Source organism: Ciconia boyciana, chromosome 10 (genome assembly GCF_034638445.1).
Source record: "Ciconia boyciana chromosome 10, ASM3463844v1, whole genome shotgun sequence".
NCBI classification, from domain to species: domain Eukaryota; kingdom Metazoa; phylum Chordata; class Aves; order Ciconiiformes; family Ciconiidae; genus Ciconia; species Ciconia boyciana.
In genome coordinates, this window is record NC_132943.1 from 22,502,056 (window position 1) to 22,733,333 (window position 231,278).

Here is a 231,278-nt window from a genome sequence, read left to right on the forward strand (position 1 = left end):
GACTGGTTAGCATTGTAGTAGCTGACTTTTTATGCCAGATTAGCGCTCTCATTGCATGGAAGGTCAGGTATTGTCTGTCCCCTCCCAGCTGACATAAAACTGGCAGAGACTCCAGATTACATGTTCATTGTTGAGTTGGGCACAACGATGTGGTTGGTCAGTGCCCAGATTTTACTGAGCGTGGAAACAAGGCCTGGCTACTGAAAGTCTGCAGTCCCCCAGAGCATCTCCAGATGCTGGGGAGACAAGATCCGTACAGCTCCACACTGGCCAATACCCTGAACAGTAAATTTTGACCACTTGAAGGTTTGAAAAGTCCCTTTGCTAAGTAAATTATGATGTGACTCTATAGCCCAAACCTGGCCACATGAATAGGCATGAAGTAGATGTTTCTGAAATGCCAGTTGAAGTGTAATGCAGTGTGTATCTAGTTTGAGATAAAACTGGCACTGTTTCCAGCTGTCTGTCTATGCTAAGAGTTGTGCAAACCTCATTCATTAGAAGTTTTCTTTCAGGATAATTTAGTTAAAATTGGTGCAGAAGATTCCGACTCCTCTTACTGTAGTTTGAATAGGGTCTCGTTCAGTTTATGCTAAACTCAGGTAGTTAAGCAACATTGAAATCAAGTGAACGATGACTGTATCATAATTAGGATGTACACTTTGGCATGCTTTCTTTAAATCTACAGCAGGAAGCCAAACCAAAGTGAACAATGGAGACAAATGAAGCATGGAGACATACAGTGACTCAGGCGATCCCTGCTTCCTCCTCTCCTTCTGACCAGTCCTCATAGAGCAGTTCTGCTTCCGGTCTTGACTTTAATTGGAGCCCAGCACAAAGCACAAACCCTCCCAAGGCTTGTAAACCTCTCTTTCAGCTAGAGCTACTTGTCCACACATCTTTTCACAGCAGCCAAACTAATTACCATTGCATGTCTTCTCAAGTGACAAAACTTGCTTGTCTGCCAAGATAAAAAATTTGGAAGGCTGTGAAGTGATACAGCCTGGGGACACCTACTGTACTGATGTATTTTAAGCACTATTACATGGAGGTCTGCTAGTGATTTGAATTCAGGGTACATCATTTGGTAATTGGGTGAAGCCAGACTGGTCTCTTCAAACTAATACAGCCCCATGCAGGAGTCAGGACTGATTTGACTGGCCCAGCATGGCTTTTTTAATGAAGACTGCTGCTCTGTTAGTGTGATTTTACTTCTTAGGTGAAATTATTAGAGAAGCTGGCAAAACTAGCAGCACAAGAAACTGGAAGTCCCCACAGCTGCTGGGACCAGCAGGTAGAAGACATGTTAGAAGAATGACAGCTCAGAGCCACGCCTCGCACTGCCGCTTCCCCTGTGCCCATGGTCCTCTGCCCTCCCCAGGAGGGTGCATAGCAGTCACACAACACCCAGGCAGTTCTTGGCCCTTCTGCTAGCCATATCATTAATGGCCTAATGACATGGACCTATGGAAATGGGACTGGCACTGCTGCTTTTACATGGGTCAGCCACAGCCATCTCTTCTGCTCAGGAACAACCCGGTTCAGATTTGGATAACAAAAAGTCAGTCTCACTGGATCGCGTTATTGGCACCTGTACTATCCGGTCCACTAAATGGACTGGCGCAGAGTCTGATTGCAGTTCCCTGTGTGCAAGCCTGGTGCAACTCCAGAATTGCAGCAGACTAAATGAGATAAAAATTTTGGCCAGTTGCTTTCAATTCTTTAGCAGTCCTTTAAAATCACGAGGTTTTGCTGCAGCTTTTCCTGTCTCGGTGGAGGAACTCCTCCAGGTGGCCAGCAGCATGGCACGGGCACGTTGGTGCTAACAAATATGCATTACCAAACTCACTCAAAGTGGTTTAGAGATGTGATACATGCTCCTGTTGACTGCAGATGAATAAATAAACCATGACAGGTAAATAGAAATAGTGGGCTATTACCCACTCTAAACTAGTAAAGCTGCTTTTGAGACATCCCCCCAGTAGGAAAGATCACTGTCAATATCCTTCAAGGAAGCCTCCAAGGCTTTGTTATGAGCTTGCAACTTGAGCCGTGTTTGCAGCATGAATGTAGTGCTTCAAAACTTTAAATGGCATTTCTGTGCTAAACAGCTAAGTTTAAATAGCGTGCTGCTTTTCTATGCAATTTTTGGTGTACCTGTTGGAACACTGTCCTGATCAACTGATATCTTATGTGTCCCATTACTTAAAGCAACTCTCTTACCTTAGAGTACTGTCTAAATACTGCTAATTTTTATTTTTAATCTTTGCTCTGTGTGTGTGTGTGTGGTTATATCTGTGTGGAAGCCTAAGACAGCATAAACCACTGCCTATTTTAAGCAGTTTAAAGTTGATAGAAAACAAATTTAAATTTTCCAGAAAACTTTCTGAATTTTCATGTATTAAAACATATCTACATTGGAAAGTGTCATATGGTTTATTCTGATCTGTGAGGAAGTAAGTACTAGCAATCTCCTAATCTGATGTGAAGAGGCTTCTGGAAGTTCATGGTCATGGGGAGAAGTGAGGCTGGTGGGCAAAGGAAGTCTTCTGCTGTGTGAAAATACATTAAATACACTTGTTCTAAGCCTGAAAGAGGAACTTCATTAGCCTAAGAACAATAATTTTATTCCTAAAGCTAAAGAACCTTTTCTTTTGCACCTGAGATCTAACCTGGCTTCTTGATGCTAAACAAACAAACAAGACATAAATGATGAAGTCCTTCATTTTAGAGCGGCCACTCTGCTGGTTCCTCAAGGTCTTGAACTAGTGATGTGCAGTCTGTCAGTTTTCTCTTTTTCTTTTTGGAGTAGAAACGGAAGTTCAGTATATTTGGAGGAATTTGTGTATGTGTTTTTGTTTAGTTATTACTAAGTCTTTTATATTACAAAGAGTGCCCAGGCTGGGCTTTTGGGCTTTTGAGGAAACAGACTCACTTTCAGCCCTTTACTTTTTTTTTTTGGCCAAGTTCTAGCACTATCTTGAAATAAATTGCTTCAGGATATGAGACCACATGTGAAACCACAGTTTTTAAAGTTATTTTGGGCTCCCTTTTGTGATATAACAGGTTTAGGGGGCAGAAAAACAAATCCTGGTTAATATCTCCCTCCAAAGCACAACATTCAGGCATCCTCATTCCATAGTCCTGTCTTGGCTACGTCTAAACAATTGCTGCTACAATTTGAATTCAAGTAAAAGCTTTTAATTGGTCATCCTCCCAAACATTTCAGAGATGTCATTCATTTTCAGGTATGCTTAGAGATCTGTCATCCTAACATAATTTTAGTCTGACACAAAAGTCAGTTACAGTAATTGTTCAGCAGGAATTAACCTCTTATGCATCATCAGATTATTACTGTTGCTAGGTTCACTTTGCAAAGATCTGTTCCTTTCCTGTATCTGTACATAAGAAATGCCGAGCATCTGTGCCTGCAAGCCTCAGTACTGCCTGGGAAAGAACTATTTCATTGTATTGGAAATAGACATAAATATTGAATATATTTCTAAACTGATTGATTGGAATATTGAAATATGCTGCAAAAAGACAGGTCACCTTCAGGTACAAAATAATGATACCAATTTTCTGATTAAAATTAACTTTGCTTTAAACACAATTATCATTAATGAAGCAGATGGTTATCTGCGTATTGTTAGCTATTAAAATGATATCTAAAGAGCTTTTCATCAATAGATTTCAAAGTTTATGCTTCTGAGGTCATTCTGAGGACACACACTCATATCTCCTTTTAAGACTAGCTTATGCAAGTCCATTCAGAAAATGGAGTTATCTGGATGATTTGGGTATTGTAACTGAAGAGAGGCATATGTATATGTGCACGAGCCAGCTCAGGCGTTTGTGAGACAGGGCTGGAAGATGAGCTCCCAAGGGAAGTCCTAGCGGGGTTCTAGGTCAGCTGGAAGAGGGGTGAAATCCGGCTGTGAGAACAAGGCAAAGAGGTTGGAAGGAGGAAGGGAGATATTAGCCAGTTACGTTTTCAGCACTGGCTAAAAGAGTTCTTGCTGATTTGAGCAAAGAAATGTTTTCTTCTGCTCAGAAAATCATTATTTTTAAGTGAAGAAGGCTGCATCAGGGGCACGCAACTCCCGTGATCAGTTTTCCCTCTAAACTGAAATCACAGCAAAGCCCTGGGTTTTGACAGATAGCTCATGTCAGAGACTCATAGTAGGATCCTGAGACGATTACGCATAGGGCTAGAACCAGTGGGGAGCTGAGAGCTCAGACGGGCACAGGCAGTGAGCACCATGCTAACCACAGTGAAGGAAGGGATGGGGACAGGCAGATCTGGCAGTGGTGCTAGAGCCCACACTTTTTTTCAGATGATTTGGAGGACTAGATGTCCATGGAGCAGCCTCCAGCTACCAGCTCTTTTCTCTCTCCCCAAGAAGCGACAAGAACTGAATCAGAGTATTTACAGACACTTCGGATGTTGGCTCAGCAATAAAACAGAAACATCCAGTGGCAGGTTCACCTGCATGGCTCCTCAGCCATCCTGCCAAAACATTCCCTGAAACCTCCCTGAAATGTCCTAGATGGAAATTCTCCCCACATACAGAAATGGTTTGTTTTGTTTAAATTGGTACAGTGTTTTTCACAGCATCAGGGTCATGTGTTTAACTTAGAATTTTCTTCATCAACAGACATGAGGATCTGTGCAATTAATTTTTCAGGAAGGGCAAGTAGAGTCAGTGGTGGGAAAAGAGCAAGCTAGCAGAAAACCTAAAGGCAGGATGATAAGACTCTGGAGTATGCCATGTGCAGAAGTCAGTGCCTCTTAGTATTCAGTAGCCAGCTGGAGAGTGTGATGATGGCGCAGGGGAGAAAACTGAAGTAATCTAAAATAAAGTGAGGCAGGACAGACAAAATAGTGGTGTTACAGGAGCAGTATACCTACTACTTGAAGTAATTTTGCGTGTCCCTAGATCACCATGTGTATAGTCCAGCAGCTACAGCTACACTAAAGCCTGATAGTCACCTTCGCTGTAAAGTCTAGTGAAGACAATTATAGTTTTCCTCTTGCAGCTTGTCTCTAGCGGGACTGGGTGGTGAGATAAGGAACCAAAAGTAAAAACCTACGTAAAGACAGAAAGGTTTTCTTCAGCTGGGAGTGCGAAGCCACTTTTGTTGCTGACGAATGGTGTGCTCTCGGACACTTCTCCATGTCTCATTTACGCCTGTTTGCTGTCCATGCATACAGGGTTAAGTCATTAAGTGTTTCAGAGGGTCTTTTCACCCAGGACAGTCCCGCTCCCATTTAAACGCCCCAGCAGGAAAGGGCAGAGAGCAGCGCTGCGGACAGGGGTTACTCGCGCGGGGACCAGGCTGAGGCAACCGACACCGGTCCGTGTGGCTGTGCCGAGCGCAGAAAAGGAGGGCTTTTTGTTGCTGCCATCTGCCTATTTAAATCAGGCGACAGCCCTTCCAGGCTCGCCGGCAATACCGCGCGGCGGGAGGGAAGGCCGCGGCGGCCAGGCGGGGTGACAAGGCGCGGAGCCGCGTCGCCGCCGGGCCGGTTGGACGCCGAGCCGGCGCTGAAGCGGAGGCTGCGTCCCCGCCGGGTGCAGCGCGCTGCTGCCGGCAGCCTCGGCCGCGGTGAGTGCCCCCAGGACGGGGTCCCCGCTCGCTCGGGCCGCGTAATTTCTGGTTCAGGGCTTGGTGGGGTTTTTTGGAAGAGGAAGCGGGGCGGGGGAAGGCTGCTTCTGGCCGCCCGAGGAGCACAGCGGGCCCCGGAGCAGCCGAGCAGCCGCGCGGCGGGGCGCGGGCGGAAGCCAGTGGGGGCCGGCGCGGCCGTGTGACAGGCGGGGCGGCCGCTGCCCCCGCCGGGCGGCCGGGGCGGGGAGCCGGCACAGCGCGGCGCGCCGCTCGGCAGCATCATCCGTGGCTGCGGGGCTGACACACGCCTCCATCCTCCTCTCCCCCGGCAGCCGCTCGCACACGCTTCGCCGCGGCGAGGGAGGCCGGCGGGCGGAGCGGAGCGCGGGGCGCCGCGGCAGACAAAGCAAAGATGGCAGGGATCCTCGCCTGGTTCTGGAACGAGCGGTTCTGGCTGCCGCACAACGTCACCTGGGCGGACCTGCAGAGCACGGAGGAAGCTGCCTTCCCCCAGGCGGAGGACCTCTACCTCGCCTTCCCCCTGGCCTTCTGCATCTTCATGATCCGGCTGCTCTTCGAAAGGTAACGCTGAGCCGCCCGCGCCGCCCCGGGCTCGGCGGGGCTGGGCGGGCCGCGCGGCATTGGCGGCGGCCGCTCGCTGAGGGGCAGCCGGGGAACCTTGGCCGCCCGGCGTCCTGCTCCCGCCGCCGCTTCTCTCCCGGCCTTGCCGGGCTCTTGCGTTTTCCCTCCCCCCTCGGTCGGTCACGTAGCGGGCCCGATGCAGGAAGGTGGAGGGGTTCGGGAGGCAGCCGGCGCTCCTCTCCCGCAGCGCGGTCCGGCGCGGGCGCTAGGAGGCGAGGTCTCCCCGGGAATGGGCGCAGCCGTCCCTCCACCTGCGGCCGCGGCGCCCCCGCCCGCCGCTGGTGGCGGGGGGAGAAGGGCCCTCCGGCACCTGTGCGAGCCGGGGCCTGCCCGCCCGCGGGCCGCTACCCACAGGCTGCGGCGGGGTCCTGGCCGCCCCCCTCAGGGAAGCCCCGCAAGAAGCGCTGTGGGCACGGGCCCGGGCGGGAAACTGTCCCGGCAGGAGAGTTTGCCCGTGCCCCCGCCGCAGGGCTCCCGCCGCAGGGTCGGTCTCGAGAGAGTAAACTGCGGTGAAGGCCGCGCTGCCCTCCTCTGCACGTTACGCCCTGGGGCAGGACTCGGCCTAACTCCCGCCGGAGGCGCGAGGCGCTCCGCTCCGCGGCTGAGGGCAGGCGGCGGCCGTTAAACCTGGGCGTCAGGTAGGATGGGAAGTTTGATGGTGAGCACCAGCCCGAGGGCAAGGCGTGGCGGAGCAGAGTTTTGCTTGGCCAGTTTCTCTGGTAGTAGTGTGAACGGTCCGTGCCATATATCGGAAATACTCCAAGTACTGTCAGGATGTAGGATCTTGCTGAAGAAACGCTCCAGACACTGCTCGTCACCGAACCAAACTCACCGTTCTTTGAGACTGATGAATTCAAAATACACATTTCACAAATATATAAATACACATATATGTATATTTAAACACAAGACGTCAAACTCGTGATTGGTCAGCAATGACAGTTTATTTTCTGTGAGTGTTTCCTTACGGGTATGTAACAGAGGCCGCCTGTCACGGGGAGGCAGCTGAAGCCAAATGGGCTTCTGTGCTGCCTGACAAAGGTGGTGTTCCCTCCATCTGCAGAGAACAAAAGAATGATTCCTTATGCCAACACCTACGTGTTTTCAGTGCTGTCTTCCTAGGCAATGCTATTAGGGCAGTCAAGGAAGATAAAGGAAGACCAGTAGTTACCACGTGCCAGAGAAAGGCTATAAAGATGCTTTAAAAATGATCAAATAGCTGATCTGCCAGGTAGCACTCCACATCTCTGAAGCGTTCCCTCACCCAGGTTAGAATATGGCACCTGGGATGTTGGTTTGTGAAAAACTTGGCTGTTTTCATGACTCAGTTGAGACGACCGTATTTGTTTTGAAAAATAAGCTGTCATGGGCTGTTGTTAACTTCTGTATTGCTTTACAGATTTACTGAAAAAGTCAGCAAAACTTGTGGTCTGCGTGAAAATCTGAGGTTATCAGAAGTTGATTTAAACACTAATCCTGAGTTAAATACTGCAATATCGTTACAATTTGAGTGCCAAGTATTATTTAGGTAATGTCAAATCATTAGTGGTTTTTTTTTTCCTTTGCAGTCTGTACAATGTGTACTTTGAGCGCTGAAAGTGGGTTCGTGATGTTGCATCTCTTGCCATCTGAACTGCAATATGTATCACAGCAGGGCTGTGTTTAGATGGAGGAACAGTTAGTCAGGGAGACAATTTCAGTCTAAACTTAGAATCATGTTGTTCCTGCTAATTCTGATGCGTTATAAAAGCTACACTGATTATTTAGTAGTCTGTAACCACTCCCTCTGGTTATTTTTCTTCATTCAATTAAAGTAATTTTTAATTTTGCAGTACATTATATTTTTAAGAGTTAGTTATACAGATGAGAAAATCAGTGCGTTTTCATAATTCTCTTGTATTCATTAGGCTGATTTTGAAATTTATATCTGGAAATGTGTTCTGCTAGCCTGATAGGTGAAGGACCTCCAAAGAGATTTTATTAACAATTACTTAAGTGTGTGTTTTTTCCTTTTTAATTTCAAATCAATTACAAAACTCCACTGTGAGAGTAGGATCAGGCCGTTTTGTGTGGGATTAATCCACATGGCATGGTACAATTGTGATTTTTCATGTAGAGTGTTTTATTAAAGCAGGCTGAGCAAAAGTGACTGGACCTGCTTCCACTGATCAAAGCAGGGGGATTGTCTTTGACTTGAATGGGGGAAAGATCAAGCTGTATTATTGCTCATTAGTAATTTATTTTGTCAGACCTCTGTGCTTTGTTTGTTGGGAGGCACAGAAATGCCTCATGCACATCATTAATTAAAGGCTTGCAATTATTTCAATTGATAAAGCTATACAAGAACTGGAAAGGAAGAGAGGAATATTTGTTAAACTGATAATTTTTCATTCTTCTGTGTATTAAAACAGCTACATTTTTTCCTTTCAAAACTCAAGTTGTGGATGACTGATGTTGTACATGCTCCATCCTGGAACAAGCTTTTGCAGATGTGTAACAGTTCCCTGTTTTTGCAATGGTAACAACTAGAGAAAAAATAAAAATAGATGCTGTAATACATTTTTAAAAAAACCTAAGTCTACCTTAAATCCATGGTTGTACTGCAATATTTGTAACATCAGTGTATTCTCTATTTTGTTTTGTAAGATACCTAATACAGGTGTTCTTGTAATTCTTTATACTGGTAGGGAAGCAGCCACAAGTTGTTAAGAATCTGATTATGTATTTTATATCCATTATTTTCAGACACTGTCACAGCAGCTGACTGCTAGGCTGCTGGAGCAGTATGGTTTTACTTCCCTTGCTATGAAGGGTGACTAACTTCACGGATCTTCACAGTAGTAAATATGGTTCAGAGGGAGCTGTGATTTGAACTTCACGTATCTTTGCTTACAAAGTTCTTGGTATGTCTGGGGGATAAAACTTGTCATGCGAAGGGTTAAAAGTTGACTGCATTTCTCCATATATTCATATTTTATATATATATATTTGTGTGTATGTATTTGTGGGTGCAACTGAAATTACAGAACTTGGAAATTTTTTTCTATACATATTCGCCTATTATTAACAGAGTTAATCCTACTGGGATTTTTTTTGTTACTGGTTCGGTGAATCAGCTAACAAAGTCAAGAAAAGAATCTAGATACTTCTGAAATTATTCTTTTTTTCTTTTTTTTTCCTTTCAAATAAACTACTTTTTGTTCATTTCCTTGTCCTGCCATCCCTGGCCAGCACTCTTGAATGAAAGGAAAAAGTAGATTAGAACATTAAGTGTATGCTGAATCGCTTCAGCAATTGGATCTGATGATGATGAGTGCTCTTGAAATAAGCTTTGCTCTGACATATAATCTCATAACTGTGAGATTTAGTGGATCTATCTGCTGAGGCCATCATAGTTATGGATGAGGTGCTAAAATACCTTAACAACCTTTTATCTTTTCCCTTCCTTCTCATTCATCTCCTTCTTTAAACACAAAGTACATTTTAGAAAACTATAATAACTAAGCGCAAAGATAGTGTTACCTAGTAATTTGGAAGATGGCAGGAGTTTAGCAATGCAGTGGTAACATGGGGACATATTTCTTCATAGCATCCATCCATTTTGTGTGTCTTACTATTTTTTTAAAGGCATGTAAGCAATTAAGGTACTGTACTATACAATGCCTTCAGCTATAAGGAGATAACATAAGTGCTCAATAATACCAGTCTCTGTCTCCCCGGATCCTTTCCAGTTCTAGTGTGGGCAATACAGGTTAAAGCTGAATTGAAACTGGTCTTACTAATAGCAGGGTGGTGTAGTTTTGATTGGCCTAAAAAGATAAAGAAACATCTGTTTTTCTGGGCAAATACAATTTTTCTTCTTTCTTTTATGGGATCACATAGCTCTTCTCCCTCTGTGCTAGACCTCACTGCTCAGAAGCAGCATTGTTTCTTCACCTCCCAAGCACATCCTCTTGTGAGGGGTGTGTGGTTTTATGAAAACAATGCTTGCTTAGCAGTTGGTGTGCTTGTTGGACACAAAACAAGAGGGTAACACATCTCTGCTTTAGAGACTTCTCTCAAGGAAGAAGATGGCTGAATCCTCCAAAAGAAGTGCTAACTAAATAGATTTCTGATGTGGTCCAGCAATCTTCTGAGTCAAGTAGTCTGATATTACTGCTTTCTTTATGCTTGGCTCATCTGCTCAGGTTTCTCATATCTCATCTTTGCATTGTAGTTGCAGTATACTTTATTTCCCTCACCTTGTAAGCAGCAGTTTGGGCTCAGATCTAATGAGATTGCTCCATAAATCAGCAAACTAGGCTTATAATGCCATTATTGTCCTCTGGCCTGGGGGGGGGGGGGGGGCAGTTCTCAAAGGTGAAGCTGATATTCCTCAGTTGTTGGAATGGCTCATATGGTCAGGGATAGCTTGATTACATTTAGGAACAGCCCTCCAGCTGCAGTGATTTAAACTGAGCCAGCCTCATCATTTACAGTCAGTCAGATCAAGATATTCTAGACATTGAGCGTATGGAAATTCACAGCTTTTGTATGACATTTTGCTTTTATAATGATAATTGAGCCTCAAAGGTAACCTCAGCTGACTCTCATTTAGTATGACACAGTAGAATTCCTAGTGGATCAGGGTGACATAATACAATGACTCTGTGTGTGCATGTATATATCTATATATATTTTGCTAACTAAAAAGTCATTCAGGTGACAGTACATTAAAGCCTTGCAAGTGTTTCTGGTATGTGGTGTATACATACAAATTTTGATTTTTGTAATCCCCAAGACATCTAATATTGGTGCTTTCTTACAACAACAAGGAAGCTAGACAGGATACATAATTTGGAAGAGGGTGTACAAACTTGTATTTCCAGCAGTCCAAAACCTCATCTGGGGAGGTTGGGTGGGGCAATGATCGTTATTTCTATCAAAACCTGTTTGTAGGCTGTGATATTTGTAGATGTCTTGCTTAGTTCCCTGTGTGTTAGGTGAAATCTGATCGTTCAGGTGTAATTCACCTTGTGTGTAAGTGGATGCATGTGTTCACTGGCAATAACTTTCTCAGGTTTTTTCCTCCTTTTTTTATAATTTCTTTTTTTCATAAGATGAGCTGTAAGGTCTTTCTTTGCTTGATTACTATTTAATAAATGCTTAATTCAGTTGAAATGGAATAGGACATTGAAATTGATAACTTCCTATGAAAAAACACAGGCGATGTAAAGAAAATAATCAAAAAGGCTATTTCTTTTAAACTTTAAACCAATTTCTTTTTAAAATAGTAACAGTAGAGCATTAACGCTAAATAGCTTTAAAATAAATTTAATTTTGCTGATTGTACTATCCATTTCTCTGTTTCTTTTCATTAGTTATTAATTTTCTGTCATTTATATTTTCCTTTATGTAAGCAGGTTTTGTTTCCTAGGGTTGCAGTGCTTGAGCTTCAGCCACTAACACAAGTAGATACCTCACAACGAAATGATTGTTTTTACCTGGAGAACCGTTGTCTGTCTTGGCATGGATGGAGCTGTCTTACCAGCTCTGACTGGTGCAGTGTACGCTCACCCGCCTTGACTGTGTCTGTGTTGGCTGGTGCACATCTCTGTTGTGTAATGTAGTTGTGTGTTCAGATGTAAGCTGAGAGTGTTCCTTTAAAAGAAGGTGGAGTGGATAAAATGCATACTTGTAAAGGACCATTTCTAGATGCACATTAGTGCCAATCTCAAAATTGGGAGTTAAATGGGAAATATGTTGAGCTCCAGTAGAGAATGCCATTAAAACTGATTTCTGAAATATCCAGGTGACAGAAGTACGGACAGCCAAACCACAGCTTGGCTGAGGGAAAGATTTCAGTGACAGGTCACTAGTGGGTACTGGGAGCCTATTACTGGGGCAGAGCTGCCATTAGTGGGGTTTTGTCTGAGTGCAGGTTCCAGTTACTGTTAGAAACTCCAATTCGGTTCCTGCCTGGATTCTTGTAACTGCGCAGTTGGATCCAAATTGCCTGTGGCTCTTTTGGTTGCTCCTACTTCTGCCTCTGTTGCTGATTAACAGGCATTTGCTAAGAATTTGTTTTTGGAAAAAGAAGAGCTTTTGGTATGCTGCCTCTTTCTACACATCTGCAGACCAGTGTCTTATTCGCCCATATAAAGTATTTAGTAAATTAACATTTGGGGAAGTCTGTTCCCTTGACTCTATCTCTGTTATCTGCCAACAGGGTAGAGAGGAAGGGGATGTCTGAGCTGAACAGTGCTTACTTGACCATATTTGTGTTTCGTTTTGTTTTTTTTCCCCAACAGTTGTTAAATATCCCATGCCTACAGTAGTTTGACAGTTAATTAGCCTTTGGGGTTTCTGTGCCTGTTTCAAGGTGGTCTTGCAGTTTTAAGAAGTTAAAATTACAGCATAGAAGTCTGTAGCTTTCATAATTGATGTAACCCTATTTAATATTCAGTAGTATGCTTGAGACTGTAGTTGGCACCTTATGGACAGTCAGAGGCATGTGATGTGTATCAACAGTTCCTTGGAGGTGTTAATCTAACACCTTGATTGCTCTGTGGTCTCCCACACCAGTGACTCCCTTCACTCATTGGGCACTTACAGATTTTGGGGGTGCAGCAGGGATGGGCATCCAGGTCAAGGGAAAGGGAGGGAAACGTGTGGGTCTCTGATCACTTGAAAGAGGAAGAATCACTGATGTCTTACTTTAAGGTGAGCAAAGTTTCTGACAATCAGTTGGGCTGAGATCTTCCATCCTCTGTGAGGAAGTCTTTTTAGCACATGATCCTCACAGAAGACTAACTCTACACCATCTAGCATTTATCGATTTCTCACAAGGATGATACCTTTCTGGTTATTCTGAAGCAGTCAAATTGTGGCAGAGGTGGGAGAGCTGGAGTATTTAGCATAGCCAGTTACAATCTTAGAGATGGTTTTCGTAATGCTGGTGGACCTGTAACATAAAGCTGTGACTTCTGTACTAAAACCAGAGAGTAAATTGTAATGATTTTATGATAATTTTGATTTTTTTTTTCCTACGTAGTTAATACCTCTCATAACCGCAAATTTTGCCGTTGGTAAGGTTTCATACTGCTGAGCAATTGTGAAGTCTCATGTAACTGTTACTGATGTAACATAATCAAATTTTAACTCTCAAGGTAATTGTCTGTACAATTACTAAGAATGTCTAAGAGCTGTAAAGAAGCATAACATCCAGTTAGCCAAGTTGTGTATTTTATAGTATGTAAGATATGTATGTATTTGTATATTGGCTATTAATCCAAGTTACATTTTGCACAGGGAGGAACAGAATGCTAAGGTTCTCTAGACTACCTTGTATTAATGAAGTATCTTTCAGGTTCACTAACGTAAACCTCATTTTAATATTATAAATGATGCACTTTAAAGTTTGGTCTGAAATGATGAAAAGCCTTCTTTGCACTCATAGGTCACACTAGGATGGTTAAAGCAGTATATCTAAATCACTTCCATTTTTTTCTCAGTGTGAGTGCAGTAATAGCTTCCTTTTAATAGTATCTTCTCTGTCTTGGTTTCTCCTGTAGGAATGGGGAGGAGTAACCTATAGTACTATATTTAAAAAAAAAAAAAAAAAATCTGACATAGTTACACTGGTGCAAAAAACAGAGGTTGGAGCCCAGATAGTGTTCATTGGCATAAAATCTTAGATTCCCGAGGCTGTTTGAGTATTTGTGCATGCAGTGCTATTTGTGTACCCTTTGTAACAAGCTAGTTGCTCTATTTTTAACAGCAATGGGATGGCCCAGAGGAAAAGTGGCTCTTTTATTTATTACATGTGGTGTCATCACATCCATTTGTTGCCCATTTGCCATCCTCTGAGATAAACTTAATGTTTTTTAGTTCTGCAAGCAGAAGGACAAAAAGGCTTGATAGAAATGATGCTGCAATCCTTACTCTGGAATTGAGATCTCTTCACTCCCTTTTTGCCCCTGTTGCTGACTGAATTCAATTCTATACAACATTGTATAGATACCTGAACTTTCACTGGGACTGTTGTTTACCACGTCCCTGGGACTCATCCTTACTGAGAAGAGAGTGGAAGCAGAGGCCGCTCTCAGCTTCTACTTTGCTATGATGCTTGGCATCCTGTAGTCACACAGAACTTTAAACTATGAAAGCTGCTCTTACACCAATACTGTCTACCTGGGCAAATGGTATAAATGAGCATAACTGCCTAGGCTAGTGAGAGATGCCTTCATGCGGTGGCAGGGAATTGCTTATTTGGAAGTAAGAGTGTGCTGTACAGTGCAAAGTAAAGGGACCCTTTACTCAAAAGCAGTTGCTGATCACAAAAGTGGGTAATGCAAAAAGAAGATCAGAGTGGCACATTGTAATATCCCTTGTGCTTGCTTTTGCTTGTGTCTGTTGTGACTGTGTGGTGTTATCTGTTGCTGAGAGAAATGCAGTGGTCCACATAGCTGGAGACAAACTACCTGGTGTGTTGTCGTGAAGGGGACAGTCTGAACAAGAAATGTTCCTTAAGAAGTACAGAAATTAGCCTTGGTATGGCAACTCCTGAAACTTTGTAGGTGGGCAGCATAAACATGGAACACTAGTCTAAACCTGCGGACATTACAGGGTGACAAAGCAGACAAAATTAAATCTACATGAAATGAAAGTGAGCTGAGACATTTTGGGGGTGGTGGGCGAACTCAGGTGGTGGTGAGCTCCTCTGACACACTTCTCAACCAGGAGGAGACCTGCTTAGTTGGGGAGCTGGAGGGCTCCAGCCTCTCAGCAGCTGACTGTCAGGACTCTGGCTTTCCTGGGCACTGCTGTAGCAGATGAGATCAGTGAGTCATCAAGACCAGAATCCCCCTTGCAACCGGTGAGACCAGTTGCTTCTGTTGAAAACAAAGTTTCAGGCAATGAGTGGGTCATGAGTGGGAATGTGCCTGTTGACAAGCTTTTCCACAGTTGTCCATTAGATTTTCTTGAACTTCCTGCTGTTTACTACTTGTGGTTGTCCAAAGCATGCTGCTGGATGAGATGATTGGGTCCAGTTGGGTGTATTTATTCCTCTTATGGGCATCATGTTGGAAAGAAGCTGTTGAGAAAAAGAAAAGCAAGTGGTTAGACCACAAGCAGGAGCGTGTTTTGTATATATTGAAGCAATAATTGGGTGGTAATTGGCTGGTTGATACTTATCTGTCAACTTTTCCCACGCACCTAGTATGAGAGAAGGGAGAGAACTGATGTGGTAAGAGAGTAGCCTGAAAATATGAACAGTTCCAGCGCCAAATGCTCCCCAGGATTACAACACCCATTGTACTAAATTAACTTTGCAGTGATTGCATTGACGTGATTATGACAAATTGAACTGCAAATGGAGTCCTGGGAGTCCTGGTGAACAACAAGCTGAATATGAGCCAGAAATGCACCAGCAGCATTGGGGAAAGCATTGCCAGCAGGTCAAGGGAAGGGATTACGCCCCTGTACTTGGCACTGGTGAGGCCATGTCTGGAGTGATGAATCCAGTTTTGGCCTCCCCTCTACAAGACATGAACATACTGGAGTGAGGGCAGTGAAGGGCCACTAAGATGATTAAGGATTTGGAGCATCTGATATATGAGGAGAGGCTGAGAGAGCTGGGAACGGCTCAGTCTGGAGAAGAGAAGGCTCAGAGGGATCTTATCAGTGTGTACAAATACCTGATAGGGAGAGTAAAGAAGGCAGAGCCAGACTCTTCTTAGTGGTGTCCAGTGAAAGGACAAGAGGCAACAAGCAATTGATATGCAGGAAATTCTGCTTAAACATGAGAACAAACTTTCCTGGGATGGTGGTGAAACACTGGGACAGGTTGCCCAGAGAGGTTGTGGAGTCTCCATCTGTGGAGATGTTCAAAAACCAACTGGGCACGGTCCTGCTCTAATTGACCGTGCTGTGAGTAGGGGGCTGGACTTGGTGATCTCCAAAGGTCTGTTCCAACCTCAGTGATTCTGTGAAATCATAAACCTCACTAAATGGCATGCTTTCACAATGCAGGGCTCCAAGGGCCTCCTGGGATCCCACATCTGCATGAAGTGTGTAAACTGTATTGGAAACCTGAGTAGGTGAGGATTAGGTTGAAGTTCACTGTAAGCCTGCAGGAGAAACTTGATTAGAGCAGAGCACATAACACTTGATTGAATGGACATCTGGATTTTCCATTTGCTGTAGAATGGGTCTTTTGATTTTATTGTAGTCTGGCATGTGAGCAAACAGGGTGTAAATCAAGAAATAGATGTGGACCTCCTCTACCTAAGACAGGAATTACATTGTGGGTACCCAAAATGAAGTCTGAGTTGCTGTGGTATAAACACATTCTGTTCCCTTCTAGGATCAATACTTTGAGTCTCCTACAGCATTAAATTTGATTATAACAGGCAATTTTGAGGGTAATTTCAGTTTTGTTGCCCTCAAGTTGATTCTTCTCCACACTGCAACATCTTCAAGATAATTTTGTTTTTGAAAAAAAATTCACAGAAAGAGGTGCTTAGAAGACAGGGAACGGTGATCATATGCCTTACTGGAAAAGCTTTTATTCACTTTGTGTTCAAGATAATAGGAGTAAATCTTAGAAAAAAAATGTGAGAGAAGCCAGTCTTTAGTTCCACATTCAGTAATGGTTTATATAGGCAATATATGTATAGTTGTAAATATATATGTACGTGTGTGTGACAGAGTAATTTATACACCACACTGGCATCGTATCACTCTGATGTAATACTTTTTTTTTCTATTTTATTAAAAAATCATTAAATTAAAACAAATCTTTAAGAGCAGCTATAAAATATTGACTGGTCTAGAAAATTAGATATTTCAAAATGTCAATTGTTGGGGTGATAATGAAACAGTTTGATATTTGACAGAAGAAACACACCCTATATCCTAATTAGAGGACCTCTTGTGTGTGCTAACCTGGAATTGTTATTTTCTAGAGCATTTATAGGAAATGTGAAAAATCCTTGGTTTTCTTCCAGTTTGGAATGAAATGGAAATTTAGAAATGTCAAAATTTCGTCAGGAACAGATGTCCTGACTTTCAGCCAGCACTGATAAATGGGTCTGGTTACAAGACAACGATATAGAGATAAAAATGAGATCTCTACAGCATTGCCAGCCTCCAGAAGCATACATTCTTGACCAGCTCTTAATTTAAGAGTTATTCAGTTTGTATCTGTATGCACGGTGCACAGAAAGTTTTGTTGTGGTTTTTTTGTTTTGTATTTTATTTTATTTAAGAAGAGGAAAAATCACTGAACAGGTTGATTTTCTTGAAAATAGGCTGATGGTTTGCTAGAATCATGGCAAGAGCTCAAACCTGTAGCCTGACATTTACCTTCAGTTGTCAAGATGAAAAGTGTGCTAGCAGAAATGGAAGAACACTACTTCATCTTGCTTACTCTTCCATTGAAAGCTGACTTCAAAGTTTGAAGAGAAAGTAGCACTTTGTATCCATCACCGTAGCATTATTTGTGTTTTGCCTTGTTTCCTGATTGGAATAACTCAGGCATAACACCAGAGTGGCTTCGGGCTTTAAATACTAACAAATCTCTTACTCAAGTAAGGTACCTTAAAGAATAGAAAACTGCAAAGTTATCTTGAAGCATCTGCATTTACACTGACTTTGAAGTGCATTGTAGTTAAATCGTTTGCTCTGTTCTGGAGGGTGGATTTAGTGGTGGTACAGGGTTTTTTTGTGGATTGTTTGTTTGTTTGTTTTGTTTTATTACCGTGCTTTCATTTATAACTTGAAACATGACAGCCATCACATCTTTGAAGCACCAGGGCTGTATGAATATGCAGCTAGAATTTAGGATTCTGATTGTTTCACATCTGCTATGGAAGCTGCCTATTAATGATTCAAAAAGAATGCATTGTTTTGGGGCAAAGCATATGATTCCTGGCACTTTAACTCTCTCTCTCACTTCTCATCTTACAGCTGTGCCGCCATGTCAAAATAAATTTCCCTTACCTGTCTCATATTTAAATTAAAATTAAGGTTTATTCCAGTTTTTCTTGCTATGCATCTTCCTGGTCTTTGTCTCTTCTATGGGCCCCATAAATGTCCCATCTTATTTTTTCTTTTTATTTGCCCTCTTGTTGATTTCCTTCCCCCGCCCCTGCCACCTTTGAACAAAAGATGTCTATCCATGCATGATGTTCTGCGGAGCTGCTGGTGGCAAACAAAGACAGATTTGAAGTTTCTGTCTTGAGTTTTGTCCATCGCTGCCCAGCTCCTCTGTATAGAAGAGGCAGCAACTGAAATAGAGAGGAGTGAAGTCTTTTGCCCCTCTTCAGTGCTGTTATAGTGTGTAGCGACTATCATTCAGATGAGCTGATCTTCCATTGCACCTTTATTGAAAAGTAGTGGTAAGAGCATTACAGACTCCTAACTTAGCTTTTACAATGGCATTTAATTGTAAAAGCAGCCATAGAGGAAGGCCTGCTAAGTGCAGTGGTGTGTAGGAAGATGGGTTTGGGTTGGGGAAGGGTTTCACGCTGATCCTAATTTTATCAAGGATCTTTCTCAGTTTGGTGGAAAAAGAATACGTTGGTCATCTGAATCGCAAAACCCTCAAAGTGTTTCTCAGGAAAAATCATAGCTTCTTTCACATTTTCTTTCTACAAAGTCCTGTATCCATACCAGGAAGTATTCCCTGAAAAACGGTTTGGAAATAACCCAAGTGCATTGACTAAGAAAATTGCATTATCTGCTAAGTAATCTGCCATCCTCTCCCAGCTCTCAGACTAGAGCACAGCATGATGAGAACTCATATAACAGAGAAGGAGGTAACTATCAAAGCAAGGATGTTGCCAGCTATGTGGTCCATAAAGTGATTCACAGGGCAAGGAGAGGGTAACCTTGATTTCAGTACTCCATATCCAGTGCTTTGTGTGCAATCTTCAAAGGGCTTCTGCTACCCTTGAATAACTGTGGCTGACTTTAGACCTTGACCAGAATAGGAAGGTGCTATTATGGATTGTTGTTTGATTTTATTTTTGTTTATTTACAGTGGTGGCCCTGTGTCCTGGGGAAGGCTTGTTGGAATGAAGAGCCAAGGCAGTAGTTTCCAGCATCTTAACTTTTCTTCTCATTAATACACTTCTGTGTAGAGATTCCAAATAAGAAGCTAGATTAGTTCATCTTCATATATAAAAATGGTCTTTGGAATCCAGGTGTTACCACTTGCATCTGATCTTCTCTTTCAGAGTTGTATTAACTTCACCTGGGGCTCCTGCGAATCTCTTCCAAAGCTTTAGGCCTGCCTGCTGCACATGGGCCAGTAAATCCTAAGTCATACACGAAAAAATAAGATTACAGTAGTCAGGGTTTTTCATGCTCCCTGCCCAATGACTTCCTGCAGTTTCCTATGAAACATCCTGGAGTCCATACATCAGACTAGTTGTCTCTCTTGGAGTATTAGCATTTGCTTTCCTATACGAATATTAATGTAAAGAGTGCATTAATTTTGTGAAACTTTATGACATGCATTAAGAGAGCTTTTTCACACAGTCTTCTTTGATTATTTGCATACTGGTAAGGTCTGCTGGTGGTGTAAATCACAGTTTGTTTGAGGGCGGTCAGACTGATTTATACCAGTTGAGGCATCTGATTGAATATGATTTATTTACTCCCAAAGGTCCTGAATCTGATCTTCTGCAACATAAATTTGAAATTAGCTTCTGCTGAGTTCTGGTGTTATATCAGCATAAAATTTGTGTGAAACACCAGAAATTGTATGTCATTATGTATGGTCATGTGTAGCCATCTGATTACTGTTTTAGTAATTAAGAAGCAGAAGCCATTCAATCTGTACACCTAGGTAGAAATCAAGGCGCTATATATATATTATATATATATTTATATAGAGAATATATAATATATAATAATGTATTATATATAATAATTATATATTATATATATATATAGAAAGAAAAGTGTCATCCTTAATGATGTTGAAGTTTGTTCCACATGTCGTGAGTTTGTGATTTAGAGAGTACAACTGTGTGTACATGTGGATATTGAATAGGTTATAATGATGACCTGCAAGACCATCTCAACAAGTCTCCCACTCTGCTTCACAACAGGGTGCTCTTTTTGCCTTGCCTGGTAATGCTGCAGGTATTTATTTATACTGAATGACATAAAGAGGCCTCTGAATGAGTACACTTGCGTAATGAATAGGAAAATGGAGCACACTGGATCCACCCTGTGTTTTCTTACTGTTCCCCTTTAACCAAACTCTCTTAAAGTGAAGGCTTGGCAAATGTTCCCCCTCAGCTTTGCCCACAGAAGAGCAGCTATCAACCAGAAAGCTTAATTGCAGGAGCAGGGTCCGCATCCTCCAGAGCCTCCACACCTCCAGCCTGTGGGACAGTGATTGGAAGTATCCTGGTCTGGTCTTGCTGTTGACATTGAAAGAGCAAGGCTTCTGGCCTCAGGAGGTCTAACTGTGAGTGTTGCAGTAAAGCAGAGGACTGAAAATTAGTGCACTCGTGTTCTCTGCTGATGATTTTGAGTGATCTATTATGTAGTCTTAGGGCCTGGGATCCTTTTTTATAATACGAGCATAAGAACAGTAACTGCTTCTTGCTCCTAAAATCTTTTCACATTGTTTAAAGAGAACTATAATGAATAGCAAAAAGTTTTCAGAACTTACTGCAAGGTGAGCCGTTATGCTGAACTCCTAAACCCCCCTTCCCCTTGCACAGTTTACTCTTTCAGGTGCAGTTGCTTCTGTTCTGGAATAACTTCAAAATGTGGCTAGGATATATGAGGATAGAGGGGAAGAAGGAAGATAGAAAATTTCATCTTCACACTTGAGTTTTCTGGGGTGTTTTTCTCTCCATCTCTTAAATAAGACTAAGTATAAGGTCCCAGTGACTGACAGTTGCCATCAACTGTATGAAGCATTCACTTCTAAAGAAATGCCATTAATCAGTCTCATTCCTGCTTTGATGAGGAGAGACCTGGAACAAGATGAAATTAACTACAAAACATTCAGAACTTGTGGGAATCCTTATCAGAAATCTATTTTGGAGAACCCAAATCTTGAAAACAGGCATTGGGGCTATAAGCTCTAGTGGCCACTGGAGAGTTTGCTCTTTTTACTTCTCAATGCCTTCTTAAATATTGTCTTGCCTGGAAATTTTCCAGCGTATTACTAAAAGGAAAAAAAGAAATACTCTTCATGGTAGGAAAGTGCAAACTGTCAGACTCTTAATTTTAATGGTATCGTCTTGCTTTGCAATCTGTTTACAGTGTGCCCGGAAGAGTCATACACAGGGTTGGGTTTTTTCCTTCCTCATTCCTTGCCTCTAAAATTGTATCGAAAACATAATAATAGTGATGATGATGATAATATAATATTTGCCTGTTCCAAAAGGGTGTTTTGAGATGCAGGTCTGTAAAGGGGACTTAATGCATATGAACAGTTGAGAAAGGTCTGAGTAATAATATGATGGCTGTGTAGCTGGCTGTGTGTAATAAGGCTGTGTAAAGCTGAAAAACTCGCAGAAGGAAGTATTGATGCTTTTCTACAGAAGCGCAGTTTAGATTCATGTGGCATGAAGATCCATGAGTAGAGGAGGGCTGCTGTGTGCGGCAGTGCTCTATATCAAAGGGACGTGTTCTCTTTATTCGGCTAAAAAGAAATAAATTTTCGAATGCATTAAACCCTGTATTTTAATACTGCTTTGGGACACCTGAATGCTATTTAGAACAGGGTATAAAAAGTTAGTATTTACAAAGTTATTGTCCTATAATTGCTGTAATTTTAATGAAGGACTTGCTTTACTCTTAGGCTTTATTTATGACAGTAGTAAGCTACTGCAGTGTACTTCAGCTCTCAGCTCATAGGTCTTCATCCTGCAGCTGGATTATTTATGGTATAAATGAAATAGTGATAAAATGTAAGCTCTTTTGGTCCTACTGCAGAACAGGCTGAGTGATTTTTGGTGTTCCAAAGCCTCTTAACTAACGGTGTTAAAATAATGAGTAATAAAAACAAAAGTTGGAATACTTCTGTACCATCAATAAATATTTGCATCTCAGATGACAGATCACGACAAGTCAACCCCCTCATGTATATGAGTAATGCAAATAATTTTGGTGGAGATACAGTGCAGCAACCACATGGCTTGTGATGTGACAATCTGCTGCTCTTCAGTATCTTGACAATTGTGTTGCTTACTTGGAACTTAAAGTTTAGGGAATTAATTACTCCCCAAATTCCTCCTGTATTCGGTAGGTAAAAATTGTTAATGGAGAGGTTGAGGACCAGAGGTGGGAAAGAGGCAGAGAAGTAGAATTGGAAGGAGCACACAGGTGTTTTCTGGAGCATGGGAGAGGGGAGTGAGGCTAATGACACAGTGTGAGGGGGAAAACATGACCGTGACGTATGTGTGTGCACCTGGGAGGAATGCGGTGTAACCAGGCATGTCCATTTCTTTGTTCTCACCAGAAACAATGTGCATTTGCAACTGCTCCCTTCAGATACACTTCTAAATTCAAAGGTATATGAGAACACTTGTATTCTAGGAAAGGAAGAGGCTTGATATATATGCCGTTTGTCTGCCTCAAGTTGTGCATGGGACAGATCTGAAAATTCTTAAGAAGAATTAAAATTTTACTTTTTTTTTTTTTTTTTAAAGTAGGCAGTAGAAAGCCATAGTGTTTGTTTCATTGCAATTCCCTCCCACATGGAAGGGTGTTGCATGCCCAGGCACCACCCCCACCTTCTTGCAGCATCTTTAATGAACACAAATTGCAAATAAGAAAGAAAAGATATGCCGTCTGGCTAATGTGACCCAAAATTATTACAGACCAGTATCTGTTTATCTCTGCTGATGGCATCCAGAAATCTGCCATTTGGGAGAGATGGCACCCTTGCTACTCTTTCCAAATTAAGTCAATAATAACCTTCTAGGTCTGGTTGGAAAGTGTCGGTACTATTACTTCTAGCAGGTCTTTGTGAGGGATTGGATCCTCATCATTCACCAGAGCCCTGGATGGACAGCGAGACCAGGAACACCAAAAGGAAACACAGGAGATTTGTATAAAACTTTCATAGGGTAGGTGATTTCTATCTGTAGAAGTTACAAGTACTATTAAAATGAGCCAATTTCTGATTGCTGAAGTGAGAGCGCCAAGGACAGAGGAATTGCAAATGAGCATGAGATGAGGTGACACACCATGTTATGTCAGTGTAGCAGGAAAGAATGGGAGATCTTGAAGATGGAGTAAGTAGGTGAAATTTGAGTCTGATGGGCCCTTTTGTGGGGAAATAAGAGAAATACTGTTACATGGAAAGAGTTCTCTAAAGTGGACACCAGCCTCTCCTTTGAACTGGAAAGAGCCCATTGCAACTGCCTGCCCAACTGCTGTTGACAAACCAAGAAGACTGATAGAATTCTTGAGTTCAAGATAGAGTTCGTTTTCACTCAGCTAAAGGAGGCATCCTTCATAGCCTTAGGCTATCACGGTACAAAAAGTACTGCTTAAGTTATCTAGGGAAACTTACAGTGTACTGCTCTGATGACTTGATTAGCACTAAAGGTTTATTTTATGACCTTAAAAATAATGCCAAATAATTGCTCTTGCTTTATGCTACACTGTAAGGGGCAATGTGTGTGTGGATGTGTGCCTGTGTGAGAGAGAAAAATGGTAATGTTCTCTAGTAACCCAGAACAGCTATGATTGCCTGGATCATCTAAGAAGCACAAGATGTTTTCAGCAATTAATTTATAGACTTAGCAGATGTTCGTTATGGCAAGAACCCAGTAAAGGAAAAGTGCTGTTCTCTGAAAGACTGGTAGTATGTTTTCCCAATAACTGAGGCTTAGGAAAGATATCCACAAACTTTTATTTCCTTATTGAGAAATACCTATTTCATAAGGGAGATCTTCTGTTAAGTTTCTAATTAGAATATCAGTCATAGGATGCTTTAATGATCTAACAGAAGGAATTTAAACAAATGAAAAATTTTGCTTTCATTACTCAATGCAGTTTGACTGTTCTTGAGAGCTGCTGTTGAATTGTATAAAACATTGGTTTGGGTAGCTTTTTAAATAAATGAAGGAAAAAGTAATTTCCAGCGTGATTTTTGAGTACACTGTAATTCTGGCTGGTAGTTTAAAAATAAACTTTGTTTCATATAGAAAGCAAACCTAGTTGACAATGCTGTTCTGCTAGACATCTTTAAAGAACAATGCCAGTTTCCGATTGAATTGTAGAACAAGAAATCATACTTCTGCAAATGAAGCTGATCAAATTATTGTACAGTTTACCTGTTGAACAGGATTGGGGAAAAAAACCCTTTTGAATCTCAGACTGTGTTTCTCATTCTGGGGCAGTATTTAAAAAATGAAAGATAAATAAAGGAAGTAGAATGCCTGTATTTACCTAAATGATATCTGACCTGTGTTGAAAGGGTAAATATAAAATAAAGCTTTGAATTTTTATAGAAGCGAAAGATTTATATTAGACCATCATGCATAAGCACTGCTCAAGAAGAAGGATTGAGCATTAAGGTACAAACTTCAAAACTGAGTATTGGCTTTGCTTGGAGTGAGTCAAAGTATGCTGGATGCTGCTATCTGACACTGTACTGGTTCCAGAATGTTTTTAGGTTGGCAATTTTCTTACAAATGCTTGTTTTTCCTACCGTGCTTTGTCCAGCTCCTCATATCCACCTCAATAATCCCAGCACTGCTGTTTCTTTACTTACCTTCTGATCCAGTAGACATTAAGCAGAGCTTGTTAGATTTCATTTTGCATCTCGTTTGGTCCAGATTCCAATTGTCTTCCTGGGTTCAGGTCCAAGATGCCTCCCTCCTCTTAATGTGTCACTGTCAAAAAACCAAATGAAACAAAACAAAAACCCCCAAACCTTTTCCTCAAGATTTCCATAGCTGTTTATCTAAGGTACTGAGGCAATAATTGTTTATGGCTTGCTGAGTTAAGTGTGAAAAATTATCCAAGACTGTGAAAGTTCAACAGTGACTGCTATAGATAAGATCCAGCTCAGAAACAAAGGCCAGATGGGGCTGATTTAGATGAGTTATGTGTAGTATAGCCTTTGCTTCAAAGGAGTTTAGCCAAAGGCAGGAAGGATAAAGGTAAAGAAACATCAAAGACAAAGGCTCCCCCTGCACGTTCCTGAATTTAGGATGCTTCTGTGTAGTCTGCTGCTCAGCTACATACTGTGCTCCAAATGTCTTTTCCGGGTGGTCTGTGATAGTCCTGGGTTTACTGGTGAGAGAAAAAGCCTTTAGTAACATAATAGAAACTCCTCTGAGCACCTGTGTGGAAAGAGAAATTATGACGATTTCCATTAATTCTGGCTAAAATGGCTCCAGACTGGTTGTGTATTTTGCCAGCCAGATCTGCAAGTGTCACATTCCACAATGGCTTTTATCTTCCATCAAAGCAAACGAATGAGACAGTACTGCTTAACAGCAGCATGCTGCCCCCTGCCCCAGCACTCCTTTCCCACCACACTGCTGCTTGTAAGCAGGGTATCCCAGTCTTCCTCGAAGGGGAGGCAGCAGCATGAGCATTGTCCAAGGCTGCTGTCACCACATCGTTAGAGGAGGTGCTTGCCATTAAGAATTTGGGCTGGGTGGGCGAACCAGGCTGTGGGGCACACCAGCATTCCCCCAGCCTTCAGCTGTCAGCATAATGTCCTGTGGCACTCAACCATATGAAGGTTGCGGTATGTGGCTTGTCAAACCAGTTAGGTTGGCCATCACTGCAGTAAGTCAGGAAGTTCATTTCTTTGCCTTTTGCAGTAACTTGTCAGGCAGCATATTGCATGTGGTGGAAATGGAGTTGGAGAGTGATTTGTTTTAGTATTTGGCTGATACAGAATTGTGTATCTCTGTTTTTTGTGGGTTTTTTTCTTTTTTAAATGATTAAACCAAGTGCCTTCTGTCTGTGCAACAGAAGGAGAGAAATGAATAAAAATGAGTAAGCTGAAATTGGACTGACTTGGTCCCTACATTTTATGAAGATTTAAAAAAACACTTAATGCCTTTGTGACAGTGAATATATGAATTGCAGTATGCGAGTCCTTTTTTTCCTAAAATATAATTATTTAAAACATACCCACGGTGACTAGTAGGTATAAAAACTAGTATTACAGTTACTCTTTGGAAATCTAGTGTCAAAATGGGGATATTTATGAGGTTTCTAAAACTGTTCACTCATGAAGCTGTAGAAAATACACTAGCAAAATGTCATTAAAAGCAGCAGATGCTATAGTGTTTTTGCCGCAAGCATAGCAAAAGTGAAGCACAGCAGTTCCTCTATTTTTGCCTCTTTCTAGCTTATCATTGTCTGCCTCTTGCCCCCCTCCCTCCCCTTTTATTTTTTAACATGCATCATTGTTTGGCTGCTAATGGACCCTAGTAGCATTGAGTACATACGCTCTAGGATTAGGATTTGTGAATTGGAAAGACTATAACGATTTAATTTTTCCCCCTTCCATCTGTAGTTGCATAGATGAACCCCCTGATATGTACCAGGCAGAAGTAATTTGAGACCTGCATGACAGGTCTGTTGCATTCTCATTAATTGATTTCTTCAATAACTACTGAAAGCTAAAGGGGAGGAGGGCCGGGGAGGAATAGCAGTGAGGTTGACTAGCAAAAGATTTGACCTATTTTTTTCGATCTGCATGGCTCTGCAGACAGATTCAGCTATAAATCTGCCTCTTTAGAAGAGCTATTATTTATTTATTTTTTGTTCCCTGCATGAACAGCTGCATTTGTTTTGGATGTTCAAATTTGGTGGGCTAAAATGTAAAATTTTGTAAACATTGTATAGCGTCATGGAAATGTGCATGTATGGTGAGGAAGTAAGGGAAGGCACCTACTTCTGCTGGATTGCTGGGGGGGGGGGTTCTTCTTTCTGCCCTGCCCCTCCATCGTTCTCCTTTCTGTGTATTTGATGGCTGTGACACCTTACACGCTTGGTTTTTTGTCCTGCGTGCAGTATTACAAAGTGTGTGAAATACAGTCACTCATCACTTTGTGCAGGAGTTGTGATGCTGCTTTGCACACAAATCTAAACAAGGCTGGAAGGCTTTTTTTTTTTTTAATTTTTTATAACATCTCTAAGGTAATCGTTTTGCCTTCTTATTTCTATTTATATCAAGTGGTCCTGGCCTTTGCTTGGTTTGCTTGTTTGTTTGTTTTTCTTCCCTTACTTAGCAGCGAAGGAGCAGGGATTAGTACTAAATACTGTAGCAGCATGGGGATTCATGACAGGCTGACTGACCAGTGCTTTGACCCTCCGGATGCTCTGGATAAGCATTACAACAGACATCTGGAGGGGGATATTCAGTTGCTGAGTAGGTATGTGTATAATGTTTGTCTTCTGATGTTTGATCACAGAGAGCTTTCCTTCTAGAGCCATTTGTTAACTGAAGCACAGGGCTCTGTTGTTGACCGATGAGGGTTTTACCTGTTCTTGGTTCTTTAATAATTGGTTTTGTTCTTGAACCACTTGCATCTGCTGCAGGAAAATCATACCCAACTGAAAGCCAGGGAACTGACTTCTGTTTCTGAAGCTGCTCTGAGATGCAGCGGGAACTGCATGAGGAGACTGCATAAACCCATCCTTGCTGGTTACGCCCTGGCTTCCTACCCCCCCAGCCTGAGGCTCTCTTTCATTGTGCCATAGACAGTGGTGCTGGAGCACAGCTTCACGCAGCTTTGCAGTTTCTTGCTGTTTGCTCGTGATCTCTGTTCCCTTATGGCAGTGGCTGTGGCTCCAATGTTGGTTCTTGCCAGCTGGAGAGCCTCTTGAAGAGGGCAAGAGTTTCCAGCTCTTAGTCAGCAAGGAGAAGGCCGCAGGGATGGGGAATGAGCAAAGCAAAGGTGATGCTTGGACCAGGGAAGGTTCTGTAGGCTTCAGGGGAACTCTTCAGAGGTTGTCTCTCTCTTTAGTTGGCCTGTATATGTTAGTCAACAGTATTCACCTGCTTTAGGCCTGGAAGAGGATAGTTTCTGTGTGCTGCTGTGACCTTGGAGGGCTGGGGAATGCTGCTACGCCTTCTTCCATCCCTCCTTGGTTTTGCAAGTGCTTCTCTCTGAAGCTGAAAAGATATCCCTGTAGGTAGAAGCTGATCTTGCAGTGGAGTAAATTCATCACCGTTTCCTCTTTTAAAGTAAACTTTGTGATTACGCCATAGTTCTGGGTGTTCTGAAGACTTTTCCTTTTCTTTGTGTTCCTGGCTGTAGGCGTGGAGGCAGCGGTCACACTCTTTGGGAGTCAGGCTGTGTCAGTAACATTTCTCTAGAGGATGACGACTGACATGCATGTCAAGAAAGTGACTGTCAGCCCAGGAGCAGAAAGGAGGTGCCTGCTCACAGGAGCTGCTCCGACTATCCTTCTGAGGCATTATATCTGCTGGCCTGACATTTCCAGTCCCACTCTAAGTGAGCGACGGTCTTGGGCTGTGATACTTCCTCGTGTATCCTGGATATAGATGTCATGTCTAATTTTTTCTCAAGGGAAAGCAGAGTTTGATCCATAATTCTGTGTATGAGTGTATGCAACAGGGAAGTGCGAGGGTATTAGCAGCACACTTGCCGAGTGCATCAGATGGGCTATAAACTTGTATTTGCCTGGGCAAACAGGCTGCATGGGTAAGTCTTCAAAATGAGTCCTGCAGCGATTTGTACCTAGGTGTTTCCCCACCCTGTTCCATCTCCTCCTTTCTTCCTCCTCTCGCCAAGCATACAGCACTCTGCAGTTCAAGAGCAGCAATATTACACATGGCTAATCTCTAACCCAGCTGGGTGAAAGACTGGCTGTCGCTTCCATTTGAGTTGGCAGACCACCGTACTAGATACTGTACTAAATAGCTTTTGTGCTTTTTCTGCCGAGCTGTCTTGTAATTCTCCATGCACACCAGAATGCTCAGTTTACTGCAGTACCTGGAGCAATGGGACAAGCTCTGAAGACCTATGGAAGAGGTGATCCCCAACAAGGCAGCGTGTTTGTGTCTAAGTTCTGCTGGGTGGGTTTTGGCGGTTGGATTAGGTTAACCTGTGCCTTCAGGAGTATCCACATTGCTTCTTTGCTCAAGCTGTACCCTCGCATTGCCTGGTCACAGCTTATTTTAAAGGCAGAATGTTTTTCCTTTTCACCTTTTAGTTACACTCCTAAATAAGAATTATTTGATGAGCAATCTTAGGAACCATGTTTCTTCCCATTTAAAAAATAAAACTCATGGTCTACAATTTTGTAAAAATGTTCTATAATGACATGATTATAACTCATATGGGTTCCCAATTCTGGTTATTAGTTTCCGTTTTTATATTCTAATAGAAGGTACTAAACCAATTCAGAGCAGGGTCCAGTTCCTCTGTAATGTGGTGGTGGTCGTGGTGTGTGGAAGAAGCTGCTTTTATCCCAAGCAGCATGCACTGTGGTGTGTTAAAAACAAATAAATAAGCAAGACAATTCTAATGATCCCAAGGAGATGAGAAGGCATATAGCACCCCTAAACAGAAATACAAAGGATAACAAATACTTGCCACTTTAAAAGCTTTAAGTGACTATTGTCTTACAAGTATTTTGTGACCTGCCAGGGTGGGTAAGTGCTCTGCCTGGTTTTCAGCACTGGGAATTTGTCTCCTCCTTTTTTTCAAACTCTAATAGAAAAAGAGCCACCTCTTGTGTTACCATCTCAGCATCACTTACTTACGGCATCTAATAGCAACCACTGGGGGACAAGGTTACAGTGTCAGGCTCCCTCAAATACCCACCTGCCCAAATCTTTTTTTTTTTCCTTTAAACCCTCTGCTGATAGATGTGGGCAGTTATATACTAATACGAGGAGGGAATCATCTTTCAATCAGGTGTCCTTTGTGGGATCATTTGAAGTTGGAGCGTGCAAGCTGCTGACAAAAATCTTGTAATGAGCTAAAGGAAAATAGGATTGTAACTGTTTCTTGTGTGTTTTGATGTACAAAATACACTTGCTTATGGATCCAAGGTGTAAATGATTCACAAATACCCCAGATATGAAATAACTTATTTTCTTTTGTTTGACACATGCTGCAGCATTTTCAGTTGCTGTCAAAACTGGTGCGCCAGCATTGCTTTCATGCGGTGAGCTCCTGCGGCTAGCCAGTAGCTGTGCATGCAGCTCACCAGTGCGTTGTGCTGCAAGACTCCCTTCCCTGTCTGCCGTTTCTGGCTGCAGCAGCCCAGAGAGTCATTTCCAAAGTGGCGTTTGGGTGATCCACTAGCAAATCCTATTATTTGTTAATAGGATTTGTTCTTGCACTGCTTTGTCCGATCGCTAATTGTTTATCGCGCATTAGGAGTACAATGAGATGCCTGTCAGCTGTGTTATGAGCATTTTGTGTGCAAGACTGATTGTTTACCTGTGATGGCAGGTTTTGCTTTGGGAAAGCCTCAGCATGGAAGGCAGAAAACAAAGGCTCCGCATTTCAAACACTGCAGCTTATCCTGCACTCCAGTAGGCACTAGTTTCCCCGGTCCCCTAGTAGATGGTGGGTGCATAGAAAGTCAGTAAGCTCATCTGGAGGGCTGCGTGTTCTGCGCTTGTGGATGCAGAGCCGCGGCTGCTTTCCAGATTGCCTCTCTGCCTTTCTGAAAGAGTGCTCTGCTGAGGTGGCAATCAAACAGGAAAGCATTAAGCAAATTCAGAAATAATTTGAAATCGAACAGAAAGATGAGGGTGAAAAATGTACAGGAAAGCTTGGGAGCGAGTGATTTTTTTTCTTTGTTGAATGTTTTGATCAGTCTGGATGGTATTTAATGATCATACAAGGCAGGTAGAAACTACTTCTCAAAAGGTGTCCATCTGAGCTGGTTTTTGAGGTTTCATGTGTGAGCATTTGTATAGGTATTTTTTACAAATCTTTTGCTGAAACACTTCTTCCAGAAAAACTAATTAATAATAATTTTTTTGAATTGTAGATACCCTAATAGGCCATTTTAATCCCTTTTCTCAGAAGAGAGTACTTTTCAAGAAATACTAAGGTCAGATTTCCAAAGCAGAATCTGAATATGGTTCTGTGATGGCTTAACTTGAGCTTCTAGAGAGTTCACACTCAGGTTTGCTTATGTCTCTGTTTAGCAATGCTGTGCTGATGGAGTGGATTGGATCAGGTCACTGATCCAGCTGAAAACTCGATGCTTTTCTGGGGAGGTGGGCAAGGATAGTCTTCGGTTTCTTGAAGCCCTAATCTGCTACTTCTGTCGCTGCAGTAAAGGTGGCAGGGTGCAACAAGTGTGGGTGAGAAAGCCTGAGCGCTTTGAGTGGCTGCCCCTGCTCAGGGTGCTGTGTCTGGGCGGGTGGGAATGGCTTGAGGGAGCCTGCCCTGTCCTGGCTTAGTTGGATCCAGCTGGAAAGTCCGGCTGTGAATTTTGAACAGTCCTTATCTTCTTAAGTAATCTCAATCTAAGGATAAAATAGGCAATTTATTGTGTAGCTTGGCTGCAAGCTTCTTCAGAAATAGGTTTCCAGAATATCTACATGTATTTGTTATCTTTTTGTATTGGAAGCTAAATAGAAATAAACTGAGGAACTGGATTTTTGTACCCTTTAGGAACAGGGTTTTGTTCTGATTTTGTGCAAAGCATCTGGAAAGAAGTAAGGCTCTGATTCTTGTTGAGTAGTCAGACAATATGCTGAAGTTTGATTGTGTATACACATATATATATAACATATACACACAAATATATATGTGCCATTACATATGCTTTATATATGTATGTGTGTATATACATATATACATGCGCTCACACACATACATAAAAAAAATATAGTGAATGAATACCATTGTGATCATCTTGTGTGACTAATATCTGCCAGCCAGGATGAAAATTGGTTCATCTTGAAGTTCCCTCAAAAGGTTTGATGATTTTGTGACTTAGCTCTTGGAGTGAAAGCTTAACCTCCAAGTGAAACCAACCATCCCATTTTCAAGTACTTACAGAAATACAACCATCCTACTGTGAGGTATCCATGACCTATTCCTTCTTCAAAGGGAACAGTCTTCACTAGAGGAAAGATTTAGTGTGAGCTTTCATCAGCAGGAAAGTTCCCAAAACACACCCTACCTCCTGATGTAGGGAGAAATAGGATTTGCACCAGAGGTACTGGTTTGTCAGTAAGAGTGAGGCACATATTTAAATCCTCTCTGTCGTATGCCATGACAGCCCACCCGCGGTGGAGGAGCCAAACTCCCAAGAGGACAAAGAAGAAGTTTACAAATATTTAAATACTTTGTGGTGTGTGCTCTTGTTTCAAGACCTGAAGTTTGTGCCTCTCCCAGGTGGTGTGATGACAACGTTCAGGAACAGAGCATGCCTATACATCATGCAGGCAGGCTGGGTCATTTGCTCAAACTCAAATGCACACTTGTAGCAGATGGGCAGAGGTTTGGGCATTGCCGGTCATGCAGCACCTGCACTTGCTCGGGGACTGGTTGTAGAACCCATGGAGGAAGGCAGCAGGGAGGGGTCCTTGAGCCGGACAAGCACTGAAACATTTTGAGGACTTAATTTTTTTTTTTTTTTTTTTTTAATGTTCCATTGAATATAAAGCGTCTTCTATCTTCTCTGCTTTCAAAAAATGCATGCTAACCTGACGGAACTTAATGAGTTCCTGTTCTAGGTGAGCAATATAATTTCTCAACATTTCAGACACCTTTTAATATTTTCCAGGAAGGCATTGCTGAACTGTCCAGTTCTGTTCTGTGACTTGCTACAGTCTTTTGTAATAATACCAGATGGACTGATTGTTGTTAGAGTGATCACTAAGAATTTTTAACTACATCTTTCATTATTTTGCCCCCTGGTAGTAAATAGATCAGAGCAAGGAAAATATATTAGAATATAAGAGGACGTTGATGAGATGAGCTATCACTTAATGACCAGGCCAAGAACTGCTGTGGAAGAACCTGGAGGAGTAGCATTGGCTTTCTAGTGGGCAGAGTTACGTTATTTATCAAAATGATTGCTGAGCCTTTTACTTCTTTAGGCAGTTGCTCTGAGCCACTTGGCAACTTTCTGGTCATGTCCAAGTGGCAGGTAACTGCAGCTTCTTTTTGCATCTTGGAAGCTGCCTTGGTGGATGGAGAGCTGCATTAAGAGTGTGTGTACGTGCCAAGAGTCCGATGGATGGTATGACTTGACTACGGCTTTAATGTAGGCACAGGTATTGCTCACAATTTTTTTTTCTTCCTTGGTCACATATTGAAAATGTGACCAAAGTAAAAGATGAAGTAATGCTGCAGGGCCCAGTGTATTAGAACAGAGTCATTGTATTGGGGTGACCTACTGTGATTTAAAAATCAACTTGTCAATCTTCTGTTTCTATATATATGCTTTCTTCCTGCCCTCTTCTCTGTCCAGCATTTAATCCCATTTGGGCCATGTGTCTTTTCATATGTAGATGTTTTACGGCTGGCTCTTTGCTTTGGTTGTCCCAGACTTGCTGAAATAGTGGTACGTATGAGCTCTGTATTTTAGGAGGTGGCAGAGGGGAGCAGGAGACAAAATCTGTAGGGTCAGGAGTGGCACAGAAAGGATGCATTGGGATTGACTGTTCATTTTTACCCAGTGCAAGAAGTAAAAGACCATAAATGAAACTGGCGGGTGACAAGTTCAAAATGAAGGGGCATGGTTGTCTTCACACAGTCTGAATTTACATAGGGGAGCTCTGCTACAGGGTGTCAAAAGTTTGCATGGGCTCAGTGAGCTACTAGTGCAGCTTGAGGAGGGAGGGGCAGCTCTTTGGGGACTGCTGCGTGCAAAGATGCCTTTTTTGGTCTAGAAAGTCCCTAAGCCACAGCTTTTTAAAAGTTGGGAGAATATTTTTATCTCTGCTGCCCTGTAGCAGTGGGCTAGAATTTTGGAGACCTGAATTTTACCACTGACTCTGACTCGTGTATCCTGATTTTACTGTGTGTAAAAAGGGTGAGAGTGATACCTTCAGCATAGTATCATCCATACCTTCTACAGCCTTGATGCCGGTGGAGGGCAGCTGAGAGGAGGCACTGTGAGTGAGAGGCGGGGGGGAATGGAGTGCATCTCCCCTTCCATTCTGTTCTCCTTCTGCCTCATCTGCACTTGGAAAGTTACAGAGTGACTAAACTCTTTATTTTTAGATATTACAAAGAAAGAAAGCATTAGACAACTGGCTGCAAAAATATTTATTTGTGACCTTTCTCTACATTTGTGCAGTTCCTGTTGCTATTCTGGAGAGAGCAGAGAGCATGCAGTTCCTCCCCGCTTCAGCTCTTTGGTCTCACAGAGTGTCAGGAGAAACTGAAATACTTACAGCTTTATGCATGCATATATTAAACAAAACAAAAAAAAAGTGCTTCCATGTTTGGAAAACATGGCTATTTCTGTTTGTAAGCTGTTGGCCTATGTCATGGTTTAACCCTAGTCGGCAACTAAGCGCCGCACAGCTGCTCACTCACTCCTGCCCAGTGAGATGGGGGAGAGAATCAAAAGGGTAAAAGTGAGAAAACTCATGGGTTGAGATAAAGACAGTTTAATAAGTAAAGCAAAAGCCGTGCACGCAAGCAAAGCAAAGCAAGGAATTCATTCACTCCTTCCCATGGGCAGGCAGGTGTTCAGCCATCTCCAGGAAAGCAGGGCTCCATCACACGTAACAGTTACTTGGGAAGACAAACACCATCACTCCGAATGTCCCCCCCCGCTTCCTTCTTCTTCCCCCAGCTTTATATGCTGAGCATGATATCATATGGTGTGGGATATCCCTTTGGTCAGCTGGGGTCAGCTGTCCCAGCTGTGTCCCCTCCCAACTTCTTGTGCACCCCCAGCCTGCTCACTGGTGGAGTGGGGTGAGAAGCAGAAAAGGCCTTGACTCTGTGTAAGCCCTGCTCAGCAGTAACTAAAACATCCCTGTATTAACACTATTTTCAGCACAAATCCAAAACATAGTCCCATACTAGCTCCTATGAAGAAAATTAACTCTATCCTAGCCAAAACCAGCACACATGTTTGTGTCCCATTTTCCTAGGAACTTATTAACTGGACAAGCAACTGGACCTCTCCTGGTAGAGGCTGCGCTGGGGTTTTCCCATATTGGTGGCTGAACACCCTCTGCTCCAGTCAGTCCTGTTATGAACTAACCGACAGCTTGAGATAGACTTCTCCCTAACCTTTCCACTTGTAAGAGAAAGGATTAGGTAGGTTTGCCAGATCAGTGAGGCAAAAGGGTTTGACAGTGTGTGTGAACGGGGGCTGGAGTCGGGGCCATGATCAGCAGGGTCTGGCCTGCAGCTTGTGATGGGAGCTAGCAGACATGCAAAGGTAGCTCAAGCCAAACAGATGTTACCGGTCGTGGGTTTTGTGATTGGAGCAAAATCTCAGGAAAAAGGGGATATTTTTGACTTTGCACAATGGGGAGATGTGACTTTTAGACATGTATGTTCAGTCAAAAAAAAAAAAAAGACAGGACAATATAAATGTGAGAAATCAAGCTGCAAAAAAGAAACAGTTTTACAATAATGGAATGGTTCAGGTCAGTCATGTCAGTCGTGTTCCTTTAGAGTAACTCTGTAGGACAAAACATTTTATAATACTGCTGTTGAGTGATGAGTATAATTTGTTTTATTTACTTAAAATGGTGTGCATTAGTGCACTGCACTAATCAGTAAGCCTGCAAGCTGAAATGCAGCTACTAAATCCCTTTTTTTATCACAGCTACCTTTCACAGACTGTTGAGTGAATTGAAACTTTCTATTATGTGAAAATATTCTTGGATGGAAGCCCTTGAGTCCCTTATTGCCCCCAAGCAGATTACTGTGACCAAATTTTCTTTTCTAAAACTGATCTGTATAAAACAATTTTTCACTTCCATAGCATCCGAAGTATGAAGAACACTTGATGGTGAATGCTGTTTTGCTAGGACAATATGCTGAATTTATAGGGCACTTTGCTTCCCAGCTGAAAAATTACTAAAACCTTTTTGAAGGTGAAGCATTGCTCTTGCAAGCAGAGATGGAGCAGTTTTATACAGTTAACATGTGTACGTGTCAGCACTCCTATTGCATCAAGTGTTACAGGTGTAGTGCTATTCTTTAGCCTGCCTTTTATATCCATCTTCGATATGTTAAAGGAAAGAATAGTTTCTGTCAAAAGGCAGAAAAATGCATGGGAGTGGTGCTGTAGCATTACAGGGGCTGTGGTGGTACTTGAGTACTAGCGACTGATATTCCAGAGGGGTATCTGGCCGATGGAGCAAGCCTGATAGAGCCCACATGTAGCGATGCATCGGCTTCTGCCACCACTGGCTTCTAGGACTCTGCCCACGCTAGATCCTAGCAAATACCTGCACTTAGTAAAGTATTGGATTGCGCTTCCTTATTTCAGATGAGCAGTTTCTCATTCCACACCATTAGTTCCACCAGCCCTCAGCAGCACTGCAGGCTGCTGCCAGCCCCGATCCCTGAGGTCCAAGTACTGTAATAGATGCATCTTCTGCTGCCAGTTTGACGTGTACTTTGATTTTTGTTATGAGAGATGAGCAATGCCCTTTGTTAGGAGGGATTTCAGTTAGCTTCCCAGCTCTGTGTTTAAGAAGTAGCAGAACATCGGTGATCAACGTGTGGGTGGGGGTTTTTTTTGGTTGATTGGTTTGGGGTTTTTTTAAAGCTTTTTAATGAAACTTAGAATACTTTGTAGAAATGCTGAGGTCAAAAACATGTTTGCTTGTTGGAAAGGTTTCTCAGGTCAAAACATTAACGAGAAGCTTTCAAAACCTTGGGGATGGGGGGATACCACCCCAAAGTACTGATTTTCCAGCAATCTTTTTCCCCCCCTCTAGTGAGTGTAAATGCTGTCTAATAATATGAGCCAAAGAAAGACAAAACCTCATTAATTCAGTAAGCTGAATTCTCTCGCAAGCTGCTTAGCTTTTATTTTTTAGAAACACACATGATTTCCACAGTATAGTGCTTCGTCTGTATAAGTTGATGAGAGGTATGGGGTAATGATGCTGGTGTGGAAATAACAGCTAATGCATCTCTAACAAGAAGAGAAGGAAAAGTATCGGACCTCTCAGATCAAAGGCAGATGCATATTTGTGCTTTTCTGAAGTCATTTCAGGAGGATTGGGAATAGGTCCCCTCTGAAAGGGTTGGCTCTGAGCTCTCCTGTGCACGGCCCTCTGAGGCAGCACTTAACGATGCTCAGCAGCAGAAGGCTCTTGCTGACATACCGAGTCGTGTGCTGGACTTCTTGGTTGGGCAGGCAGGTTCTTACCTTTGAAAGGTTTCATTGCGGGGGTTGTGACTCATTTCCCAGCTCAGCCAGCAAATTTCAGTGAAGTTAACTTTCCTGTATAGCTACTGGATGACATTAACTGGGTTAAGACCCCGCCTGTGCTTCAGACATTGTATCCTGGTGGGCCTTCTGTAGCAGGTGTTGGGAAACATAAAGCCAAAATCAGTGCTGGGATAGGTATGCTGAAGTGACTACCCTACTTATCTACTGAATTTGTCCTAGGACTGTTAAGATTTTTCTGCTTTTTTCTTATTAGTAGTACAAGTAACTTCTGAATTAAGTAGGTCAGCTATACAAAAATAACAAAACAAATTCAGCAATTGTTTTTGTGTGTTGTGGCAGTAGATCTGTTGAATGTCTGCTCAGAAACAAGCTGCTTCTGCTTTCACTCATCCTTGTAGTTAGAGCAAATTTAGATTGCTTCTGTTTAAAACCAGCAAGCAATGTCCAACAAGTTAGACAATTGTAATCATAAGTCCCTGGAATAATCTGTGTTTAGAAAGCATAAAGTAGATGAGCTGGGAAAATTTATTCTGCATCAGTCTTTCAAAAAGGGAGCCAGACTCTTCAAAACAGATCCCGGCACCTCTTTAACACAGAGAGGAATGTTTCCTGGTTATAACTGCCTTCCCTGGTATTTGTAAATATACTGATAGGAAACTATGAGATTTGGCAGACATAATTTGCAGGAATAGCTTGCTTGGTTTTTTTGTTATGGAGCTCACAGTTGGCTGGTGTTAACAACATGAGCAGTCTTTTATGCAAGCACCAGTTGAACTATGCCTGTGTCCAAGTGAGAGTTTTTTACCAGGTTCACAGAGATGCTGTATGTGTGTATGTAATCAGAGTATACCACTTAGCTCAAACGAGAGTTTGTTATAGTTGGAGATGACTCGGAGATGCTCTGCACACTTCACATTCACTGTAGTTTTCTCAAATTTCTCCATGTGATGCATCCTCAGCACAGGAAAGGGAGATTCAAACTCTCAGCGTACACTGGCAAGCAATTAACTAATTGTCTTTGTGGACATGAAAAGCTAAAGCAAAAATGCATATTCTTGGTGTTCATGGGGACTTTGTAGCCAGGGTTCTGCCTGATGGCTTCATGAAATTTTTAATCCGTTAGCACAGATTATGTAGGAGCAGTCTCCAGGGTGATTTTGTGCAGATACTTTGTGCCAGGCTGAGGTACCTTCCCAGAAAATAGACTGTTGGTCAGGGGATGGATGGGCTCCTTCAGTTTTGGGCTGTAATAAGAGGCCATTAGTCCTGTCTGTTGGTCCATAATATGACCTACTTCTGATAAAAATGAAAGACAAAAAGGAATGGTTCAAGCTGTGATCAACAAACATTTTTTTAAAAGTGTGAAATGTGCACTAGCTTAGCTTTTCTTTCTTGCACTGATGAAAATTCACGAGTGGGCTTCCATGTTGAAGTTGGCCACAAAATAAAGCGAGGGAAGAAGCTTTCTGTGCTTGAAACATGTCAAGGGAAAAAGGCTTCCCAATTTGTGGGAAGAAGATTTTATGGAGCCTATTACCCATTAAAATGTGTTAGACCTAGATAGAAAAAGTCATTGCTTTAACAAGACTCAGGAGGAGCAAGAAGGTTGATGCAAAACTAAGAAACAACAGTAATAGGTCAGAAACTGAAATGAATTCAGTCTTCACTTGCAATCCTCAGGACAGGTTTCGAGGTCAAGGAGCAGACAGGTGACTTGTCTCCGTGCACGTCATTTGAAAGTTTTAAATTAAAAATTTAACAGATTTCAGAAACCTTCTTGACATACAACAACATTTAAAACTTACTGCATGTGAATGGCAGGACAGCTTACTAAATCTGGTAGGGGAAGTCCATAAATTAAACAAACAAACAAATGCTAAGCTTATTTTGTTGGCAGTGATTCCTGGGTTTGGGTCCTACTAAGACTTCTTGCAGCTCCATCTCTCATGATGGTGATTTATTTTAGGTATGCCAGTTTTAAATGCAAGAGTGTAAAACACCCTTTTTCATCTACGTCAAAGAACCTCATCTTGATTTAGGTTCTCGTGAATGGATAATCTTGTCCTTATCCTTCTGTAAAAATAATTGGACATGAGTTCAATGGCTTTTATTGCAGATTATATTAGGACAGTATAGTAAAATCAAAGATCAGATGGTAAGTTTTTATCCTTCGGGGGGATGGGACGGCACTATAGCGGACTTTTTTTTTCATTCAGTCTATTGCTTCCCCATTCCTGGGCCCCTTTGTTATCAGCTTGTGAGGTTTGAGTTTAGGAGAGGGGAGAGAGTTGTGGGGTTTGTGTGTTTTGGTTTTGGTGTTTGTTTGGGGTTTTTTTCCTCTTTTGCTTATTTATCTCAGTAAAAATGGAGAAAGGCTTATGGTTTTCAATTTCTGGATTCTTGCTGTCTTGTTCTAGAGAGAATTTTGGTGAAATGAAGTCAGTTTCTAAATAGAGCAGAAACATTTGACAAATAAGCATTGCAAAGTAGTACAATTTTATCACTTCAAAGGGCATGGGAAGGAATCCAAACCTGCTTTGAACTGGTTAACATGTATCCCTTGCCAGCTAACATTGTCAGTTATCTTAAGACTGATATATTTCTTAAATTGAAAATTTAGGACAAGCCATTGAATATTTTCTTTATATCTCCTCATTTAAAAAAAGTGCATATTTAATTACACGAATCAAATATTCATTAGCCCTGTTAGTTTAATCCCCCCCCATTTGGAAAGCCTTAATTCTTGCAGACCTTTTAGGCTGTTTAAAAAAACAATAATCCCTATTTACCTGTTGTGGGCTCTGTGGTGGTTTGAGCATCTTCAAAGCTGCTGAGAAACTGTCAAACATGGATTTGCTAAAAGGCAGCCACTGTGATCAGCTCAGAAAAGGCAGATGACCTGCTGGTATGGAAACACTACATTCACGTGCTGTAGGAGGGCCCTACAGGCATATTTCCAGTGCCCCAGGTGACTGAAGAGCTGCTACGTATTAGCTTCTGGCCAGATTCAGGGCAAAGATTACATGTCACGAGTAGGGCTGTTTAATTTGTAGTAAAATCCAGAGAATCACACAAAAAAAGATCCTTTTACTTTTCTGCTCAAAAAAATATTTATTTAATGCAGACTTTGCTAGTGCTAATGAACATCAGCCTACAAGGATTATGAGGGTCAATGCTAACATTTCTAGTTAATTCTGGGATTAAAATGATGTATTTTGTCAAGATGAAAAGCAGTAAACTAAAAGGGTTACATGGTGATTAATTATTAAGGCTCAAATAACCAGTAAAGGAGAAGAGAAAGAGCTCTGGGAGTCAGTGGGGGCATTTTCCTTACTGTTTTATTAGAGGTTAGTTTATCAGTGATACTGCAGTTGCATTTCCAATTGATGTGCCCAGGATGGTTTGTGCTCATTGCAGATCTGAGCTGTTCGTATTTCTAAAGAGAAACTTCTACAGGGTGTGGAGTGCCCAGGAAGTGGAACCAGCATATTTTTAAGCTGTAATTTTACGAACATGAGGAATTGGACATCTAGTGTGGAGCGGTGGGAATGGCTTCTGAAGAGTCTGTGGGTTTGGGGTTTCGTTTTCCCTGGGGTTGACAGCCGGGTGGATCCTCGTCTCCCTGTAGGCAGCACTGTGCCTGCTGCGATGGCTGGAAACAGCAAGTGGCGCCCAACTGGCGTTTGCCTTCCTCCACCAGGGTAGTTAATTTTTAGTTGGGTGAGGTTTTGGGTTTTTTTTTTTTACTTCTCCTTTTTCTACTTATTCATCTGTTGTAATAGCAGCTGACTTTGTCTAGTTGGCATTTGTTAAAGGGCAAGTGGGAAACCCAAAATGGTACTGGTACTTGATCAAACTTACATACTTCTGGTGAAATGGTGCTTCTTTTCATGCTCTAGGGGAGGTGGGGGATCATTTTGCAAAGGATTTCTTGACTCCTTTGTAGAGGAAAAACTGATCTCTGAGTTTGGGGTGGAGTATGAGGCCTTGCTGTCACTGTCGTAAATAATGAATTTGAGAAGAACAGACAGGATCCAAAATGCAAACCAGCGCCAGCCTTCAGGGGGTGTAGGACACTCAGATATGCTTGTTGTCTTCAGGCAGACGGTGTGGTGTTTATGGGCCTGCAAAGGCTGAGTGCTTTCCACTTGATGCTCTGCAGTAACTCATGTTATCTGAACTGGCTGGCTGTGGGCTTTTGGTTTGGTTTTGGTTTTAAATGTGGCTTTAGATTGTGAATGAGGAAGCTGCCTATAAAAAGGTTCTTGAATTCTGAGTTGAATTCCCTTGTTTATGGTGGTCTTTCATTTCTAGATCCAGAATAGATGGGGCTGCATTCGGCAAAAAATGCTTGTCTCTTAATTTCTCTGTAACTGAATGCCAGCTTTCAATTCAGCTGTACTGGAATCCATTGAAAAAGAGATATTAGTGTGGTGTTTGTTCAGATGTACATGTTTTAAAGAGAAAAGCTGGCAATATACTAAATTGTGCTCAGTTCTTCCCTCTTAATTGCAGTACCTTATGCAATAAATAGTCCCACGGGTTTCAGTAAGGCTGCTTGGGGAATTGTATAGCAGAAATGGAAAAAATGAATAGTGCTTCTAAGAAATGCAGCATTTGGCAAAATGCTTGTAGTTTGTACATGTATCAAACATTAATTCTGTTTTGTTTACTTATGAATCTATTTAAATTATTATGGAAAACTATAGGTGAGAACTATGTTAATTATGCTTTTTGTGGCACCTGGTGTGATATTTGGGATCCTATTGATTAAGTTCTACTTTAAAATTCTATTTTAACCTTGAAAATTTTTATACTGCAAAGCATAGCTTGAACTTTTAGAGTTTTTGTATGAAGAGTAAAAAATATCTCTTAAATTTTACCACTTGCACCAAAGGCAGTCACATGGACATGGCTCATGCACACTTGAATTGGTGGTCAGACCTACTCAGTATTGCAGGCATATAAAATGTTTCTGTTAAAATTCTTTTATTTCCCTTGAGTGTCCTACTAGGAATTAACACTCCCTTGAGGGGATTTTTTTAAAGCTTTTTTCCAAAAGTGGAGAAAGACCACAAGAGCATATCAGGAGAGAGACCTCTGTGGGTTTTTTTTTTTTTAAACTTTCCCTGTCCCTTCCTCCCAGACATAGTTGGCCAAGATCATCCTGTGTCTTGCAGCTGTGTACCCTGTACATGGCCTTACTGCACTTTGCTTCCTTGTGGGCGAGCTCTGGTTTGGGTCCCGTGCCCATTCTTCCAGTCCGTGTGAAAAACATAAGCAGCAAAGGAAGAAAAAAATTATATTTCTCTGTAGGAAATACCAGATTGAAGCAGCAAATGTGTTTCGTTTTAGGTAATGGGTATAAATATTCCATGATTTTTAAGAGCTTGTGGTCATTCAGCTGGATAAACGTGGAACTACTTCTTAACTACTGAGTGCGTTGTTTTGGTCCCTGCTGGCAAATGAAGTCTTAGGAAATGCCTTTTAAGTGAAATCAAGAGTTACATAATTCAAAGATGGCAGAAGTTCATACTGTTCATATATGAATGTGATTCCTATACAGACTTTGTACCTTTCATGGCGATTCCTGAGTTGGACTCATTGTTACAAATAATTTAGTTTTTAATGAGTGGAATGGTCTTCTTTGAGTGTATGTAATGTAAGTTATGTAACTAATCTCTAAAATGTATCAGAGAGACCCAGTTTAAAAACTGGATGAACTTATGGATTGGTGTTTGGATCTGTGACAGCTTTGTATTTTAGCAGAAGAGTTTGGAGGAAGAGCAAAGTCTTTGAGGCATGGCTCAACACTGTTTAAATGTTATGGTTTAGAAAATTGTATTGACTGGGCAGCTTTAGTGCTTGCTGCCTTTAAGGACTTTGAGTTTCCACTGTGCAAAAGGAGTCCTGAGGCAGTAGCTACTCTGGAAACTGATTTATGAAAAAGGCTCTGTTTGGAGGAGAATATTATGTGTTCCTCGTGTCTGCAAGCTGCCTTGCTCTTCTCATTAGCTGGTGCTCCTCTAGGAGGCATTCCTCTTATGCTTTTGTTCTATCCTTTTTTTTTTTTTTCCACAACATGAAAGAAAAACCGCCGTTTCATGTGCTCCACAGAGTTCCTTTCATCCTTCAGAGTGATGTTACTTACTTTGCAATGCAATCGCCTGTATGAGCTTGCTTTTGAGCTGTAAGGATAAGTATTGTTTTTGTTGGCAGGGTTATAATGTTTGCGCATTTACCACGTCATTGATTGGTAACAGTAATGAAGTAAATAACTGAAGGATTTCACTTTTCTTTTTTCACTCTTCTGTTTCTCACAGGTTCATTGCTAAACCTTGTGCCTTAGGCCTTAAAGTCCAAGCCAACGGACCACAGAAAGCTCAACCTAATGCTATCCTGGAAAAAGTTTTCACAGCTATTACAAAGGTAGAGTACTTAACTGTCCTGGTTTCAGCTGGGATAGAGTTAATTTTCTTCCTAGTAGCTGGTATAGCGCTGTGTTTTGGATTTAGTATGAGAATAATGTTGCTAACACACTGATGTTTTAGTTGTTGCTGGGCAGTGCTTACACTAAGTCAAGGACTTTTCAGCTTCTCATACTGCCCTGCCAGTGAGAAGGCTGGAGTTGCACAAGAAGCTGGGAGGGGACACAGCCAGGACAGCTGACCCCAACTGGCCAAGGGGCTATGCCATACCATATGACATCATGCTGAACAAAAACTGGGGGGAGTTGGACTGGGGGGGATGTGGCCGCTGCTCGGGAACTGACTGGGCATTGGTAAGCAGGTGGTGAGCAATTGCATTGTACATCACTTGTTTTATATATTATTTTATCATTATTATTATTATTATTTTCCCTTCCTTTTCTGTCTTATTAAATTGTATTTATCTCAACCCAGGAGTTTTACCTTTTTTCTGATTCTCTCCCTCATCCCACTGAGGGGGAGTGAGCAAATGGCTGTGTGGTGTTTAGCTGCCTGCTGGGTTAAACCACGACATTAACTAAAATATTTACCGTATAAAGTGTGATATGGCACTGTCAACTATGTCTGAACAAAACAAAGCTAACTGCTAAGTGCAGTGCTGCATTTTTACAGCTAAAATCAGAACATGCAAATGTCAAGGTTGTCATTGGTATACTAGCTTGAGCAGTTGTGCATCACTTCATGAAGTTTCCTGTAAGCTTTTAATCAAAAAAAGTTGTTACAGAAACACTTTGTAGGTGCCATATGGCCACCTACTTTTTTTGCTGCTTATCTTTTAGAAATTTCCAGGAAATTGTTGGTTTTTTTGAAAAAAGAGCAAATTGTGAGCCGGTAAGATTGTCGTTATGGTGTTTTCCATGAAACTTCAAAGCTCGTCCTTCTAGGAGAACTGCCTGAGCACAGGGCAATGGTGGTTTGCTGGTGTCCCAGCTGTTTATGTTCTGATGAATGTCCTTTGAAAATGGGGGGGGACGGGACGGGACTAGAAAAGTGGGGGAAACTGACCAAATAATATTTTAGAGGTTGCAGATTTTTTTTGTACAAGTTTTTCCCCCACCACTTATGTCTGTCTCTACAGCTCTCACTGTATGACATCTCAACCAAACCTTTATGTCATCCTGTCCATGCTTTTGAAGCATCCTGAGCTTTCCCGTAGCAGTGATCAGGTGTCCTTTAGCATCTCCTGAAAACCTCAGTGGTCAGCCGCTTTGTAGTGGAAAGGCGTGTGGAGGCCTGAAGGACGAAGCCACTGTGCTCCAGGAACTTCCCAGTCCCACCTCAGCTCCAGGCTGCAGCTGGGCACGCCACAGCAAAGGCATCAGCCTAAACTTCAGAGAGTATTAGAGTTATAGAGGGGAAAGCTGGGTTCAGTGTCAGGGACAGTGAAGTACACAATGGATCTGTCTTGTTTGTATGTCCTACCCTATCCTGAGATCACCATTGCACTTGGTGTGTTTTTTGTCCTGTTTTCAGAGAGGGAATCGCACATACCTTGTTTCTAAAAGCTGCAGCGCATGTGCTCTCACCCAGACTCAGCTGGAGGAAGAATGGGATTTCCCCCCCACTCCCCCTTGCAGAATCTGCTAGTCCGACACACGGGGCCTGAGTGTGTGAAGTGATCTAACTAATGCCTGTGAGTCATGGTAGGAGCTGGCACACACAATTCTCAACATCCAGTGCACAGAGATGAGTGGGAAGAGCTCCAAAGGAAAGTATCTACTTTCCTGCAAGAGTTTGATAGGGCTGTCTGGTAGCTGCTCTCAAAGCAACTGTCCAATTTAGCTAGCCACCTTTTTTGAGTCATGTGCAGCAGTTCTCTCTAGTCAAGCTCCCAAGAGCTGCATCAGTCATTTGATTTTTCTAAAGTTACAGAGAATGGCTTTTCTTCACCTTCCATTGAAAAACTAGTGGCTACTTTGGTTGATTAAAAAACTTTTTTTGGGATGGATGGCAAATACTTCACCCTCCTCTTGTCTTATCCTTTTCCTTCCCTTTCCTTCCTGTCTTTTCCTGGAGGCTGATAGATGAAACTTCAGCCTGATGAAAGCTTTGCTGTTTTACCTCTTGGAACGTTTAAAAAAGTCTTTATCATGGCAGCTCTTGTATCTCATTCAATGTATGTAACTGGCTTGTAGAAATAAAGCTAAAGCTCCAGAAAACAGATTGTCCCAAAGCTTTTTTTCTGTTTCTTTAAAAAAGACTGTGATCAGGAGAAATATATAAATAGTCCTCATGCAGTACTGTACGTGTAGAATTGCTGCATGATTGGAAATGTGGCCTGTATCACTCTTCTATCCATATAGTAGTCAAATTAAGGACAGGCTCATTTTCTTTTGCCTTACCTCTGCACTGGTTTGCAGCTGCTCCAATGGAATGAGAGTTCCACATTTGCTGCTTTGGAGAATAATTGTGTGTAGCTAATTTTACAGAAAAAAATTCTCTCTCCTTGTTGTCAAGGTGATTTTCCTTTTGAAGTTGTCACTTTGTTTAATGACCTCATTTTTTAACAGTAGCATGCACAAACATGGGATATATCTTCTTTCCATGTCAGTCAAACAATCTTCAGTACTGTAACAGTCGATAGGACGAAGGTCCTGACGCAGGAGGATGGAACAGGCATAGCATGTGGCAGGCAGGGGCGTGTTTGTAAGCCCCGCTGCTCGAGAAATGCATGTCATTTTATCCCTACTTATCATCACTTTCAAAGTTTCAAGCAAGTTTTCATCCCATTGTCCCCTTTAAGTTTCTTATTAGTAATAACCTGCATGTAATATTACAGCATATGTCCTTCTAGGTTAATAATAGTCACTGTAAACTTATTTTTATGTGGATCTGCCAGCAGAGATTTCTGTGAAAGTAATTTTATTTCTATGTATCCATGTGTCTGGCAGGCAGCCTCTAAGACATCGAGGGGCGATTACAGTGGTTCTCAATTTAAAGTGGAGTTATTTCAGTTGGGCAAAGAAATAATTTTTATCCTTCTCTGTTCTGTAGCATCCAGATGAGAAGAGGCTGGAGGGCCTCTCCAAGCAGCTGGACTGGGATGTACGCAGCATTCAACGCTGGTTTCGACAAAGACGCAACCAGGAAAAGCCCAGCACTCTTACAAAGTTCTGTGAGAGCATGTAAGGATGCGCGTTCTCTTTTGAGTCTTGTTGAGCCTGTGTTCTCATTAGTTTTCCCCTTTGTTCTTCACGGGTAATTTTGTAGACGGGTAGAAAATTGGTAGAATATAACTTCTTGAATGAGAAAAACAATCTCCTTTCTCCTGGAGGAGTCAGATGGTACTTTTTGTGTACTTTCAATGGTGAAAAGCTTTTGGAAATCAGGTGGTTGTGATTCTATACTGACAGGGTGCCAGCCTTATCCTTTGAGACAAATCGCCTGGTGTTAGGCTGGGAAGCTGTCTTTACAGCACAACCTACAGCTGACAGAGATCTGAGAGATGGAGGAGTAAAGATAAAAGCCAATTGGGTTGTTAAACCCCTTCTTTTTTTTTTTCCCTCATCCCAGGCTTGTCCCCTTTACTAGCCCATTTCCTTGGGTGCACTGAACTCTGAGAAGCTAAAGGCTCCTACGCTTTCTTTAGAAAGTTATTTTTCAGCTGCCAGGGTTTACTTCTAAGGAATCTTTCCCAGCACGCAGTTGCTCTTCAGACTGGTTATCTACATAAAGTTTATTTTTCTAATTAGACTCCATTGTTTTTAGTATCTGAGTTACATTTCCATGCCAGCTGGATTTAACATATTAATACTTAATCTGCATTGAAAGAGCGTGGAAAATTTAATCTACTTAAAATATTTACATGGTTTTCTTAAAGGAGGACTGATAGACATTGAATTCATAACAAAACACAAAGAACAATGCTAGTTTATTTGAAAGACTCATTAATTCCAAGACTCAGCCCTCTAGCACTGCTGCGTGTTGTTCCTTTGATGTGGAAGGTCGTGCATTTAAGGCAAATTTTACATGCTCCAAATCAAGACACTTGGCAACTATTGCTGAGGCCATAAACAAGTATTGGCTTTATTACACCCTGTTGGTCAAGTAGTTGTGTTATTGCTGGCTTAAAACTCTAGTTAAACTTTTTGTTAGCTGGGAAAGAAGCGTGACATAGAAATGTCAGCAGAAACAGAGGAAGCCTATTTAAGTTAGAAAGCAAATCTTAGTTAATTTTTTTTCCCAAGTTTTGGGGTTTTTTTATTCCTAACAATTCTTAAATGATTTAAGAAATTGCAAGTAAAGAAATCACAAAAACACTGCAGACCAGAGAAAGAGAGAGTATCAGTCATTCATGCAGATTTCCTACATATATTTCATACTTTTCCCTTTTGTAGGTTTCCTAAGTATTTTCCTTACACTTTGTTTTCCTGTGGAGACGTACAGGAAGGTTCATAATACGGTCCTGAATAAATAATGTGTTAAGGCATTTTTTTCTAAAGCCAAACATAGATGAAATGTTATTCGAGTAGCAACTGATACTTACTTTCAACTAAGGACTGAATAGGAGAGAAATTAGAAGAGTTACTGTTAAGCATATTGTCTCTCTAGCTCAGAGAATTAGAGTTTTGTTGTGGTTTATGGGTTTGGGGGTTGGTTGTTTTTTTTTTTTTAGAAGAAGAAAGATAAATTGTCTAAAGATGATTGTCCTTTAATAAACAGAGGAACTTAACTGTCAGAATGCCTTAGTCCTTTCATTGGTACAGCTAAAATCCACCCTACTTAATATTTAATAAAGGCAAGCAGGGTCAGATTATGGGTAAACCTAGTCATCCTGTTGCCAGCAGCTGGTGGTCTTAGAGATACTAATTTTTGAGATCAGTGAAGAACAACCTTTTTTTCTACCAGGGTTGTAGCTGTAATATATACACTTGTCTGCTTAACTTGTACGAAAGGCTGTGGAATTTTGGAAAAAAATTAAAACTGTATTACTATTAGAGCTAGCATATTTGGGCAGTATATTTGGCTGCTTCTGTAACTCAGGTCAAAGGCTTCACTCTCTTGCATTAGTGCCAGCACATCTGGGCTGACCTAGAGTTAGGAAAAGCTTCAAGGTACCATGAAATACAGGCACAGATAGAAAAGTTATGCGTGCTGAACTTGCTCCTTTGTGGCATACATTATGGAAAAAGCATGCAGATGACAGCTATGAATGCAAACTGGAAGGTAAGGTCAAGCTGTAATGAATGTCATTAACTTATGCTGACAGAATTAAGTGCCAGCTTTGTTTAGAGAGAGCCATTGGGCATTACTGCAGTATGTGTGTAATAGTAATGTGTGTAATAGTAATGATAATACTTTTCCAAAAAGAAGCAAGGAGCGTAAATAATAGTAAGTGGATAGTTCAGGTTCTCTCTGCTCGTGGTTTGCAGAAGGTGCAGTGGGAGTTGCCTCTCCATTTCCATACATACATGCTGCTGTGAGAATGCGGTGTTATCCAACTGACCGTGTGTGCATTGCCCTGATGGCGTTTCCAGCGGTGCATTGTGTGCCACCAGCCATCCCATCACATGTGCTGGATGGTGTTGTTGGCAAGTAGTCAGAATAGCACTGGGAAGCCAGGGATACCCTTTTCCCCCCTCAGTATGGGTGTTAAATGCTTGTCTAGTTAAATCAGGGTGCTTCACTTCAGTGTGTTTGGAGCAAACTGTATGAGGTCTGTAGCCTTTTCACAGCCATTGAGTTAATGGGGTGGCTTTTTGGATGAAGAGTCCATGTGTGGCAGCTGCTTCAGAGCTCCAGGCTGCGTAAAGCACATGTTCCCATGACAGTTGTGGGAAGGGGAGCACTCCAAGTCTTCAGTAGCTGGGGCGCCAGCGGAGAGTTTCATGGCCCTGACAGAGAACAAAATGTGCCCTTATGCAGGCACAGAGCAAGCAGGTACAGAGCAAGCAAAATGACAGTGATCCCCACCTACACCGTCAACTGTTGAGCTGCTGTTGTCCTTCCAGAGAAGACTTCAGTTTTGCTGGCAACTGCATTGATTGACTGTGACTTGGGAAGAAAAGTGACAGAACCCACAGCAAATGTGGAGCTGCTTAAAGAGCTCCAGCTCTTTTTACATGGAGATGATTCAATTTACTGCTAGAAAAAGTGTTTGTTGGGCCCAGAGTGGCTTTTCCATGATGCAAAGGAGAAGGCAGCTGTGCCAGAAGGGCCGTAGGCTGTTTCTGACTGCCTTATCTTTCTTGCCAAATGGGTAGTGTGAGTACTGTCTAAGGTAGAGGAGCTTCAATAGGACAAAGGCTGAGAGTGAAACTCAATGATAAACACGCTTGGCTGGGATGAATGACATCCAAGATCCAGGCCCAAACAGACTAAAACAGTAACTTGATCATTAGATTCTTCTTGTCCTGGATTTCTCACTTTCTCTACCCCTTCCCTTCCCTTCCCCCCCCCCCCCCCCCCCCCCCGCAACTTCAATTCTGGTCCTAAACAGAGTGCAGACAAACTCCAAAACCTACACTTTTTTTTTTTTTTTTTTTTTCCAAATAGAATCATTCCTTTGCTGCCAGCCTTCATCATATGTCCTGGGCATTAGCAGGTGGTGATTCTATGAGGAAAAAGGCAGTAATAAAATCTCTTTGTCTATAGACACTGTTTGTGCCACAGCATTGTAGTGAAAATAAATTACTTTTCAGGGACCTTAACCAGCAATCACCCCATAGAGTTTTGTGTGTCAATCTGAAAGAGAAGGTGCCGTTTGATTGTTGGAGCTGTGGAGACTCCAGGAATGGTGAGACTTCAGTGGCATCACGTACCTGCTTAAGATTTCAGATCTTATAGTGATAAGTACCTATATGAAATATGACATAGATAATTTCACCAGGTGATGATTCATGATACAGTATTAGTCAGAAAGACAGTAATAAATGGGGTGCTGAGGATTATTTTACTAGCAAGTCAATGGGTTATTTCTCAAGGATTTGGTGATTCTGACATGAAACTTGGAGTTAACAGCAGAGGGTTTGTAGTCACTAGGAAAGGCATCCACCTAGTAAAACCTCAGATTGCAATGCTCAGGCACTTGGCTTACGATATTAGCTGCAGGGGAGAGTCCGTCCATAGCTTTTCTTTCTTTTGTGGGAATTTAGGCAGTTTTGCTCCTTTCCTCAACTTGAAAGATCCAAGGTGCATAATGGATAAGGAAAAAGTGGTGAACTGAGTGTGCGAAGTGGACTTTTCTACTGCCATGCATTTCTGTTGTTTTCTATTCCTTTCTCTCTGTCCCCAGGGCACAGCCTAACATCAAGGAAAGACAAGCTTTCTTCTGAACAAGAGTAGGGTAAGGACCTTGTGCTCTGCACTTTGAGTATGCAGCGCATGAGAAAACACAGAAGGTGGACTACCTTGAATCTTTTCTGAAGCTTGTGTGGTTTCTGTGTTATTAGTGGAGAATATCTGCAGTACTTTACAAGGCTAAAAGTTGTGTCTGCAGGGGACTATAAATCTATTTCTAGGCAGGTGATATAGATTGGATCAAATGCTCTAACAACTCTGCTGGACCATAGTTCAAGCACAGAAATGTTTTTCGTTTTTTTTTAATTTAAAAAAAAAAAAAAAGGTGTCTGACCACAAATAAGTTCCCAAAAATGTCTTAAGGAAGAATGTTGCATCTGAATATAGTGGAATGGGATAAGCTAGTGAGGAAAGGGCTTCAAGGTATGCTGGGGATGACTGGGAGGATGTAACTCTTGGAAGACCATGAATGGTGACTTTGCTTATTGCCAGATAGAATAAAGGATCCAAGAATCTCTTTGTTAATGTCTGACATGTCGGAAAGCCAATGCAGTAGTGATTCCTAAACTACTACCAGTTTCTTCCCGGTTTCAGTGTATTGCGCTGCTACTCACGCTACCAGTGCGTAGGCATGTCTGCTTTTCTCAGACTGAATAGTATAGAAAGAGCAAGCATCCTGTCCTCCTCCCTTGTCCGGAGCAAAGGGAAAGAGCCTGTAATGCCCTAAGATATTAGCCTCGGACTTTGGAATGTCATCAGGCTCATGACTTGTGTGTCCTACAGCTATGTATATTTAAGCAAGCTGTTTATTAGAGACATTTACGTGGTTTCCAAGGAATGGCTGGCAGAAACATATGGCCAAGAGGGTTTTTTGAGTTAATGCAACAGTCTGCATGTGAAAACATGGAAATGTGCAGACTGAAGAGGCAAAGATTGGGGATTTTTCCTCATTCTTCTCTAGAAGAAGCTTGGATACTAAAGTATCTGTAAGTGGGGTGTCTTTTAGTTTTGATGTAGGGGAGAGAAGAGTCTCTGTCTCATCTCCTAGCCAGAACATACTCTTTTCCCTGAGAAATTGAAACTATGTTTATGCACGTTGCTGTTGGGGAGATTTTGTCTATCTATAGCTGTATATATACGTATGTGTGCACATATATGTGTATAGATAGAGACAGATATATACAGAATATTTTTTTTCCGCTTATCAGGCACATTTGTGTGAAAATTTTATGGGCAGTTTGCAACTTCTTGGCCATATTGCTTTTCTCCACTAGCAGAGCAATTCTCTCCTACAAAACTGAACTGGAAAAATAACTATGCAAGGGAAAGAAATTGAGACAGCTGCTTGGTTGTTGAAATTCTGAACTGTGCTGATACAAATCTTAACAAAGCGCGTAAAAGAATTCATCAGTCTGTGCTTTGTGTGTAGCAGTAAAGCACTAGAAAATAAATAGGCGTCAAAAAGCTTCTAGCTCTGAATTTCTAATAGCCTCAGGCACTCTTAAGTCAGCCTCTAAAACACTGCTGAATACAATGATCTTTGAGATGCAAGCAAAAATATGTGGTAAATGGTATTATGGGTCCATTTAATTCTGATCTGTGAATACAGGTTTTCAGCTGCCTCAGTTGCTACATGGACTAACCCGTGTTTCACAACCAGAAAAAGAGAACAAGGGGATGGGTCTGTAAAGCCATGCTACGTGCTCTGGGGCAAGTGTGATCGTTACTGTTCAATGGCCATAGAATTACCAAATCTCCCCCGTTTTCCTCTGCTGTTTTCCATGGGGCAGGAATGGCTGTTCCTTCTTGCTCTCTCACAAGCTACAAAGCATAACCTCTCCCCTGCTGCTCTGGTCTGTTCAGGAGATCTAAAGCACTGGTAACTCAACTGGCTGCTTGGTGAGAGTGAAACTGCACACCTAACTAGTATGCTGATAAAAAGTTAGCGGTTTTCCTTGGTATTATAATTCTGGATTATTTTTTTTTTAACTGGGCAGATATTTAGTTCTGCTGCTCCTTCTCCTCATAACGTCCTGCTGTGGGCTGCTTGCTGCATCCAGGTGCTCCTGGAACAGGTGCTTCCATTGACAGATGATCATAGGACAGCAGTCTCACCTGAAAGAGAAAGCATCAAGGAAAATCCAAAATTTCTGGAAGTCATTGTGAAATAGCAACAAACTCTGCAATGAGGCGTAGTACTGGAAGCCTCTAAGTAATTACTATGATTTCTTTCTTCTGGAACACTTTGTACTGAAACAGTTTATAGGACTGATAAATGTTTATACAGGTGAAAAAAGTGAGTCATTTGCATATTTTTCTTGCTGATCCTTAACTTCTTTACTTCTTTTCAGTATTTCAATTAGCTTTCTGTCACCTTGAGTGAAATATTCACTGGTGCTTCACAGAAACTGTTACAATACTGGAGCAGCTACTTTATATTTCTGTTAGTGGTGTCTGAAGGACACAGTATTGTGTGATATCACTGAGGAGTAGGAAATGTATATTTGTGTACATCTCTCTGTGTCTGGATGTAGATTTTTGATTTATTTTTTTTTTCCTTTTTCCCTGCTATGGCCTTAAAACAAAGGGAGTTGGGCAGGAAGAATAAGAGGAGTATTATTCCTTGAAGCACAATAGCTGGGTTTATAGCCAAGAGACTGCTTTGGCTGAGGTCAGGCAACAAGGATGTTTCCCCAAAGCTGCTCACTCAAAACACCACGGTGTTAAAACAGACCTGTAAAGGGAAAGCCGGGGAAGCTGTCAGCTGCTGCAATTGACCCAGTTTTTCCAAGTGCCAGTGTCAAGCTGAGAAGTTGCCCAAGCTAACTTCTTTTAACCTACGGGAGCATCAAGTCGAGGCTAGACAGTGTGAACACAGATTTTTCTTTAAATCCACTCAACAAAGTGTAGCACTCTGCAAAATAAATTTTGAGGATCCTACTTTACTTTGAAGAAGTTTTCCAGTGTCACTGTTTGCCGCTGCTGTCTGTACACTCCAGCTGTGCCAAGCTTATTATATCAAAAGGAAAGAGGAGCAACTGCCACGTAATCTGTCTTTGTAAAACAATGTGCCCTTTTCAAATTAATTATCTGAGAAATTACTCTCACTTAGCATAAATCTTGATAGCTGGCAGGATATTTTGTGGTTGGAACCAACAATTTCATTTTTATTTTTTATTATAACACACACACACACAGAGCCCCATCCACTGTTTTGATTTTTTTTTTTCCCCATGTGACGTCCTTACTGGTTTGTACTAGTTGCACTTGAAAAACCAGTAAAGGTTGAGTCTGACAGCCTTCATCAGAAGTAAAGACCACTTTAATGGTGTTTTCTGAAGGTCTTTATTGATTACTTTTTTAATTTTTTTTTTCTTTACTGAATGTCATGTAACTAATGTATATCTTTCCATTAAAAGATGTGGGAGCTTCATGTCAATGAATCTAGCAGCAGTGTGTCATAAAACTGCTGGTGAAAGTAAATTGGTGGCTCTTAAATAGCCATAAATTGCTTGTAAAGCAAGAAACGTGTTCTTGTTTGGTTTGGTTTTTAACCACTAGAAGAAAGGAGTCATAAATCTGCTGTGTGATTTCTAAGTAGAAATGCTAGAGAAAGAACAACTAGTAACAAAAATGCATTCTTGGTATTATCAAACTTGTGAGGTTCTGTTATCGTTTTCATTACATTAAGTGTCTCTAAAAACAGCAGCTTGAAGATCTCAACTCTCATTTACTTGAAGCAAAATAATGTCTAAAAAAGTCACCTTTGCCTTCACAATAGAACCAAAGCTGGAAAATAAGGGTGTGCCTTCACTGTCATGCTCCATTTTGCCCCATGCGGTCTCATCTCCCAGGGGCTGCACTTCATGAATACTGATTTGCTACTGGACTCCCTTCTGTGGTGATGCTGCTACCTCTTGCCAAAACGGAATGCAGGCACTATTGAAAGGATAATTCATTGAAAAGTTAATTCACTCCAGGGTTTCCTCCAGACAGATGATATGGATATTAAATTTCCTAAATCTGACTCTTCCAGCTGGGATAGTCTTGTTATCCAAGCAGGTCCAGTGCCTCTACATTGTGCCGTAGGGCAAGCAGCACATGCTTGATGTCAGGCTATAAAAACACCATTCTGGCGAGGTGCAATACATGAATCTTAGTATTTCAGAAACGTGGATCCTTCTTGTAAGGGTGGAAGAAAAGAAAGGCAAACAAAAAACCCCACAAATCCTCATGACGTTTCAGAGCTGTATTTCATATGAATGTAAAGTAGGTCCTGGGCTCGTGCTATGCAGTGTTCCATCCCTGAGCACTGTGTATATGAGCCCATCCAAACTAGTTGATCTCTTGCAACCTTGAACTTTATGAAATGTCTGTGTAAGGATTCATACATCAGGTGATACAGATTTAATGATGGTATTAGTGTAAGGCAAGGGGGAACAACAAAGGCTAGTTCTTACACTACTCAGGGAAAGCTGTCTTTGAAGGGAATAGAACTGTTACTGGTGAAACCTGTAGAGCTGAGTTGCCTGTCACTATTTCCCATTGTGCTGCTAGACTGGTGTGAGCAGAACAGACTGTTCCATTGCCATTTTTAATTAAAATTTTCATTAAATGTAATGTGAAAGTGTGGTACTTCGCAGATGCAAATAGCAGCACAGTGACTATAGATGCTACAAGGATTGTGCAGGAGATCAGAGAGACAGTGGAAGAAGAGAGAGGGTTGCCTTAGTACAAGATAAAAGCATATGGAAATGATAACTTGTATAAAGAAAATAAATGGAGAACAGCAACTGTCTATCTCATTGTGCAAGAACCAGGAGTTATTAAATGAAAAAGAAAAGCATATTGAAAATTGAATAGTGAAAACAGTTTTTCACACTCTGAGTCATTAAACAGGATTTCATGTTTCTTTCATGGAATTCATTGCTCTCCTGAGGCAATGATTCAGCAGTAATTTGTAATTAAATAGATTGGTTTGTTTACTTGGGCAACCGGAGTATTTGGTATTGTGCTGATAAATAGATTGTATCCATAGTTTGCTTAGAAAACTGTTGTGAAGACTAATCTTAAGTCTTTAACTATAAAGTATCACTCATGCTGAAACTGGAGTACAGAGGTAAGGAAGAGAAGAGCCATGTGAGCAAACTGCATTTGTGGCATGAAGGGCGTAGCAGGGAGTAGGGGCTTAGGTGTTGGCAGAGTCAGATTTGTTGAGGCAGCTTGGCGAGGGAGGACATAGGTTTTCAATGAGATGTGGAGGGAGTTGGAGTCTGTGAAATTTTTCCAGAACAGGGAAGATGTGACCTTTGCTAAGTGCAAGAAGAGTTTATTATAGCTGCAGGTAGTAGGGAAGTTGAGATGAGTCATGGATGCCAAAAAGGAGACTGTAATTGAAGTAATCTAGCAAGTGGCAACTAAAGTGTAGAGAGTAGCAATAGACAGTCTGGCAATTGTTATCTATAGTAAGCATGTAAAATACTGCGATTTTATCACAGTACTGTAAGAGTTACATCTAGACTCTGGGATTGATACATTCAAGGACCTATTATTCTCTTAAGAGTATTATATCTAATAACATCACAGAAAAGGAAGAGAGATGTGCTTGAATGCAAGGCCTCAATAGAAGGTAAAAGAATGAGGCGTTTATACCAAGACTCACGTCAGGGAAACTAGTGCTATGCAAAAAGGCCTGGAGTCATGTTTGGGTATATAAAGCTAAGACAGAAATCCTGCTCTGTTTTACAACATGAGGGTGAGATGTTGCTTCTTGAGAGTAGCACTCAATAGCTCTGTATATTACTGATTCCTTCGTCTGATACAACGGTAGGCTGAGTTGAATTATGTTTCTCTCTAAGCCACATGTGAAGTCGGTGCAGAAGAGTATTGATGAAGCTTTTTATTTAGTGTCAATATGCTTCTTCATATGGTGTCATTCAAAGCTGTTTCACTGATCGCTTCCCTGCTCCAAGAGAAAGAGGGTAAGACAGTACTGGTTGCCTTGAGTTACATAAAATTTAGTGATTTTTAGCCTGAGTCCCTGGACACATGAATAAGTTAATGGTTGGCAAGCTGTCCTAATTTTAAAGTTGTGAGAACACAGCGCAGCTGCTGACAGCAATTTTAATTCTGCCCTAACACTTGCCTTCTGATGAATCAGGACTAAACATCTTGCACATACCTCCTCTCCAACGCACAGCTTGCTCAGCACTCGCACTTCCAAATGCGTAGTCTGGGCAATCATGCCTGGCAGCTACAGCGTGGGTTTGTGCCTCCAGCTTTGCCTCTCAGAGCATCTGTATTAGGCTCTGGACTATTCACATTTCTTTGGTGGCCAAGCTGGATTAAGTAGCTTAATTATACATCCTTTTGTGATTTTATTATGCACTTTTGTGCTGTGGGGTACTTGCATAGGCTGGCTCAGGCTGTAGTTCAGCAGCACAGGCTACCGTTGCAGCTCTAGTAAGCAGTAAAGGCCACCTCCCTGACCTCTGCGTCCTTGCCCTCCCATTTGCCCTGCCCTGTGCCAGACAGCTGGCAGTACAGCTGTTTTGTAGGGCAGCACACTACACTTATTGGGGTTAAAGGTCACCCTGCATAAAAACATAGGGTGCTTGTCAGTCACATTTTCCTGTTGTGGGTCACAAGGTGGTCACATAAGCATGCTGGAGTACTGTTGCTTGTGGTGATGGGGAATATGCATGCATCCGAGTAACAGAAGGGAAAACGGGGAGGCATGGGTAGTACTTGCATCTAATGTGAAAGCTCAGGTTTTGGTGTGGTGGAGGGGAGAAGTGGGGAAAATTGCTGCAGCTACCTGGCCCCTTCTGACATGGCAGGGTGGGAGGATGTGGTGTGGTGGAGCAGGGCATGGTGTGCCATGCCGTCCTCTAAGTGCATCTCTTCCTGCTGCCAGCTCTATAAGAGTGCTTAGATTAACACTGGCTGAATGAATGCTTTTCTGCTGAACAGCTGCTCCTATGGCTATGTTTACACCCTTTATCTAACTCTTCCTATCATTATTTCTCAATTTTGAATAGTAAAATACTAGGTCTGGCTCCGTTCTTGTTGCCCTGCTATCCTATCAGCATTCAAAAGCTGAACTGTCTGGTGAGGGGAGGGTGGGAGTAGACTTCTTAAAACTCCATGGCATGCTGCTCAAGAGGCTCCAGTTAGTTTGGGACTAGTGTGAAACAGACCCCAGAACTGGGCAAGGCTGGCAGTTTCCCTCATGATTCCTTTCCTACCGTATCTGCCATGCTCATGTATGAGTCTGGTCTATGATCTCTGTTTTTTCTTTTTAAGCTGGGCATCAGGACATCTCTGTGCCCAAACATGGGACTGGGGGGGAAATTAAAACATTGGTTAAGTGTCAGGAATCACTAGCCCTCTTCCCATGCTGTCCTGCTGGAGCAGACAGGCAAAGATGTCCATGCCATGTTGTCGTGGTTTAACCCCAGCCAGAAGCTAAGCACCACACAGCTGCTCGCTTGCTCCCCCCCCGGTGGGATGGGAGAGAGAATCAGAAGGGTAAAAGTGAGAAAGTTCATGGGTTGAGACAGTTTAATAGGCAAAGCAAAAGCCGTGCACACAAGCAAAGCAAAGCAAGGAATTCATTCACTCCTTCCCATCGGCAGCCATCTCCAGGAAAGCAGGACTCCATCACATGTAACAGTTACTTGAGAAGACAAATGCCATAACTCGGGATGTCCCCCCCTTCATTCTTCTTCCCCCAGCTTTATATGCTGAGCGTGAGGCCATATGGTATGGAATAGCCCTTTGGTCAGCTGGGGTCAGCTGTCCCAGCCGTGTCCCCTCCCAACTTCTTGTGCACCCCCAGCCTACTCGGTGGCGGGTTGTTGTGAGAAGCAGAAAAGGCCTTGACTCTGTGTAAGCACTGCTCAGCAGTAACTAAAACATCTCTGTATTGTCAACATGGCTTCCAGCACAAATCCAAAACATAGTCCCATACTAGCTCCTGTGAAGAAAATTAACTCTATCCTAGCCAAAGCCAGCACATATGTCCTCAGACTATGCTTAGACTGTGCTGTAAGCACTTTTCATTTTGCATCTTATGAAATTCCCCTCTTCCTTCCAAACTGGATTACTTAAAGCTTTGAATTCCCTGCCCTTACTGCCTTCTGTGACACAGTTTTTAACACAATTAATAAATTTAAATTAACTCGTGCTGGTCCTGCAAAGATGCCATCACTTAACATTATTATTGCACATTAAGCAAGGTTATAATAAATTAACTAGGTTTCTATTCTCCTGTGGTTTGTGTGTGCTCATCATTATTTTATGTTGTGGAAATTAAATAATTCTTCCATAAGTTCTAGTTAATGTGAACACTAGTTCAAAATTACAGTCACAATATAACGATTAAAGACAACTAAAGGAAAACTGCAAAAACTGCAGTAGCTGCTGCTTTCTTATGTTCCATGCACCTTGAATTGTCTAACTCTTGATTATGGAAGAGACCAACTGCCTTCTTCAGTCAGCCTCGGCTTTAAATGAAGTAGCCAAACACTGCAGACAAGTGGCTTGAAAGTAAAGGAACATGGAGACAGAGCTGGGATTTTTCAGAAGAGCCATAGGGGATGTACAACCAAGAAAACAAGGGCTCAGTCTGGGATGCTACAGACTTCAAGAGTACTTTTGATGCTTAGTAGGTGGGATTCACAGGGCTTAAAAAATGACTCTTGATGGTTTGGGGAGGATGATCTGTGAATTCAGCACAGGGTTTTCTCCCAGTTTATCTCTCTTATTCTACTTGGAGCATTGGGCTTCTTCATCTTCACCATTTGTTAGTGTGTTTGTCTGTGATACTGATCTTTCCTAAGTGGTAGATTTCAGGTACTGATATCTCTCATTCTCTTTTAAAAAATATTTTATTGCTGCCAAAATTTGATGGCTTTTTAAATTTCTCTTAACAATAAAACCATTCTTGCCCAAGTAGAATAGCAAATAGTTTAAAATAGTTATTATCTATTAATAGCGAAGGTTGCGTTTGCGTCTGAAATCTGTGATGGTGCTTGTCAGTTCTTTATTTCATCTGTGATATTGGATTTAAAAGCTGAGCGGAAGAGGGGAAAGACAGCAAAAACATTTCTCTTCCTCCCTTTCACAGCATGTTCTGCTCTTTTCATTGCTTCTGTCCTGTAGGTTTGGTATTTGCTTCCTTTATATGCCTTAGTGGTTACTTGTGCAATTTTTGCCTTGTACTGTTTACCTCCTTATTGCTTTGTCTTTTCCTAGAAAGTTCTCTTTTCTGTTTCTAAGATGTTCATTTTGTTACCAGTCCAAACTATGCTTTTGTTCGACCTGTTATGTATTTGCAATATGAAAGCAACATGAGCAATGTTTGCTTAGGCTGTAATAACTTTATGAAATGCATTACAAGCAAGTATTTATTCATGAAGAGTTACTGTCAGATTCAGAATAAATTCTCTGTCCTTATGGGATGCAAATTTTTGGACCATCAGTAAATGCAGATATTGACCAAGTTCTACTCTTATTTTCATTTAAAAAAGAAAGACAAATGTGAACAAAATGCTAATTTAGAAGGATACCCTTCTTACTCCCATTTCTGCTGTCTTCAGAGTTGTTAGCTGTTCTACATGTGTAGCACTAGCAAATGGTGTTTGTCAAATTCACACTGAACCTGTACAGATTTGGTCCAATGGTAGCTCCCTAGGGATGCCTTTTGTAGCAGGTTGTTCTCTTCCACAGGAGACTGCAAACTACACGACTCAGCAGTCCTAAACTATTTGGTATCTTTCCCTATTTCAGTCTCTACCAAAAGAAAGAAACTTGAGTATGACTTGTTCTCTACAGGTCGCTACTCACAATCAACTTGTATCAAAACACATTACTCGCTGAAGGGTAGTGGCAGTAAGGTTTTATTTTATACATGGCAATGAATGCATTGACATGGAAGTCCTTACTCCTCTCTTCTCCCTCATATTTACATTGTTACACAGTTTTATGTTACATTTGATTACCTTTTATTTTATAGTTATATGACATGGAATGTGTGCATCTGTTCACTGAGACACAGAGGAAAGTTAGCTTCCACATTGTTTAATATTTTCCCCTTACAGGCATTTAACTACATTGTTTTCTGCATTAGTAAATTATCTGATAATGTACTTTCATGCTCTTTAGAGAAAGCTGAACTGAGTATTTTCTTCAGACCTAAATATTTTCTACGTTAATGTGGCAGCTTGTCATATGCTGTTCTGATTATTTTTTTTCCCCTCTCCTCCATTTTCTTTGCTGAGAGCTGAAAGCTGTAAACTAACCTGGGTCAAGATGATGCCTGCCTAATGCTGCATTTGTATGGCTGTCTATCAGAATGCTTTTGTGGAAAGATTTCCCCTGTACTTACGTGGAAACAAATTTTTGATTGGCAGAATAGTTTTTGTGATATTTGGGCATAACATCACATGTATGTCCAAGACAGCAAGGTAGGCATCACTGGAGTACTGTTAGGCTCAAAAGAGGCAAGCAGTGGCCTGTGGCTGAATAAATGTTGGCAGTGGCCTCAGCAAGAACATGTATGCAGTGCTGGTGGAGGTGAGAAACTTTCTAGTTCCTCTAATGCTTTTTGGGATGATGCTACAGTAGTTGTTAGTGTAGCCATAGGCATATGGTAACCCAGTGTTCAATATAGCCTCTGTCTTCTCCTGCTTTGGTGTCTCACCAGGGTGAGTGTACACAGACCTGCTGTGGCAGAACACAGAGCCCAGGCTGCAATGGAGACCCTTCTGGTAACTTCATCAGTATGGTACACGTTTTGCACTTCACGTACGTCTATGTGATTCCACTCATTCTGTTTTACTGATATCATTAGTATGACGGGCCCTTCTGTTTGTATTTACTGGTGAGCAGCATTTGCTCATTCAGGGATGCTTTCTTTTTCACTTCCCTGAAGTTCTTTCTTGAACAGATGAAAAAAACATGAGTATGTGAGAGTTAAGTTTTGAAATGGTTTTCTCCAGAGGACTCAAGTAATGCATCAGTTCTTGTAGTCCCAGTTACTTGCAAGTTAAACCTTCTAGGATCAGGCCCTGAAGCAGACTGAAATTGTGACTATCAGACAGGAAATATTCAGTACAAGGTGCTGCCAAAACTGTGCTTTGAAATATTTAATGCTATCCCTTATGGTTAGTTATTTAAATACTTACAGACTAATGAGTATAGTTTGGTTAGATGGTCCTTCTTGGTAAATTTGGGTTTCTGGCTTCTTTAGTTTTATTCTTGCTGCTCAGATGACAGCACTTTTGCATGAACAGTAGTGCAAAAATTTCCTGTCCCTGTTTCTTTGTAGTGTGCTTGGAATACTGAGGGATAGTGTATTAAATCTTTAAAAACAAAAACACACCAAGAAAAAACCTTCATTGTAACGAGCATCTTGTAGCAGTTTTTCTAAAGTTTCAGTGATGCAACAAATGGTGACTGGGAGGTAGGGAAAGGGAAGGAACATAAATGATTAAGTAAATGTATTTCTTCAGGATGCAAAAGGGAAAATAAAATAAGGACAAGGCGAGGTTTGAATGTACTGCTGCAAACTTTGCTTATCCTCCTATCTCAGCTATGACAACACTGCAACTCCTGCTTAGAAGATGGTGAGGTTTATCATCTGAAATGGAAGTACAGAATGTGAAGAAACAGCAGACCCTCCCCAGAAGACTGATCTATAACCGTGTAATATCAAGGGTGTTTGGTTGCTGTGCACAAACTCAGTGTGTGCTGTGTGGATTGAAGTATGCTGCACAGCTGGGCGGTTTCTTCAGGGAAATGGAGAAATAACCCTAACACCTAGCCTAGTTCTGAAAAGATCAATACCTCTAAGGGATCAGCATCTGCTTTAGCAGGCTAAAAACCAATCTGAGGCAGATGACTTAATGCTACAGGAAAGTAATATTCAGCATGAGAAAAAATGGAAACAGCTAATACAAGTTGGTCTAAGAAGATAATTACCTGTCTCAAAAATTGCCTTATGCATATATGTTGACCGTTGCAGCTAGGACAACATTGCTTGGTGAAAAGCAAATGCAGTCTGGAAGATTTTAAGTTTTTGTTCCTCTAGAACTGGAAAAGAGTGGGACAGTGAGTGACTGTTGTGATATCTGCAGGAGAGCTGAAAGGCTGTGTTTGGAAACAGGTGACTTGTGAGATCACTAGTAAGAATGGAAACTAGAGGTCCAGGTTGGAAAGACTTTGGGTCGATTTTTCTCTCCAAGACTTGTCAGCTGTGTGCACTGAACATCACTGATGCAAAACCAGTTCTGTTGATCAGACCACAGAGGAGGGTGCGTGGCAGTGACATCTGGTTTTTGTGTGTGCTCTTCCCATGACCTTTCCAGATAGTAGTACCTCTTTGTAGGGCAAGATTTGGCAATGCTAATAGATCTCTGAGGTCTTATCAGAGCTTTATTTCGTATAGTCCTCGAAACGTTCAGAAGAGAACAGTTGCATAACCATTAAACAGAAGCTATGTAATCTAGAAGGAATTGCCAAAACACCTATTGTATTATCCATCTTTTCTGGTCTAATTATATAAACATGCTTTATTATTTATAAAACTGCATCACTTCAAAATTTAGTACTGTCTTTCTTTTCCTTTTTTCTGCACTACTAAATTTTGCTCTTAAGACTTTCAGAGCTGCCTTTTGAGCATACAGATTTAGGACAGGACTAGTCTCGAGTGGCACTGTAACATTAAATATTAAATAACTGATTCAAACTGCAGCCAAGAGGAAAATCAGGTGACAGTCAAATCTTAAGCCAGAAAATTGAAGAGGAAAGCAATAAAGATTTCTCAATTTATCATACCTGCTATTTTGCACATCTTAGTGAGCTGTGCATAACTGTCTCCTTCCTCAAATAACTTCTGCTTAACCATAGTGCAGGAACTATTTACCGTTTGCATGGTTGCTCCAGTCTAACTCAACAGGGCCAAAAAAGGCAAGAAGATTTATTTATTTATTTATTTATTTATTTATTTATTAACATTCTTTATATCCACTTGTATCTGCCAGGCTTTGCAGAAATGCAGCAAATTATCATTACAGAAATCTTGGGAGGCAGCAAATTGCAGCAGTCGAGCTACTGCCATCAAACATGTTGTCACACTTGCAGCTTTGTATGAGACTAGTTATCAGGAATGAAGATAAGTAAAGATTTAGTGGAGGGTACAGACTGTTTGAAGCAGAGTTGCACTTCTATCTGGTTTCTGAACCAATCAAAGGTATGCTATGGACCTGTCCTATGTGCTAATTGTGTTTCTGAACTGCTCTGTGTTTGGGTTTTCAGTGTATAGGTCTGTCATGATCTAAGCACATACAGATGTAGGATTTAATAAAGCTCTTAATTTATTTTAAAAGAGCTTTATTAGATGAAGGAGATTGTGAGATTGGAACTTAGAGTAGAAATTCTTTAGGAGATCTCTCTGAAAATTTGCAAGTGAAAACACAGGTCCCTGCATACCAGACAGAATGTTGAGAGTGTGCCACCTGGGTTACCAAATTACCTTCACCCTGTTCTATTTTGAGTTCTGCCTGGAAAAGAGTTGGAACTCTGATTTTCTAAATTCCTTAAAAAGCTGGTGTCTCAAAAAAAGGTGGCAATTTGTTGCTTTACTTTCCTAGATAGTATTGTGAAGTATTAATGGTCGTCCACCGCAATTCCCTAACAATCCTGTGGGATAGCACTGCTCACTGCTTGTGTATGTTAGGGCTCCAGTCAGGGAAGGCAAAACGTCCAAAAAGATTGCTCAAACACAGTAACACCTGAATTGTCATATGCCTGATAGTTGCACAGTTTTGTGCAACTTAACTACTGTAAGATTGAAGTCTTAATACTGTAAGATCAACCTTGTGATACAATACAAAAAGTCTTAAGTTTGAGTTTGTGAGACCATTAAATGTTTGAGGTGCTAGTAATCCTCCTAGGTTTTGGATGGATTAGGCATTATTTTTCTGTGTTCTGTCTTGTATTTTTACATGGTTTATTGCCTAAAAAAAATACTATCTTTGTGGGGATTTTTTGTTTTAGGGGAGAAGGGTTGCTGTTTGTTTGTTTGGTGTTTGGTTTTGGTTTTTTTTTAAGCTAAAATGGGAGCTATAATAGGTCAGTAGACAATGTCACAAATATTAAGAAGTTGATCTAAAAGTTCAGAGTCCATTGGTTTTGGGATCATCCTCTAAATATCTCTCCTTAGACATAACCATCTAGAAGGAATGCATGCCTCTGGCTGTGTCAGGAGCAGCAGTAATTGGATTAAGTCCCCTTGAGTGAATCAGAAAGTTGAAGGCTCTGGTACTGTGTTTGGGGGAGCAGAAGAATACAATGTGAGGATAAAACATGGACTGCTTTAAGTCACAGTGGGCACGTGGGGAACTTAGCGATGCTTCCTGCTTAAAAGAAATAAACATTCAATATTGTTTAAACTCAGCCTCAGAAATGCTCTTTTGAGCAGTCTCACAGTGAACATACTCTTCACAGCCCCAGGAAATCATTGCAGCCAAATATTTTTCAGTCTCGGCTAACGATTGCAATAGCCCAGCTACATGCTTGCCCAGTTCAGTCAGATGGTGGGGATTAAAATGGAGAACAAGCTGTGTGATGGCAGTTCAAGCCTTCTCAACTTCTTCAGAACCAAGACCTGCACGTGTGGAGTTTGCGTTAGGCTTGGTTTGGCATTCAGCCCAAAGCCTGAGCCCAGAGGCCTGTCAGCCTCTGCCAGGAGTTGAGCAACGGGTGACTGAGAACAGCAAATCTGACAATTTACTGAAGTGGATTTCCATGGGAAAAACTTCGGGAGTCTGCAGTTTCTCTGAAAATAGTTTTCAGAGCCAGAAAGACAGTTTCTCTGACTGCAGGCAATGTGGTGAGCCCATGGCTAGTTGCTAAATATGAGGGGTTTTTTAATGTTAACTGTTTTGAAGCGTGGCATTCTTACATTGCTGTTTGCATCCCTGACTGTAGCAAATCAGTGGCAAACGCATCTCTGTAAATAACAGCTACAATTCTGGAAGCAAAATGGCTGTTATGTTTTTAACACTCTGCGTTTATTATGTTTCACGTTTGTTTGTCAAAAGGCAGTTGGATAACTTTGGATCCTTGCACACCATTGCTGGGCAGCAGGCACTGGTTTGTCATCGGAGCCATAAGGGGTGTGTGCTTACGGTGGGGAGGGCTGTGCACTGCCAGGGATGTGCTGCAAAGCTGGGGGCTCTGCGGGAGTGCTTGTGTTCACAGCCCAGCCAGCCAGTCTTCCTGCAAAAGAAATGGAAGAAAAGGAAAACTGCAGGAGCAGAGAGGCTTCAGCATTATTCTTGGGAGAAGCAGCCGTTTTCTTGGGAGAGTGGCCATGCTGAGCTTGCTCTGCTGGAGAGCAGGTCCATGGGGAAGATGGCGTCTTTCTGAGACAGAGCATGAACCCCATGTGGTAGGCTCTGCAAAATATGTGTGCATGTATATGGGGTAGGGGGGTGCTTTGCTTGAACAATTTGTTTTTATTAGCTGAAGTTTAATTTCACATTTCAGAGCAGATATTTGGAGGGAAATTTTAAGGACAAAATCAGTGTGATGAAGGGAACCTGGTTAGACATATGCATGAAATCAGTGAAGTGCTTGCTCAAGTGTGCACTTAAATAGTTTTTGCTGAATTGAGCATGATGGCCTATACCAGATTAGTTGGCAGAGGCTCTCCAAATTTTCCGTCTTCTTAGTGTTCTGTATCATGCTGAAGCATCTTTAAAATTTCTTTAGCAGCTCAAAGTTAAAAGGGTTGAGAGGTTAAGAAACTGTCTGTGCTCTGGATCAGGAATGCACTCACGTGTTGAACAAGAGCAGTCAGACCTGTTGCTGCACTCTTGAGGGGCTCTAGAGCATTCGGTTTAAGACTGCATTAGAAAAGAATCGCTTTTTTTTGTTACTGAAGAGTCACTTTGTAGCTTGACTCTTCGCTGCAGTGTGTCACATCCATGTTTGAAACACTGGCCTGGTAAGCCCAGCACAACCTGAAGGACTTGCCAGAAGGGCTATGTGTAAACAGGTTTGATCTCCCTCATTCTGAGCTTGAGCAGACCAGATGCAAGCCTGGTTCAATCTGGAAGTCTTGTAGGCATGTTTAGTGCAGGAATAAAATGAACCTCATAAACCCTGTTGCGAGCAGACAGATCAAGTTTTCCAGAACACCTGTTCCTTGAGTGCTTTCATCTGGGTTTGCTGGATTTAAATTAACCTAAAAAGTCTTTCAAGCAGCATGCTTTGTGTGTCTGTGGGTCATTCAAATTTTGTGTCTCTGTACAACTGACTGGAGGAATGTTTCAAGTCTGAGGGCCAGAGCAACTTCTCACAAAACAGGACAGCTTCAGCTGTCGTTATCTTTCAGTTAAATGTGAATTGATGTGGCAGTCGCCCACAATGGGGTGCTTCAGCTAGTGGCCTCAATTGTGTTGTTTTAATAGGGCAGCAAGTATTGCTGGGGGGAAAGGGGAACAAAAGATATCTTGGTACAGATCTTGCCTTGCTTTTCCTAGTCTGTTGGGCTCTGCTACTGCTGCTTTGGAAGAGTTTGTTACTTTACCTGTTGCAGACAACCAGCTGTGACCCAAACGACAGCTGTCCTAAGTGACCTGGGGACGTTCAGCATGAGCTGCTGATGCTTAAGAAGGACCTTGAGCAGGATATCAGAAAGGGTACTAGAGAGGGTTTATGCCACTGGCCAGACACCTTCCCTTCCCTGCAGTCTGTGACTATTCAGACTGTGCTCAGGCTAAGGGCTTTTTCCAACCATGAGAGTTGGGACTGTTACCTAGGACAAATTAAAGACCTCTCTTAATCAACTACCACTTTGTGAATTCAGTTGGGAATGGGAATCAGTGTCTCTGAGATGTGCAGGGTACACTGGGGCACAGCTGAAGTCAAACAGAGTTGAGCTAGGGGATACTGAGGCAATAGGAGCCAAGAGGGAAATGCCAGCGAAACACCTCAAAGCACACAAGGGGTATTCTTCTATGAAGGAGACACAGACGACAGCCCAGCTGAAGTGCCTCTACACCAATGCATGCAGCATGGGCAACAAGCAGGAGTTGGAAGCCATTGTACATCAGGAAAACTATGATATGGTTGCCATCACAGAAACATGGTGGGATGACTTGCACAACTGGAGTGTGGCAATGGATGGCTAGAAACTCTTTAGGAGGGATAGGCGAGGCAGGAGAGGTGGTGGGGTAGCCCTATACGTTAGGAAGCGTCTGGATAGTTTAGAGCTCGATGATGGTGACGATAGGGTGGAGTGTCTATGGGTAAGAATCAGGGGAAAGGCCAACAAGGCAGATATTGTGGTGGGAGTCTGTTATAGACCACCCAACCAAGATGAGGAGACAGACGAACTATTCTATAAGTAGCTGGGAGAAGCCTCACAATTGCTAGCCCTTGTTCTTGTGGGGGACTTCAGCCTACCAGATGTGTGCTGGAAATACAATACAGCAGAGAGGAAACAGCCTAGGAGGTTCCTGGAGTGTGTGGCAGATAACTTCCTGACACAGCTGGTGAGTAAGCAAACGAGGGAAGGTGCCCCGCTGGACCTGTTGTTTGTGAACAGAGAAGGACTCGTGGGTGATGTGATGGTTGGAGGCCGTCTTGGGCAGAGTGATCATGAAATGATAAGAGTTTTTGATACTTGGAGAAGCGAGGAGGGGAGTCAGCAGAACTGCTACCTTAGGCTTCCGGAGGGTGGACTTCAGCCTGTTTAGGAGACTGGTTGACCGAGTCCCCTGGGAGGCAGCCCTAAAGGGCAAAGGAGTCCAGGAAGGCTGGACATTCTTTAAGGAGGAAGTCCGAAAGGCACAAGAGCAGGCTGTCCCCAGGTGTCGAAAGACGAGCCAGCAGGGAAGAAGACCGGCCTGGCTGAATAGAGAGCTCTGGCTAGAAATCAGGAAAAAGAGGAGAGTCTATGACCTCTGGAAGAAGGGGCAGGCAAGTCAGAGGACTACAAAGGTGTAGCGAGGTTGTGCAGGGAGAAAATTAGAATGGCCGAAGCTGAGCTAGAGCTCAATCTGGCTGCTGCTGTAAAAGACAACAAAAAATACTTCTTCAAATACATTAGCAGCAAAAGGAGAGCTAAGGAGAATCTCCAGCCCCTAGTAGACGAGGGAGGGAACACAGTGACCAAGGCTGAGGAAAAGGCTGAGGTACTTAATGCCTTCTTTGCCTCAGTCTTTAATAGTAGGGCCAATTGTTCTCTGGGTACCCAGCCCCCTGAGTTGGAAGATAGGGACGGGGTCCAGAATGGAGCGCCCATAATCCAGGGGGAAATGGTTAGTGACCTGCTGCACCACTTAGACATTCACAAGTCTATGGGGCCTGATGAGATCCACCCGAGAGTACTGAAGGAAGTGGCAGAAGTGCTCACCAAGCCCCTTTCCATCATTTACCAGCAGTCCTGGCTAACTGGAGAGGTCCCAGATGACTGGAGATTAGCAAATGTGACACCCATGTACAAGAAGGGCCGGAAGGAGGACCCGGGGAACTACAGGCCTGTCAGCCTGACCTTGGTACCAGGGAAAATTATGGAGCAGGTGATCCTTAGTGCTATCACATAGCATGTAGAGGATAACGAAGGGATCAAGCCCAGCCAGCATGGGTTTAGGAAAGGCAAGTCCTGGTTGACCAACCTGATCTCCTCCTATGACAAGGTGACCCACTTACTTAGTGGATGAGGGAAAGGCTGTGGATGTTGTCTATCTAGACTTCAGTAAAGCCTTTGACATGGTTTCCCACAGCATTCTCCTGGAGAAACTGGCTGCTCATGGCTTGGTCAGGTGTAGTCTTCGCTGGGTAAAGAACTGGCTGGATGGCTGGGCCCAGAGAGTGGTGGTGAATGGAGTTTACTCCAGTTGGCGGCCGGTCACAAGCGGTGTCCCCCAGGGCTCTGTGTTGGGGCCAGTTCTGTTTAATATCTTTATCAATGATCTGGATGAGGGGATCGAGTGCACCCTCAGTAAGTTTGCAGATGACACCAAGTTGTGCGGGAGTGTTGATCTGCTTGAGGGGAGGAAGGCTCTGCAGAGGGATCTGGACAGGCTGGATGGATGGGCCGAGGCCAACTGTATGAGGTTCAACAAGGCCAAGTGCAAGGTCCTGCACTTGGGCCACAGCAACCCCATGCAACGCTACAGGCTTGGGGAAGAGTGGCTGGAAAGCTGCCTGGCGGAAAAGGACCTGGGGGTGTTGGTTGACAGCCGTCTGAATATGAGCCAGCAGTGTGCCCAGGTGGCCAAGAAAGCCAATGGCATCCTGGCTTGTATCAGAAATAGCATGGCCAGCAGGACTAGGGAAGTGATCGTGCCCCTGTATTCGGCACTGGTGAGGCTGCACCTCGAGTACTGTGTTCAGTTTTGGGCCCCTCACTGCAAGAAAGACATCGAGGTGCTGGAGCGTGTCCAGAGAAGGGCAACGAAGCTGGTGAAGGGTCTAGAGCAGAAGCCTTATGAGGAGCAGCTGAGGGAACTGGGGTTGTTTAGTCTGGAGAAAAGGAGGCTGAGGGGAGACCTTATCACTCTCTACAACTACCTGGAAAGGAGGGTGTAGCGAGATGGGGGTCGGTCTCTTCTCCCAGGTAACAAGTGATAGGACGAGAGGAAATGGCCTCAAGTTGCACCAGGGGAGGTTTAGCCTGGATATTAGGAAATTTTACTTCACTGAAAGGGTTATCAAGCATTGGAACAGGCTGCCCAGGGAAGTGGTTGAGTCCCCATCCCTGGAAGTATTTAAAAGACATTTGGATGCGGTGCTTAGGGACATGGTATAGTGGTGGTCTTGCTAGTGTTAGGTTCACGGTTGGACTCTATGATCTTAAAGGTCTTTTCCAAGCTATACGATTCTGTGATTCTGAGACTTGATAACCTCACACTTAAGAAAGATGTCCTTCTTTTCTATGATGTCCTGTGCAGAGAGAAAGAACATTTTGCCCAAGTTCCCAAAATACTAAGGTGGTTTGGACACTGGGCTATACTGTGAGTGGATGTGATTGCTACTTGTAACTGTTTCCCTCCACTTGCATCTCTTCATCAGTGGGCTGCAGTGAGACCCAAATAGAGGGATAAAGGAGTATATACTGTAGATTGTGGATGATGGATTTCATTAGAGTACTTGTTGCGAGAGAATTGAATTGAGAGTTCACCTTTGGAGGAATCTTGCTGGACAAATCTGTGTTGCATAAAACATTTATCTCATACCTTCTGGCCTTGTCTGTATCATTTTGGGAGAATAATGCAGCTTCACAACCTAATTCCTGTCCCTTTCCTCCCTGTTCTTTGTCCCAAGTCATGGAGTATTTTCTGCTACATAAAACAGCTTCACAAGGAGAGATGGTCCTACACATGAAGACTTTGTGGCTGAGAAACCCTTCAGGAGCACGAGAGCTGTGACAGAGGAGAAAGTTGAACCTAGGTTTTCCAAAGCCTGGCAGATGTTCTTACTGCTAGGCTACCAAGTAATAGGGGCAGCTGAGGGTGAGTGAGGACTGCTCATAGCCAATAAAGTGTCAACAGGGTTTTAGGTTACTGGCTCCCTGCAGCAAGGTAGGAAACCTGGCAGAGGACTGAGTGATAATTCAATTCCTTGTGTGTTCAGATGCATAGTGATCTTATGTGTGACCTTGTGCAAAGGATTATTGGTGTATCTACCATTAAATTTGTGATAGCACGTAGCTGACAGCTACAGATAGACTCCTTGCCTTTTTTTACTCTACAGCTGAAGCTCATGGGAACAACATCCCTTAATTTTGACCATTTGTTGTATGTATATTTCTTCTGACTGTAATGCCTCATAAATGTCACTCATTCTGTAAATGGTCTTAACTGTTAATGTCATTTAATGAGGATTTTATAGATCTCAATATATGTTAATTTGTAGGTAACAAGCACCTAGTTACATCTCTGTCTTTTTTTAATTTTATTTTATTTAAAAAGACAGTTACAAATGAAATGTCTCCAGTTGTTAATGTCATTGGTGTTAGCAGTTAATGTGCAACATTTACTAGAATGTTGAACATAGTTACTTAGCTAGTTAGACCAGATATATTCACTTACTGTATAATAATAAATACTTTAATAACTTAAAATTAATTTTCTTCCAAACCTTGCGTTCATCTGTTTGACCTTGGCCAGTGCATGTTTTGCTGTGAATTGCAGCAATAAACCATCTACAAATAGTGGTAAAACAATGTAGGAAACTTCTTGGACTTCTTTGTATGGGATTGAGATTCCAGTTGGGATATTGAGCTGGCAGAATTTCCCTTTGAAACTCACAGAAAAGGCAGCTAGCTGCCCAGTACAGAGCAGTGGAAAGTCCTTTGTAGCTTTGCTACCACCAGAGTTAGCTGATTAATGATGATAAGCATGCTGGGGGACAATTCTGACTTTGCTTTGCTTTGAATTTTTCTTTATGGCAGTTTGATGAAGCCAGAAGTTTGTTGAATAGCTTTTGTGGATGTTGTTCAGCAGGAATGAGCAATTTTACTTGCTTACTTGCAAATTTACTTTCTTTACCAGTATTACTTATTTTTTAAAAAAGTTAGCACTTTGACCAGCTTCGTCAATCACCCAGTTCTGAGCCTTGCTTTATCTTCTGATGCTCAATCCAAGTAGACTCGTTTGGCAGGTTAGGGAAAAAGAGGAAAGAAGACTAATAGCATATGTTATCATATACTTGCATGCATGGATCACCTTTGTAGCATTCGAACAGTTGGAGCAAGTCGATTGTCTTTGGCAGACCCAAATAGTACCTGGTGGCTCTTGGCTCTGAGGTTTTTCCGAAGCTCCAGGAATTCTCCTACAGGGCAATCCATGGCTTTAGCGCAGATCTACAGCAGTGGCGGCGCTTTGGGGCGGGGGGGGGTGGAAAGTTAGACAGGGAAATTGGTGTTTCTGAATTTGCTTGTTTCAGGAAAGGGCCTTTTTATTTCCGCTGAGGTGATAGCTGCAGCAAATGCTGCCACCAGAGTCTTTCAGACGTCTGTGCAGACTGAAGTATCACACTTTAAATCTCATTGATGTTCTTACACTCTCCTGTACTCAACTTGTCAGAGGGTTATTTATGTATGACACAACTTTCTTTCTAAATATGTGTAAAAGTAGCTTTGAAGAGGAAGGTTTGGATTAACCTTCTTTTACATAGGAGCATTTTCAGTTTTGAAACCATTCCAGTAAATGTCTGAACACGCTTCAATGCCAATTAACTGTAAGCTAATAGTTTTGCCAGTGGAGAGAACATTGTAAGTGCTATAAAATATGTAATTGAAGATGATTCACGCTGCAGTATTGCCTTGACACTAAGGAAGCTAAATCTCATCCTGCTATAAATGTTATGAATAGTACCTCACTGGTGTTTATGTCAAGCATGTTTGTGTAGTCACTCCAACCCTTGGAAAAAAAAACAGGAATTCCTCTAAGAATTTACACTGCATGAGGTTTTGATTTTTATTTCCTTATACTTCCATTGACTCTTCTTTCCTAAGCCAGTAATGCGTCCAAAACAAAGGAAGATACTCTGTATGTCTTCTTTTATTGGGGAAGGTAGAAAAATGTAGAGGAGAGGATGATTTTGTATTAAATCTCCTGTTGGTTTGTCTCATTTTCCATGGCATCTTGATCCTAGCTTCTAGTTTGCCTTTATCATAAAAGAAAAACTAGGAGCCCAGCAATTGTTTCATGTGTACTTGGGAAAAAGTAGAATCATCTTTAACAAGAAAACTCTTTGGAAGTGGACATAAATTGTGGATATATATCTGTATCCAGCATATCTATCTGACGCAAATGCACTCCCTAAAACCAACAGTGAATTGCTGGAATCTGCTAAGTGAAATTCCAGCTTGTTGTGGATGATGCTTTTCATTACTAAAGACTGTATTTGATGTGCAGCACTCTAAAGTCACTCCTTGAAGGCTTAATAAAATTTCTTATTATCGTTGTCTTAGTGTCTAATAACAAGTGAACTTCCCTGCAATAGGCATGCGAATTGTCCTCTGTCATCCCCTGTCCTGCTAGTTTTCATGAAACTTAAAAACTTAATTATCCTTGAAAATTTGGGGTTTTTTCCTGTCATGTTTAGGTGAAATTTGCCAGTATTTTCAGAGGTCTAATGGGAAGCTGGTAAAAGCAGGCAGATGAGCACAATGCTTGATAACAAAAGTTGTAGAAAACCAAACCAAAATTTTGCTTCTTCAACTTCTGTTAATGTGACCAGAGTGTGGTGGTTTGGCAGTGCTGTAAGAAATCATGTGTTGAACTGCAAAGTATGTAAAGCCGGTATCGTAGAGTTAATCTCTTGTACCTTTTGCAGGTGGAGATTTACATTTTACCTCTATATATTTACCTATGGAGTACGCTTCCTGAAAAAGGTAGGCACTTACATTATTATGCTTTCATAACACATCACAGATTTGTTTGAAGTCTCTGCTGGCATTGGTAAGGAATATAAGTTCTTATCAATATTTAATGGGGTAAAAAAAAATTGGTATAGCAACATGCCTAGTTCACTTTATTACTTTTCATTATAGGCATTTAAGTTGGCAGTAAGGCTTACCAAAGTATTCATCTCAATTTCTGCATCATCCTTGTTTAAATGGCTCTGGCAAAGGTTGCTTTTTATTAACAAACAAAATCCATTAGTGTTTTATAAAATGCTATTTTTTTCACGTTCTTTGTCCGATGTACTGTGGAAAGAAGTTTCCATGGAGTTTCTCATCAATGCTGTCTTTCTGGTGATTTAAGCAGAGAAGGGTATTGATAGCTTCTAAATGCCCTGGCATAGGTCTATTAACCCTGCCATAGGCAGTAATATGGATTTATGGTGCAAATTGTTTTTACAATGTGACTACTTCTCAGAGCTTTTGTGCAAGTTGGGCCATATTTGTGTAATTCTGAGAGGTGAAATTAGGGGAATGTGTGGTCTCGGTGTGTTCATGTAATCTTATCTTCTTCGTTTTGGACTAAAATTTGTCTGTACATGACTGTGGTATGAAATACAAGAATAGTTTTAATAAGCAATTGTCACAACCTAAAAGGTTACTCGGCCTGCGGGTGTGGAGAGATCGCAACCGTGGGTTCATAGGATTCTGTAATGCACAAGGACGTGGAGGCTTTATCCTCTGAATTTCTCTACTTTGTTACAGATGACCACAAATACCACAAAAATCATTAGAAAGTATCACAAAATCACTACTAGAAAGCATACCTTTGATTAATAAAGCGATTCTCTCTCAGCACAAAGAAAGTGTCTGTTCTAGGAAAAACTCTGAATACCAGCATTTCTAAAGACTAAGAAGAATACAGTAAATGCATGCTTCATTACAAGCCATTGTGAGCTGTTTCTAAAGGCTGAGTTGACATGCGAACTGCAGGATGTCTCCCTCCCAATTCAGCATATCACTGCAGTTTGAGGAGGGCTGGCTGACAGAGCATGGTTGTTTGAACGAAGTATACCATTGCTTGCTTAACAAGCTTAACAAGGATCGGTCATGTCATTTTGCTGTAATTTTAACTTTCAGCATGTTTAATTTTTACAAAGAGAACTTGTTCATTATGTAATTGTGTATGTATTTTTAATTACTCATTTTTACGCAGTATTGTAAATGAGTCTTGCAACATTTTATGCTATAGTCATTATTCCACTGTTGTTCTTCGTATACTCAGGTCTTTCACATGGGAATGTATGTTAATTAACAAAATTATGATTGTTACTGTATTTATATTTACACCATCTCCCTAGTAACAGTGTGTAACTAAAAGAAAGTGCAGGCTTTTTGCTGTTCATCAAACACCAAAGATTTTGCTGGGTCCACTTTGGGGGGAAATCTGGGTTTGCAAGGAATAAAATCCAAACCCCAAAATCTGGAGGGAGACACTTCTTTCAGAGCTTCACTACAGTACCAAAGTGGATAATCCTTTTTAATTTGTCTCGGTTTTCTTAATGGAATAATTGCAAAGAAACACTTAATTGCTTCTTTAGGAAACTAGTGAAAAATTTAAGCGTAATAAATTCTCTTACAAATTTGATAGAAAGATCTTTCCTTCAAAAAGCTGTTTTGCCTGGAGAGAAAGTTCATTTCATAGTCAGCGATGTCTTGCTGTCCTAATGCTACAGTAGACATCTGCATCTTTTCAAATAACAAGGTCTGCTTAAGACCATCCCTAAGATGTGTAGTCCAGAAGACTGATAAGCATGATGAGTGAGCCCAGCAATGGCAGTCCTGATGGGTGCAGTTCCATCACAGCAACACGTGCTGCCTTATTGGGAGAGGGTGAGAAAGAGTGAAAAAATACAGATGTTCCTGTTTTGAAGAACGGAATATGCCACCAGCATAGCACCACATTGGAAATATTCATTTTGACTTTTAAAACCTAAGCTAATGCTTAGTTAAATAACTTTGGATAGTTGGATAAGACATTTTGATACAGTATGTCTTTCAAACATCCAAATGTAGTAAGAATATATTTTTAAAAGGGAAACTGCATTATGGTGCTTTTCAAATGAACAGAATCATGCAAGGTTGGTTGGTTTGTCCATTTCTGGATAGTTAAGATCCCTGATTTGAGAGAGCTGGTTTTGCCATCTTGAGTGGGAAGTGCTCCTTATTAGTTGGTCTTACGACTTTTACTCTCATGAGGTACTCCCTTTATGAAAGTGAACTAACTCAATTGTACAAAAGGCTCTCCCTTAAACACTACGCCCAATGCATTACCTCTTTTATAGTTTCTTTTTTGGCTCTTGAATTGCCAGGCTACAAAATACCCTGACTCCTTATTGTCATTCCCTCCCGACTTGACCTAGTCTCCTTGCAACCTGCTGCTCCTTTGCTTTGCTGCATATGTTGCTGACCTGATGGGTTTTTTGTTCACATTTGGCTCTCCTAAACATTCCTTCCTTAGTCTGAGGGTGAAATTCATCTTTACCTACAAGACTGGCACGGAGCCCGTCAATTACTTAAGCACCACTTTGAGCTAGTTTTGAGGTCCTTTGCTTTGTGCTGGCCCTTTGCCTAGAGGTGAATTTCACCTTTTGGATTCCTTCTGAAAACACGTTTCTTGTAATGCCCAGACCACATGAATCATTGCTGCTTTGTCTTCTACTGTCACCTTCCCTATTTGCTGCATAAAGCAATATTACTGCATCAGCGCAGTATCAGCAGAAGGGCAGATGTCTGTGTTTCCTTGTGCCCACCAAACCGCCCAAGGAAGATCTAACCAGGATACTCCAGCAAACCACCATTCTTGCAAAGAATGTCATTAAGTCTTTGGTGGCTTTGTAGAGCTGACAAGCTTATCTGGCTTTTTGGGAAGATGTGCCCAAGCTTAATAACCAGTAATTGGTTAGCAGGCTTATCAACTCTGTTTTAGTTCTGAAAGTGTGATACTGTCAGCGTGGCACACATGCCGATGTTTATTTTTAGAATGGTAGTAACTAACTGCATTAAAGTTTTACATTTGCCTGGCTAGAGCATCTCACAAGGAGAAAGAGGCCTGGGGTTGCAGCTTTGATTTTCACTTCCCTACAGAAGCACATGAAAGCTAATAAAGCTGTCATTTGGAGCAATTGTAGCTCTCTAAAATGCTGTGGCAAGCTTGTCTTTGTTACTGTCCATAACTGCAGTTAATGGCTGATCTAGATAAAAGAAATTTCTGCACCCAATAAAGCAACCTGTAAGTCTTTGTAGTAACGACTGCACGTGATATGATATATCAATTCTTTTGCCATGCTATAATTGCTGAGTATGTTGCTGGAGATTTAAAAACTTTCTTCTCACTGAAAGCTGTGTCTCTTATTGAACTGTTCTCTTGGGTTTTGTCTTTTTCCAGTGACAGATGTATGCTGTTAAGTCATAAATAAAGTAAAAAAATCTTACTTCTGTTGAACAGTATTTTCAAAAAATCTCAATTCACAGGGAAAAAATGCCTGACATAAAGCTTTGTCTTCAAAGTTTCCTCTGTTGCAACTGAACCTATCAACCTGTATGTTTTAAATAAGTTTTTGTCTTAGTGGAGTGTGCAGGACGCTTAGATTGGGCCATTTTGCTGAATAAAGTTCACCATGAACTCAGGAGAATCCATTAGGTTGGGAAGACAGAGGATTGGCAGTAGGGTGTCCTGCATGTGGCTGTTTGTCGTAGGCCATGGTATCCTGATCAGGTGCTGATATTGTATATGATGGTTTTTAGCAATGTAAAACGCACAAACACTCGTGCTTCCACCCTCTTTCCCTCCCTCTATCCATATGGACATCTGCTTTGCACAGCCTCTGGATCATACAACAGCTGCTTCACAGCACTCTCCCCCACCTCCTGCCAACTCCACTGCTGAACTCTCAAGGCAGGAGACCTTTATGGAGTTTGCACTGGTCTTGTCCTCAATGCCTCCTAACTCAAATGGCTGTATGTTGTCAACTTCACCTTCGTTGTGATAACATGTCACTCATGAAGTGACATTGTATGAATGAACTTCTTTCTTATAACGTGTACTGTTGATGGCATACACCATATCCAGCTGCTTTGATTGTTTCCCTTTTCTTGAGCCTAAAGAAACAGTAAAAGTGCAACTTCCATCTTTGGTGTCTGCCCTCTTCAGTCAGGAGGTGATTTTAACTGCAGGGTGCAGCTGTGTGATTGGTATGTCTTATAAATGTTTGCCATATCAAGGAAATGTGTGCCCCTTTCAAGAGTTACAGTGAAGAGAGAAAATTAAGTCTTTGGTAAGAGAGTAGAGAAGGCAAGGCAGTTGCTTTCTTACTCACAAATGGACCACACATAGAGGAATAGCTCACAGCCTTCCAGATACTCAGCCAAACCATTGCATCACCTACAAATTGTGTCTTAATATGTATGCATAAGAGACAACAGACTTCAGTAAAATTTTTACTATAGAGTTATTAGTATTTAATTATCATATTAGACATTCCTCCCTTCCCCAGCTCCTGTGTGCCTTCAGTCCCCCCCCTTTTTTTTACTCTCCTTTGCATCAAAATAAGTAAATTAATATTACAGAGCTGCAAGGTTTAATTTTATGTGTTTTGCTGTCATTATGTGTAATTAGTGAAGTAATTAATGACATTTCAATGTCAAAGCATCTCAAAGATGATATTGTTTCCTTGGTCTTGGTTTCTTTTTTAAATGTTCCTTATAAATTTTTGCTGCTTCTTAAAGTCCTCTCTAACTTAACACTTTCAATTGTAGCTATCTTATTTATATTACCAGGTGGTGTAATAGCGGGATGAGACTTTCTGCTTCCCAAAGAGTCTCTCATTGTTGAAGTGAAATGCGTGTTTGTCTCTGTTCTTCCAAACCAGAACTTTCAATTTGATGAAAATGAACTGTTAACTTTCTAGGTAATGAGTATAAAGCAGATGTTGGGAGATTGATGGGTTTGTCACTCCACCCCAGCGCCCCATAGCACTGTGTGTTTCAAGACATGCCCTGCAGTCAGGAGCACACTCTGCGCCAGGCTGAACTCCCGTCTCCCGAAGACTTGGTGGTGCAGGATGCTCCATCCTCCTGCCCAGCATGGTGGCTAATGCACTGAAAGGGTGAAACAGGTCATCGTAATTAGGGTTTGAAGGTACCTCTTTCATTTTTGATACTTTATGAGAAGAGGGGATAGATGTAAGCGTAGGTCAGAGTTCAAGCCAGTTCACTGTCTGCCTCAAATATTACCATTTTCAAGGGCAGATTTGGTGATGAATATTCTTCTATGTGAGGAGACAGGCTGAAACACCAACTTTCAAAGAGAAGGTGAAACTTTCTTTCATTGCTCGCTGACAACTCCGTTATTCACTGCTTTCCACAGCATATTTAAATGATTTGAGGCCAAAGAGTGAGTGGCCCACAAAATCCTTTAATGCAAAGCATTCATCTTCCTGACCACTCCTCATTGCCGCCATTCTTGGGAAAATGGCAAATGCTAGATATGACCATCCCATCTTAGTTATCAAGCTTCTCAAAGAGATGTTAGGTCAAGCCTCGCTACATTTTGGCAGTATGGACTGAAGCCAGTCCTTTCAGCCAAGTGCTTCAGTGCCTCATCTGAAGTGAAGCTCAAATTAAAATAGCTTTGTATTTCTTTTAGAGCACCCACAGACTCTCCCCAGAGTAAATGTTTACTTTGATTTTTTTTTTTAATTTGCCTATTTCACACTTTTCCTGTAATTTATACATATGAAACCAGAGTGTGGGGTTTGCTTTTAGTTTTGCTTTTTTAACTCATTTCCATGGTTCTTGCTTTTAAATTACGTGGTGAAAAAGGTCATTTTATTTTGTTCCATGTGGTATTTAGATATATACATATGAGATATAGAACATAAATGCTTAGAGTAGGTGATCTTGAATGTAGATATGACAAGTTCTATATTTACACTTTTGTTAGCCTAACAGTAATCCAGAGTAAAGACAATGATAAGCAATTATCTAATACAAAGCTAGCATTCTTGTGTGTGTGGTACCAGAGCCATAGTAGTGTTGGAAAGGTTTTCATCTTCATAGATAATGCATGATGAGATAGCGCTAGTTAGTAGCTTAGAAGACCTATGTCCAAGTTGGTGTGTGATGTAATGACATTGACTCTTACACAGAGGTATTTGGCCTCAAATGCCATCATCACTGTGAAGTATGATTATGAAAATACGATATGGCCCTAGGTCTTCCTAGGAGTTGGCATGATAACCTGCATGCCCAGAAGCATGTTCCTTTACCCTGGTAATAAATATACTACAGCATTCTTTGTATCTTTATAAATCAGTAAGGTTTGAAGCATAAAAGATAACTAACCAATTATATTTCCACTCTGATCATGTATATGCAAATTCTTCCCCTTTCTGACTGCAGCTGAGATTTTTCAGCACTACCATTTGTTTCATTTGCATGTCTACAAAACACTTCATTGCAGAGCACCACACCAGTATTGATGCCAACAAGATATTAAGTTCCAGTGACATTAAACTGACTGCTTTGCTTATCGCTAACATAGGAACAAGATAACGTTTTTGTTTTCTTCAGTAATATTTGCAATTAAATCAATGGTGGCTTGGCTCATTAAGAGTTAATGGTCTGATTGTGCTCCCATTAAATGGAAAAATTAGCATTAGCTTCGGTGATAAAGAAACAGTGAGGAATTCAGGACTGGCTTGTTGCTTGCTGATCCTTGGTGCTAAGCAGTATCTGTATAATGCTGTAGAATGAAAAACCTTTACAAACATCTGGAAGCAAAGCTTCCAGGTGACATATGGTGACTTTTCACATTCAGTTTCCTGCCTTTAATTGCCCATGAGAATTACAAACTCACAAAAGAGCATGAATTCCCTGCAGCAAGAGTCTTGTGAAGTCTATATTGAGGCTTGGGAACCTGAAGTTGCATGTAGGTATCCTACTGGGAAAAGGACCATCTGCCTGGATAAACAAGTAATTTTTGACTTGCTCTTTTTAAATTTAGTGTTGAAGTAAGGCTGATGATACGAGGATGCTGTGGCTGTGTTTAAAAAATGCCAGGTGCAACAAGCTTCTGTATGTATGCAGCTGATTCAGTGTCAGTTCTGCATCTCCCTTCCTAAGGAGTCATCCCCTACAACAGAGCTGTCTGCCGTGTAATTGCAACTGGTAGTGGTGCAGATATATTGCAAAACAACAGGAAAGCCATACTGAAGTGTAAATTTGACTCCAAAAAGCTACTCAAGTGACATAAATGTATAGAAGGCAGCTAGAAAAATAGCAGTGTAGTATGGAGGAAAAAAAAACCCCAACAGGTAGAGCTCCATTTCTGCGGTTATGAAAGTTCCTCTTTCTTGAAACTATGGGATGTTTCTAAAGAAGAAAATGAAGTGGTTATCCTCATGTGAGCACTAACCGCTGAGCTAGCCAATTACTGTGTGGCAGCAGGAGATGCTCTTTTACTGACCTACAGTTTCTATGTGCACTTAGAGAGAACCTGGCTTTCTGATGCTTTTTTGTGAGTGAGAGTGCTTCGTTATGCTGCTCAGCTGAGTTGGCATGTTCTTTGCCTCTTTTTGGAATAAAATAGCAACAGTGATACAGATGTTACAGCCCTGGGAGAGTAGTATAGCATTTGTAAATGCCATTTTGGATTGCTTATAGTCAAGAATTTTAGAGCCTGAAGTCAGACCACCTTCATTTGAAATACAAAAAAAGAACTTGTCAGTTCATGGTGTGGTGACTGGTTTTTGACATTGTTTCTGTACTACAGTTCACCTGTATCTCTTGATTATTGAGATTATTAACCTTACAGGAAGTAAATAGTTGTTGATATGCACAGTAACTTCACAGAATTGTTATATTTGGGGAAACAGGCATCTCTCTGATGAAGATTGTGAGTTCATAACCCTGTGGGAAGTAAGACTGGGACACAGGAACAATGGGATGTTTACCTGGAGTGATGTCTCATTTACCATTCTGGTTTTGGAAGTTTCCTGCTATTTATCTTTCCATCAATTTTGCACCTATTTTGGTATTAAACTATTTAGTAGCTTCACTGTATGCTGTGTCTTGCATCTCTTCTATCACTGATAGTTCATCTTCAGTTTTCTTCAGAACATCCTAAGGTCTGTTCTGGATGCGATCATATGTTCATATGTCACCAAATACATCTCCATTTATTTTAGCTGTTAAATAAAACAATTTTGGAAACACTAGCATATACTTTCTCCTTAAAGGATATGTGTGTCTCAGTTTCTGGTCACTAGGCTGATAAGTTGGTGATGGCTTATTTTAATCAGGTTCAGGACCTAATAAAATGCAACTGCTGGTGCTCCGTTTGCTCTGGTTAGTCATGGTAAGATGTTTTGAAGGACCTCCAAGAGGCGGTGGTCTCTTACTTTTGGCCAAAGTAATGCTATAGTTCATATGCTCCCAGAAAAGTGACAAATTACTATTAGTGTAAAATCACTACAGCACTTCTGTGTGCATTTATACCATTTAATCTTCTTTGCTTTAAATGGAAACTTTTCTTAAAAGACAAATAGATGAAAACCACACACTGCTGGTATTATCCCAAAGTTATCTCCATTGTTGGAAAATTAAGGTTTACTTGAGTCACTCGTACTATTTTAAAGAGCAAGTGTATGTTTTCTCTATTATGAAAGACATATTTCACTGTACTCTGTTCACCTGTTTGTTTCTCAGCCATAAAGGGTCTCAGCAGGCTCGTGGGATGTTCAACATACATTATAAACACTTCTCTTCACTGACTCGATAAAGCAGATTAATTCAGTCACCAATTACTTTGTCTAATAAACAAGAAAGGTTCTAATTTCACATCTGTACATGAGGCTTTTTTGACACTGGTGCTGTTTTTTCTTAATTGTTCCCCTAAGAGCTGAATTCTGTCTCCATGGAGCAATGCAGGGTACAGGTTTGGTTGGTTACTTGTTTGTTTCTCTTTTTTTCCTGACCTGGTTTGCGTAGCCTTGCAAAGAATGACCTGACTTTGGAAAGCCTGACATGAGTGAGATCACTGGTAGTTTTCTACCTTCTGTACAACATTTGTTTTCTGGCCTCTCTATCTCAAGACTGGCTATGGAAATCTCATGGATTATCTGAAGATGGGAGGAGGTACAGCTTTATCCTTGAGTTCTCTTGGAAATGCTGGTTTGTCATAGTGGCCTGTTTCCCCGTGATCAGTTCTTCTGCTTTGTGCAGCCCGGGGCTTGTTGGCACTGGGAGTGGCAGGACCGTTCTGGGGAGAAGCTAAATTTTATATAATTCTACATAGTCTTTTTTTTCCTGTATATTCCTCAGCTACCTCTTATGTCAATATTTTCTACTTTTATCTTTCTTTGTCAGATCACTAGACTGCTTCTCCCTACTTCTTAAACTGATCTTATTATTTTGGGGAATGGATTTGGGAATCCTGTAAGTCTCAGGTTTGATGTGTTCCTGTGGACTACAGAAAGGCTGCCTTGTTTCATTCCTCTCTTGTTGCCATCTTTTTACCGTGATCATTTTACCCAGTATCAACATGTTTTCCCAAAGAAACAGATAGCAATGACCTTGATTTAGCTCTCAGGGTCAGTTGCGGTTCAGCAGATGTGCATCAGGGTCTTTAATCTTTCTGGAGGTTATTTGTTCCTGTCAGTTCTCTAAAATATGAAGAGAATAAATAAGGAGTTTTATCTTTGTACACTGCAATTTCCAAAGTGCTAGTGAGAACGGGGTGCTTCTGACTCTGCCTTACTGATACCATGCCCTGTCACCTGGTGGTTCAGTAAGAGGGCAGCCGGGACTGTGATTGAAGAATGGTTCTGAAGTCATCCCGCCAGTTTCATGAGAGCGCAGTTGTGTTGAAGCAAAGGTGACTGCATCTGCAAAGAGCTGTTCAGATATTCATGTGGAGCGCGACCATGAATGGTTTTCTTTTCCTAGTGTCACTGATTCTGTATAGATAGTGCTGAAAAGGGTTCTTTCTAGCTTGGTGACAAGTTTCAAAGTTGACATTTTAACTGTTTTACTTACTTGGGAAGCCGTGCCATATTTGTGGCTACTGTGCAGACTAAGTCATGATACTGCCAGGTCTGCAGTGGAATGAAGCTGCTAATAGAGAAGATCCCTAACTGTGCTTTCAAACAAGCTTACGTTACTCCTTTAGTTGGCGTTGGATTGAGAAATGAAGAAATAAATGGGAAATAATTTTGAAAATTACCCTGTTTGAAATGAAATCTGCAGTCACTGGGCTGTAAATGTACTGCTCTGGGGCTTGTGCATTGTAGCAAATTAGGTTCCAGATAAATAAATATAAGTATATATTCTTATAGCATATATAAGTATAACCAAGCAGTATGTAGTGTTGATACTGTGCTTCCTAAAAGCCCGGTGTTTTACAAATATGATAGCTCAGAAACATCCTGTTGAATAAAAGCCCTTGGACTTTGAGATCACTCTCACAGGATTCCTGTATAGGGTCTTCCCCGCGCTCCAGCTGGACTGATCCCTTGCTACTGATTCATGAGCAACACCTGATTTCTGAAACCAACAGATACAGAGGTGTCAAGTGCGTTTACTTGGACTTCTGGATTGTCATTTGGCTCAGGATCGTGAAATTGCCTTTTCATAATTTCAAAACAAAGGTCATGCTGCTGTTTAAGTGGGGTTTCAGTTAGAATATTAATTATATTGTTCTGGAGGAAATAATAAAAAAGTTTGAATGCAGAAATTAATAGTTTCAAATTCTTCACACACGTCTTCTGCAGTGCATAGAGAACATCCTTCATGGGGACTCTTGGCAACTACTGTCATTAGAAATAAAGAATAAATTTATTTTTCCTCAATATTGTATGGGAATCATAAGAGGACATCATTCATGCTTAAAGTACTGACAACAACTCTTCTTGCTGGAAGCTATCCTACACCAAAGATCACCTGTAATAGCAGGGTTCCCCAAGGCAGCAATTGGTAGGTGTGGCTTTTTTAACTTTTTGGATTAATGTTACTATAAAGCTTCATCACGAGTAGGAATCAATTTTGGTAGATCTAAACTGTATTTAAAAAAATGTACTGCAAAACACCAGCAGCTGCCAAACTGAAAAATAAATTGCTCTATTGAAAATGTCTAATGCCCTAGACAGTTTTCGGTCTTTCTGGCAGTAGGACAGACTTGATTCTGTTGTAAAATATTCTCAGCTATTGGAAAGCTATTCACAGAACTTGTTGCGTGTTATGTCATTTGGAGCAGAAAAAAATGAGCTGCATCAGAATGGTCAGTATTTAATTTATCATTTCCATTGCCTCTTGCTGTACCTGCTGCATCTACTTTTTCAGGAAGATAATGCTTCTGGATATTTTGCAGTACAGAATAATACAAGAAACATAGCATCTTGGAAGTATTCACACCACTGTTTGGAATACACCTGACTGTCTGATTCTTAGCATGAGACTACTTAAACAAGGCTAAATTTTTCTGGTTTTCATGCTGAGATACCAAAGCATGAGTTTGTGAAATATCTACCACCTTGGTTTAAACCAGAACTGACTCTAGAAAACAACAATGTGGCAAGAACTGGAAGTGGGAGGTTTGCCTCCAGAGCACTTGCTGCTGCCCTCTGTCTCCTTCATTCTTGAATTATTTGATGCATGCATTCAGTTGGGCACTTTTTCTAGTCTAGTCTGCATCTGTTGTGATGTTTCCTTCCTGTGTTATACCTGAAAGGTTGTTATATTATCTGTTACTAAAACCTTGTAATTACTTTTGTTCAGTGAGTTTATCTGCCCGATACTGGATAAATACTCTCATTTAAATGAAGAATGCCAGAGGCCACGCTGGAGCCCTTTTAACACAATGCTGATATTTGATATTTTACTGTGCTATTAACAGAGGGATAATGTGATACGTATGCCACTCAGGGAGCGAATGAAGCCTGCCTTTGGCAGATTGTACTTGCTGTAAAATTGATTTGGACTCTCTGCTTTTCTTGATTACTTTTTTTTTTAAATCGGAAAACAAATTGCTGAGTATCTGTAAGTGATGAAAATTGTTAAGCTAAAATAATTTTGGATGTTAAAATCCAGTCATACTCTTATTCCTTTCCGTGAAAGTAGGGCTGAGTATTAGGTGCTAAATAAAACAATTTCTAATTCACTGTGTGAGCAGGAAAGAGCACTCATGCCAGAGTTTCCTGAAGGATGCTGTTGTGAAAAAGGGGAAATGCCATATTATGTTTTTAAATAAGCATCATGAGTGGAAAAGGTTTCCAGTAAGTTAGATTCCAAAGTTAGATCCCATCTAATGGAAAAGAAATTTGTTTCAGATACCTCTTCAAAAGGGCATAAAAAAACTGTTGAGGGCATTTAGGAGAGATTAATAGAGTGCTTTGGATGTCTGAGGTACAAACCATGAGTCATGCTGTTGGAAAGATCGAAGTTAGTGGAGAAACTTAATTTTAAATGACTCCAACAATTCAAGGTACATCAACAAGGAAAATGAATGCATTTTGGACAATGAGGATTCGTAAGAGAAGGCCAGTCAGCATAGGAAATAATTTATTGTGTAAGCTGTTTGAAGTTAAGATAATAACTGGATCAGGCAAAGGAGGACAAAGCTAAGCTGGCTGGCAGAATTTATTTTTGGCTGAAAGGAAGCAGAAGGTTTTTGAAAGAAACAAGCAAAAGGAGAATATCAGTTATATTTGTAATTCAGTAATAGGACACTGATGGCAACAGGACATTCAAATGCAGACAATGGGGACAAATTTGACATAAGCATGGGGAAGAAAAGCAACACGCTAACTTAAAAAATATATCTAGAATTGAATTTCACTTTATCTGCTTGGAATCTACCTGGGGGTATTTGATAACATCAGAGTAATAAGGAAATGCTCTGTAATCAGCAGTTTGGAGAGTTAAGCTGGTACTGAGCCATACACAGCCTCTTTACTGCTTGTACATTACACTGGCCGGTGAAAGAGGGGCCGCCAGACCTTGTGTCCCCCTGTGGACTGGTTGCCAGTTTTGAGGTCACCACAGTATTCATCTTCTTGGCAGCCCAGGTTCCTGAAAGATGTAAGTTTTTCAGTGTCCTATACATAAAAACGGCATCTAGAGGATCTCGAGGAAAAAAGATCTAGAGGAAATACTTCCCAAAGTGTTTTGTTTGGGCAATTTTATGATAAAAATAGTTTTAATTCATCTAGAAACTAAGGTGGCTCATTCATACCTGTAGCAAAGTATTTAGCCCAGCACTTCTCTGTTGCCAGGAGCTTGTCATGTTTTGCTATTCAGATGAATGAAGCAGTCCTATTTTCCACAGCTAATTAAACCTGAGCAAAGAGTACACATTTGGATATAAGAGCAGGTTATTAATAATCTGACTGGTGCTTTGAGTTGCCATTATTGAGTTGAACTCACTATTGAGGCAGTCACTTGGAGCAGGATAGCTGTATCCTCATTTAAGCTAGTATAACTTTTAGAACAATATGTATTTTTACACTATAAGGGCTTCGAGACATAAAGCTGCTTCACTTTACCCTTAAAGTAGTAGGGAAAACTTGCCAGTTAAATAAATAATTATCAGTGAACAGGGTTTTTTCCATATTATATTCCCTTCCAGTGTTACCCCGTTACACCTCTCAGAGCTTTCTCATTTCTCCTGCCTATTGATGGTCTCAGCTACTGGCTGTTGAACAATCACAAGTGGCTGTTGAACAATCACAAAAAGTTAGCATGGGGAAATGCTGCTTTAAGTGCAAATCGAGTTCAGAGTTTTGCTTCTGTTTTTTAACTGCTGTTATCTCATGTGTGACTTAAGGAGTTTCACCAGAGATTTTTGGGTTTTGTTTGTTGTTGTCCCATCCCATCCCCAAGATTTGTAGACTCAAGAAACTGAGGGAGAGCAAACTCTCTCCTCTTGCCCAGTTACTCTAGGGTTTTGCTGTGCCAAAAATTTACTGTTTATGGTTTTATACTAGAACTTCATACAAATTTAGCAGTTACAAAACATAAGCATAGTTGCTCTGCTCTCATCTCTACCAGCCACTCTTATTACTAGTTGTTTTAATAGATCAATTGCAGAAAAACATAACAAGTTATGTCTGAATAGACCCACCGGGAGGATGACAAATGGAAACAACAAAAGGTTTGTATCTGTGCGCTTTCTCAGTGGGAGGGGAAGGTGAAAAACAAAGAGGAAATGGACGTAAAATTTTATGTAGGCTTAGACATTTTTAAAGGTTTGGGAAATTATTTTGGCTGTCTTCCTTTGCTCTAGTGAAGTAAATGTTATCATGGCCACTGACTCAGAACTGAGCAGGAAAGAATTCCTTGCAAACTGTGTTTTTATATTAAAACTAGTTAACATTTCCCCCCACTCTCATTCTGTTAGAGGAAGATACAATATGAGAGAGATTTTCTCACTGGGCTTTTTCCAGGCAGTACTTAGTACTTGTGGCATTATTAAATACACCAAAGAATAGTTTAGTACGAAAGACACCTGCAGCCCCATAGGTGAATTGCCCTGATGCAGTATATATGCACAAACCTCAGAAAAATGCACCAGTTGCAGGAGTGGAAGAGGCTACTTTAGTCTGTCCTTACTCGTTGTTGCTTAGGGTAATGCCTTGTTTTAGCTGTGCCCAGTGACTGAAGTGCTTAGAAATGGGTCCCTATCCTAGTGACCATCACACTGGTGTGGCTTGAGATGGGGTGCTTTTGGCTGACCTGTTCCAGCAACCTGTCTGGAAGGAGCTCTGCTCCCTCGGTCATCAGGTGGGACTTGGTGGTGTGTCTGTGTTTAGAAGCAGTCAGCTCTTCTGTCAAGGTTTTAGTGGCAGCACTGAGTGAGGAGTTCACTGCTGAAAGGCTTCCTCACCAGCTGCCCGTAATGGCATCGTCTGACTCAAACAGAGTCTTGCCTCTACAGGGATAAATCTTGGCCCTGTGAACTGGAGAAATCCTGTATTTCCTATTAAAAATTCCACAGTTGCAATAACTTTCTAATTTTCAGACTGCCAGGGATGAATTTGAGACCTTGCTGCTATGTGCCTATACAAAGGTATAGCAAAACACAGCAGTTGGAGGAGTGGAAGGTGGAGAGGGCTTTTGTTTGGTTTTTCTCTATACAACTTTTTTCCAGTAGTCAGTGTAGGTTCATAAATACCACAATCTTAAACATCTGGTTTTGTGCGTGAAATTGTACCTCAGTGCTCGCTTAGTAAGGAGTAGTCGGGTTTTTATTACTAAAAATTGACTCTGTCTCCCTTTGTGGGCTGCATGCAGTGATGGAGCATGTTACATGTCAGTGAAACAAGCCCATATGGCACACAGTGAATCCTGCAAAGGAAAGCAGCTCCCTGGGAATTTCCAAAAGTCAGAGTCAGGAGTACCATGAAGGATGTGGTAAACATGTCCCATCAGCACATGGCATGGAAGTCAGTGGCTGGCCAAAGTCAGACAGATGCACTCTTCTGGCAGAGCAGCCACAAATAGGAACTATAATTACAGAAAGTAGATATATAATGATGAGTTTAATTATTAACCACTTTCCTGTATGCCTTTGAGTAACCGTAGTATCGGAGCACAGAGCGCTGGAAACCCTGGAGCTTTGTTGAAGCTGCATCCTGTAGGAAAATGAGGAGTACTCTGAAATCACTCAGCTCTGCAGTGATCTGCCAGGGGTGAACTGCTCTATTTATTTTTTTAATAATTTGCTTTGGGGATTTTTGCTGGTCTCTTAAAGGTATAATTTTATGCAGGTCACCCTCCTACCAAGGTATGGTTTGCCAAGTGTAAACCTCAGCACTCTCTCTTTACAAACTAATTCCAGACCTACAGTTGCGTGTTGTCTGTTTTAATAAAATAAATTTATAAATATCCTCTTAGATGCAAATGGTAGGCTAATTGATGTGGTCTGGCTCTGTGATCAAAAAAATACAAGGCAGCTGTAAAGCTAATGGGTTTACAACTGCTTTGCTTCAACAAAGAGTTATCAGGCATCTGGAGTGCTTGGCTGAATGTGTCCACTACTTTTTATGCACTCTTCCTACTGTGCAGATAGAGCGACTACAAAATACGTTGAGTAGTGTCACTGGGAAACCTGTTACCTGCAAATGAATAGGAACTTTAGCCTGCCTTCTATAGTATTTATATAGACCTTCAGCTGCTCTAAACTGTCATAGCACCACTGGCTGCCCAACTTGCTCATGACAAAACAGTCCTTGAAAATGTTACCATTACATATGAAGGCAAAAGTTTTACTACAAAGCAACTGGCAGGGTAAATGTCAGAGGAAGAAGGTACGCACATGAGAGCAAATATTTTGATGGCTGGGCCTGATAAGGGGGCCGGTGGATGGCTGGTCAGAGCAGGGGAAGGAGATGCTACAGCCGCCAGCTGCTCCAGCTGGAGTGTTCTTCACTTCTGTTCAATGCATGCGATGCCTCAATATTAGGACCCTTCCAGATTCTCTAGGATTATCTGTTCCTTTTGCCATCTTCATTTTCCACATCATTTGGAAGTTGAAGTTATGCATTTATCAGCAGAAGACGTAAACACCAGATCTCTGCACGTCATATTTTTAAACGGAAAAGTGGATGTATGTGGTGCATGGAGGTTACTCTGCCTTTCCAGAGATCATTTTATGTAAATAAATCCAAACTTGAATTCATATTTTTTCTAAAAATATTTCTGTGCACACATACATATTTGCATTTGAAATGTCAAGTGCATCTTCCAGAGATTGTTGTTAATCTTGGCCTTTTATGAGTCCTTCCGTATATTTTATAGTTTCCGATTAGTAGAAGTATAATTTTTAATTACGTTTGGAAATCAGCAGTGCAGGTTGCTGAGAGGAAAGGCTGAGCGCTCTTCATTGCAAAAGCGTTTTTCCCCCTAACAGCTTGTTTCTGCAGACACAAAGCACTAAGCTCTAAAGAAAGAAACAGTTCTGCAGAAACTTGTAACAACTTGCTTAGTCACAATATATGAGAAGAGAACCTCAGGAGGTTCATCGGCAACGTGTCACATTGTCTTCTGTTGTCAGCTGTGCCAAGTAATATGAATGACTGCTTGGGTCTGTGAAGAATTTATTAAAGTTGTATTCCTGGTGTGAGAAGCAACTGCATCCCGAACCAAATCACCAGTCACTGGAAGGAAGAACACACAGAAGTTGGTGCGAAACAGTAGCCACGGATTTTGTTGGTTTGCTGAGTTCTCTTTGTTCCTAGCATGATGTTTTGTCAGAACTTAGTGAGTTTGTGGGTAGGGGGAAGTATACTTAGTTTCGATGTATAGGTGACTAAACACTGGTGCTTGCAGAGAGTCAGTTTATTTCGCAGTTCATCCTGCCGTAAACAATACCAGCAGTGCTGTTGGCATTGTTTGCTGCTAAGGTTGTGCCCTCCACAGGCGGCCAGTGGACACTGGAAACTGTCTGATGTATTTTTTAAATCAGTGAGACTTTAGCATGAGAAATGCTTAAGCAGTAGCAAAACAAATACAGCAGTAACAAGGGATGGTGTTAACATGGTTCAGATCCTCTCTTATCCAGGGTAATTTTTCAGAGGATAACAAGAAAAAACACATTTCCAGGTAATCAGAGAAAGTTTCTGAGACATCATCAATCTGAAGTCCTTGGAGGCCAGGAAAACTTAGTGGAAGATGGTAGAAACTTTAAAAAGCTGATTCGGAACGTTCTGGTTGTTCCTTTATAAATCTTCTTCTAAAAATCAAGGAAAATGAGGAAGAGTTTCATTTTCTTTCTGCTGGAGAGAAAATTGCTGCAAAATATTGATACTTGTGAAAAAAGAAAGGTCACTGTGACTTTTAAAACTGTGACTTGCTTTACGTTTTACAACAATTAATACCAAGGAGTTTTTCTGTAGTTTAGAGGGGGAAAAGTGTATTACTTTGGACATTATATGCAGAAGCAAATGTTTTCATGGATATATACTCTCCTTAAGAGAGAAAGGCTGCAGTAGTCTACACTTAACACTGATCCCCATTGAGCCAAGTAAGAAGATGGGGAAGGAAACCCAGGGTCACAGGGGAATTTGCATCTAAGATATTAATTTATCTCTTTGTTTTACCATAAATGGGTGGAGTCATGTTTACACTAAAACATAGAGCCCCCGGCATGGGAAACTACAGAAGGATGCTTTTTGTGCTGCCTGGTAATCTGACTTTCTCTCTAATGTCAGCAGCCATTCAGCGTACCATGCCAAGAGGATGCAGGTGTTGCAGAAAGAAAAAGAAAGCAAGCAATTTAAGTAATTGCCCTCTAAGCGAGTGCTTATTCAACTGAGTGATGTGCAAGAGGAATGCTTATTAATATATTGAAAAAGAAAAAATTGCTATAATCCCTAGCCATAATTGGGAAAAAAGTGAACATTGAGATACTATTTAATTTAGGCATATAGAAGATCGAATGCAAAAAAAAAACCCCATAACCCAACACCCCAAAACAATGGTTAATTATGAATAATTGTCCTTCTGCTCATGTTATAAAAGGTGCTGTTCACTAAAAGCCTGTAATTTTCAGTTCCTGGATAATAAAAAAGAGGTGGAAAGTGTTAAATATTTCTCTATTTTGCCATCAACAGAAAGATTGTAGTCTCCTCCTCCCCTGCTGTTACAATTGCACTCTTATGTAGATAAGCTGTAAAGCTCAGAATATGGCGAGGTGTCGGTCCACACGAGCAGGAGATGGTGTTCTGCCTGTGGTGGGAGAAGGCAGCTGCTGTTGAGGAAAAGAGTATGTAGATGTCATAAATGTGTGTCAGACAGCGAACGTTAGATCTAGGGGTAAGAGCAAATTGCACACAGCATTTGGGGGTGCTAAGTAAACACTAACCGAGAGGAAATCTTCTGGCCTCAGTTGTACCGCTTGTTTCCATGAAGAGCAAGGACCTGGTCTAGCTTGATGAAAGTAGAGATACGACTGCTGTGAGACATCTTTGCCTGTATCAGCCCAAAATAAATGAGGGGGGTAGAACTTTGCCAAAAGTATGACTTTCAATTAATAGCGCTAATTTCTGTTTCACTTAATATTGCTTGTAGCTGTTAGAGACAAATTATGTAAAGCTGTATCCAAACACATTAACCAAGCCAGATAAAATCTTGGCCTTTTGAGATTGGAGAGTAGTGAGAATATACACTGTGTTTCTGTATATGGCTTTCTGTATTGTGCTGGTTTTGTTTTACAGGGTCAAAAGTTTTCTAATTTCAAAAGCAGCGTAAAGTCTTTTTTTGGGCTGAGAATGTCTCATTTTGGTTTGAAATGTGTTTTTGAGCATAAATAGGCTTTTGTGAGATGTGGGGATTCTGTCATGATGTTCCTGGATTTTTATATGCTGTATTCTGATAAAAACAGCAGGCAGATTGTGTTTCTTTATCTGCCGGAAAAGTCAGAAGATTTTTCTTACTTATCTGGGAATTTAGGAAGAACCCCTTTGGGAGTTACAACGTGCCAGTGTGGTCAAGAGTAAATCAGGTGCATAACAGCTCTATCTAATACTCCAAACGGCTAGGGCAGAAGCTGCTCTGTGGAGAGCTGGGTTTTGCTGTCACGAGGCTTAGTTATGTACTTCTGGAAGTGTTTCTTCAATATGTTACTTGTTTCAAGTTTATGGACTACAAAAAGAAAAAAATGAGTGCTAGTAATGCTGTATTCATTTTTTGCACATCTCTTATTTATCTATAGGCTCACACTTCCAAGGGCAAAGCAACACCAGTGCTTGTGGGTACAACTTGCATATTGGGACTTGTAGTTGTGCTGGGTACAAGGAAAAATGACTGAGTTGCTGATACAGCAACTTGCAGGGAGACGAACTGTGGAAGTAACTTTAGCTCCCCAAAAGCAGTTATTTTGCAAATTTATGTGACCTACGTGTATATGTATTTATATTTACAGACACAAGCTGACTCTATAAAATGTGCGTGGAATTCACTTACACCCATGACATGCCTGATACACACACATCTGATGGCTGGCTTGCTGACAGTACAGGGAAGTATTGGCTCGTGACATGTACAGCTCTCCTCCGTCTCTTTGAGAACCTAGCCACAGCCTTTGTGTGTTGCCTATACTCAGTGGGTTCTGCTGGGTACATATGAATGAGAGAGGAGTATTCTTGGGTTTTTTTATTACTGTATGATGAACCAAAATTTACCTTGTTATTTTAAAATAATACTTCATTTGGTGCATTTATTGCCTCCCTGGTAAAATACGCACAAAAATACCTTTCAGCTAAATCAGCTGTCTAGGGAGCAGATCACAAATGGAAGGGTTTTTATTGTACTTTTTTTTTTTTTTTCCATTTACTATCAAAATGTTTTCATTTACTATCAAATCTGACCTTTCACATACTAGGTACTAGCAGCACCTTGAGCAAGACATGCAGATTTTCATTGCTTTGGGGCTTCTGAAAGCCAGGGCCCAATTAGAAGTTTTCTCTAAGGATAAGTGAATGGGACAACAGATGCAAAACAACCTGAGGCTTCTGGCTAAGCGTGCAGACATCTCATATCATTTGTTCTTTTTTTTTTTTTCCCCAAATCCTCAGTCATTTCCCTTGTCTCAAGAGAAGTTTTATTTCTGAAGGAGTTCTTTAAAATTACTCCCTTTAATCACAGAGTTGGAGAGAGATTTGATGGAGCTTTTGACAGATATTCCTGTAAGGAAACGAAAATAATAGAGATGTGTTCCTTAATACTGTAAATGACAGCGGATTCAACAGCTGTTTATCATCCTCCTCTGTCATTGATACTGCACTGATCAGCCACTGCACCGAAGTGTGATAAAGCTTAAGTTTCCATCTGAACTCCTTTATGTTCTGTAAGGGAGGGTGTCAGCATTGTAGGGCTGGTGCTTTGTGCCTGACATAATTGCTCCTGAAGTTTTTAGAACTCTGTTTCCAGTTTAAGGATGCCTTTTTGTTCTCAGGATCTCTGCATTTCCTCTCTTCTCCAGTCCCCTCAGGTTCCTCCCTTCCTCAGAGATTATATACCGAGAACAAGAAGTAAAATGGAAATTTGGGTATTCGACAGGCAGTGGAAACAGTAGCACACTTTTTATGTTCATCAAAAAAGGATCTGTTGCAAAGCCAAGTCACTGACGTTTTCTCCCTGTCCATCATGGGACTTTTCAGGAAGAGCGGGGCTCTGCTTTGCGATGAGCTTGCCTGGTGTGAGGAAGTTCACAGATGTATCCTGTGAGCACATGCAGGGCTCAGCTGAGCCCTGAAAATGCCAGTATTAGGTCCTTTCTGATTAATCCACCCTTCACCAGTGTGTCTGAGTGTCACACTGCAGACTGTGTGGGCCTTTTAAGGATTTTCTCCTTCCTGATAAAGCCTGCACGGAGTATCCCACAGTTGTGAGGTTTGCAGAGGACTAAACAAGATGCTTCTTGCTCCAACTATAACCATGGTCTACATGGAGAAGTTAGGTTCAGTCTAGGACTGTGGTCATTGTGGAGGTCAGAGGGGAAGGCTGTGCTTAAACCAAGCTCTTTCTCTACCTCTTCCCTAAAACCCTCCAGGGCAAGCATAACCAAAGTCCCCTGCTGCTACAACTGTTAGAGTCAACTCAGAGATGCCAAGGCAAGTCAAGGGGAGGGGAGACTGGGGAGGAAAGAGGGGTAAGAAGGTGGTGTAGGTGCCCTGCTCTCTTAGCCACTGTTGCCCACATAGGATCCATTAGGTTTCCAAACAGCTACTCAGAAGCATTTTGTTTGAGATGGCAGCATGGCTTTCTGAGCCTTAAGTGGCTCAGAAGAGGCAGATGTTCTGCAACATATTGGTCTTTGAGGTTTAATGCATATATTATATTGTTTATCAGTTTGTGGTATCCTTTTGGGCTTTGTGGTTATGGGTACCTCCAGTGAAGCCTATTTTATTTAGCATTCAGCATATTAATTGCCCATAAACCTTTGTATCTGCAGCTCCTACAGCAGGCATCTCTCTGAAGAAGCCTTAAGTTATCATAATATTTGAAAGAGAAAAACATGCATTTTTTGCTAGCACCTGTAATTTAGGTAGCAAAATAATTGGGTAGGAAGCATCTCTTATCTCTTATTGAATCTGATATGAAAGACAGTTACAGCTTTTCAAACCTGGCTAAAACTGTGAATTATCCTACAATATTTGGATGGATCTAATTTAGGCAGCTGTCAGACAGAAATATTTTAGATTCTGTATATTAGTAACACTTGCAGAGGGGCTGTGACTGTTTCCAAAGACCTTTTTTGTTGCATGAAATGAGAACTCACTTAGCACAGTAACTACTGTTGAGATGTTTGAACAAATAAATTGCTTGTATGAAATAATTATTCCTGATAGAGAGAAGGAGAAGTTTAGATGGACTTTAATCATTCTTACAGCATCCTCGTGAGAGGTATATCAGAAACTCTAGGAGGTCTGTTACTTTAAATGTTGGTATAGTGTTAAGGTTACTGTAAGAATTACTCCTTTCCATTTCAGGAGCATTGGGGTTATGGGTGTGCAAGTTTTATTTTATCTTATTTTCCGTGTGAAGGACACATTCAAAAAACTAGGAAGAGCCTTTAGTAATCATATTACCTCACTGTTAACCAACAAAGGCTATAAGGACCTTCTGTAAGACAAATCACAATTAGAACTTAAGTATCGGTTGGGAATTGGGCTATAATTCTGACCAGCATTTATCCTGTCTTTTGCTATGGTACAAATCCTTCCTACTTATAAAGACTCCTAGCCTGATTCTCAGCCCAGGACTTTAACATTCTGCTTCGTGTTCATTTTATTTGGTTTGACGCTCACCTGTTGTATTTTGGATGAGTTTGTTATTATGCATTGCCTGAGCTGAACTGCTCCGCCTGATGGTGAAAACAAGAAAATGCCAAACAATCTCATGCAATGAGGATTTATTTGAAAACATGTAATCTAGTGGAAGCACTTAATACTATAAGGGTATGCGTGCCTTAATCCAGGAGACCTACTAATAATGTTCTGCCCCCTTTATACTTGGATGTAGAGCAGTTAAGGTTATGTAAAGGAGCTGCACAAAGATCTTGAATCCATAGTTTTCTTTCATGTTTCTGGTGAGATACCCAGTGGGTGGGTACTTGTACTGCAGACATGTGCTTCTCGAAGTCCAGATGCTGCCAGAACCTGAGATGCAGCTGTGCTTTGCACAACATGCATATCTGAAAGGAGTTGGTCCTGCTCATGCACAAAAAGAGAGGTGTGGCTGCTTGGTAGCTGTTGATTTGGTCATGTTCTTATTACCCAATATGGAAATACTTAATGGCTGAGTATGTTGGGTAAAAGAGCTTGCCCATATGGTATTTTCTCTCTCAAGTCCATTTAGTTGCACAGGAAAGGAGGTAAAAACTAAAGAACTCTGAAAGAAACAACCTGCTTACAAGAAAAGGTTTTAAAGGCTCTCTTGTGGCATTGAGAGAGAAATAATCACATAACTCTTGTGCAAGCAGCAAAGAAACAGGAAGCATAACGGAGCTGCATGTCCCCAAGTCTTTTAGTTTGCCCAGCTTTTTGCAATGCAAGAGTCTGTAGATGCATGCTACTATAAATTTGCTGTTGCCTTTCATATTGCCGTAAGATATCAGAGTATTTTCCGTGTGATAGCAAGATCTATCATCTCTGGACGGTCATGTCTTCAGCCAGGAAAGCCAAAGGTACTATTTGCTATCTTGAGCTGATGTGGCTGGGATGAAGGATGGGTCCTGTATGGAAGGATGCTTATATGTAAGAGCACATGCAAGGGATGTTCTTTAAAATATTTGAGCAGCCTAGGGCCAAGATTCCTTGTGCTATTGAGAAGGTAATGTGAGATCTGACCACCTGAGCACAAGCTGATTATGTTCAGCCTGCACTCCTGCAAAAGCTATTCGTATAAAGTCATGGTGCACCAACCAAAAATCTCTGTGAACAGGCAGGTTGCTCTAATTCATGCTGTGAAATTTTAAGGAACTTCCCTGTTGTATTCAGTTTTCATAGCCTCTATCAAAATTTGCAAATTTTAAGCTGTTCCTGTAGTTTTGTCCTTGTATTAACAAATATATACACTTACATTGCCCAAAATGGTGTGTACAGACCTTTGTTGTTTTTTTTTTTCTTTCTCTCTCAGACACCCTGGCTCTGGAATACCAGACAGTGCTGGAATGGGTATCCATATCAGGTAAAAGTTACAGTGCTGCCTAAAAACAAACATGACGCCTCTGCAGAGCTCTGTTTTTATTATGGTGGAGCTTTGTGTCAATGTTAGTGTGAATGGGCTACTTGGCATTTCAGAGCATTGCTGGATACTCCCCATCTTGCTTTAGTTCAAGGTGGGAAAGATTAATATAGCTGTCACACCTGTTTCGAAATGAAGCACAGGATCTGAAAACAGATCTGAGAAATCTAACTGTGAAAGCAGACATCCGCAACAGTGGTAGAATGGTCATTTTTTACAAAGTTCTGAGGATACTGAAAGTTTTAGCAAAGCCCCAGATTCAGCAGGTTGGGAAAAGCCAGTGTAGTTCTCATAGTTGTTATACTGCATACAGGGTGAGACTTAATCCCTGGCAGTTGGTGTGATCAAAGAGGAGACTAAAGAGAGAACGTAGGTTTCTCCTTTAGGTACTTAAATAGGGGCTATCCATTCCTGGCCTCATGGAAGCTTACAACAGAAGAAAGCAAAATTAATGAGAGAATTGAGAATGGTTTCAAATCTTTATTTTCAGCAATGTCTGTATTTTCATGGATTCAAAAAGCATCAGACTTTCTCTCTGTTCTAGGTCAAAGAATATAACTTAAATTCAAAGAAAAGACTTAAGTCATTTATCTCCTTTACTAAGGAGAAGAATGCCACCGTTAAAGTAAAAATACCCTTTCAGATTGTGTCCTGCTGCACTCATTCCCTCTTTCAGTCCTCAAAAAAAATTTTGCTCAAGTTTGAAATTTGGTTTCCTTAAAACAATCTTCAAAAGAACAATAACAGTATATTTATTCCTTACTGTACTGCTAAGGTTTTAACTAGTTCCAGGAATATTTAATTCCTAGGTCCAAGTTCTGGCCATCTGTCACAGCAGCACAGTTGCTTCAATGGCGTGCAGGTGCTGCACCAGGATTAACTATAGCCCTACAACTCCGGAAACTATTTTCTGCCAGGGAAAGAAGGAGCAGGACAAGTGAAAGGAGAAGGGTAGAAATTTTATCTATCATTATCTGGTTGAACAGTGGGTTCCAAAGTTTGCATACCCAAAGAGCTTTGAGAAACCTCTCCTGTGCTTTCCATTAGTTTGTGCTATTGGACATAGTTGTTAAAGTACGGGATGTATTTAAACAGAGCAGCCAACCTGCTCTAAAGGATTCAATGTATTTTTCAGAAAAGGTAACTCCTGAACTCTGCCTTGGCTGTACCACTGCCGCATTTTGCCTCCTGGTCTGATAGAAGTAACTTTCAACATGGATGTTGTGAGGATCAGTGAATTAATTAATTAATTAATTAATTAATGAATTAATAATAACAGTAATAATAGCCCTTTTGAGGAAAAAGTATCATCATGTGTATGGGCTAGGAATGGACTTTGGAAACCTTTTTGGGAAAGCTAAGTGCCACCTGTTTCCTTAATACTCTTTGTATATCAGGAGACAACAAGAGATTAAAGTTGTCAAGTATAATTTTGCGTTTTATAAATCAGAGGTAACAAATGTTTCAAATGTGACCTAGTAAGACAGTCTTCAAAATTTTTGATAACTGTTGAGGATAACTTTGGTAGCTTTTTTAATTAGTCTGAATTCTAATTCTAAACCTGAGCATCTTTAAAATGCTCTTTTTTCTTTTTTTTTTAATTCATCATCCAGGACTCTCAATAGGGATCATTGAGACTTTGTGCTAGCTGCTGTCCAAATATAATTGACATTGAATTCCAAAAGCTCCAGCAAAGAGTTTGCAATTTAAGGAGTCTAACCTGTCTAGGGCATATTGGTTTTGTTTGGGTTTTTTGTTTTGTTTTGTTTTGTTTTGTTTTGTTTTGTTTTGTTTTGTTTAAGAGCAGGGAGGGGAAAAAAAAAAACCTCATTGCCAGACTAGAAAGTATGAAGAAGAGTATTGTCTGAAAGACGCATGAATTCCCTGTGACAGTGAACAGCCCTGGACAAGCTGAACAGGAGAACTGTATTCAGGTTTGGGTGCTACTGTTCTTGAAAGTTGTGTACCTATTGGAAGTAGTTCAGTGGAGATAGTTCAGCAAGAATGACCAGAAATCTTGATCTGAGAAAGGTTGAAGGAATTTGGTCATTTAGCTTCAGAAGAAATAATGACTTAAATTTCACCCAAGGACTGGAGGGTGAACTGAATAACGTTAGGGAACCAGCAGAAGAAATTGAATGGGGGAAGTGTTGAATATTCATCCCTCAGAGATTTTAGGAACAATTGTTTGTCAGAATTGGTATGGCTGCAGTCACTGGTGCCTTTCAGTCCTGTTTTCTACTATTTTTGTGTTATTACATGCAAGAAGAGATTTACTTACAACGTAAGACCATGAATCTTACTGGTTAAAGAACATACATTTACCAGACTTACCAGAAGAATGAGGCCATTCAGAAAGTTAGTTACAACTTTTAGAGGGTGGCAACTAAACTTACTATATCTAAAATCATGCTACTAGTGGAGAGGGTCCAAGAGAAAGCAAATCATCAAATAAAAGTCATTATCAAAATCATTGTCTTGGAGACAAAAATGTCTACTGGGGGCTAATCAGGATTAAGTACTGGGTTTTCAATTTGTTTCAGGTTTTTTTTGCTTAACTAGGTAAGATTTCTAATCTCTTGTTTGCTACAAATCCTTTGTAAGTTACTCAACACAGCATTGCAGAAATCCAGATGGACTTACTGTAGCTGTAGTCAAATGGATCAGTTGGGTGACAACTCTACCCATAAGCACAGAGTAGTCCTATTGAAGTTAAGTCTATGGAGAACTGAAACCTAACATGTAAACTAAGTTAAACACACTATTGATCCTTTGTTGTGGTTTAGCCCCAGTCGGCAATCAAGGACCACACAGCCGCTCGCTCACCCTCCCCCCCAGTGGGATGGGGGAGAGAATCGGAAGAGCAAAAGTAGGAAAACTTGTGGATTGAGATAAGAACCGTTTAATAATTGGAACAAAATCATAATAATAATTATAATTATAATTGTAATGAGAAGGAAAACAACAAGAGAACGAGAGAGGAACAAAACCCAAGGGGGAAAAAAAAACAGTGATACAACTGCTCACCACCCGCCAACCAATGCCCAGCCAGTCCCCAAGCAGCGATTGCTGCTCCCTGGCCAACTCCCCCAGTTTATATACTGAGCATGAGGCCATATGGTATGGAATAGCCCTTTGGGCAGTTTGGATCAACTACCTTGGCTGTGCCCCCTCCCAGCTTCTTCTGCACCTGACAGAGCATGGGAAGCTGAAAAGTCCTTGACCAGTGTTAACACCACTTAGCAACAACTAAAACATCAGTGTGTTATCAACATTATTCTCATACTAAAATCCAAATCACAGCGCTATACCAGCTACTAGGAAGAAAATTCACTCTATCTCAGCCAAAACCAGGACATCCTTTCATGGAGGGAAACCATGATATCTTTAGAATCCCCCTTTGTTATCATTATATATGGGTTTAGAAATACTAATGCTATTGTTAATAAAGCAGCTGACAATCTTAATTGTTTTACTAGAAATTTTCCCCAGTGAGTTCTCTTGCAATAATGAGTGTAATAGTCACAGTTAATTGCTAGCTCATGTTCTCTTCCCTTTTTTTAATTACACCTAATTAAAAGCTTACTGTCCGTCTCGCTAAATCAGAAAAGGATTATATTGGCCCAAGAAATGGCTTTAAAAGATTGATTTGAGTGTACACATTTTTCATAAAGCATAAGCATATGTCTAGATTAAAATAACCTGCATAGAGCATTCAGTGGGCACCTAAGGGCTGTTTTTCAGCTGCAAAGAACTAGTCTGCAAAAGGGAATGGGAATAAGAGAGTCAGCTGAAATGCCTCTTGCCAATGGAAATAGCTCATGCCCTGCTTGGGTGCATGGTTGTGCCAATGCAAACTGCTCTAGAGATGGTTCATCTAATCCCTCAGGAGATGCGCTCAGGAGCTTCTCCTGTGCCAGTGCCCCTCTCTATCACTGCAATGGAAGACATGACTAGCAGGGAGGCATAATTGCATGGAAATTAGAGTAGCTCCTAGGACTGGCTCTCTTAGGCTGGGGGCTAAAGAACCCATGCATGCCACCGGTTACCTTCTTTGAACTTACCCCATGTTGGTTTTGGTTGTGCATAAGTTCCTGTGTCTTCTTATTTTTATTTATTTTACTTTTAAACATCTGTGTAACCATGTTGTATATCAAGCAAGATGCCTGGATAAATTTATTTTATTTTCTTCTTTCCAAATGTTAACATGTTCCCAGAACATGGTTCAATTTTTTAAAAGTAGGCTTTTATATTAGAAAGAGCCCTGTTTAAAGGGCTGAACAACATTTTCATCATAAGCAGATAAGATTGTATACTAGCATTACTTTTCTCTAATCTGCTCTAGCATTGTTTCTTTTGCTGTGCTTTAAACCCACATTACTGATGTACAGCAAGATGTTTCAAGTAATCTTTCAAAACAGACTTAGGATTACTCAGAATTTAGTTTGTTCTAGGTTCCGAACGGACAACGTCACAATTTTTTGGTATTACAATATTATAATACTGTCGAGATTAAAACATAAGAGGAGGGTAGGTTAGGGAGCTTTATTTTTCGGAGCCAACATCAGAGTTTGAAAGAGGCAACCATCATCATTTTTCTTACATAGGATGCTTATGTATAATTCAATAATCCCCCTGTGATTAAACATGTCTCCTATAGACCTCACCTGCCTATAATGTCAGTTAGACTCTATTAACCTTTTCTCATCTCCATCTTTCAGCCACTGATGCCTGACCTTCATTATTACTACATAGTTGAATTGTCATTCTACTGGTCCTTAATGTTTTCTCAATTCATTGACATCAAAAGAAAGGTAAGAACAATGAGACTAAAAACATTGAAAGCTTTAAGCACATATCTTTCTTGACTTGAGGAATACCTGTATTACCTGTGCATTGAACTGGAAATACAGTTCTTTCTAGTCACCACCTCTTGCAGATAGTCATTACTCAGAAACTGGTATTGAAGTGCTTGTCTTACTCTGTTCCTTATTACTATGATGTGGGTTTTTTCTGCACATGGGAAGAAGAGCCTGGAGTAATCAAATATTCAAGGAGAAATAGCATCAGGCAAAAAAACCTTCTGCTCTCATACAGTGACTTAAATGGAATTGAACACCTAGTAGCTAGTAGATGTACTGTTTCTTCTAAGAGTTAAATGATGAAATATCAATGTCAGAGCAAGACTGCCTCATAAATTCACAGTGTCACTTTGGTAAGATCTATGAGGGCTTTCAATTTATTCTACAAAGGGATGGTGAAAACAGGGATACGTTTAATATTAAAAAGTGATGTTACATTTAATCTTACCTTTACGGTTATGAAAGTTCAAGTAGCTGAGCATTGCTATTAAGGGGCTATTCATCAAGAAAATAAAACTCTGGCCAGATAAAAACATTTTTCCAGTACCAGTAGCAACCTGTTCCGTATTCTTTCATCCAAGTTCTCTCTTCCAAGGAGAGTACTAGTCTGTAGCAGAACAGGCAGCATGACAGTCATTCTATAATAACAGTCCATTGAGCTATTCCTGCAGGGTTTTTAATGTTGCAAAATTATTTGTTTAAAACGTTTGGAAGGATTTTATAATATTTTTATGTGTCTCCTTCTGCTGTCATTTAATTAAATGATTGTAGGCTATGCTAATGGGAAAATCCCTGTTTACTAGAGTTTTAGCAGGAGCATAACTCTGCAAAGAGTAAATGAAGGATCCAGTATGTCCTGAATAAATTTATCTGCTGTTTGGAACCACAGTGTGCTTCTGGGAGTCTTGTGTCAGAGCTACGTCTATAGAAAAACACCCCTGTATTTGAATTTCCAAATTTTTGTGGAAGTAGAAATCTCAAGAAAACATCCACAAATTTTAAATCCATATTGGAGGGTAAATTGTAAACAAACAACCCATTTAGGATGAACACATGTAAATCCCTTGCTTGCATTGTCTGTAGATGCTAAATATTCTGTTAATCATGAGCTTGAAATGAGTACAACTTCACTGTTTCAAAAAACAAAGATGCAGAAAAACAGTGCTCAGCAGAGCTGTATAATAGTGGAGATGGATTTAAATCAAGAGTAACATTGACTAATATACCTAAGCTGCAGGTGCCAGCAATACTGAATAGCCATTTGTCAATATATCAACCAAAACCAAACCTCTGCAGCAATGTTACAGAATTGTTCGGGTTATTGCTGCAGAAATGTATTGTGTCTAATCAGTCCCCCTACATTCTTATTCAGCCCTCTGCACTGTGCCATTGGTTATATTTTATTTTCTTTGTGTACCTCTTGAGGGAGAGGAAAATGTAACAGCATTGCAATTACAACAGTACTGCAATTTTGCAGTACAATACATCTTTAAGGAATATTTAATTGATTCCTGACTAGTTGCTTTGATCATGTGAACAGTAATTGGAGGCTACCACAACAGCATCTAGGTTCAGCACTGAAGTACACTTCTGAAAATGGCCATTGGGAGGGTCAGTAACACCTTTCTCATTTAATACATCTCATGAGCAAATGCTATAGCTTTTTCCCTCATGACTTGGAGAGTTTGTTCCTATTGGTGATCTGAGCACAGAGCTAAAACCTGATCCTGTCTATAGTACAGGTGCAAGTAAACAATCTTTTGCAAGTCTGTTTCTCAGTTATATATAAAGGATTTGTACTTGTTATCAGGAAGACTTTGTGGAAATAGAATGGGAGATGGAGGTGGAGAAGTGGATCGCTAACAGCTAACACCCCTGCCACAGATTTGCAGTGCTTGAACCCAGAGCACCAAATCAAAGCAGTGTCCCATGCATCTGCTGTGTCTGAGAAAGTCCAGTGTCCAGCAGAGAGCAGGACCACGGTATCTGCAGTGCAATGATAGCAAGTCAAAAGCCTTTCATTGTAAGCACCCTGCAGGAGGCAGTGGAGATGACATATTTATAAATAACCTATTAGATCACTGACAAGTTTGGACTGTGAAGACAGTTCTTTTTGTAGTGTAAGCAAAACTGATAACTAGGAAGATCAGACTGGAGAAATGCAGCTGCGCACTGGTGTCACACAGTAAAACTGTTCTGTGGCTGGGGCGAGCGCAAGCTGTCAAGGAAACCCATGAGCTGAAAAACGTTAGCACTGGGAGCTTACAGTAGTTGACAAAAAGTAGTACAAGCTTGACAGAGACACCAGCTCTTGCAGCACCGTAATAGTTCTCTTTTGAAGAGCAGGTTTAATTTAAAAAATGTGGAAACCTCTTAATGTACCCAGTATGCAATGTGTGAAATGGTGCCCATATGAAATAAGGCTCTGTTTAACTGGAAGAAGCAGGAAATTTGCCAGCTAGTATCAGACACTATTGTAATACTTCATGACAGCTTATACAGAGCAGATTAACAGTTCTCAGCCTGAGAAACCTGTTGATGTTTTCATGTTACAGTGAGAGGAATACTTTTATCTAAGTCTTGGTTATCATTTTAGATACTTTAAATTGAGCAGTGGCTGTGTTGTAGTCTGGGATGATCAAAAGTGCCCTGCGGCCTCATGCACTGCAGGAATTCAGCCAAACGCTTTTATGTAGCCAGATTTCTCTCAAGGTGAGGCGCGGTAGGTCTTCCCTGAAAGCACCAGCACTTGGCACTGGCCTAACTCCAGCACTGGTCTTTTACTCGCTATAGCTCAAGAGAAGTGTACTTGCTGTTTTTCCGCTCCGTTTTATTCTTCTCTAATAGCAAATTCATTACTTTAAAATGACTTCCAATTGGTTTGCTGACTTTCAAATACCTGTTTATTTCAGTGTTATAAATTCCACCAGATTATCTTTGCCTGGCTGAAGAGGTGTGAGCAAACTATTTAGGCTGTTGGCAAACTATTGGCATTAAGGCAGTGAACTGAGCAGACTAACTTTTATGGTTTTATAATGGCACGTTGTTTGCTTCATAAATATCTACTGTGTTGCTGTAATGATGTTCTACCCTTAAGAGTTTTCATTTTCAAGCTTCCCATACTCCTCTTTTGTAAATCACAGAAAAAAAAAAAAAATAGATCGGGGAACTTTGTTACTCTCACAAGCCCCTGATGAGTTTTAAAAGCAGTGAGGTTTATTTACATGCTTTCTGGATACCTGAAGTATTGTTTGATAGAAAAACATTTGACATATTTAAGGGAATGTATAAAATTTCTACTCAGTGTTTTAACAGGTTTGTAGAACATCTAGGAGACCTTTCTGTGTATTCACACCTTTTAGTTCCAAGCATTTGGCAATTCCTAGGGCTTCTGTGTTTTACTTTTTTTAAAAAATGAGAGTTCACTCATTCCCAAAATCAAATAATCTGTAGCTGCTAATTTTCTTGAATATTCCATTTTAATTCTAGAAAATTTATGCTATATTTCACTGAATCTGGATCCTAGATCTCTTTCTTCAGACTCAGTAAAAAAAGAATCATAGAGCTGATTTCTTTTGTTTCAGAGGAAAGGAATTTAGATTGTGTACATTTTGCAGACTTTTACTAGAATTGTAATGGTTGAAACCTTTAGCTGGTGATACTCCTCTTCCTGTTGAAGCCCATTTCCAGAAGCTGGAGTGACTAACGAAGATGATGTTTTGCCCTTCAGTGGCACTAATGTTCCATAGCCACTTCGCAGTTTAGTCAGTGAGTGTGTCATGTTAAACAAACGTGGGTTGCAGAAGCCTTGATTCCAGAGGACTTGTCTACAAGTTGAGACCCATGGGGTTTCTCCATTGTCTGCCCTGTGTTCTTCCCAGTGATAGTGTCAGGAGTAGGTTCTTTCTCCTATTCTTAGCCACATATTTTCATGACACAGGCACATGATATCTTTCAGCAGTTACAACTGGAGGCTACAAATCTGCTGTAGATAAATGCATCTTGCACAAACATACATACCATTTGAAATATATTTAAAAAAAGAAATAACCCATTCCTGTACAGCCGCTCTTCTGCTGTGTATGGGTGAAAGTGCTTGAGTAAGCTGGGAACACAAGTACCACTTGACATTATGGGGACTTGTACCATTAGTTTCTATGTATTCATTACCCTTATGTATAATTAAAATCTAACAGCATCTTCAAAGCATAGTATTCATTACTGACATCAAGAAATGTCATAAACAGGAAAGAAAGGAGCAGAATAACAAAAATAGTCTTATTTATATCACTGCTACTTTTTTCTAACAATTTTCAGTAGGTCAGTCCAGCATCTCCATTTCAGAGCTGGCAGAGTCAGATAACTGTCTCTTTTAAGAAACATTATCAGAGAAGGAGTTCCCTGGACAGCATTTCTATAAGTAGACTCATGCAGAAGTGCAGAAGACTGCTGCCCAAGAGCATTAGGGCTGCTTGGGAATAATCCATATTGTCAGGAATGCCTTGAAGAGTTCCTAAGAGGGACTAGAAATCTCGTATTTGTAGAACATGAATGTGTCAGCTATAAAAACAGATGAGAATTTTCTACTTGGCTTCTTCCCCTGTTTGGACTGCCTATGTGCTAACATAATTGCAGTTAGAAGGAAAATGACTAACAGTGCCATAGCATTTGCGGCTGAAGCAGGTAAAGAGCTAGGCTGAAGTATGGCCATATGGCAATGCTAGTAGCTTGCTTCTAATCCTAGGGAATAAGGTAGGTGCTTTGCTGTTTTGATTATGGTGTGGTGAAATGGTCCCCTTGTGTGGGTTTGTAGTTACTGAAATGACTAAAATGCCATACCCCTGCTTTCTGTTAAGACTCTTAGAAAGGTGAACAGCCTTATTTCTCTTTTTGTTCAGTCTGCTTTAAGAAAATGGATTTAAAGCAATGGCTGGACATGACTGCTGAATGTATTTGATTGTGCTCTGCACTGCTGGAGGCCAAATAACCGCGCTGAGAAATGTTGGATGTATACTGAACTAGGACACGGTTCTCTGCTTTTAGTCTTTTTTCTTTCTTTTCTTCCCCCACCGCCCGCACCCCCTCAACTTTGTGTTGGAGATACTGGCAATGCCCATTGATGAGTATGAGTAGGAAATAGGACCTTGTAGCACCTGATAGCATTAAACATAAAGTGATAGGCTGGAAGGAGGTCCTGTCCCTATTCAGTTAGTGAGACTGCTCAAGCTGCAGGTTTTTCCACGGACTCCAGGTGTACATTGCAGTGAAGCCAAGTGCTGGTACAGAGAGGCAGTGGCACTGCACGTCTTTGAAAGCAGTGGTGCCTGCTACGTACCTGCCACGTTCCCAAAGAGAGGTACAGTGACACTGGGCAGTTACTCTTCCTAGTATTGGAGAGACAGAGCAGTCAGCAGCTGTAGCTGCCACTTTTCTGGAGTTGACCCTGTGTTAGTGGGAGCTCACCAGCGCTTTCCGTAGGGCCCTCCTGCCCGACCCATGTACCTTCAGTCCCTTTGCAAACCAGGTGCTGCCACTCTAAAGGCAGCAGGGTCTCAAGTTTCGGTTTTTCTGCTGCGGGCTGCTTAGCTGAAGACTACCACAGCTCAGCAGGACTGGCCCGCAAAAGCTGCCAGAAAGCCAAATGCCACCTCCCAAGATGCTTGGCGAGCAGGCTGCCTGGAGGAGCCGCTGCTTCTGACTGCCTGGACGTCTCCCTTCAGACAGCCCTGCATGAGAGCTGTTAGATCTGCTGAGAGCTGTGGTAGTAACTTTGCACCCGGTGCATGGAGAAACTCCCCAGTCAAATCATGTCTGTGATCTTTTCTTCGGGGTTTTGATACCACTTTCTCAAAGCTGTGCAGGTAGTTCAGCAAACTCCATCAAGACTTCCTTCTCACCGACTTGGTGCCTTGCGGTTTCTTGGTCTCTGCGGGTCCTGTTCTCTCAGTAATCAGTCTGGGAGTCTAGGCCAGGCAGATGGGTCGTTCTCTCTGCTTTGCCTGCCCCTTGGCATGTATCTGGGAATATGATGTTACAGGAGCTTCACCGGTCCAGGTATTTTTCAACAGTAACAGTTACTTGCTGGCCGAATAACTCAGAATTACTGATCTGGAGACGGGCTAACCTGCATCATTTGGGAGGCAGCAGATTAGATATGAGTAGGAGGAGCTGCACCAGCTCATCTGAAGACCTTTCTGACCCTGTTACAGCATGAAGACAAAGCAGCTTCATTAAAAACAAACAAAAAACTGGAACTGGGATTCTCAGCTCTGTGAAAGCTCTCAGTTGTGCTTGGCAGGTGACTGTCGATAACTCCTAGTGCGGTGGAAATCTGTTTCCCGCTCCTTTGTAGCTATTCGAACTCTTGTGAATGATGCGTTATTTTGCATATTATATGTTGCTTGGTGTATAAGAAATATGGTGTAATTTGATTTGTATGTACGTATGCTTTTTCAAAGTAACTTCAGCTGCAAATGTTTACTTCATTAGGTTAAATTACTGTGAACTGAGAAATACAGATATTGCCTAGCTTTCAATAATCTTTTCTCATTTTGTTAACATACAGTGATTATTTTATTCAGTCTAAGTGAAATATATAGCAGGGTATTTAATGCGCTTATGTAGCAGGATCTTTATGTAACATAACCATAATGCTGGGTTTAAAAAACAGCCATCCATTTTTGTATAAGAGTACTGAATCTCACTGTTTGGTTCATTGTTGTTTTTTTTTTTTTCCCTACTTCTTGCTGCTCTAGGATTTTGGCATCATGTTTACACATCACATTGTAACAGTCACCCTGATAACCTTCTCATATGTAACCAATTTGACACGAGTGGGAACCTTGACCTTATGTCTCCATGATGCGGCTGATGTTGTCCTAGAGGTGAGATAATACATATATCATCAGTGTCTGTACATGCTATTCACTAGTCTGAGAGCTAGCATGTCAATAGGTGGAATCTATTTGCTATTCAAAACAAGTATTTCTTAAGTGAAAAGGCCAGTTCAAGATGGTAATGGTGATTAATATAGTGTATTTCCTTCCTGAAATATATTACCCTTGTAGGAGTGTATGTTTGTGACTTTAGGCTGTTTTATCCCTTGATAAGTTGCTTGTACAGAGCAGAAACTGGTAATGCATTGCATGCCAACGAGGGTTACACGCAGATTTTAAATATAACATGGTAAAGTCAAAAGCTCAGAGTGGCAAAATCTGGAAAGTGATGACTCTGTGGAATAGAAGCTCCTTGTTCTTGACCCCTGTGAAGTGACATGTGGGACAAGAACCCTGTTTCCGAAAGAATCAAGGTGTCATGATTTGGTTCTGCTGTGCTTTGCTGGGCAGAGGGTGCTGGACAACTTAGTGGCTGTTCTGTGCATGGACAGTGAGCTGCCTCTGGTCCCCAGGATTTGCCAGGGTCCTGTGCCTCTGCATCTAGATGCCAGTATTAAACAGTTGGCTTTGGAGAAGAAGGGATGATTGAAATTCTTGTAAGTCAAGATGGTCTGTAACTTCCATATCAGCAATTTAGAGATGTTGTCATCCTGTGTCTGCATCAGTTTTTAGACAGCTCTGGGTGATGCTGGGATCAGGCTGTCTGTGAACTCTCCATCAGGATCAAACCGAAGCTAGTAACTACTTTGTCTGAAATTATTTTTTACTAAAGTAGTTGCAGGGATCCTGTTATGCAAGAACATAGTCTCACTGTGTGAGTCATCTATTGCAGAATCAAAATCCTGCCATTCTGATTTGATAGTGCTGTAAATCTGTTTTTATTTTTTAATCTTTTTTTAATCTAGAAGGCACATGACTTGCCTGAGATAGAAAGCAACAGAGAATCTGGATTTCTCCTGCTAGAAATAATTACCTTTTTACAAGGTTATTTTTCTGTTTTAGCAGTGTGTGTAGATACATTCTGCTAGCTGGATTTCTCCTGCTAGAAATAATTACCTTTTTACAAGGTTATTTTTCTGTTTTAGCAGTGTGTGTAGATACATTCTGCTAGCTGTGCGTTCACCCAAATTTTCTTCATTCCTCTTTTCTCGCCACCAGACAGATGTACTTGACAGTGTTCATTCCAGATCAGACCAGTGCCTGTGGAACTATAAAACCACTGGAGAGCAGCTGTAATATGCTAGCTAAAACCTTACCTTGAACACAGTGAGATACATATTTTTTCTCAATTCCTCTGTTCATTCACTGGCTAAGACAAAGAGAAATTGCTGGTATTCTCATGTGATTTGCAAACATTCAGCAAATACACTTCCTCATGAGACACATACTTTAGTGGTCTTTCTAGTCAATTTGTTCAGTCTGTTCTGCCTGGAAATACTAAAGCCGTTCTAAAGTGTAAGAAAGAGAATCAGAGCTCCTGAGCAGCATTTAGTAGGAGGGCCATTATGACTCACTCAACAGACTTTCTTCTGCTAGGGCAGTGGGTCACAGCCCCGGTGCCATATGAGAGAAGATGGACTCCTACACACTGCTGACATTACTGAGGGGAAAGTCAGTGCAGAGGAAGAAAATTATCAAACTGCACAAAGAAGCTGGTAAAATATCTTGCCATGATGGGTCAGTTGTGCACCTGACCTGTTTTACATATTATATATTTGTAAAAATGAAAAGCTATTTCCAGAGGCCACTAGATTCTTTCCACCTACCATTTCATAATGAAAAATGTCCAGTGGGAAGCTAGAATGCAACATTTTTGCTGTTCTCATTGCAGAACATAGTATTTATTGGTAGGAATACTGAAGATGAAGTTTTTTTCATAGGTCTTAAGGCATGTGCAGGTACAGAATAGTCATAGCAGGATTTTCAGGAATACATAGCTGTTCTCTTAGGTCTGAGTGAAAGTTATCTTGGATACTCAAAGCAGTCTAGCCACAACAGGACAGATCAAACGTAGACTCATTTGCTTGCCTAGGAAGCCATTACATTAGCTTAAGCTGAAATCTAGGCTACTGAGAGGCAACTTTCAGAATCCCAGCTAAGTTGTTTTAAGGGCTCTTGGGTGTCCTTGCACTGCAGTACAGCTTGTGGGTTGGAAACACTGTAACCTAACCTGCTGAAGCACTTAAAATTCCACCTGTTTGGGGACCTTGAGACTTTTCAGCTTCAATTAATGAACACCATGACAATTTTGATGCCAGTGTATGGATGTGAGTAGTTGCTGATTTGGTATGCTTCTGGTGTATGAGCCTCACATAGCTGACAGTTCAACCTGAATCCTTTCTGTCAGGTTCCAGCTATCTCCTAACCCACTTTTCTAAAAGAGCAGGGAATGGACACTTTGGACCAAGGCAAATAGCTGCGCTGTAAAATAAATGGATTTAAATAGACCAGCAAGAGTATCTGGAAGAGCTGTGTTATTCAATTGTAGCCATGGTTTTTAAGCTTTCAAAATTGTGTTGTATTGTCTTAGGTGGCCCAATTCCATCCAACAACATACTCCTTCCCTTTTTTTGTAGTCCTTCCTTATCAATATCATTTGTAGATTTGTTGAGAACTGATGACCCAACAACTGTACTGTTTTTGAGAAATGGCGTGATACTGCTGCAAGTTGCTATAGCAATATCAGCTCCACACACTATGAAACCAGCTTTTTTAGACTGCCACCATGGAAATACATCCAAAATTCCTATCTGAACTTTCAGTCATGTGAAAATCAAGGTGTTAGTAACTCTTCTGCTTTGCATGTTGGCACCAAAGTGTTCTCTTTTCCTTAAACCAGACTGGGAGTCTTAAACCAGTCTTTCCTTAAACCAGACAAACTGCTAGGAAACTCATTTATGTCCACTATAGAATATAGGGCTGATTCAGAAGGGTTATGTTTTCTTTGCAGCATTGGTGGCTTTCCTCATATTTTGTGAGCTTCCTAACTTGTTTTCTGTTAGTGAGGATATCCTTTATATTCAGATTTTGAGTGGAAACATTGCAGAAGTTATGTAACATCCAAAAGTGCAGGTTGGTTTTGACATCCAGATTGTCTGACATGAGCATGGAGCATTTTCAGGTTCAGTGTGTTTGTACCAAAAAAATCAGACAGGATGCGAGAGTGTCTCGCACCATTTTAGACAATTCTCTGGTTTGAATTCTGCATTCAGAATAGTATTCTATATGTATAGTTGAGGTAATTTTGCTCCCTCAGCCCTCTGGAAAGTCTGCACAAGTAAGCATCTTCTCAATATGGGAACTGGATACAGGCCCCCTCAGAGGGGGCTTTGAAAGGGTTCCCAGTGACTTAAGCGGGTACTAAATCAGGTTTTTCATGTACTTCATTGTGCTGTGACTCTCTGGATACATTGGACAGAAAGCATGAAGAAAGACTGTCCCTGCCTTGAAGCAAATGTTTTAAAATAAGTAACTGCTTACACATACGAACTCTGTGGAAGCAGCATAGATGTCTTAAAACAAGCTTGCTTGTACATGCTGTTTTCTTCAGGGAGAAGAGGGCAAAGAAGTTTCAGGGAGGATCAGTGTTCTAATGAGCGGTTTGAGTGAAGAGTAGTTAGTAGACTCCTTCACTGAGGAGGAGTCAGAAGACTGCATGAAGACAAATGAGAGAAGCATGTAAAAATAGGCGTAGGGCAACAAGTTGGAAAGCAAAAGTTGAAAAGAGAGGGGAAGAGAGCCTTGGAAAAAGATTTTAAGGGGAGGGGTATAATCTTAGAGGTAGAAACTGTTCTGTATAGGCCAGAAAGGAAGAAGAGATGCTGTAGGAGAACATGGGATATGGGGCACTATAGAGGATTTGAGACAAAGTTTATATATAGCAACACTAGAAAGTCGGAGAGCATGGGGCAGGTGGAAGATGGATGGATGCTGAAAATGCAAGTGGAGCATACTGGAAAGGTGAGAGACAGGTAGATAAAGAGGTTGGGGACAGGACAGCATAAACACAATGGGGTTCAAAAGGTTTAGAAGAGTTTTGTGAATCTGAAATTGTAGGATTTCAAAAAGGAAATTGAATGGGGAAGGAAGAAATGAGAGAGGTACTCTGGTTTTACACAGTCTGGGTTTTTTTCTGAGAAGACATTTCCCACCTGCATGGTAGAGAGGAGTTACGAGGTCACTGTGAGGTGGCCCAATGACAATGTTAGCAATTTCATAAAAATTTGATTTCTTCTTCTTACAGCTTATACACAATACAAGAGAACTCAGTTGTCCTCACAGAAGTAAACAGACATTTCTTTCTTTTACAGGCTGCCAAAATGGCAAACTATTCCAAGTGTCAAAAACTGAGTGACCTTCTGTTCCTTACATTTGCCATTGTCTTCATTGTCAGTAGGCTTGGCATATATCCCTTATGGTGAGTAAGCATATCGTTTTCCTCAAATGCTAAGCATCAAACAAGCTTGGAAATAACTATGTTGTAATTGAACACGATTCATTGACATTACTCGGTTTCCCAAAGCACCACGGAGAGTTTCAGACATAACCAGGTGCTGAAATAGCCTATTTGCTAGAGTGCCATTGTGTTTACTGTGTGCTAGACAAGAAATATATGGGGCTTCTGCTGGTTTTAAGGTAGAAGTGTGTTGGAGACCACATAGGTTCAGGTTAACAGTTGGTTGCCTGTGTTGGCAAGAAGTTAGAGGAGAAATAAAATACTAGTCACCGAAGGCACTGACTGGAGGCTAAGCTTGAAGCTAGGATCTTCTCATTAGCTTTCAGTGCACACTTTATGAACATGTTCAGCTTAAAGAAAAACACAGTGAGATAAGGAAAGTCTGGCCCGCTGAAATCAGTATAAGGATGTTATCGTCATGCAGATTGCAATACTACAGGCTACTCCTTTTCCACCCCTCCTTTGCATTGGGGGTCCTGGAGAAGCTGTGTAATACATACAACTATAAGGTAGTTATACAGTAGTCTCACCTCTTTCCAGACAAAGGCAGTTGCTTGCATGTGCACATGCTCTCTCTTCTAGGTACACACACATGCATGCACACAAACAGGACGTAGGTGTTCGATTCTTTAGCTAGGGTCTTCAACATCCAGAAGGCAGCTGGCTAGTTAGGAAATACACTGATGTACTTCAGTGTAGAAACCCATTCAAGTTTCTCTGTAACCTATGCCCTATATATGAGGAGGGCTGGGAGAAGGCATTGGCCTCACTCTTTTGTGTTCCGGATCCTTCCTTTCTCTCGTATGAGCAGAACTAACCCAAATCTCTGTATCCCTATGAGAACAAGAGGTGTCTGTCATTGCATCAGACGATAACAGTGATAGGTTTGGTTTTGGGAAGCACCAAGAATGCCAGAAATGTTACCCTTTGCAGAGTTTTATTTAGAGAGATTACCACCAAGCTCCTTATTTAAGCATGCAGAGGATTTACAGATTGCCAATATCAACCTCTCTGCCACAGTTTCCTTTAAATCCTCTATAATGATATCTCTTTGGGGTTTTGTTAATGCAAACAGGATAAGACCAAGTTGCCCTTAGGGAGGTGAGTCATCAGCTCTGCTTGACAGTACAATGCAGAAGGCTCATTTAGCTTTTAATGACTCCAAAGATAATGTGATAATGCCTGGTCTCTACTGCGCTGTGAGTTGGTGAAGGACCATGACAAAAGGAGAAAATGGATAGACACACAAACTGTGTGTTTAAAAATGCTTGTTATTTTTTCCAAGGAGCAATTATTTGTTTCTTAAACAGCTTTGCTTTCCTTTCCTCAGTCCTTCTTTGAAGCTAACTTGGCCATTCACTGAATTTAAGTAAATGAAGTAAGCTAGTTTTTCTACTTGCATGATCTCAGATAGGAAAAATGGTGGCAATCCTGCTCATAGGATTTCATCTGCCTGTTGCATTCTGGTTTATATTGAGAAATGGAGGGAGGACCCAATTCCACCAGTGCAGTTCTGCCACTGGAGACTGCAGTACATGACTCTGCTTCAGGGAAGGCTCAGTCAGATGATGACTGGATGGGTTCACAAAAGGGAAGGCAAAGGGGAAGTCATACTTGACCAACCTGATAACCTTCTATGATGAAATGACTGGCTTGGTAGATGAGGAGTGAGCAGTGGATATAGTCTACCTTGGCTTCAGTAAGGCTTTTGACACTGCCTCCAAGAAGATCCTGAGAGAGAAGCTGATAATGTATGGGCTACATGAGCAAACAGTGAGGTGGATGCTCAGTCTGACTGATGGAGCTCAGTCTGACTGATGGAGCTCAGTCTGACTGAGCAGCCAGACCCAGAGGGTGGTGATCAGTGATATGAAGTCTAGTTGGGGGCCAGTAACTAGCGGTGTACCGCAGGGGTTAATACTGAGTCCAGTCCCATTCAATATCTTCATTAATGATCTGGATGATGGGGCAGAGTTCACCCTCAGCAAGTTTGCTCATGTTCCAACCTGTGAGGAGCGGCTGGTACACCACAGGGTTGTGCTGCCATCCAGAGGGATGGAACCTCAACAGGCTGGAGAAATGGGCCAACAGGAACCTCATGAAGTTCAGCAAAGGGAAGTGCAAAGTCCTGCACCAGTATATGCTGGGGGCTGACCAGCTGGAAAGCAGCTTTGCACAAAAGGACCTGGGGGTCCTGGTGGACACCAAGCTGAACATGAGCCAGCAATGTGCCCTTGCGGCAAAGGCGGCTAATGGTATCCTGGGGCTGCAATAGGAGAGGTGTTGCTAGCAGATTGAGGAAGGTGATCCTTCCCCTCTACTCAGCACTGGTGAGGCCACACCTGGAGTACTGTGTCCAGTTCTGGGCTTCCCAGTACCGGAGAGATACAAAGCTACAGGAGAGAGTGCGGCAAATGGTCACTGAGATTGATTAAGGGACTGGAGCACCTCTCACATGAGGAAAGGCTGAGACAGGTGGGACTGTTTAGCATAGAGAATAGAAAGCTCAGGACGGATATTATCGATATATATAAATATATGAAGGGAGAGTGGAAAGAAGACTGAGCCAGGCTCTTTTCAGTGGTGCCCAGGGACAGAACCAGAGGCAATGAGCATGAACTGAAACACAGGAGGTTCCATCTCAACATCAGGAAACCTTTTTTCACTGTGAGGGTAACTGAGCACTGGCACAGGTTGCTCAGAGAGGTTGTGGAGTCTCCATCCTTGGAGATACTCAAAAGCTATATGGACATGGTCCTGGGCAGCCTGCTACAGGTGACCCAGGTTGAGCAGGGCAGTTAGACAGGATGATGTCCAGAGGTCCCTTGCAACCTCAGCCATTCTGTGATTCTGTGAGTTGCCTTATGTGTTTAGCTGTGACTCCAGCATTTAAACCTCACTTTGTATTATTTGAAATGACAAAGAAGGAACTGCTGACTTGAAACTTTCGTAATTCAAACACAAACTTTACCAGATCACTGCTATGTGCTTGCCTTGCTGAATAGTCAACAAAGAGCAGATTAATCTTGTCCAGAGTGCACGATTTTGAAGGAGGTCATTAGTCTTCATACATTTAACTAGAAGCAGCTGCCCAATATGCTTTTTCTCTTGAGACATCTGAAAATCAGCAAGGTCAAGATTTTCCCATCCTTTACATCCTTACTATGGTAGTCAAGTTTTGGAAAGTCCACTCTTTCAACCTGAAGTGTTTAAAATAACACTGTGTGTTTATAACTGGAACTGAAGCTGAGAAATTGGAGGTTCACGCTGTCTTGAGTGATTTCTGTGAAGTGTTGCAGCCAAGTGTCACACTGTGCAGGAAGCCCTTGCTAGGATTAGGTAAATTATAAATTAAAAATTGACATGGCTAGTGGGAATCAGGCATCATAGAGCTGAAGTCTGTGTAAGTGTCCCTAATACACACCTCATGCTGTCTCATGCTGTCCCAAAAGAGATTACCAGCACAGTGATAAGTTATCTAGCAAGTGTCAGAACTTGAGCCCTGCTTTACAGATGTGGTGTTTTGTGCTAGTGTTCTGGATGTGCCCGTCCGTTCCCATGCATGTTAGGTGACAGCAGCACTTCCATGCCACTTTAGATTGAACCTTGTCTGAATCCTGCTCTATAGAGTAGCACTGGACCAGTGTACTGAAAGCAGGGTAAAAATCAAAGTGGGTAGATCCGGGTAAGAGAGAAAGGGAGGAGGGCTGCACAGTAGCTTCTGTTGTTGATGTCGGCTCCCTTGGTACTGAGTATTGGGCTAATGAGGGCAGCAGGTTACAGCCATGGGTGAGATTTGCTGCTGGGATGGAAAAGATCAGCGTAGACTTTTGAAGGCAGTGAAGGCAGTGGGATTGTATATTACGGGACTGCAGCAGCCGACAGAGTGATGTGTGCTCCTCTGTGGTTACACTGGTGATCCCTCTGCCTCTCCTCTCCCTTAATCAATGAAAGAACACATTTATTTATTTGAATATGCAAATGGTTCAGTGTGATGTAGATGATCTTTGATTTTTAAGACCATCTTATTTCCAGACCAAAGCCTTGATATATGTACTCCTAATGGTTACCCTATTATAGGTTACACCTATAATTACAGAGCCCGGCAGCAGTTTCATAGTTTTCAGCTGTTCTGTGAGCATTGTGTGTGGGAGTCAGGGTTAGCAGGGATGAAGCATGCGACATATGAGCTTGTCTCTCTCAAATCCTTTTTCTCTATGAAGCAGCAATTCTAAATCTTCACCCCCATTAGCTTGCATGTCAGCAAAGATGAGTCATTGGAGTGGCAGCAGGCCAGGAAGCATAGTTTTGCTCTCCTTTGCTGAATATTCAAAATAGCAAAATTTGGTGCCTGATTAATATTACATAAATATGCAAATTTTTCTAGCATAAAAACTGAGAGGTATAAAACTGGGGTGCGTGTAATGTAAAAGGAAGACTGTAATTTATAAGAAAACTTCCCACACACAGGAAGGTGAATACCCAAGACAGGCTTCCAGAGATGTTGCTTATGAAGCACTGGCATGCTGTTGTGCTCCGGCTTTACACAAGTGCCATTTAATTTTGCATAAAGGTGCTAATAAAGAATTCAGAATGTATCAAATGCTGTTGTTTGAAGGTTGTTTAGCAGTGGGGCTAAGACAAAAGAAACTGGCAATTAGGTATATATTTAGCAGTCTTTCTGCAGGCATCTGGAGTTCATTTCAGCAATAATTCAAAAACCCCAGGACACTTTCTGCCTCCTGCTACTAAGTGAATGTAGGAGTAAAGCTGCTATTTTCACTGACAAGACATTTTGCTTGTGAAATTCTCTCACTTGCGCATAATCACTGTTCTAGCAAATTACAACATAAAACACAACTCTCCATGAGTCAGGGGGAACATGATGCCTTCTCAGGTGATACAGGATTGTAGGGAGAATGAAAGCAATCTCAAACCAGAGAATTGATATAAATTGTGTGAGCCCTTGGCTAGTCTAATCAGGCTGGGCAAAGGAGTTACCTCAAGCCTTTCTTTATTTCAGTAAGCCTTGCAATTCCTGTTCCCCAGGCCTCAAATGCTTGTTTTTGCTGTAGCTACATGGACATAATCGGCTCTGTTGATAAAGGAATGGTTTGCTTTCTGCTGTTGTTTTGTTTTTCTTTCAATATCCAGGAAGGGAAACTCCATGGGGTCGTAATATTTATTAATCATTTTTTGAGGTGTGCAGAGGACAAACAGGCATCTTCCATTCCAGGAGACATGAGTGAAGAGGGTGATGCACTGCATTTTCCAGTCTTTCTTTACTCATTGCTAGCTGCAGAGTTCATGTTGTGAGAACTGTGAAACTCCTCAAGTCTGGGCTGTACAGGAGACCCAAGACTACTCACTTTGCTTATTCTTCTGGAATACATGCTTTTTATGACAGTTTGAATAGTTTGACAGTTTTGGCAGTTTGAATAAATCTCCTAATGCCATGAAGAGTTTGGTATCTGAAACTGGTTTCATGGAGTGATCATGAACCAGGGTGTTCTAAGAGCTTCACTGGAAGAAAGGTGGTTGGTGTGGAGGGAGATACAAGGTTACTAAACCTGTTCATCATTTTAAAAAACAGCTTAAGGTAACTGCAGGCAAAGGTGTAACTTTTGGGTTTGAAAGAAGGAGAAGGCTTCCAGGAAAGCTAGGCTGATGTTTACCAGGTAAAGGCACCAAGCTGGGTAAATTCAGGTTCTTTCGAGTTGCTCTGACTAGTACTAGTATGCAGTTGGTTTTCACTACTTTTGATTATTTTTATAATTAGTTATATTTGTATGAGAAGTAGAAACACAGTGGGTTTCAGGGAGGTGTTGCTGACAAGTACTGCTGTCAAAAGGTGAGAAAGCTCAAACCTGTTGGCATTCATGCAACGTGTGAGGTCTCAGCATGCGCGTATTACATATATGCACTGACAAATGTAAAACCGTGGCTTAACTGTACAAATGTAAATGAAAGCCTGATTTAAGATGATTATAAAGAGCACAAGTCATGTTCTGCATGTGCTGTCCCCCAAATTCTCATCTAGGCAAATTTGGTATAATCCAGGTACTCTGTACGCCTTCCTGTCCTTGATCTCTTCAGACACTGTCAGTGCCCGGACTACTGTACCATGTTAAAAACTGTAAGGACAGACAGTCAACCACTTTGGTTAGTTGGTATGGTCTTGTTTAATGTCAGTAGGTATGTTTTAACTGGATCTTCCATTTGTGAGTCTGTTTGGAAAGGTTCTGTCAAAAAAAAGATGGCAAAAATAATTCTCACTGTTAGTGCATGTCTCCTCATAAACTGCGAAGTACAGTTGCTAAATGGGTTTTTTATGCCAACAAATCCTATATAAGCATGAGTCTTCCAGTCTTCAGAAGAACAACTTTGTTCCTTGTTATTCTTTCATTTTTAAAGCTCATGACAGTACACACAGTCTGGCTCATGGCTGATTTCTAATTGCCTTTTCATGGCGATGAGTATCTGCATGAACCAGACAAGCATGGCATGATCCTCGCCAAGTTAAAATTAACTTCTGTTCGCGATGGTGTGCTGTAATGAGCCCTAGTTACTTATTACCAGTCTTTCTCTGATCTCTACATGACTGACTGAATAGCTCTTCCTGAGTTTGATCACTGGTTGAACAATAGCATGGGATATAGCCATGCTGTTAATGCACACACTGGGTCTCCAAACAGTGATCCAGTATTGCCAGTTTGCACTGTTCTCTCTCCTTTCTTTTATCCTGGAATCAGCTTCTCTCTGAGGAAGATTGCAGCTTGAGTTACAAATAGGGCAGCGCAGAGCCTCCATGAGTAGCAGCTGCTGCAAAGATTTGCTGAACCTCTCTTTTTCCTAGCTTTGTTCTTTTTCTAGCTGATAGTGACTGTTTTCATGCAGCTCTTAACATTCAGGGAAGTTGAGTCGTCGTCTTTCATGCTGGTTTTCTTTCCTGGCGCTCTCCTGTTTGTGGAGCATGTGTATTGTGGGAAAGGCAGCGTGTGGACCCCGGCAGAGTCACCTTGCTTCATTCCTCTGAACACATTGGTAAAACAGAAAGCTCAAACCTAACCTTAAAAAGCATCCTGCTATGTCAAAGCAATACATAAGCACTAGTTAAAGCAAGAATCCTGGTCAGTTACTTGGCATGGTAAGAATTTAGGTAGCCAGATAAATCCCAACTGCCCAGACCTTCTCCAGACTCTGAGTGAACACAGTGTTTTGTGATGGTTTTAGTTACTCTCGCTGGATCCTGAAGTCAGTGAAAACCTTTCTAGCCTGGCTAGTATTTATATATAGAGCTGGACAAACATCTCTGATTGTTCTACAGTAAAATAACTTACTTTTTTATTAAGAAAATAAATCTCTTCTGACACTGTTTTGAGCTCATTTTGCTCAGAATATTGTCTAAACCAGAGCACAATCTAAGTTGTTTGTGGGTAGCAGATATTGAAGGAATAAATTATGATTTTGATCCAAGGTACTTGATTCCTGATGTTATTCATGCTGTCAGTGTGTCGATGCTGTAGAACTAACAAAAATTATCTAATGTGCTTATATTTCAGGCTGTTTGTAGTTTCAAGCAGGCAATTTATAACCCATCAGTTTATCAAGAGCATTTAATAAAGTTTTTGGCAAGCTAACTACAGTATATTTGAAAACTTCATAGACTTCAATTTATGGATTAAAAAGAAGGTATAATTAACTAAGTCTCCATAAATTTACTCACAACTCTTGTCTTAGCTCTTTAGCAGAGCATATATCATGTTGTCATCCCATCTGCTTTTGACAAAACTTTATCTGATGTTGTCCTTCCTAATGCCTGGTTATTTTATTTCCTCAAATTGTTTACAGCGCTTGTGAACTCAGGCCTCTGAGTGCTACATGAAGCAAAGCTGAAGTGTTTGGAGTGCCAGGTTAATACCGATCCAGCTATTTACAGGGAAGCTGTAAGAAATGGAAAGGTTACAGGTGTCATTCACCATTGTGGGTTTGCACTGTAAATAACAAGAAGTGGCATTTGCTCAGTGTTTCCATTTTGAAGATTTTCATGTGATCACAACAGGAAAAAATTATATAAAAAAGGATTTCATCAGACTTCCAAAGCTGATTCTTATCCTTATTTTTAGTTTATACAGACTGTACCCTGTGGCTGTAATACTGCTTTCTGTTGTCAAGGATAGGCTGTTCAATCAGTGTTCTCACTTTCCTTCTTTTATTATGAAATATGTCCTTTCTAAAACCTGTGCTCTGATTGAAAAAGGACAGAAACCATTGCTGTGGCACTTCTTTTGCTCAGAATTATTCTGATGAGTGTAAATATCTCAGGGGAAGGGAAACAGCATTGGTGTTTTTCTTGTGGCCAGGCACGTTAGCCACTTTTAAAACAGCTCAGCAAGGCATGGTGACTGGAGAGTATGGATGACCTGAGGAGGCTGAACTGAGGGTTGCTTCTGCCATGGTAATCTGCTTCCCATATAAGCTGCTTTGTAGTCAGCTGAAGTTCTCCTCTGAAGTTACATCACTTGCAGGAAGGAGGGGAGAAAAAAAGAGGCTGACCATGGGAATTTGAAGTTTTACTGGTTTTTTTCTGAGATACATGTGAGGAAACTTTGCCCCAAAATACATCTTTAAGAGTTGCCCATTCTGTGGAGGGGAGAGCTGTGCTGGTACGGTAGTACCACAGACAGACCCTACGAGTGCTGACAGTCTAGGTGGCTGTAGGTAGTTCGAGCATGCACAAACATTCTGCCTCTTGTCAACCCCTTTTCTCTTAGAGGCTGTATTGTAGCACCAGCGTTTGCTGTTAGCGGAGCATATTTCGTAGTGCTAGAGCTGATATAAAAGCGGAACAATGCTGCTGGTTCACTGTGAGCTGCTGATGTATGTGGGACATAAAAATCATAGCTGTACAAAAGCATGGGAGGATGACAGTTAACTTACCGGCTTGAAATAGTAAATGGCTTTTGAACACCATAATCAACAGCCGTGATGCAGCTAGAGTCTCATTAGTGCTCAGTTGGGAGGAGGTCATTGTGGCTAACCACTTTGGGAGAAACCCAGCAGCCAAGTAAGTGAGCACATTCTGTTGGTTTCGTCAGTGTTGCACGATGGCAGAGTTTGACCCATAATAGCTATGAAAGTAGAGTTCATTATTAAGAAACTTGAATTAAACTGAAAACTGTTTAAGGCTGATTTGCCAGACTTGGTGTGGAGGGAATTCTTATGATGCTTGTGGGGGCAAAGGTGCAGTTGATTGGGTTTTTGGTGTTGTTTTTTTTCCCTCCCCATCCACATCTTTTGGCATTTCTTCCACAACTGGACCATAATACTTGAATCATTTTTTTGAAAGATGAGTCCTTGGCAGACACTCTGCCAACACACTTCCTTGAGCTGCCTGATTTTTATGGATTTTAAAATGATCCCATTACTCTAGGGACAGGTTCTCAGGACTAGACCAATGAATCCAAAGTGTGTTACTCCTACTATTGATGGTATGTAAGCCACCTGAAAGACATTGGGTACCTGGCAGAGAACTGGCTGCAGCTGTTCTGTGATGTTTTGTGGGCTTTTGAACTAGGTCTGTTTAGTTCCTGCATTTACAGAAAGTTTGGGTAATCTTTTTCTCCTAAAATGTCTGCCATGGCATATAGCTAAACACAAGGCAGCGTGTCAGTGTGTGCTCCAAAAGCAAGAGGAAGAAATACTCCTTGAGCAGAGGTACTGCACTTATTTTTAGTCAACAGAAAGAGGCACAGGGAAGGCTTTTTTGTTCTCTGATACCCCGTTTTGCAAAGATTGGAAACTGGCCTCCTATAGTTGACAACAAATGCCTTTCCTATTTGGAGAATAACATAAACTCTAGGCAAATGGATCTTGATATGTATTCTCTGTTGCTCATATAAAAGTTTTATGTGTGCCTGGAGATTTTTAGATTTGGAAGTGTCATTCTTAGCATAATGTAGTTTCTCTGTGCCTGTGTTATAATCACAGGGCTTTACACAAGCATTTTGCCAGAACACATTACTGATATAACATTTTGCTGAGTATAATTACATTCTGCTAGGAAATTTGAATTCTCTCCATATCCTAATGTCGATTGAAAGACTCTCCTGAGATTTGAGCTTGGATTGTGAAGGTGTCTCTGACCTTTTATTCTTGTTTTTTTCTACCCACAAGAGTGGAAATACTATTATTCATACCAGTGGCTGCAAAATCAGTTAATGGGCAGTAACTGTTGATGAGAAGGAATTGAGCGAAGAGAAAAGCACAGCTGAACCCAGGACAGTGACAGCTTGATCAGAACGGTCTCTTTTACAGTACATCAAACATGAATAATTTCCTGCCTGTTCCATCATTTTAGTTAAGTAATTGGAAATCCTGTTGATCTACGCAGGGCTTAAAATAACACAGTCTCAGTGGCAGGGCTGTGATTTCTGCAAAGAGATATTGTTGCCGATTAGTATTAGAACAGGAGCCACCCATCTCTACAGCAGCTGAGCTTGTATTAGAACCATGTCAGGAAATCCTCTGATGTGGGCTGGTATGGGTCAGCAGAACTCCACGTGATGCTGAGCTCAGTGATAAAATTCAAGTGTGTGGATTTAATGTTGCTCTGAATACTGACTCGAGAGTTTATATATCCCTTCTGTTGCTGCATTTTGCAGAGATCTTTCATCAACTTACTGTCTAAAAGAAGAGGGTAATGAGCATCACCAATCAAAAAATCTGAGGAATCCGTCTGAGATGCTGTTGAAAGATCATCTCTCTCTCCCCCCCGTGCTTCCTTCCCTGTTTCATTGGTGCTGTGTGGGTGACTGGTTCATCTGACTCTTCTCAGTTCACAGTAGGTCTCTGCTGTCCCCCTCATATTTGCCATGCACGGATTAGTAGCATAAATCCTACTCTGGGGGACTGAAAACCTAAGAGACAGCAGTACCTGAACAGGGAAACCAGCTTGCTCTTCCACTCAGCAAGAACCAAGAAGCATCTGTTCAGAGCAGAACAGTGATATAGACACAGTCCTAACAGCAGCTGGCTGAGCTGAAACTTAGAAGAGGAAGAAGTTGGCAGTACAGCCCTTTATGTACTGGATTTGCTATAATTAAATATTTAGCTGTGCTTGAGAGCTCCAGGATATGCAAGTGCTATAGACCAAAGTTTCTTGAATTTAATGAGTATTTTGCATATCATTTCATACCCTTCTGAGCTAAAAAGTTTGGTAACTCATCTGAAGTCTCTCATGCACAAACATCTGTGTGTCAGGTCACCTGTTGTGCAAAGTTAGCTTAGCATTGTCATTATAAGTAGGACAGCCTGGGATAGGAAGTGCTATTAGATTTCAATCAAGGTCTAAATCCCGGAGATAAATCCTAACTACTGGTGAAATGTAGCTGATTTATCATCCTATGGCTGATCAACATGTGCACATACGTGTGCTTTCACTCTCCACTGCGTCTTCATTTATCTGTGAATCTCAGTGAATTTTTTTTTTTACCTGTCAGTTTTATGAGATCTTTTAAGCAAGTAGTCCATAGTTTTATAAACAAGATAATGAATTCTCCCAGCCTCTTTGTGTAGCAGACAATGTACCAATACCTTGTGCCCATCTTTAACAAAAAGTAAACTATGTAAAGACATCAGAAAATTTTTTTGATCACATAATAAGTTAACTGAACAGCTAAATCCAGAATTTAGGACTCCTGACTCTTTGTTCTCTGGTCTTGGTCACTTTTTACCATGTATAGTGGAGAATAAACTACTATGTTTTGGGACAAAAGTAAGTGCAATTGTTTATTTTTAGAGGAAAATTTCAAAAAAGCAGAAACTTTGAAGCATTGCTGGCAGTAGTATTGTTGGATTATTTGCACTAAATAGGATCTGAAGTTCATTAACACCCATCTAGATGTAATTATCTATTTGCTCTGTGATGAATGCAGTATTGAAGGATGTCCCAGTGCAGCTGGTTATGGTGCAATATAGAATACTGTTGTCTAATACACACTTGGTAAAGGAAATAGAGACATTTGTTCTGAATTATTTAGACAAGCTGGTATCATGTTTTGCTGTCCTTGGTTATACTTCGAGACTTCTGGCTATGGCACTGTGGTAACAACATGCCTTTCACTCAGCATGTTGCACATGCAGTATGTTGGTCACTGAACAGTGCTGCAGAAGTTAAGGCAATGTGCAGTAGCACTCATTTCAGCTGCACAGTTTCTGCTCCTGTTGGATGTGATAATAGTGCTCATCACCCTGCTATGCTTCATTCTGCAGAGCTTATCATGAATTTCGTGCCTGTCTGTAAGAATGCCTCCTCTTTCCACATGGCCTTCTTCCTCACTGCCTTTCATTCCTCTCAGGATCCTTTCAGAAACAAACATGGCACGTTTTTGCCAATTCTCAGACAAACATAAATAAGCATTTTACTCTTCCACCCATGCCTCTCTCCCTTTATCTCTCTTGCTTCATCTCCCTTTTCTTGTTCCATCCCTGGTGCAAGACAAGTGATCAACTTGCTAAGAATTAGTAACTGCTATCCAAGAACCTGGACTTGTGCCCACTAAGTTGAGGGGAGGAAGTGTAATTTCATCTGAGTCAGTGTATGGGCCTGTTGCTGATAGCCTCCCAAGTACTGCTTAGCTGGCTAGATAAAGAGTTAGATGGTAGAGGAAGAACCTGTGTTATTGTTGATGTGATGCAGCTGATTGTTTAGTAGTTGTTGAAAATGTGTTAATTGTATTCTGAGTGTTCAATTAGAGCGGTAGTACAGTAAGTACAGAATTACCTCTCCCAGTGGTTCAGATATTGTGGCAGCGTTCCTGGAAGTCTACCACAGATTTCTGTAAGAGTAGATTGGATCTTAAGTGGTGAATTTGTTTTCATTTGCCTTCATCAGCCACACTACATAATTCAAAATGCTAAACTGAGAGTTTCACACAGCCAGGTGCATAACCCTGCTTGGGATGTATTTAATGAGAAAAGAGAGAAGAATACCTTCCATGAGATTCTGTTGTTTTGTCCAGCTATCAAAATCTTTCAGGGCCTCAGAAAAATTGCTACAGTCCAAAACCTATTTTCAAAAGCAGAAGTTAACATTTTGTTTCAAATTGCAGAGACCTGAGAAATACTGACCAAAGTTTTCAGAGAGGTAGAGTACTTGCAGCTTAAAGTAATTTCTCCCTGTGAGATCAAGTCCAGCTGTGTCAAGTTAGATAGCCAAGAATCAAAGTTTCCACCATTCATTATGAAAAGCTGGGATTTAACCCTTAGAGAGCTTTGAAAAATTCCAGCAAGCATGTTTGCAGATTTAAGTGCCTGACTGCCTTTTTGAGTATTTGAACCTAAGATTTATTTGCATATACATTCCATGGGCACTTTCTCCTTCATGTAATGCATTCTCTTGCTGCTTTTTCCACTCCCTGTTATTTGTGTAGTTGGTTAAAATGCTTCCGTTTAATCCTTTCAGCAATGGAGTTGGTGGAAAGTTGTCTAACCTTTCTTCCCTCTCTCCCTTCCTTAGTCTCTACAAGGAGATTTTCTCTCTGTATTCTGCCCACTAACCTTATGATTTTTCCCCTGATTTCAGACTTTTGACATGAAATAATTTATTGATTTATTTGATTTATTCTGAGAGAGAAAGTTTATTTGCTTTCCTCCATTTTGTCTATAGTTTTCTGTATTTTTCATTTAGCTTCTGCTCAGCCCTACATGTTTAGACATAGCCTTAGCTCCATCTGCACACCTAGCCTGCACGTCAGGTCACTGACCCCTCTTAGCATTGCTGAGCAATGAGTGAGATCTTTTATGCAGCTTTAATGGAGAGTTCCAGTCCCGTCCTTGGTTTGCCAGGCATAAGCATGTTAGAAAGAGGTCTGCTTTTTCAATGAAGGCTTATTTCCCATATCTAATACACAGTAGATGAGTCATTTGCACAGTGAAACTGCTTTTGGAACTAGAAGCACTCTTTTTGGCCTTCCTTTCTTCCTGATATTTTGGACTTCTGCAAGAATGGACCATCTGCATCTGTAATGCTGCTTTTTTGCCTTGACTCCTATGGAAGTCCCCAGAGGTGAATTTGGTTCGGTGAATGAAAATATAAACAGAAACCTGTAGAAACTGCATTTACAATTCTGGAGCATATAAAATTTTAGACATAAAAGGCGACAGTTGGATGTAAACAATGGTAGCTTTACATACAGGAGTTGTTGATTTCAAGTTTGAATTTGATATGGTGGTTAGAACTGAAATAAGTACTGGTGAAGTAAAACCGTGCTGACTACAGCTGTGTTTTGACATGCATGAGAGCGTCCCCTTGAATTATAAAGTGGGGTATTGCTGTGCCCTGCAGAGCTACCATTGGCAGAACAAATTACACAAAGCTGGACTGAAGAGTTTTAGCTGACAGAAGCAATAATGTGACGGGGGTTTTGAAAACTGGAAAACAGTTTCTTTTTCTGATGTTCACTCCATAAACAGAAGACAGTGTAAAAACAGAGCTGTATAGTAAGGTTATAAAACATCTACTTTTCAATAAATTATGAAGCAAACGTGCAGTTTAGTGTAAGAAGGCAAAAATAAAAAAGTAGAAAATGTATTATTAAATGCCCTACAGTATTAAGGCCAGTGTATTAGAAATTACTGGTTGATTTTTGACCAATGCTGTTTATACACATAAATCATTACTACTAAATGTTGTATTCTGGGTTTGCTGTCTGTACATACTTCTTATTAATACTACTTGAGCTGATTTTTATGTTGTTGGAAAGGATTGTAGCAAATGGGATTGCTTATTAGGAAGCTGAGCCCAGTATCTCTAATTTTTCAAATGAGTTGTGCTGTTCTGAAGCCCTTACAGGACCTCAGTGACATCTCCTGCCTTCAGACAAAGCTGGTGCAGCCCAAGAGCTGTGCAGTCGTTTGCTTGATTAAATGTGCCATCTAGTGGCTAGCGGGTGATAGTTAATTTACAAAAAGAAAAAGAACATAAAGCCAATGGACTTTTTAATGCATTTTTACACCAGCAGGGAAAATGGATGGAGGTTGACAAATCCTTATATTGCCTTCTTTTTCTCCCCCTAATTAACAGGCATTCATAGATCATTATTTGTTTCCAAAAATGCCATTGTTTCTACTGTCTGTTGTCCACTCTCTGCTCTCGGGCTGTTTGCTGAGATCCAGATTGAAATCGTCTGCTATGGTGGAGTATTTGGGCAGAATAATCAGTGCTGTATTCACAAAGCTTCAGAAGTCATATTGTAACATCACTGTTACTGCTTGCATCTGAAATGTTGATTCTCAAAAACTTGGTTCAAATGCCTAGAACTGCCCGAATTTCATAGAATCATAGAATGGTTTGGGTTGGAAGGGACCTGCAACCCCACCCTCCTACCCCCCCCAATGAGCAGGGACATCTTCAACTAGATCGAGTTGCTCTGATTCAGCCTGACCTTGAATGTTTCCAAGGATGGGGCATCTACCACCTCTCTGGGCAACCGCTTCCAGTGTTTCACCACCCTCATCGTAAAAAATTTCTTCCTTATATCTTGTCTAAATCTACCCTCTTTTAGTTTAAAACCATTACCCCTTGTCCTATCGCAACAGGCCCTACAAAAAAGTCTGTCCCCATCTTTCTTATAAGCCCCCTTTAAGTATTGAAAGTCCACAATAAGGTGTCCCACCCCTTGCCACCCCCAAGTATCCCCATTGTCCACCTGTCCTTTGTGTAACTGCTAAACCTCACTCTTGCTTGTACATAAGTGGTGTGCAAATTGGATTTTGTACAAAAAATGGCCACTAGAGCTACCCAGTACCTTAGTGGTTAGTGCAGGCACCCAGGATGTTCAAGACCTAGGGTTAAGCCCTTTGACTGGTTGATTATTTTGACTTTGGATTCCTGTTGGTGCTGAGGTTTCCACTAAACAAGAGTTTATGTTGGGACACTCAGCCAAAGCACCCACATCCCCATTCTTAGAAAACCCCGTAAGAGGCTGAATCCTGCCACGCATGTGCCATTGTTTCACATGCCGCTGAAGTCTCACTTTAATTGAACGGTCTCAGACTGTTTTCAGTTCCACATAGCACATCACTCGTGTTGCTGATACCAAGAGGGCAAAGACATCCATACCTGTCTACGCTGAAACAAACCCATCAGCTTTGAGATTGGGTTTGGGGGAGAGGGCTTCAGATGGGAGTATGTAAGGGAGCATTGCCCAGCTCTTGATACAGGTTTGTGTCGTGTAACATGGGAGAGGTTGCAGCTCACTGTCACAGCCTGAGAACATGGTTTGAAGAACATGGTGCTGCATGTGGGTTGCACTGTAGTATAACAGTCTTCATCCTATGCTAATATGGGGGCACCAAAACCCTACTGGAGGCAGTTGAGATGGAAGAGCTTTATTTTAAAAAATTGAATAAAGTAGTCTTTGTTATTAATCAGGGAAGGAGTTACTTGAGACAACCAACACCTGCCAGCTTTATAAAAGAAGAGAACAAATGCACACTGAGGATCTTTGTTTTCTATGTGTGATGTTTGGAAAATGAAGTTAAACACTGAAAGCAACATTTTGATGTTGTATCTCTCTGGAGACACCTGTGTGATTCAGTTCCGGGTCACTATTACTCTGAGAACCAACTATCCATGTGGATCCCATCTAATCAAGCACTTGTCATCTTGAGTTAAAAAAGGGTTCTTTTAGATTGTTGGCTTAAGGAAAGTGTTACTATTTTTCTATCCCTTTCTCTTCTAGGATATTAAACACAACATTGTTTGAACTGTATGAAGCTCTGGGCAATTTTCCTGCCTTGTGGGTCTTCAACGTGCTGCTTGTGATTCTTCAAATTCTTCACTGTTTTTGGTCTTACCTAATCATAAAGGCAGCCTACAAAGCTATTTCAAAGGGCAAGGTAAGATGGCATGGTTCTGTTTCATGTTTAGGATTTTAACTTTTTCAGTATCAACACAGCGTCACTGACTTTTTGGTTACTTTTTCTTTCTAATCCATAACGTTACTGAAGACACACGTTGTTTTATATAAACTGTTCTTTCCTTTCATGGAAACTTTTTTCCACTCCTCCTAACAAATGTCAGATTAGTTAATATACTCTTGGTAGTAATTGTATTTATATGTGCTTCCACACTTCTTTTTTATAATCTGGTACACTGAACCAAACTACATTAGGGAAATTGGATTAAAAAAAAAAAACAAAAACAAGCAAACTGCTTTCTTGGGGCTGCCAGTTCTGTTTTTTCTTTTTTATAGTAGTTGTTAGCAAAGTGTTCATTTCCCAACTGGTAGTGATAGTAACAATAATACAAATTGAAATTCTGCTGCCTTTGCTAGTGGCGAAGTTACAAATCACAGCCTCTTTTGGGTTTTGGTATTAATGAGGTTCTGTGAAGAGCTATGTACTTTCTTTCTAGGATTCCCACAGCAAGACCATTTGGGATAAAATTTAGTGTCTTTCTGCCATTGTTATATTTGACAGGAAGATATAATTCACAGAAATGCTAGCCCCATTACACTTGCTGTGCAGTTACGGTGCTCACATTTAGATGATAGAACTAGCGCTTACAGATCATGTAAAGTACAGGGCATTTTGCCCTTAAAGAGTAGAGCGCATGAGTAAATGTTTTAGACGTGTGACCGCCCCTGAAGTGAAGGGAATTGTTCTGCAGAAAACTGCTTTCTATGAATGTACTGGAGAGCTCAGCCTTTCACTGGACGGAGCCCAGAATCTGCCACTCGCTCTGTATGAAAGACAGTGCATTCATGAACTGTATTTTGCCTGGAAGCCACCCTTCAATCTCCTCTGCTTTTAGCGATTAGTAGCCTCAGCTGTCCTGTCTGAATTACACCAGTGACTTCAAAAGAGTGCTTCATACTCTTTCTTATGCTGCTTGTTTATCCTTTCCCTTGTGCTGTGCTGGAAGGCTGGGAAGTGGAACCCCTTGCATGTAAGTTTCTTTAAATATACTATGCAAAAGATTTGTTCTGTGCAATACTGGTATTTGTGGGGGTTTTTTTAATTTGTAGTTTCTGCTTGGTACTTTTATCCGTTGTTTGTGTTTATGTATTTACATGAAGGCTATCTTTAAAGGGCGTTTTTACTTCTTGCCTGTGCATTGCCTGATACCATTCAAGCCCACTTCTATCTGTAGTATCTGGGTGCTATTATGTTACAACCTTTTTTACACATACACATCAGCAGGATAAGCAGCTGCTCTGTCACCATTCAGGAAGCATACTTGAGAGCGTAAGTCCTCTGCCATGCAGTTCAAACAATTGCACAGGAGAAAATTTAGACTGTACGAGAGCAAAGTTAGACACTCGGGGTAAGACAGTGACAGTGTTAAAGGTGCATATGTACAACATATACACAGAGGATTCTTCTTCTTTCAGATCTTGACTTACTTCCTCCCTTGCAACCCCGTTCTTTCCATTTCTGCAGTAAAATAAGCAGTGTTTTCACAACACATTACAGATATCTTACAGTAGATCTTCATCCTTAATTATTGTTTTATTTTTGTATTACTAGTATCCACCTTTGGAACAGCTCAGCTGATAAAGCAATTTATCGTTAAATTTGTAACTAATCCTGATCATGTATTTCTTACTCACTGTTATGCTTAGGAGTTTTATAAACCTATATATTTTCTAGACTCCTTCTGTAAAAATGACTCCAGTGGGTTCTTTTGGGGATAAACAAAGAGGACTAAGTACTGCAAGATGTGTTGCATTCATATCAGGTTTTAAGTGCAAAGACCCTGGTATGTTGCTGCATTTTAAAAATAGAGCGGATCACATGTTTAATAGAAGTGGCTGCAGCATAGAGTCTTCTTTTGATTGTTTGGCTTCGGGGCAGGACCCTAGCAGAAGAATTGGCAGCGAATCTAATATATTAAGAGAATTTAAGGTGACACAGAATTTTTCGATCATCTGGTCTGCCCTCACGTCGACCACAGGCACTCAGTATCCTATGCTGGACCCATTATCTTCTGTCTGATAAGAGGATAATTCTAAGTGTATTTCTGTATCCCCAACAGCTTTAGTATAGTCCTTTATATAAAAGAGACTGAAGTAATCTGTTAATTGAAGCTGTGTAAGTATGGAATCAAATTTCTAACCTCAGCTGAAGTCCAGTTTCACGGGTGTCAGAATTGCGGGCTTGCTAGACATTGACATTAAAAACTTTTCTTATTAGGAGGTATATGGGAACTGTGTTTCTTTTTTCTCTGTTCCCAAGCAGAGTAGTGTCACTCAGGTGTTACGATATTGCAAGGATGGTAGCAACATTGGGAGCCCCAAAGGCAAATGGCTGTTTCTGAGGCAAGAACTGGAGAGCAGAATTGTCGTGAGGGCTTTCTGGAGTAGAGGAGGATTACTGTAAGCAAAAAATTACATGCAGGGGCCCTGTTCTTTAATTGTTTTGATTTCTTTGTGAAAAAGACTCACCATGTGTTTTTTCCCCCTTTATGTCCATTCACTATAGTAAAGTCAATTGTAATTGCCCAATGTGGCAACCAGCACAGCATGGATAGATTCTGAAAGAATTAGAAAGCTCAGCAATACAAACAGGGGTAGAAGCAGGCATGGAAAGCTGCATCTTTAAAGCTGCATGCAGCTTAGACTTCAGACCTCTTCCATCGATGCTTTTTTTTACTTCATCTGATGCACTCTTACCAGTTTTGCAGATTTTCAAGATCAGACTGGGTAGAGCTCTGTGTGACTTTTCCTGACTCCACAGCTGACCCTACTTTGAGCAGGAGATTGAGCATAGACTTCCTGAGGTCGCTTCTGACCTGAGTTATCTTATGATCTTACACGTTGGCAGTGCCATTGTTACCTCTCTGGGAAAAACATCCCATTAAAAACATGGCAGGCAGGGCTTTTCCTTTGCAGGATTTTGTTTTCTGTTGCCCTTGTTTGCTCTCCTTAACCTGCCTGTTGTTGGTTTCCTCATGTTTTTACTTGTTTTGAGTGCACCTGACTGAATGGGGTGAAGCAAAGTCACCTCAGGGATTCTGAAGGGACTCAGCTCTCAAATTTAGTGATCTTTCTCTATGACCTTCAAAGAGCTCTACAAAGGAGGAGAGCGGACTCCTTAACCTAAGGAACAGCGTTCACCCAGTAAATGGGTATAAACCAGCAGGAAGGAAGTCAGCTGGAAATTAGCAGGAAATCCCTAGCATTTAAGGTCAGTCTGTTTCTGAAACGGCTTTCCAGTGACATGGTGGGGCAGACAGTTGAACTGCTCAAGTACGTTTGTGGTTCCTGTGAGAGGGACTGAAGTGGACTATGTCCATGGTTTCCAAGCCCCATTCTCACCACTTGCCTGAAGTCAGAGACTGGCGTTACCTAGTGCGGTGAGTTATGTTTTGGCCAGTACTCCTGTCTCCTACTGCCAGCCCATAGTACTGTTCCCTGGAGGCATGTGGCCTCTAGAGAATAAGTTGGGAGGTGAGGGGGAGGAAGTTGGGTTCAATATGTTGAATTGTTGTTGAATTATCAGGTCAAGGAGAAGCACCCCAAAGGAAGCACAGGAAATAAAGTTGTAGTAGGAGGGCAGAAGGACGGGGGCTCGGTTGAATTTGGGAGCTTGGATTGTTGGTTCCTTTAGTGTGTGCACAACCCTTTGCTTTGAGCACTGTGCCCTCACTTTGACATAATACCTTCAATGCACCAGTGCAAAGTTCTCACCCTGCCTTTGCACATGGCATATGTGTGCACAGGCATCCGTGTTTGAAGTGAGTCCAGGCAGGCAAAGGCAGAGAAGTGTGCCAGAGCTGAGATAGCCTTCAAAGCTCAAATTGAAAAAGGTTTGAATTCTCTGATTCTGACTTGAACCAAAAAGTTCAGTTGTTTCCTTACAATCACCTACTGCTTGCTTCTTTTTCAAATTCTACAGGTAGCAAAGGATGACCGAAGTGACATTGAGTCAAGCTCAGATGAGGAAGAAACAGTACCTCGTTCAAAGACCCCGCACAGCACTATCACCACTAATGGGACCAGCGGTGCCAATGGGACAAACGGGTATCTTACTGGTGGCACTTCCTCAGAGGAGCATTAATCCTTGATTTCAACCATGAGACATGAACAGAATGAACTGTTTGCTACTGGAAGTAAATTACAAGTTGTGAATGCGGTTTCTTCATATATCTCAGCATCAGAAAATATTAGGAGTATCAAAGCATTCTGATAGTGCACTGCCATATTTCCTGTTTGTGAATGAAGACAACACACCATTCTGTATACGTAGGCATGCTGTATGTGTATGTAACTGACACAATGGGAGCACTATTTTCACTTGTACTGTCTTTGAAATATTATTTATTTTGTATTCTTTTGGGAACTTCTGGACAAAAGGGAATATCCATTCTCAAACTTTATCTCTTGGGATTCTCAGTGGTGGAGAGTGTCATGCTTAGATCTCTTCTGTCCCTCCCTGTTGCTTTTGCTGAGTCTGCTATAAGTAATAGTTGCTTGATTTGTTACTTACAGTAAGATAGAACATAGCTTTATAGATTCTAGATCTGCTTCAGATATTTTTGCTACCTTTGTGTTTTAAAGTGCTGGTTTTGAAATTGCCTATCAAATCACAGTGGCCATTCCTCCAACATAAAGTTTTAAAACACTGGATTGATACTTTAAATAGTAGGTAATGTGGTCAATTAGCAATTCAGGAAAAAAAACCTGTGGTAATTGTGGGATATTGTTTTAGCATAATTTAAAATTCAATTTGGTGGTTAATTGCATTAGAAGTAGACTTGATTAGTTGTGCAAATACCCAAAAGCATTGATGTCAACAGTTAGGATAAACTCATTCTCACTTTTTTTTTTTTGCCTTGCGATTTTTGACCCCTACAGATTCTAGCTTTTTGCAGAGATTCCATGTTGAAAGGTGTTTGTTCAAGTGCACCATTGTGAATCCAGACCTCACGCCTGAAGCTGTTCTTGCATGTTCAGATGGATGAGAGCAGGGGTATAATGGAAAAAACAGCAGATGAAAAGGTCATTGCTTCCTTGGACACAGTTCAGTCTAGGTATCATTCTTAGAATTATTGCCACTTTCTTAGTAGGCTGAAGAGAGATAAGCAGAATGTCATACATTACTAGAACTAGTTTATTTTAAATCCATGAAAACTTGAGCAAAATTGACTTAATGTAATTCACAGCAAACTTTGAACACTCAGCAGTATTTCGTCACCTTTAGAAATAAAATTAAGGGTGTTTATAAAATAATTTTGCTCTCCTTTTTCATCCAAGATTTACAAACTGTGTCCCAAAGAAGACAAAGTAACACCCAAAATAAACATATTTTTTAACATTATATACACACTTCTTCCAGTCTCTAGATCAAAGTTTGATGTAGGATGCTAAGGATCTTGCAGGACATTTTTCTGTGATATGTGACAGCAGTGCCAAATGTAGGCGAGGTTCTTGGGTAACAGACTCTATGCAACCTACTGTTCAACAGTATTGTGTATGTGCACACAGAACCAATGTGCTTATAGACCAAAGACTTACATATATTTAAAAAAAAAAAAAAGAAAAAAAAAATGGGGAACAAAAAAGGAAGGAACAAACCAGGAAAAAAATATAAGTGTGTCTTCTATATACAAAGGGATTGGAGTGCCATGTTCAGCTGGAGCTCTAAGCCAGGAAATATTTCTGATTCCTTCCACCTATGCAAATAGCAAAATATAGATGGTTTCTGATGCCATAAAACATGTTTAAAGGCTCTATTTTATACAGACTCCATTGAAGAAAGTTGTGTTGCCACTTCTTTCTTTTGAAAAACTGAGATTTGTCCTATTCTACTGGTCAGTCTTGAAAACTTCCGAAACCTTTATTATCCATAGGGATCCTTGTGTGTTAGAAAAAAATATGCTAAAAGTAAGGGCAGAATGGCATGAATGAAAATAGTACCTCCACTTAGTAGACCATAAAGGTAAGAAAACTGAAAAATCATAAATTGTAGAAGAGCTGTCAGTTTTACTATCCACAGAGCATCTTTTGAAAAAGCCAGGTAACCTTGTAATTCAGCAGCTGCCTAGCTTATATGTCCATGACTATATCTGAGGGAGCAAGGGAGTCTTATTTAAATCTCCTTCACCCCCAAAAGCTTCTCTGCCTCTCATTTTTCTCATCTGTCTCCTGTGCCTCTGATTTCATACAGTTGTCTCCAGGGCAGGTTATACATGTGAAAATACACCGATTGTAATAGAAAGTATCCCATCCACAGTATTTGAAGTGGCAGTTGTTTAATAATTACTGTCAAGATGATACTAAGATTTTAAAACAAAACCGTCCTGGGATATATTGAATGAACATTATAATTTCTGGAATCTGACCCGCTAAGATGGTCATTGAGAATAACAGTTTAAAACACGCCTCTTTCATGGTGTTGATTACTACCTCCACTGGACAATTTCCCTTCTGCAAAGATGGTTATAAAAATCGCATTCTGGCAAAATATTTTGTCTTACCTGGGGACAGAATGTTGCTCTGAACTATCGATGTACACAACAAACACAACATACGATAGTATTGTAATGTTGTTGATATCAGGACAGAGAGCAGTTCCCAAAAACAATCTCTGTGGAAGAGGCAGGAGACCTTTGGTCTCTACTGGTCCTCCCCAGCTGTGCTGTATAGTGTTGATTCAGATGTACAGTCAAGGCTACAACCCCTGAGATGATTCACCATCGCTGGCTATGTATGCTCTTAGCATACCCCCACTGTTAAATAATGCAACTTGGATTGAAACTCTTCCTTTGAGGTTTAAATTCAGTTGCATCTATGATGTGCTAAAGCAGGTACACAGTTGCCGTGGTTCAGCTGATGCCCAGTGACTTACTTATTTCATATAAACCTGGCTTTTTGGAGTCAGTTCTTAGCAGCCTAGAATAAACTTAATACAGATATGTCTGGAAAATAGGTGAGATGAGAGATTCAAATACCACATTTGCAGAAATGGGATAAGACTAAGGAAGCGTTGAGAACTTACTAAACTTTGCTGAACAATCACTAAACTTTCAAGCTACAATTTTTTTATGGAAATTAAAAATTCACACAATTTTTTCTGTCTTTAGTGGGAAGGACCAAGTGTTTTAGTGATCATACTTGGCAATGTGTTTTGATTCATTACTTTAACCAATGGGTGTCAAAACCTTGGCTTCATCTTCCATTCTGCAGAGAATGTCATGCAACTATTTCCTTTTTCATTTGAATTTGTTTGTTTCTCTGCTGAAGAGCTTTGCAAGGTACTTTTGGAGGCCATCAAATATTTAGAGGATAATCACACATGTTCTGAAAAATGCATTTAAATTATTCACATGGCTCTTGATAAATGCGAGATCTTAAAAGGTTCTGTATATTCGTACCTTTTGTAGAATTGTCATTTTAGTCATTTTAGAAATGAGAGTTTGTACTCTATAACCTATTTGTCTTCAACTTCTATGCTCCCTTTTTATAGTGCAGTACACAACACGGTGGTTGAGATGAAGTAGAAAAATTAGGAAATGATATGTAGAGTTTATTAGTAAATAGTAAGAATTTGTCTTCTCTCCCTAGTCAGCCCAAATATAGTAAAATAAGATTCAGGTCTCCTTTTGTTTACTGCTTTCCATATTGGCATATTTTGTACCAAAAGAAAAACATACGGTTGGGATTTTTTCATAAAAAACTAAAAACAAACATTGCAGAAAATGGTAGAAATATCTGATCAAACAAAAAGGGTGGACATTGGAATCTTTTGGATCTTGATCAATGTTAAATAACGCTAGTTCTAAAATACCAAAGTGTCCCATGCTGTTTCCTTGTTGCCATTTTGTAGGTTTTTGTATGTGTTATTTATTTAATGATTCCAGCAGAACTGGAACAGGTGTTGCAGCTTCAGATGCTCCTGTTTCAGCCTGTGACTGTTCTGTGTGATTGCCAATGCCAAATCCTTTTTCTGAGACCCAAGTACATGCACTAAAGCTTCGCTTACAGTGAAGCGATTCTTGTCTTAAATCTGTATCTGTTTTGAGTGAAAATCACTTTCTGGTTCTGAATGGGACACAACGGCAAAAGCTGTTACCCTGCAGCAAATGTCAATGATGTTCAACACAGGTTGATTTAGACACCACATGTGTTTTGCGCAGAGTATTCTAGTAGGAAGCCTAATGCCCGTTTTATTCATCTTCTCATTACTGCAGCCTTCTGTATTCTCAGAGAAATATGGGCTACCATTGGTTTTCTACAGTTGATGCTTTGGTATTTTTTTAATCTCTTTGCTACAACTCATTTTTGTATGTCTCCTATTGTCTACTTCTTGTGACACTTGTGCGAGAGGAGCTATTGAATACTTTTTACCCTTCCTGTAATGTAGACCCTATTAGGCCTAACTTCAGTGTTCTGCAAACTACGGTTGCCTTTAAACCATAAAGCAAAACCAGTTTGTATTACTTGTTTTGACTGGTTTTGATTTGAAATGGGGACCTAATGGGAACTTCAGTAAGACAACCTTATTCTTTTTTTCTTTTCTTTTTAGAAAGCACTAGTGGAAGTTTGGAAGAGTGGCGTACATGTATAGCCTTTAAATTGTAAAGATTTCTGATTGTAGTTGCAATGAAAACACAGTGTTTCAGTGTGAATTCTCAGTCTTTGAAATTTCTTTCAATTAAAAAACTGGAGGAAATGCTATGAAATGATGTGTGAGCCGTGTGAATGATCACACATGTCAGACAAAAGACCAAAATGATTGTCTTACATGACCTAAAATTATCTGTGCAACAAAACACATTTTCTGGCTTCTGTTGAGCTTCAGCTTCTTGCAGTCCCGGGATTTAACTTTTATACACGAGCTCTCATACTGTACTGTGCATGTTGACTACCTGTTGCAAGTCAGGGTGAGGCAGATGACACTATTTCACCTGTGTTTTCATGACAATCCTGTGCTTGAGCAACTCTTTCAGAAATGCAGTGATGTGTAGGAACTCCACTGTCCCAGACAGTGGTGTGCTAGCTACAAGTCCTTTCATGTATAGCTGTTGTGTAGAACTTTGGGAGTTATTTTGTGTTTAACTCTTGGTTTTGGGTTTTTTTAATATGGAAAATAATTACTCCTCATAAAATCTCTGGAACCAATCAGTATTGTGGGCTATTTTGATTTGGAGACACTTTCATAATAAACATAAGTATTAGGAATGTAGTGTCGGTTTTCTTCTCTTTTCTATGAAATGCAAACAATGTTTTCCTTTGTTTTAGCTCAAAGTCTGTTATCCACACTGCAGACTCCAGCATCTTTAGAGCAGATCCAGGCATGTCTTTGCTGAGTTCATCCCTGCAGTATTTTATGTTATTTCTTGTACGGAACTGTTTGTAACAGTAAGTGTTAGAAGGACAAGTTGTCTCTATACAAATTAAAATATTTTTATTTTAAAAAAGACATTTTGTTAGGATTTCAAAAGTAAAAGTTTGCATGTTAATAATTTCTGAATATCCAGCTGGACCCACTTTGGAAAAGCTGTCTTTTTTCAGTCTAGGTGGTCAGAGTTTCTTAAAAGTAGATGTTCATTCAGTTGTTTTGGGCTAAACTGTCAGTCAGCAAAGCACCACCCACTAACCACTTTTGGAAGTGAGAGAAGAGGGTCACTTGTACAGTGGTTCTCCTGAGAAAAAGCTGCAACTCTTGATTTTGCCGAGGAAGCTGCATCTTTCAGACCTCTACCATTAGAGTAGACCAAAGCTGCTTGCTTATTTATGATAGGATTGTATGTTTTTTCACTACCGTTAAAAGGAAGAGGGGTAAAGGATTTTGCTTTTTTTTTTAAAACAAGAAGCTATCTGTGTGTAGCAATGCACTGAGCTGGAATTGCTTTCATAGACTCACCAAAGTAAAGCCTGCAAAATACCATTGTCAGGCAGGCTCTGGAACAGCATTAAAAGATGATGAGGAAGTACTTATAAATGGGATGCATGAAGACATTCTTACAACTTCAGCAGAAAATTGAGGCAACAGTTCTCATAACACAAATACTGGTTATATAGGAATCTCCATACACATCAGTTGAAGTTTTGCCTCTGGAAGAGAAGTAAACCTGGGGATTTGCATTGTATTTAAAGAACTAATTACTGTAGTTGTTAATATATTTCCATTATAATATATTGAGAGAATCTTGTAGTGCATTTAATATGGCATTTAAATTCTTGTTTAGTGAAGAGATTTATGAAGAGATTTCATTATGTGGGAATTTGTCCAGTTGTATGTCTAATGTCTTTTGCTTCCTATTCCACATACACCCCTCAACTTAGGTAGCACAAAGGAGAGCCACCGGGTACAGAAAATGGCTCAGGATAATGTGAAAAAGAGCAAGAATTTGTTGATGTACTGCCTTTAAGTCTGTAAAGGTCCCTCTGTACAAGAAACACAGTGGCTCTCAGAAGACGACGACAGGAGGTCTGTGCTGCTTTAGAAGAGCTAAAAGCTGGTGACACAGTCTCCTGTGGTACAGAAGGTGAGTGGAAGGAAACCAAATGTGTAACTGTGCTGGATGGGCAAATTGCCACGTGAGTCGGTAGCTCATCATACTGTGATGGACAGAGGCTGGGAGCTTGTGTGGAGGCATTCCCGCTCCACACTGTTAGTCCTGGCTCTGCTAGTGTGGGTGGAGGGTTGCTATTTCCCTAATTTATGCTGGGTTTTTGGTCCTCTTTGTGCCCTATTCTGTAGGACTCTAGACCTGCCCCTTGACAGATTTTACACTGCCTATCCTTGTCAGTGGGTTACCTTCTTAATTACCTTCTGGATTTCACAGAGCAGGATGCCAATTTGTGCTCAGGTATAGAGGAGTCCAGGATGGTTGTCACATGGTCATCATAGGCTGTTTTCCACAGAGTTCCCATGCTGGGGAATTTTAAAATGTGAACACACGCAATATTAAAAAGTATGAGACATACCAAATGAACATTGGTATGTGTAATAGGTATGAAGCTGGAATGCACGCTGGGCAAACTTGCATATCCACACACTTCTCACCAGTGACTGCCCTCCCCCCTAGACTGTAAAATCCAGAGACCATAGCTCTGTGAAAAGTTAATTCCAATAACCCAAAACCTATTTGTGCAAAGCAAATGAATAAAACAATAACTATATATTAACTAGGCAGATTAACGATGTACCTAAGGCACGTGCCGTGCCAGGCCTAACTCTGCAGAGTTCTGCCAGTAGAAGACAACAGTGCCCACTGGAGGCCTCTCCACCATGCAGTGGAGTGGAGCAAGGGTAAGGCTCACACATCTTCCATCTTGTACCTTAGAAGGTGGCTTTATCACTATAGGATAAAATGTGCTTGAGGAAAGTGTTTTATACCTATCTTCTTCAGTCCTGAGTCTGCCAAGCCGTTGATGATTCTTGTAGAGGGATTGCTTAAATGCAGAGTTGTGTGCAACACTGAGATGTTTGTTAGGTTCTGACTTTCAGATGTAATTGTTTAGATATGACACAGAACTGTTGGCTTTTAGTCACTGGAAAGTGCAATATAAAATCAAGTATTACAAGATAGTTCAGTATTCTAGTTTTTATCTGTAAGAGCAGTATAACCAACTTGTACCATTAGTGCTATAGTTCACTAATTAGATTAAAATATAAGGTACTTTCTAAAGCTACTTGCTGGCAATATATATATTTACATTCACAAATTAATACCCTCTCCTAAACATCTGAAAAACACCATTGTAGCTCTGGTATTTTTTAAACACTTCCAAGTATAAGGTCCTCTCCGTAAAAAATACTACACAGCTTATTTTTATTAATTCCAAAATAGGCCTGAGTAAGGCTTCCCCTGTACAACTGCATGACAGTAGCATTTCTTGCCATATTTAGGCAACTTTTTGCAATCTTTTCACATGAAAAAAGAATCCTGAAATTCGGAGGTTGTCGCGGATGGAGCGAGAGTGCACTTCACTCGTTAGAGAGAAGTAAAAAATATAGTTTATTGATACAGAATAGGGAGTTAACAAAGCTCAATGCGACAGTGTTTTAACAAGATTTGATGGCGAGGTACACTTGATTATTTACTGCATAGAGGACAGGGTCAGACAAAACTGTCAGGGAGACCCTCCCGTTGAGTCATGAGGTTCGGAAGGATCCCCTTGCTTTCTAAACTCCTTCTCAGAGAGGAGTCTAGGTGCGGCTAGATCCAGTCCTAGTCCCAGACTTGGTCAATGGTTTATATCTAAAGGATTATATATGCACAATCAATCCTTTATATCACTTAGCTAAGATTTCAAAGTTTAGCATGCTATTAGTCGCTTACCGAGGATCTGTTGCAGCAAGGAATCTCTCAACCTCAAAGAGTAACCTTGAGAGGCGTCCCTGCTCAAGGGGAGATCCTGGCGTGCAGCCCGCTGCCGTGCAGGAGAGCTCAAAGGGCTCTTGGGCTGCTCACTATTTATGGGGATAAGATGATTGACCCATAGTCATATTTCCATGCCGACCACAGGTTTTAGTTTCTTCGGTGGGCGCATTGCACAATAGCCCTAGGCTATTTTGTTGTTATCTGTCTCCTGAATTCACTTTGAGCCGATGCAGCCATCGTGACCAGATGCATCCATTACAATCACCACTGGTGGTTATCACCTAAGCAAGGTAACAGGAGATAAAGGTCAGGGGCGGGGGAAGCACACCATCACAGAGGTGGGATATGATCCTGCCTTAATTAAAATTGCATCAGCTCCCTCCTGTATCAACCTAACTAGCAACTTTCTGTCCTGTTTCTGGGCTCGTTTTAAAGATAACCTCTCCTTTTAACTCCCAGTAATAGTAATTTTAATTACTGTTGTTCTCCTAAGGTATCTTTGAAAGAGCTGCCTCCTACCAGAAAGGCTTGCTATTTTACAGTTATATTTGCATAGTCTCTCATCTAATTTTAATTTAAAATTAATTCAGCCAAAGCATTTAGGTTTTACTGTATCTCATTTTTATATGTGGTTTCTCACTGAACAATCTCCAAGTGAGATCAGTGCCCATAGCTGTTATTATATGGGACAACCCAATCCATATGCCAGCTTCAGAAAAGGATTTGCACATTAGTAGTCTAGATTACTTAAAAGGTAGGTCCAACATCTGGTACTTCAGCAACGTTGAGGAAGTGATGACCCAAGTTGTGGTACCCCCTGGACCAGGTGGATGTAAAAAGCAGCCGGGACTGCTGTGAACTTCACATCAAGTTCTTTAAATAGCTGTTCCCCTTTCGTAGCAATTTCCTACTAATTTAATCTATTTTTTCAAATAAATTAATTTTGTCAAATGAAGAGTATGTGAACATTGAGATTGCTCATAGTTAAACTGTGATATTCTATGCTACCCTTGCAACTAGTCCAAGCATCTGGCACAAAATGAGCTGTTTGGCATGAAAGAATTCTTATATAAGAACTCATTTGTAAGATTTGACAGGTAACTACTATAAAGATGTAACTATATTATTTGGAAGAGGAAAAATGGATTGCTAACAGTGACATCAGCTGCTGTCTGGATAGGAATAATGCACAATCAAAAGCAAGATTAGATGCAAATTTTTAATGTTTGTTCTGCACCAAACAATATAGTCCAGAAATGATAGTTGAGGGAAACTTCAGCAGGAGCAGCTAAGGGAAGTAAACCCTCTTTCTCATGTAAATTGCATGAACACTGACTGTAAATTTGGTATTTAGATTCATTGCGATGCCATTAGCAGAGCACTTACTTAGTAAAGGTGGTCCCTATCTCTTGTTAGCTTCATTTGGAAAGTGAAGTATTATTTATTTGCCTGTTTTTATTTTTAACCTACGAGGTAAGCATTTACTTGAATGTATTGTGCTTTAACGTAGCTAGTACACCACCCCTGAGGCCACCTCCTATCACTTCTACCTCCTCCTTGCTTAGCCAAGAAGTTAATGTATGCGTTAACTTCTGCATTTAAAGTCTGCTCTTAAATGCCTGGAATCCTTAATGATAATTGCCATCAATGTAAAGTAAGCGTAGCATGCTTCTAAATCAAAATAATAATGGTGTATAGTCGGTGTTCGTTCAACAGACCTGTTTCTCTGCCAAGCCAGTTATTCCAGCTGAAGCTCTGGTGCAGAAGATACTGGATAGTGAATAACTGAGCCCCTGATCCAGTAGCCAGTGCAAAATAATTCATTGAGGCAAGTCAGTCAAAGAGCATGTTTCCATGTAGCGAGTTATCCATCAGTCACAAAACAGATGAGTCAATAGCAATTAGCGTTGCTCAACATGCTGTGACTGAAGAGGAAGGAAATCAAATTAACACTAATTGTATCTTCTTTCAACTCATCATTTCAGTGCATAGCCACTTTAAAATACATATAAGGTCATATAAAAAACACTACACAGTTGCATGATTAAACACTATTTTTAGCAGTCTGTCAGTCTCCCTGACAACTTTTGAACCCGTTGCTCAATTAGTCCAAATTTGAAAAGGAGATTGTGTTGCAGCTATCACTGTTCTTACAGTGTACTAAAAATCAGCAACCAGGGAAAGGAGAGAACCACAGATCAATGCTCGGCACTGGAGGAAGGGTAGGCAGAGTGCAACCGTTGTCCTGCGGCTTTAGCAGCAGCCAAGCAGAGGCTAAAGTAGCATAACTCAGGAGTGGCGCTGGCTCTCATCCACGAGGGAGGCTCTAAAGAAGAGCTGGGATATTGCAGTGAAGAGAATGGCACCGTTTAAGGACAAAACCACAGATCTGTAGGAAATCAGGCTTCATTACCTCTGCTTCTGCTGGAACAACTTGTTTATAAGCTCAAGATTCTAAAGGGTTCTTTGTAGATAATTTTTAGAGTGATTAGGGATAAGAAGAAGGACAAAAAAAATGGAGCCTCACTGGCAATCAGAGCCATTCCCCGCAATCTTTCAGGCATACAATCCTATTCAGCAGTAAAGCCTGATGTAATTGGATTGCAACTATTGCTTTCAAAAAGGTAAGAGTGTTACCGTAATTATTTAGTATGGTTTATTCATACAGTTAAAAAATGTACTGTAATCTGCCTGTGGGACTAAGTGATTTATGTGTGCATATATTTGTTATATCGGGTTTGGCAGGGCTTTTAAAAAGTTACAAATCACTCACAAATGAGTTCACAGTGATTTTAGAGTACTATAATGACAGGACTAATTTAGACAATATCAAGGCACTGAATAAATTCACAAAGTTGACTGAAGCATTAGAGAAAACAGTAAGTAATGTAAGACAATTGGAGTATGACAGAAGCACAGAATAACTTCCCTGTCTTAATTTTCACAAGTGTAGCCATTACTTGTTTGCTTTTTAAAATATGTCTAGCAACACCCAAGAGGGTTTATGAAAAATGTCAACAAACTCAGCTTAACCACCTCCACTCTTGGTTGAGTAGGTGTGTAATAAAACTGTTCTGTTAGCCAGAAGGACTCTTACAGTAATTCGATTTCTTTTCAAATCTGACCTCCAGCTAGCATACAAACAACAATTGTGATTAAATGCACTTAGTACATACGTTATTAATGTTTGTCTTCCCAACAGTCCTTAAATTCACAGTGTATTTCCAATATCTAATAAATTCAACACCCTTTTTTCCAGAATTTTACATTATATTACAAGATAAATTTGATGAGGTGCTGAGCACAAGTACATCAGCAGTTTTCTGTATGGTCAGCATTAGTTGATGGCCCACGCATTTCAGGTAGCTAAGTACAGGTCAGCAGTTTGAAAGGGAAAGCAATGTTCAGGGTTGGGCAAACTGATTTATGAAAAAAGAAAAGCCTTTACTGACCTTCACTAAAATCTATGTCTGCCTTAAGATAAACCTGATCTGCTAATAGATGGAGGACTAGCACCAACTGGAGGGGGCTGGTCAATTGTGTGTCATAGTCCCTAAGCTGCATATTGCTTTTGAGCTCAAGAGCTTTCCAATATGCTCTTTGGGGCATTTCAGTCTGTATTTGTATGCTATCCAGTAGACTGGGGTCCCAATAATTGTATCTGGTGGGTCAGTATATAGTATTATCCTAGTTGTCCTTACTATTCTTGGATATCATTGTATTGTGCAGCTTCATAACAAATAGAAAATTCAAATTGCCACAGATCCAGGTGTGTGAAGTTCTGTAAGCACTAAGTGCGTTTGATAAAGGCACAAAGGTTTTAAGATTTTAAGACAGATCTTCAGCTAGCATAAAGGCTGTATTAGGAATGTCACAAGCCAGTTTTACTTCATATTTTATAATAAGCAAAGAAACAATTCTATTGTGTACACTTTCCTAGCTTTTACCTGCTTTTGGAATGCCTGGCTCTGTTTTAGAGGAAGTAAGATCTGCATCTGATTTGCCTTGGCAAATTTGAGCAGGTTCATTATTCAAACTCTAAAAGGAGCTGTAAAGGTTTAAATTACACACAATAAACATTTCAAACTTTACTTCTTGCTTTAGGCGTATGCACAGAACATTTACAACCAAGCATATCATCTTTTCTAACAAATAATTCCTAGGAATGTAAATTCCAGTGCAGTGGTTGTCATATATTTTATGTTCTGTGCATAGCAATCTTGGCAAAGTAATTTTGTTAGAAGCAATAAACCAACTAGTCATGCCTGGGATGAACATGAAAAGAAAATGGCAGTAAGTCTGAGCATTTGTTTTTGTTACTCAGGGCGTTTCAATTTTTTTCCCCTGGGAAGATGATGATCAAATCAGATATGCTACAGAGTGCATCTGAGCAATATGTACACCCTTAATGAATAAAAAGCTCCATTTGAAAACATGGAAACGAAGTGGCTGCATACTGCCTGTCTTTTTGCTTCCATACAACAGCTGTAAAATATTTGGTTGAGCAATCCCGAGTTCTTACTTTCCAGAGCAACTAAGACTTGCTTGGCACAGACAGGTGGAGAAGGGCAGGAGTATGCTTCAAAATGAATACAGTCATTCTGGATACAGGGATGATGCCATTAGTGCAAAGCCAGAAGGGATAGGCTTTCTAACATGGAAGGTGAGGGCTTGTGTACAAGGAAGGAAGAGAAGAGATACCAACAAAGCGGGGTAGTACAGCAGTCGTAGGTCCAGGGGAGGGAATTGGGAAGTGCAGAGCTGGCTAAATGCATTTAACTACTGCCTAGTCTATCGACCTACATAAAAGTCCCTACAGCATTCTTTTGGTGGTAGAAGCAATTAATTGAAAGAAATACCTGCTATTTAAATATTCCTGTTGGCATGGCTGACAAGGAGGCAAAATCTGCTAATGAACAACTAGACCCAGTACTTGAAGGCAGTCTCCCAGTCTATGCCTCTGTTCATCCCATTGTCGGTTACAAAATTCTCAGAGAGTACATGTGTAGTCTAACAGGAGCTGGTGGAAGGCCAGGACTTACATAAAGTTGATAAGGGGGATTCAGACTGGAAAGCGGAACTTCTAAACAAGAATTACTGTCCTTGGGAGTAAAGCACATCTTGGAGAAATATGTAAGCTAATTAAGATGTTTTGGGAACCATCTGAAACAACTAGTAGAAGTGTGATAAGAAGCACTCTCACATGAACTATCCTCATTATGATACTAAAAGTCACACCCCTTGAGCTGGAGACCCCGGCCCAAGCAGAGACCCCTCATCTTTGAGCATGCGCAGAATATTAAAGTAGCACTGTAGCTTTAAGTTGAAATAAGAGAAATGTAGACCAACAGAAAACTGCTTTGTGTAATTACATATGCATATGCATAACTAGACTGTATAAATACTATACCTGCATGAACAAACTTTGTGCTAGCTTTGTGGAGCTACCACCTAGCACCCATCTCTGCACAGACATGAAATAAAATACCTCTGCCCTGTCTGTATATTGGCATCTTGCACACCAGGTAAACAACCTCACACTTGTGGGATAACACATGGGATTTATGGACAGGGCAGAAATTGAGGATGTCTTTCATTTGAGATGTCATTATAGAAATGCCTAGTAATCTCTGCTGCCATTCTGTTGTAAAATGGTAATCAGCTGGCACCTTTACCATTCTTACTGCTCTTGTTTTGTGTATAGCTGGCTGTAGGACAAGAAAAAAATCAATAGGGCATACCAAGGAAAATGATGCATTATTTAGAAAATAGCAAATTATGCCCTATAGGAAAGAAGAAAGGGAAGGTTATATCTTTTCTGGAGCCAACATGTGCAAACATGGGTTACTGGTTTTTAAGAAGTACTTTAGCTATCTCATAGAAGATTGAGTGCATAGTCTGTGCTGCATCCAGCAAGTTGTACTGTTAAGTTTAGACAAACCAAGTGATGTAAAATACAGTTCACATCAGGCTGGGCAGTATTCGCAACTGTAGTAAGAGTATTAATCAGCATCACCAGATTTAAACATGCCTAAATGGCCGGGTTTACATATTAAAAAGCTGATGAAGGCATAGGAATAAGGTGAGGACAGGGGGGATGTTTGGGTTTTTGCCCAAGCATATTATAGGTTGGGGCAAGAACAGTGAGTGCTGCTATAGTTACATTAGTAAATGGGAAGACCAACATCTGCACCAAATGCTGGTTTGTACCAGCTCTGGTCTGTCCTATGGACTATGTATCATTAACAGCAGGAACGCATTATGTGTGCATCTCCCAGTTCAGTTGCCTTCCAAAAGGAATGCAGTTTGCATTTGAGATGTGAACCAAAGTCATAAGGATCAGGAGATTCACTCCAAAAGTCCACTCCTGATAAAAAATGAAATGCTAATATAGGTACATGCTGTATAAATTTAAAGCAGTTAACTGAGCTAGCATCTCACAGGAAAGACTGAGGCCTCTGTTTACAGGTGCTTTGAGACAGGGAGTTATTTTAAATGAATTTTCACCTCACAGAAAATATTCTGAAGTTTTGTTTTTATTGAAAAACAATTTGGACCATTCTTCAAAAAGATAAAGGGTTATTTTCATTATTTAGGAAATGCTAGAATTCGAAATACTTTTTCACAGGGTTTTTGGTGTTGGATATTTTTTACTCTTTAAGCTATATTTCATTTTTATGTACTTAGATATTTGTGTTTTGAGAGGGATCAGCATTAGCTTTCAATTCAAGTGGTCTTTTACTTCACTAGAATTTCCAGGACTGAATTTAGTAAGATTTTATTTGAACTATGTTATATTATCAAATAAAAGTTTTTCTTGTTGCAGCTGTCCATTTAAATATTTTGTACAAAGGAAAAGGCTTTACAAATAAGATAGAAAAAGAATAGTTTTAATCAAAGCTGAGTCCTGTGGCAGTAATAAGTTGTCTTGATAAATCATCTGTGTATCTTGCAGCTTATCTGTAACAACTGTATTTCATACTTTAATACATTTTAAGTCTTAAGGTTTCAAATGACAATAAGTAGTCCTTCACCACAACAGGCTTTATTTAATGAAGCAAAATGACTGGTCTGTTCTAAAACACACCCAATAAAACACTAAGGCTGGTAATCGTATGCGTGTTACTCATTCACCACTGTAGTTCAAGTTTCTGCCCAGCTGGGTGTTGTGGGAGCCAGGAACCTCTGGGCTACAGCAGGGTTCTATTTCAGGTCTCTAGGATTTCTGATCAAATCAATACAAAGTTCCCACTTGCTCCTATTAAGAGCTTTATTCAAGAATAGCATGCACATCAAATGGTTTTGTTACTAAAAACAGAACTAGGCATCCAGGCAAGAATCTGAAACAGGCAATAAAATATATAGTTTAACAGACTGAAAGAAAAACAAATGTATGGAAACATGTATGAAAATGAGTGATAACTGTACTGGAGAGTACAAGACAGGGTAAAAATTAAGATAGGGACCTGTGACACAAGTAACTGAAGTAATTGCTAAGCTCCAGTACATTATTTTGGTAGATTTCAGGCCTATTCCAACCACATACAAACCTGAAGGACACTTCTATGCTTTTGGAAGAGAGACATAAAGACTTACAGAAAGTACTTTATTTTTCATATCTTCCTGGTGTAGCTAAACAGAGATCATTACATCATTAAGCTACATGCTACTGGGTCAAAATGTACATGTCTGCAGACATTCAATTAAGGAAGTAGTTGATTTAAGGAAGGAAGTTGATTATACTGTTGTTCAAAGAATTATCCAAAATGTCTCTAGATGACAATGGACTAAAATACTATTTTAATTATTTTTCTTTATTTAGAAATTAGAGCAAGACATGGATAAATACATACTTTCACAATACAGGAATGAAAGAAAAAGAAGTATTCTACAGCTAGAAAGGGAGGTATAAGCTAGTTCTATGCAGACTATTTATAAGATAAAGCAGTGAAAGCTTTTCTGATGTTGGCAACAAACGCAGAAAAATTGTTAGTTTCTCTCACTTTGAGCTGGAACTCTGCTATACAGTCCAGAGGAGGAGTACAGGAAGTCACTAAAATGACATAAATTTCCAAAAGATTAGACTATTATTAAAAAAAAAATCAGTATTAGTCTTTTTCCCTGCTTATTAAATACAAATGTAGCTTGTTATCTTTGTATGTTTTAGCTTCATCCAGTATTATTTGAGTAACCTATTAAATCATTTTCTTTCAGCAAAGACAAAGCCTCAAAGAACACACAAATTTTTTTTATTTCCAGACCTCCCACTCAGTCCTGTGCTCCTGCTTGAATTGTTACAGCAATTTCCAGTAATCCATAGCTTGCTCAAAAATTGAAACACATTCCTAAACATTTTTGTTGCTCTGCAGGCAGGCTGAAAACTGATGTAGCCCAGCATGTGATAAACTTTTAACTTCAACACAGTTTAGATTTGAATAAGTAAAAACAGAAATCTATTCAGTCCTTACCTAGAGGCATAGCAGAGCCACAGTAGCATCCATCTAGAAGCTACTCAGCACAGTAGTCAAATTACCCCTGTTGTTCTTCATAACTGCAGTAAGATCCGTATTGCAAAAACAGCTTTAAGATCTGAAAGGTTGTACCCTTGCAGAAGAGGAATGCTGGATTTCAAGTTTTAATCTTTCTCCCATGTCGCACAACTGTAAGGGTTTCCCCACATAGTGGGGAACCTCATTTTTTATGCCCTCTAGGCTTCTCAAACAGCTTGAAATATGCCTGTCAGCATGCACATTCACTCTAGCATAAAGGGAAGAAGCAACAAACTACAAACTGAAGCCTGTGTATCTCTTCTCTCCTGCTTTGCTTGGTACTAAGTAAATAGCAACTCCACAAATGGAAGGGAGCAAAGATAAGCAGTTGTATTTTCATATAAATTAACAAGAGAAACTTCATTAAAAATATATATATTACCATTGCAAGATTTTTCATTCAGAAATTGGAAGATAAAAGGTTACAACTAAACTGCACTTTACTCCTCTCTCCCTTTTTTCAAATAGGGGCATCAGATTCTGTCCTCTTGCTTAAGTATTCAGAATTCACATACCTTCATAATCTCCCTGTTCATTGATGGAAAGGGTAAACACATATGGCTTGTCAGGATCTTTGTGGTCAATGTGTCTGAATATAAACTGTAATTGTTCATCTAAAGCAAACACAAACAGAATTAATTCACACCATTAACCTCTGCTGCAAGTCACAATGATGACAAAAAATCACAATAGTAAGCTACAGTTTCACTTAATATTCTTAGAATATTTACAAGTTAAGCAAACCTAGTGTCTTTGAAAGACAAAGGCATTTTATCATACCATATTCTGCCAGCTGAAAGACAATGGTAATACCTGGGCTGGGGCAATTCTTCAGTTGTGTAAGCTAGCACGTTCTTTACTGCACAATCCAACATTATCCACATTGTATCACTGCACATGGAAACTATGGAAACTTACTGTGAATTCTACGTATCTCCAGTCCAAGCCGCTCTTCAAACAATACTTTAGACTTGCATAGTCGTTCCACTCTCTCCTTAGTGGCTTTGTTTTTAGAAGAGATTACTGGAATTTTAAAAGCCACCATAAATATCAAAGTAAAGGTAAAACAAGCACATAAAAAAATAGAGCAGTAGAAAAGCCCATCAAATTCCTCCTCTAATTAAGAAAATCTACTTACTAACCTTTGTTTACTTACCTTCCTTTTTCTTCATCAACTCTTCTTTAAGCTCTTGGATGCTGTCAGTCAAGTCCTTCTTTTGCTCTTCTTCTTGATTTAGGTTAGATTTTACTTCTGTCAAATGCTCTTGATTTTCTGATATGCGTTGGCTCTGCTGGAGAATCTCTGAAATGAGGCAAGAAAATATGAACATATACAGTTGATTAATTAGGTCCCCACCATTTAGTACTTATCTATGTAGTTTGAGACGACTCATTTGAATAAAATCTAGTGAAATGTATGCTATCTCAGCTTCTCTGAAGAGAGAAGTCAGCATAACTATACTAAGAACATCAAATAAAAGCTTCAACTGAAAGTTATTCAAAAGAGAAGCTACTGAGTAGGGAGCTCCTCTGATACTTCAATCGCATGCAGTTTGGTTCTGGTGCCAGAACTATATACATCCTCAAAGCTGGAGGATGGTGGATGCTGTCCACAGACAAATAATTTGACAGAAAGCAAAGAATGGAAACACTGATTGATATTAGAGTTGCAATTATTTTTACCTGATATTCTGAAGTTTAACTACAAAATTCAGAGAAGTTAATCATAGAATGATAGGCTGACTGTATTCTATTACTAATATGGAAAAGGCATAAGTAACCTCACAATATTTAACTTTACTAAGCAATTTAATTTACTTTTCCTATTGCAGTCAGCGAGTTCTTTGTACTTTGTTGTTTTAAATACTTAAGCATCAAAGCCACTATACAGAAAACTTTTACCCAACCTTTATCTTTTTGCATCAAAGAAGTTTTCCAACAAATTGCTTCTGACTTGCAATTTACATCTTGTAACCAACCAAGTACGTTTGGTTTTAATTCTGTCTTCATTCTGATGTTGTAATTTAGAAGTGTTAGACACGATAAATAAAACACCATACTGTACCATTTCTGTACTCCTGAATTTTATCAATCATCAGGTCCCCTTCTTTCAGCTTCTTGGACCATTTCTCTGAAATAGAAAGTTATTTCAGTTATCTGAAAAAGTTTGATAACTTGGAAAAAGTAGATATAATGGGAATGTAGAGCCTTTTTACCTGAAAGTGCTTTTATAGACTCCTTGCATGAATCTCTCAGTGCTAAAGTCTGATTGATCTGTTCAGTACCATAAATGCTTTTTAACTTGGTCCAAAACTCTTTCATTTCTCTTTCAAAGAGGATTATTTCATCTTCTGCCTTTATATTAGCCATAGTGCTGCAACAAACATGTAAGTAAACACAGTGTCAAGACACACCAGACAATCGCAGCAGTCATAACTCACAGTTACAGGATAAACCTTCAAGGCACTTCTTATCCCCTTGGCTTGTTTTCAAAACCTCTTCCCATACGTTGTTTTTGTTGCTGCTGCTACTACAACAAGCAGTACCGGCGGGAGCCATTTCCTTTGCTACTCCACCAGCGATGGGTTATCTGCGTCAGGAGGAGGCCCTGCACTGCACTGTGCTCGCACCGCCACGGTACCGACAGCCGTTCACAGGGTCCCGGCAGCCCCCAGCGGCACCGCACCCTCCTGCCGCCGGGGCGCTCCCACCCCTTCGCCGTCCCCCCGCGGAGCTCGCACCGAGCCAGGCCCCCTCCCCACGCTCGCAGCCCGGGCCGAGGGGCGAACGGGGAGCTGCCCCCCTTCTCCGCCCGACGAGACATTAACGGCGGCGGCGGGGCTGCTGCGGCGCTGCGGCCCCGCGTCCCAGCGGCGCTCCGCAGCGGCCGCCCCCGTGCCCCAGCGCGGTGGTGCCCGCCGAGCCCCGCACGCAGCAGCCCTGCCCGGGGGAGCGGGACAGGGCGAGCGGCGACGCTCCGAGGCCACTCGCACCCACCAGCTTTCAAACCGCCGGCGCCTTCCCGCCTCCCCAACGGTTGCTTTCTAACTGGGCACCGCCTCTCGCCCGCCTCGCAACAAGCGCCCCGCTGATTGGCTCAGCCGTCCTTCCTGCCGCGACTGGAGCCGCAGGGCGTGCTGGAAGCTGCCGCGCTGGTGCTGCGGTAGCGGCCTCCCTAGGGCGGGGCGGAGCCGCCATGACGGGCAGGGCCGGGCGGCGGTGCAGTGCAGCCCCTCGGGGCTTGCGGAGGGGGTCGGCTCTGGTGCTGCGAGGGAGAGGCAGCTGTGAGAGCCTCTCCTTCCCCTGGGAAATGCCTGTTGGGATTAAGACGTTTTCTCCGGGCCCGCTGAGGGGGCGGCGGCTGGGCTGTCTGCAGCGCCGGGCAGCGGGGCCGGCGGGCCGCGATGAAAAGCGTGGCGCGGGTTGTGCGATTTACTGTTCCGTGCTGAATGAAACCAGGCTCGAACTGGGGAGCAGGCTAGCTCCTTTACACTCCTCTGAAGCTAGAACTTGTTTCCAATGTCTGGTTTATTCACGGAACATACTTGGGGTAACCTTGTGGTAAGTTTTGTGACGCTCCTAAATTGCCTTTTAGTTCTCCAAGCCTGCATTCTCTCATGAGTGTGGAGCTATTTACCTGTCTTTATTTACCTATCTTTATGATAAAGGTAAATCATATCTTTATGATAGGTAAATCATAAAAATTTACCTTTAATCTTTAAGGTAGATCTTTATGATAGCAGACTGACATGCAGAGGTAATTGCAGTCCTTTTTGGTATGAACAAAAACACAGTACAGCAGCCCTGCCTGTGCCCAGTCAAACACTTGTCATAAGCCTCTGTCATCATGAAGGTCCTCCTTACAACACTGCGTCTAATTTTTCTCCAGTTGGGTATACTCCCTTTTGGCTCTGGATAAACTCTAGTTTGTGATCCCAGGTACCAGTCTTCAGTTTATCATGGAAGCTACTTACTAATAATTTTGTTACCATAGCTAATGAATTTCTCCTAGCTTTAATTTACTTCAGTGTTATTTAGATGATCTTAGAATAATTTACACTTAGTAAACCTTTGAGGATTGCTGCCTGAAACCATTAATTACTCTTCTCCCCCCCCACTGGACCCAAAGCAAAGTCTGAGCCAAGACCACCAACTATTAGCTGCATTATTCTTGTATGAACTGTTACTGCTGGTGGATAGCAGTTCTACCCAACTGTATTTCTGTCTCATTTGGCTCGGACACCTGTTCTGCAGATTTCACAGTTTCCTCAGCGTTAGTCCTAAAAGTAATTATTAGACCACTGTTTCTTATCTGCTTCAGACTTAAATGTACTGAAGTTGGTCTGGTTCAAGGATGATTAGCCACATATAAATTTGGGCATTATGGAGCCTATACCTTATGGCTTTTTTTAACTAGGACCATTTCTCTCTTTTTCCCAGTCAGACCTTAAACCTCACCGAGTGAATGCTGCCAGTATCAAGTTTAAATGTTGCCCCTAACATCGCTCACCTTTGTTATTTGAGCTCATAACTTTCTGAATACACAATTTTCCCAGCCCCTGGAGTTTAGCAAGTACAAGTTCAACTAATCTAAACAAATCTTGAATTCTAATCTGTAATCTTTTGGTAGGTTCTTCAGTCTGGTCTCTTCTGAATCCTTTTATTAACATAGATAATAGGTTCACCCCACAGTAGCTGGCACTAGCTCTGAAATCTTAGGTATCTTTTTTCATCAGTGAAGTTTTTCCAGATTTCACTAGTCCTAGTCCTTTGTTTTAGACTTTCACCAGCCAAAGACTAAATATAACCTCTGGCATTTACTAGCACAATCCATACCTTAATTGATCTTTTTTCTGACTGATTTGGGAGTCCTTTCTCAGAGTTTTCTAGAGACATGAACTTACAGTATAACCTATCCTCAACCTTACTTTCCCACTACGAACTCTCTCCACAATCAGCTTACCAACTGCATGTTTAAATGAAGCATGGTGATTTTAGCAGGTACTAGTTTTCTGTTCAAACTGACAGCTCTTACCAACCACAAACCGAAACGTGGCCTCGTGACCCAAACTAGCACAGGTCATATGCTTAAATCCTTTTGTTAGCTCTGATTCAAGAGGCTCCATAGTCAGAAGCACTGCCACCTAACCTTACCGTAACTCTAGCCCAGACACTTGTTCTGAAATGTTTTTTTCTAAATGTCTGTCATATCGAGCCACAGGGTAGTCATGGATGGAAGAAAGTTTCAACAGCAATTTATCCTATTTCTAGCACTGTGAGCTTTGCTGGAGACAATGTAATTGTACCATGTACCCCTTTTCTGCATTTGCCAGCTCTTCATGGGTGTCTTTGTAACTCTTGGGTACTTGGTTAAACATAAGGTTCTGAGACATAAGTTGACAGCAGCAGGTTAACCTGCAATCAAACTGAAGGGCAGGCTATTGCCAACAAAGATCTGTTGTTTTATTTTATTGCTATCTCACAGTCCATACTGAGCTATTCCAGTGCTGCGTTAAGGGGTAGTTGAGAGCTATAGTTCAGGGTTGGAGAGCTACTTCAGCTTAGGTGGAAACTGCTAAGGGAACACAAAATTGAAGAGCTGGTGCTAAGAAACAGACTCAGCTCCTTCTCTTGGCAGGTTTCTAACCTCACTGGACTATGGTTGGCATGGGGCTAGTTTCAGAGATTACAGAATGGCAATAAACAAGGCAGTGATCTTATTGGAAAGGGAACAAAAAAATACAGTGGAGATTGCTGCCCTTATGGGTCCAGACTCCATTTCTGCTTGCAGTTTATGGAACTTGAAGGATTTTTGTTCACTGTTAAATTCTAGGTTGCTTGTAATTTCTAGAAAGTAGCTCTTCATACTTAAAATTATAATAACGAGAATTTGTTAGATGAGACTTTTTCATTAACATGCCAGAATTGTATTCCGTGCATTGTTTGTATCATTTACACTGTTACATATAACAAACACATGCAAATATAAACAAGTATTAAGGTCTGGCAGTTATTGTTATATTGCAAACACGAGGTTTGTTAGTTTCCTGTATGTGCATAGTTAACTTTATAGCAAGGAATAATGACAGTGTAGTAACTAGGAAAGATTAGAATAATATAGGTGGCAGAACCAAGAAAAAGCAACTGGTTTATGTTAGCATTTGCTAAACCTCTACTGGTCAGTCCAGCCCTAAAGAAGCCTGACCTTAACTAGGGCTGCCTGGGTCCAATGAGGAATGCTTGAGGGAATTAAATATGGAAAGAAAGAAGGAGCTTCTTGAAAGATTCTTCTCTTCCTAAATCTAAAATTAAGATGTATCTTTTCAGTGTTCCATTTGGAACATATTCATACCTAAGAAAATAGCTGTCACTTGTTGTACACAGTGTCTACTTGTGAACTTAGTAAATTGCTAGTTAATCCTTGTAGCTGGTTCAGTGCCAATGAAAACACTGATGTGGAAATTAATGTTATTGTTCAAATAACTAAGCATAATGTACCAGAAAGTTAGGCCCAGTACATAGGCCTCCATTAACAGTGTTTTAGAAAATGTTTGCTTTGATGGCTTTTCCTTCCCTTGCAAACATTTGCTTAACAACATCTGATATCCGTTATGTAATATTTGCTCTAATATGTAGGTGTAAAGTAGCTGTAAACATTTTATCCTCCCTTCAGTGGATCATCAACATGATTCTTGTTTTTACATTGTTACCAAGAATATATAAAGTTTTGGATAGTCTCTGTTGGAAAATAAAATAAATCAAGAAAATATAAATAAATTAGAAACTCTTTATATAAACAGATACCATTTTAAAGGTTTTTGCTTTGCACTAAGAACTCATTGGATCATGCAAAGGCCAAACCCTGGTTCTATAATATCAAAACAAGACAAAGCTTTGATTTAAAAACTTAATTGCATACACATTCTGACAATTTTGTACAGATCACTAGTTTTCCTTGCAATTCCACATACTAAAATACAGCAAATAGTTTTATTTCATATATTATCTCAAGTGACTTTGAAATACTAAGAGCATTACAGAAGTATTTTGCAGTGCTTTGCATAGAAAAGGAGGGGAAAAAAGCTTATTGAGGAAGTATTTCTCCTTTGTTAGTTTAAATGAGTTATTAAATATAGTATTTCAAGACATGTTTCACCATTTTTCTCTGCTGGTTACTAGAGCTAGGAAAGTCCTTAGTGTCTCAGACTTTTATAGGTTGCCAAATATCACAGGCAGGACAAGAGATGACTCACTTGTGAGCTGTTGATTGCCTCTTGGATGAAGCAGGATCATGAGTGCTTCCAAGCACAATGACAACATCACCTGAACTGCCTCTCTCATAGAAACCTGCTTACCTCTTCCAAAAACTTCCTGCTTTCTGTTTTGTAGACTGTGGATTTGGTGGTTTTTTTAAACATCTTTTATAAACATGACTCCTCTGGTGTGTCTAAGATGTGGATGCAGGATCTTCTGAAACAGAAAGAATGTAGGAGAAAATTAAAGCTTACTTATGTTTGCTGTTAGCTCTTAGTCTTCATTATGTCTAAGGTGCTTATCTTTCTATCTAAGCAGAAATATAATTAGCAGCATATGAATCAGCAAAATCTTTAAAATGAAAATTAATATCAGGAGGCTTTTAGCATTTATACTAAAAGAGGTTGCTTTACTGAAATGTACGTTCATGTCTTCAAATATTATATTAACAAAGTTTCTGGAGAACCAAAGTGTGCCTGAGTGGTTCTGTCTGAAGAAGAGTTCAGCCTGAGCAGATGCAGCACTATCCCAGTGGGGAACATGCGTGGGTGGTTTTATATTTATAAGTCAAACAAATATGGAAGTGGTCCTGCACATGCTGCATCAGAGAGGCAATTTTTCTGGTACTATTGAATAACAACAGTGGCATTAAAGAGGGACTGGAAGGTGATCTATTTTATTACTTGGTAGACTCTCCTGAGGACATTAAATTGTATCTTGATGGAAACTTACTTATTGAAAAATATTTTTCCTAATAGAACAATAGTTATTTAGACCTAACCTCATTACAGTTGCTGTTTTACGTAAGTACTAGAAGCAAGATGGCTGTTACTCAGCCACCAACTGACTTGACATTTACAGTCATGTTTAAAGCTAATTATTCTTTATAAACTAGACTGAAAAACAGAAGAAAACCTCAGATTCTCCACATTTTTGCATACTAAACACAGACATGTATAAAAGTGCTTTTTATTGTTGTTGTTATTGAAGTCCTACTTATCTTTAAAGGAGAGATACTTTTGCAGCAAAAAAAAAATGTAGCAAAGGACATTTTCTCTAGTAATAAGGTATAAAAAGTTATTTGAGAGAGATGTTTCTAAACAAGTAAGTTCTTGGGAAAGAACCAGGAGAGGGAAATCAGTTCCATCAGTTCATTTATATGACAGTTCCTTTGCTGGACACCCTGAAAAGCTATAAGCTATACAGCTGAGCAAGAAACAAACCTCCCCAAATACCTGCAGCTAAAAAGCTAGGAAATACTTATTGTTGAAATACCCTATCTATTGTTGAAATATCCTGAAATTTTGGTTTTGGAAGGGTTTTCTTTGAAATCGGGTGATACCAATTGAAGTGAATAATTCAGTCAATGTACGGAAAAATATTGTAGTAGTTATTCAGAAACAATGCATAGAATTTTAAATCTCTTTTTAACTTTAAGGTTTTCTACATGGCTCAATGCAACTGGTAGCAATAAACATATAGGATTTACATCTGCTAAAAAGTTTCTAAAAACAGACTATTAATAGCTAAAGTAAATGTGAGATTCTGTCAGGAAGAGAGGTCTTCTAAGTCCATTTAATTGTCATGCCTTATTTGCTGAATCTACTTAATGTTTCCATGTGACTTCCCTGACCACACATCATAAAGCCCTGTTAAGCTGTTAAGTCTCTCTTCAGCAAAAACAGTTAAGTAGTTCATATCTTTGTCTCCACAGCTTGTATAGTTTAGCTTTAAGTGCCACAGAGAAAGCAGTATGGAAGTGCGCAGTGCATATATACAGCTGCTTTTGTTTTCTGATTTTAATTGTTTCAGATACATAGATAATCTTTAATAGAAGATATGAATATGAGAGCCTGATAAAGAACTGAAGTTTTCCTCTTGCTGCTCTGATGATGTCACATGGTGGTATCATCAGACTTTTGTTATCCATTTAATCTCTTGTGGAAAAAAAATTCTCATGTAGCCACCTCACAAATGAACATAATATTTTCCTATGCTACAGTTATTAGTACTAATATTGATAAATCTGATGTGCTAATACATTATTTGCTGTATACTCTTAAAATCCTGCTATCTGGCAGAATCTCAGTTTCCTCTTGGTTATTCGCCCTGGAGAACCCAAGTGCTTCACTTGGGAATCCTTCAGGGAAATACTCATCATCATCTGTTCCCAACCTTGCTGTGGTTTGCGAAGCAGGTCTCATTTCTGCTAGGCTGGGCAGCAAGAAGGGGACTGCAGTAGGTCAGGCTTCAGCTCCTTCTGGCAGAGGTGTGTAGGACTTGCATCATGTAAGCAATATGTGAGAATGGCGATACTGAATGAGATGACTCAGAGACTAAGCTTCATCTTAATTTTGCCCTGGATTAACATGGCCTCTTGTATGAAGGAAACAATTGTTTTTCAGTGCTTTGAGAATATTGCTGCTTTAGAAATTAATCTAGAGCTCAACAGCATTGTTGATGTATGGATGCTGGTTGTATTTTCCGTGACTAAAAATGTGTTGTGCAAAGTATTAGATGCAGCATGGTAGCCAAATTCTATTTCAAAGTGAAATGTACAGCTTTAATGACAGTTCTGCAAAGACCAATTATTTGTGTATTCTTTCTATCCTTTATACAGGCAACACTTAATGAAGTATACACATTACTAATGTCCATCCTGCAGAGAAATGAACTGTGAAAAAATTCAAGCAAACATGTTCCAACTGTTCATACAAAGGATTGCATGTCACACGTTGCGTTTCCACAAAACTTTCCCCACAATTTGCTGCTGCTCAGCATGTACTTCACTTAGTTTCCTCCAATTAAAATTTGCAAACAGAAAAGCTTTCCAGCGCTTACAGACTCATGTGCTTTCCTGGAGATTTGGAGCCACGTGTTCCAGGAATGGCTGGGTACACCACGCCGATGCAATATAAAGGCAACGTCAATCACCTTCTCTCACTTTTTAATAGCTCCCTTCCATGGTTCTCATTCTCCATCACTAGAAACTTAAGATTAAAGGAACTTTACTATATCTCAAGTACAGTTTAGTCCATTAAGATGGATCTCCTTCATAGCAATGGCGTGATTATCATTCAACATTTACAGAGGGACTACAGGGCTTACCAGGATTTCCTTAATTTTATGTCACATGTTGGAGATCCCCGGAATATATTCTCAATTTATTTTCCTCTTTGGTTTCAGCTCAACCAAGTGGTTGGTACTAAAATGATATGGGTGGCAGTCATTGGTGATTGGTTCAACCTCATATTTAAATGGTAAGAAGTTGGATTTATTTTAAAAATTGGTATTTTTAATGATGGTTTCTATATGTGCCTCAAGTTTAGAAAATTTCTGTGAATAATGTATTAGTAGACTTTCCCCTGTAATTATAAAACAGGAATTCACAATGAAGATATTTAGGATATGTTTGAAATGACATTTTGATATGACAAGAAGAACCTATAGTACTATTATAGAACAGTTTTGGCAATATAGCTGTTCGTATTCCTTGTAAGATTATTTATCATGCTTTGCTGAGGCCTTCTTACATAAAAATTTTTTATTGCATTTCTGCTTCATTTTATTTTATTTTTTTGTCAGGATTTTATTTGGCCATCGCCCATACTGGTGGGTGCAAGAAACAATGATTTATCCCAATCAGTCAAGCCCATGTCTTGAACAGTTTCCTATAACATGTGAAACTGGACCAGGTAAGAAATGTTGGAGATTACATTGGTACATTTAATAGAGGTAGTGGCTTTTGGGGGGGAGAGAATGTGACTTATGAAGATCTTACATGATATACGAATCTCAGAGCTCATGTTTAAAATAGCACCAAAACACAGAAGAGAAAAAGGAAGAAATAAAATGTGATAGGTATTTGATTGCTGTATGACAGGAATGTTTACTTCATTGCCTTTAAACAGTGCAAGGGAGGGGGATTTGCTTTAAAAGTAACTCTTACTAAAATGAACCAGCATGTTGGAAAGGAATTTTCACAAAACTTGTGTCATAGGATCCGAAAGAGTAATGCAACCTGCTTTGTGAGATCACTTTTAGGAACAGTTGCAGTGCCAATGACATCAGCCTGGGGAGAGAAATTCCACATTGTTTAAGAGTGTTCCAAATCAGAGCTGGGGGCTGTTGAGTTTGAAGGCTTGTGCATTACTGAAATAATTATTCAAACCACAAAAACCAGTAGGTGGTTCAGTGTAAATAACAATAGTATCAACAACCGATCACGTAACGTATCACAAGTGGAAAATGGAACCACTCTCCCCAGAACCAGGCACTGGCACTGAATGTGTGTGTGGGGGTATGTGTACAAACATATGGAAAAAAAAATTTCTTTAAAAAAATGTACCTTTCCAATGTATTTTCAGTTTTTAATATCTCATTGTCTTCTCTGTGGAACTCAAATGCAATACTGCTGAAGTTAAATGAGCTTATGCAACCCTAATATGTGAAATAAGGTAAACTTGCTCGGAGCTGACTGACTGAATTTAGTTTAATTAATTGTACACTAAAATATTGACTGTGGAAGTGAATGTGCTTTGCGCCTCAACAATGCCACTGCAAGCTTTTAAGTGGTTTGCAGAGCTGTATGTTGTTAACAATCTCCTGCATTATATCCCATTGTAATTTTGAACAAGAAGCTTAAACCTTTGTATCAGGCAGGGTTTAATAATGCCTGGTCTATACGTGATCTGCAGTCTATTTCAAGTGAATTAATTTGGGACCTAACCCAAAGTATTGAAGTCCTTCAGGTCTTTTCAAAAGAATTCAGAACTGAGCCCATTCAGCACCATGTAATTCCAAGCCCTGGCTAAGGAACCAGTCAGAGCGTTTCATTTTTATTAATTGAACCAGAAGGCCGTTCTTCCTGTAACTTTCTTCCTGAAGTAACAAGTCATTCCTATTTCTGTCCAGTGGGTACGGCTGTCATATCGATTCCTTATTTGCACTTATAATGACCACATTTTCTCCCATCTCCAGGTTTGCCCTTGACCATTGACAATATCTGTCACTCACCTGTTGCAGTCAGTGCACCTGTTAGGTGCACACAGTCATTGTGTGAGCTTACCTGGTACTTCAGACACTTTTTAAATACGCAGTTTATATGAAAAGATTAGAAAAGCAGCCACAGACGTGAGAGGGGCCTATCCAAATATTGCTAGGATAGCCTGAACCCCAAACTCTGCGGCTCAACAAAAGGGAAAGCTGAAGGAACTTTTTATATGACTACATGGCAAGCAATCTAGGACCTGAATTTGGTTTATACTTCTGGAATGAACTGAACTAAAACCCTACAGCCATCTTTTTTCTGGTATTTGTAAGGTTTTAAGAACATAAACCTTAAGGTAGAGTTTATGCCATTTCTAGTAGGTAATTTGCAGATGAACTATGAAACATTTTTCCTAGATGACATTTTCCTAGATGACAACAGAGAAGCTTTCCTAATGCTGATATACAACATTATGGTTTCCTCATCAGTGACATTTGTTCTGTTGTGAGGTTTAGAAGTATACATCTGTTACAAAATTAACCAAAGAGTTGGTAGTGTGACTACTAAAGATACTGCCAAGCAGAATACCAAAAATGAGTGCAGAAATCATTGTGCTTGTCCTCCCTAGACATTCCTGCTTTGCTGCTTCACTGAAATATTCTTTTGCTTTGCAAACTACTATATAGTGCTGGGTCATAACACATTCTTCAGCCAAAATGATTTCTTCTGCCAGTGAAATAACCCTGTCCCTTTTACTTCTCTTTTGTCTCCACAGAAAACCAAGCTGTAAAAGTCTGGTATAGGCAGATTCCAATTATCTAATTTTCTCTCCTTCCCTATTTCAATTTGTTGAATATAAACCTGGTGAACAGGGGAAGAGAAGTGACAGAGTAATTTTAGGAAGCATTTCCCTTGCATCATGCCAGCATACTTTGGGTTTTGGTGATTTTCATGCTTGTAGGAACTTCTCTGTGGCTTCATATTGTTTCCAGTAAAATTAAAATTTGATTTGTTAAATTAAAACAAATTACACATATATTATTATACCTGGACTAAAAAGAAATCACTATTGATCTCTATATGAGAGTGTGTTCCCTGTTACAGACTACTGTGGGTACAGCAATTAGTCCAATATGTTACAGCATCATTTCATGTGCCAGTTCCACTGATAATCTGTTTCCAAGCTAGTGGACTTTGTACAACACCTTAAAATTTATAAAATAAATCAAAGTAAAGCATAAAGACACAGTTTTTCCATCACACTTCAGATACATTTCTAAATTTATTACAAAACTACCTAAAATGTTAATTACCTGTACTGTAATATTACTAATGAGACACATCACAATCACAATTGCTAATGCCGTGGTAATTGGAGAAGCAGATAACAAGGCAATTGGGAAGGGCCATCTAAAGGTATACTGGTACTTTAATTTAGAATGTTACAAAGAGCTGAATCTCTGTTGCTCCCCTTAATTATGAGGTAGCCCATTCAAAACCTCTCTCATCTGATCCTCATATATAACTTCTACATTGTATGCTACAGCCCTAAGAGAGCCCTAGATGCTCTATTTTTTAAATCACAATCCAAATCTAAGTAATGGAAGAATACTATGCTTTCCAATCAAGATACCAGCTCACACCAATATAAGATGGTTAAGCTGTTACCTACTTGAGTTCAGACAAATATTCTGGATTCCATATAGATGAGTCTTCTGAAAAATTCCTATTGAGAAAATTAACTTGTGAGAAGCAGTTGACATTCTTTCAGCCTTTGTTAACCATTTTCTTTCTAAATGATTAGATGCCTGAGTAGCTGCCAGTAGACATTTTCTATACGACCCGTTACAGTCATCATTTTTAAGCTTGAATATTTCCTTTTTGTTTTTACTAGGAAGCCCATCTGGACATGCCATGGGATCTTCCTGTGTCTGGTATGTAATGGTCACAGCAGCACTTAGCTACACAGTTAGATGGAAAGATAAATCAGCAGTTACCCTTCACAGGTCAGTGTCTTTCCATTATTCTAACTCATACAGCTATTTCTTTATATACATGCTGTGTTTCTAATGGACTTATTTTGACCAAATATTCATAGTCTGTTTTGTTCAGTTTGTAAAAAAAGCCAAAACAAAACAACCTTTATTATGATCTACTTCATCTGAAGAAAAAGAATGTTAAGAGCATTTATCCATTTGTATAGGTTGGTATTTATTAACTTACGGTCATTGCATACAATATCTCTGAATCAGCTCCTATTAAAGGTCATGTCATGTCTTCAGCCTTGGAAATTTTGAATTCTATTAATTGTTTTTACATGTTGGATCTTTTGGTTAGTACATAAATTTACGACTTTGATGGTAGTCCTTCTTACCCCATTTTAAAGCAAATGCGCATAATGTTGGCAAAGTTCTATGGGGAAGTCTTATAATTGCTTTGATGGCTGTTCTTTCCAAGCCTGACAAGGTTGTTCCCCTACTATGTGAATTTTGTCACCAAATAATTGAACTTTTGCATTTAAGTATGACTTCATGATGAGAAATATGTTCAAGGTACTAGTGGTAATTTAACTTGCCATTGATGACTTTCATCACTAAAACCACAGTGGTGTCTTGGACCTGAAACTACTGGGGTCTGTTCCTGCAGCCCTAGATGTGGCTGCAAGAGCAACCACTCTTGCTAATGTTTTAGTACTGACTTCCAGTTTTGAATCATCTGATTCTAAACTTCTCTACTTGGTAAAAATATGAGCCTGACACAAAGGGGCCTGGTGTAAATTACTAGGTGAAATTTCTTGTCTTAATTTTTAAGCATCTTCCTTTTCCCTCTTAGACTGACATGGTCATTCCTGTGGAGTATTTTTTGGATTATCCAGATCAGTGTGTGTATCTCAAGAGTATTCATAGCAACACATTTCCCTCATCAAGTAATTCTTGGAGTATTTGCTGGTAATGCTGCTATGTTTTCTTTTCTTTTCAACATATATGCAAAATCTGAAAAAAATTAAGTATGAGAAAAGGCAAGAGATTTTTAGTAGTGCTGCTCAACTTGCAGCCCTAGTGGTGCTCTCCACTCTCTGGGAGATCAAGGATTTGATGATAGTCTAAAGGTAAAATTTGCGAGGCAGTATGTATTTGCTGTCTTTGTAATCACACAGGGAGTGACCCCTTGTCCATATGCCAGTTCATGCTGACTGCATTATGTCCATACTGCCACAGACTAGCACTATCTGGTTTGTACTGGCTGCATCTGATCTTTATCTGTGCTGCCTGTGTGGAAGGGATCAGAGAGGAAGTTGCTCCTATATGGCCCCGACCTTTCCCCTCAGGAGGAAGCTATTTGGTTCACTTCAAATGGTGCCCAAGCACAAATTAGCATGTGTGCAGCGTGGACAAGCATGGGGCCAGAGACCTGGGGCAAAACAGAGAAAAAGGCAAATTAGCAGTGCAAACTCCCCAGCGTGATTTTAGAAGCTAAAGTACATTTTTCAGAGTTACTTAAACATGTTTAAAATCGGTATTTAGGGAGTTCAAACTATGAACAATCTCTCTAGTATGTATCTGATTTTAAGGAGGGTGACCATTGAGCGGGGGCTGCCTACTCCTGTTCTCTTTCATGGATGCAGAGCAGCGTGGGTAGCACTGGCTAACAGCTTGCAGTCCAGCTCTCCCTTTTCACAACCAGGATAAAATGAGTAAGAAAGAAGATAAGTGTGTTCTGTGTCTTTTCCTTCAACACTCAAAGCCTGTGTGGGGACTGGTATTGAATTTTGCATTGCTGGGGCCAGTCTTTGAGTGGAGGACTCTTGGGGAAAAGGAATGTTCTAGTTTACATCTAATGTTTGATAGGTTGTCATCTGGGAGATGCAGCCAGGCCTAAGGCATGCCTCATATCAAAAACATGTAGTGCTTGGTGTTTAATTTCTTTTTTTCCAAATTAGCAGTTCTGAGTGGGAGAAAAGGTTTTGTAATGTACTACAGAAGTGGTAAATTTTGTGTGTGTATGTGTATATATACCTATATGTATAACATACATAGCTATATTATTCTGTCTTCAAAAGTCAAATTCTACAAGGGCACTGTAAAAAGTGCTTCTTCCAAGTACAAGTGTGTTGTTCCCTGTAACACTGAGTTTCTAATCCGCAGGCATTCTTGTGGCAGAAGCATTTGAGCATACCCCTGCTATTCAGACAGCAAGCTTGAGAATGTACATCAAGACAAACTTGTTTCTTTTCATCTTTGCCCTTGGCTTTTATCTAGTCCTCAAGCTTCTTGATATTGACTTGCTATGGTCTGTTCCAAAGGCCAAGAAGTGGTGTGCCAACCCAGACTGGATAAACATTGACACAACTCCATTTGCTGGACTGGTGAGGAATTTAGGTGCACTCTTTGGCTTAGGTCTCGGAATTCATTCTGAAATGTTCATCACAAGCTGCAAAGGTAAAAATAGCTGTAAGATAAGTTTCCGCATATTGTGTATAGCTGCTTCTTTAGCTACACTGCAGCTGTATAATTTCGTTAAGATACCTACTCATACTGAGTATTTGTTCTACATTCTCTCTTTTTGTAAGAGTGCAGCTATGCCTCTGACTGTAGTTGCCTTGGTTCCATACTGTGTCCACTCGTTAATGAGGACAACTGAAAAGAAACTTAATTAGATAAAGTTTCCAAATGGTTAGCAATGTGGGGATGGATATGAACTGTTCAAGAACCCTCCACAAAGGCAGTTTTGCTAACTCATTTTAACTGAGGGGGATGCCACTGCATCTTTGATGTGCTCCTGGTAAGTAACCAGTACATCCAAAATCAGGACATTCAAGAGTGACTTTGGCAGCTCAGAAATATTAGTTGCTGATTTTATTCCTAGAAATATTGCAACCACACTGCAGTATGGTTAGAAATGACCCAATGCTCTGGGTCATAACAAAGTTTTAAAGTATAATCAACTAGTTTTATTTAGCTACTTGGTGGTCTTTTAGTTCTGTCCATCTCCAGTGAGATGGTGCTTCAAGCCTCAGTTGTATATAGTGATACTCAGTATTTAATTTTTTTATATATAGATATTGTGTGTTAAACTGCTAGATAATGGTGTGATGGTATCACACACCTACACCTGTACAGCTGTACCCAGGCACTGTGAAAAAGGCCAGCATAGTTATAACAAGGCTTTAGATTTAACTTATTGAGCTTCCTGAGCAAAACATCTTCTGATTAAGCCAGATGAGAAAAAAATAAAAGTTTATTTCAATTAGACTCTGTAGAATATATTTTTGCATTACTGTGTGATTTTTGTCATTTTTACTTTTTGAAAGTGGTCACATAAATCATGAATGATACAGATTCCACCTTTGATATTGAAAATGCATAAATATGGTGTAACAAATCTTTGGGTTCTGTACATCTACACAGAGGAACAAATGAAGAAAGTTGTCAATAATTAAATTATCTCAGCATATCGCCTCAAGAATGTTGTTCATGCTCCTGATATAAATCCGTCTAATTCTCTCATTTCAAGAGTCACAAGCCTGAATCACTTTCGTAGTTGTGTAAATCATGAAAATGTGATGGCAGACTAAGTCATTGCAAGTTTATATTCTTGTCAGCTTGGTTTACCTAAGCACACAAGTAACTAATAGGTTAAATATGTGTTTGCTATATAAAATGGATGCTCTAAATAGGCAAAGGCAGGTACTTTCCTTTTTTATTCATTATTTAGCACCTACTCTTGCATAGTCCATTTCGGTGCACAATCTTTAAGCAACGTTTTGCTGATACCATCTCATAATACTTAGTATACAAGCAGCATAAAGCTGTAATATGGGTAATGAGGGCTCTGTGTGTACGATCTGATAGCAATAAGGCTTAGAAGATGTAAATGTGATATTGCTTCTAGACTTTCAATTAGTCATGGGATATTTGAAATGGAACGAATCTTATTTAATTGGGAAAACAAGGTGAATAGTTTGAGTTGGCCCTTGGGAATGAACATGATACAAATTACAGAAGCAAATCTGAAACAGGCGTCCTTATTTAGGAGCCTACTAAGACTACCTTGACTTAAAAAAATTATTAATCTGTTTTTAACAGTCTGAGGAGTATTCTGCTTTATGCATGTCCTGATATCTTCTGTAATGATTCTCTGAACTCTTTTTCCTGCACCAGCTGGCCTGAAACCAGTCTTTTCAATAATTGCGACTCCTTAAGCAAAATGACTAAACTAATGGGACTAGAAATAAATAATGAAGAACAAAGACAGCTATGACAGAGATTTCTCCTGTGTTCAAGATGCTCTGTGGTTTGGTATTCCCTACCAGTGAGGTGACCTACAGAGGCATCACAAGACGCTAGAAGGTTGGTCTAGCTGTCCTTCTGTTCCTCACTCCTTCTGGCCAACAGCAGGGGATTCTTTGTGTGCAGCCATCCGTGGCTCTTGCAGCGGTGTTTGGGCCTACTGGCAATGTTGGCTGTTTTAAGCTAGGAGTTACGGGCAGACATCACGTTTCTAAGATCCTACCACATGAGGGTCTGTGCTTCCCGGTACTGACAAAGAATTTTGGTGCCTCTGTTGGGATAGACACAACCATTACTGTAGAATGACAACTAGCATTTCTGCAGTATTCTTCTAAGTACTGTACAGACACATAAGAAGACATGGGCTCTCACTCGCTTTCTTGAAGTATCCTATTAATTCATCCTGCAACTTCATAGAATCATAGCATCATAGAATGGTTTGGGTTGGAAGGGACCTTAAAGATCATCTAGTTCCCACCCCCCTGCCATGCGCAGGGACACCTTCCACTAGACCAGGTTGCTCAAAGCCTCATCCAACCTGGCCTTGAACACCTTCAGGGATGGGGCATCCACAGCTTCTCTGGGCAATCTGTTCCGGTGCCTCACCACGCTCATAGTAAAGAATTTCTTCCTTATATCTATCTAATTCTACCCTCTTTCAGTTTAAAGCCATTACCCCTTGTCCTATCAGTACATGCCCTTGTAAAATGTCCCTTAGTGCTTCAGGGAAAGGACAAAGACCAGCTTCCTGTCTGAATCACCTTTTATCTTTCTGCAACTATTAAAACATTACTAAAATCAAGAATGGTGGAAAACTGAATAAATTAAGTTAAATTTTACCATAACTTCAGAAATTAACCTGTTGATAAAGTAATGGCAGTAGAATAAAACACTTTCTGAGCGGCTGAGTGTGTTGGGCTATAGAGTTTTGTGCAACTGCCTGAAGAATCTCCAAAGAGGGCTCCTGAAACTTCAAATGGAGTTAGCCTTTTCCAGAGTGGTGGAATAAACACCTCTCAAGATATAATCTTGATATTTTGATAGAATTAGAACTGTAAATCAGGAGCCAGCCATTTAGTTGATACAGTGAAATAGGCCTACGTGTCCCTTAGTCAGGCTTTAGAGAATTTATCACAGTTGAAAATTACACTTCAAGCCTTATTTAATAAGATTGTGTGGCACCTGAACTAAGAGCTATCAAATTGTTGAACATTTAAACTGTGACTTCGTCAGGCTTTTGCAGCTGTTTATATTGTTAATATTTGGAACAGAGGCAGAGCATATATACTTATATGATGATGGGCTGAACTACTCAACCTGGTTTGGGCCACAAGGGCCCCTTTTGAATTAAGCGTTTCCAATGTAATAAGGAGGGTGGAAAGTGCTTGACTGATCCCCTTGCTCCCACTAATGGGATCCCAGGGGAAAGTTAATCTTTTATTCTTGACTTAGAGATGCCCAAATTGGGATAATGCAATTCCAAAAGTTGTTCCATCTGTCTGCAGAAAGATTCTTACTAGCCAGGAGTTATATGAAGTGAAAGGGTCCCTCACTCCTCTTACAAACTAGCTGACAAGTTGTCATTACATTCAGTTCACACCACTCACTTTTGCTAATATGCAGCTTTTCTTCCTTCCCATTCCCTGTTGTGCCTTCCTGATGGAAGGACTCTGGCCACAGATGGGCTGTCCCTGCTCAGGGTACTCTAGTTGGAGCAGGGGCTGTATTCACAGAGCAGTTACTCAGGTGCCATCCCAATACGGTATCATGGTTATATTTATCCAGAGGAATAGGGTGGTTGGAAAACCAGATAATGCAGCTTCCATGGACCATGCAGAGAAACATACATCAGGACACACCAAGTGACACCGTCAGCTACTTCTGTCAAGACTAATAACTCAGGGCTGGCTCTGAAAGATGTAAACAAACAAACTCCTTTGGGTCTGCTCAGGGGTCTTGTCACCAAGCTCCAGGGCTGGGAGATCTTACCTGTGGGGCAGCTGCAGAGGAAAGGCCAGTCCAGCTCTGCACCAAGCAGTCCATCAAGGCTTGTTGCTCATCCCCAGACACACCGTGTAGCTCCACTCGCACTTTAATCCCTTCACACAGGTATGGAAGGGCTTTATAATCAACTGGTTGTCAGTAGCACACAGGTATAAAGTGGCAGGTGATGGCACCCAAGAACGTGCAAGACCAATGCAACTGTTCGTGTACACTGTGAGTGCCTTCTGTTATGCAGGCATACTTCCCAATACATAGCTCCCAATAGTCACTAGCTGCCTAAAACCAGGATGATGTTATGCTGAAGAGCAGTAGTAGTACCACCCAGCTGGGCCCATGTCGCTGTGCTCCTGCAAGGAGATGGCAGGCTCCTTTGCAGGCAGAGGCCAGTGTGGTTGCATTGGCCTTCTCGACAGCTCCGTCCTGCACAGCAGACCCTTGTTACAGACATGATCTAAAGCCGTACAAATACTTGTTATCTGCTGCAAGATACTCTTGTGCTTGTCTGAAGGGTAAGAGATGAAGGGCTAAAGCACAAGAGCCAGTAAAAACTACAATTTATTGGTATAGTTTGGGCCACGGAAGTGGTGTCCTTTAGGCAAAAGAATTATGGAGTAAGTACACATAGTAATTGTAGTTTTTAATAAAGAGTTGTTATTTTACTATGGCCTTAAATACGAATATAAATTAAATATCACATAGGTATGTCAATAGGTTATTGATAGTCACTCTGTCAATAGTTTCAGTCCTGAGCCATCCAAACTAATTATTGTTCTGAACCATAAAAAGGCTAAAAAGATTAAAGCAGAAGGCCAATAATGGAGCTTCCTTTTCCATTTTCAGTTAAGGATTAAAATACAGACTTCCTTGGGAAAATAGCATTTCAGTGTCAGCTATGTGATTTCAGTAGGGTCTGTTGAATAATTCTATTAATGGAGTTGTACAAAAGTTGAAATTGTTTTTTGCTGCCTGGAATTAAGGGATGTATCCTAATAAAGTTTTCACCCTTACAGCTCTGTTCAAGTTTCAGCAGTTGGTACTGTTGCGTAGTTTTATAAGAAACTCCGTTATGGTGTGATTTGTTATAAAGCGGGTGAACCCCCCACCCCCAGCTGCAGATTTCAGGACATGGAGAATGACTTTTCCAGTTAACACTGTATTATTCAAAATCAAGATTTAAATCTTGAAACTGTAATTTAGACTTTCTGTCTATCTGCTTTGTCTCCAAGACCCCAGTCAGTAAAGGAAAGAGTCCTGTTGTCCTGCAGATAATAACCAATAACATATTTCAGAGAAACATGCAATAAACTGTTACAGATACGAGCTTCTGCCAGAAGAAGATACTTCCTGACCTTTGTCATTTCTGAGTGAATTGTTGCTCTATTTATCAACTCTGCTTAATACAAACAAAGAGCTAATTGTGGCTCTTTTTTTTTTTTCCCCACCTTTACTGAATATATTTATGATTTCTGTAAAAATACTCAACATTGTCTTGCCTTCTGAAAAAAAGAGAACATATTATTCATCACTGTCTCAGTAGAAGTGATTTAAATAAGTGTGATGATTAACTGTAGGATTTTGCATTGATTTAACTAAAGCATTTATTGCTATTCAGAATCTATTTGACAGCTTTGATCAGCGTGGTGAGTGTAGGGGAAATGGTTCTCACCAGCTTCTCTTCCTCTTCTTGACTGCTTTCCTTCCTTTTGCGGAGCTGCCTTCTTTGTAAGTAAGTAATGGTTTTGTTGAAGGGGCACGGCTCTGCCGGGCTCAGGGCGCTGATGCGTTAGTGCTGTAGCTGCACACAGTGGAGGCCCAGCCTCCCCCGACAGCACAGCTGATGTGTATGGTGTGAAGGGGTGGAAGGGTGGGGGTTCTGTACCCACAGGAAGGGTATGTGTTGTAATCCTCTGCAGACTAGATGTTAGGAGAGATTTGATCCCTGCAGATACACAGCATCATTCTTGGGATTGTTTTTTATTCACAGAGCTTACCTAGACAAGTGGCAGTTTCCAGAACACCAGAGTGGAGTCTTCCTTGATTGCTAGTTGAGGAATGGCAGGACTGTGCAGTCTGACTGCAGGTGGTGGCAATTCCCCAGCTCGCCAGCAAACAGAGGTTTCCCATTTTCAGGCTTTCTTTCCCTTAGCAGTGGGCTAAGCTACTTCCTGAATGCAGCAGCCTATGCGTAGTCCCCTGCGTGTGCCTGACAAGCGTACTTGATGCAGAAAGCTCCATACATTTAGGGTACCACAGAACTCACAATATTGCAGAGCACTTTGTAGCACAGTGGGGTACCAACATACACATACCTACCACAGAGTATTCGCTTACAGAAAAGAAATCTTTCAAATTTAGAATCACAGTAATTCAGCTAATTGGGGCTCCAGTGGTAACAAGCTTATAATAAGCGCCTTCCATGGCCATCAGTTCATCATGAGTGCCCCGTTCAATGACGAGTCCTTGCGACATCACAGCGATGATGTCGGCGTTCTGGATCGTGGACAAGCGGTGGGCAATGACAATGCAGGTACGTCCTTCTCTGGCCTTATCCAGCGCTGCCTGCACAGTCTAAAGGCAACAGACAAAGTGTCAGAGTGAAAATATGCAAAGCAAATTGGGGCTCAGAGCTGGAGAAATCTCCTACAGTGTGCAACACTTGTAAAAGTGACTATGAGGCTAAATCAAAGGTTATGTTACTGGTGTGCTTAGCTGGGTCATGAACTCAGGCTATTAGCAGTGCAAAGAAGGGACAGGTAAACAGACAGCAGTAGGAATTAAAGCCTTGGTTCAGCTGACATGCTGAATGTCAGCTCAGTGTGGATACGTTTTTAAATTTCCACCATTTCTCTAATCTCTGAGCGTAACCAAGCCACGCAAATTATTGCCCAAGTTCTTGGGCCCCTCACTGCTGTTTTTATTGGATATTCGGGCTCATCATTCATATGCCTGAGTACATTTTTGTTTGGGTTTTTTGTTTGTTTTTAATGTGCAGAAACTACATTTATCAAACATTCCCACTGAATGCTTTGAAAGCCAGGGAACTAGTATGCACATTTCTGAAAAAGTGCTGCCTCTCACTGGCAGTCTAAGAGCCCTTGTAGCTGGCTGCTTTTTTTTATAGCTGTGTGTTCTGGATCTTTCTAAAAGATCATTAAAAGTTTAAGTGCTGAATTAACAATGTGGAATAACATTGCACTCACGTCGTGTAGTATGTCGGGATGTCTCTGTAGAACAGAAAAAGGCATTGTACATTGTAAGCTGTTGTATTAACTTTCCCTTATTGCTTATCGCTGCACATTTACCTTTTCACTTTCTGTGTCTAAGGCAGATGTAGCTTCATCCAGTAATAAAATTTTAGGATCTCGTATGATGGCCCTCGCTATAGCAATGCGTTGTTTTTGCCCACGAGACAGCTGGGACCCTTGAGCCCCAACCTTAGTTTCGTATTTCTGAAAAAAATACAAAAGGAAGATTTTATTGAGGTGTAAGCAAACACACTAGTACACAACCTGAAGGAAGAGCAGGAGGAGAGAGGCAAGAGCGCTGACCATTGTTGCCTCCTTAAAAACACCCGGCAACGCAGAAATACTGTATGAGTGATACACGTTTGGGGAGACATTTCCAAGCCATGCTTTGCAGTGCACATGGCCCAGGGGCCCAGGCAGTATGGTGATGGGCCTGGAAGAAAGATTTGATAGCAAGATGATGGCTGATTTGTCTGAGGCAAAAGAAGTCTGTCTGAGGTTACCAAATGTGACACCCATCTACAAGAAGGGCTGGAAGGAGGATCCAGGGAACTGCAGACCTGCCAACCTGACCTCGGTGCCGGGGAAGGTTATGGAGCGATCATCTTGAGTGCCATCACATGGCACATACAGGGCAACCAGGTGATCAGGCCCAGTCAGCATGGGTTTATGAAAGGCAGGTCCTGCTTGACTAACCTGATCTCCTTCTGTGACAAGGTGACCCACTTACTTAGTGGATGAGGGAAAGGCTGTGGATGTTGTCTACCTAAACTTTAGTAAAGCCTTTGACACTGTTTCCCACAGCATTCTCCTGGAGAAACTGGCTGCTCATGGCTTGGAGGGGCATGCTCTTTGCTGGGTAAAGAACTGGCTGGATGGCTGGGCCCAAAGAGTTGTGGTGAATGGAGTTTACTCCAGTTGGCGGCCGGTCACAAGTGGTGTTCCCCAAGGCTCAGTATTGGGGCCAGTTCTGTTTAATATCTGTATCAGTGATCTGGACGAAGGGATCGAGTGCACCCTCAGTAAGTTTGCAGATGACACCAAGTTGTGCGGGAGTGTTGATCTGCTTGAGGGGAGGAAGGCTCTGCAGAGGGATCTGGACAGGCTGGATCGATGGGCTGGGGCCAACTGTATGAGGTTCAACAAGGCCAAGTGCCGGGTCCTGCACTTGGGTCACAGCAACCCCATGCAACGTGACAGGCTTGGGGAAGAGTGGCTGGAAAGCTGCCTGGCAGAAAAGGACCTGGGAGTGTTGGTTGACACCTGGCTGAATGTGAGCCAGCAGTGTGCCTAGGTGGCCAAGGTGGCCAACAGCATCCTGGCTTGTATCAGGAATAGTGTGGCCAGCAGGACTAGGGAGGTGATCGTCCCCCCGTACTCGGCACTGGTGAGGCCACACCTCAAGTACTGTGTTCAGTTTTGGGCCTGTCACTGCAAGAAAGACATCGAGGTGCTGGAGCGTGTCCAGAGAAGGGCAGTGAAGCTGGTGAAGGGTCTAGAGCAGAAGCCTTATGAGGAGCAGCTGAGGGAACTGGGATTGTTTAGTCTGGAGAAAAGGAGGCTGAGGGGAGACCTTATCGCTGTCTACAACTACCTGGAAAGGAGGTTGTAGAGAGGTGGGGGTCGGTCTCTTCTCCTAGGTAACTAGTGATAGGACGAGAGGAAATGGCCTCAAGTTGCGCCAGGGGAGGTTTAGCCTGGATATTAGGAAATTTTACTTCACCGAAAGGGTTGTCAAGCATTGGAACAGGCTGCCCGGGGGAGTGGTTGAGTCACCATCCCTGAGGGTATTTAAAGACAAGTAGATGTGGTGCTTAGGGACATGGTTTAGTGGTGGACTTGTCAGTGCTAAGTTAACGGTTGGACTTGATGATTTTAAAGGTCTTTTCTAACCTAAATCATTCTATGATTCTAAATCCCACCCACCCACCCCCCCTGATTCTGGAGAAGAGGCTAAAAGTGACTTAAGGGCTTTCTGGATAAGTGTGTTGTTTGGGTGCCTAAATTGTATCCAGACCTTTTATGTTATTCTGATTTAGATTTATATCATTTCAGTGCATTTAAATACTTAAGTACATGTAAGCAGCCAGCTTCAACTGTTTTTGTCTAAGTATCATGCCCTAGTCACAAGACAACTCTCCCACAGTTGGGAACAGGTTTTATATTTCCTGACTCAGTGTAACGCTTTGATGCTGAACTGTGCTGCTTCTTTCTTGTCCATGGCTTTGAAAAATCTTCCCTTTTCTCCTAGTTCAGAGTTGTAACTGCTGGTTTCAGTTTTACAAATATTGTCCTACTGCGTAAAAATCCAGTAGCAACTCACGCCCAAACTCTCAGGAACATAACGAACGGTCATGACACCCTCTTTGCTCCTACTGTTACAGCTGTACAAGTAAATAAAATGTATACGTGTGTGGCAACTTTAACTTGGTTTGGAGCAGCTTCCGCTGCAATGAACACCGAGCAGCCTATCTGTAGTTCCACAGCCAAGGCCTCACGGGTACTTACATCAGGCAGTGACATGACAAAATCATGCAGCTGAGCCTTCTGGGCCGCTTCTATGACTTTTTCCATCATCGCCTCTTTGGTGTTACTGCCATATTTGATATTATCAGCAATGCTGCAGTCAAATAGCACAGGCTCCTGGGACACTATTCCAATTTTTGATCTAAGAAATTGTACATTTATTTTCTTGGTGTCGTGTCCATCTATTAACTACCAGGAAATAGGAGAAAACTTGAAACATCATTCCAAAACAATAGCCTGCAAAACGCAAATAGTTTATAGCAAAACTAAATTAATTAGCTGTATTACTAAAATGCAAACACAACTGATTTAAAGTGATTTGAAGAATCTGCTTATATTTTACTCCTTTGTGCATGATGTGTATTTTCTGGGTACGTCTGTGATGCAGCCAAATGCTAGACCTTAAACTTAAGTTCAAGTGAACTATTTAATTGCTTAAGGTTAGATGATCACTATGCCACTATCACCACACTTATTTTTTTCCAAAGGAAGAGAAATCAAACTAGATGGTTAAGTATTTACATGAGGAAAAGCTATAGAAGCTTTTTAGGCTACCAGTAACTGAATAACTGGAAGTTAAATCTAGACAAATTCAACCTGCAAAGAAGCTGCATGTTGAACCTATATGTTTAGGGATGTTCCAGACTCTTTGTTGCTCTGTTCAGACTTGATTTTTGCTTGTGCTCCCACAATGTATGCCACACATTATGTGTTTCATACAGGAGCTACCAAGGTGAATGTCTATGGCCTACGTAATGCACGAGGATACACCTGAGGCTTGTAGTGTTCTGATCTTGCCTGAATACGTCTGAGATGATACTCAGGAATTGTCTGAACAGACCACATTTGCTCAAGAAGGAGCTGAAGCCCCAAGCTGCATATGTACGTGCTGCATATGCGCTGCTAGGCTGCACAGTAGGACACATTCAGAAGAGTCCTTGCAGCACTGCTGAAAACAACAGCACACAAACCATGTTTTCTTTGCTTACCACACTTCCTTTCTCAGGGTCATAGAAACGTTCCAGAAGCTGGACACTGGTGCTCTTACCACAACCGCTACTTCCAACAAATGCCAAAGTCTGTCCACGCTTAACAGCTACAGAGAGTCCTTTCAGGACCTGAATATCAGGCCGAGAAGGGTATGTGAATTTACAGTTAAGAAATTCAATGCTTCCCTTGAAATCATCCTGGTGAAAAAAAATGAGAAAGATGCTACAATGAGCTCGAGCTCAAAACAGAGTTGTAAAGTACAAAGTAATTCTTCCTCAAATTCCATTCTTGCATCTCTTACTTAAAATACAACATTAGTGCTTGTGAAATGAGCCCAGAAACAGGGACAAAAACCGTACTGGAGTAGCTGTTCTAGAGGTGAAGCCATTAGCCATAACACTATTGCTCTGCTTATACTTCCCCATACTGCACTGATCAGAGGCACCAATTGGAAATAGGATTGCCTTGCAAATGGGTAAGGTTTTTTATTTGTGTAAATTTGGTGATAGTCCAAATACATTTGTGCAAAAAGCTGGATTGGTAAAAAAATAAAATCAATTGAACTTCATAACGTTAAAACAATAGATGAATTCAGGTCAGTTTTCCCAGAACTCTTTGAAAACTCTTTTACAAAACTCTGAAGGGAATCAAGATACTTTATTTTCATGGTTTGAAGCAAAATACTTAATGTATTTAGTTCATAACAATTATTTCAAGTTTCCGTTTCATTCAGAAAAAATAAGTTAAATGGAAAATAAACTATCATCTGAATTTTCTGGGTCTGACTTTTCAGTTCACCAAAACCTGAGCATTTTCATTTTGTCTGACTCAAAGATGATTCGCCTCCTCATGAACACCCCCAACATTTTGATGTGAATGGAAAAAAGCCTCCATTATAAGCTAACGATAGTCAGGTTTCTGTGTGAACTGTAGAGCAGAAGGAAAAATCATGCTATTCTGTGAGTCATCCAAATTGGTCCTGTTCCGATTGCCGGGAGTTTTACACTGACAAATTCCTAATAGCTGCACTGTATTACTCTTGCTGTCTAGTACAGAGCTCGCTGCTTCCAAAAGAGCAAAGACAAGTAACAATTATACAATCAGCATAACCTTCTTGTAAAGCAGCGATCCTCATTGACTTATAAATCGTTAGTGCAACTTCAATGCTTAGCTTGAGCTGAATGACATCACAAATTACTCGTCTCCGCTCTTACCCATTTTTCCCCTTTTTCACTGTAAACACTGATTTTAGGAAGCCGATCAACCAGTTGAAAAAAGCGTGCAGCAGATGTTTTGGCTTTGGCATAGTTTGGGGTATAGGAAGAAGCTCTTCCCAAAGCAGTTCCACTGGTCACAACAGCAGAGATCACCCTGCAGGGAAGGGGGACACAGTCATTCTTGGGAAGCCATCAGGAAACTGCATACTACACCGAGACCAGCGCTTCTGGAGAGGAGCCTGTTTCTGGCTCCAGGCAGGCTCTCACCTGAACACAAAGCTGTAATGGAGTCCTTCAGTGTCAACTAGAAACCCTCCATATCTGTAAGAGACAGCGTTGGCAATGAACACTATGCTCTGGGCAAAGCCAAAGCAGAGTCCGTAAACATGTGCTTTTTTGATTGCAGCTCTATAGGGCATATCCAGGTGCTTCTCAAAACTGTTGATAAACATTTTCTCTTTCCCTATCCCAGATACAGTCCTGATATTAGAGAGGGCTTCACTGGAAATCTGGAGGAGAAAAAAAAAAAAAAGAATATGGGAAAAGGCTTCTAATTTTTACTTTTTTTACTTGGAAAAGTAGAGTATGCTCTTTCACAAATGCATGATTCTTTCATGAACACAGGGCACTAATGCCATATATAAATTGATTCAGATATGATACAGACTGGCCCAAATATAAGCCAACCTGAAGAGAAGCTTTCCTACAAGCAATTATCTACTAACATCCTCAATAGTAATGCTGTCTGCTCCACTAGAGCTAAGTTACTGTAAGCATACTTAGGAAATTGGACACGTGCTCTCACTTGTGACTTATTTCACATAATGTGAATAAATGGGACATCCACAAAAGCAAAAATGGTTTTAGGAACACTGTTATTTCCTTGATTGCATGAATTTATTAATTAAAGATGTTTATTTCAATTATTTTATTTGCTTTACTTACAGCAATAGTCAGAGAAAGAGTTAGAAGGGATGCTATACCCAACTTCAGTTTCATAAATTAAAACCACTTGAATGTACTACGTTTCCTCACTTGCTCACCCTCCCTCTTTCTCTTGTTTATGTCCAAAAAGCCTGATGAGATGGAACATATAAATGGAGGGTGACACCTTGATTCCTCTAACATCAGTGACACAATTTCCAGGATTTTGACCTTGTACATAGGCAAAGAGTAAGCAAATGCTTGGCTATGTACATAGAAAAATGCAACACAGGAAATTATGAGATAATCCCCATGGAAACTTCTCTGGATCTTTAAGGCTTTATATTGTGCTTTGTTGCCAGTCAGAATTTGGGTTTCTGTCCCCAAAAAAGAGGACTACAGTTTAATCTATAGAAGTAATTGACAGTTCCATCCTAATTTCACCCTACTTATCTGAAGTAATTTTATTAAGAAATTGGATTAAATGCTGTAGTTTGCTTGGACTTTGATAGTAACTTCATAGCGTGACGCTTTCCTTTGGGAAGCAATAGTCTGGTATATGGTTTATGAATGTTTTCAGCACGTAGGATGGGATCTGAATATAAATCATTAAAAATATTCCATCCAATTTCAGGGGTTTTTTCCTGGCCAAAATTAAGAGTCGAATCTCTTGCATTATCATATAATGTGAAGGAGCAGATAAGTAGGTACTGTGAATTGAATTGTTCAGACTGTGCTTTTCCGTGTTTAGCATGGCTGATGAGGAATCACTGTGGAAGAATTCAGAGTGTTTAGCATGGCTGATGAGGAATCACTGTGGAAGAATTCAGAGTGTTTAGCATTTGGATGCAGTGCTGGCAAAGAAATTAGAAAATAACACCAGACACAATCAGTCATCACCAAAACTGCTGAAACATTGAGTGCCCTTTCATCCCAGCCTCTGGGTCATTCTGTTGAATAAAAGCTGATGCCTTGACTCATTAGTGAAGTTTCTCACCTTGTCAAAACAGTGTTTTGATTTATCACTTTTTGTAAATAATTAAACCATTCTGAATGTGGGCAATTGCTCAGGTCTTAATTCTTCCTTGGCTTTCTGGAATTGAAGATTGTTCTAACAGCACTCAACAGTGGCCCGTATTCATTTGTTTAGTGATACCAAAGTCAAGTGATATTAATTCACGTAATACCTTTTGTGCATTTAAAGAAAAAATAAATTTCCAGAAGTCTGCATGTGTAGGTAGTCAACATGATTGTTTTAAGCTCTATGCACCCAGTCACGACATGCTTCTTTAAATCACACACAGAAATGGGAACTGGGAGCTGAAGATTTGCTTCTTCAAAAGTCAAAAAGGTGAGCTAGCTGCAGTGGGCAATGGGAAAGAAACAGCCCGTAGATGCAGAGCTGAACAGGGCAAAGGGCTCCAGTCCATGTGTTTGCTGCACAGATTAAGGTCAAGAGGAGGCTGAAGATAGTTGGCTGAGAGCTCAGATGGGTGGAGGGAAGGTTCAGATGGGGCAGGGTGGAAGGTGGGATGGGTAAGAGGTTTGGTGGGCAGGACTTTAATATAGGAAGAAGGAGGATTGAAGGAGTTGAAACTCTGCAAGAGTCATTTTAGGACGGGCTAAAGTAGCTCTGCAGAAGGAAAATCTCTGAGGCTCTGAGAGGGCCTGCAAAGCATACTTTTTCTGACACTAGAAATATGGCAGCCTAAAGCGGGGCAGAAGGCTCAGGCATTACTCTGAGCAGGGTAACCTGAGGTAGTCTTCCTGCTCAGCCAGTGCAAACTTCATAAAGCTATTCTCAGCCTTGTGCGAACTACGTAAACCTATTCTCAGCCTTCGAGGTGGGGCAGTTCGCAGCATCTTGCAGCCAATGGAGCATGGGGTGCTGCTAACTATGATACTGGAGTTAGAGTAACAAGGAGGAGGGCTTTAGCCAGGGGTCACTGAACACTGGATGCATTCTTTCCAAGGAAATGGAATTCCTTCCTCATGTCCCATGCTGGTTGGTTTAATACCCACACAGGTATGTTTTCACCATGGAGCAAAATTATTTAAAAAGTATTATGAGGAAGTGCTATGTCTCCTGTTACAAATTAACAGAAAAAGGGTTAATGCTTATCTGAATTTAAAAAAAATAAAGATTTATATACTAGCTGAGAAATGAGAATTGATAGAATTTTGACCCTTAAAATTCATACATAAAAATAAAATTATGCCTGTGATCCAGCAGCACATGTTGATGGAGAAGCTGATAAGCTAGTAGGGCCCACTGAAGGAACAGTTCTGCTCTCTCTAAAAGCCACGTACTGACCTGTGGTTCACTGCTGAATTCTCAGATGTGAGGATTTCTAAGTAAACAAGTGTCACTGCTTTCTGAGGACAGCAGAATCACAGGGCATCAACAAATGGGTATTTAAATAAAACCCAACAAAGTGAAACAGGCTGCTGAGAGATCTGTGTCTACCAATTAGGTCCAATAACTTCTGAAAAGTCAGTCACATTCCATGCTGGAAGTGCTTTTCTAGTTAGGGAGTTCGCAATGGTGTTTCAATGGCTTGACAAGCTGAAAGATTACAACTTATTTGCAAAACATTGCCAGTTTCATTACATTTGAATTACTGATGGTCCCAAATGCCTGATTTCTCAACTACCCGTGACTGAAAATATAAATTAGTTTTTAAATAATATTACCCGTCCAGTAGCTTCCAGCGCTTTCTTGTCCTGAGAGGCGAATCCTGTCAGCATTTTAGCCTGCACAGCTCCAGATAAGGCCAAAAATGGCAGGAAACACAGTATAACTAAACTCAGTTTCCAGCTGAAGTAGAAAGCAATGATCATGGCTACCCCAATGTTGGTAAAGGAATTGACAATCATTCCTATCTGCGATCCAGTTGCCTTCAAAGAAAAGAAACAGATGATTGACTTGTACTCCAAGAGTAACTTCAATAATCTTTAAATAAATTTTCCTATAAAACTTCTTTAGAAAAATCTAAATGATATTAAAATATCATAAGGCACCAAAGGCTGCTGACCGCACTGGAATGTAGGCAGTTTGGATATACTGTTTCCAGTTAATTGTATCAAGAGAAGGACTGCAAATCTCCAATATTCCTTTCACCCACCAAACTTTCCAATGAGACCTCCGAAAATTGTTTCTAATGGTTGTAAGAAAGATAATCTAACTATTGAAATTGGTTCCCTGGGGAATCCGAATACTCTGTTTAGCCCGTATGTTTATCCATCTAGATTTAAATAATAAACAGAACACTTTTGCAACTTAACTATTAACAACAAAGTCTCAGCTGTGCTAAAATCATTAAGAAACTGAGAAGTCAGTAAGAAACAGATAAGTAAATCACTGAGAAAGGATGAATTAAAGTTGCATTTCTGCCTGTCTCTTTATTAAGGAAAAATTTTAAATATGCCTTTGACATCACCTTTATTGAATGCATTCATCTTCTCCTTATGTACTTCGAGAACACTATTCTTTGTAATAAACTTGATTTATTTACTCAAAAGTTATTTTCTTTCATAGCAGTAAACAGCAGTCCTAGATAGGAACTAGGTTGCTATGTATTAGAAAAAAAATATACATTTGAGATCCTTGATCATTTTCAGTCAAATTCATTTGCAGGATGTGAACTTGCAGCACGAAATGCTCATCATCTACTCCTCCTCTGACCTGCAGCAATAGGGCAAGGTGCCTCGGGCCTGGCCACAGTGGAAGATACACCTCCCAGCTCTGCAGAGGCTACCAAAAGGAGCAGCCGTAGGGCTGCTCTTATCTGGACCCTGCAGCTCTAACACTCCCCTCGCACTCCAAGAGTCCACTTCTTACTCCTGGTGCAGATGTAGACATTTTCAGACCCTGGACACTTGCATGCATCTTCTCACCTTCAGCTCACTCTGCTATAGCAGCAGTTGTCTAAGCTCTGTGTCAGGCAGTGAAAGGCAGAGGACACTGCTGCTCAAGTAGCTCTGTTTTTTTCCCCCTGGAGCTGCGGGTTGAATGGCTGTGCCCCACTGCTGTACATGTGCTTAGAACAAAGATGTCCCTTAGGAGGCTATTAAATGGTTCAGTCAGTGTTTTACAAGTTTGTTTATTTCCATGAAAATATGCCCTGTAAGTGCCTGTAAGGGCTGAAGAGGTTTGCAGCTGGTTTCTCTGATTCTGTAGAAATTGCTGCTGACAGGAATTTGGGGAACCTCTTCTCCCATTTGTCTTTTAAATTCTTAAAACCTCCATTAATAGTTTTTAAAAAATAACCCACCATCTTCAGTCAAGCTGAAACAGGACAATTTTTGTAACAAAGAAATCTGTATGTTTCCTTCTTCATTTCTAGAAAATTGCTTGCATTGGAGCCAAGTAAAAGGGCATCTGACTCACTTCTACCAAAGCATCAGTTCAGATAGGTAACATTTATAGCTCATCATGATTTAACCCTCACCCACTAAGGAATACAACGCATGGAGTTAGTGGTTCACTTTCCCAAATAATAAGTCACCCTGAAACTGGCTGCATGAGTCCCCAGCTGGAGCACCAGCCAGTACTGTAAACCGTTTTTTCAAGTGGACTGTCAGTTTAAATCAAAACTGTCACAACAAGCACAATATCATGCTGAAAACTTGAAAACATGATTAGTGATGAATGTCACTAAAATACTAGTCTGACGTGTTTTTGAAATAAACACTTCAGCATTGTGGCAAAAAGCTAATTCATCTCCAGAAAAAAGAAATTGGAACTTTTGCACTGGATGCTCCTTCCCATTCCATTGATGGTTGGTATTTTATTTATTTTTGTGTTCTTGTTCTGGTAATACAGGCAGGAATAATGGGCAGTAAATTGTGACCCTATTTGTGCTTTGAAGTAAATACAGTGATAATAGTTCCACATTGACAGTCTATGATAAATAGAAATAGCTTAACTGACTGACCAAGGACTGATCTCCACTGACCTTGCTGGTTGCAAGCTAGCTAATTTCTGTGACAATGTGCCAAAATAGGCCTTCAATCAGTGCTTATAGTAAAATGATTCTTAAGCTACCAGGTCTTACCCCTTGGACCTGTGAAGCATCTGTTGCAAGTCTTGTAGTCAAAGCACCAGGGCTGTTCTTCCGGTCATCAAACCAACCAATGTCTTGCCCTAGCATAGCCTGGAAACCAATTTTCCTTAACCGTCTTGTAAGCAGCTCACCAGACTTGGCAAAGGTGTATCCCTGGGGTGCATAAGAATAAATACAAATATTGTACAGAAAGAGATACCCACAGAGTAAGGGATCAGAAACAAAATTTACCCACATTGGACTGCTATTACCTGTAGAAACTGTGTGAAAAATGAAATAATTCCAACAAAGACAAAGAGCAGGCAGACACCATTGATCTGGAGTCCTCGTTCTTCTTCATCAAGAATGGAGAAGGTCTTTGAAAAAAATGGGTGGCATCGTATTAGAGGTGTCAGTTTTGCTGTGTGTGAAGTTTATTCATGACTCCCTATTGCCAAGTGCAGAAGCCCACCCTAGAACCAAAGCCAGAACACAGAGCTTGCCCTCACCCCTTGCAAAGGCCTGATTCCTTATTTTTCCTAAGGTGAGCCTGGGTACAACATAATGCTTTTTACTCCTGTTAAACAACAAGTTTATTATACTCGGTGCCTGCTCATACTGCTATTACTTGTTGCCCATCCCTAGTTATAATTCATCAATCATCCCCCCACTTTAAACAAGATCCAGTGTGAGAAACAGAGAATAGCAATGAAATAAATAGCATAGCAACAAAGCAACAGTACAGTAGCTCCCTCACCTCCTCTCTAATCTATGCCAATTCCAATTGCAACTTTATTGGGCCATACAAAATGAAGTCTGTGCAAATAATTATACCCTAGCATGACTCTCCTTGCACAACAGTAATGGATCTATAATTGCTATAGGTGGGCTTCAAGAGGAACCTATTGTCTTGTACTGAAGGAGTGTGGACACAAGCTATTTGCTTACTGCTGGGTACTTGAGAAAAAGCGTTAGTGCTTCAAGTAGAGCCCCTCCACCCCATTCTGCTCCAGTCTCCATGGTATTTTCTTTTTATCTCTTGTTCTTAATATCTGGTCTTTTTCAACACCTGCCAGCGTTACTGGCTGCTACTGAAGTAGTGGTCTAAATCTAAGTAGCCATCCTTTAGCAATTCCTTTCAGTCTCAGTCACAGGAGTTGATATGTAGGTCAGTTAACCTACCTGAAGTTGTTAAACTACTTCTGCTACTTGCAGGTATAAGCCACAGCTCATGTTTGTAGTTCTCCACTAACCTTAAATTAATTCTAATTTGATTTCACAGGTAAAAATTACTATAAATCGACTAATCTCTCAACCTGTTATCTGTAAGATGTAATAAAAAAATAACTTGTGCATTTGACATATCAAAACCAGATTAAATTCTTCTAGGTAAGTATTTAACAGTAGAAAGAGAAGAAGGAATTTTCATTACAGCTGCAAAATATAAAAATTCCACAAAAATAAACTTAAGTACTAGTCTTAAAAGGTCAACCCAAGTTATTTACGGTTCAAAGTGAGCTATGCATCAAAGTAACAGGGAGGAATTAGAGCATGAATTTGAGAAAAAGAAATAGCTGTTCTCTGGTGGGAATTCCACTTCAAGTATTTTAACTTTGTACATCAGTATGTTGGCAACAAAATAAATCCTGCAAAATCCAAAATGATACTATCAGAACGGCACTTAGTGTTTAAAGCTAAGAGCTGTTCCAATGCCATGCTGTCTTATCAGTAGCAAGGCATATTACTTTCTCAGATTGATCTTTGTTTTAAAAAAAAAATCACCAGGTATGTTTTGATCTGTCATAATAAGATCAAAACATATAATGGTCTGCTGCTGGTCCTATCCCTTAATGAAATCCACTGTACATTCAGTAATTCACATTTGATCTTGAATTGAACAGGCTGTGAGCAGATTTCATCAATCTTTGTAACTTGTGTATCTAGAAAAGATACCACTGGTTTTTGTTTGTTTGGTTTTTTGGTTTTCTTTTTCTGTAGAATATATACTAGTTAAACACTTGGACTGAATGAGCTACAAGGTGAACTCAGTGCATGCATAAACTGTGTCCTACGAGGATTCTGGATTTTAGAATTGCTTTGATGGTATTTTCTGTATCATCATGGTATTCAATATCTAGACATGAATGGGAAAATGCACTTCATAGGAGGGGTCATGCCACATGCATAGCTAACCTAAAACATAGCTGGGGAATAACTAACTACTCATCATTGTGAACATTTGTTAATATGTATGTCGTGTTAATTACAGTGTTGTGGTACTTTTTCATGTTAAAAAACATCAGCAAAATCTCTGTTGAAATGAATAGGAATTCTAATGAGTAAAACTAATAAACAGTATGATAAACAGAGTGTGTGATGGATCATAATAAATATACCATTGTGCACTGGGATGAAAAACACTACTCTCCAGAGATGCTGATGGCTTTTTCACAAGTGATTTGCATGCTGTCTCTGCACAGTCACCCAGAAACACTGGGATGGCCCCATACATAGGTTGAACTTAACATTTTTTCTTTTCTTTGAAATATTTATCTCAAGTTGAATAAATAAATATCAAATACAAGACTGAGCTTTGACAAGAGAGATAAACACTTGCCCTAGGACCTACAGTAAGTCCCAGTAAGTATTTGTGCTTGTTAGAAATAAACTTTTATTCATTGCTTCTGTATGGCTAGATGGTAGGCAAGATTAAGTAGGAGTCTTAATTTCAAGAAAATCAAAGGCAACACAGTTCCTGATTTCGGGGAGGATGGATCCATATCCATGCTTATGAAAGATGCTCATGAAAAGGGAGAGCGCTGTAAGCCTTTGCTTTAATATTCTATCCATATCACCCACATTCAAAGTGGTTCCCCTACTTTCTTTTATGCAAGACATATGTTGTGAAAGGCCTTCCCAGTTCCTGGGGCTAGGCTCTCCATTGCTCCTAGATAAAGGCTGAGAGAACTGCAATGTCTGCAAGACACCTTGAGGGTGAGGGTTTCTGGTGAAGCCAGTTGTTGGTCAGTCTGGGATTCCTACTGCAAGCCCTAAATTCAAGGAAGCATCCCAGCTCCATAAAAGCAATGGGCTGAATTATGTGCTTACACTCTTCCTAAACTGAGAGCAATAGCACTTTATAGTCCTACAGAAGGAAATGTGGATAACATTCGTTGGGGAGAGATCTCTGTATTGCAAACAGAGGATTTCTTTTTCCCCGTGCAAATCTGTCCTGTAAAATTGAACTATCCCATTCTGAAGCTATCCTAACATGCTCAGCTATGGTTTTGACCCATGTTCTGGATTTAAAAAAATAATACTGATTACAGGAACATGTAGCATGGACAATAGCATCAGGTCTATAAAAAGAAAGAGTTGTTGCTGAAATGTCCATGTTCAGATTATACAAGTTTCAACAGTTTTAGCACAGACTATCTTTTATCTGGGGCCATGGGCTACATGCCCAATAGCAGTTGGAGCACATCTTCTAGTTGAGTTGCACTGGAAAGGATCCATTTCCCATACTCTGAGACAGTTCCACAGTGGGAACCAAAGCATAGTAAGAAGAAAATACTGAGAAATTTTTTCCAAAGGTACACTTCTGATCTGAACTGATCAGAAGACATATCCAGTACTATCCAGTTCTTCATTCACTTTTGGGGATTAATTTCTGAGAACCTTCAAGGCAGACTTTGCTAAATTTATCACATTTCATAGCTGTGGGGATTTTTCCCCTCACTTCCCCAGCATATTGGTCCCAGAGTACAAACCCACTTGTCTGTCACAACATCATTGCAGATACTCAGGCAGCTTAGAAAGCAGATGCATATTCCATCTGCCTGACTGCCTTGGCACCAGGCAGAAATGTTTTAAATTTATGAATAATGAAACATAGATGTTGGACTTTGCTCATGTTTGTTATGGCTTGTTTTTTTCTTGCAGCCTCTCTCCTTTGATGGACTGAGACCTTCAAGAGAATGAATTAATCCTTGGAAATGAAGGCATTTAGTATCTTGCAGGATGACATCAGCCCCAGACCTCCCAGTGTCTCAAAAACCTCTCTCAAAAGGAATCAAAGGCTAGATTCACTGCAGAATGTGCATAGCGGTGTCTCACCTGCTGTGTAGTGAAAGCCACAGTCATTGGCATGAGGTCTAGACACTCAAAAAGTGTTTGGAGGTGGCACGCCTATGGCTAAAAGGCCAAGCACATTGGCCAGGAGCCACTAAGTGGATCAACAGGGACTGGAACATCTTTTGCTCAGCCCCTCCCTGGATCTTAGCTAGCAAACATCAAGCTGCAAGTAAATGTGATTCAAAGTCCTGAGTAACTTCCCAGAGAGAAATATCTAAGCCAAAACAACCTCCCCCAAAAAACAAACAGCAAAAGGTCAATCTTTCCTTTGATAGATTGCTGGCACTGCTATTAGGAGCATTTTCTCAACCCTTTTCTAATCAGTAGCTGTCCTGGTTTCAGCTGGGATAGAGTTCATTTTCTTCCTAGTAGCTGGTATAGTGCTGTGTTTTGGATTTCGAATGAGAATAATGTTGATAACACACTGATGTTTTAGTTGTTGCTAAGTAGTGCTTACAGTAGTCAAGGACTTTACAGCTTCCCATGCTCTGCCAGGTGCACAAGAAACTGGGAGGGGGCACAGCCAAGGTAGTTGATCCAAACTGGCCAAAGGGCTATTCCATGCCATATGACGTCATGCTCAACATATAAACTGGGGGAGTTGGCCGGGGGGGCAGCGATCGCTGCTCGGGGACTGGCTGGGCATCGGTCGGCAGGTGGTGAGTGGTTGTATCACTGGGTTTTTTTTCCCCTGGGTTTTGTTCCACTCTCGCTCTCTTGTTGTTTTCCTTCTCATTACAATTTATTATTATTATTACTATTATTTTGTTCCAATTATTAAACTGTTCTTATCTCAATCCACAAGTTTTCTTACTGTTGCTTTTTCCCTTTTCTTACTTTTCCGTCCCACCGGGGGGGGAGGGTGAGCGAGCGGCTGTGTGGTACTTGATTGCCAACTGGGCCTAAACCACAACAGTAGTGCAGATGCTGGGGCATTCATTCATTCACACTTTCCTGCCTGAAGGGTTTTGGGCCTCCAGTTTCCAGAAGAGTGTCTGCCCTTTAGGTCATATATTCTTTGCATGCATATGTACCTACCATGACCTAAACAAGTAAGTGGGAATCACAACACAAGTTTTATCCTATCTTGGGTGGGTACCCAAACCACAAAACAATAGTGGCATTCCCATTTTCTTCCCAGTGAATGTGTCATTACTTTACCCAATGAGAAACAGCATCAACAGAGGGGTTTTCTCTATACTCCTAATTCTTGAAAATTTAGGACGCTTTCCTAGGCATTAGTTAGAGCAGCACTGAATTTCTTCAGGCAACCTTCCAGTTTCCCACTAACTTGGCAAATGTTTCCCCAAAAAGCTGTTTTACAAAAGAGGAAGCATCCTCTTTCTATTACGGCTAGTTTTTGAAGGAAAAAACAGTCATGGTTGAACTCTTGAAAAGTTTCAAGCGAGGCTGTGGATTTTGATGGTAAGGCATCCTTTAGTGAATGCCAAGATTTAAAGCATATTCCTATTTCCTGCTTGTCTTCCAAACTTGTTGATGCAAGTATACTTTTTGCTGGCAGCTATGAACCCTGTTAAAATTATCTGCCTCTCCCTGGGCATTCTGCAGGGAGCAGGCAGCAAGGAGCTGCCTGAAATATATGAACAAAAAAGTTAAGTATTTTTTGGATCTGATCCAAAGCTTTCTCAAAGGCTTGGCCAAGACTGTAGAATAAAATTCTGCTGGGAATGACCTCTACATGTCTTTCTCTCCACTGTACCTGCACATGAGGTACACCTTGTCTCATATAAAATAAACTGTATGCAAGTATAGAAACCCATTCCTAACACTTCCTAGAAAGTGAACAAAAGAGATTATGAAGAACACATGACAAATGCTAATGAGCCTACCCCTTCAAAGAGCTCAAATGGTAGTGTGATGACAGTGATATAAATACCTCTACTAAATAATTGTTTACAGGCAAGAAGGCTAACCCCATTTACTTGACAAGATCTAAAGATTTGCCCAAAACATGTCAAGTTCTGCATCATACATTCACTCCCCTCTGCTTCAGAGCTAAAATACACCTTAAAATGTTAGCATAACATACCCCAAGAATTTGACTGAATAACAAAGCATAGAGTGGACTGACTGCTCCATTCACAGCTGCTGCCAGAGATCCAAGCATCATGTATGGCCATTCAGAGGCATTGTATTTCAAAATTCTGGTAAATGGTACAGGCTTGACATCTTCCTCCACAACAACAGATTCCTAAAAAACAGGTTGGATTTATGAAGCAAGTGTATTCCCCCAGTGATGTTCTCCCTTTGACAGTGAGATAAAATAGTTAGCATAATCAGTTAGCATAATCTGTTAAATGGCCATCTAGTGCCCAAACAGCTGCTCTAGCTTTGTACAAGAAGGGGCAGTGATGTGTCTTGGCTGCTGTCTGGAGCTCTTTTGTAGGGCTAGGGAGTCACAAGAGGGTTACAAAAATGACTACCTTTACTGTCCCTAGAGAAAAAGAGAGAGATTAATGCCTTGTGCAGCTCTACTGATTCCAACTTAAGAGGTTAATTACGACCAGTTTTAAGATTTTCTGCCACTGAAACTCAGGCTGCTCCCTTTTTGCTGCCTCCAGGTGCGGTGTGATGCAATACCCAGTGCCAAAACTTAAACTTCTTCCTCACAAGTGGCTTTTTGTGTCACTCATGGAATCTTCTTAAATATTATTTTAAAGTATTGTGGGTGAACACTGATCAGACTCTGCACCAAATTAACAGGTATGCTATATAATTAAAACAAGGGAGGTCTCAGAGTGATAGCTGGATTCAGGCTTTATACATGCTAATTATGCTTCCCTTCTGTGAAACATCCTCAGACTATATGCTAAATTCCCATAATTATTCCCAGTAAGAGCAGAATATTCATCAGCAAATTATAACTTACCCTGCAGTTTGATTTGTGCAGAATTTTTGTAACACTCAGTGTGCTGAGCCCTGCTCATCTCCCTCAGTTCATATGGCTGGAAATGCCCAGACAAAACAGACACTGTGAAGACCTATCTGCTGGAAATGTGCAAGGACGAATGGGTGGAAGCATCTTGTATTTTCTCTTCCTTCTGAACTAGTGCCAGAGTGACAGCACTAAAGCCCTCTATTTATCCACAGAATAGGCTTAGCAATAGCAAGAACAGTGACTTCTAACAGCTGCTCTCTGCACTGAACAACTGTAGCCATGCAAATTGGCGCAGGGAGCTTCATAAGCACTTTGGAAACCCACTGTGTATATTCCTACATATTCTGCATAATTTTAAGGCATGCTGTCTTTATTTTCTATGCTAGTTGATTACACAAGGACACTGTCAGTGAAAGGACTCTGCGTTAGGCTGCAGTGAGGGTCTCTACTCAAGTCTCTAGATGATTTTGAGACAAAAGTGAATTTACTCTTTATTGAACAAGAAGCAGTGTCATTTGTATCACTGAGTGGCTATTACATTTCACAGACTGAGCATTTTGCTTTTTGTCAGTTAATTCAGCTTTTATGAATATGCCTTTTTCAACTTAATCTACAACATATATCAATTTAACAACAGGTCATGCTTTGCTAGAAATTTTATATGGACCAATAAGCATAACAGCCATCAAAATGCAGCCTAGGGTTTACACAAAGAATAAAAACTGAAGCTGTGGTTTTGTTTAAGTACAGGAAAGGATCAATCCAAGAAGACGTATCTGCCAACAACTCCTGTAACAGAGGCACATACCTACAGGTTATCATTACCAAGTAATATAACCTGTTTGGTTGAAAATTTAATAACAAACTGCTGGACCTGACCTTTTTTTCTTGTCCATCATTTTCTTCATAAGAAGGCATAAGATACATAGACTCTGCATGATCTCTTGCAATGGATAATGGAGGGTCAGGGACCACGTTAGAGAGCTGAGATCTGGAGCGCTGCCGAAGTGAAGCTCTGTAAAGATGACAAAAATGGTCAGTTCTTCACAGGTCAGTAACACAATACTTGCTTGCAAAGCAGGTGCAGTTTTCTTATCAACTAAATCAGGATTCACTGAAGCAAATCATAGGAATCCCACGGATTTTTTTCTTTCTTTTTCTATGTTCTCTCAACTTCTTGAGAAGAAAATATCCCACAATAGGGACAAATACTTTTCAAAATCATATTCCACCCCCACCGCTCAGATGTTGTCTTGTATGTACCCTGCACTGTGTATTTGTTAAGCAAAATTGTGGTGTATCCTACTATATTTGCACAAGCCATTAAGACACCAAGTCAATTCACCATTATCACTATCAAGTAATTCAGTCCAGCAAAACAGGATGCTGAAACAATCCACCTCTATGCCTGACAAAACATAACCCTGTAATGTAGGAGACATGTAGTCACTTGCATATGCCTGACATGGGCTTGCCTGAAAGAAATAATAAGCATCTAGCTACAAGACAGTCTGGCTTGTAAAATGCTTTAACTTTCATCAAGTAGAAGCCATAATAAAAATGTCCTTGTACATTGCATTGATTTCTCGAGTAATTGCACAGCAAGTCATTTTTCAAGTGACTGGACTGAAAGTGCATTAGGTAACACAAATATATGGCTGTAAGATAGTAATATTAAAGATGGAACATTAACACAGTAGACCAGAATTGGAGAGAAGGTACTATGGATAGAAAGGGGAGTAAAATTAAGAGTCTTGCTATTTATCCATGGCCTTCAAATCAGTAATGTATTACCCAAGCTATTTCTTTCCAAGTGAATTCTGTCTTAGTAAAATGCTTGCAGCCCTTCCACCCTCTTTTATGCAACATACAGAGAAGTGATTCATTAGCATTATTGGGATTTTGGAATAGTGGGACGAAGAATAGAGATCTGGAAACATATTGAGATTATAATCATTTTTAAGACTCACCGCAAACTGGCCCAATAGCTTCCTCTGCTGAATGACTGGCCTTTCTCAAGATTTGGCTCAACCACATTATTTTCTGCTGCTGTAAAATATAGTATATAGAGCTCTTCAGTTTGTGCTAAAATTGAATGCAACATAAGTCCACTTGGCTCTGCAAAAAAGTGCAGTTTCTCCAAGTCATAACTGGAATACTTTGTAGAAGGCAAGGAATGTAATACAACCTTGCTACTCAGCCTACACGTACCACAAGTTTTATATCTGTATGCGACCTGATGAAGTTAACAACATTAACCTAAGGATCTTCTCACTTGGGATGTGACTGCTAAAGGCTGTTTCCCTATTTTAGCACTGTAGTTGCTCTTCTTTTAAGATAATCATATCCGAGGTATGATGCTTCACAAAAATAAAACAGATCATTCTATTAGACCTCCATTTCCAGAAGCTTTGATTCAAATCTGCCTCTAGTAAAACAAGTAGGGTGGTTTCAGCATATTCTGTGATTTGCTTGCATTTCAAATGCAGCAGGACTGGACCGTCAGCACTAAATGGAGCTATAAAATGATGGGTATTGCAGGTCAGGATTACTGTTTCGGGGCAGATATATATTAGGAAGGTCATTCAGTGCGTATGCAGCAAGAACACTTTGGCCACCAGGGCTATTAATGTATTATTTCTATGAATGCTAAAATTCAGCCTTAAAGGTGGAAGGGAAAAAAAGAAGCAACTAGACCTCATTAAAAAAAAAAAATAAATATCTGCATTCTGTGGAATTTTATGTCATTTTATAAAAGAAAACAAAACGCTTACTTTCCCTTGCTTCTCTATTAAGTGCTGTGTCTCCTTTGCTTTGCAAGGTCACCAACATGAAATAAACCCCTTTCCTCTTCAAGAGTTCCTCGTGATTTCCTCTCTCCACAGCCCTTCCATGCTCAAACCCAACAATGACATCGGCAGCTTTGATGGCTGACAGGCGGTGAGCTATCGAGATTGCTGTGCGGCCAAGGCGAGCCTGACAGGGAACAACAACAGCCTCATTCCCAGGACAGCAAACAGAAATGCTTGGAACCAGCGCTATGTAATCTAAAGTTTGGTCAAATCAATAGGAGTCTTTCTCGTGGTTTCAGCTGACTTTGACTTGAACTCCACCCATAGCCCATAGATGAGCATCTGTTTCTGAGCAAAGGGAGCTAGAGATTCCTGTTAATGTCCCAATGTAATTAAAAATAATTTTCTGTCAATAATACTAAGGTTCTACTTGTGCATATGAAACAGCTATTAAGAAAAGCTTCTCACTGCTTTGTTGCAATTCAGCAGCACCCTCTGCAGAGTGCATTAAAAATAATTTCTGCCCTTTTAAGTCTGGTTTATGCTACACTATAGCAAACCTTATGAAGTGCTTCTTGGACAGTAGCTTCACTTTCATTATCAAGTGCTGACGTAGCCATATCCAGTAGCAGGATTTTTGGGTTTCGCACAAGAGCTCGAGCAATAGCTATCCTCTGTTTTTGACCTCCACTCATCTGGCTTCCACCCTCTCCAACATGAGTGTCAAATTGCTGTGTGAAGGAAAAAAATGAAAATTAAACAGATAACAAAAGGGTCTGTTAAGCTTCTGGTGAGGATATTGGTAAAATGTCTCTCAGATTTGACCTGGGAATAGACCTAAAAAATTATCGTCTTTGAAAGACAACAACATTGTTAGTGCACCAGATTCAAAGAAGAGCTGATGAAATAACTTCCTTCATAATGAACATCATTTTGCCTGAACTGGGGTTCCAACCCCAAGTCAAAAGTATGTACTGATAAAAAGGTGAAATATTCTGGTTTGGCTCAAAAAGACTATATCAGCAAAAGCTGAAATGGAGAGGAAACACACACCCACTCTCCGTCAGATGGCTCACCAGCAAACTTTCCACAGAACTGGACTTGTCTGCTCATGGCCTGTGACTCATGAACACTGTGTCTCTGATTCATGGACATCATACTGTGGTGGCATCAGGTTCAGGTAGAGAATTAAACAAACACATAAAGCCTAGCATCTCAAGAGCCAGGATTATTATATTCACGTAGAGCCAAATCTTGTTTATTCCTCCATTTCCAGGAAATAAACAGGGGCCTTTACACAGTCGTTCTGTGAATAGTTTTTTGGAAGCCTGGAAATGCATAGATGGAGGATAAAAAGTACATACTAACATTAGTTAATGGTACTGAAATCCTGTCAATCAGGTTCACTGTTGTAACATGTCCCTTTCAGAAGCTACTTGGCAAAATAACATTCTAGGAAAGTAAACAGCCCAGTACTATCAAATATGGGCTTTGTAAGGAGGATACCCTAGGACTGATCAAAGCCCTGTCATTGTAAGGGTAGGAACCGGGGAAGAGGGAACCTCCAGCTAACTTACAGAGCTTGTACAAGGAGCTGAGGTCGTGAGGATCAGTGCAGACTGCTCAAAACCATATGCTGGCTAGTCAGAGTCTGGACTCTGAATTGCTTTTGGCCTGAGCAGAAACAGATCTCAATAGCATGAAAAATACATATTTTAAAATCATGCTATGATTATTACCATGATATTGAATGTTGCGCATATGATTCCTGAGTAACTATTTTTTCTCATTTTGTGTTGTTTGTTTTTTTTTAACTTGGTGACATACACATAGTAAGACCTAATTAACTCTAGTCAAAGGAAAGGTTGCTGCCTACTACCTATATTAATATTCTGCCCTTCCACCTGAGCACAAATGACTGCATGGGGGGAGGGACAAAAGGATTCTCTACTTTTCCATCAAATTCTGCCAAATATTTTACAAGGCACAGCATACCTGCGGCAAGTCCATGATGAAATTGTAAGCATTGGCCTGTTTGGCTGCTTTGATTATGTCTTCCATGGTAGCCTCATCCCGACCATACCGAATGTTCTCTGCAATCGTGGTAGCAAACAGCACTGGCTCTTGTTCAACAATACCAATCTGTGAGCGTAGCCACTGGATATTAAGGGAACGAATGTCATGGCCATCCAAGGTAATCTACAGAAGCCAATTAAACATGGACAAAAAAAAAGGAAAAAAAGTCAGGGACATTATCCCCTCCAGTTCAGAGACAAAGAAAGACACAATGGAAATGAAGGGCCTGTGATGCTGTGTTTCCATGACCAGTGTAAAAAACGTCTTTTCATACATAAAAGAATGCAATGCAATGGTAGTAGTATACACTAGTTCTTGGGCCTAGGAGTTGTGCTCTTTGATTTCATTTCCCAGTACCTCTTTTTGCTTGGCCTCAGAAATAAAACCAGGTGGAAAGTAATAATCAAAATTATGATTATATGTTTACAATAAATTGGTTCTTTGTCTTTTATACATTCAAATACAGGTCATCATGTATGTGATTTGTGCCAGCTAGGAACACATAAATGGGATGAGCCTGTTAATAGATGTAATTTATATTCTTAGACAATCCATTACTAAATGGTAATTGCATTTACTAAAGCAATGTTATGGGATAATGATTAAATGTTCAATACTGTGTTTTCCAGAATGGAAAATGATTTGTCACTCCTGAATTATCGTACCTATAGGTATAGTTTTTACTCAGATTTAGCACTGAATTTTTATTGTCTCCTAACGGTTTTTCTCTTTCACATTATTATTTTTCATAAGACTGTTCGGCAGTCCCCTGAAATGCACAAGAGGATATTACACTCATTTAAAAAAAAAAAGAAAATAAAGTTAGGAGTCTTCCTTCCCACCTTGGAGAACAAACCATGTCATTCTTTCAAGTCCCTAAGGCTAGAGAAACCTAGACTCACCATGCCATCAGTGGGGTCATAGAAACGCTGGATGAGCTGTATTGTTGTACTTTTTCCAGCTCCACTAGCTCCAACAAAAGCTGTTGTCTCCCCTGCTTTAATGACCATATTAAGGTTATCCAAAATCTGGAGAGAAAAAAAAAAGAAACAGAATCTATCCATTCTAATTCTCTAACAGTCATACAACCAAGTGGGTATATTCTGTATCTTAAAATGGAGATTCAAAACAATTTTACAAAATTCAGAAAAATATTATGAAGAGGAAAAAGAAAGCCAAATATTTTTACATTGTTTGAACAGTTTATAAATGCAGAGCACTGTTTTCCATGACAGGCAGGCAGATTTTGATCTTTCTTTGTTCCTGTTGCTCACCACTGAGAACTAGTCAAGTTAATACCATTGGAGAACTTGGCAATAAATCCCCGATAAAGAACACTGTACATGTATTCTGAATGCCTGTTAAAACATAAATATTAAGAATGTAACTGTGAAATTATGTAGAAAAATCTGATACTTCATATGTGTCTGTCTTTAGAAGTAATAACATCATTTGCTTGTCCAATAATTTGCTTTTCCAAGGAGAATTTGTCAATTCAAACACAGTAGTAGAGAAATAATGGGGTATACAGCCAATGCTCCTGTACCTTTTCCTAGCATTTTAATGGGTCACATGGAGCATCCCCAGGGTAATGGAAGAGTTTTATAAAATCTCCTTGCACAGGTCAGCTTATTACTTTGTGTCCTATCCTAGAACATGTTGATACACAAGTACATAATTGATTGTAAGAGAAGCTGTATGCAGATGAATTTGTCTGAAATTACTATGGGTTTATGTTCAGCAGCAAGGAATATGTATGGCAATGGATATGTCAGAATTATTTAGTCTACTTTTAAACAGAGGGTCTGGGCTTCTGGAAAACAAAGTCTACTGAAAATCTAGAAATTGCTGGCAGAACCGGGATATTTTGATTGCTTACAGTAATTGTGTTCACACAATTATGGATGGATGATGAATGATGGATGGATGATGAATAATTACCTTTACGTCTGGTCTGGAGGGATAATGGAACGTTACATTATGAAATTCAATTTCACCTCGTACTTTATCCAGCTTGTAGCCATCTTCTGACATGCAGTCAATGGCAGGTTTCTAGGATAGAATTTATTGCGTTATTTATTTGCTGTTAAACAGCCAACACTGCTGCAGTAGATAAATATTCCCAATACCATACAAAGCCATGGCACTTCTGTTTGAACAGCACTTGGCTGCACTGAGCCAGCAGCAGGCTATGCCCCAGGGCTAGCAGGCAAGGGACATGAAATTGAAGGCCACAGTGATGGGAGAGTTGTCACTGGTGGGTAGTACAGGCAAGATGAACGCAGCCTCTTCTCATTTTAGGCTTACTGCAATTACCACCATCAACCACTCAGCTAGTTTTATGCTGGAACAGAATAGCTGACTGAGTGAGGCATTTTGACTAAGTTAATTTATCCAGCTCCTCAGGAATAAAATGGCACTACTTCGCTCATAAAAACATTCTCCTACAGCACTGAACAAGTAATTCGTTGCTGAAAATCTGCATGTCTCACCACTTTGCATTTAAAACATCCATCCTTGCACACCCAGTCCTAAGAGCTGAAATCCTGATTTGAAGTTTTCCCATGAAGTGCTTTGGGTCTCACATACTTTTGGCCAGGTCTTGGGTATTGTGGACTGCTAGACATGAGCAGAAAACTAAGAGAAATTTGAGGAATCCCAAAGAAATCAAATATTCTAAAGATAGATTTTTGAAGCATGGAATACAGAGAACGAATTAAAACTGTAGCAACAGCAATATTTGATAATTGAAAGATGCATGATTTTTTATGTAGCCTAACAGATTGAAGGGAATTTTAATATGAGAGATGTGTATGTTCTAAGTTAAGAACAGCTAAAAGATTGGTTCCTCTTTAGGAATATATCTTACTTAAATTCAGATACTAAGCTATGAAGAAAAGTTTCACTGATTCTGCAAATGGTAACCTCAGCATGTCTATAAGTTTAGTACCAGAAAAAAATCTGTATCAGCGCAGAGCTGTGCTTTTACTGTCTAATCACAAATCTACAAATGCGGCAAGCAGATGGATCTAATTTTGTCACCCTTTCTCTAGACAGATGAAATCTCACTTCGGTTTGCTTTTTTACCCTAAGGTTATCTGACTCAGCCTTATCTTGAATTTTGTGATTACTTCTTACTGTTGCAACTCTTCTGTGCTTTTTAAATTTTTCTCTAAAAGACACTTCCCTTATTCATCTCTTTTTCAGTTCATCTTAGAACTTCAGCTTATGAAGTGCATTTATAAGGCGTATGTGTTATCATTATTATAGAACATTGAAGGGTTACTAAAAAGTCTATTAGCATTATGACAGCCCCTCTAGCCTTCTTTATATACCCTTATATGCTCTATAAAAGACAAGCAGCATTTTAATGTGTTTACACAGCTTTTACCACAATAAAGCTTGTAAATGACCAGAGATACTATGTACTGCTAAGAAATCAGCAGTATTTTGCCAACCACTAAATTTATACAGAAATAGGAATCCTCATCAATAAATGCCAGTGGCTCTCAGACTTTCTCATGCAACCTTATTTCAAATATCTATCTCTCTAGATAATATTGTGATTAACATTTACGACTGCTGTGTGACCAGTGCCTGTGCTCATTTGGTCTCATTTTAACTCGGGATAGCTCCGGGACAGGTGACAGAGGCCACCTTTGCCACTAATGCCAAGAGAGCCACATCTTTTGATGCCATCTGGAGGCTAGGAGCTAGATGCTTGCTGCACGTTTGGCTACAAGGTGACTGTTACTGCCTGCCTGTACACGTTCCGTGGGCCAGCACTGATCAGTAATCATACGTAAGGAGAAATGGGAGTAAGAAACAGCAGTAGCTGAGGTAAAACTTCATTATTCAGAAACACGCCACTTAAGGAATCTGTTCAACACCCTCTCTGAGCCCGTGTGCATGCCGCTAGACCTCTCCACTGCACAGTCAATTTTTCTTTAATTGCACTCATTTTTCCTCATTTACACAGTAGATAAAGCTACTGCTGCTTGAGGCTTATTTAATTATTTTTCCACTACAAAGTGACACAGCTTAGAAATTCATTACTTACTTTATCTATTGTCTCAAAAATGTTTGCTGCAGCCCCACGGCCAGTGGCAAAGGCTTCCAGACAGGGAGATGCCTGGCCAAGATTTAAAGCTCCTACTAAAACACCAAAGAAAACCTGAAGAGGTGAAAAAAGAAATTAACAAAATATGATGTCACCTTTTTAATACAGTTTAGAGCTTAGACAGGCAAATCAAACTACAGTGGCTTAATGACTTCTTGTGCATCAGCTGAGCTGCAGTGATTCACTATATGAGCATAATTAGTCCACAAGAAGGCAAACAATGCATCTTAGAAGGGATTTTTCACTGTCTTTCACAACTTTGCTTCCAGGCTGAAGTCAATCAACTTATCTCATATTTGCCCTGGCCTAAAAACATGTGCACCCGGATATTTACTGAGGTAAATTTACTGAGGTGCCACTTACATATCACACACATGAAAATGCATTAATTGTCTGTTTTTACAACAAGGAGTGAGCTGCATTGTGTAAGTAAGTAGAGCTTATTCTTCTCAGTGCTAATATGTCAGGGTGTGCTTGTCAGCATGAATTTTTTTTTCCTAGAATTTACTTTGCTTTATTCCTCCTTAGTTTTTCAGTTACAGAGGTGGTTTGGCAGAGCAGATTATAAATGTTTGGATAATGTCTTTGGTGTAGGCTTTTGCTCCATTTTTTGCTTTGTTGTGGCTGATAGTTTGAACATTCACCCTGAGCATTAGGAGAACTGGTATGTAATCCTTTGTTGTAGTTTGGCAATACCTGAAAATTCTGCTAAGCAGCAATCAAGGACTCAGCTAGCCTTCTGAATACAACACAAACAGTAGGCAGGATAAATGTGCAAGGTGTATAAGGAAACACTGTTGCTGAGAAAGAAAGAAAAGTACACAGGACTCAGTTCTCCCTTGCACCATAGTGATGTTTCCTGAGAATAACCCTATGGCTAAAGTGGAAGAATCTGCTGTACACATACTGTGTACTGCAAACATCTACACTGTGATGTGTAGATCATGCCATAAGTTCATACTCAGTTTTACTACAAACTAATTTTCTTGTATGAACAAGTCCCAAAGCAAGTAGGTTATATGCATGTCAGAATCCATCATGAACATGAGGGAGCAGGTTCTGTACATTTGATAGAAGAAGAAGGGAAGGCAATGCTTAGTGTATCTCAATGCAGTATGGCTGGTGCATGACAGTTTTTCAGAGACCAGGAAAAGCATACTTAAATGTTTTGTATCTACAAATCCTCCCCTCCTCCCCCCTGCCAGACTACGAGTGTGTGGTAGAAAACATGAAGTACAAGAAAGATGACCGGAAACTGAGAGAGGAAGGGGAGCATAAGGAAGAGTGTCTCCATTGACAGCTACAATTTTTCAGCTACAGGGTAGCTCCCCACTGTTTGCCATTTGTCATTTGGAAGCACTGAACTATAGTTATCACGTGCAAGGCAAGGAAATTGCTCACTTTGTTTTTCACAGCACTACCTTGTCTCAACTACTGGTGTCAAGAGCCGTTGCAAATGATTTCCTGGGAGGGACATCCTCCTTGAACAGAATGACTCAATTTTACAATGTTCTCAGTGTAATTTAACAAGCTCCATTTAACAGGAAGTTTTGCACTGCATGCTGCTGGTGGTTGGGAGTTCTCATGGCGTGCAACAGGCAGAGAAGGGTCAGAAATAGAATTCTCATCAGAACACCCAGGACTTATCAAGGTTCAGGAAAAATTTACTCTGGGTCTGGACTGGAGCCTGCCATTTGGGCAGTCCTGACTTGAAGCAAATAACCGAAATATCTGTAGATGTTGGTTTTATTGCATTTAGGGCATCAGTGTCTAAAGCATCTACTGTGCAGAAGTGGATGCATGAGTGCCGTGCACGTTAGTATGTTTTTTATATACACTGCAGGAGCCACAGCCATGTGTGTTTTTATCAGCATATATGTTTACATGTTCTCTGTCAACTATACAGCTGGGTGGGCAATTAGCAACAGAAAATGATGATTCAATGGAACAGAAACGGTTATGAGAGAGAGGTTAGATTCAATAAAACTTTCTTTGGTCAGGTTTCTCTTTACCACAATGGGGTTTTTCATCACCAGGCAAGTTCTTCAGAGAAGCCAATATCCCAGAAGCCACAGGCTGACCCACAAAATGGGAAAGCTAGTTCCAGGCCTCTGCCAGTTGTGTAGCAGGCTCTCAAATGAAAGCATTATTCTGATCGCAGTAGGCAGCATTTCAAATCTTTAAAATATACACGGATTTTTTTTTAATCTTATCCAATTGTGTCATATACTTTCATACATATACTGAGTAATGATCTTTAAAAGACACATATAGCGTTTGTTACCACGGAGCCACCAGATACTAGAACGCTACAAATATATGTTCCAGAATTAATGTTTCAAGAAACAATCCAGAAACGTTGCATCAAGCTCAAATGGGTACCTGCAGAAGAGTGCCAGGTGAATACTCTTCTTCTTCAAGGACAAGTTTAGAGCCATACCAAAAGGCTAATGCATAACACAGGAAAATTATAAGCCACATGTAACCAGTGAATAATCCCATTATTATTCCTTTTCGAATTCCCCAGTGCTGAGCAAACACCAGATTTTTATCATATCTGTAGAAAGAGAGAAAAATAAAGGGGGATGAAATTAATTTGATAGAAAATTCAAAATGAGCAAAGGCCAACAAAATGAGGCATCTTCAATGACTGGCTGTGCCACAGTTAACAGAGGGTCCACATAAGGTTGATACCTCTCACTCTGAAGTGAGAGACCACTGCTGAAACCAGCAATGCTCCCAGATCATGAAATCCTTGTATGTTCTAGTGTAATAAGCACAAGAAAAGCCACACTCACTGCAGATACCTTGCCATGGGATTTGGGGTTTTAGCAGAGTGACACAGGATTTGAGAATGTGGCTAATGCTTCAGAGCACATCCTACAGCCGTGTTATGTTTTAAATGAATTTAAGAGAAACTTGCAGCTTAACATCATCAAATCATTATGCCTTGCTGGAACTACTTCTCTTACTTAGCTTGAAAGTACCCAAAATTTTCAGATGTGCTGCAAAAGTGATACATCAGACAATGTTTAGAGGAAAATTTGACAGTATGTTCCTACAAGTGGGAATGACTTGAAGATAGTATTGCTGATATTTTATTTCACTGATTGACTGAATTATGAAACTGCTTTTGCATATGTAATGTTATTTGAAACCTAAATTGCTATAGCGTACATGCATATCATTCTCAAAGCTAACAAATGGTCATTGTTGTAGAATTTAGAGACTAATTGCCATGACTCTGAAGTACATTACATTACAGCATTACGTTGCTACAGTAAAAAGAAATCAGAGACCTTACAATTTGTCCAAACAAACCTTTCAACTTCTTTCTTCTCCCCACCAAAAGCAGCCACTGTTCTGATGGATGAGAGCACTTCATCAGCCACAGCTCCAGCTTTTGCATAAGCCTTTAATTCTTGGCCTGTTAGTTTTGCCACAGCCTACAAAAGCATAAGAATTGCTGGTTACACCTGAACTGGATGCAGACAAGGACAGCAGTAAGCAGTGCTTGGCTGTCACACTGTGCTGTCTGCTCTGCCTGAGGTTACCTCCTCCACTCCGAGCAGCCTTTTATTAGGCATGCTGCACACTCAAAGACTTCTATCTTCTAGTATTAGGGCATATACCTCTGTAGCATATGGTTTGCAGAACAATTATCACCTTGGCCAACAGCTCTGCTCCAGGTAGCTAGAAAGAGCACTGACAACACCTGCTTTCCCTCCCTCCTCCTCTCTCTGCTGCTAACTGGGCTTAAGCAGACTGCAAACTGAGGGTTTGCACATGATGGGAGGAAGGGGGAGCTTAAGGAGCAAGTGTAGCCCTTTAGCCACTGTGGCAGAGCCCAGCTTCGGGAAGAAGTAGTAATGGTACTGATGGGGGAGGATGGAAACAGATGTTGCCTACCGTTGTGCTTTGTTTCTTGGGCTGACAGCAAACAGGTCCCTACACAGCAGCCCAGACCGCACTGGATACCAAAAGCTTACTTAGGCTCAAAAAAATCCTCAAATTAATGGAAGAAAAATGTAGTCACGTACAATTCTTCACAAGGACACCACGTTGGCTTGGGAATGACACATCACTAGAAATTGTAAAGTGTCATTATTTGCTTTCTCTCTTCAAATACCCTACCCCAGGCATCTATTAGCCACTTTTGGAGACAGGAAACCGGGCTAGTTTGACCTTGGGTCTGTGTTCTTTATGGTAAAAAACAAAGACTTGGGTGGAAAGGCTCGTAAGGAGGAAACACTTAACAGTGGGTATGTGAAAGGAAAGAGATGGGCACAGAGAAATAAGAATGGAAAGGGGGAGAATTACAAACATAAAGGGGAATGAGCTCAGAAAGAAATTGCAAATGAAGGAAAGAGGGATTTGGGGGTTTATTTCATTCCCTGCCAGGATTCTGCTCTCCCACTTCACACTGAGTCATCATTCATGTCATGTACTTGCAGCCAGCACAAGGTGCTAAAGGAAAGCAGGAAGATGAGAAATTAGTCAGAGTTACCTTACAGTTTTGATAGCAAAACAATAGCAAACTGTTCATGACGTGGAAGAAGTGAGATAGCCAAAGGGCTGAACCCAACCAAGAGCAGAGTGTGAGAGAGTGCAGAGGAGGAGTAGGAACTGCCCAGCCCTGCTGGGTGTGGGAGAGGAGGTGAGAGGGCAGAGGATCCTGCAGTTTCCCTCTTCACTGTCTTTCCTCTGCACAGTGACAGGGAGTTTGTAGGTAGCAGGTGGAGAAGCAGGACAGGAACAACTGGGAGAGGATGCAGCAGCTGCCAGGAGCAGGGACAGCTTAAGGTAAATTTGAGCAGTTGTTTTCTAAAAGCCCCTAATCTACATAGAGAAATCAAGCCTCGTGTCTAGTAACCATCTAAAGCAGGTGTGTAGTAACAGGGAGAAGGTGTAGGCCAGGTTCTGATCTCAGCAACCATAATATCCATCCACAGGACCCAATAGAAGGTATGCTTACACTCCCTTTGTAGAAGCAGGATATATTATTCTGGGAATCAGATATAAGCAAAGCAGGAGCAAAGCCTGCCTCCCCGCTCCTGCACCCCCAGTGCTGCTGTGATCATAATCTGCCTCTCTTGACTTTAAAGGGGTGTAATAGCCTTCTCTTCCACCAATCCTCCCAGCTCTATGGCATGACCTTCCTTGCTCATCATACCTCAACACGAACCTCTCACAATTCACTTACCAAGCCATAGACAGCCGCTCCAACGCCAAGCAGAGGACTGACTGCAATGATAACCAAGGTCAATTTCCAGCCACTGACAAATCCCAGTAGGAATCCACACAAAAAGGTGGTTAAGCGCTGGATAAAGATTGCTACTTGGTCAGCAATAGCCTCATTAATTTTGTTAACATCACTGGAAAAAAACAACAAAAGCCAACAGAAGATTGGTGAGTATATCTTTCGTTTGTGTTGCAGGTCTTGGCTATATTTGGGTTAGTTGTTCTCCCTTGGAGAGGGCCCTTCCTCACCCCTATTCCACCATCACCCCTTCCAAAGACCCTGGGCTACAGTGAGAAAACCTGGTGCCTTTGCATTGGCAGAAGGCTTTTATGCATGAATACTGCAGAGAAGATACTGTCTTTTCCCAGGAAAAGTCATCCTGCCAGCAGACTCATTCACTAGCTGATTCTTACTACTGTGCCCCAGCTGATTCAAAGGAGGGGGCAGAGACATCCCAGCTGGATGCAGCTATCTGATAATGGAAAAACAGTATAGCTGATATGGCATTCCTCCCATCATGGGGCACCGAGAATGTACTATACCACCTTGCTAAGGGGGCAGGAAAAGGGAGGACGACTGTAGCTCTCTTCTAGTTCCACCTTCCACCACCTCCTGGTTCCTCTCTCCATCCTCTCAGGTAGTTTGTTCTCTAAATGAGAGGGAGAGCAGGAAAACTGAGGAGGGCTACTTTATCACTGGAGGCAGTGGAAAAACATGACAGCTCTATCACATGGGGGACAGTGGTGCAGTGGTTAACATAATTCGACCTCTAGGCAGCTGCAGAGTTCATTTGTTCTCTGTTATGCATTGCTAACACACACAAAGATGTCTTAAAGTGAAACAGTCTTTATACTTCTGCCACTCTTGGCTACTATCTCACCCCTGAGATTAGAAGAACTGGGAACTCCTGGAATAAATAAGAACAAGTGGCCTTGAGGTTTGAAGTGCAAAGTTGTTAGCTCATTGATATAGAAAGTAAAATTACAGTCCTCTTGAAAAATTTAAGAGTGTTGAGTTGAACATGTTTATAATTCTTCTGGAGAATGTTTTTTGTGGTCAGGAAGCTTTTTGTAGGCACAGGACAATGTTGTTTGAAAAACCAGGGAACTAAGTGTTACTTATTAGACAAATACATGCTCAGTTCCTATTTTTTGCCAGAGAAATTCTTTACAGGAACTTACACTTGGCATTTATTCTTCATAAAAATAACACCACAGAAAGTCATAGATACCACTGGGCAGTGAGTAAGGGCAAATCTCCTTCAACTACAGAAAAATCTTCTGCAGAAGTGACTACTATTATGCAGGCACGACTGAGAACAGGGAGCCATCTAGAGTTGGCATATTCACCTCGCAGCTGCCTTCAGCCTGTAAACAGGAACCACTAAGAAGAGGAGCAAGCCTTAAACTCCGCTTTTGCGAGGGCTAAATGTTTACCAAGGATAAGAAGGTTTCTCCGTCTACCTTGGGTCCCTTTCTAAAGGTAGGTGCTTGTACCTTCTTCAGCAGAAGATTAAGCAAGGCTCACTCTTCTCTTTTAAAAACAAACAAAAGCAAAGTGTGCCCCTAATGTAATTGTCCTTTCTGAGAAATGAAAGATGGTTCAAACCCACATCTCCAAAATGGAGTGGTAGCCAAATTATAGACTACTCTGAAAGGACTGGGCACAGGAGGAGAAGGGAAGGATAGGACAAGCTGGCAAAAAAAACCCACCCCAAAACCCAACAACCCCCCACACACATTTACTGACAGACGAGGCATAAAAGGGAAATAATTGTGGCTTAACAGGTATGGCACTCAGTTCAAAGATGGGGGGATAATCAGCCTGGTCTCTGCTCCCAGGAGCATAGCTGTATGTGTTTGTTAGAAGGTGTTTGTCAAATGCCTAGTTATTGGCACTCTGTTATGTTTGGAAGGAAGTGCAAAATGTTCTCTGTACCGTATGTTTTTTCTAGACTACTTACTCAGAAATTCGGGTGTTCAGTTCTCCTACAGGTGTACAGTCAAACCAGCCTATATCCATTCGCATTACGTTCCTGAAATAAGCTTTCCTGATTTTCTGTATCTGACGAGCTGCAGCCATAACCCAAAAGCAGATCTAGGAAGAGCATAACGTGGCTGATAAATTGCAGTAAAAAGTTTTTCTACTCCCAACAAATGGGAAAAAGCAATTTGGCTAAAATGGGAAAGACCAATTTGGCTATTGATAAAATTACTATTCAGGTAAAATATATTCTAGCTATGCAGACATCATAGTTGTTTTATGCCTTTGATCTTTAAATAATCCAACAATTTTATAAAACGTATGGATCAAGCATTTGTGTTAGTTCTGATAGCCTGAGAGGAGATGCAAGTTAAATTACTTATGCTGTTACATGAATGTCATATGGACACAAATTTTTCCATCTGCAGCTGTAAGTAATAGAGGGATGGTAGTCATCCTACCAGCTGTTATTTTGGGAGGGTGTGTGGATTCCATAGTAACCACACTTGAACAAGTATTTCTTGTGGTGTGAAAGGAGCAGCATGCATTCTTCTCACTGGGTAAAACGTATCCTTATACAAAGGTACGCATGCACAAATCCAAGGATGTCTCAGATTGCCAGAGCTAACCTATTTCAGCTGATAGAATGAGAACTGAAAGCATCTGCTTTGCTCAAATGGGCAGCTGACTGAGCAGTTAAAGGGAACATAATCATTATAAACTTAATTATTTAGTGATTTAAACTTTGAAATCAAAATAGGGAACAAAATACTGACTTGGAGGTATCCTAACACAAGTACGGCACAACCAATTCCTGCATAGTAACCTGCAAACTTGGTCATTTCTTGTTCAATGTCCAGCAGCCTGAAAATAAGGAAAAAAAAAAAAAAAAAAGAGTTAGCAATACTGTTTTAAGTTTCTCACAGATTTCTAATCTGGTGCTTCTTCAAGTTAGAGTCACGTCAGCTGGCAAGTCAGCTTGTTTTGCTAACAAGAGGCGTTGCTTCCGGATACTGAGGCTATGGCTAGCAGTGGCTAGTTTGCTTGCTCTGCCTGTTGCACAGGGGTAGGGTGCCGGCAGGTAGCAGGAAGTGCTCTGCCATCCTGGAGCAGCCCTGCAGTCTCTGAGAAAGCCCACCAGACTGCATGCTCTGAAACAGCACAGGTGAGAGGGTGTTTCAGGGAAGAGCTGCCCAACAAGTTGTCATTAGATGTTGAATGCACTTGCTTTGTGCCATTATACCAACTATAACACTCAGATTTAAATAGTGTTTTACAGAGAGAAATGAGGGCTGCTAAAGTCAATTGAAATATTACTTTGTACTGTAAACTTGCTAATCTGAAAAGATCATTTCTTTTAGCTCAAGTAGGAGGATTAAATTACTCTTAATATCAGTGAAGGGCATTGAGTTGCTGCTATTGCATTTAGATTACTTTGAAATAGGCATTTCAGGTTGTTACCCGTTATGCTTTTAGACAACTTTTTTAAAACATCCTGCAGACAGCAAATTTTATTCTGTTTACCCAGAATTTGGTACACTGAAATTTTAAGCCAAAAGGGAACACTATGCACCTGACCTGATCTCTTGCAAAAAACAATCATGGAGACAACTCATGTGCCTGACACAGATATCCAGTACCATTTTTAATGCTTTAATGTATCCTGCCTGGTGCGTAGTTGCTGCTTCAGAGGAACAGAGGTCTGTAGCAAATCCTGTATTCTACCTGCCAGCCCCATCTCGGAGGGCTGGCTTGGACAGCCTGGAGCAAATAATTTGGCCCCAGTCACCTACATCTAGGAATGTGAATCACTTCCCATGTGCTCTGAATTTCAGAGACCTTTAGCCAAGTAACTTTTAATTCTAATTAAATATCTAATTAAATGTCACTCAGAGATTAGAAAACTCTTAGAATGATGCACTGAAAAACAGCCTTAGGAAAGGTTGCATGTTCAGATTTGGCTTTGACAGATATCTGTATCTGAACGAATCATCTAGACTCCATTTATTATAGTTAATGGAAAGAAACAGGCACTCTTATAGGGCAGTTCATCTGCCCTGCCTTAGACATCTCCCATAAGCTAAGATGAATTGCATCCTAGAAGCACTAATTTCTCTTCAATGACTAAAGTTTAGCTAACTTGCTCAGAAGTCAGCAGGCGCCTGTAGGTACCTAAGTCCTAACCAGAATGACCAGAAGTCATTATTACCTTTAATGTCATCAGAGAAAACAGATTAATGAACTCAGATGTGTAGCAGATACATCTGTTATCAGAACAATCATCATCAAAGAATATCCTTGCTAACATCTATAGCTGAAAGACCAAGACCCAAGCTGACCTTCTCTCCCTCCAGGTAATATCTCCAGCTCAGAAACAGGACTCTGTAACAAGAACCATGCCCCTTTTCTGGCTTATGTATAGAAAATGTAAGGTTTAAAGGCTGAAGTGAACTTTCACTAGCAATACATTCTCTGACAAGCCATAATAACAGAGGAAAAGAAACAAATACATCTACTACTTACCCACATCTTATTGTGGCATTCTTTTCATTCTGATGAATAGTACCGTTAATCCACACTATGGTGTTATTTACACATGTCTTGCCTGGGTCTTTAAGCTCTTGCATTTCAATATCATATTCAATAAATGTGTCTGCCATTGCACCAAACACAAGCAACACAGCTGGCTGGGCTGCTCCATGAACAATAGCACAGAAAGTACCAAGAGCCATCATTAAAATTTCCATAGATGAAGAAAATCGAAACTAAAGAGACAGGAAAAAAATATGTTCTCTGCTGAGAGGCAGTCTTCATGCTGGTTGTATACTGATAAATCATTAATCAGGTGGATCAGATACAAAATCATTCTCTTTAAATTTCAGAATTATCTTCAATACAGAAAGAAGACAAATCTGTCTCTCTAATCTAATTGCACCTGTGATTACAGCCTCATAAATTATTATGAGCTCCCTTTTAGTTGACAGCAGAATCTGACCATGTGAATGAATGTCTTATCATATAACATTAATAGCTCAATATCATTCCACATTATCATCATTCCAGAAACTAGCTAAAAGATTAAGAATAGTAATTATAATTCATATATATAGTCTGCTTTGCAGATTTGCTGTGGGGATGGAGAGAGAGGGAAGGCAGGAAAAAGCCTTAGGGCATTACGTAAAGCCTCTGAATAAAGTTAGCCAATTTCTCAAAAGTCTGGGGTGCTGTGGTAGAAAGCCAGCTAAACATCTCAGAGCAAGTTCGCATAATTAATACTCTAAAACATGTTGGCTGAGCCAGGAAATTGTGCATTGGCTCTTAATCTGGGAGAAATATATAGAAATATGACATAGTATGCAGTAAAAAAAGGTTTGAGCTAAGTCCTATTACCTTACATTTGCCATGGGCCAAGAGCATGCACACATTCAGCTGGTGACTCAGCTAAGATACAGCAACTTAAGTTACCTTTGTCATGATTGTGTGAAGTCTGATTCTCAAGTTGAAGTCATGCATAAAGATATAGATCAAACTGTCTGTGTGGAATATCAGTATCAAATGCTATCTATTTTGAAGTAAGAGTGTAAAGAGAAATCATAACCTGCTGAAGAACCTGTCCAGCTTCTGTAGGTGCTATAAAGTGTCTAAGAGAAGAAAGGGTGGGAATTTGGAGCACATATGGAAAAGGGACATTAGGGCAGAGACAAGATAAAGGGAAAAACAAGTCAGTTAACATAAAAGATAAATAAATAAAAGGTCTTTCTACAAAAAATGTCAGAAGAAAACTATAGCACTACCACTGTTTTGCAAACCTTGCTCATAAGTAGTCTAGGAATTCCCTTGATTTAAAAAAAAAAAAAAACCACACAGAAAATGCACAGGTATGTGATATCTAATCTCTCAGCAAATCTGATGCAAACATACTGTGTTTCCCAACTGCACTTTAGGAGTTAAACATCTATGCAAAACAGGCTACACAATTCAAACCCCTCTGCTTGACAGACATAGCCCTCTGTGTGGACAGACTGTTCTCTCTACCCAACTAAGAGCTGAGATACTTAGCCAGGTAGACTACAAGCCACATGTACATAACTGCACTAGCCCAGTACTACAGTCAGGACCATATTAGTTTGGACACATAACGTGCATTCCCAAGTTTCTGTAGTTACCAAATCTTCTAATACCCATGAAGCTATTACAAGGGAGCTAAATTATCTGCCAAATATCACACAGCAAATTTTTTGCAGAAATAAGAATGAACCAAGGTTGCCTAGATCCCTGCTATGCATCTTAACTCTTTTCCCCATATCTACCTGTAGGTTCAATATAATGTGTTTAATAGACAATGATAGCACAAATATCGATGATTGATACCAAGCTGACAAAATGACAAAGGGTTCTATTAAATTCCCATTGACTTTAATGGCAGGATTTCATGCCAAATGTTTTAATCTTTTAAAGTTTGGCTTATTCACAGCTATTCCCCAAAACAACCATAGAGATTATTGTCACTTATTCCGCAGCACAATACACATAAAATATTTATAGCCATTGCTTTCATTACCAGCTGAAAGAAGCCAACACGCATACTGTTTTCTTTCTTTTCTGATGACCTTCAAAAACAGAAAACATAAAATTATAAACTTCAGTACATTTTAGTACATATTTTGTTCTATATGCAAAGATAGTACACAGAATTGAACTTAACTCACTTTTCACTTCTCTTGTCTATAAAAGGTTCTTCATATGTATAGAAATTTCTAGGAAAAAGGATAAGATTTTACATTCATTCTTTTATTCTCTTGATTACTTCTCTGAAATCACATTTTATTTGAGACATTTGGCCCAGAATTTTATGAGACAAGCTGTTTCTTTCACATTTCTTTGGAACCAGTGATTTGATGGTTCTTTTAAATTTTAGACAGGAACTAGAACAGACGTAGATTAAAATGATCTGAAGGTTTATGCTTTGTTTCATAAGCAGCTCCTCAAAACACTGTTGCTATAATGTGGATTGTGGGTTCTTGGAGGTCAGTTAGAGAAAAAACTACCATCCAAATTGTTGGCTAGTCCTTTCTTTAAGACAGACACAGCTCCTGTTCCCATTCCCTCTTATATTGGCTGCATGTTCATACGTCCATAGTGGCAGTAGAATCTCTCACCCTACCATACAGGGGTTTTTTTCAGTGCTCACATTATGTGTTGCTATTCTGTATGATCAGTTAAAAATCTAAAGGACTAGTTGCACTGTTATGGATGGGATCCATACTACAGCAAGTAATCATCAGCTGTGTACATTCAGTGATGAATGAGTAGGAATTTTGAATTTGGGTATTTTTTTTTTAATGAAACAAATGAATTTGAGCTATATTTGTCATGAACAGTTTTCAGAAACCAGATCCTAGAAAGCCTGAAGAAAACTTCATATGTGTAGTAGGTAGGACCATATGTGTGTTACTTGTGAAAGTCCAACAGAACTTGGGTTTCAAGATATGTGCGAGGACCATGGTAGACCTTGAATACTGGGCTGGTGCTCTCTGAGGTGGGCAACCTGACAAAGACAAAAATTAGGAGATGCTCTTGCTTCCTCATGCTAGTATTTCTCAGACCATGTACACTGTGTGAGAAAGAGCTGGCACAAATTACAGCACCCATTAGGATGTTCAGTCTGCTACAGAGTTGTCCCACAATCTAGGAAGAGGGTGGCTCTTAACCCTATTCAAATCTCAGATTATAGCTGAAGGTCAAGGTCTCTAAGTCATTTCAGCTTTTAATTATCTAGAATTCTATGTTTAAATCTTAATATCTGAGCTCAAATGATGTGAGCTAATTCCTTTTATTTTTAAGTCTCACAGTTAAGCTTTAAGAGAAATTAATCAAGATTGATTAAAATTCCTGAAAATATCATTTCTCAAACGGAAAGCACTAAAGAAAGATAAATTTGAATATCAAAAACATTGTCAGAAGAAAGACCATATTTTGCTGCCATGACTCCATGTTTTTAAAGGTTTCTAGGACTGTTTAGGTCTACCCATGTCAGTTGTATCAAATAAGGCAGTTCAACTCCTAGAGAACAGCTTTTCATTAAATACCATATATTCTATAAATGCGGCAATTTGATCCGATGACATTAACTTCTTTGAATATTCCTAGAAATACTGATTGTTCCATTTGTGTACATGACTTACTCTGATTTCTTGAAGCTGTTACCTGTTAGGGAAAATAAATGCACAGACTAGTTAATAATTATTGTTAAAGTACATAATCTTCTGTAGACACGTGAAACATAAACCCTAGAACCCCATGGGACCTGATCATTCCTGAGCTATAAGCATCTTATTCCCACTGATACATCTAGCCAGGGACATGAACTGACATGGGTCCAAAAATTCCTTGGTAAGTTTATATCAATTTATGCCTGCTTTCTCTTGAAGAAGTAGTGTCAAGTTTTCAATCCCCCAGATGACAGAATGGTTTTCACTAAATATATTATTCAGGACTATTTCCAAACGTCAACTCATTTTCATTGCAAACTGTTTGCTAGTATTCAACTAGTTCTCTTGGACACTGGCTCATCAAGGAATACTGCTCTACTGGCAGTCCATGCATGGTCCCTGAAAGGAGGAGTGGTAGCTCTTCACTCTTGCCTTCCAACAACTTAAAGACTGCAAATCAGGTGGAAGAGGGGCAGCTGTGGCCCTGGAGGGTAAGATGAATTTGTCAGACTGATGTCTATTCTTGGGATACTCTCTAAGGAACCATAGCTTAGAGAAATGGAATTATACTACAAGATATAATTATGCTGTAGGGCAACTTCTTAGTCCCCAAAACAGGTCTGGATTTAGCTCCCTTTCAAGAAATGTTGTTAAAGATGTCATACCTAAAGCACAGCTTGTGTTTGCAGGGGCCCCAAAGAAGAAGTGTCATCATAAGGGCATTTCTACATCTATTGATGTAGAAAATATTTGCTGTACATCACTTGAGATGACAATGAATAAAGATCTAGTTTTATGTATGCAGCACAGTTTGGATAATCTAACGGCACTGGGCATATGCATCTTGCTCATTTAGGATGCACTTGGCAGCTCAGCATCAGGTTCAGAACCATGGTATGCTTTTCAAGCAGTGCCTTCCTTTCTGCACATCTAGTGACACAACACTGAGCATACACAGGCCTGTCTCACAGAGCAAACACAGAGGAACTTTGCATCACAATTCACAGAGGGTGCAAATAAATCACTGCAACCACAAATTTTGCCTCCATCATTTTCCTACCCAATGGAAGAAGACTTTTCCACTGTCTCCAGGGTTTTGCATTTCCCAAGGCAACAATATTAGATGGAAGCGGTCCGAGTTTGAGACTGATGGAACAGCTGACTACATCTCCTTTTGGGGGTTAATAAGATAACTTTATTTGGCTTTAGCTAACAATGACTCTGTTGGTTTTATTCTGCTCTGTTTGTTGCTCAGGGATGGTAAAAAGATTCTTTCAATAAGGACATATGTCTATCCCAGGAATCCCAGGCATTTTCCGGGAAGGTTTTAATTTATAAAATTATTATTAAAGAAAATAATTTGCTGTTAGAAAAGAGATGGTTGTGAAGGAAAAAGAAACATCTGAAGTTTTTTGAAGTTTGGCAGCTGGTAACAGCTGCAATGGTTTGAAACCATTCCTAGAAGATTCTCCAGGGTGTACTGGAAAAGATAAGGTTTAGAAAAAGCTTCCTCTGCAGGCTGGCAATGCAAAGTGTTTTGCAAAAAATGAAGGAATTGTCTACTGAGAGGAAAATGGGAGGAACAAAAGAGTCTGGTGAAATAACTTTCTGAGTCATATCAATTTAGAGAGCAAAATAAGCATTCTCTGAAGGTAAAGAAACCCTAATCTATGAACTTGAAGAGGGAAACAAGAGTATATCAATGCTATTCAAGAGTGCGAGGAACTGCGGGCCAGCTCTTGCAGGCCAGCAGTTTTTAAGCAGGAGGACAATTTGGAATGACGTTACCTATGCTTAATTTGAAAGAAACAAACAGATGGGTAACAGTTCACACTGCTACAATTGAAAAAATAGAAAAAGAGGACAGAACATGATTTTTATTGAAAAGAAAAGTATGTAGGGAAGATGAAAGAATTTATTAACCCTAAAGAAAAAAGCTATAGTAATCTTTGAATGCTCAAAAAATTCTGAAAGAGGAATTAAGGCATTTAAGAAAGAAATTTTACAGTTTGAAAAAGGCACAGAATCAAGGAAAAGCTGAAGAACATTGCCAAGAATCTGAATTTTTACTGGTATTGTGAGTACACAGTAAAAGTTAAGCCTGAGGAAATCTGATACTTGATTTAAGTGATGAAAAATTGTACTCAAAAGGCTCCCAACTAAAGCTGGCTCTTAACTACACCTACAGATGTGGTGTTCAAGGGTTGATCCAGAGAGGGCTAATTCTTACTAATGTGTACAAAAGATGATTAATGAAACAAACCTCACTGGAGATTACAGAGCAGAAGAGATCAATCAGCAGAATGCCAGCAGGGTTTTAAAGCAATGATGTTTGTTTTGGGAAAGGTGCTCTAGCATTTCAACAAACTGCTCACTACATTAAGCAGAAAACACAGTGCATTTCCAAGGAAACTGAGAAACCAGAGGCAAACTCACTTGGATAGGCCAAAAAAACCTCAACTGTGAAAAAGAGGAATAGCTTTGGTCCCAATAGTAAGTCTTTTGCCAAAATCCTATAACAAGTAAAAGCAAAAAGTACATAAGACAAACTAACAGACAAAAAACAACCCCTCAAACCAGCTAGATAAATTGGGGCAATCTGGGAGAAGTGCTAAGTAAGTGCCTGGAAGAGACGAACAGTTTTCTGTCCTAGAAGTAGGACATAACCCTTTACCTATTCACTCCCTTTTCTTGTCATTCGTACCCCCTCTCCACCAATATTAGAGCCCACAATGCCCCGTGCATTGAAACTTCTTTCTGTTAGCAGCCTAAGTGAGGTTTTAAAAACAAAACAAAACACAGCAGTGGAAGGGAGTGGGGAGATCTGTACTGCTTCAGCATATTGATGGCTGCTCATTCCAGCAGGATGCAGAGCAGTGTGCTGGGGTAGCAAGCAGTATACTGGGAAGAGAGCAGACTTTCAGAAAACGTTCACAGTGGTTCCTTTCACAGTCATGGAGCTGAGGCTGCTTCTGCTGTGTTGCAGACTTTAAAAGCAGCTGCAGAATCTAGGATGCCAGCTTTGATTTTAAGAACACATGCAAGTTATTCAGAGAATTATTTCCCATGCTATCTTCTTACCAGCTGTAACAATAGATTTGAAGTTCCTAACAAAAACAGACCTTTGAATCTGTTGAATACAAGATTATCTAGTCTAGGAGAATAATCCCAGCAAAGTGAAAGAGATTTGATGAGGATGGTTAAAACCAAATGAATTATCTGGCTAACACAGAGAGACAGAAGGTGGGAACATAACACCTTCTGTACGTGAAGCTCTTTTTCAGTTTCTAATGTCAGACTAAAAAAAGCACACGTACTATCTTCTAATGGAACAGCTGCTTTTATGTTTGCAGATAACAGTCAATCTCTACAAAGATAACCACAACGAAGGCTTAGTCCAAGCTCAGACTGAATACTCCAAGTGTGTTCAAACTCTACTGTTATGCCAAGAGTCCTATGAGACATCCTATTACAGCTAAAGATTAGAAGGAAATCCCACACCCAATGAATGATACTAGATTGGAAATACAGACTTAGCATCAATCAGCAACTACTAAGTTTTAAAAATAACAACAGACATCACAGATCAAGTTACAGCCGGGACACCGTGCTGCTATATAGCAGGGAGAGAGGCTTGAAGAGGGCTGTCATTAAAAATCAGTCATAATGTCTTGAAAAAGTTTGATTATTGCCTGAAATTTCATGATATACATGGTTAAGCGAAGAATTTTGCTGCATGCCACAAGTTTTAACAAAAGGTAGATGTATGGTGCCCATAGAACAAAAGAGGCTGGACTGCCTTGAACTTAAGCTGTTGTCTAGGCAGGGGAAAATAATTCACTGTAACTCAGCATAGTATGGTTTGCTTTGATTTCTTTTTGTTGGTGAAAAATAGTTCCAAGAGAGAGGGACTGTCTTTCAACAAGAGTCTCCAGTTTTCTGGAGGTAATCTGTTATGAAGTATTTCAAGTGAAATAAAACTGCATAGTCTTTATCACTATCCAGCTTGATTGTTCTAACAATACATCTGATGAATTAAAGGGAAAAAAAAAAAGAACCCAAGATAAAAAAGCATCCCTCCTCCTCAAGCTGTGTTTTGTTCAGAGCCAACACAAGAGCACTTATTTTTGTGATGAGATAGGTGAAATTGGGAGTGAATGACACATTTGTAAATCCCAATAAGGCCTGTGTTTAGAACACAGGCTATTTCATGCATGGTCTGAAGCATTTCATTGGGTCCTAGGAGAATGTTTTTAATGAAAGCTTAAACACTTCCAGGATTAGGCCGCAGCTGTCAGGGAATTTGAAAATACAAAATGTATGTAAGCTTAGGGAATCTGGTGATATCTGAGTGCTGGAATCTTTTTGTGAACCCTTTTTACTCTATGTGAGGAGCATGTACATTGCACTGTATTGCAACTTATCTTCCATTATGTGCTACTGTTTTGCTTTCCTTTGTACCTTACATTCAGTACAAATATTTAACTTCCCTCTCTTTGTCGACTTTTCTCAAGTCTTATAAACAGAACTCAAAATATTTAGCAGTTTCTCTTCAGTGTTTCTCCTTGGGTCATGCCACATTTGGATGGGCAAAATGGAAAAGTGCACATTGCAAAGGAAAAATGGAAGAAAAGAGGAAAAGCTCTGATGAGATGATCTTTGCATAGCAATAGCTCGTAAGAATTATATAAGTATGTATAAGTATATATATAAGTATATATATAAGTATTATATATATGCCTAATATAAGTATGACTACAGATATACGTGTTTGTTGAAAGCAGCTCTAGAAACTATGGAAGACAGAAGTTTTTATTTTTTTCCCCAGTAAAGGCCCTTTACTTGTACATCAAAGTGCTGAGTATAAAAACCTAGGTAGATACCATGAACTTGTAGGCTGATAAATAAAGATTGTCCATGAGTAGGGATTGTTATACATAGTTTTTACAGAAAAGTTGTTTTGCAAGCAGCATACCCATAACAGCAGGTACCACATAACTCTATATTTGTTCTACAGACTATTTGCTTTGTATTCTGTAGACTATTTGTGCCACTTAGGCCACCCACCACCTACTTTACATGCTTTATAAAATAAAGAGCTGACTGAATAATAAACTTCTTACATTTGTGATCCAAGTCAAAAGCATAGTTATCCTCTCCCAATCTCTTGATGCCACGCAGAACAACAGGGTCAGACATGATGATTAGTTACTTAAATCAGAAGTCCTGAAGAGAGGGGAACCACAGGGGAAGAGTATCAGCATATGTTTGTCTGTGAACATACAACAATATTATGTTAAATTCCTGCTTACCTCAGTTTTGCCTTATTATCCCAGGGCAATGCCACTGATTACAGCACAAGTTATAACAGAATAGATGTCCCAGAGACAGTGAAACTACAGAGTAGAAAAACACCTCAGAGAAGCATGCCCAACTCACCCCTAAGTGCAAGGCCTCTGAAAGGCTTCAATGCCTCCTGCCTCAAGTGAGGGCTGCTCCGCAGGGCTTTGCAGCCCACTGCAAACAGCCCTGTCCCCATTAATAGCTGTATTAAAATAAAATACTGCTTTTGTGCAGGTGACATCCGTAGGTTATAGACTGAGATATTAGTATGACAGATCCTGCCTTAGTTACAAGGGAGCGGCAGACAGGACACCTGCCCCTGCCTTGTCCCGTCCCGCCTGGCAGCGGCCAGCAGGACCATGACAGGGAGACAATCAGGGGACAAGAGGGGTGGCCAGGGGGGACCCCAGGGCCACACCGACATCTGCAGCATCACCACCACCAGCTGCACTCCCACAGCTCTCGGCTGGGATGAGTTACCCGGCAGACCTGCTCCTCTGGACAGGTTTATTCCTAACTAGTCACACTGACATGCCAAGCAGATGTCATACATGAGCAGAAATAAGGAGACAAAGTTAACACTTTTTTGTTAAAGAAGCACTTTTGTGAGGCAAAATCTGCTGGTAGCGCTAGTTTTGGCCAAGAAGGCCTGGCATCCAAGATGGCACCTGGGGAAAAGTGCTGCAAAAGCCCTCCCCAAAACATGCCCTTTCATAACCAGAGTCATTTCATCCACATCTTTGTTTAATGGAAAGTATCCCAAAGCATAGTTACAATACCTTATTCCAGTCATGAAAGTTGATAATTTGTAAGTTTATACTTCTGTATAAACCTCTCATTACCTCTCATTTTAAGCATATTACAACACATTCAGATAGATACCAAAGCTTTAACATCTTTTACCCAAATAACACAATAAGTCTTCTGTGTAAAAGACACATTTCCACAGATTATTTGTGTTACACCATCTCACTTCCAAGCCAGCTAAGTTTTTACCTGTTTAGCCCTCTGAAGGAACCACTTCTTTTCTGCTAATAGTATTAAAACCACCAAACCCCTTCATATTGGCAACAGCTGTGTGATTAGCCACAGCCAGGCAGTTCCTTACAAGTGGGAAGGGCTGAGAAGAAGCTTGGCTCTGAAAGTATCGGGCCATGAAGGAAATACACCCATTCCTAGATTGAAATGGAGCAACATAATAGGAGCCAGTCCAGTGGTTCAGGATGCATGTGTGACTTTCAATAATTTCACTTCCAATAAAGTCCCAACCTTTCTTTTTTGTCACTTTTCCCTCCAAACTGGCTTTCAAGAACTGCTGACTCCCAACCAAGCCCTTCTCTTTCTTATCCTTTTCTCCTGAATTTTATGTGTACATCTCTGGCACATCACTGAATCATCAGTAAGTCAGGCTGGAAAGACCAAAGTCTCTTGATTTTGGCCAAGGCAAAGTTCAATTATTCTTGTGTCATTTTAACTGATGTTTATCAAAGATGCCTGAAGAACTCCCCAGACAATTAGTGCTTCACTATCCTTATTGCTAAAATATTTTTTTCCTAATGGTCTGAATCTTGCCTGTCATAATTTAAACCCCTTACTTTCTGTGCAATCTGCCAAGGATATGTAACATAATAGTTCCTTTCCACTTTGTAAGTAAGTAGGCTGTATTTATTTGAATAATACTAGAAAGTCTCCCTCTTCAGATGAAGAAAGCAACTCATTCCATTTTCCTTGGTAGGGTGTATTTCCTAAACCTCTGATAATTTCCACTGGTCTCCTCCAGATACTAGCACATATTTCTTGACGTGATGAGTGCTTAACAGCACTACAGCACCAGTCTTACCAACACTGACCAAAGGAGAAGGATTATTTCACATTTCGCGGATTATATTCCTGTTTATGCAACCCAGTATGACATTTGTTTTTTTAACAGAAGTATCACATTGTTGATTCACATTTAGTTTGTAATCCACCAAAGCCACTCAAATTCTGCAAACAATTTGCTACAGAGCCAGTTGCTTTCCAAACTATATTTTCGCAGTTGATTAATCCTGCCTGCTATTGTCCATATTTAATACTATCTTACATTCTTCATCCCATTTTAAGTGTTTGTAAGGGGATTTTGATTTCTAGTCCTGTTCTTCAGCATACCTGCAGTCTGTCCTACCTTTATGTCATGATCAAATGTAATAAGGGTATTCTCCATTGTGTAATCGACATCATTATCAATACTACTGGATTATACCAGAACTTCATTCAGTACATGCATTCATTTGGACACTGGTTCATTGATTGCTACTCTATGGATATAGTTTTTCGTGCCTACAAGTTTCTGATGAGCAGAGATGATTTATTCATCCACTGGTCGGTAAATTCTGACCCCCTCACATTCTGTGATCCCCTAAATTGTGACCCAAATGCTCTCCTTAAGTAAATGTGTAAAGCCAAATCACCACTGCAATAGCAAAGTGTCTGGCCAGGACTAGAATAGTCACTTACAACATAAAGTCACAGGAGTTTTTATTCATCCCCACATACAATGAAAAAATGTACAATCTTAATCATAATTTTTCCATTCTCTCAGACACATGGCAAATGGGCTGAGCAAGCTATGGTACTTCCTTAGTTAAAGTCTCTACTGTGTGCACATTTCTAAATTCTCTCTCTGCACTTTTATATAACAGAGACAGCATGTAACACCGGCTTCTGACCAGAAAGAAAGGAAAGCATCCTATATGTATCACTGTTTCACATGGGACCTATCTACAAATCATTAAATTTCACCTCAGCTGGATTTGCATCAGGGATATGGAAGAGGATTTAACAAGGGCTTAATTTCCAGATGACATTACTCAGTTTATATTGAAATAAATGTAGCTTCCTGAAAAAAGCAAGCATATATTCCTGGCAGCTTTAAGTCCCTTGACACTATGTTTTCACTGAAGATGGGAGTGACAATTTTCCCCAGGTGGGAAAAAAAATTTCACCCACTACTACAGTGAAAACACAGAGCTTATTCTGCTCCCTTCCTCCTTCCTTTTCCTGTGTCTGATTGATTGAAATAGTCTGAAACAGAAGATCTCCAAAAACTGTTTGTTCAAATCATCCAAAAGTTCCAGAAGTTTCTTAAGAAAAAAAAAACATTTCTCAGCGAGCTCACTGTTGGCAGTTTTGTCAGTGATCACATTCTCAAGACAATTTTTTTAATATGTCAATTCGGTTGTGAGGTTGGAGCTGGAGATCTGAAAACGCAGACTTTTTGCTCCATTTACAAAGAAGTTTGACAGTGGTAGCACAGACTGGGGCACCCTTCACAGTGGCGTGATTCTAAGGAAAATAAAACTTAAATATGCAATTGGCCTAAGGCTGGCCAGTTTTTTTACCTGAAGTATATGTTTTTAGGAAGGACACAGTTAAAAAAAAATGAATGAATAGATTTCAAAGAAAGCCATCAGTGTGAGAAAAATAATCAAATCACAATGTTTGTATCTTTGTTAAAGCTCTTCAGATTTTTGGTTCAAATGGTTAAAGCAGCATTGGCTGAATTAATAATACCCAGAAGATACCAACTGCAACCATACACTCACAATATCTTCTGCAAAAAATAGTTCACCACAATTTGTCCTTAAACATGAAGCCATCATTTGCTTCTAGATCTAGTACTGACTGCTTTGCACTGTTTAGCACACAAGTAATGGAACTGTATAAAGAAAGCTGAGCTAATAGACAAACTGCCGATTTTAAACTGAAATCAGTATAATTGGAAGTGTCACCTGGATTATGAAAACATGTTCTGCTGGAGTAAAGCAGCACTGTTCCTACCTGTTCTGCTATCAAAATAAATCTAAACTTTAAGGGTGGTATCTACACACACATTCCAGCAGCTTTAAAATACTTTATGACTTCACAGAAGTATAAACCTATGTAAATTAAGTGATGTAAACCATTTGAACCATACTACTGAATGTGGCTCCCAGTGAAAAGCTATGAAGGGGTTAAAAAAATACCCCCACTGCCTTTCTGCTTCAGAAAGATAAGGGATAATGTCATACTGTAAATTGATGAAGAAGGCAAAAGTAAAGCAAAGCAAAGTCACTCTCTGCCTGTCCTCTTTCAGCTATTTATTATTTGACTTTGCAATCATAACATTTTGTACAAAATTTTAGTGTTCCACTACAAAATTTTGTAATGGAACACTGTAAAAATCAATCTGTCCTTTAAATGCCAGTATAGAACATCATGCTGGGAAGTCTCATTTTAGTGCTTGCTCTGACACTGTATTTTAACACTATGAAATGTATTTTGCAACCGATTTTTTTAAGCCTGAATGCTGATGCAGTTTTAAATAACAGGAAAAGTGGAAAAAAACTCCAATGATTGATAGACTTCAACAAGGATTCTAGTTACAAACACTTGCTAGAGCTAAACTTTCTGGAATTATGTCACTTTTCCAATAAAATTGTGGCTATCCCACATTTTTTAATGGAAACACATTTTTCCTGTATTTTCTGAAGCGCAACACATCAAATACTACCCACATACTATCCTGTCATTCATTCACTAGCTGACTTACTTAAACAGATTAGTATAGCAGATTAGCATGCTGTCTTAGAATATTAAAATAACCTTCCAAAGGGTCTCAATGTTTAATTGGGGATCACTTACAACATCTTGAAAAATACTGTTGCTGATGTCTGCATTAAAAATTATTTAGGTAATAGAAATCAGAGGTAATAGAAGGCATTAGATCATCCCATCTCCCTGTGTGTGCAAAATACAAACTAGGAGCAGAGAATACCTCAGAAACTGCACTAAAGTGAAATAGCATTTTACTCTAGCCAATTAAGGTATGGCTGCTGGATTTTTGGTAAACAAAAATCTTTAAGGAACTTCTTGTGGTTTAGTCCCGGTTGGCAATTAAGTACCACACAGCCGCTCGCTCACCCTCCCGCCCTGGTGGGATGGGGGAGAGAATTGGAAGAGCACAAGTAAGAAAACTCGTGGGTTGAGATAAGAACAGTTTAATAATTAGAACAAAAATAATAATAATAATAATAAATTGTAATGAGAAGGAAAACGACAAGAGAGTGAGAGAGGAACAAGACCCAGAAAAAAAACAACCGCTCACCACCCGCTGACCAACGCCCAGCCAGTCCCCAAGCAGCGATCGCTGCCCCCCCGGCCAACTCCCCCAGTTTATATACTGAGCATGAGGTCATATGGTATGGAATAGCCCTTTGGCCAGTTTGGATCAACTACCTTGGCTGCGCCCCCTCCCAGCTTCTTGTGCACCCAGCAGGGCATGGGAAGCTGAAAAGTCCTTGACCAGTGTAAGCACTACTTAGCAACAACTAAAACAGCAGTGTGTTATCAACATTATTCTCATTCGAAATCCAAAACACAGCACTATACCAGCTACTAGGAAGAAAATTAACTCTATCCCAGCCGAAACCAGGACAGAACTCAAAACCCAGATTTAGACAAGTAATACTTGGAAAATGCTAACAAAGGAACATATCCTATAGAATGAAGTAACATTAGGACCTGATCCAAAGCCCTCTGAAATCTTTTTCAAATCACATCTTTATTCAGATCAGATCTTTATTTAACATAAAGGGGGAAAAAAACCCGATGAAAATTGGCCCTGAAAGCACTATCCTTCATTGTTCTTTAAAACTAGGTTCCTCAGATATTAATGATAGCATACATGCAGAAGGACATTTTGCTTCAAAATAGAACTTGAATGTCTTGTTCTTCGAACAGTCCCATTTAAAAAAAAAAAAAAAAACAAACAAACCAAACACTAAATGTGCAAAGGGAATTTAGCATTTAGTTTAAATTGTTCTGAAGGAAAAATACAGGTACCTTTCGGTTCAGGAAGTTTCATCAGTTGACTCTGAAACATTCAACATGATAGATTTGTTACTCATCCGTGGCTGTGAAAAATCACGTATCATAGAACAAATTGCAAGGATCCTGTTCATTTAGTCAGTGAAGCACCCAGCCATTTCCCATCATGTTTTCATTATTCTAACCCATTTGTCAGAACTGAATCTTTAAATTGGGCATTGGCTATTTGCACCTGGGTCAATAACCATGCGGTCACAATGGTTACAGTTCATTGACATCTAATGGACGGTTTAAATTTGACTAATGTAATCTCACAACATAAAGTCAGGACACTTGAAAAGCAATTATACACGAGGATACCAGATGGTTCTCTGGAAAAAAAAGCTCACTATGAATGTATGGGAAGATATTATTATAGCATTATTTTATCAGCATTAGTATAGAATTACTTTATTAGCCATGCAATAATTCAGTGTACACTACTGTGCCTGCAGTAAATAGCAACATCAGCTGAATAATATGAAAATTCGTTCAGAGATTAAGCTAAATTCAGATTAAAAACTTGCTCAAAAGCTTTGTTTTCTAACCCATAGCTTGTCCCTCTCCCCATGGCTTCTAATATTTTACCCTTCTTCCTTTAAAATGAAGATTTTACAACCTGGGAGCTCCTGAGTAGTAGCGAATTCCTGTTGGAGATGAGCCCTCCATGGATTTTTCAATAAGGGACATTGGTGAGGACAATGCTATGACTTCAGCCAGTGTCACCACAGAGTTTAGAGGGAAATGGCAAACATGGTTTAGTTCCCCTCTGAAATCAGTTCTCACTACAGAGAGCCCTGACTGATAGGACAAGATAGAAAGGCAATGTCTTAATCTTAGTGACTGTCAGCTCTCCTCAAGTCTTCTGTGCTCTCAAATTTTCCATGATAAAGCCCCATGCACAAAAGTGCATCATGATTAAATGTAGCTAACCAGAACTCCATTTTCCTTGTTTAGCATAATTACTGTGTTCACAGTGACAGCATAACCAAACGCAAACTTGGCGTCTTCTCCCATTTTCTTAACAAAAAGAAGTCTACATCTATACTAATATACACAGCATAGCTTTGAGAATAACACTATCTATCTGAGATAATGTCACAGTGCTAATCAGCTTGTCCACCACATCACAGAGCCAGAGAAAAAAAAAATAGTTACTTGCAGTGCAGGGCACAGGAGTGGAAAGGCTGGAAGAAAAATTATATGGTGGAGCAGAACTCTGCCTTGCTTCATTCTCCCCTGACAGCTTCTTCAGGAGCAACATGGCCACAGGTCATGCAATGCCTTTGCTGTTCAAGGTACTCGAGCATGCAAGGAAGTCTAGCGTCTCCAGAGAAGGCTTGGCTTGCCAGGGACGGAATATAAATTTAGCTTTACACAAATTACTTCAGTCTTTTCACTTAAAGACTTTGCTCATCTAAGCATTTGAAAAGTGCGCAGAGACCGTTTCACACTGCTAATGAAGTAGATTAAGGCAGTGATGAATTGGAGCTGAGACCACAGACTACCCCAACCTTTTTGAAGGGCTCTACTCCCTTCTAAACCTCTGCTTCTCTCAACTCATCCTTACAAAAAATCCTGAAGATCAATAAATTCTTACCTGGCTTTATGACATGGGCCATAAAAATGAATCTATGCTGAAGAATCATCCGTCTGTATAGAGCAAAGTGGAGAACATAAACCACTCAGTTTTGGTCCCACTCCCACAGTCACCTTCCCCTTTTACAGCTGCTAGTGGAAAAACTAGCCAAATCCACTCCATCTCCTCAAGCCCTCTTGTACTTTGTTTCCTTCTGATGTCCTGGGAAGCAAAAACTCAGTTTCTGTTGCTAGAGTCAGCCCTTCAGTGAATGAAGAATTAGCCACTGAACTACAACAATAGAAAGCAGGACTTCAGTAAATCAAGGAGACTGAGGATGGATGCTCCCATCCCTGGATTCTCGTAGGGGACACATGCAAAATCTCTGAATTTTGGTAGGTTATAGATACTATTTAGTTCATGAAAGATGAGCAATAGTGTCAGGATAATTCCCCTCAGTCACGGTCTGAGCTGAAGGGAAACATTTTGCTTACAGCTCATGTCATTTTAATACCTCTTTGCACAGGAAGAAAAAGATCACAATTCATTGAGCCAAACACAGTAAAATAACTGCTTTTTCCCTCAATTTGAGTAGCTGTTTATTCCAGCATATTACCACTCCAAATGAAGTTATCCTCTCTTCTCTGGATTTTTTCCAACAGTTCATAAGAGCAAGTGAATAAAAATTAATCTTAGTTATTCCTGGATAGATAATTTCTCACTAAGAAATTAAAGCCCATGCGCTGTTTTGGCACAGGACTCCTCAGCTCTAAGCTGTAGTCTATAATCTATTGATCTTTATTCCAGTATTGACAACAGCTAGTGGCAGCCATCAGATAAAATACTTCCAAAGCTTCCTAAAGATAGCCAGAAATGTAGCACTGAGTGCTCACAGCTATGGAGGAGTAGGTGGCCACGGTTTTCCACCGGGTGAATAGATTCAGTCTGCCACTGCAGGCTGAGACTCCAGATGACCAGCTTGTTTCTGTGTTTTGCGCTGAAGTCTGTATGCAATTACAGCAGTCTGGACTCTCTTGCCTGACAGAAGGCATTGAGCAGACAGCTCTTAGGCTTCATTAATTTATTTTTTAACCATTCATAGCCAAATTTATTTCTGTAGCTAGCATATAGTGGTTCCGCGGCCAAGAAGCCAGACACTGGATTTTTCACTTGAGTATAATCCCCATCTTAGTTGTTCCACTTACAGTGATAGCACTTCAGAGTGTCAGAAGTGTAAGGCAGATCTCAATATTCTAGTACATTTCTGCTTCTGCATGATGCTTCATCTTCCTGTCCTCTGATCCTTTGAAAAACAAAGGAAAACACTTTGTTCGCTTCTTTATTTCTCCCAGGTTTTGAAAATATTTTTTGTTATTTTGCTCCACAT

The 231,278-nt window shown here is 40.5% G+C and overlaps 4 protein-coding genes across 9 annotated transcripts; 2 read left to right on the forward strand and 2 right to left on the reverse strand.

Moving 5' to 3' along the window:
* The first annotated feature begins 5,376 nt into the window (after positions 1-5,376).
* CERS6 (ceramide synthase 6) lies at positions 5,377-141,458 on the forward strand. 2 transcript variants are annotated; one of them, XM_072874753.1, is made up of 11 exons: positions 5,377-5,610; positions 5,943-6,192; positions 43,902-44,007; positions 47,061-47,191; positions 74,667-74,724; positions 98,929-98,979; positions 103,758-103,850; positions 110,654-110,782; positions 115,105-115,211; positions 131,996-132,152; positions 136,155-141,458. In XM_072874753.1, exons 2-11 carry the CDS (start codon positions 6,023-6,025, stop codon positions 136,314-136,316), a joined length of 1,164 nt encoding a protein of 387 aa, XP_072730854.1. In that variant the 5' UTR covers positions 5,377-5,610; positions 5,943-6,022; the 3' UTR covers positions 136,317-141,458. The 2 variants fall into 2 exon arrangements, with proteins under 2 accessions (XP_072730854.1, XP_072730855.1); XM_072874754.1 differs by lacking the exons at positions 5,377-5,610; positions 98,929-98,979 and having other exon boundaries at positions 5,830-6,192.
* A 10,015-nt stretch (positions 141,459-151,473) lies between these two features.
* SPC25 (SPC25 component of NDC80 kinetochore complex) lies at positions 151,474-156,221 on the reverse strand. 3 transcript variants are annotated; one of them, XM_072874184.1, is made up of 7 exons: positions 155,882-156,089; positions 155,357-155,514; positions 155,206-155,271; positions 154,297-154,443; positions 154,059-154,163; positions 153,656-153,754; positions 151,474-152,644 (listed from the first exon to the last, which is right to left on the reverse strand). In XM_072874184.1, the coding sequence occupies exons 1-7, from the start codon at positions 155,962-155,964 to the stop codon at positions 152,520-152,522; spliced, it is 783 nt and encodes a 260-aa protein (XP_072730285.1). In that variant the 5' UTR covers positions 155,965-156,089; the 3' UTR covers positions 151,474-152,519. The 3 variants fall into 3 exon arrangements, with proteins under 3 accessions (XP_072730285.1, XP_072730288.1, XP_072730287.1); XM_072874187.1 differs by lacking the exon at positions 155,882-156,089 and adding an exon at positions 156,138-156,221 and having other exon boundaries at positions 151,475-152,644; XM_072874186.1 differs by lacking the exon at positions 151,474-152,644 and adding an exon at positions 152,710-153,142 and having other exon boundaries at positions 155,882-156,101.
* Positions 156,222-156,333: 112 nt separating this feature from the next.
* On the forward strand, positions 156,334-170,800 carry G6PC2 (glucose-6-phosphatase catalytic subunit 2). Of its 3 annotated transcripts, XM_072874302.1 has the most exons (6): positions 156,526-156,701; positions 163,581-163,654; positions 163,980-164,089; positions 167,279-167,390; positions 168,217-168,332; positions 169,530-170,800. In XM_072874302.1, the coding sequence occupies exons 1-6, from the start codon at positions 156,660-156,662 to the stop codon at positions 170,039-170,041; spliced, it is 966 nt and encodes a 321-aa protein (XP_072730403.1). In that variant the 5' UTR covers positions 156,526-156,659; the 3' UTR covers positions 170,042-170,800. The 3 variants fall into 3 exon arrangements, with proteins under 3 accessions (XP_072730401.1, XP_072730403.1, XP_072730402.1); XM_072874300.1 differs by lacking the exon at positions 163,581-163,654 and having other exon boundaries at positions 156,334-156,701; XM_072874301.1 differs by lacking the exon at positions 156,526-156,701 and having other exon boundaries at positions 163,437-163,654.
* A 5,230-nt stretch (positions 170,801-176,030) lies between these two features.
* On the reverse strand, positions 176,031-222,282 carry ABCB11 (ATP binding cassette subfamily B member 11). The gene is made up of 28 exons (XM_072874138.1): positions 222,207-222,282; positions 217,057-217,078; positions 215,581-215,628; positions 215,433-215,481; positions 213,395-213,636; positions 211,648-211,735; positions 210,852-210,985; positions 208,850-209,021; positions 206,968-207,092; positions 206,029-206,203; positions 203,587-203,700; positions 201,468-201,578; positions 200,429-200,554; positions 199,446-199,649; positions 198,011-198,181; positions 197,433-197,634; positions 196,629-196,707; positions 195,538-195,673; positions 193,810-193,971; positions 187,898-188,002; positions 187,638-187,799; positions 185,275-185,478; positions 181,924-182,165; positions 181,654-181,810; positions 180,439-180,636; positions 179,432-179,638; positions 176,981-177,127; positions 176,031-176,246 (listed from the first exon to the last, which is right to left on the reverse strand). Exons 1-28 carry the CDS (start codon positions 222,280-222,282, stop codon positions 176,046-176,048), a joined length of 4,059 nt encoding a protein of 1,352 aa, XP_072730239.1. The 3' UTR covers positions 176,031-176,045.
* Between the last annotated feature and the right edge of the window lie 8,996 nt (positions 222,283-231,278).

What these genes read in the sequence shown, in the direction of transcription:
- CERS6 (XM_072874753.1), top strand. Translation starts at nt 6,023, where the DNA reads ATGGCAGGGATCCTCGCCTGGTTCTGGAACGAGCGGTTCTGGCTGCCG. An exon ending in GGAATGGGTATCCATATCAG is followed by an intron (nt 98,980 to 103,757) that starts GTAAAAGTTACA and finishes TCCATCTTTCAG; the next exon opens with CCACTGATGCCTGACCTTCA. An exon ending in CGGCTGATGTTGTCCTAGAG is followed by an intron (nt 110,783 to 115,104) that starts GTGAGATAATAC and finishes TTTCTTTTACAG; the next exon opens with GCTGCCAAAATGGCAAACTA.
- SPC25 (XM_072874184.1), bottom strand. Translation starts at nt 155,964, where the DNA reads ATGTCTCGTCGGGCGGAGAAGGGGGGCAGCTCCCCGTTCGCCCCTCGG. An exon ending in GTCTATAAAAGCACTTTCAG is followed by an intron (nt 155,272 to 155,356) that starts GTAAAAAGGCTC and finishes TTTCTATTTCAG; the next exon opens with AGAAATGGTCCAAGAAGCTG. An exon ending in GGAGATACGTAGAATTCACA is followed by an intron (nt 153,755 to 154,058) that starts GTAAGTTTCCAT and finishes TGTTTGCTTTAG; the next exon opens with ATGAACAATTACAGTTTATA.
- G6PC2 (XM_072874300.1), top strand. Translation starts at nt 156,337, where the DNA reads ATGACGGGCAGGGCCGGGCGGCGGTGCAGTGCAGCCCCTCGGGGCTTG. An exon ending in AACATGTGAAACTGGACCAG is followed by an intron (nt 164,090 to 167,278) that starts GTAAGAAATGTT and finishes TGTTTTTACTAG; the next exon opens with GAAGCCCATCTGGACATGCC. An exon ending in AATTCTTGGAGTATTTGCTG is followed by an intron (nt 168,333 to 169,529) that starts GTAATGCTGCTA and finishes TCTAATCCGCAG; the next exon opens with GCATTCTTGTGGCAGAAGCA.
- ABCB11 (XM_072874138.1), bottom strand. Translation starts at nt 222,282, where the DNA reads ATGTCTGACCCTGTTGTTCTGCGTGGCATCAAGAGATTGGGAGAGGAT. An exon ending in ATGACCCCACTGATGGCATG is followed by an intron (nt 199,650 to 200,428) that starts GTGAGTCTAGGT and finishes TGGCTTCTGTAG; the next exon opens with ATTACCTTGGATGGCCATGA. An exon ending in CGCTGGAAGCTACTGGACGG is followed by an intron (nt 182,166 to 185,274) that starts GTAATATTATTT and finishes TTTCTCCTCCAG; the next exon opens with ATTTCCAGTGAAGCCCTCTC.